At 39.7% G+C, this 288,358-nt stretch overlaps 2 protein-coding genes across 9 annotated transcripts; both read left to right on the top strand.

The window, feature by feature from the left end:
* Window positions 1-85,581: 85,581 nt before the first annotated feature.
* FREM1 (FRAS1 related extracellular matrix 1) lies at window positions 85,582-265,308 on the top strand. Of its 8 annotated transcripts, none has more exons than XR_011254372.1 (37): window positions 85,582-85,909; window positions 112,841-113,345; window positions 120,906-121,000; window positions 124,720-125,021; window positions 126,522-126,718; window positions 132,385-132,708; window positions 136,259-136,367; window positions 143,461-143,592; window positions 145,722-146,066; window positions 152,738-152,880; window positions 162,260-162,456; window positions 163,174-163,264; window positions 164,847-165,014; window positions 169,127-169,335; window positions 171,535-171,628; window positions 178,922-179,174; window positions 185,948-186,142; window positions 187,211-187,396; window positions 193,302-193,498; window positions 197,115-197,337; window positions 198,496-198,640; window positions 203,915-204,056; window positions 206,780-206,975; window positions 212,775-213,039; window positions 220,813-221,227; window positions 229,434-229,635; window positions 230,334-230,478; window positions 239,793-239,922; window positions 242,814-242,886; window positions 248,589-248,738; window positions 250,211-250,449; window positions 251,119-251,166; window positions 251,520-251,684; window positions 251,869-252,143; window positions 252,441-252,556; window positions 259,569-259,654; window positions 262,443-265,308. XR_011254372.1 is itself a non-coding variant. In XM_069576602.1 (37 exons), the coding sequence occupies exons 2-37, from the start codon at window positions 113,109-113,111 to the stop codon at window positions 262,640-262,642; spliced, it is 6,543 nt and encodes a 2,180-aa protein (XP_069432703.1). In that variant the 5' UTR covers window positions 85,582-85,909; window positions 112,841-113,108; the 3' UTR covers window positions 262,643-265,308. The 8 variants fall into 8 exon arrangements, 3 of the variants coding, with proteins under 3 accessions (XP_069432703.1, XP_069432705.1, XP_069432706.1); XR_011254374.1 differs by having other exon boundaries at window positions 249,590-250,449; window positions 251,869-251,997; window positions 262,443-262,731; XR_011254373.1 differs by having other exon boundaries at window positions 249,587-250,449; window positions 251,869-251,997; window positions 262,443-262,731.
* Window positions 265,309-284,560: 19,252 nt separating this feature from the next.
* On the top strand, window positions 284,561-287,531 carry CER1 (cerberus 1, DAN family BMP antagonist). Its single transcript, XM_069576601.1, has 2 exons — window positions 284,561-285,290; window positions 287,187-287,531. The coding sequence occupies exons 1-2, from the start codon at window positions 284,631-284,633 to the stop codon at window positions 287,499-287,501; spliced, it is 975 nt and encodes a 324-aa protein (XP_069432702.1). The 5' UTR covers window positions 284,561-284,630; the 3' UTR covers window positions 287,502-287,531.
* The last annotated feature ends 827 nt before the right edge of the window (window positions 287,532-288,358 follow it).

Raw genomic sequence — 288,358 nt, 5'->3', positions numbered from 1 at the left:
ATGCTTCCTCACAGAGTTTCTAGGTTACAAGATGGTGGGGAGGGGTTGTGGGTGCAGGAAGAGACATCGGTATAAAAACACGGGAAGATTTGCTAGTTGCTGGATTTGAGAATCTTTCAGGTCTAAAAGCAGATGATTCGGTTTTTGTTTTGGCTAAATCAGATGACTGTCCCCAAATCAGCTATGGGATGAAAAGCAAGGCTTCCTGCTGAGCAGGAAGGTGGCTTGCTCAGTTATGTCCTTGAGGCAGGGCAGCCCTGATTCTTTCAAAGCACATGGTTTGCATGGACAGCTCTTCAGTTTAAAGTTCCAGGCTGCTACTGGGATTGGCTGTTAGAAACACTTTTGTCGAGTGGGGTAAGCAGAGGCCACAACCAAAGTGCCTTCGTTCTACCGCATGCGACGTCAGCTGGGAAGTGTCACTGACACTGTGTCACCTCTATGGATTGTTTATGATGATTGCTTTCTATAGCAAACCTCAGTCCGACTGCCAAAACTATCTTGTCTGCGGTGGTCAAAACTGTGCTTGCACAGTCAAGGTTGGTGGAAAGCCTTCCATCCTCCCAGCTGTTTACTGGTGTTTCCTTTCAAGATCCAGAGGCCTGACCATTCAGTGTGTGGTGGTACAGGCTTGTGGCAGGCGTCAAAGAGCTGAACTTAGTTTGCATTTAGAACCTTCTGCAGGTGCAAATTTGAACTCCTTCTGGTACACTTTCCCCTTTTGTGTTTTGCAGGTGCTACCATATGGTCTGTAAGAAAACGAGCTTTAAATTCTCAGCTTTGGGTTCAGATAACAAACTGTTATTTATTGAGACTGTGACCTGCCTGGATAATGAATTACTTACGACATAGGTACTGCTGTGGTAGTGGAGGACAAAGTATACTGGCTTCACTAGGAGAGAAGCTTCTCGCTCTCTCACATAACAGAGTCCACGCTTTAGAGTTGATGTGACAACTTCATAGTATCTGGTTTCTTGTCCTACCATCGTCAGCACACAGCTTCTGTTTTGTGGTGAAAGATGATTGCTTCAGCTCCCAAGGTCAAATCTGTATCCCAGCCAGTGGGAAGAAAAGAAGAGAAGTGTGTGTGGGAGCTGTCCCTTTTAAGGGAATGACCCAGAAATTACACAGGTCACTTTCACTCAGAGCCTGTTGTCCAAGATTTAATGGTATGGCTCTTGTGCAATGTTTATATCCGCCCAAAATTCGTCTGCTAAGCCATAACTCCCAATGGCAGTTAGTTAGGTTAATTCTCATTAATTAGCTAATCACGTTAATTTCTTTGGGAATTAATTAGGTTTAGGTGGGTTCATGAAGATGGGATTCTCATGATGGAATTAGCACCCTTAAAAGAGAAGAGACCAGAGAGCTTGCTTTTTCTCTTTTTCTGTGAGGATACAATTCAGCAGTCTGCAAGCCAGGAAGAGGGCTCTCGGCAGGAACAGAGCCAGTGAGCACCTTGATCTTGGACTTCTTAGTTTCCAAGAACCATGAGAAAGAACTTTCTGTGGTTTAAACCATTCAGTCCGTGGTATTTTGCTAAAGCAATCCGAGGAAAGACAGTGGCCACGCAAAGGAGTTGGGAAATGTTGTCTTTACCCAGGTGACTATATGCCCGGCTAAATTTGGATGTTTATTTCTAAAACAAGAACAGGATAATGGGTGTTTGGGACAAATCTCCTCTTCCAAGGACAAACTACTTACATTTGCTGTATCTAACCTTCTTCATCTGGAAAGTGAGATCAACCTCATAGAATTAGGAGACTTAAATGAGATGATGCTTATAAAGCTCTTACTATGGTGTCTGGGACAGAATAACTGTTCAGCTGCTGCTGCTGCTGTGTCACTTCAGTCGTGCCCAACTCTGTGCGACCCCATAGATGGCAGCCCCCCAGGCTATGAGTAAAAGAAAACATGTGGGTTTAGTTGGATTCTTCCGTTTTGTTAGGGTTCAGTTCAGTTCAGTTCAGTCGCTCAGTCGTGTCCAACTCTTTGCGACCCATGAATTGCAGCATGCCAGGCCTCCCTGTCCATCACCAACTCCCGGAGTTCACTCAAACTCATGTCCATCGAGTTGGTGATGCCATCCAGCCATCTCATCCTCTGTCGTCCCCTTCTCCTCCTGCCCCCAATCCCTCCCAGCATCAGAGTCTTTTCCAATGAGTCAACTCTTCGCATGAGGTGGCCAAAGTATTGGAGTTTCAGCTTTAGCATCAGTCCTTCCAATGAACATCCAGGATTGCTTTCCTTTAGAATGGACTGGTTGGATCTCCTTGCAGTCCAAGGGACTCTTAAGTCTTCTCCAAAACCACAGTTCAAAAGCATCAATTCTTCGGTCTCAGCTTTCTTCACAGTCCAACTCTCACATCAATACATGACCACTGGAAAAACCATAGCCTTGGCTAGATGGACCTTAGTTGGCAGAGTAATGTCTCTGCTTTTCAATATGCTATCTAGGTTGGTCATAATTTTCCTTCCGAGGAGTAAGCGTCTTTTAATTTCATGGCTGCAGTCACCATCTGCAGTGATTTTGGAGCCCCAAAAAATAAAGTCTGACACTGTTTCCCCATCTATTTCCCAAGTGATGGGACCAGATGCCATGATCTTCGTTTTCTGAATGCTGAGCTTTAAGCCAACTTTTTCACTCTCCTCTTTTACTTTCATCAAGAGGCTTTTTAGTTCCTCTTCACTTTCTGCCATAAGGGTGGTGTCATCTGCATATCTGAGGTTATTGATATTTCTCCTGGCAATCTTGATTCCAGCTTGTGCTTCTTCCAGCCCAGCATTTCTCATGATGTATTCTGCATATAAGTTAAGTAAGCAGGGTGACAATATACAGCCTTGACATACTCCTTTTCCTATTTGGAACCAGTCTGTTGTTCCGTGTCCAGTTCTAACTGTTGCTTCATGACCTGCATACAGGTTTCTTAAGAGGCAGGTCAGGTGGTCTGGTATTCCCATCACTTTCAAAATTTTGCACAGTTTATTGTGATCCACACAGTCAGAAGCTTTGGCATAGTCAATAAAGCAGAAATAGATGTTTTTCTGGAACTCTCTTGCTTTTTCGATGATCCAGTGGATGTTAGCAATTTGATTTCTGGTTCCTCTGCCTTTTCTAAAACCAGCTTGAACATCTGGAAGTTCACGGTTCACATATTGCTGAAGCCTGGCTTGGAGAATTTTGAGCATTACTTTACTAGTGTGTGAGATGAGTGCAATTGTGTGGTAGTTTGAGCATTCTTTGGCATTGCCTTTCTTTGGGATTGGAATGAAAACGAACCTTTTCCAGTCCTGTGGCCACTGCTGAGTTTTCCAAATTTGCTGGCAAGCTGAGTGCAGCACTTTCACAGCATCATCTTTCAGGATTTGAAGTAGCTCAACTGGAATTCCATCCCCTCCACTAGCTTTGTTTGTAGTGATGCTTTCTAAGGCCCACTTGACTTCAAATTCCAGGATGTCTGGCTCTAGGTGAGTGATCACACCATAGTGATTATCTTGGTCATGAAGATCTTTTTTGTACAGTTCTTCTGTATATTCTTGCCACCTCTTCTTAATTTCTTCTGCTTCTGTTAGGTCCATACCATTTCTGTCCTTTATTGAGCCCATCTTTGCATGAAATGTTCCCTTGGTATCTCTATAATTCTTGAAGAGATCTCTAGTCTTTCCCATTCTGTTGTTTTCCTCTATTTCTTTAGGGTAGCTTTTATTAAACTTTTTTTTTTTTTTTTTATATTTATCTTAAAGCTTTATCCCCAGAAGAAGATTCACTGTATCACAATGGCATCACTTTAGAGCTTTATCTGGATTTCTCTTGTGGCTCAGTCAGTAAAGAATCTTCCTGCTTTAGGAGACCAGGGTTCGACCCTGGGTTCAGAAGATCCCCTGGAGAAGAAAATGGCAGCCCGTTCCAGTTTTTTTTTTCCTGGAGAATTGCATGGACAGAGGAGCCTTATGGGCTATAGTCCATGGGGTTGCACAGAGTCAGACACAACTTAGTGACTAAATCACTACCACAGAGCTCTATCTAGTGGCAAAAGAGCAAGATTTGAGGTGTTTGTGAAGGAGACCTTGTATCATTATGAGTGTTTACCACTTCCCCTTCTATTTCATCAAGAATTGCCTCATTTAGAGCCTTCATCAGAAATGCCATAATTTGGAGCTCTAGTTTCTGAAATGAGAATAGAGGTTGATTGTTTATGAATCTCAGGGAATAGTTCCTAGAGCTTCTAAGAAAGAGGCAATTCCTGGAACCCAGCGAAGGGTACCAAGGCCTTTGTCCACTTGTGATGGACACTGACACTTGGTATTCTATAAAGCTTGGATCTCATCTTTCTGAGTTGCTCTGATCTCTAGAGTGAACTAATTAGCTGAATTTGAGGGTTTGATGTAAAATTTTGCCTCTTCCCTAAGGTTTTCATCGTTTCAGCTGATTTTCTCATCCATGCTTATTACACAAATTTTGCATTTAACAATTAAAGACTTACTCTCATTGGACTGCTTTGAGGCACGGACCAGATTACAACAATAGTACAGATTACCAACTGGTGCTTGAGTCTGTGGTCTGAGGAAACAAAGGCACAGCATTGGGACCACACAGGGTGGAGGCAACCTCCACAGACTTGCTCATGTGGGAAGGAGCAGTGGAAGGTCAAGGAAGTTCTCCCTGACCCCTGAAAGGTCCAGAAGCTGACAGCCTCCAAGGCTGCAATGCAACTGATGGCCACTTAAAAAAAAAAAAAAAAGAAAAAATATATAATTTAATTATTTACTACTGTGCTGGGTCTTTGTTGCTGCTCAGGCTTTTCTCTGGTTGGGGTGAGCAGGGGCTACTGTCTAGTTGTGATGTGCAGGCTTCTCTTTATGGTGGCTTCTTGTGCTGCAGAGTACAGGTTCTAGGTCACGTGGGCTTCAGCATTTGCAGCAGGTGGGCTCAGCCTGGGCTCTAGAGCAAGGCTCAGTGGTTGTGGCGCTGGGCTCAGTTGCTCCATGGCACGTGGGAACTTCCTAGAACAGGGCTTGAACCTGTGTCTCCTGCATTGGCAGGTGGATTCTTTACCACTGAACCACCAGGGAAGTCCTGGTAGACACTTTTTCTTCCTCTACTGAACTGTGTTACAAACTGCAATTGTGAAATAATTTGCTAAGCTATGATAATTATTCTTTAAAAATTGAAATAGAACAGAAAATACCAGAGTGTATCACAGGTTAACAAAAGAAGTATGCAATATTTATTTTAATTATCTATATCTACAAATGCATGTTTTTGTTATTGTTAGCCACGGGCAAAGACGTTTGAAAGCTATTGTTCTAGCGTAAAAGGCACCAGTACTATCACTGTAGAGCTGATTTTCTGTGGTTGTTTTTATTTTCCTCTGATAGAGTCAGACGACGGTGATGGGGAGATAGGCTTTTCTAGGTTTTGTAATCTGTATCTCCCCCTTTCACAAGATGGGCTGAAATCATCATAAAGGCTAGATAGCTCAATCAGTTCCATTCCACAAATCACTGTTGATCATAAACTGTGTACAGACACTGTGCTAGGTGGTGTGAGAGGTACATAAGACCCTTTACTGCCCTCCAGGGGCTCATAAACTGGTAATGGTGGCAAAAGATAAAGGAATATACAGATAGTTCAACCACAAGACTGATCGTAATAGCAAATATAATTAACTTTGATCCGAACATTATGAATTAACTCTCACAATTTAATTTAGATAATTAAAATAGTCTTATTACCCAATAACCAATTATTTTGTATTAATACTCTTTCAGTTTTAGAAGTTTTGAAATTCAGTATAGGCAAGGGTTTGGTAAGGTGGATACTCATGCATTGCCAGCCAGAATGGAAGTTGGTATTTTGGTGGAAAGCAACTGATGAACAATAATTGGTTTAAAAATACAGTATTTTCAGTAATTCCACTTCTAGGTATCCTTTACAAAATCAGAGACTTAGACAGAGATTTTGTCAAAAGATGTTTATTGTAACTTCATTTTTTTTAAGTAAAAATTAAGAACTTAAAATTTATAGGAGGAATCTATACAACCTGGGTCTCCTGCATTACAGGTCGATTCTTTACTGTCTGAGCCAATAGGGAAGCCCAAGGAAGTGTTTGTCATTTTGACTCTTTGAGATTCCATGGACTGTGGCCTGCCAGGCTCCTCTGTTCATGGAATTCTCCAGGCAAAAATACTAGAGTAGGTAGCCATTCCCTTCTTCAGGGGATCTTCCCAGTACAGGGATTGAACCCAGGTCTCCTGCATTGCGGACAGGTTATTTACCATCTGAGCCATGAGGGAAGTCCAAGAATATATCACATATAGTTAAAAGTCACACTTTCAAGAAATAGATAAAAATACCGGAAAGTGTTTACATGAATTAGTAAATGAAAAAAGCAAGGGTCAAATACTGAATAGACAGTGTGACCGTAATTCTAAAAAACTGTTTGTGCATTGGTGAAAAAAACCCCAAACTGAAAGGAAACCCATCAATATGTTAAGTATTTAGTCTCTAAATTGTAGCATTTGGGTGAATTTTATTATCTTCCTCAAAAATTTACTGTATTTTCTACAGTATGTAATTTTCTGTTTTATAATCATAAATAAAAATACCATTTTATAAAAACTGTAAAAATTACATCATTTCTAACATGCTAAATTGAATATATTATTTTTAGAAGAGCCTTTCTTGGACTATAATGACATCTTTTTGAATTTAGTGTGTAGTCCTAATCTTTGCCTCCTTCCCTCACTTTGCTGGTTGGAGAGATGTTTGCTATGGCAACAGAAATGATTAGAACAGTCTTAACTTTTAAGAAGATTAGAATGTAAAATGTATTCTAAGCAGTTGGCCCCATCTATATACCCATTTCTATTTCCTGGGGTCCCTTTAAATTTAGCCTCCTAGCTTAGGGCTAACCCTGAAGACCTTTACACTCAGTCATGGGACAAAAATGAGTGGCTGGACATATCTATGGATGTATTTAATTCATCCATGCTATAGCTAGTTTTCCTCTACCATGGGCAATTTTGACCCAAGAGAGATTAAACTGCCTTTAAAAGAATATTTTGTATTAGAATCTTTTGGTAAACTCTCTAAAGACAGGAAATAATAACCACTAACAATTACTGAGTGATTTTTTTAAGTGTCATGCCTTAACAGTCCAGTGTAACTTATCTTGCATTATCTCATTTAATTTTAACAATAACCCATCATGTAGTTCATTTTATTATCCCTATTTTATACATAAGGCATCTGATCTCTAAAAACATTAAATAACATGTCTAGAGTTATATTAGCACTTGTACAGAGCTGGGTCCAAGCCTATGGGGTGGGGCAGAATCGATGTTCTTAGACTCTATGCCAGTCAGTGGTCCATGCATTCCCTTTTCTGCCCTCTGAGATCCATATTTCTACATAGGCTAGGTAATTTTAAAGAATCCCAATGTCAGAAGAGACATTCTATCAGGACTATTACGGTAATGGCAAAATTATTCTGAATTGATTTTGTCATGCCAGCTGCCTTTAGGTTCATTCTATTAAAATTAGCTTTGCATATTTCTGCCCTATACTCGGTGAGACTCATGTTTTAATCTCCTTGCAAATCCAGAAAGAAAAAAAAAAAAAAGTAAAGTCATTTTATTGCCAGTAAAAATCTTCTAGGTTTAGTCAAAGCAAGTTATAATTTCTGGCACTCCTTGGCTCATTAGCTCTTCCAGATGGTGCGTGTAAACATGGCAGGAGCTGCAAATTGTGTGAAGGCCGAGATGTAAATCAAGAAATAAGTATTCATTATAATTTGTATGACAAATGGAAAGCCTATAAAGCGAAACAGTGCATTGCTCAATCAATTTCATTCCATTACTTTTGGGATTCCCCAGGGACTATTTTCGGAAAAGGACTTCCCTGATTCTGTCAAGGTCAGTTGTCATTACAGTGTTTAGAGGAGGAGGCCTTAGCTCATATATGTTTGGGGGCATCATAGCTGCATTCTTCTCTTGATGATCTATGGGCTGATTTTAGTTTCTTTAAGAAAAACTAGAGAGAGAGAGAGAGAGAGAGAGAGAGAGAGAGAGGAAAATGGAACCTTAAAAATTTGAGGGTCATTTGAGAAGGAAAAGGAGGCTGGTTGCAAGTGCTCTCATGCCCAGGTAGTGGATGTGGTTCCCCCTTGCCCAGGTTCCTCCCCTCTCTAGGACAAAGGTACTCATTCCACTATATCCTGCTGGGAGAGTTCGTGGCAGATGACTCTCAGCTGAGATTCTGAAGAGATCTTCCTGGCCCAAGGTCACATGTCTTCTGAGCAGTCCACACCTATGGGCTGGTTAGTGTGGCAATGTAAAGGTTCAGTTTCCCCTCCATCCCCCTGACTTCACCCTTCATCCCCCTCCTCAACTCAGAACAACTACAAATGGCTCCCCAGCACCCAAGATCCTCATAGGATTGGCTGAGGACTTTCTTGCTACTGAATTGCAATCTCACTTTCTGTGACATTTTAAAATATATTTTTATTTTTTATTTTTTTCTGTGAAAGTTTTAGTAATGGTTTTTTACCCAAACATAAGAAGCAACAGCATGAGGTGGTAGAGAGGGCACCGGACTAGGAATCAGGAAACCTGGGGTCTAATGAAAATGGTGCCGCTATTAAGCTCTGAGAGATCAGACAAGTGATTTATCTTCTATGTTCCTTATTTTTCTTATGTTTCCTGTGTAAAGCCTGTCTGGGATTCAGCAATTCTTCCCCAAGACTCTCCCCAAGGGAGTGTCCTTTCACTCTAAAATTCTGAAATTGTATGTGATATCTATGCATTTTTGGTAGCAAGAGGGGCCATAACTTTCATCACGTTCTCAAAGGGCTCCACAGAAGTTCAAAAATCAAAGCACCAGGTGATTAGCAAGTCATCTGCCTAACGCAGGCTAAAAACTGATGCTTCTGTGAATACTGCATGAATTAAAATGAAAACAATAGAATCTATAGTGAAGGGGCATCTTTACTGACTCTAGCACCTAGAATTAGGGACTAAATAGGGAGATAAGAAACTTCAATCTAGTTACAAAAATAGGCAAACTTTGTAGCAGTTCACAGTGGGAATTTCTTGAGAAAGACACGAAGAGCCCTGGTTCATTTGATCCTTGGGAAATGGAGACTCTGAGGGATCAGCTTCAGCAATCTGAGGGCATCTGGCTGCATATTTAAAGTTATGGGCTTCCCTGGTGCTTCAGACAATAAAGAATCAGTCTGCAATGCAGGAGACCCAGGTTCAATCCCTGGGTCGGAAAGATGCCCCGGAAAAGGAAATGGCTATCCACTTCAGTGTTCTTGCCTGGAGAATCCCCTGGACAGAGGAGCTTGATGGACTATACAGTCCCTGGGGTGTCCGACTACATATTGAAAGTTATACCTGTGACAAAGGCAAGCTGACCTCTGTCTGTGCTGGGGGAGATTTGAAGAGCACCTTTTTATGCAGCAGCTTATGGGAAAGGATGACAGAAGTACCCAAGATACTTGCTTCCTAGGAAGAAGAGATGAAGCTTATTCTACAGAAGGGAAAATGTAAAGTAAGCATCAGAATATAGCACAGCTGGGAAGGTTTCCTTCCTTTGCCAGTGTTTGAACAAGGCAGAGAAATCTCTCTTGACATCAGTGGGGAAGGATTCCTATCCTAGAAGACTGGACTAAGCTGTCTTACAGTTGTCTGGGTCAGAGTTTTTATGAACTTGGTGAAGGATTCTGATTCATGATTGCCACATGTGGAAGACACAATTAGGAGAAGAGCTGCGACAATTAGAATATCATGTAATGATGAAAAAGAGATAATGAAACCAGTCAAGAGATAATCCAATGTTTCCCCAAGTGGAAATATTGTCTGTATAATTCAAACCTGATGGATCCAGCTAAGGCTCAGAGTTGTTTTTGTTTGTTTGTAAAACATCTGTACATTTTAAACACACTTTCAGTTTATGAGAGATTACTACTCATATCTAGAAGGTGGCTGACAGTATCTTAACAGAGGATGGATCAGACAAAATAGATGAGAAGAATAGCTTCTGTTGGGTTTTCCTGCATACATCGCATCAAACGCTCCATGTTGTTGATCACAGACCATCATGGAGGTGTCTTGGCTGACGCTGAAGAAAACATTTGCTGTACCATGCTGCAGTGCTTCACCGTTCCTATCGGCCTCAGCGTGTCTTAACTTTTCTTGAACAACAGTTCAAGAGAGTTGAGCTTGTGGAAACTTTTTATTTAAAACTGAAGGTGCGGTTTTCCAGGCTCCAATTCGGTGCCTTGGTGAACCATCTTAAATCTCTTGGGGGCACTCTGAGTTGTCTTTTTTTCTTATTTTAAATAGTTTGCATTTGTACTGAAATTGACATTAATGAAAATTATTGGAGGTACAGAGATAATGCCTTTCCATGCACTTGGGTCCACAATAGTTAGCAGTTTAAACGATGCAGTATGTTTGTGTATATTATGTGTTCTGGAAAAAAAAGAAAATTCCTTATATAGGATTTCTCTAACAGTGGAAATTTGATTCTCACACTACCCATTATTATTGCCAAGAACTGACATGCCTCTGGAAGGGTGGTTTTATCTCACTGCTGTGTTTATGTAACTGTTGGAAAAAAGTAACAAAATATGCTAATAGTACATTTTCCATAGCCCATGGATAGAGCTAAGGGCCCTTCACTATAGTCTTTGTCATTAATTGCACGTTTCTGGATCACCAAATTTACTCAAATATTTTTGTTTTTCGAGTTGTGTCAGCCTTGCTTGTGTTTCACTGAAATAGACTTCATTGAAAACCTCAAAAATTTAAATTGCCTATTCCCACAGCAGGCTGGTCTTTTTTCTTTATAATTTTCAATGCTGCTTAATTTTCTGTTTGTAACTTCATCTTACGACAGACAGGAATGGTCTTCTTCTTTTTAAAATTAAATCTACAAGAATTTCTAGAAATACATAATTTATTTTTATCAAACTTGATTCTTTTATCCTTGGATATTACTTTACAAGTTAAGTTTAAATTATTAAAAAACCATTCATCAGTATAGAATTTTTGCTTCAAGTTATGAAATAATTTTTAATATTTTTTCACAATATGTAATGAGATGATCTTACTGGTAGATATAAAAAAAAAGTATTTCTCCCTGAAAAGTTCATTAGCTGAATTCCTATTTCACTAGCTTTTTTTTTTTTTTTGCAGTATGCCTCAAAAATGCATCATGTGATACTTGAATAAAAAATGACTGGAAAACTGCCTGCAGAACCAAAGACACCAACAATATATCTATCATAACTCAAGTTATCACTTACATTTATCATGATTACTAGTGACTGTGGAAGCATATTCTTCATATGTATGGGCTTATTAAGTCCTTCCTCATGAGGTATTATCATTTTATATACAGTAAGCATGAAAGGAACATTTGCATAAATCTACCACATTTTGTTTCCTTTACCATTAATCCACCTCCGGACATCATGGTGAGGCAGTTCTCTCCCTGCTACCCCTTCTCTCTCTCATCACACCCTCACCATTCCCGCACCTAGCTGAGCCCTGCATTATTTCTCCCCCCTAGACTACTCTAGTATCCTCTGAGCTGGTGTGTCATCCACTGTGCAGCTGTCTTCTTTTAAAATACTAGAGTGCTGTTGTATCAGTCAGGTTTTTGCTTGCAAGTGAGTGAAACTCAATTCAAACTGCATCAAGCAGGGCTTCCCCGGTGGTCAAGTGGTTAAGAATCGGCCTTGCAATTAAGGAGATACCTACTCGATCCCTGATCCTGGGAGATCCCCCATGCTGAGGAGCAACTAAGCCTGTGTATCACGACTCCTGAGCCCATGTGCCACAACTCCTGATGCGAATGCTCGAGCCCGCGCTCTGCAGCAGGAGAAGCCGCTGTGATGAGTGATGAGAGCCCATACACTGCAGCTAGTGGCCTTCTGCTCGCTGGGCCTAAAGAAAGTCTACGTGCAGCGAGAAAGACCCAGCACAGCCGAAAATAACAGCAAGTGAATATTCTGTTAAAAACCTGCATTAAGCAAAACATGTGGGATTTATTGGCCTATATCACTGGGAAATCCAGAGATGGGTCTGATTAAAGGCCCAGCATGATGTAGGGTTTCGAATATTCACAGTGGGTATGTTGGTCACTGGCAGGCCACGACTCAGACTCTACCAGCTGCATAGTCCTGCAAAAGCAGGTCATCTTCCCACATGGTTTTGGCAGGATGGTCCCAAGGAGGATCACAGGTCTGTGAAGCTCGAGCCATGCACATCTTTCTTTGGGCGGGAGCTGGACTTTGAGGACAGCGTCAGCCCCACCATAAACCCATGAATAGCTTCTATTATTGCTGGAGGGGAGAAGAGAGCCTTAGTAGGTGAACACAACAGATGTACAATGACATTCCACGTTGAAAGTCTTGCTGCCACTCCCAACTGCCTTTGAATAATTGCCAGACTCCTTAACATGTTATATATGTCTTGTCTACCTGTATGGCTTTATTTCTGCTTCTCTTTGTTTTTGTAAGGTTCAATTTAGATAGCACATCATAACTTCCTTCTAGCCTGTCGTATTGGGTTGGGGATTCCTTGCATGATTCGAGAGCACCCTAAATCTCTGCTGTCCTAAACTTGAACACATTTTCTTTTTTGGTAATTAGTGCTTCAGTTCAGTTCAGTTGCTCAGTCGTGTCCGACTCTTTGCGACACCATGAGTCGCAGCACGCCAGGCCTCCCCGTCCATCACCAACTCCTGGAGTTCACTCAGACTCACGTCCATCGAGTCAATGATGCTATCCAGCCATCTCATCCTCTGTTGTCCCCTTCTCCTCCTGCCCCCAATCCCTCCCAGCATCAGAGTCTTTTCCAATGAGTCAACTCTTCGCATGAGGTGACCAAAGTACTGGAGTTTCAGCTTTAGCATCATTCCTTCCAAAGAAATCCCAGGGCTGATCTCCTTCAGAATGGACTGAGTGGATCTCCTTGCAGTCCAAGGGACTCTCAAGAGTCTTCTCCAACACCACAGTTCAAAAGCATCAATTCTTCAGTGCTCAGCTTTCTTCACAGTCCAACTCTCACATCCATACACGATCACTGGAAAAACCATAGCCTTGACTAGACGGACCTTTGTTGGCCAAGTAATGTCTCTGCTTTTGAATATGCTATCTAGGTTGGTCATAACTTTCCTTCCAAGGATAAGCATCTTTTAATTTCATGGCTGCAGTCACCATCTGCAGTGGTTTTGGAGCCCTAAAAAATAAAGTCTGACACTGTTTCCACTGTTTCCCCATCTATTTCCCATGAAGTGATGGGACCAGATGCCATGATCTTCGTTTTCTGAATGCTGAGCTTTAAGCCAACTTTTTCACTCTCCTCTTTCACTTTCATCAAGAGGCTTTATAGTTCCTCTTCACTTTCTGCCATAAAGGTGGTGTGATCTGCATATCTGAGGTTATTGATGTTTCTCCCAGCAATCTTGATTCCAGCTTGTGCTTCTCCCAGCCCAGCGTTTCTCATGATGTACTCTGCATATAAGTTAAATAAGCAGGGTGACAATATACAGCCTTGACGTACTCCTTTTCCTATTTGGAACCAGTCTGTTGTTCCGTGTCCAGTTCTAACTGTTGCTTCCTGACCTGCATACAGGTTTCTCAAGAGGCAGGTCAGGTGGTCTGGTATTCCCATCTCTTTCAGAATTTTCCACAGTTTATTGTGATCCACACAGTCAAAGGCTTTGGCATAATCAATAAAGCAGAAATAAATGTTTTTCTGGAACTTTCTTGCTTTTTCGATGTTCCAGCAGATGTTGGCAATTTGATCTCTGGTTCCTCTGCCTTTTCTAAAACCAGCTTGAACATCTGGAAGTTCATGGTTCACGTATTGCTGAAGCCTGGCTTAGAGAATTTTGAGCATTACTTTACTAGTGTGTGAGATGAGTGCAATTGTGCGGTAGTTTGAGCATTCTTTTGCATTGCCTTTCTTTGGGATTGGAATGAAAAGGGACCTTTTCCAGTCCTGTGGCCACTGCTGAGTTTTCCCAATTTGCTGGCAAATTGAGTGCAGCACGTTCACAGCATTATCTTTTAGGATTTGAAATAGCTCAACTGGAATTCCATCACCTCCACTAGCTTTGTTCATAGTGATGCTTTCTGAGGCCCACTTGACTTCAAATTCCAGGATGTCTGGCTCTAGGTGAGTGATCACATCATCGTGATTATGTTGGTTGTGAAGATCTTTTTTGTACAGTTCTTCTGTGTATTCTTGCCACCTCTTCTTAATTTCTTCTGCTTCTGTTAGGTCCATACCATTTCTGTCCTTTATTGAGCCCATCTTTGCATGAAATGTTCCCTTGGTATCTCTAATTTTCTTGAAGAGATCTCTAGTCTTTCCCACTCTGTTGTTTTCCTCTATTACTTTGCATTGATCACTGAGGAAGGCTTTCTTATCTCTTCTTGGCTATTCTTTGGAACTCTGCATTCAGATGCTTTTATCTTTGCTTTTCTCCTTTGCTTTTCACTTCTCTTCTTTTCACAGCTATTTGTAAGGGCTCCCCAGACAGCCATTTTGCCATTTTGCATTTCTTTTCCATGGGTGTGGTCTTGATCCCTGTCTCTTGTACAATGTGACAAACCTCAGTCCATAGTTCATCAGGCACTCTATCAGATCTAGTCCCTTAAGTCTATTTCTCTCTTCCACTGTATAATCATAAAGGATTTGATTTAGGTCATACCTGAATGGTCTAGTGGTTTTCCCTACTTTCTTCAATTTGAGTCTGAATTTGGCAATAAGGAGTTCATGATCTGAGCCACAGTCAGCTCCTGGTCTTGTTTTTGCTGTATAGAGCTTCTTCATCTTTGGCTGCAAAGAATACAATCAATCTGATTTCGGTGTTGACCATCTGGTGATGTCCATGTGTAGAGTCTTCTCGTGTTGTTGGAAGAGGGTATTTGCTATGACCAGTGCATTTTCTTGGCAAAACTCTATTAGTCTTTGCCCTGCTTCATTCTGCATTCCAAGGCCAAATTTGCCTGGTACCCCAGGTATTTCTTGATATCCTACTTTTGCATTCCAGTCCCCTATAATGAAAAGGATATCTTTTTTGGGTGCTTATTAATAAGGTGTTAATAAGCAATTAATGCTTATTAACCCGAAATTACTAGAGAAGCCTCTACTCAGGAGCTGAAAATATACCTATGCCTTACCCCTGTGTGTGTGTGCTCAGTTGCTGAGTTGTGTCTGACTCTTGCAGCCCTATGGATTGTAGCCTACCATGCTCCTCTGTCCATGGAATTTTCCTGGCAAGAATGCTGGAACGTGTTGCCATTTCCTTCTCCAGGGGATCTCTCAGACCCAGGGATTGAAACTGCCTCTCTTGTGCGTCTTGCATTTGTAGGCATGTTCTTTACCACTGAGCCACCTGGGAAGCCCCATGCCTTAGCGCTACCCCAGCTCAAATCCATCAGAATTTTGTGATGGGAAATGGAGGCACAGCCTTTCTCTCTCTCTGTCTTCACCATCATTTATGTATCCATCTATCATCAGTCTACTCATATACCTATTACATATCTATCTATCTCATTTTTTCTTAAGCTCTGTAGGTGATTCTGTGGTACAGTAGACTTAAGGACAATAAGGATGACTGGGCTCCATCATTAATGCTCCATCCAGATATAAAATTCTGTGATTCTAAATCTGATTGATTATATTCTTTCCAGCCAAAGATGGAGAAGCTCTATACAGTTAGCAAAAACAAGACCAGGAGCTGACTTTGGCTCAGATCATGAGCTCCTTATTGCCAAATGCAGACTTAAATTGAAGAAAGTGGGGAAAACCACTAGACCATTCAGGTATGACCTAAATTAAATCCTTTATGATTATACAGTGGAAGTGAGAAGTAGATTTAAGGGACTAGATCTGATAGACAGAGTGCCTGATGAACTACGGACAGAGGTTCGTGACATTGTGCAGGAGACAGGGATCAAGACCATACTCATGGAAAAGAAATGCAAAAAAGCAAAATGGCTGTCTGGGGAGGCCTTTCAAATAGCTGTGAAAAGAAGAGAAGTAAAAATCAAAGGAGAAAAGCAAAGATATAGCCATTTGAATGGAGAGTTCCAGAAAATAGCAAGGAGATATAAGAAAGTCTTCCTCAGTGATCAGTGCAAAGAAATAGAGGAAAACAATAGAATGGTAAAGACTGGAGATCTTTTCAAGAAAATGAGAGATACCAAGGGAACATTTCATGCAAAGATGGGCTCAATAAAGGACAGAAATGGTATGGACCTAACAGAAGCAGAAGAAATTAAGAAGAGGTGGCAAGAATACACAGAAGAACTGTACAAAAAAGATCCTCATGACCCAGATAATCACGACGGTGTGATCACTTACCTAGAGCCAGACATCCTGGAATGTGAACTCAAGTGGGCCTAGAAAACATCACTATGAACAAAGCTAGTGGAATTGATGGAATTCCAGTTGAGCTATTTCAAATCCTAAAAGAGGATGCTGTGAAAGTGCTGCACTCAGCTTGCCAGCAAATTTGGAAAACTCAGCAGTGGCCACAAGACTGGAAAATGTCAGTTTTCATTCCAATCCCAAAGAAAGGCAATGCCAAAGAATGCCAAACTACCTCACAATTGCACTCATCTCACATGCTAGTAAAGTAATGCTCAAAATTTTCCAAGCCAGGCTTCAGCAATACATGAACCATGAACTTCCAGATGTTCAAGCTGGTTTTAGGAAAGGTAGGGGAACCAGAGATCAAATTGCCAACATCCACTGGATCATGGAAAAAGGAAGAGAGTTCCAGAAAAACATCTATTTCTGCTTTATTGACTATGCCAAAGCCTTTGTCTGTGTGGATCAAACTGGAAAATTCTGAAAGAGATGGGAATACCAGACCACCTGACCTGCCTCTTGAGAAACCTGTATGCATGTCAGGAAGCAACAGTTAGAACTGGACATGGAAGAACAGACTGGTTCCAAATAGGAAAAGGAATATGTCAAGGCTGTATATTGTCACCCTGCTTATTTAACTTATATGCAGAGTACATCATGAGAAAGGCTGGGCTTGATGAAGCAGAAGCTGGAATCAAGATTGCTGGGAGAGATATCAATAACCTCAGATATGCAGATCACACCACCCTTATGGCAGAAAGTGAGGAAGAACTAAAGAGACTCTTGATGAAAGTGAAAGAGGAGAGTGAAAAAGTCGACTTAAAGCTCAACATTCAGAAAACGAAGATCATGGCATCTGGTCCCATCATTTCATGGGAAATAGATGGGGAAACAGTGGAAGCAGTGTCAGACTTTATTTTTGGGGGCTCCAAAATCACTGATGGTGACTGCAGCCATGAAATTAAAAGATGCTTATCCTTGGAAGGAAAGTTATGACCAACCTAGATAGCATATTAAAAAGCAGAGATATTACTTTGCCAACAAAGGTCCATCTAGTCAAGGCTATGGTTTTTCCAGTGGTCATGTATGGATGTGAGAGTTGGCCTATAAAGAAAGCTGAGCACTGAAGAATTGATGCTTTTGAACTGTGGTATTGGAGAAGACTCCCTTGGACTGCAAGGAGGTCCAGTCAGTCCATCCTAAGGGAAATCAGTCCTGGGTGTTCATTGGAAGGACTGATGCTGAAGCTGAAGCTCCAGTACTTTGGCCACCTGATGCAAAGAGCTGACTCAATTGAAAAGACCCTGATGCTGGGAAAGATTGAGAGCAGTAGGAGAAAGGGACGACAGAGGATGAGATGGTTGGATGGCATCACTGACTCAATGGACACGAGTTTGGGTAAACTCCGGGAGTTGGTGATGGACATGGAGGCCTGGTGTGTTGCGGTTCATGGGGTCACAAAGAGTCAGACTTGACTGAGTGATTGAACTGAACTGAACTGAACTGATCCCAAGATTTGATAGGATGATGACCTACTCTTTACCTCTCTCTTTTTCTCTTTCCCCTATTCCCCTTCTCTCCTTCTGTATCTGCCTTTTGCCTAGAAGATATCAAAACTAGAGTTTTATTTAAAAAATAAATACAAAATATTTTCTCTTTATTTTAATTTTAATTGCCCTTAGATGCTTGGAGGCCATCTCAGTGATGCTGAGATTATCTGAATTATTAAAAAACGAGTTACTTTGTCTGTTGCCTCTCTATCCTAGCTCAGCCCAGTGTCTCCTCCTAACGGGGCCAGCTCTGGAGCTGTGCCTGTGGGCCCCTTATAATTATGTCTCAACAGCACAGCCAGTCAGGCCTACAGTGAACAGAGTCATTTGAGGCTCTTTCTGTAACGTTTCAAACTGTTGTGTTGTTGACATTCAGTGCATGTGTTTGTCATTGACACACAGGCTCCCATTCCAGCTGGAAAGCTTTGCCTTTCATGTTGAAACTCTTTTAAGGAAATGTCCCTGCTTATCTCCAAGCCAGAGAGAGTGGATGGGAGGGAGGCATATGTTTAAACGCCCTGCATTTCGGGGATGCCAACAGGGCTGTTTCCATTTGCTCCCCACAATGAGAGATCTCTGCTGCTCTTCCTGAGATCCTGACAGAAGCGTGTTTGTCTTTAATGTCACGAGGCGAGATAGAGCAGCTGTGTTTATGGTGGGAGTTACCTGTAATTTATGTTCTAACTTAAACATCTGGGAAGATTAGCTGTTTCCTTTAATTTAAAGACCTGAACTCTTTCTTTCTTTCTTTGTTTTTAAAGCTCAACTCCTCAAAAATTTTTTAAGCACCAGGAAGGCAGTTGAAAAATCAGACTTTTGGCGTCTAGTACAGAGTTGGTAGCATTTTAGAATGTGAACATATCCTTAATTTCAATCCAGAAAAGCATCTGCAAATGAGGAAAAACTCACTCAACTGGTTGTCTGCGTAAGAACAGGACATTTCTTAGGGGCTTTGTGAGACCCAAGCTGATTACATCGTGTGCTTCCTTTCTTACTAGTCAGCTTCCTTACTTTTTTTATGTCATTCAAATCATGCTAAATTTTATTATCCTGGGAAATTGGCTTCCAGGGACACTGGGGAAAGTGAAGTGGGTCAACACAACTCATGTTTGGGGACTGGGAAGACGAGTGCGGAAGATAGTCACTGTGAACTGATAATCTCATGGAATCCCAAGTGTTTGTTTTATAAACACCAACAGATGGATTCTTCCCCTTGCCTGACCCAGTGAAATATGGTTTGCTCTCATCTGGGACCTTGAGAGGAAAAATCTATTTGTTTCTCCTCTGCTAAGGGAAATCAGATGATTTGTTCACACTTTTCTTTATGACTATTTCTCTAAAAGCTAACCTGAAAAGTTTACCAGAATCTCCAAAGAAAATTAAAATATAGCATCATTTATTTATCAACTCAGCAAACACCAAATGCCCACTCTGTGTAGGCATTATGGAAGGAATAAAAAGATATCTGCATCTGTATAAATACATTGAATAAATGACGATAAGTGCTTTAATAAGTCATTAGACAGAACAGCTACTGGTTACAGACGTCAAAAAAGATGTAAAGTACTTGAATGAGATCTAGGCTTAGTCTGTGATGTTTTCATGTTCTGTGAATCCTGGGACCCCTTGACAAGAGTCAAAGGGAGTAATCTGACTGGATTCATTTTTGTGAGCCTTCATCCTCTCATGATGTAGCTGTCTACTTTACTAAAATCTTCTAAATTCTGATTAGCAATCAGTCATAGAATTTTCTTGAGACTTGACTGTCACTGGTTTGTACTTTTCAAAATTTCTTTCTATCTGAATGTTATTTTGACCTTTTATGTTTCTCTAACTTTCCTCTACAGTAGTACCATCCATAGGGAATGGAGAATTAGTATTGCAATCCGTAATCAAGCTATCAGCAATAGGGAGCTCACAGTTCTACATTAGCCTGGTCAAAGTCAACATGACTTTTGAATTTCTCAGACTGCACAGAAGTGTACCTAGTCCATATTCTCCCCACAAAAGACTTTCAGAATTGGTCGACAAATCCCCCTAGCTACTTAGAAAGCACCCACCAAAATGCCTTTCTAGGTTTTATGAATTCAGTTTGAATTTGTTCCAAAGTTATTATAAAGACCTCTTTGCACTGCCAAACACCTTTTCAGTTCAGTTCAGTTCAGTTCAGTTGCTCAACTGTGTCCGACTCTTTGCGACCCCATGAATCACAGCACACCTTTTAGTAAGTCTAAAATTATTTTAAAATGAAAAGTTAAAAATAATATAAATTTATGTAAATAAATTATTTAACTAATTATTGATTGTGAGCCCTTTAGATTGTTTTCTTTTTTTGAATAATTTTATAGTGAATATCTCTGTCATAAATTCTGTGTATATTCTATTTCCTTATAATACACTCTTAGAAGTGCAAATGTTAGGTGAAAGTATATGCATGTATATTTTCTCTCTTTTTTCCCTTCCAGTTTTATTGAGGTATGGTTGACGTACAGCATTGTATGTTTAAGGTGCGCAGTATAATGATTTGACTTGCATACTTCATGAAATGATTATCACAGTGAAATTTAGTGATCATTTGCCATTTAATATAGATACAAAATTAAAGAAATTGGAAAAAATGTTTTCTTATTATGAGAACCCTTAGAATTTGCTCTTAATTTTTATGTATAACACATGCAGTGTTAATTATGTTTATCATTTACACATTACATTCCTAGTACTTATTTATCTTATACCTGGAAATTTGTGCCTTTTGATTGCCTTCATCCAATTTTCCCTCTCTCAAGCCCTCACTTTCTGGTAATCACAAATCTAATCTAAAAATAATTTTATTATTTGCTCAGACTGTGCTGGGTCTTCATTACTGCACAAGCTCTTCTCTAGTTGTGGTGAGTGAGGGCCTACTCTCTACTTGTGTGCAGGCTTCTTATCCGACGGCTTCTCTTGTTGCAGAGCAGGCGGTCTAGGGCATGGGGGCTTCAGTAGTTGCAGTTCCTGGGGTCTAGAGCACAGGCTCAGTAGTTGTGGTACATGAGCTTAGTTGCTCTGAAGCACATGGCATTTTCCTGGATCAGGGAGCAAACCCATGCCTCCTGCATTGGCAGGCAGATTCTTTACCACTGAACTGCCAGGGAAGCCCTCTATAATTTGTTTTTGAAATACAGTTGACCTGCAACATTGTGTTAGTTCCTGTTATATAATATAGTGATTTGATATTTCTAATGATCAAATTTCAAAATGGTCACTGTGATAATTCTAGTTACGATGTGTTGCCATAGAAAGATACCATATATTCCCCACACTGTACATACCCATAACTCATTTGTATTTTATGACTGGAAGTTTGTACTTTCTAATCTCCCTCACCTTTCTTTTCTCCTCTCACTTTCCTTCCCTCTGGCAACCGCCTGTTTGTTTAAAGTGTATTTATATTTTTGATACATATTATCAAACTGTTCTGTAATGTTTCTCAACACTATGATTGGCTGTTTTAATTTTTAAGGTATTTTTTAGCTTGATAGAAAGCAGCAATACTTCATTGTTGCTTTAATTTGCATTGTGTCTATTCCTGAGGAGAATAGCAATCTTTTTATGCTTATTACCCATTTGTACTTTGTGCGTGTGTGTAAATTACCTGCTTATGACGTCTATGAATTTTATTTTTGGCGGTGCTCCCATTTATCTTAGTGATTTGTTATCAGGTCTTTAATGCTGTTCCAAGTCTTGTCCCTTTGTGTTGAGATTCTTTTCTCAGTTGACAACTTTGGAGTTTTATGTTTAATTTGTTAAAGTATGAAAGTTTTATTTAAAAAATATTCTCTCTTCAAGAATTGGAAGCATAATGGTATATAAGCAGCAGCATCTAAGTAACATCCAAAATTGATAACTCCACAGGTAATCAATCTTTATCCTTAGACTTAGCTCAAGCACTCCAGCTCTTTCTGATCAGATGAGTTTCTAATTAATTCTGTCTCTTAGGGCATGGTAAGGGCATGAAAATGAAATACATAATCTGTGTTCTATCAGCTCATTGGTGCAAAATTCAACACAGGACTTTCCTCTCTTTCCAAACCCTACCTTCTCTCACTAGTGGTTTTCTGAGAATTTAAATAAGACCTATTATTTTCTTTCCCACCAGCCCCGCTCATGCATGGATGCCTCCTGTGAGTCAGACTTCTTTTCCCCTGAATCTTTTTTTTTAATAGCTTCATGTCATTGCTCCCATCTTCAGTCAGTTTGTCCAGAAAAGTCCCCTCTACTCCCAGCCCCACTTGAAAGTCTCTATAGATTCTTAGGCCCTCAGCTAAAGGCTCATATGTAACCCTGATGTGAAGTGAGTTGATTGTCAGGGAGGAGGGGCACATGGAGTTCTTAAATATGATAAGTCTGACATCCCAGATGAACAGAAACTTGACACGGCTTAACAATTTCTGCAGGTGATTTCGTTGCTTCTGACATTTCTATCACACTATACATATAATTTATTTATTTATTTTTCCTCTGAGAAGTTGGAGGACACGTTTCCTGAGCCCTGGGGACTCAGACTGCTATTCCCTTCAATGGAGCCTTCTCTTGCTTCCTGGGCAGGTTCCCAGCCTCTGCTGGGCTTGTAGTGTTGTGGATGTGTCTTTCTTAAAATAATTGCCTGTTGTCCTGACAGTTCTCCTTCTATACTTTTTTGGGGGGCCTACTCTGCTGCAAGCTCAGTCAGAGTGCCCTTGGGGTCTTATTCATTTTTATTTATTTATTTTTACCCCCTGCGATGCCTTATATATAAAATGTACTTGATAAAAGTTTAACATTGTTGGTCCTCTCTTTATAGAAATTATACTTGTAGCATGCTACAATTGAGAAATACAAATTTTACTTTATAGCCAATAGTTTGTTAATCACACAGTACATATATATTAGAAAAAAGTAGAAAACATTGTTAAATAAAAGGAAAATGTTCTGTAGTTACCCTTCTCAGAAGTTGCCACTGTTAATATTTGGGCATATAATCTTCCAGAATTTGAAGAAGATGGTGAAGAGAAACACTTATTGAGTTTTTATTGAGTCCTCGCTGTGTGCCAGGCACTGTGCTAAGCACTCCCTGTAGAAGTTCTCACACCATCCACCTGTTCATACTGTGAGAGGGCAACTCTAATTTTCTCCATTTCAGAACGGGAGACACTGAGGTTTAGGGAGGTTAAATAACTTACTCAAGGTCACGTGACTGACAAGTAGCTTAGCCTGGATTTGAACCCACACAATTGAGCCCAAGCACATATAAGTCAACAGAACATGGTGACAAAAGTGCATATATCCAGAGCCAGACTAACCGGGTTAAAACCCCAGTTCCTCACTAACAAGCTGTGTGACCACAGGCAAGCTAATTAGTCTTTTTGTGCCTTAATCCCCATTCCTTTATCTTTAAAATGGGGTTAATACTGATATTAACCCCAAACTCCGCACAGAATTGTAAACAGGATAAAATGAAATAATTTATGTGAAGTACTTAGAACAGTGCCCACCTATATGTAGTAAAATCCTAATTGTTAGCTTTATAAATACTATGTTCATTGAATAAAAGTCACCATACTATAATCTTCTTTGTGAACTTTTTATTTATTATACTGTGAGCATCATTTTAGTTCTAAATATACTCGTACCACATGATTTATAGGACCCTACAATAATCTAGTTCTTTGAAGGCACCATAATTTACATAACAAATTTCCTGTTTCTCCAGGATATGGGCATCACAAGATGCGGATGGTTGCAAGAACCGTGGCAGGGTTAACGTAAGGTAGATCCTCAATAGAGATTTGTTGACTGATTGAATGAATGCAAATTGTTGAAGTTATTTGCAGTTTTTCACTATTAATCATGTTTTTAAGAATTCTTTTATTTGCAGGAGGTTTTGATGTTTAAAAATTTCCCTGTGCAGTAATACATCACCTTCTAATCATTGTTTAAGAACCAAAATGTAACTCTTAAACTGATGTAAAGACCCATTGAGTCTAAGGGTACCCATTTGGTCCAAGAGAAAAAAAATACTTAAGCTAAAGTAAAGGTACATGGTTACATTTAAAATAATAACTTTAAAGAGTCTCTTTCATGAAATTGTTTTCAAAGAGTGTTTTACTGTGTGGGTAAATTTTAACAAAAATTGCTCCAATTAACTCCAAGTACAGTGACACACATAATGCTTTGATTACACATGTGAAACTCATTTAGTCAAGAGACTTTGAGTAGGAAAAAAGGCAACTTTGTGGGGAAAAAAAAATCTCCATTCCAATAATGATGGAGTAGTTTCCCAAGATCTAATCACATGCACATTTAGAAGAAAGCATTTTAGAATTCTTTGTCACAGCAACGTCTGGTGACTTTCTAACTTTTCCCAAACAGCTTCACTCTGCCTTCAGAATTCCATCTTGTGTTACACAGATCAGTGAAGATGCCTGTGGAGACTTAGGAAATTTGGAACATTTTCAGTTTCACTTGAAAAATGTGCTACTATTCTTCAATCCATTGACCTACGGAGGAAAGTAGTGATGAATGGAGAGGCAAGATGAATGAGGTGAGGAGGACCACTTCACGTGTTGTCCTGATGTAGTAAACAACTCAGAGAATGCCTTTCAGGAGATGATGAGCCTGGCCAACAGAACGCATTGACCAGAAGGAAGATAAACAGTTGATGACTAGCTTGAGCAACAGCTGTAGCAAAAGATTACTCCAGAAAGGGAGGAAATCTAGAATGCAGCCAAGGATATCCTTTTTTTCAGTTGAGACGGTGTCACTTCTAGATAGATTTTTATTTTTGGCCTCGAACTGAAGTGTAAACCATGTAGTCCAGCTTGTTTTGAGGGATAAACATGGAAGTTGCTTCAGACTTGAGTGTCAGTTTCGCTTTCATTTTGGTTTTGTTCAGTCTGAAAATGAGAGTAGCTGGCTACCTGCTACTGTAGTTACATCACTTGGAGCCTAGACTGAAAATGTAGTGGGAGACTGCAGATCTGTGAATGACGGTGGAACAGTTCACTAGCCCTTGTAAAAGGAAATAATTTTTGGATAGTTTGGCCTAAACTCCACTCACAGCCTAACTGAATAGGAGTATGATGAAAAAATAATCTTCCCAGGGTTCAGTTCAGTTCAGTTCAGTTGCTCAGTCGTATCCGACTCTTTGCGACCCTTGAATCGCAGCACGCCAGGCCTCCCTGTCCATCACCAACTCCCAGAGTTCACTCAGACTCACATCCATCGAGTCCGTGATGCCATCCAGCCATCTCATCCTCTGTCGTCCCCTTCTCCTCCTGCCCCCAATCCCTCCCAGCATCAGAGTCTTTTCCAATGAGTCAACTCTTCGCATGAGGTGACCAAAGCACTGGAGTTTCAGCTTTAGCATCATTCCTTCCAAAGAACTCCCAGGGTTACATTCCCCTTATTTTCTCTTTTAATCTGCTTCTCAGTTTTTGCTTCTCCTGTTCTCTGCTTTTGATTCTTCCTCTTCTATTCTCCTTTCCCCTCGCTTTTAAATGTAGTTCTCCTTTTTTCCTACATCTTTTCCCTTGCCCCCACGGCTACCCCCCTTTTCCTCTCTCTCTTGTTCCCCTTTCTTCTCCATGCCTCTTAGGTTTTAAACTGCCAACTTCTAAATTTCATGGAGCTGCAGTATTATTTTGATGGCAATTGTGAAAAAATTTTACTGCTTGTAATTTAAAAATAGTTTGAGGTCAGTATTTATTTTTCCAAGGAAAAACCTGGGCTCCACTTTTTCTGATTTTAGTTTTATTACCTAATATAAAGCACTTCAGTAAGGTCTGGCACAGGAAAAGTACTACATTAAATCTTAGCGATTAGTATTCCCTTGATTCAGATTTTCCTTCTGGAACAGTTGACCTTGAAAGAAAAAAAGATTTCCTCTGTTTTCCCTAAACAGTTCAAGATGGCCAGTTGCTGTTGTCCTTACCGATGCTCTTAAGGATGGAGTGTTCCCTCTTTTTCCAGCCCCCTGTTTTAGTAGATAATTATTAAATTGTCTATCCAAACTTTATTTCTGTGTAATTTAAGCTCACTTAGCAGAAAGAACAAATAAACAATGCTTCCTTGAGGTAACAGTTCAAATTCTAGGAAATGTCTCTTTGAACCTTTCATAGCGTAGTCCATGGACAGAGGATGGGCTTTGGGGCCCAGGTCCATGAGCAAAGCATTTACACTGTTTTAGCATCTGATTCTTCATCTATCAGGAAAGATTATGAGGACTGTTGTGAAAATTAAAGAAATCCAAGCTGACAGGACACCTAGAGCCCGTGTTTGGTGAGAGCCTGATAAACGGCAGCATAAACCTCTGGAGCTCCCGTTGTGCAATATTCTTCTCATGGGAATGCTACTAATTCTCCCTCCTACGGCTCCATGATCTGTAAATAATGAGTGTGGTTTGGGAGCATTAAAATCAGAGAGATCAGAGATCACTAGGTATGCACAGAGAGGGAGAAACAGGGACAGCCTATCAGTCTATGCACCTTGCGCCCACGGGCACAGAGACTGCCTCTTTGGCAGCTGAGTGCCTAAACCTGGGAACTTCCCATTGTAGAGCTAGGAGAAGTAGTGGGAGTATCCCATACTGAGTTAACTGCTTGCAAAAAACTTGTGTAGGAGGACCTGCCTCTGGGATTACCTCTCCTCTGCCTCCCCACAGGCGTTACACTAGTATCTGGTTGGTGTAGAAGCCAAGCAAATGTGATAAAGAGTGTAAGAGTTATACAAGACAGTGTCACGTGTGTGTGTGTGTGTGTGTGTATGTGTGTGTGTGTGTGTGTGTGAGAAGGAGAGATGGAGAGACAAAGTAATGGAATTAAACCCTTCTCATAGCAATACTTGAAGTACCCCTAGAACTTGAACAATTTCATGTACAGTTTCTTGGTACTTTCCCCAAATTAACCTAAAAATGCCGAAACCAAAACTGATCCAGTCCAGAAATGTTTTTATGAAAATTCACATTGGATGCATTCTTAAGGTTTCAAAGGTTCTGACTTGCAGGTCATTGTTTACTGATGTGCTCTCTGTGGTCATCTGTGAGCTGGACACCAGCCATTTAATTGTAACATCATTAGTAGATAAAGTGATCCAGCTTGCAAGTGATTTACTTTCTGACCAAATAGATAAAAATGAATTCAAAATTTTCTCTACAATGACATCTCTGACTTGCTTTCGTTATGCCTTTCTGGATGAAGAAAAAGAGGGTGGCAAGATGACTGGCAGGTGGAATCTTCTTTGACCCAAGACGTAAACCTCATTGGTGATGGCTGTTGTGACTAGTTATATAGGGGTAAACCTTGCAGAAAATGGGATGTGTTGAATCACTATTGATTCTGAAGTACAGCCATAATGCTTTAATAATTCAATATTTTGCTTGCTCAAATTCATCTTTCTCAGGTATGCCTATAGACAGTACCTTGCTGATGAGTGACAGTCTGAGAAAATCCGTCTCTTGGAGAATCTGTATATGAAGGTGTATGTTTCTAGTGCTATTAGGAAAGAGATGAAAATTGGACAACAAGAGGGGAGCAGGCTAAATCTGTGGGTGTCTAGTGTTTAAGAAGGAGGAAGGACAGCCACCTTTCCTCCTGGGTGACCATAGAAGAGATCCTGTGAATGAGGACACTTATTTCTCAGAATCTGAAATTGTATGACAATCTCTGAGGTGGTGGGACTCTTCTCAGGCCACAGACCTCAAAGATGTGGCCAGATAGGCTGGGAGGGGTTTCAGTCTATCCAATAGAGTTTCCTTTTTCCTACAGTTTCAGGAGACAAAGGACGATTGGGTGAGAAAATGGAATAGTGGGAGGCAATAATGGGAGAGACTTCTGTAGGCATCCTATATACTCCTATGCTTGTGGATGAGCATGCCGAGAACACAAGGCAACATCACTTTACACCCAGACCGTTGCTCAGGACAGTGCTCACTCAAGCAGTGAGCAAGCTTGAGGCATGAAGTAAAGTCTCCCCTTGGGACAACACAGACTTGATTATGCTTCCTATGACATGGTGAGTTCCCAGCGCTTTGTATTTCTCTCTTGTAAAGGAGTGCCTCCCACCCACTGTGTGTGGGCATCTGTCTGGACCTACACATAGCCTCTACTTGAAGGCCAAGTGGAACTGATGGAAACATACTAATGCTCACGGTGCTTACTGTGCCATGCATCCCACATCTCTAACCAGATACCTCATGTCTTCTTGCTAGCATCCATGAAAATGGTAGTAGGGTAACAAGTTAAAATCAAATCCCAGACTTAACAGGAAAGGAATACAAAAGTTTACTGAAGTGTCTCAAAAAGTACTTGAACCTTTACTGAAGCACTTTCCCCCCACCCCCCGCCTCATAAAGTTGCTGACCCATCCTTAAAAACCAACAATAAACTCCAAGGTTCTTGGCAAAGCTGTAGAATTCTTGGACTCCTTAAATTTGACCTCGAGAGTCACTGAACTTCCTGAATTCTTCCTTCAGCACAAGAAAGAGGCCGTGAGAGCACTGATGCTGTGTGTTTGATAGCGGGCAACTGTGGTCTTGGAGAGGTCAGCCAGCCATTCTTGCCCTAAGGCTATGTACTTAAGGCAGCCCAATTTTCAAACTTCTCCAGAGATTGAGTGAATTTAGCCATATTCCCTCAGGAGCCCATTGTAACATTTCACCTTTTCCCTTTTAGGATGTTTTTCTGCTTTATAATTTAAATAGAATGAAAAGGCATATCCTGAAAGTCTTTCCTCCTTTTTCCTTTTGTGGACTTCCATGGATATTTAGAAAACTGATCAGAGAGGGAAAAACAAAGCATTGTGAAGTTCATTGTCATTTTCTTTTCTCAAGGTTGGCTGAATGGTGTTTCAATTTTATTTAAAAATCTTTCTCTGTGAATGTCATTCCTGTAACTGTTCTCTGATGATTTCTCCAAGGGAAATAGGAAATAAACTCACTTATACTGTCTCAAGATTGTCCTTCCACCCTGACAACCCTTGCATATATTTTTCTTTGTCTGCCAGAGACTTCCATGAGCACCATCTCCTAGGGATTGTATTAAGTGGATCCTTTAATTAGGACACTGGAATGATTAAGTTCTAAGACCACTTCCAATATAAGGTTTATATTATTGGGTGAATCCTATGTCCCTAGTTTATGCACATCTGTGTAAAGTAGCAACCACTTAATCCATTATTGCTGAGACAGCATGAAAAATTGTTATTATTTGTCCAACAGAGCGTGTGTTTCCAAGGATGCATTCAACAAGCGACATCATCATTTCTATATGCTTCCTTATAAATATGTTTTGCCCTTGTATTTCAATTTTTAGTAGGCTTATTACTATTGATAATAAGATACTATCAGTATCTTACAATTAAAAATCAATCTGTTTAAAAAGTCAAATGGAGATATAAATAATATCCTATGTGCTAACTTTCCTTCATAGTCTGATAGAGAAATATTGAAACTGTATCATTTTTTCTCCTTTTCCCTTGAATTTTTCAAGTTCACCCAAAACCAGATTATTGTTTTCCTTCTTGACTTCTTCAACCATTCACTTCTCATTCACCACATGTTTATTTGGGCCTTACCTTGTGCAGGCAGCTGAGATTTAATTATCTAATTGAGTGTAGTAATTTAGTATGTAGCTGTTTGCATAAATTCTTTATTTTTTTCCTGGTTAATTCCTCAGTGACATTTCTCTGGCCTGGGATTTCCTTGATTAGGCGTGGAGTTAACATGAGTGGGGAAGATTGTGCAAAGGTGGTCTTGGAGAAGATCCTGAGAATTCATTAAAATTCTGCTTGATTAGGTACTTAGAAGAATTTTATTTCTGCTCTTAGGAGTATTACTTTGCCTGTTACTATTATCAATCATTTTGAGTGGTGTTGCTGTTAGTACACTGACCATTAAAACAAAATATTCTGCCTGTGAATTTAGTCAAATTTTAATAGTTTAAATAAAGTCAGAAAAAAGATGTTGTAGAATAACTTTTGTTGATATAAAAATGTTTATAAAATGATAAAAATCATCACTTGATGATTTAAATTTTTTTTTCATTTTGCTCATAGTCATTTTCCAATTTTTCTATTATTAATACCTGTATTACTGATGTGGGACCTGTTATCCAGAGTTGTATTTTTCAATTGTTCAACGGGTCAGTAAAACCCATTAGGGCTTACGGTGATTTTGCCATATTGTGGAAAAGAGTACCATACCATTTTGATTGCTGTAGCTTTGTAGTATAATCTGAAGTCAGAGAGCCTGATTCCTCCACCTCCGTTTTCCCTTTTCAGGATTGCTTTGGCTATTCAGGGTCTTTTGTGTTTCTATACAGATTAAAAAGATATTTTTCTAGTTCTGGGAAAATGCCACTGGTAATCTGATAAGAGATTGCATTGAATCTATAATTGCCTTCAGTCCACATCCTCATTTTAAATCTGTTTGGCCAATGCTACATATAGAAGGATCTTAGAGACTAACAATGGATTTTCTTAATCTTAATTAAGAGATGACTTCAGCTACATCCTGAATATAGTTTCCTTACCTGGAACAAATTGATCCTGTCTTGGCTACTGGACTTAACAATTGAATTGGCATTTCTCTCCAGCATTTAATTAGTAGAAAATATCAAGAAACTTTCACTTCCAACTGGAACAAGCATAAACTTTGGCTAAATTGCCTCTGATAATACCAACATCATGACTTGGTTGCCTTGGGACCTTGGCCATTCCCACTCTTCAGCAAGAGATTATATAGGTCTAGTACATTGATGACATCATACTGGTAAAATCAGAGGAGTGGGAAGTAGTGAACATCATAATGCTTTGGTAAGATAGTTAACATGTTGGTCATGAGACACTTGTGTATCAAAGAGTGGGAGACAAAGTCCTAAAATATGCAAGGCTTTCTTATTTATACTTTAAGTCCTTTTGGCCTCATTGGCCACTGTAGAATAAGATCCCAGATGCTTGTGGGCAATGACCAGCATCATGCAGATACAACCTGACAGTGCCTCACCCTGGGCCTATGGCACCTGTCTCTTCCTCCCCACCTTGGAGATTCTGACAATGTTGCCTGGGACACCCGCAGGTACCACCTTGACGTTCATGCATATATAAGCTATTAAGGTGGGGGAGTGATGGCTCCATAGAAATGTGACCCTGGATTAATCCAGTTGGGTACTCTTGCCTAGAACTTTGACTCTTAAAGGCCTGACACAGAGATGCAGGGCCAGCCAGAGATTATTTATATGATAGTGGAAGTAAGAGTCCAGGAGTGTAATGATGAGCGTTCAGTGTTGGTATGTCAGTGGTAGAGTCCAGAACAGTTCTTGTGGGATGATTTTGGCTGTGTCCTACTAGGCTACCTTCCTTGGTTCCTGACCATTTTTTCAACATTGTTTTTGAGTCTTCATGTTGATTCTCTGAAATACTCAATAGCTTTCCAACAAGAAACTTTTCTACTTAAGTAGTTTCTACTGATTGCCATGCTGAACCCTGGCTCTAAAATAAGTTATACTAAATTACTTCTACAGTGATTACCTCATCTTTTTTCACTCTATTATTATATTGCTTCCATTGCATCAGTGTGTATGCTTTTGTGAAGTTTTTATAAATCAACAATATTTTGACAATAATTAAGAAAACTCTGGGAGTTGGTGATGGACAGGGAGGCCTGGAGTGCTGCAATTCATGGGGTCGCAGAGAGTCAGACACGACTGAGCAACTGAATTGAACTGAACTGAACTGAAGAATGAAATAAAAATTATGCTCTATTGGGCTTCCCTGGTGGCTCAGTTGGTAGAGAATCCACCTACAATGTGGGAGACCTGGGTTTGATCCCTGGATTGGGAAGATCCCCTGGAGGAGGGCATGGCAACCCACTCCAGTATTCTTGCCTGGAGAATCCTCATGGACAGAGGAGCCTGGTGGGCTGCAGTCCATAGGGTCACAAGGAGTCGGACATGACTGAGTGACTAAGCGCACACATTAGGCTTAAGTTTTTAGTTTTTCTTGGGGTCCTTTTGAGAAGATGAGTGTAAAGAGCAGAGCACTGAGTAAATATCAATATGATTCTTAACCCTTATGAGGCTTTCTTACTGAATGTTTTGAAATAATTTTATTAAGACCCAACTAGGTGATTTATTGTAAAGTTAATGGCGTGACTTTTTATTGGATAGGCTAGTTCTGTATGTTAATGAGCACAAAGGCAGAATGTAAAAATTTCCACAAAAAAGTTTTGTGAACAATAAAAATGTAAGGTTTTGTTACTGTTACTTTTGTTATATACTGTGAACTCAGTTTAACACGGGGTGACTGAAGGATCTGATGTTTGCTGGTCATTTCTTATATGAAGGTGTGATGGATCTAAACTGCCTTAGCGGAAACAGGAGAGAGATTCAAGGAGACCCAGAGGGAAGATCCACAGCCAGGTACTGTAGCTGGAGAATACACAAAGTCTATGTGGGGAAAGGTAGAGAGAGAGAGGTGGCCCTATGGATATAGAAGGATATGTTTTGGAGAAATGGAGATGTGTCATGGAGATTTTGGTGGAAAATACTTTGTGGGTGATATAAGCAATCTGTCTCCCATGAGAAATCATGAAGTCCATATTGCATACTGATGTTTGTGGATGGAAGGCTTTATTTTAAAGGAGATGAAGTACAGGGTAAAAGTAGAAACAGTGTGTCAAGGCAGTTGACACTTGGATTACAGAAATCACTTTTGTAAAATCCTCTATATATCATTTTTCACTGTGTTTAACTGAGGCTCAGTGGAGCTACAGTAAGATTTTGCTCAAGAGGTTCTTTTCTTTTTTTTTTCCCCGAATTTTAAATGGGTATAGCCCATTAACAGTGCTGCGGTAGTTTCAGGCAAATAGCAATGGGGCTAAGCCATACATATACATGCATCCATTTCCCCCTAAACCTCCCTCCTATCCAGTCTGGCATTTAACATTAAGAAGAGTTCCATGTGCTGTACAATAGGTCCTTGTTGGTTATCCATTTTGAATATAACAGTGTGAATATAACCTTCTCAAATTCCCCAACTATCCCTTCCCCTTGGAAACCGTAAGTTCTTTATCTAGGTCTGTGAGTAAGAGGCACTTTTCTTAACTTATATCTGTTTTCACACATATTTGGCCGATTTCCACCAACCAGAGAATAGCATTTCCTGAGGTTCTACTACACACCAGCCACTAAGCCAGTTGTGTATCAAGGTTGGGGAGCAGTTCAGTGGGAGTTGCCTGCCTGGGTGAGAAGAAGCAGATTACTGGTTTGTCTAGGATTGTCTGTGAGTTGTAATAATGAAAAACAAGTCCACTTTTATTATTGCTTTAAAATTCTCTACAAATAGCTGTGAAAAGAAGAGAAGCAAAAAGCAAAGGAGAAAATAAAAAAGATAAACCAGTTTGAATGCAGAGTTCCAAAGAATAGCAAGGAGACATAAGAAAGCCTTCCTCAGTGATCAGTGCGAAGAAATGGAGGAAAACAATAGAATGGGAAAGACTAGAGATCTCTTTAAGAAAATTAGAAATACCAAGGGGACATTTCATACAAAGATGGGCTCAATAAAGGACAGAAATGGTATGGACCTAACAGAAACAAGATATTAAGAAGAGGTGGCAAGAAAACACAGAACTGTACGAAAAAGATCTTCACGACCCAGATAATCATGATGGTGTGATCACTCACCTAGAGCCAGACATCCTGGAATGTGAAGTCAAGTGGGCCTTAGAAAGCATCACTATTAACAAAGCTAGTGGAGGTGATGGAATTCCAGTTGAGCTATTTCAAATCCTGAAAGATGATGCTGTTAAAGTGTTGCACTCAATATGCCAGCAAATTGGGAAAACTCAGCAGTGGCCACAGGACTGGGAAAGGTCAGTTTTCATTCTAGTCCCTAAGAAAGGCAATGCAACAGAATGTTCAAACTACCTCACAATTACATTCATCTCACACACTAGTAAAGTAATGCTCAAAATTCTCCAAGCTGGGCTTCAGCAATATGTGAACCGTGAACTTCCAGATGTTCAGGCTGGATTTAGAAAAGGCAGAGGAACCAGAGATCAAATTGCTAACATCTGCTGGATCATCGAAAAAGCAAGAGAGCTCCAGAAAAACATCTATTTCTGCTTTATTGACTATGCCAAAGCCTTTGACTGTGTGGATCAAAACAAACTGGAAAATTCTGAAAGAGATGGGAATACCAGACCACCTGACCTGCCTCTTGAGAAATCTGTAAGCAGGTCCAGAAGCAACAGTTAGAAGTGGACATGGAACAACAGACTGGTTCCAAATAGGGAAAGGAGTACATCAAGGCTGTGTATTGTTACCCTGCTTATTTAACTTATATGCAGAGTCCCTTGGACTGCAAGGAGATCCAACTAGTCCATCCTAAAGGAAATCAGTCCTGAATATTCATTGGAAGGATGGCTGTTGAAGCTAAAACTCCAATACTTTGGCTATCTGATGCAAAGAGCTAACATTTGAAAAGACCCTGATGCTGGGAAAGATTGAAGGTGGGAGGAGGAGGGGACGACAGAGGATGAGATGGTTGAATGGAATCACTGACTCAATGGACATGAGTTTGAGTAAACTCTGGGAGTTGGTGATGGACAGGGAGGCCTGGCATGCTGGAGTCCATGGGGTCGCAGAGTCGGACGCGACTGAGCGACTGAACTGAACTGAATTGATTGCCGCTACGTACGTTCTACACATGTTATCTGTTTTACCACTTAGAATAACTCTGCAAGGCATTGTTACCCCTTATTATAGATAAGACTTGAGGAGATTCAGACCTTCACTGGAGACAAGAGCAGAGTCAAGATTTCAACCCAGCACTTCAGTCCTGCAAACCTTTTCTATCCTGACTACATCGCCCTGCCTCCTCAAGTCAGCCTGGACAGTGTAGCAGGGGCCAGGTTTTCTCTAGTCGAGGATTTGGTAGATTCTCACTGTTATCTCTTCTGCTTCTACCCTCATGGAGGGTATAGGGCCACACTGGGCAATAGATACCCATTCTGTCCCTGGTGACAAAAATAGTTTGGTTGTCTTTGGTCTATCAAGTTCTTAGCAAGTGGGCTTTGGTTGTGAAAAGGGCTATATAAAAGCAGTGACTAAATTTGGGCCTACAGAACAGGAAAGCTGCCCTACTTTCTAAAGCACTTGGCTCATTCTCAAGAAATAAACATAAATAGCACTGTAGCTTGTGTTTGTGATTAAATGCCAATTTCTTGCATGAAAAATCTGACCTTTTAAAAAATAGCTTAAAGTAAGCCAAGTATCATGATGAACTATCAAAATTACTTCACCCTTGGTTAAAATGTGCCTTTTCTGTATGCCCCCAGTGAAAGGATGGATCCACGAAAGCAGTAAATTAAGAGTTCAAAGCACTTGGGAATGCTGGCTTTGAACTGAACTAAACATTAAGCAGCAGCAGAAAAGTGCTTCTTAACTGATTTTGAATTGCAGCCTTCTTTTTCCTATTTCCCCCATTTTAGGCCTCCTGTCTTCAATTCTGAATATTTATTGTTAAAATACACTTAACCAAAGGTAGGTTAGTTCATCTTTGTGGCTTTCATGATAAAGAGTTTCTCTTGCTTATAAATTGACACCCCAAATAGTTTTGACTCAAGTCTAAACAAGACAAGCATATGGATTGTATTTGTTTTGAAATAAACATGGCTTCAAGGCTTATCTGTGGTTGAAATAGCACAGAGGGAGAGAAAAATACAGTTTGGCCTTTTCTAACATCAAAACACTTGGAACTGTTTGGGGTCAGTTACAACCCCAGCAGAACAGATGTCTTCATTCTTTGAATTATCCTGTCATTCAGCCAGAATCCTATACCTCTAGTCAGTTGCAGGGGGGCTGGTTGGAAACTTTCCTGCTCACTTTCCATCTGCCTCCTACCCTCTGGTCCTTATTTTATGGTGGAAGTTGACTATAGAGCTATCAACCTATTAATCTAATTTTTCAGATTAAATTGTGCTTTTGCCCTTGGTATCATTTTTGTCCATGTGTGATCCATAGACCCAAGGAGTGTGTTAGAAATACAGATATCCAGCCTCCATGCTAGTCCTAATGAATCCACACCTTTGGGTAGAGCTTTGGGATCTGCATTTTAACCAGATTCCCTAACACACCAAAGTTCCAATCACTTCGTATTCCAATCACTTCATATTAACTAAAGGTTTAGTCTTTCAAATTGTTAGCCTATGCATCCTTGGGCTATATATAGGTAATAATAATTTTAGTACTGCTTAAGGTTTTAATTCCACTAGTGTTTATTGATCTCCTACATTTGTGCCAGGCTTTTTCACGATCACGATTTCAGATAATGATAATTATCCAGTGAAGTATTTTATCTCATAATAAAGATGAGAAAGCTGAGGCACCCAGATGTTAGGTGACTTGTTCATACAGGTTTACACAAATAGTTAATGGTGGAAGTAAGATTGAAACAGGTTTCTGACTTCATTAGCCCAACTTATATTTCTGCTCTCATTGTTCTTTTGCCTAAATACCAAAATCAGATTGATTATATTCTTTGTAGCCAAAGATGGAGAAGCTCTATACAGTCAGCAAAAACAAGACTGGGAGCTGACTGTGGCTCAGATCATGAACTCCTTATTGCCAAATTCAGACTTAAATTGAAGAAAGTAGGGAAAACCACTAGACCATTCAGGTATGACCTAAATCAAATCTCTTATGATTATACAGTGGAAGTGAGAAGTAGATTTAAGGGACTAGATCTGATAGATAAAGTACCTGATGAACTATGGACAGAGGTTCATGACATTGTACAGGAGACAGGGATCAAGACCATCCCTATGGAAAAGAAATGCAAAAAAGCAAAAATGGCTGTCTGGGGAGGCCTTGCAAATAGCTGTGAAAAGAAGAGAAGTGAAAAGCAAAGGAGAAATGGAAAGATATAAGCATCTGAATGCAGAGTTCTAAAGAATAACAGGAAGAGATAAGAAAGCCTTTCTCAGTGATCGATGCAAAGAAATAGAGGAAAACAACAGAATGGGAAAGACTAGAGATCTCTTCAAGAAAATTAGAGATACCAAGGGAACATTTCATGCAAAGATGGGCTTGATAAAGGACAGAAATGGTATGGACCTAACAGAAGCAGAAGATATTAAGAAGAGGTGGCAAGAATACACAGAAGAACTGTACAAAAAAGATCTTCATGACCCAGATAACCGTGATGATGTGATCACTCACCTAGAGCCAGACATCCTGGAATGTGAAATCAAGTGGGCCTTAGAAAGCATCACTATGAACAAAGCTAGTGGAGGTGATGGAATTCTATTTGAGCTGTTTCAAATCCTGAAAGATAATGCTGTGAATGTGCTGCACTCAATATGGCAGCAAATTTGGAAAACTCAGCAGTGGCCACAGGACTACAAAAGGTCACTTTTCATTCCAATCCCAAAGAAAGGCAATGCAAAAGAATGCTCAAACTACCGCACGATTGCACTCATTTCACATGCCAGTAAAGTAATGCTCAAAATTCTCCAAGCCAGGCTTCAGCAATATGTGAACTGTGAACTTCCAGATGTTCAAGCTGGTTTTAGAAAAGGCAGAGGAACCAGAGATCAAATTGCCAACATCCGCTGGATCATCAAAAAAGCAAGAGAGTTCCAGAAAAACATCCATTTCTGCTTTATTGACTGTGCCAAACCCTTTGACTGTGTGGATCACAATAGACTGTGGAAAATTCTGAAAGAGATGGGAATACCAGACCACCTGACCTGCCTCTTGAGAAACCTGTATGCAGGTCAGGAAGCAACAGTTAGAAGTGGACATGGAACAACAGACTGATTCCAAATAGGAAAAGAAGTACGTCAAGGCTGTATATTGTCACCCTGCTTATTTAATTTATGTGCAGATTACATCATGAGAAATGCTGGGCTGGAAGAAGCACAAGCTGGAATCAAGATTGCTGGGAGAAATATCAATAACCTCAGATATGCAGATGACACCACCCTTATGGCAGAAAGTGAGGAAGAACTAAAGAGACTCTTGATGAAAGTGAAAGAGGAGAGTGAAAAAGTTGGCTTAAAGCTCAACATTCAGAAAACGAAGATCATGGCATCTGGTCCCATCGCTTCATGGGAAATAGATGGGGAATCAGTGAAACAGTGTCAGACTTTATTTTTTTCAACTCCAAAATCACTGCAGATGTGATTGCAGCCATGAAATTAAAAGACACTTATCCTTGGAAGTCGAGTTATGACCAACCTAGATAGCATATTCAAAGGCAGAGACATTACTTGGCCAACAAAGTTCCGTCTAGTCAAGGCTATGGTTTTTCCAGTGATCGTGTATGGATGTGAGAGTTGGACTGTGAAGAAAGCTGAGTGCCGAAGAATTGATGCTTTTGAACTGTGGTGTTGGAGAAGACTCTTGAGAGTCCCTTGGACTGCAAGGAGATCCAACCAGTCCATTCTGAAGGAGATCAGCCCTGGGTGTTCTTTGGAAGGACTGATGCTGAAGCTGAAACTCCAGTACTTTGGCTACCTCTTGCGAAGAGTTGACTCATTGGAAAAGACTCTGGGATGCTGGGTGGGAATGAGGGCAGGAGGAGAAGGGGATGACAGAGGATGAGATGGCTGGATGGCATCACTGACTCGATGGATGTGAGTTTGAGTGAACTCTAGGAGTTGGTGATGGACAGAGAGGCCTGGCGTGCTGTGATTCATGGAGTTGCAAAGAGTTGGATACGACTGAGCGACTGAACTGAACTGAACTGACTGAAGACCCTGATGCTGGGAAAGATTGAAGGCAAAAGGAGAAGGGGGTGGGAGAGGATGAGACGGTTATGTATCATCAATGATTCGATACACATGAATTTGGGCAGACTCTGGGAGATAGTGAAGGCTTGGGGATCCTGGCGTGCTATAATCTATGAGGTCACAAAGTGTCAGATACCACTTAGCAACCGAGCAGCAACAATTGAGCTTCTACCACAATCAGGTACTGTTCTTAGTGCAGGAAATGAAGTAAGAGAAGAGGAGACCCCTTCCCACGAGACCCCTTTCTCATGGGAAAAGACAGATAGTAAACAGCTCAAATGCACATCAGCACCCCATTAAAGAGCATGTGATAAATGGAGATTCTAATATAGAATATCCAGATTCTATTTCAGAAAAATTATTCTTATCATCTTTATTGTCACATAAAACTAAATAAGATACTGTTAGTCTTTAGGGCTAATAAAGTTCTTAGTTTTTATATCTAGCAGATGATGTAAGAATTGCCAATAAATGTTAATTAATGAGAGTTGTTACCAAGGAAATATATAATCTAGAAATTCACTTCTATCTCATCAACAATCTTAGCTATGATCCACTGGTCAGACAGGAAAGAAATTTTAAAGCTGTTTGTATACATTCTTTCTGATTACCTTGAGCATCTTGGCCTCCAGATAATTGGAAATGGGTTTGAAAAAGAACAGAAGTGTATCTTCACTCTTGAGTTAGTCATGGAGTCATGTGGGCCCTATGCTTATTATATTTTGAAACAAGCTTGAACAAATGCCTTCCTGGCACTTAGCAGAGAGCACTTTTATTTACTTCTTTACCTCAATTGTGGTTCTGCATTTCCTGAAAGCAAAATTAAAATGAGTGACTAATGTGAAAGAGAGGGGGAGGGAGGGAAGGAGACAGAGAGGGAAGCCTCCCATGTCTTTTCCTGAATCCAGTGAGGTTGCCTGACAACAAAGCTCTTAAATTCCTTTCGCCTATTTCCCTGTTGAAGTACCTTCTTTGAGTTTTACTTCTCCAGGCTCTTTAGGGAGTTTATGAAAGGAATAATCTCTGAGGACTCTTTCTGTCCCCTCTCAAAAGGGCTTTTGAGACATTGCTCCTTCTATTTTCCTAAGCAGTTTTGAGGATTCATGTAAAGAGTTACTGGAATTTAATGCTCAGAGCAATTTTGTTCTCCTGACCAACCCCACCTGAGACATCCTTCTCTCTGTGAATGCCTGGCTGAAGCTCCATTCATTCAGCTCAGTCCCTTCTTACTTGCTGTCCCCCTTCTCAGGAGCTAATTATCCCATCGTCTACCCAAGCTCTGCATCTTGAACATGGCTTCTGCGGCTGAGTTTTTCTCAGTTTCCTTGTCTGTCTTCCTCAGTGTTACCCTGAGTTGCTGCTAAGTCACTTCAGTCGTGTCTGACTCTGTGTGACCCCATAGACGGCAGCCCACCAGCTCCCTGTCCCTGGGATTTTTCAGGCAAGAACACTGGAGTGGGTTGCCATTTCCTTCTCCAATGCATGAAAGTGAAAAGTAAAAGTGAAGTCACTCAGTAGTGCCCGACTCTTAGCGACTCCATGGACTGCAGCCTACCAGGCTCCTCCATCCATGCAATTTCTCAAGCAAGAGTACTGGAGTTGGTTGACATTGCCTTCTCCTACCCTGAGTTACCCTGAGGGTAATAATCATGACTTAGCCATCTCTGAGTCCTTTCCATTCATCACAGTGGGCACCATATGTAACATTTTTAAAATTCAATCTAACCGGTGTAAGTTTGAGAATATACTAAGTTTTGAATACTGAAGTTGTTCTGATAACTGAAAGTGACCGGGAAGTCATAGAATCTGTCCCAGATGTCACCAAGGGATGTACAACTTGGTGGAAAAGGAGGCACAACACAATCAGGGGTGTTATAATGAAAGAAATTAATCTCTTTCCTATGAATAGTGCTAGACTGTTGAGACTGCTCAACAAACTGGTTGCAGTCGTGGGTGGCTGTAAGGACTGCCTTTGCAGTTGTAACCCAGAATCCAGTCTCCCTCTTTTTGGTGATAGGTAGCTTATTTTGCTTTAGAGAATTATCTCTCTCCTGTCATATCTCTTGTGGACTGCCAGTTAAGGCACCAGCTCTTTTAGTCCAAAAGGGGATATGTGGTGTGATGTAAGACCAATCTCTCATGAGAAACTGAATCTTGAAAACACAGACTAAAACCTAATAATGCTGGTGCTCATTCATGTGCGGGTCCTAACCTGAAGAGTGTCCTTAGTTTCTGTTCCAGATGCTCAGTGGTGTTTGTTCCTGTCTCCCCTGATTTATTCATTCATTCACTCAATGAATATTTTGTATATTTTTTGAGGTCCCAGGGATTTTGTAGGTAAGTCCCTTATCTGTCAGATGGGGCTGACATTCTACAGTGGTTCTTTACTTTTCCTCTTCTTAGAGCTACCTCATATCCTTCTAATGCATTCTTTTTCTGCTGTGTGAGCTGAGCTGGTTTCTGTTGCTTGCAACCACAACCGTGGCTGATCCCCTAATCATGGCCACTGTCCTTACCTTCCCTGTCTGATCCAGCTCAGGTTCATTTCACCACACTGCCAAACATACCCAAAAGCCCAGTTATACCACATTGTAACAGACCCTGGGCATTGGCTGATTGTTTTCAGATTTGACTATTTGATAAAGACACAGAGGACTCTGTAAGGAGTCTTGGAGGATTCCAAGGCACAGTTTTTCCCCCACCCCTTTGGTTTATGATGCAGGGTACTTTCTCCTGGCTTTGTACACATTGTTCCTTCATATTAGAATGCTCTTCTTTTTCTCCCATTGCCTACCCAGGAAAATTCCATCTTTGAGATTCAGTTCAAAGATCACCATTATTTTCAACCTCTGCCTCAACAGTTTATTCTGTACCTGGAGCAGGGGCATGGACTTTAGGACCAGTTTGATTCATTCACTGGTTCTGTATCCTTGGGTAAGTGGCTTAAACTCTTTGAGCCTCAGTTTGTTCATATGTGAAATGGGGATAATAACACCTACATCTCTTTGGGCTGTTGTGAAGATGGAATGAGATGGTATATGTAAACCACCTGGCTCAGTGTATGATACAGAGCCACTGCTTAATAAAGTATTTTAGTTTCTTTTGTATCAGTTTACGTTTCAGCAAGAAATGACACTGAAATTAGGATAATTTGCAAAGTTGGGAAGAATACAAGAGAATTAAAGGGGGTAGTGCAGTAATGTAGGATTAATAAGAGTGGAGGAAGAGCTGACACCAAGCCTGAAGGGACAGGGGAGGGAGAGGTTTGTCCAGAATGTGACCTTGAGAAGATCAGTGAGCTGGAGTGGAGGGACATAGCTAAGTGACATTGCAGAAACGGGGATATCCCCTCATTCTCCTCTCGTCTCCTCTCAGTGTTTCCAACAGGCAGCCAGGGGCCAGGAGCCTGTTGATCAAGCCCACACAGGTTAGCCTTCCAGTCTATGGAGCAGAGGGAAGAGAAAGGAAAGTAGGTTGGGAGAAGTGGACCGAAGGAACAGGGTTAATTGTTTAATCTCACTATATTCAAGTACAGAAAAAGAAAAGAAAATTAGTTTAAGTGGCCCCATTTCATTCTTTCAGGTAAAATCATATAAAATTACTGTTTTGCAGGTAAAAAATTGTGGTGTATTAGTACTTTCTCATGGCCAACACAATAGTCATTCAGCCTGGTATAATAATTTATGGTCTCTCTATGGCTTTGTCCATAACCTCCTACTGATAACCCCAGCCAAGGCCCCCACTTTTTCCTACACTGTAGTGTGTTTTATGCATAGCTGAAGGCTAAGGTTCATCTCTTTGACTATGGCCTCCCCAACACAATGCCTGAGTAAGATGGGCCAACAGCCCCAGTGTTCTGAATGTTTCTAGGGTAGCTGGTGGAAGAGGAAAAATTATCTGGAGCGTAACCTTCTTGATTTACCTCCATTTCCCTCTATAGTCCATCTACTCCTTGATCTAGGAAGAATAGATATCTTAGTGCCTCTCCTCTCTGACAGGCTGGAATGTTGCCTCTCATTGTCTCCTCTTTCCTAGCCCTGTGACGTATTTAGCCTCTGTGATAAAAGAGATCAGGAAGAAAAGCTAGCTTCTCCATAAAAATTAGGAAGCAATTTAAAAAATTTTTATATTTGTCCCTGATTATAATTCAGAAGTCCTAGAATAGTGTATTGAGTTATACCATTAATTTTTTAAATTAATTTTTTATTGAAGGATAATTGCTTTACAGAATTTTGTTGTTTTCTGTCAAACCTCAACATGAATCAGCCATAGGTATACATATATCCCCTCCCTTTTGAACCTCCCTCTCATCTCCCTCCCCATCCCACCCCTCTAGGTTGATACAGAGCCCCTATTTGAGCTTCCTGAGCCATACAGCAAATTCTCGTTGGCTATCTATTTTACATATGGTAATGTAAGTTTCCATGTTACTCTTTCCATACATCTCAGCCTTTCCTCCCCTCTCCCCATGTCCATAAATCTATTCTCTATGTCTGTTTCTCCATTGCTGCCCTGTAAATAAATTCTTCAGAACCATTTTCCTAGACTCTGTATATGTGCATTAGAATACAATATTTATCTTTCTCTTTCTGACTCACTTCACTCTGTATAATAGGTTCTAGGTTCATCAATCTCATCAGAACTGACTCAAATGTATTCCTTTTTATGGCTGAGTAATATTCCATTGTGTACATGTACCACAGCTTCTTTATCCATTCATCTATTGATGGGCATCTAGGTTGCTTCCATGTTTTAGCTATTGTAAATAGTGCTGCAATGGACAATGGGATACAGGTGTCTTTTTCAACTTTGGTTTCCTCAGGATATATGCCTAGGAGTGGGATTGCTGGGTCATAAGGTGGTTTTATTCCTAGTTTTTAAGGAATCTCCATACTGTCTTCCATAGTGGCTGTATCAATTTACATTCCCACCAACAGTGCAAGAGCTTTCCCTTTTCTCCACACCCTCTCCAGCATTTATTGTTTGTAGACTTTTTGAGGATGGCCATTCTGACCAGTGTGGTGATATCTCATTGTGGTTTTGACTTGCATTTCTCTAATGATGAGCGATGTTGAGCATCTTTTCATGTGTTAGCCATCTGTGTGTCTTCTTTGGAGAAATGTCTGTTTAGGTCTTTCTCCTGCTTTTTGATTGGGTTGTTTGTTTTTCTGGCATTGAGTTGTATGAGCTGCTTGTATATTTGGGAAATTATTCCTTTGTCAGTTGTTTCATTTGCTATTATTTTCTTTCATTCTGAGGGTTGTCTTTTCACCTTGCTAATAGTTTCCTTTGCTGTGCAAAAGCTTTTAAATTTAATCAGGTCCAACTTGTTTACTTTTGTTTCTATTTACATTACTCTAGGAGGTGGGGCATAGAGGATCTTGCTTTGATTTATGTCACTGAGTGTTCTGCCTATGTTTTCGTCTAAGAGTTTATAGTTTCTGGTCTTACATTTAGGTCTTTAATCCATTTTGAATTTATCTTTGTGTATGGTGTCATGAAGTGTTCTAATTTCATTACATGTAGCTGTCCAGTTTTGCCAGCACCATTTATTGAAGAGGCTGTCTTTGGCCCATTGTATATTCTTGCCTCCTTTGTCAAAAATAAGGTACCAATAGGTGCATGGGTTTATTTCTGGGCTTTCTATCTTGTTCCATTGGTCTATATTTCTGTTTTTGTGCCAGTACCATACTGTCTTGATGACTGTAGCTTTGTAGTATAATCTAAAGTCAGGAAGGTTGATTCCTCCAGCTCCATTCTTCTTTCTCAAGACTGCTTTAGCTATTTGGGGTCTTTTGTGTTTCCATATGAACTGTGAAATTTTTGTTCTAGTTCTGTGAAAAATGCCATTGGTAATTTGATAGGGATCACACTGAATCTGTAGATTGCATTTGGTAGTATAGTCATTTTCACAATATTGGTTCTTCCTACCCAGGAACATGGAATATATCTCCATCTGTTTCTGTCGTCTTTTCTTTCATCAGTATCTTGTAATTTTCTATGTACAGTTCTTTTGTCTCTTTAGGTTAGTTTATTCCTAGATATTTAATTTTTTTTGTTGCAATGGTTAATGGGATTGATTCCTTAATTTCTCTTTCTGATTTTTCATTGTTAGTATATAGAAATGCAAGTGATTTCTGTGTATTGATTTTGTATCCTGCAACTTTGATAAATTCACTGATTAGCTCTAGTAATTTTCTGATACTATCTTTAGGGTTTTCTAAGTACAGTATCATGTCATCTGCAAACAGTGAGAGCTTTACTTCTTCTTTTTTGATCTGGATTCCTTTTATTTCTTTTCCTTTTCTGCTTGCTGTAGCTAGGACTTCCAGAACTATGTTGAATAATAGTGGTGAAAGTGGACATCCTTGTCTAGTTCCTGATCTTAGGGGGAATGCTTTCAGTTTCTGACCATTGAGAATAATGTTTGCTGTAGGCTTATCATAGATGGTCTTTACTGTGTTGAGGTAGGTTCCTTCTATGCCCATTTTTTGAAGAGTTTTAATCATAAATGGGTGCTGAATTTTGTCAAAGGCTTTTTCTACATCTATTGAGATTATCATATGGTTTTTATCTTTCAGTTTGTTAATATGGTATATCACACTGATTGATTTGCATATATTGAAGAACCCTTGCATCCCTGGAGTAAACCCCACTTGATCATGGTGTATGAGCTTTTGGATGTGTTGCTGGATTCATTTACTAAAATTTTGTTGAGGATTTTTGCATCTATGTTCATCAGTGACATTGGCCTGTAGTTTTCTTTTTTGTGTGTTGTCTTTCTTCTGGTTTTGGTATCAGGGTGATGGTGGCCTTGTAGAATGAATTTGAAAGTGTTCCTTCCCCTGCAATTTTTTGAAAGAGTTTTAGAAGAATAGGCATTAGCTCTTCTCTAAATGCTTGATAGAATTCTCCTGTGAAGCCATCTGGTCCTGGGCTTTTGTTTTTTGGGAGATTTTTGATCACAGCTTCAATTTCAGTGCTTGTAATTAAGTTATACCATTAATTTTTTACCTTACTGGGAACAAATTAACAAAGATCCTTTCTTTGAGAGTTGGTTTTGATAGAAGTGGGGAGGAAAGAAATCTTATAGTCAAAAGCATTCATGACCAAAAAAAAAAAAGTGCAAATGAAATATTAGGGAGATAAACTTCAACCACTTCCTCTTAAAAGATATCAAATGGACCTGACCCTACTGGCAAAATTGTTTTCCTCCCTAGATTCAGCTGTGGGACCAGCCTCATTCATTTATTGATTTACGACAGTGCTTTAGGCTGAGTTGTTTCAGAATCCAGTTGTTTTTTATTTTCTGGTATTTTGAGCTAAGTCAGGAGCTTTCATCCCCAAACATTTCAGTGATAAGAACTCTTTATTTTCCAGACACTGGACTTTACAGGCATTTCCATTCTGTGAATTGCTTGGTCTGGCTTTTGTCTAGAAAAGATGTCCACTTTAGCCTTTGCCAGATGAGAGAGGATGCATGAATTTCATTATTCCCCTGGGGGTAGCAGTTTGAGAAGATCTCATGTGCCTGTGTATATGCAGGGTCTTTGGTTTCTCCATTCTTTAAATCTCATTTAATATCAATACTTTAGTTGGGGGGTAAACATGAGAATTTCCTGGTTTACCCGCAGAAAGGATGAGAAGCCTAGGAAAGTAGAGTTTAGGGATAAGTGAAATCCCAATAGCAGTTCATAACATTAGTGGTGGGTTATTTTCCCTGATAGAGAACAAATGATTTCACTGCTGGTGCAAATAACAGTGTAGAGAGAAGTCTGGGTCTAGTGGAATTCCTGCTTCACTCCATCTTATCTGGGAGTGAAAGGGAATACTTGATTGCTTTGGGGAATGTGTGGTCATGGCCATTATGTGGTAGATAAGAAAGGCATGGTCTTTGGGTTCAGATGGTAAAGAATCTCATAAAATGTAGGAGACCTGGGTTGATCCCTGGACTTGGAAAATTCCCTGGAGAAGGAAATGACAAGCCACTCCTGTATCCTTGCCTGGAGAATCCCAAGGATGAGAAGCTTGGCAGGTTATATATAGTCCATGGGGTCACAAAGAGTCGGACATGACTGAACGACTAACACACCTTGAGTCTGACCTGGGTTCCAATCCAAGCTCCATTATGCACTAGCTGGGCGACACTGGGCAACTTACTCAGAGTTTCAGTTTTTTCATGACTGCAAAGGCAAAAATAGTACACACCTGAGAGAGTTGTAAAAAGGGGACAGTTTCAGAGCCTGGTTCCTAAGAGGATTTCAGGGATCATCCTTTCTGCTGTGGATGTTGCTTTTCTTTGCAAAGATGGAAACTAACATCCAGAAAATTAGTGAAGACAAACTAAGAAGAGATGATTTTCTCTTAATAATTGTCCACAGTAAATGGCAGCTGGCTATTTTCTCAATGCAGGGAGCTTCATTCTGTGAACTCCCCTCCTAAATAGGCTTAAAGTAGTCTCTCTGAAAATTTGGTGAGTCATGTCTCATAGAAACTAGTTTTAACAAAATGCTAGTTTCAAATTGTGCTTAAGGGAAAGACAGTGAGGAACCCTGGGCATGTGCATAATAAATGGTTTCTTAGTTCAGGCTGTTAGGACAAAGTACCAGGGACTGAATGGCTTCTGAATGTCAGAAATTTATTTCTCACCGTTCTGAAGGCTGGGAGTTTATCAGGGGGTCAGTGCTATTGTGTTTTGATGAGAGCCCTCTTTCAGGTTGCAGCCTGTCATTTTCCAGTCATATCTCACACTGATGCAAGAGAGCCAGTGAGCTTTCTGGGGTTCCTTTTCCATTCATGAGGGTGTTGCTCTCATGATCTCCTTACTTCCCAAAGGCCCCCACCTCCTAACAACATCACACTGGCATTTAGGATTTTAACAATGAATTTTGTGGGGAAGCAGGGTGGATGCAAACATTCAGTCCACAGCAAATGATGATTTTGTAACAGATTTGGCCGCATATGGTAGTTTCTCCCTGGAAAGGAAATCACCTGTAATAACAGGCCGTCTACTGCCTGCTAGATATTTTCATTATACACACCCTTTTCTGATCAGTGAAATACGTACAAGAGTTAATTCTAAACATTTGCCTGTGACCTTTAGCAAGAAATACATTTTAATTAGGTGTGTGTACATATACAACATAATTATATACTTATATGTAAATTAAAATGAAACATTCAGGAAATAATGCTTACCCTTATGCTATGAAATGCACCCTTGATATTTTCTATCCTGTACCATTTCATTTGATTAAAATGTTGATAGTAACTCAAATTGATGTTATAACCTTCTTTGTGTACATGCATGCTTAATTGCTAAGTCATATCCAACTCTTTGTGACCCTATGGTAGCCCACCAGGCTCCTCTGTTCATGGGATTTCTCAGGCAAGAATACTGGAGTGGGTTGCCATTTCCTTCTCCAGGGTATCTTCCCAACCCAGGGATCGAACCTGTGTCTCCTGCATTGGCAGGCAGATTCTTTACCACTGAGCCACCAGAGAATTTATGACTTGCTGCTGCTGCTGCTAAGTTGCTTCAGTCATGTCCGACTCTGTGCGATCCCATAGACGGCAGCCCACCAGGCTCCCCCATCCCTGGGATTCTCCCAGCAAGAATACTGGAGTGGGTTGCCATTTCCTTCTCCCGTTATGACTTGCTAATGTGTAGCAAACTGCATTTTGAAAAATTCTGCCCTGCATTTTAGGCACTGGTATCTAAGTTTGTTTTTTATAGCAGAAAAGACATTCCAAGAGTATGTTAGACTTACCCAAGGCCACATGGCCAGGAAGTGTCAGAGTATGGGTTTAAATCCAGAATTTTGAATTCCATGTTGCTTATACCATACTACACTGCCTTTTGTGGAACTTTCCTCTCTTCTGTGTATGTGTGTATATTTGTCTCTCAAACACACTTAGCTCTTCAGAGAGCTTGAAACCATTTGTTAAATCAGTACTGGAAGCAATTAAAATAACTCCACTAGACATGAAAAGCACAGCCTCTAGAAATTTTCTCCTTTGCAGGGTTCTCACTGAGCATGCTCTACACATAGGAAAACTGGTCTCTATTTATGTATTTAAAAATATTTTATTTTTCTATTCCAAAGTGAGGCACACATTGCTGGTTGAAACTGAAAAGGAATCTACTTTGTGTTTGCCTTTTATTTTGCACCCACTTGGCCTAGAAAATGAATAAAACCAAGACACTAAAGTCGAGAGGGCAATATTGCACTCCTGGATTCATTTTAATGACATTTTACTGATACCTTAAAGCAAATCAGAGAATAAGACACAGACACATTTTATTGCCTATGATGTTATTCCAGTGATGTTATTTTTTGGAATTCTTAAAAATAAGTTTGCAAATCCCATGTAAAAATGCCTAGTGTGTTTATTAAAAAATATTTGAGGAATCTGAAAAGACTGTTAAATGGTCTTTCCCCACTTGCAGTTAGATGGAGGGATTTACCTTATCTGTGAGATTTTTCACTGAAGAGTTCCAAGAGTCTGACAAGTTAAAGCCCACCAATGCCTCACAGACAGCAACTGCCTTGATAACTCTGCTATGTCCAGACTGGAGCTAAGCCTTCTAAGTCAGGCATATATTTTAATATTCTAATTCTAATTCAAGTTGCCAGAATGTATAAGTGATTACTGCAAAGAACTGTAGTTTGTTTTGGAAAAAAATAAAAGAACAAAAAACCCCCCAGAGATTTCAGGCTTTGATATAACTCAATAGCTACTAAAGATTAGACTACAGCCTAGATAAAAAATCTCTGTTATGATGGTTATTCAATCAATCAATGAATAAGTATAAGATGTTTACAATCGGCTCTTCATAGTCCCAGGTCCTGCATCCATGGATTCAATAAAATATGGATAGAAAGTATTTAGAAAAAAATTGCAGAAAATTCCAAAAAGCAGACCTTGAATTTACTGCATGCTGACAACTATTTACATACTATTTACATAACATTTACATTGTGCTTGGTATAATGAATAATCTAGAGATGATTCGAAGTATACAGGAGGATGTGCCTAGGTTATTATGCAAATACTATGCCATTTTATATGAGGAACTTGAGACACCAAAATCTGCGGGTTTCAGTATCCATGAGAGTCCTAGGATTGGTCTCCCATGGATACTGAGGGATGACTGTGCTGTTGTTGATGTTTAGTTGCTAAGTCATATCCAACTCTTTTGTGGCACCATGGTCTGTAGCCCACCAGCCTCCTCTGTCCATGGGATTTTCCCAGGCAAGAATACTGTGGGTTGCCATTTCCTTCTCAGGAGATCTTCCCAACCCAGGGATCAAACCTGCATCTCCTGCATTGCAGGCAGATTCTTTACCACTGAGCCTCCAGGGAAGCACAAGGGATGACTGTACTATGTGCTGAATTCTGTGGCAGGCTATTTATTATTAAAGGAGTACATTCATTGCAAAATTAATTTCTTTATGCCTCCTCTATTCAGAAAGCATTTTGGGTGATTGGGAGCTTGCTCTGAGTCAAGTTTCTGCTTCTGACACTTGATGCAGTGCCTCTCAGATCACTGGAGGCAGAGCTGAGGATACAGTAGAAATTGATTTCCTTGCATCTCATCTTGTTCAGTGAGTGGTTCCCTCTATGTGTGAGGATGAGAATAATGACTATAAAAATTCACTTTGCTCTGTACAGTAAGATCCCTTTTCTTAAATCACTCAAGTTCAGAGAAGTTTGGGATTGAAGTTATAAATCAAAGTGATCCTAATTACATATAGTCTTTGGGGTCTGTTTATGTGTGTATTTTTGTTCATTCATTCATTTTTAAAATAGAGACAAATAAAATTAAAAGCTGAAAAAAAATCCCTGCCCTTAGGAGCATCTGTTTACTTTTGACATAGTAGTGCTTAATTCAGGGACCAGGTTTCTGGGGAAAACTAATTGTTTCATAGGCTTCTTCACAGATTTTTGTTTCCTCTGGAATAAGGAATTCCAGGAAACAATGGGCTACATGTCAGAGAGCCCAACAGGGATTCTTATAGGTCCATTGAACCAACCATTATGTTGCAGTTGAGTTTTAGGAACAGGATTAAGAGATCGTTTTAAAATAAAATTTTGTTGAACATCTGCTTTGTCTGAAATAGACCCTATGAGGGCATAATACCTGGAACACAATAGAAGCCTCATAAATAAGCATTAAAATTTTTTTTTTCATTTATTTTTGGTTGTACTGGGTCTTCATTGCTTTGTACGGTTTTCGCTAGTTGCAGTGAGCTGGGTAGCTTCTTTGCTGGGGTGTGCAGACCTCTCATTGTGGTGTCTTCTCTTATGGTGGAGCTGGGGCTCTAGGCGCGTGGGCTTCAGTAGTTGTGGTCCACGGGCATTGTTGCTCCACGACATGTGGAATCTTCCCAGAGCAGGGATCAAAATTGTGTCTCCCGCATAGGCAGGTGGATTCTTACCCACTGTGCCAATAAATATGTTTTGAAAAAATGGATGATTAATTCTTGATCCTAATCTCAATGAAGCTTGAAATCTAGTGTTATAAACAGACACTGATTTTGAGTGAATCATTTGTTCAATAAGTATTTATTAAATGTCTACTACTGATTGATACTTTTCTGAGTTCTAGACAATCAGATTGTGTAAACAATGACAAAAGTATTACCTTTGGGACCATTAATCAGCCTTGAAATTGTGAGTTGAAACCTCAGAGTCATAGTAATGTCAGTAATCAATAGCTCTTATTCAGTGATTATTAGGTACCAGCTACCATACTAAATGTTTTACAAAATGATCTTATGTAATCCTCATGACCCTCCTGGGTGGTACTGTTCAGTTCAGTTCAGTCGCTCAGTCATGTCCGACTCTGCAACCCCATGAACTGCAGCACGCCAAGCCTCCCTGTCCATCACCAATTCCCAGAGTCTACCCAAACCCATGTCCATCAAGCCGTTGATGTCATCCAACCATCTCATCCTCTGTCATCCCCTTCTCCTCCCACCTTCAATCTTTCCCAGGATCAGGGTCTTTTCAAATGAGTCAGCTCTTCGCATCAGGTGGCCAAAGTACTGGAGTTTCAGCTTCAACATCAGTCCTTCCAATGAACACCCAGGACTGATCTTTAGGATGGACTGGTTGGATCTCCTTGCAGTCCAAGGGACTCTCAAGAGTCTTCTCCAACACCACAGTTCAAAGGTATCAATTCTTCAGTACTCAGCTTTCTTTATAGTCCAACTCTCACATCCATACATGACCACTGGAAAAACCATAGCCTTGACTAGACGGACCTTTGTTGGCAATGTAATGTCTCTGCTTTTGAATATGCTATCTAGGTTGGTCATAACTTTCCTTCCAAGGAGTAAGCGTCTTTTAATTTCATGGCTGTGATCACCATCTACAGTGATTTTGGAGCCCAGAAAAATAAAGTCAGCCACTATTTCCACTGTTTCCCCATCGATTTGCCATGAAGTGATGGGACCAGATGCCATGATCTTAGTTTTCTGAATGTTGAGCTTTAAGCCAACTTTTTTACTATCCTCTTTCACTTTCATCAAGAGGCTTTTTAGTTCTTCACTTTCTGCTGTTATACTGTTTTAATTGTTATGTCATTTTATTGTTGAGAAAACTGAGGCTTAGAGAGGTGAAGTAGGTAATATACCCAAAGTCATAAAGCAAAGAAGCAGTGAAACTAGGGTTTTAATCTTTGTGGTTTTTTTCCCCATTCCTAATTATTTTTAACCTACAATCTAACAGTAACTCTTTGCAATTAAAAAAGTAGTCTCAGAAAAAAAAATCCTAAGAAAAAAGGAGACTCATATTTCTTCACTGAAATCATACTATAGGTGAGAAAGTAACACTTTAGTTGATGGTTGATTCTGCTCCCCTTTATGGACACTGGATTCTAGGCCAATGCCTGTGTTTAGAGACCTTGGATAATACCGCTTGAGGTTTTTTTATTACTTGAGTTTAATTAATGACTGCTCTTTGGTTAAACCTTATGAGTCTGTGTAAATCTCATCACAAATGAGACTGAATCTTGTTTTGAAATATTTCTTTTTTTTTTTTTTTCAAGTACTTAAAGGCTTCTCCTGCCAACTAGAGCTTTTAATTAAAAGTGCAGTGCCCTGGAAAGGGTGAATTCTCTCCTGGGCTCTGCTCAGGACCTACTTTTTATAGTCTTGTTGGAGGAGAAAGAGGTTTGTGCAGAGGTTTACTCCGATCCTTAAACACCCACAACATGTGCTAGGGTGGCTGCAGAGTGCTGTTAGGGGTTGAAGCTCAATCAGATCATAGGCTGAAAAAGTTATGGTGCAACTACTGGGAGAGCCTATTTGTGACTTTCAATAGTCTTGCTTCATGAGAAACAGAGTAGATTAATAATATTTATAATCCTCAGTGCTGGGCTGATAATTATTTCCTTGGGTTGACACAATCTGAAACCATTTACTCTACCTCAATCCATCTTTCCCTATCAAAGGTCAAAAAGAAAGGTCCAGCTGAGTTTTATTTTCTTAATATATTTAAGATTGAAGTATGGTTGATGTACAGTATCATTTAAGTTGCAAGTATACAATACAGTGATTCACAATTTTTAAAGGTTATATACTCCATTTATAGTTGTTATAAAATATTGGCTACCTTCCCTGTGTGGTACAATATATCCTTGTAGTTTATACCATACGTAATAGTTTGGGCCTCTGCCTTTGTATTGCCTACCTCTCCTTGGGGATTGGTCAGAGTGGCACAGGTATCTCTGGCTCCGCCTCTCCATCCTTTTTCTCTCTTCCTCTTCCGGGCCTTCTGTTAGTCCCCTTCCGCTGTTCACTAAGAACTTTCTTTGTTTGATGCATAAATGTCTAGTTTGTGTATGTATCTACCTCATGCAATCTTGAGAGTATGGTGAAATAAAAGAAAGAACTGAAAACTTAGGAAGAATTCTGAAGATGTCAATCACAGGATTGACTTTGTGGCTGGACAGCCTGTGAATCTGACTAGAAACCTGAACTTAATTTAATGCTGTGTTGTTAATGTCTTGAAATTATTAATATTTTTGAACTGGGGAATCCACATTTTCATTTTTAATTTCATCCCACACATCCTGGAGCTGGTCCTGGTTAGTGGTAAAGAGGCAAGACCATGCTTTTCCCAAGCATTGTCCTTTAATGCAATGACTGTTGCTGACAATGACATGACATAATATCCTAAAGATTTACCTTTGTGAATGTGTGTGAGCACACCAAACTTCCTTTCTCTCTGACCACTATAAGAGAGCAAAAAAGTGATTGCCTTGTGATATGTTTGACATAACTGGCTTTTACATACCACAGAAAAATTTGAGCTCCTTTAAAATCAAAGGATCAGTATTGTTTGAGGATTTACAGCATTTTCAGAGAAAACATGTCCTCGGGTTCACCTGCTTTTCTGATCCCCAGGACAGAGGATATTCTGGAGAGAAGCACTATGAAAATATGAGATGAAGCACTGGAAAATCCCACAAATGTCTCGGATGCCTATGAGGTAGGTGCCAGACATTCTCTCGCCCACTGGGGTTCTAATCATGAACAAGGCACACCTGGTCCCTGCCCTCCCTGAAGCCCCAGTCTAGTGGAAATGATCAGATGTTACAAGAGGTGCTGTGAAGAAGAGGTATTGAGGGTTATTGTTGCCAAACCAAACTTGGGTTTGCTCACCCACATGCAGTTGAGTCAATCTACTGACACCAGGGTGTGGTGAAGGAAAGTGCAGCTTTTATAGTAAGTGCCAAGCAAGGAGTCCAGGGCAGCTAGAGCTCAAAACACCCAAATTCCCTGATAGGTTTCAGAAGAGCAGTTTTAAAGACAAGGTGAGGGAGGGGGTCTCCCAGGGTAGGTGATCAACTCGTGAACATTTCTCTGATTGATGGTGAGGGAATAGAGCAGTGTCACAAGGGGCTAACATGATCAATCCTTAGGTCTAGGAACTATGTGCTTGTGGTCATCAAGTAGTGAATTTCTTGCATTTGGTGGTGGTTTTAGCATCTGTAAAAGAACTCAGGAAATGTGCATCAGATACTATTAACTAGTGCTTCAGAGAGGAGCTACAGTAGAGGATGTGGGGGAGGGCTCCGTCCTGGAAAAGCCCCACAGGATCCTGCTCATTTATACTGTAGGGGTACATTAGATACCCAAAGCAAGTAGGGAATCAAAAAGACTCCTTGAGGAGAGGATTTCTAAGTTGATACCTGAAGGATGAAAGGAAAAGAGGAATATTATCTTCTTAGTGCTGACTTTAGGGACAGCTGGCCAGACGCGTGAGAAGACCTTGCATAGAGCTATACTAAAGATGGCTTTCAGGCCAGTTTGTCCTGAGTTTGAGTGTTCTTTTCGCTGCTAACTAGCTGTGTGACCTCATAGAAGTGACTTAAAAGCTCTGAGCCTGTATTTATCATCTGTGAAATGGGGATAATTATGATATCTACTTCACCTGGCTGTGATAAAGATTGGGGAGTTAATTTCCTCTGAAATCTAGCACAGTGCTTGGCAAAAGTTAAGTGTTAGATAAATATTGGCTGTATTGTTTCAAGACATATTAACTCTTTTCCCGGCATAGCAGCTGTTATTTTTATGATTAAGATATGAAGTTCTGGAGCAGTACTGGAGAGATTGATTTACTAATAAGCTTGGTTTCTCGTCATGTATGGTTTGGGCACACACTTACTGCTTTTTAGCACCTCACCATATCTGAGCAGCCTTTCTACTGTGATGAAGTTTTCCCTTCTCAGGGGGATATGCAGCAGCCTGGGTCCTCAGTAAGACAGGCAGTCAACACATGAGATCGGCTTTGTCCTGGGAGAGCCAGAGGTCTGAATCCCATTCATTGTGTTCAGTTGCATTGGAAACAGGAAATGATGTGGTCATTCTCATAGGATTAAAACCAGGGATCTTTATTAATATTATGGATATTCAAGATGTTGAGGTCATAGCCCTGAGCAAGAGCTGGGAACCCTTATAATCCCTTTGAACAGCGCTGGTTGTGGGCAGTTAAGCTGTGGTTTTAGCCGATAGCATCTAAAGGGTGCTGAGAACATAAACGTCAGTACTCAGGTCTGTCACCCGGTCTCCTAATTATTACCATCTGTCTTCACTTCATTGATTCCCTGTGACATAGTCACACCTGCTCCACCATGGCCAAACCAGGTCAGCTGGAACAACAGCAAAATCCATGACTGTTGTTTGTGGCACTTGGCCTAACAGTCTGCTCATCAGAGAGTTGATTCCTTCCCAGAAACAGGATGCAAGACTGTTTGGTTTTTTCGGTCTAAAGTTTAGAAAAGTTCTGAGCATAGCGCCAGGAAACTTTGGCTGATTTGGATCATCTACTTTGCAGAATTTGTTCTGAAATATCAATTTCAGTTTCTTGAGGCACTTTGGACTTCCTATCCATAGCTGTTTTTGTTTTTTTCTTTTGCTTCCTACTCACCCACTGATATATAATCAAAACTTATGTCCAAAGCGCTCTAGAAAAAGGAAGCTCTAGTTTCTGCAATCAAGGAGTTAAACTCTGATTGCTGAGATGGAACAAGCTCATATAAATGTTAATTTGTGCCCCCGTGGCTGATAAGTCTGCTCTTAAATTTCTCATTTAATATAATGGAGGGTGGAATTCATGCTGCAGCTTTGTTTCATATCTAATTCAAAGGTTTCATTGGTCAAGAATCCAATGGTCTGAGATGTCTGACTTACCATCTTGGTCAGTAAAATTGAATGATTTAACAATGATGTTGCTGCTGGTGGTAATAACATCTGGGTTGTCTGTTACTTATCTAGTACATATCTCAGTTATTATATGTTTAATCTTCCAACAACACACATACTATTACTACATTTTTAAAGATGAGGTTGATCAATTTACTCAAGTCCACACAGCAAAAAAGTGGCAAAGCCAGGGTTGGAACTCATGTCTACCAGTCAGTGATTTGTAAAACGTGTTGCTTCATAGCTATGTGATGCAGGGCATGGTGTAGACACCTTGAAGTCTGTATTTCCTTTTCCGTAAGATGGAATACAAAGGCAATTGGGTTATTGTGAGGATTAAAATTAATATATATATAAAGATAGATATATATTTAATATATCTAAAAGGGCTTGGAAACCTGTAGAGTGCTATCAATATGTAATTTTATATCATAAAGAAAACTTACAGATAATCTCCCAAACACATAACTGGGCTGTTTTATGCCAAAGCAGGGCTGGGCTCCCTCTCTTAGAATTTGTTGGTGACAGCTCTGCACATATTCAGCAACGTGTGTGAAATTTGCACCCAGATGAATGGGTCACTCACTGGTCACATTTGAGAAAGTTTTATTGCGCTCATTTGTATGTTAAGCAAAATGCTGGGTGCCAATTATGTACTGTCACTACTTCTGCCTTCCTGGAGCTTGTGTTTCCCTGCGGGAGAGATTAGGATTGAATCTATAAGCATCCAAGAGGGAAAAGTGCCATTTGGAGGGAAAACAGAGGATAGACATAATTAAATGAAAGAGGAGGTAACTTTTGAATAAGTCATGTATAACCTGCAACTTGAAACTCATCAGTGGGAATCAATTGAATGCAGAGCAGGAAGCACAATCTAGGCATATGAAAGAGCAAATTTGAAGGCCTCGTGTAAAGAAATACTAATAATACTTAATTACAGTCATTATAAAAGCTAACACTTAGTGAGCTCTTATTTGTGTGCCAACCGACTATACCAAATGCTTTACCAGTATTATCTCATCTTATCCTCAAACACTCTCTGGGATAGACACTATTTTTATTCCTGCTCTACAAATGAGAAAACTGAGGCTAAAGAGATGAAGTAACTTATCCAAGGTCATCTAGTATGTAGGTCCTGGAACAAGGGTTCAGATTCAGCCAGGATGATTACAAACTCACATTCTAAGCCATGATTTTGATTCAGCCAAATAATAGTCCATCTGCTAGGGCTCAGTTGCAGACAACAGAAACCACTTTAGCTAGTTTGAGGAAAAAGAGATTTACCAGGTACTCAGGGGTTTACAAAATCACTGAAGGAGCTAGAAGGGAAGCTCTTTGGGCGAAAGTCTGGACCAAGATCCTGGAGACAACCTCACTGAACCACGTCATTACTTCTAGAACTAGGAAATCTGTTGCTGCTGCAGGAAATCAAATCTGGAAACCAGTGACGGCAGAACCAAGCTGATTCTGGTACAGTTTTGTACCAGCAAAAGAGATGCCTCATTTTCTGCCTCTCCCTTGCTTAACTGGGCTCCCAGGTCATCTTTTACAAGTGCTTGTGATTGGCAGAAGGAAATCACATGCTGGTTTCTAGCTGCAAGGTGATCCAGGAACTGAAGTTCTTAGCTTTCCCAACATGGGATGCAGGGAGGCACGCTAGATGGGAGCGGGCAGTCAGTCCACAGGCTCCAGCTCACCCCTTGGAGCTGGAGTGCAGGAGTCAAGCAGATGATAGGTGGTACCATATTACAAAGGCCTTTTGGTCATGTTAAGGAATTTGTATTCTATATAGAATGCAATGGGAAGCAGGAGAGTGGCAAAGTCAGATAAATTTTTAAACAGATTAGCCTGACTGATTTGTGAAAGGTGGATTGGATGAGACAGGACTAGATGCAGGAAGGTTATTTACAGCCTGTAAGATGGAAAGAATTGAACAGATTTGAAATAGGTTTTGGTTATTAAATCAATGTGATATGGTGTTGAGTAAGATATGGGAAGCTGAAAGAAAGGATGACTCAGTTTTCAGGCTGGAGAATCTGGGAAGATTGGGAAGAATTTGCTGAAATGAAAAAGCCTGGGGAGTGCCTTGCTTGGGCAAGTGTTGGGGGAAGGATTGGACAATCAGGAGTTCTATTTTGTATATTTCAAGTTTGAGATCTCTTCTAGACAGACCAGTGGAAATGTTAAATGACCAGTTGTACATGTCTCTGGAGTCCAGAGGGTCAGCACTAGAAATAGAAATTTAGGAGTCACTAGCATATTTATTTGGGCTTCCCTTGAGGCTCAGCTGGTAAAGAATCCACCTGCAATGTGGGAGCCCTGGGTTCGATCCCTGGGTTGGGAAGATCCCCTAGAGAAGGGAAAGGCTATGAATTCCAGTATTCTGGCCTGGAGAATTCCATGGCCCTTGGGGTCTCAAAGAATTGGACACGACTGAGCAACTTTCACTTTCATTTTTTTTTCAGCATATTTACTTAAAGTCAAGAAACTGGATGGAATCACCTGTTCATAGAGGATGGTTTAAGAGGAGAAGGGGGCAGAGGGTGGAGCCACTCCAGCAATTATAGGGTTAGGATGGAGGACGTGGCACCAGCACAGGAGAGAGGATGAACCACAGAGGTAGGAAGAGAACAAAAGAAAGTGGGCGGAAGGAAAGGACAGTGATTCATGAAGGAGGAAGTGATTTTTTTATGAAGACAATTGTTCATTCAACTAGATCTGTCTAGCTGGAAAGCTTTGGTGACTTTTGGTATTTTGGGGAGGGCTAAAGAATAAGTTGGAAAGGTTTGTAGGCAACATTTCTGAGAGCCTTGACTGAGAAGGAGAACAGCTGATGTATAACCCAAACGAACTTTCTGGCTGGCCCAATACTTAGGGGACTATGTGGTTAAGGGCAGTTTGTTTCATATGTGTTTTGAACTCACTGGAGCTTGTAGATGCCAATGGGAATGATCCCGTAGAAAGGAAAGAGGAGGTTACTGCTGGATGGGGAGCTGCAGAGTGAAAAAATGAAGTTCCCCGAGAAGGAGAGAGAGTGTGGGATCCTGGCCCACCATCCAAAGTGGCCTTCAATAGTGTCTCTTAACAGGAGAGAATGACAAAGGGGGAAACACAGTCTCGAACAGGCTGGGGATTTGGGGGTAAAGTCATGTTGGAAGGCTTGTGTATTGGTTTCTGTTTTCAACTAAAGCAGGAGGCAGGTCTAGGGTATCAGTCATTCAGGAGAGTATAGTGGTCCCTCGGTCTGAAGAGGCAGAGCTTGAGGTCTAGTTCAGTCCAAAAGGCTGCCTCCATGTTCCCAGACAGAACTCTAATGTGACTCTTTGTTTTTTGGGGTAACCAATGGATTTTTCTGTTATGTGGCCCCGGTAAAAGGATTTCTACTCCAGCATGAGTTATCCTTTCCATCTCTAGAAACCAAAACCACTCAGCAAAGCTCATACAGTCATTTCCTTGCTGTAATAAAGGAATGTTAAGTTCTCTTCATTAGGCACATCAGTACTCATGTTACATGTATTCACTGTGGACATCGGGTACTCACACTTGGCTGGAAGAAATATGAATAAATAGAACAATACAATATGGAGTGAGATGAGAAATCCTGGAATGGAACGGGGGTGAATGCCAGATATCTAGGGAACAAAAAGTAAACCCAACCCACTTATTTGCAGGCGTATTTTGGCCCCCAGTTTCCATGTTCTTTCCAAAATCTTCAGCCACATTATTCACAGCTTCCTTCTTTCCTGATGGGAAAACTCCTTCTCTGAGAGTGGTAGAGAAACTCACTAATAAGAAATATTAGAGGATTCAGAGCAGAAGACAAGCATTTCAGAGACTCTTCGCAGTGGGTCCTAACAGATGTAATGCTTTATCTCTGAGTGGAGAATGAAGATGTCACATGCCCTGAAATACTGGAAAGGAGCAAGTAGCTGGAGGAGGCAGGGTGTGGGCACCCTGCCCCCCTGCCCCAGGCAAGATAAAGAAATGGCTGTTTGCAATCGGAAGTTCCCAAGATACTATGATTTAGTGCCCATTAAGAGGCCCCTGTGAGTTGTGATTGAGTGAAATAGAACACATATTTTGCTTTATAATCCATCTGAAGCCCTTATAAAGGCCAAATGTTCTGGAGGATGTTTTAAGCTCTGGTGAAGGCTGTAAGGCTTTAACAGGCAGGAACTTGATTAAAATAGCAGTTCTTGTTTTGCTTCTTGAACTAGAAGAAACGTGCAACAAAGAAGGGGAGGAGCCTAGGTAGTTATATTTCTTTTGCTTTTTCCAGTCCCTGCCTTATTTATGAGTCAGTTTTTCTTTAGAAACTGTTTCTGCTAGTATGTTTGCAGTTGGCTTGTTACCTTAGCAATTCCTGGTCAGAAGACATCATCTAAAGAGATCTCACTCTGGATAGTTTTACTGCGTTTCCTCCTTCCTCTCCTTCACAACATTGAACATCAACTTCTCTGCCCCTTTTCTGAAGATTTGTCATTATTTTATAGGTGGATTTGAAAAAAATCCTATATATTTTAGTGTTTTCTTCCTTCTGTCTCTCTGATAATTGTTGCTGGACATCTCTCTGGGTTTTCTATTTTTTAATTTTCCCCTTTTACGATTCACTTTGAGTATGTTTCTCTTGAGCTGAAATCCGCAGAACCTGGAGACAGGTGAGCTGACGTCAGATGAAACCTTTTATTAAGGCTAAACTAGGAACTGGGAAGCAGAGCTCATTTCCCAAGCCTCCACCAGAATGGAAGGGGCTCCTGGGGCAGGTGGAAGCTATTTTCCACCAGAAGACTCAAGGTCACTGGGATTTCTCCTTACCCTCTGAACCCAGGGCCTCACGACCCCCAAACATCGGGTTCAATTTTAAGAGGATATGAGGTTTCTGGGAGGCTGAATAGGTAATCCTTGTCCTTTCATGTCTGTGTAACCTTTGATGTTTGTGTAACTAAAGGCTTGGCCTTTAGTGAATTTTCTCATTGCTTAAACTTCTGGATGCTTATAAAGTGGGTGTTTGTGCATATGTGTATGTTTTTATGATAGCAGTATTATACTTACAAATTTTGAAAATTGGATATCTTCATGGGTACAAAGGAGGGAACCCAGCATGGTGGTAGGCGAGGAGTGCCACAGTCGGACTCCCTTCCTAAATTTGGTCACCTTTGAGAAGCCAGTTGGCTCTCAATAACAGTTGAAGCAAAAGCCTTTGTTTTACTCTAAGCCCATTCCTGAAATTCCCTAAACTTTCCCCCAAATACTCTCCATTTGGAAAAAAACAAGTTGGGTTGGGAATAAATACTGCTGGTTAGGAGAAACAGAGACCACCCTCTTCCTCACGAGGATGTGGTCATGTGAGAACTAATTCATCTTCTCTAACTGCATTTCTTTGAAGCATCTTTTGCTAGAGGTAGGGGTTGGAGGAGAATTTGCTAGTTCACCCAAGAGACAGAGTCTGGGGCTCTGGTGAACTTGACATTTGGCCTGGGCAGCCCTGGTCTAGGCTGTCGAGGCTTACCTAGGGACACAGACTCCAGGGGAGCATGGAACAGGCTTGCTTCAAACATAGATGGTCATTCTGTGCAGTCTCTGTGACCAGCATTATCACGCTTGGAGCATTCAGACCCTTAGGCTGCAGGATGTGGTCCTCAGCCCTACCTTTGCTCCAAGAAGGAAGGAGTCCTGTCATTGCAGGAACTGGCATATTTGGCTCCGCTGGATCCTCCAGTTCATTCAAGGAGGAACTCTCTTTCCTTGAGTTAGTTTTATACCCAAGTGCCACTTTCTTCCTTAGAATGTGACCATAGATGGATGTTACCTTGGCCCATAGAAGCAACTCTAATATCTGGTCGGCCTGGGCTGGGCACAGAGGTGGCCATTGTTTAATTTTTGAGCTGTAGCTCTTCCTGTCCCTTCTCTTTCTTCCAAGGATGAAACCGCAAACAAATGCCTCCTGCAATTTTAAAATTTACTCTTTGATGGAAACTCTGGAGGAGCTGACTGTCAGGTCTGCTTTCCTTCCTACATGTCTCTCCTTGAAGGGCTCTATTTTTTAAGAACAGACTCTAGAAATTGATGTTGTCAGCCATGGTAGCCCTGGGACCTCATGGAAAGGAGAGATGAAAGATAACCCTGTAACAGCTGGAGATTGAATAGTAGGAACCGAAGCTCCACTTTGTTCTTCCTGCCTCAGCATTGATGCCGAAAGACAAAATGAACCAGTGAATACTGGGACCAGTGAATACTGGGACTAGTGAATACTGGTCTTTCTAAGCAAGTAGAAGACATTCATTACAGGGTGATTGATGTGATATTCATTAATGAATTATGTGACTTTCTGCATTGATTTAATTGTGCTCTGGTTCTTTCCATGCTATTCATTGCTAAAGGGATAAAAATATTTTCTACTGATCTTTCCTGGAAAATTCAAACGAAGAGCAGTTTCTGCATATGATCCCGATTGATGCTTCAAACAGGGGTCCTCTACTAGAGAAAGACATATCTTCAGGAACATGTCTGTTCTTTTCTATGGGATCTCGTCCCTTAATCCAGATGGAATAGTACCTAGTCAGAGGCTCTCAGGGTCTCAGCATTGCTCACAGATCAGCTTTAACAAAATGGGGAGGCTTGGCCCACAGACACCTAAGATAGGATGATGGCCGACAAGCCATGTTGAGGACCTGTTCACCTCAGGTGTTCTAAATTCTGCTAGTATGCCATCCTGTGGCCCCTAAATTGTGGTGTTTGGGGTTACTCTGGATTCCTCTGCCACATACAAGTGAATGGTATGCGAGCTTTGGAAAGGAACCCTGGTCCCCATTCTTCCCTTTGCCTTTTCCAAGCTATTCTCCTAGACTAGATGTCCTCATTTCTCCCTGGTGTTCCCATTCCTGATGTCATTTGTTTCAATGATTAATTTAGAGAAATGGGAAGGAGGAGAAGAAGGAAAAAAACTGAGAATCAGTCTACTTTGTGAGCTGTATCTAGAGTTCCTCTACCTGATTGGTATAATTTTTTTTTTTTCAAATGCAGAGAAAGAAAACCCTGACCCCATACAAAGCAAAAGTCCCAGGACTCATTGAAAGGGAGAAGAAACCACTCAACACTTTTTTTCATCTGACATGCATTGCTGTCTCAGGTCACGGGGCACAGAGAGTACATATTCTAGTCTGAGGTTCCAGGCCCCCATCAGAGGGCTATGGATCAGTCACAGAGGCCTCCTGAGTGCAAATGAGAGGACAGCCCCTCTGCCACCATCCAGCCTAGCACATCCTGCCATCAGCTCATAGCTGCTAGATATCTGCACCCTAATCTGGTTCTTCCAGTTTTCCTCAGTATATTATGTATACATATATAATGTATAGAGACTTTGATAGAGTCAGAAATTTTTAACTGTGCTCTGGTTCTTTCCATGCGATTCATTGCTAAAGGGATAAAAATATTTTCTACTGATCCTTCCTGGAAAATTAAAATGAAGAGGGGTTTTTTGCATGTGGTCCCATCAACAAAAATTAATCACAGCCAATCTAAGAAAGAAATGGCAAATTTTATTTGTGCTAACCTGAGACTTACAATCCAGAGACAGTCTTTCAGAAGGCTCTGAGGACCATTTCACCTGTTAGAAGTCAAAGCACAGTTACGTGAGTTTTTGAGACAAAGGGCTATATATCAAAGTAACATATTGACAGTCTGCACAGTCCTACAAGGTGAGTGATGGGTTATTGTGACCCCTTACAAGATTGAGACAGGAACATTATCTCCAAAGGAGTTACCCTGCTGGTGTCAGGAGGAAATTGCTTCTGTTTTTGTTGAGTAGACTTTCCTGTGTCTTCTAAGGGGATCTAGTTAGTGTGTAACACAGATACACATTGCACAATAAGGTGATGCTCGGACAGACACAGAGAGGATTTCATGTGTATTGGTTTTTCTTGTCCTGCCTTAAAATGATTTTACTTCATCCCATTTTAGCACACTTTTCTCTTTACTCCACCTATAATCCATATATTATCTGATTTCCCTTTACTTCTTAGAGATACAGGCTTGAACACCACCATTTCCACAGTCTTTGGAAGCCTAAGGTCTCTCAGAAATTTTTACTAATTCTCAGGAAACTTTAAAAAAACAACAACACTTTTTTTGGGAAAATATAATGTAGTTATGGTATAATCATATGTAGAATCTACCATATATTTTATTTGAAAATAGATCCTACACATTAGATTTATAAGGACCTTGTATCCACCTTAAAATAGCTGTTACTGATTTCCTGATCAAAGTCTCTTCTCACTATAGCAGCCAGCATCTCCAATTCTCCCCACCTCTCCAAACTTTTCCATTCTCTGCATTTTTTTTAAATTTAGAAAGACAAAATACTTTCTTCCAAAATATTGAACTTCTCAAGGATATAGATCTTGTTGCATTTCTATCTCTGGGTTGGGAATAAAAGTAAATATTTGCAGGTTGTGCAAAGAACTAAGAATGGCTTGCTTGGTACAGATGGAGAAATGTCAAGGATTCATTCAGTTCTTTCTAGAAGAAGGTGGAATGCACATATACAAATAGAAATACATATTGAGTAAAATGGGGACTTCTGGCGAGTCTACATTTCCTTTTCCATATGTTTTCTAACTCTGTTAGCTTGCAGACTCTGTTTTGTTATGAAGAGTATCCACCCAGATTCCATCAAATGCTAGCTGTTCTGAGTGCCTGCAAACTCCAGTTAATATGGGAAATTGTATGGGATGGGAGAGACTCTGGATATCTCTCATTCAGGAGTTCAGTTAGCGTATCTTTGTTTTGTTTTTCTTTCTCTCTTTTTTGAAGAATTTCTTCCTGAGTGATAAAACAGTTAGGAGAGTACAAGCTCTGGAAGCAATGAAACCTAGTATATCATAAAAAGGACTGTGAGCTAAGATCACATCCATCATCATGAGTAAAAGGTCTTTGATACTCTGTGTAATTCCTTCTGTGTAATTACACACACAGCTCGGGTTTAGGGTATATAGAGACTGAATTACAATCCTTGGATACATGCTTAAGAGTTTTTGTTGTCTCTATCAGAAAGAAATTTTCTGAGCCTGTGGTTCATGAACTACAGATTTAATAAGTGCTACTAATGATTCTTTCCATTTTTTTGTGTGCAGAAATGGCTCTGACTAAACAGATTTTTCCCAATTTCTTTATATTTGTTGAAATAGGCAATTGTTCCTAATTTAACTACAAGAAGAATAATTTCATTTGTATTGCATGAAAAATACTGGTTTCTAGTTTTATTATAGCATGTTTCCCAGGAAAAATTATTAAAACATGTAGATAATGCTTGCCAGTGGCAATTCAATAAGTTAGAAAATAATTAGGATTATCCTTAAGCTAGGATCTCCAAGTGTACTGCGCAATTTGGGAGGCTGCCCTGCTATACCCTTACCTTCTGTAGTACCAGAAGCTATCTAGCACATTGTAGGTGTCATAATAGATTTGTGGTGTAGAAAAGAGTTTGTACACAATTGTGTGAGAGAATAACCTAAAGGGTAGTAAAAAGCTCAGCGAGTCAGCACAAAAAACTTTTCCAGGGATTCTTCTACTGATGGCATTAAAAGAAGAAAAAGAGGGGGAAACCTGTAAGCAAAACAAACCAAAAGAAGTCCTCCAAAGAAAAAAACAAAATTCACCCCGTATATCCCCAGCTGCAAAGGGGGATAAGCCATCTGTTGGGTTCTGGCCACGTGTTTTCAGTCTCTGCCTCTGTGGTCATGTCGTCTGCCCCTCTTGGGTGTCTCTTCTTTTGCCTCTCTCTTGTAAGAACATTCATGGTTGCATTTAGGATTCATCCGGATAATCTAAATAATCCATTTCAAAATTCTGAATTGACTCACTTGGAGAAGACCCTTGAGAGTCCCTTGAACTGCAAGGAGATCCAACCAGGGCTGAAGGAGATCAGGCCTGGGATTTCTTTTTTTTTTTTAATTTTTTTTTTATTTTTTTATTTTTTTTAAATTTTAAAATCTTTAATTCTTACATGCATTCCCAAACATGAACCCCCCTCCCACCTCCCTCCCCATAACATCTTTCTGGGTCATCCCCATGCACCAGCCCCAAGCATGCTGCCAGGCCTGGGATTTCTTTGGAAGGAATGATGCTAAAGCTGAAACTCCAGTACTTTGGCCACCTCATGCAAAGAATTGACTCATTGGAAAAGACTCTGATGCTGGGAGGGATTGGGGGCAGGAGGAGAAGGGGACGACAGAGGATGAGATGGCTGGATGGCATCACGGACTCGATGGACGTGAGTCTGAGTGAACTCCGGGAGATGGTGATGGACAGGGAGGCCTGGCGTGCTGCGATTCATGGGGTTGCAAAGAGTCGGACACGATTGAGCGACTGAACTGAACTGACTGAACTGCAGTCTCTGTTCCCATATAAGGTAACATTCACAGACTCCAGGAATGATGATGTGGATATTTTTGTGGGTCTTTATTCAGCCGACCCCACCTCTCTATCTTTGTTCTCTTTCTTGAACACTAACTAGTTGGACTGACTCTTGACTTACCTTCTCTCTCCTATTTTCCTCAGATGCCTTTGTGTTCTATCTTCTGTCTTCTCAATTATATTTTCTGAAACTGCTTTAGAAATTTTAGCTTCTCTGGTCCAGCATTTAATTTCCAAACATTACTTCTTGCTTTCTTAATACTTTTAAAAATATAGCATTGTGTTCTTATTTCATGGATATAATATTTCCTCAACTGTGTTGTGGATCTTAGCTATCAGTTTCATTCATATTTAAGAGTGAGGCATCTCAAGGTCATTTCTGTCTAACGTTTGTTGACAGGCAAGAATGTGCTAAGGCTTTGTGGGTAGTTACTTTTTACTCAGCTGTTAATTTTCCCTAGAGAAGTGACCTATATCACACATACAAGTTTTCATCTACTTTGTAAGTCAGTTGTTATTTGTCCATTTGTTTGCCAACTTCCAGATTTTGTATTCATCTTTCATCTGGTATTGTCATCTTTAAAAGAGTGAGGTAAAATTCACATAGCATCAAAGTATACATTTAAATGTGGATAATTCAGTGCATTTTGTACACTGACAATGTTGTGCAATCACCACATCCATCTAGTTCCAAAATACTTTTATGATCCCTCAAAGAAACTCCATACCCGTTCAACAGCCACTCCTCATTCCACCCCCCACACCCCAGCCCTTGGCAACCACCAATCTGCTCCTGATCACTATGGAGTTACCTTTTCTGAGTATTTCATATAAATGGAATCATAAAATTCTGTGACTGCCTCCTTTCATTTATATTTAAGTTTTCAAGGATCACCCACTTTGTAGCATGGATTAGCATTTCATTTATTTTTATTGCTGAATAATATTCAATTGCATGGATATGACCCATTTTGTTTATCCATTCATCAGCTGATAAGCTCATCTTCTGTCGTCTTACTATTCTGTTTAGCTGAGTGGACTTGTGCCACTTTATACTTTTACTGACAATTTTTTTTTAGGATTTGGAAAAGAAGCAGAGAAAAATATGTTTACAATCTGCCATATTTAACCCAAAGTTATGCCATTGTTTTAAACTAACCATGCAGATATATTTTGCTTCTCTTGACTAATACATACATAAAAAATTGCGCTTGTACAAAACAAATCGGAATGGGCATTGTTCACTAACAGACCACAATTAGAATAATGTTATTCCTTATCAAAAATTTATATTCATATTCTTTAGCGTACTAGAGTTGGCTTTTCAAATAGCCTCTTAAAAAATTTTATTCTTATTTCTTTGTTTTTACTTTTCAGTTATATGTAGTTATATATTATGTCATCATTAACTCTTAAATTAGAGCATTACCTCTAAAACTTGTTCAAGAAACTTTGCTAACTGGAGGAATGAGAGACTAATTTAACTGCCCCACTCACGTTCCAGCATAAATCTGGGTCATAGTGGATTCTCAATAGAAACTGTTAGATTTGTTTAATTGGAAATATGGCAGACAATGACTTAAAAGATTTTTTATATATTGAGTCTTTTATAATTCATTGTCAAAACAATATGGTAACAATAATAATGAATATCCAATAACCGTAAATCAGCCACAGTCTCTCCATTCCAACAAATTAGTTTTTAATGCTCCCTTCTGTGGATGTGCGTGCTCAGTCACTCAGTCGTGCCCGACTCTGTGAGACCCCATGCACTGTAGCCCACCAGGCTCCTCTGCCCATGGAACTTTCCAGGCAAGAATACTGCAGTGGGTTGCCATTTCCTATGCCAAGAGATATTCCTGACTTAGGGATCAAACTTGTGTCTTTTGTTCTTCCTGCATTGATAGGTGAATTCTTTACCACTGTGCCATCTGGGAAGCCTAGTGCTCCCATCTAGTTCTTACTTATTGACATCCCTAATGCTTGCTTAGTTATAATCATTTAGGTACATTACAACTCAATATTCTGTTTTATTTCATATGTATATCATAAGCATTTGTTTTTATTGCTTTAAAAATCTTCATAATCATCGCTTAGTGGCTGAACTGTATTTCATTATATTGGCATACCATAATGTACTTATTCATTCTCCTAAGATTAGGTATTTGGGCTGCTATTAGTTCTGTTGAATAACTGTGAGACTTGAATGGAGGCAGTTAATACACAATTAGAAGGAAAGTGGTTCTACTTATAGATCTTAGGCTTTGTCTCAGACAAGCCTGGGTTCTGTTATTTTGGTTCAGTCACTAGCTTTTATTTATTTTTTAAGTACAGTACTCAATTGAGATCTCTTTTACATACAGTAAAATGCACAAATATCAAATGCATAGCAATGAGTTTTTAGATATGTTTATACCTATGTGACCACATACGCCATATCCCCTTCCCCTGAGTATAACCACTATTCTGATTTCTGGCATTATGAATTAATTTTATCTTCAAAAATTCACATAAGTGGAATCGCACAGCATGTGGGGTTTTTTTTTTTGTATGTCTTCTTTTGTTCATTGAAATGTCTTTGAAATTTGTCCGTGTTATTGTGTATATCAGTTTAGAAGTTTGTTCTTTTTAATAGCTGAGTAGTGTTACAGAGTAGATAGCCCACAATTTGTTTATTCTTTCTTCTGCTAATGGACATCTGTGTTGTTTCTACTTTGGGGCAATTATGGATAGAATTGTTCTGGTTGCTATGAATACTCTTGTAGAAGTGTTGTCTTTTAGAGACAGGCACTCGGTTCTCTTGAGAGCCTATCTAGGAATGGAATTGCTGTATTATAATGTAAGCAGAGTAGGTGAAGTTCACAAACATGAACAGCACGCTGCAATCACAATACTGAGCAGGATGGAAAACACGCCAAGACCTGACTTGAGTAAATCTTTTAATCTCTCTGAACTTTAGTTTCATCAACTTTAAAATAAAAAAAAATAATACCTTGCCTGAAGAGTTGCGAAGATATATGTGAAGAGTATAAAGTACCTGGCACAGAATCTGGGTTATAGTAGGGATTCACTGAATGGGAGCGGTGCTGATGGTGGTGATGATGATGAAGAAAATGATGGTAATACAATCCCTGTATATGCGCTGATGGGTAGAGTTGCTGAGTTAAAATATAGAGCTGACCTCTTTCTCTAATCTTTGAAAGAAGTCTGAAAACCTTTTTTAAAGAAGGTCCCTTTTGACCTATGACTGGATCTATGGTTTTTAACAGGAAGCCCACATACTATCCCTGAGATTCTAATTTATTTCTCTGAAGACGGGACCCTGGCTCCTGTCTATATTAAATGTTCCTCTGGTGACGTGAGTCCACTGTCAGCGCTCAGATCCACTGCTTAGCAGAAGAATTAATTCAGAGCTCACTGTGTGAGACTGCCATTCTTTAGTTCTTCGAGGTAACAGACTGGTTGCATTAGGTTTATGTTCTTCCCTGTGCTGACAGTGTCACCCTAGTCACATCTGAGACCCTGGACCATCTTTGAGATGTGTGTCTTATTGGTGAGCTTCCTCTCCTCCTTTTCTTTTGTTTCTCTTACGAATCTTGAGCTGTTGATTGTGCAGGATGTGATTTTGTTCATTTGTTGCTTGGCTTCGGTATGCTGTCTCAGTCTTCTTAAATGTCACCTTCTCAATATTTTCTTCCTATTTCTCCCAGTGTTTTTACTTTTCCACTTAAAACAAACACAAACATGGCAACTCCTGCAGCCTCTGGCAGCTGGCAGTCTGCGTGCCTGGCTGCTCCCACCTTGGAGGTACAGATTATCCTGGCAGACTGTTGAAAGCTGTTGCAGCTTAGGGAGCAGCTGGTTTTCTTTTCTCTCTCCCTCTCTCTTTTTTTTATTAAATTTAAAAGTTAGTTTACTTTCACTTTTATTTATCAAATTAATGTATGTTTCCCATAGTATAAAATTTGGAGAGTTAAGTCTAAAGATCAAAAAAACAACTGAAATAATTTGTGTAACTTTCTCCTTTATAGTCAAAAACAAATTTCAGCTCCAGCAATTCCTACTTGTATGGCCTTGGGTTACTTCTTTTCCCTGAGTCTGTAGCCTTATATGTTAAAGATGGATGATAACAAAAACCTGATAGGAAAAATGGGAAAAGACATGAAGGACAACTCACACAAAAATATAAAATTCCTATTAAACATATGAAAAAATATTCAATTTCACTCATAAGATAAATGCTAATTAATGGCAAAAATGTAAGGCTTGACAGCAAACTTTGTCAGTGAGGCAGGGGACAAGTAGGCACTCTTCAATATTACACAACCTTATAGAGGGGAATTTGACACTTCTTACACAGCCTGCATGTATGTTTACATTTTGTTCCAATAATCCTGCTGCAGAGAATTTACCCTGAAGATATAGCTTTACAATATGAAATATACATGCCCAAGATTACTCATTGAAACATTATTCACAATTGCAAAATATTGGAAGTAACCTAAATCCTCAAATATAGATTTTTATTGAACAAAACTATGAAATATTTATAGTAAGAGGACCTGCAACTTTAAGAGAGGAGGCTAAATAGCTTCATAAATAGAAGAAAAAGCAAAGGGCAAAGGAGAACTGTATATACAGTATAACCACTTTGTGTAAGAAGCATAGATAATAAAATATACATTGCAAGAAAGATCAATCAGAAGTGAATGAGATTGATTACCTACAAGGGGTGGGTAGGAACAGGGTAGAAAATATAGGAAAGTGAGACTATTCTCTTGTGTAGTTTTTTGAATTTTGGCATCATGCTAATGTTATTTCACTTTCAAAGAATTTGCATCAATAAGAATATAGCGGGAAAAAACCTTAGAATATAAATAGAAGTAGATGAACCCAACTTTCAAATAAATTAACTCAGAATGGTGAAAAGGAGCTAAATTAAGTATCTTTGAACATGATAATTTTGCTATCATCAGTCAAAAGATAAACTTGAGCTATATGTATTAGGTTAGTTTTTTTTGCAGTATATGAATTTAGCAATTATGAAATTACTTTGTATATGGTAGCACTGAACAAGTGTGTAAATGTTAATATACTGACTTTTCTGGCAGCCAGAATTCTCACAGTTAGGGAAAAGGGATATAGACAATTATCTATAGATGTTACAATAGCAAGTGAAAGTTTGATGAATGATGCATTTATACATACTCTCAAAGAATCAAAAAAAGGTAACTATAGTGGACTAATCTGGTTAATACTACCTGATGGCTTCAGCCTTATTTAACATCTCCAGTTATGTGGTAAGCTGACATCATGTACCTCTTGGTATGATGTACTGAGGACACACTATCACGTATATGGTACTCCTGTCAAACACGAAAGAAAATTTGTGGGGAAATTTCCAAAGCATATGGCCCATGCACTTAAAACATGTCCATGCCTTGAAAAACAAAAGTTGAGGAAATGCTTCAGATTAGAGATGACTGACGAGACACAACATCTGAAAGCAGTGAGTGATCCTGGATTGGATCCTGGATTTGAAAAAAAATTGATACACAGGACATTATGGGGAGAAGATCTTGTATTGTGTGAGCGTGTAATTTTCTGACATGATTACTCTCCTGTGGGTGTGAAACAAAATGCTTGTTCTAAGAAAATACACAATGAAGTGCTTGGGAGTAAGGGGACATGGTTTATACAAGTTACTCAGCTTGTTCAGAAAATGTGTGTACATGTGTGTGTGTGGAGAAAGATACACAAAAAGAGAGAGAGAAACATGGCAAAATATTAATTGGTAAATACAAGTGAAGGGTACAGAGGTGTTCTTTGTAGTATTCCTGTAAGTTTTCTTTGTGTGAGAAGTTATTTCAAAAGAGTTATTAAAGTTAAAATAAAGACACAATAAGAGTACTTAGGGTATTGGTATAAGGACCAAATTGAATAATCTAAAAAATATTTTAACACAGGGCCTGGCATAGAGGGGAAAACGCAATTGCTAGACATTATTGAACTAAAATGAATAAATCGCTATAGTAATATTTTATTACTATAGAAATTAATAGTCATTATCAATATATTAACATCAGCACATGCATCAAACCACTTGTTATCAATATTATATTAATATTTGTTCTATATATCATTTATTGATAATAGCATTTATACTTTAATATTAATTACTACTACTATCAATATACATATTGTTATAATAAATGCTTTTATTAAAATAATATGCAATAATTATACTTTTTCACTTAAATTATATCATGAGTGATTTTTAATGATATGTGATTTTTTTGTACATTTCACAATGAAAATCTTTTCTAACTATGAGTGTTTGTTATTTCTACTTTTATTTTTTAATTCTAAGTAACATCTTACTGATACGTTTATAAAATAACTTATAAAAACTGTAAATTTCTGTCCTTTTTCCTGATTGTATAGGACAAGGAGTAATATTGCAAAGTCAAAGGGACAAACATTTAAAAAACTCTTTGGTTAGCTGCTAGTAGTTTTCCAGAATGATCTTCCCCCTTTGCTCTTGTACTGGCAGGCTATAAATGTATCTGTTTTATCTGTCCTCATCAACATTGCATGTTATCAGTTATTTTATTTTTTAGAAGGAGCTAGTTCTTAGGAATTAAACTGTTTCTGAGTGGTAGAATTTTGTTAGTTTTTAAAACTTTCCACTTTATACTTTGTTTATGGCTTGGGGTTTCCCTAAGAAGAATTATCAAAAACATCCCAATGAAATAATTGTTTAAGAAAAAGATGAGCTTAGTTGGTCAAAGTAATAGTGCAACCAGTGTAGACTGTATGGTTTCTATATTCACTAGGAAAATCATGCTGTCACACAGGAAAATTAGTTTCACAAGTGCTTGGACCTCAGATAGGTTTCCCAGGAGGACAGATAGACATAGATTCAAATCTTGGTTCTTTCATCTACTAGCTCCTGGCTTCGGGAAATTTATTGGACTTTTCTAAGATTTTGTTTTCTACTGGCAAAGTAAAAACAAAACCACCTTCTTTATGGTGTTTTTGGGAGGTTTGAGAAAGGTAATATAGGAACTGTGCCTGTAACTTACTAAATGTTTTATAAATATTAGTTTAAAAAATTATGCAATTGACAGTGTTTTCAGTTATAATCTTATAGGAAGTGAAGCAGTGGGTGCTGCAAGCTTATAGGTAGTTTCTATTAATCTCAGTCAGGAGAATATTAACAAAGTGTACCTAAGAAAGTGCATTTTCTGTGAGGTTAAAAGTTATCCTAGGATTTGGATCCATGACTCCAGGGATCTTAGTTTAATAATACATTGAACCAAAGGTCTGCAGGTCAGATGACCACAGCCTAAATACTTGATTATGTTCCTGCACTTGCCCAGGAGAGAGACCACCAAAGAACAACTTTGCTAATTTGATGCTGACCTAAGACTTTTAGAAAGGAGAACCTTTATTTGGTTTGATTCTGAAAGTAACAAAACTAACAGTTCTGTTTGTATTTAAAAATGCTGTCAAACGGTACTTAGATTACTTAGGAATCAGACATGTTGGAAAAGATATGACCATTTCCAGTTTCTTTAAATCAATTTTGACTTGGGATTAGAATGAAAAAAATGTGCAATATCTTCTACCACCAAAAGACCTCTTCACAGGGCAATTGTCTGTTTTTAAGTGACTGAAAAGAAAATATATTTCCTCCACTGCTAGGTTATCATTGTGAAACTGGATTATCAGTTGTAAAAATGCTCTTAATGTAAGGTTTAAAGGGAATGGATGTTGAAAAATTAAGTTTCTATTTATCTTTCCAGGAAGCAGTCATCATAAAATGCATTCCTTTGCCTCTTGATAGTTAGCAGATGCTACTACACCCCCACAAAATATGCCCCCAGAGCCTTAGCCTATGAAGTAGTATCTGCCACAAATGTCTGAGGATATTTACTTGGCCAAGATTTATGTTACACATTGAAATCAAGTCTCATCTTAAAGGAAATAATCTATTTGATTAATATTTATGCATACTCGTGAATAATTTGAAAACATATGCTACGAATTTCTAGGGTAGAGTGGTGAGACAATGTGCCAAAAATATGCATTGATGCATAGGCATAGAAATGGAGCTTGTTTTGAAAAAGAAATTCCATTCCTTTTTGGATAGTGGTTTTTTTTTCTGAATTCCCTTTTCAATCTGTGGAATAAGGTTCCATTAATCTACATTGATGATAACTCCTTTTAAATGTTGAGATAAATTCAGTTTATACCTGAAGATATCAAGGTGAAGGGTCTTTCTGGGAACTTATGGAAAGAGATGGGAAATTTCTTCAGCTACGCTGGTAAATGGCCTCCCTGATTTGTGGTCTAAGAGTGCTTTGTATGGTGGTAGTTCAGGGAATATGCTAAGGTGGTGCAGGTCACATTTTCAAATCTTGCTTTATCTTCAGATTCTCCAATGATCAAATGGCTCAACCTGTGACTGTGGTGATTGGCCTTTCAAGAAGGGAATTTATGATTACTTTTGTGAAAACTGAATTACTGCTGAAATGTGACTTGCATGGAACCGAGTACCACTTGCTGTTGACTGATCATTCCCGTGCAATCTAAGGGCACTTCATTAGGAGACTGAGGGATTTCTCCCTTTCTACTCTTTTGTTTTGTTCTTGGCAAGAAGAGTGTTACAGCATTCTGTTATAAAAACAGCTCCAAAGCACCAAAATTTGGCAAATTTGTCACCTTCCATTGTAATCATGATGGGGATGGTTTGGGATTACTCTAATTGAATATAAGAAGATCGTTTCAAAACAAAAATTCTTATATCAATCTCCAATGCAGCCCTCAAATTTCCCTGCTGCTAAGTCACTTCAGTCATGTCCAACTCCGTGCGACTCTATAGACAGCAGCCCACCAGGCTCCCCCGTCCCTGGGATTCTCCAGGCAAGAACACTGGAGTGGGTTGCCATTTCCTTCTTCAATGCATGCATGCATGCTAAGTTGCTTCAGTCGTGTCCAACTCTGTGCAACCCCATGGACAGCAGTCCACCAGGCTCCTCCATCCACAGGATTCTCTAGGCAAGGATACTGGAGTGGGTTGCCATTTCCTTCTCCAAACTTCACTACTTCTCCCTAATTCCAATTTTAATTATACTACCAAAATGACTAGTACCTCTGAATATTTTCAGATTAAAAGTTGGAAATGTACACTTCATGTTTGACATTTATTGGGAGAAGTCTAAAATGCTCCATGTTAGTTCAAGGCATTGACATATCTTAAAAATGATGGATAATTAATTAATAAGTGTTAAAAATTATCTTATATTTAGGGATATTTGAAGTCTTTCTAGCAATATTATTGTTTACCTATGTTAAAGATTCTCCTTGATCCACCTAGTCCAGTCTTTTTAATTTATTGGTATTTCTGTGAGTATAGAAATAATGGAACTTGTCTTTATTGTTTGTATCTCTTATTCCAACTACCCACAAACTGAAGCTAAGATCCTTGTCTGCTTAAAGTCAGATCATCTTAGTCAGCAATGAGGATTCAATTTTGTATTTATATGCCATTTTAAATCATGGCATGCCATTAATCTCAAGCAGAAATAGAAGTGTCAGTCATTACTTAATCATCCATTTAAGAAATTAATCATATTATAGGGGAAAATTCATTAAATTGTGCAGAGCATTAGAAAAAAAGTAAAAATATCAGTATATCACAAAACAACCAATGGTTAATCTCAGAAAATGGTTATAAAATCTGACTTTAAGAATTAAAAATCTCATTTGGGTCTCATAAGGTATTTAACTGCTAGCAGTTTGCTGTGTTAAAGAGATGGCTTCAATTCTTTTTACCCAATATATAAGCTTAACATATAGTTCTCAGAGGATATATATTTGCTTCTAATCCAAATTAGACCATGCTTACTTTTAGTGAATGCAAAGACAAAATAAACATCTGACTTTTCTTTTTACCCTTGAAGGATAAAGATACTTCCAGATAATTAGCTTCTCTTAAGAGCCTTTCAGGTTTGGTGAAAGTATGTTTTAGAGAGAAGATGATCTGGGTTATTTAGAGAGTATTTAGGTACGACTCCTTCCTTCTGCTTCATGGAAAGCACATTAGATAGGGTATTATAAACATCTCTATTCCAATCCTAGTCCAGCCAGTTGGACACGAATTTCTCAAGGTCAGTTTTGCTCATCAGTAAAATCAGAAGGGTAGTGTTTTCTCTATTCACCTCACAGTTTTGAGGATTAAATAAAATCATGAATGTAAATATGGAGTCATGGACCATATCACTATTTGTGGAGACAGGAGAAAGTATAAGCTCTGTAATCTTTAATTTATTCCTTGCTTTCCAGAAGCCCCATTTGCTTTGATTCAATCTTGACTAATATAACCACAGCTAAAGCCAGACTGTTGATCCAGGAATTGTTACATAAGGATATTGGGAATGTTTGCAAGATCAGTAGTTCTCAAACTTTTGGTCTCAAGGTTGCTTTGTACTCTCAAAATTTTATTGAACATCCTACAGAGCTTTCATTTATTTGAGTTACACCTATATTTAGAATATTAGAAATTAAAACTGAGAAATATTTAACTATTTAAAGGAACAAAAGTAAATTTATTATATTACCATAAATATTCTGGTGGAAAATAACTATAATTTTGAAAGCAAAAACAACCGTTGAGAAAGTGGTGTTTTGTATTTTTTTGCAAATCACTTTCATGTCTAGCAATACAAAACAGCTGGATTTTTCACAGCTGCTTCTGCATTCAATCTCTTGTATTGAAGAGACTACATCACATAGCCTCTAGAAAACTAAATTTTATATCCATGAGAGAATAAGGAAGAGAATATCTTAATATTGTAAAAATAATTTTGATCTCATGGAAGTCCTGAAACAATCTTGGGAACCCCCAGGTATTCCTGGCTGCTTTTGAGACGTTTTGGCTTAGAAGGTACTTAAAACATGTATTCATCCTGCATTGTGATGAGGATAAAGCCTATTAGAATGATACCTTAATCTGATTTAGTAACCAAAAGTGTTTTTTTCTAGGCTACCTTTAAAAAACCTGTTACTGATAATCTCCTATGAATTTAATAATTATTTTAAAATAATTATTCTTTTTAAAAATTGAGTTGAGATATAACCCTGTGTAAGTTTGTATACAATGTGTTGACTTGATATATTTATATTTTGTGAAATGATTACCACAGTAGTGTTAGCTAAACCCTTAGCAGTTATTCTTATGGCCAAGTATACTAATTTGTTTTCAGGGAACTGAGTTTTCTGTACTTCACTTGTATATAAAGGGACTAAAAATAACTTTTTTATTGTCAGAGACCTATCAGTACTTCTCTGACAATGGATTTTTATATAATTGGTAAAAAAAAGATTACAGACTTATTTATTCAACCAATTTAAGAGGAACACTTTACTTTGACACAAATGTAAAATGGTATTATTATTGTGAGTGAGACCCAGGAAAGTAAGAGGTTCGCCTCAAGTCACATAGCTGCCTGATGGGAAAACAGCAAATTGAATCTGAGCTTCCGACTGCTTATTTAGTGCTTATATCACAACTAGTTGTTTACTTTATTGGAGCTCTTTACTTTTAGTAGAGCCAGGAAATGCCTCCACTTTCAGACCATTCAGGTCACTTATTGTAAACTCCTATCATGCCTGCACTTTCCCCTCTTAGTACTCATCACATTCTAATTTCTAGCTCACTGTTCATCAGCACCAGATGGTAAGCTTAATGCAGGCAGAACTCACACCTGCCTCATTCGCTGGTATGTTCCTGATACATAGCAGACTCTGGACAGGTTTTTATGGAGTGAATAGTGTTGCAAAGAATCTGCAGTGAATAATGTTGTAGAATTAGAGTTAGGCTAGGTTTGACTAGACTTGGAAGTTAACGTAATTATTTAAAATCCTGCTTTAAAATGCTATAGCTAAAATATACTTTATAACATAGCAATTTCAGACCTGAAATATACCCAAGAGAAAATAGTACATAGGTCCACCCAAAGGCAAACACAAGAATGTTCACAGCAACTTTATTCAGATTGGTCCCAACACAGAACCCCCCCCCCCCCCCCCCCGCCGCCAAAAGAAATATAGAAATAAATTTTTGAGTATTCATATAAATGGTATATTACACTATAATAAAAAAGAGAGAAACTATTGGTGAAAAGCATGGATGTATCTCACAAAACTTACGTTGAGTGAAAGACACAAGATAATATATACTGTATGACTCTATGTATATTAAGTTCAAGAATCGGCAAAACCCATCTATAGTTATTGAGACCAGAATAGTGGTCACCTTTGAGTTTCACTGAGTGAGGAGGAGGGTGTCGACCGGGCAGGGAAATGAGGGAATCATTGAGGGTGCTGAAAATCTTCTCTGACTTGATCTGGGTTGTAGTTACATGAGTGGATGTGAGCATGCACATTCATCATGCTCTATACTTAGGATGAATGTGCTAATATATACCTTACTATATGTGAGTGGGCATTCTGGTTCTTTCCATTTCTTGGCAACTGTGAGTAATGCTGGTAGAAATGTGTCTGTGCAAATATCTCTTTGAGATCCTGCTTTCATTTTTGGGAGGGGTATAGATCTAGAAAAAGGATTGTGGGATTATGTAAGTCTATATATATACATATTTTAAAGAACTTCCATACTGTTTTCTATAGTGGTTCCACCATTTTATAATCACATCAACAGTGCACAAGGGGTCCAATTCCTCCATGTAGAATTCTTAAAGACCATCTTTCCTCTTTGAGAAATTCTCTGGGAATTGTGACCAGAAGTACCCTTTTTTTTTACACTTTTGAATGTTAAAAATATACTTATTAGATGTAATTTTTCAGAGAAATTTTAAGTTCACAGAAATATTGAATGGAATGTATCACTCAAGGTGAAAGATACAGAAATTTTCCTTATACTCACTACCCCAATACATGCACAGCCTCCCCCATTCTCATATCTCCCACCAGAGGGGTATCAGTACCATATAGATTATACAGCCCATATTAAGGTTCACTCTTGGTGTTGTATGTGCTTTGGGTTTGGACAAATTTGTGAGACATCTATCTACCATACAGAGTAGTTTCATTGCCTTAAAGCTTTTCTGTGCTCTATTTATCCTTCATATCCCTTATTCCTTTATTCTTTTTAATTGTCTCCATAGTTTGGCCTTTCCCAGAAGTCATATAGTCAGAATAACACAGTATGTAACCTTTCAGAATGGCTTCTTTCATTTAGAAGTATGCACTTAAATTTCCTCCATCTCTTTTCATGGCATGATTGCTTCCTTCTCTTTTAAGTGCTTGAGAATTAATGCACCATGTGGTCAAAATAGAAAATAATTTCGTACTATAACTTGCTAAGAGGGTCAAACTTAATTATCCCAACCATGAACAGGAAAAGATGATTATGTGATGTGGTAGCAGTGCTAATTATCACTACAATGGCAATTGAATTACAGTATATAAATCTATCAAATTAACATGTTGTACACCTTGAATTGACACTGCATTTTATGTCAAATATATTTCAGTAAGGAAGGGTTCCCATTGCCTTAAAGATTGAAACTGACATGTCTCATGGTGCCTGACTGTCCTGCCCAGCTGCTTTCGCATCCTTCTTCCCTGTTCCCATTCAGAAAATCTCTCCCCACTCTACATTGTCCTGTTGTGTCAACATTCATGGCTCCCTCTTCTTCCTTAGTTGCCCTAGGGTTCTATCTTCTGCTAAAACTAGTGCGGAAGATGACTCTCTTACTTCCTTCAGGATTGTAAGCCGTAGGAAGTAGACCTGGGCTGCTGGTGGTTTTTTTTTTTTATCACAGAAAAGCCTCTATGTACCAGGAGATAGTAAGGTTAATATGCAAATTGAAGCAGAGACAAAGTTTATCAATAGAGAGACAGAGAGCTAATGCTGGATTTGAGCCCCAAGATCCACTCAAGGTATTAGAGTTGTCTAGGTCCAATGAGCTAATAAATGCATATAAGTAAAAATGGACATTAGGTGGTGCATGTTCAATAATTGTTAGTGATCCGTAATCACATCTCAGTGTACAAGTGATTTCTGTTGTCCTGTCTTCTCCAAGTGCATTGTAAGGATTTTGAGAGCAGGCACTAGGTCTTACTTACTCATCTCTGTCCTTTCCAGGATTAGCGCAGTGCCTGGCATATGCTAAGTTCAATAACCCTGTTGAAGATAATTTAATAGATCAGCATGTTCTGATTTCTGTCAGACACACTCATTGTGTGACTCAGCCTCAGCTTTCTAAACAAGTCCATGGGGATTTTTTAAAATACATTTGTGCCATTTACTCCTGAGAAAAACATCTTTTGCCTATGGGTGTGTTCTGTTACTTTTAGTGTTCACCTCTTGGACTAACCTACCATGATTTTTTTTAACGAAGCAACTATTTTTACTTTGTTTTTTTTTTTTTTTTTGATGCAAAATACATTATCTTTTGAGAGAGTTGGATTTTTTTTTTTTTAATCAGTAAGCCAAGACTCCCAACTCCTTGTATTAGTTTTGGAAAGATAAAACCGTCCTGGTGCTAAGCTTTGAAAGACCAAATCTCTCACAAAGATAATTGAAATGTAAAACAACTCAAAACTAAATTGTTAATGTTGCCTTTGGTATATTTCCCCCTTTTCCTGTAAAAGAAGGAGATAAAAAGTATTCTTGATTTTTTTCATGTTTTTAATGTATACATGGAAATCCTAATGTCTGTTTACTTTAATGCTAGTGTTTGAAGCTGTGTTAATTATTAATGAGAAAAGTACCATGCAGTGGAACAAAATGAGTCAGTTTATTCTGATTTCCTGCCTCAGTGTGGTGGACAAATATGAAAACGACAATGCTAGGGGTTTCTACTTCCACAACCAATAGCTTGGAGTATGGAGGAGGGGAACCATTTTCTCAAAAAGATCTGTGAAGCACATGTGATTTGAGCATCAGTCCTCATAAAATGAGAGAACTTGAATCTTTCATTCTTTCAGTTCTCCAGCTGGGCTATTGGCTCCAAACATAAAACAAAGCGCTGGGAGAAGGATTTTTTTTGTTATTAACAGCTGTATGCTGGGTGTGTACATGTGTCTATTTAGAAAAGGCTGCCCTTTCAATGTCTCTCCCGTCAGGACAACTTCTTCTGGCACCCTTATTTGGAAGATCTCTTTAAGATATTTTACAGGGAGACTTTTAGATATCTTTTAGAAATATTGAATATCTTTTAGATTTTTAAAAACAAAATCTTAAAAAAATCATTTAGAAGTAAAAGTTTTATTTTCTTCCTTTCCTTTCTTTCTTTTCTTTTCTTTCTTCCTTTCTTCCTCATGCCTCATCATTATTGTTATTTTTGCTGTATTGGGTAGGGTCTTCTACGATGTTGGATTGTGGTGACTGTAGCAGGCATTTTCTTTTCTTTCTTTGAAAGTGAAAGAAGTGAAAGTGAAGTCGCTTAGTCGTGTCTGACTCTTTGCGACCCCATGGACCGTAGCCTACCAGGCTCCTCTGTCCATGGGATTTTCCAGGTAAGAGTACTGGAGTGGGTTGCCATTAGTGGTTACTAAAATTTTGCCATTAAGGATAAGATTTCTCATAGAGGTCTTTGATTGGGTAAAAAGATTTCCATTCTGGTCTTAGCTGGCTAATAGTGTTTTTTGTTTGTTTGTTTAGTGAATGAGTGTTGAATTTTACTGAATACCACTTTTTGACATTTATTAAGATGATCATATGGCTTCTTTCCTCCTTCAATATATTAAATTGCTAGATGTTTTTATTTTGAACTGTCATTACAATCCTGAAATAAACCCTATTTGGGTATAATATCTTTAAAAATACATAGGAAGATTAGATTTGAAGGTGTGTTATTTAGAATTTTGCACTTCTGTGTAAAAAAGTGATCTTGGTCTGTACTTTTAGAGTTTCAAGCAGAGCACATGGCTCTTTTTTCTGCCTTGCTGGGTTTATTTCATTCCCTGTTATTCTATAGCCACCCCAAACTCTGAGGTCAACAAGTCTCTGCCTCTACAAACTCCCACTAGGTTGTGTTTCTGTTCTTTTCTCATATAAAAAGGTGTTAATCTTGCTTTCATTTTATTTACTTATTTGCTTTAATTTGATCTATTTAAAGTGGACCCTTCCACTCCTAGCCAATAGTCTTTTGTGTTGCAGCGTTGTCTCCCATAGCCACTGGGTTTTATAAATTCAGTGGAGGGACTTCCCTGGTGGTTCAGTGGCTAAGACTCCATGCTTCCAATGCAGGGGGCCAGGGTTCAATCCCTGGTCAGGGAACTGGATCTTGCCTGCTGCAATTAAAGATTCTGCATGCTGCGATGAAGACCAGAGATCCCTCGCATCAAAACTAAGACCCGATGCAGACAGATAAATAAAATAAATATGAAAAAAAAAAGAATTCAGTGGAAAACCATCTTCACAGTACGATGGATAACACTTCTGTGCTTAGTGTCGTCAGCAACACTTAAAAGGCACACTCCTATTTGTTTTAAATATAGATTTTTGGTGAAAGTGTTAGCTGTGCTCCTTAGAGAATGCTATATTCTATGGCAGTTTAACAAAATTGTACATGTTTACAATTCAAAAAGGTATGGTCATTTCCAACACATGGCATTCTGTATTTTTCATATGACATCTAATCCTAGAGTTAGAAATAGAATGACTTCTTTAAAATGCATTTTTATTCAGTACTAAGTTCAACAACACATGCTTTTAGGGGGAGAATTCTTCATTTTTCCTTTGGTTAAGTTCTTTTAAAACATTCTGGCTTTGCATTTCAACTCATTCAAAGAATACTTTATTAAAGTTGATAACTGTATTATTTCAGCAGCCGCTATCCATTGGTGGAAGATATGAGAAAGATTCACTTATGTGTATAAGTGGGTACCTCAGATTTCAAGATATTTTGGCTAAACTATAGTTCTGTTTATTCTAATATATGTTCAGCACAAAGTTAGGCCAACCATCATTTGTATAATTAACTTAATGAAAATTACATTTCCTGAAATATGTTGCAATCTAAGTTGTTGTTGTTTTTTGCTTAGAATGCTGAAGGTATTTTTTTCCCTACAGAAGTGGTATAAAACATTTATTTCTGTTTCCATATGAATCCACAAGCTTTATTTAGCCCAGATGTTAGGAGAAGCACATCAAGGCAACTACCTACCATCATTCCTTTCTCAACTAATAGCATCTAAAATTATCTTCATTTCTTTGCAGGTGAGATTTTCATAAGCTGGGAAAGTTTTAAATTCAGTCTGAGAACAGGATTGTCTATCACACTCTGTTTCCTGTCATCATTAGGGCTTTATTTCTTGGTTTTTTAAAGATTAGTACACGAATCATACATTGTCACTATATTTTGTTTACTAACACTTGTGTGTAGTGAACACTGTTTACTTACAGAAAGCTTAGTGGTTCTTGGAGACATTTTCATCCATTTATTCTCAGAGCAAGAGGAAGGAATCAAGAGATTCTTGAAGATTTAAAATTTTTGCTGACTCTGAGTAAGTATACATGTCCCTTTCATTGCTGAAGTATCCATAAAGCATGTTTTAAAATGAAATTATTGTTTTTTTCTCTCTCTTTGTATTCTTTTTCATTTTTTTCTTTGCTTTATTCCTTCTTCACATAATTTTCTTCCCTTTCTTCTCCATTTTCTTCTCTCTCCCTCTCATTGCTTCCCAGAGAGAGGGTCTTACATGGTGACCTTGTTCAGGAAAACCAGTCTTGTCTGAATTGGATTTACAGTGCCTTGTTCTTTAGGCAAAAGTTTAGAATAACCAGACGTGTCTCAATGTAAACATTTTCCCCAAAGCAAGATAACACTCCAACTTCTCTATTTATGGTCAATTTAAAAGTTAGCCCAGATAGTAATGCCACTATTTTATTTTTTTCTGGTGGAGATGAAACACAGGAAAGCATTTTATCTTGCAGTTGTTAAGGAACAAAGCTTTCACCCACCCACTGAATCCCGCCAAGTTTAACTGAATGAATCTCTGTTGAGAGGACATTTCTTGACCTGTAATAGGGTGGAATCGGTGGGGTCATAAACTATATGCAAATGAGATGAGATTTACAGAATTTTTCTGGGTTTTTAAAAAAGAGCCAGACACATGAAAAGCCTTATAAACTGAAGAACTAAGGTGGTACTTAAAAACAACCCCTAGAATCTCCTCTTTTCCTTTAAAGGCTGTGACTAAAGTTCAAAGAGGCCAGGTCCCCTCCCTCTCCCTCCTCCTTTCTGAATGCAGGACAGCTTGTCTGAATTTGAATAAAAACCTTTCAGGATGGGAATTTATTTCAGGAGAGGTTCAGGAAAAAAAAAATGTTTGACGAGTTTGAAGGTTTAGGAAAAAAATGTTTGAAGAGTTTGAAGGTTTAGGAAAAAACTTGTGTGAGTATGAGTGTGAGTGGGTATGAGCATGTCTGTGTGTGTACCTACGCCTATGTGTGTACCTACGCATATGTGTGTTTGCACACACGTGGGTATGAGGGTGTGTAAAATGTGTGTGCTTGCCTGTGAATGCATTTGTCTGTGTGTAGGTGTGGGTACGTGCACATGTGTGGGTGCCTGTGTGTAGTGTGTTGGGTGGTTGTGTGGATGGGGTGTGGGTGTGTGCCATGTGTGTGTCTGTGAGTGTGTGTGCCTCTGTGCTGCAGCGGGAGAGGCAGCTTGGGCTCAGCCAGTGGCAGAGCAGTTAGTAGAGAACTAATAGTGAGAAAGAGAGCTGGGGAGAGACTAGGAAGAGACGCCACCGACCTTTAACAAAAGCTCAGTTTTGTCCCTGCGGACCCAGCCGGCAGAAGGGACTGGAGAGCTGTGGCTCTCCGCCAGGGAGGTCGGGCTCCCTGCAAACAGTTGCAGGCATCCCTGATCATGCCCTTTTCCCTGGGAGTCCTGAGCTTGGCAATCGGGAAGTTTTCAAAGCTTCAGCAGCAACTGCAGCCTCGGAGAAGACCAGCAAAGACTGTGGAGTGTGTATGTGAACTTCAATTCTATATTTTCTTATGGGGTGGGTTAATGGATTTTTAGTACAAAGAGAGCTAAAACTCAGCTGACCTGAAAGACTGGAATTTCAGCTCTTCCCCTCCCTGGGCTGTTTTTCCTCCCCCTTCCTCTCAAAGCCCTTTAAATCAGAGATTACCGGGTCAGTGACTCTTATCCTGCCTGCCTGCGCCAAGGGTTTCTAGCTTTTGACTTGGCAAGGAAAACCACTACCTGTAAGTATCTGCTTTATGTATTTCCTCTCCTCTCGACTGTGAACGTTCTGCTAGAATGCTCCAGAGGTTATTTGTGTGGTAGCATTAACTCCAAGTAATGATACAAGAAGTAGATTAAGTCTGCTTGCAAAAGTTATCATATAAGCTCACAAGGTGGCAAATTGCAGTGTTAAAGAGCCCTATGTCCCCAATGGGAGGCTCTTTATTACATAAATTGAATTTATAACTCTCTTCTCAATCCATCCCCAATAGCATTTACCAGTGAAAAGACATTTTTACATTCTGAATTGTCCCCTTCCCCCATCCCCCAAATCAGAATATTTCTTTTCAGCTAAAGAAAATGGCAAAGAGAAAAAATGCAAAAATTAACAAAACAGATATATATCCTCATGGTATAAAGATACAAAAGTTTGGATGAGATGATTTTTGGATAGCTTTGCTTTAGTTTAGTTATATATATATATATATATATATATATATATATATATATATATATTTAAAGTATGGTTTCTTTTTTTATGGAGTTGAAAGCCAGTGTTGGAGAGGCAAAGAAATCATATTGTTCTGAAGTTTCTGACTGATTTTTAATCTCTTTCTTCTCTTTATGTGGATTTGGCCTAGAGACTTTTGTGCTGTAGTACATTATTTCTTTTAGTTGTCATCTGGATCCCAGAAATAATTTTCTAGGCATATAAGTTTTGTTTCTCTCTTCTCCAAAGGTTGTGTGCAGTCTTGTTGTGTGGTATGAATTACAAAGCTTAAAAAGAGCATTTCCGGGGGCTGGTTGGAGTTTATGGCCTGGGAATCTTGCTGGAGATATTAACCTCTTCAGGACTATTCTGCAGACCTGAGCAGGAGATCCAAATGCTTTATAGGTTTCTGCTCTGGAAAAGTGATGCCACCATATTCAGCACTGCTTAAAGCTTGAAGCTTAGCTTCTTAGTCCTCTGCTTTCCTTTGATAAAATTGCTTTCAGAAATAACACTAGGAAAATGTTAACTACTTTCCCTCTTTCTCTTCATCAGAGATCCTCAAAACCCAGTGTCCCTAAGAATCACTTGGGGTAAGGCAGGCACCTAGGCCACACCCCCAGAGGAGTTTAGACTTGGTGGGACGGGGTTGGGGGACTAGAGGTGTGGGGGGTGGGGGGGGGGCAGGAATTTCCCCAGGTGATCCTCATGCAGGCAAGATCACACTTGGATGAGTAGTGCTTTACATTGTCCTTGGCAAATTAAATTCTGGTCACGTCCTCAGTTAATGTTAAACCTCACACCTAAATGATAAGCATGAGTGTGAGCTGCTGTTGAACACAATTACGTGAAGCATGGTTTTGCATGCTTGACTGCCAAACCAGAACTTTTAACCAGCTCTCCTGCCATTACATTTCCCATGAGTAAGCAAAGCAGTCAGGGATAGGTGCCCCGATTCCTTGTGTTGGACTGTGTGGTCTGACCTGCTCTGCATGGCCAAACTATGTTTGTCTTGGAAACTTTAAGCCCAAGGGTATTCTTAGTTCTTTATCAACCTGCTGGGAATGTTCTGTTCTTGGGGACAGATTAGGCTGAGTGGGCTGAACTGAGTTGGATTATTTCTTGGGACCTGTTCAGTAGAAGTATAATTCCTAGAAATCTGTTTTGGTTGGACAAACCCACCAGGATTGGGAGAAATAGGAAATGATTCCTCCATCATGTTGAGGTCCTCATTAGACAGCATGTGAAAGGAAGATCTCAGCTTCCATCCCTGTCACCAGTGACAATGATTGACATAGTATATTTACAGTAAAAAGAAAATAGGATATGGTCATCAGTGCCCTTTTCTTTTTTTCCTCTCCTCATTCCAGATATTTGTAGGTACCTACTACATGCCAGGCTCTGGGCTGGTGCCAAGGATTCAGAAAATCAGTGTATATAATGTGGATAGACACTTGGTCTTCATGGTGTTTCATGTCTTAGCTGTTGCTAACCAATCTTATATGAGTCAACTATTCTTGCTAACCTTCACTTCTGCCATCAATAAAACAAAAGTGTTGAATAAAAAGCGCTTCCGGTATCTTTCTAACTCTGATATTCTGACATTGATGGATATGCCTCAGTCTTCTAAACATAGGTATAGAGGGATGAGAGCTTTTCAGTGTTTGCTTTGACCACAGGCCCAAAGATTTGGCTTACTGCTTTTCTTAAAATTTTCAAAAATACCATTTAAGTTTTCTTTCACGGAGAATCAAGACTGCTGATCTAGTGAGTTATAGACAAATGCTACCTTTTCAGAGCACGCAGTCATTCTCACAATGGAAGCCTGTAACTCTCTGGAAAGGCTGTTCCCTGGGCTGGGTTGCATGGGCCAGCAGCCTCTTATCTTGTCTGAATCTGGTGTTGCTCTGCCTTTGGAGAGCTGGGTGGTCTGAACAGGACTTGCTTGCTGGCTTCCGTACTTGCACAGCTTGCTCCCTGACCCTTTCATTCAAGTGGTTTGATAGCTTTTGTGCTGCTAGGTGAGAGACTCAAACAGAGACCTTTGAGGGGCTGGAGAAAAAAAACAAAACAAGTCCCTAATTAAATCTTACATTTTTCGTATACTGTAGTTTCTTTTACTGCAGTGAATGGGGCAACATTTCAAAGGGTTCTAAAACTTGCCCATCAAGATAAGAATATCAAAATATAGGCGTGACCTGTGTGTTTTTCTGACAAATGTAGCCTCCAGCTGTCTGAAGATATTGCGTTTGGATGAAAGTGGTCACTGGAAGACAGAGTGTAGAGATCTTGCAAAGTTAAGATATTTTTGACAAAATGTTCTTGGCCTCTTGTTGGTAAGTTTAATGGGGAGGGCAGAATAGGCTTTGGTTTCACTTTAGTGCATCGTCAAAGGCTGCTAAAATTGTTTGTCATTCTTTGCTCTCAACTTTGTTCTTGAACCCTTCATATCTGACTTCCTTAGAGATAGAAGCAGATCATGCTCCAGGACTTGCTGAGCTCCAGGTCCTTCCACTGACATGGCCCACCTCCCTGGGATCCTGTCTCCGCATCCTATCAAGTGTTACCAGCTGCTCAGTATTTACAGATACTCCTTGAATTCTTCTCTTACAATAAACCAGGACTTTATCTTATGAGGTTGCACTCAATACCACAGTCTTTTCTTTCCAAGGTCTAAATTTCTTGTTAGCATAATTTTTTTTCCATTTTGTAAATTATAAGCCAAAGTCATTGAGTGGTTATGATAATTTCAGAGGGGATCAGAATTCCCAGATGATTCATCCAAATGTTCAAATGTTGTTGAGTGTTTCCTATCAAATCCTGTTTATTGCCTAGATTTGATTTTATTTGTTTCCATAAAAGTGATTCTTCTTGAAAAAACAATGTAACATCCAAGAGTAATGCTTTAGTTCTGTTTTGTATAAATCTTCTCTTTTGCTATCATGTGGTAGGATGAAATATTTTGTCAGTAGGCATTAGTGGCTGTTGTGAAACCAAAAAGTAATGTTTGTAGAGAGCCCTTTTGAATATTAAATCCGAGTGGTATAGTAGAAAAAAAGAATGGCCTTTGAATAAATTTCAGTTGGGTTCCAATCCTAGGCTGTAATGTTCTTTGGTTTTATGATGTTGGCCAAGTTACTTACCAGTGTCCTTGGGAGTAAAATAAATGTGTTGATGCTTACCTTCCAGGTATTTAGAAGGGCTAAATGACATTTGGAAAGCACTCATCATGGTATATGACATGCAATTGGTTCTCACTAAATATTTCTTCTTTAGAAGAGGACTAACTGGTATGAAGGCTGGAAAGCACTGAATGCGTGACAAGCCACTCAGTTTATAGGTCAGAGGGGAAATGGGAAATCGAGCTTTCTTCCAGGCCTCAAAGACTGGGCAGGACAGATATCTGTCCACCACTTCCTCAGCCTTTACCTCTGGGCAGCAGCCTTGTTCTCCCTTGGTTCCTTCTTCCAGGTTAAGAATAAGCATGAAACAAATTCATGAGCTCAGAGATCACCAGAGGGATTCACAGGGAGAGAACAAAGGCAATGTGAAAACCATTCTGTCCTTTTCTACCAGACCCTTCAGAGTTAGAGACTTGTACAGCCGTTTCAGATACATATATAAGGAGAGGAATCATTTCGTTTCTCTTGGGGTTTTGCTCTACTGTAGCAGGCAGCCCAACCTCAAGGGGGAGTATTTGTTTCACATTTTGAAACTCTCCAGTTGCCCTGTGGTCAGCCTATGAGCTGTCACCAAATGGAAAGACACAGCCATTCAAACATGTGGTGTGAGTACTCTCTATCCCTGTCTTTCTTGCTCTTCTAACCAGTTTTTCTTTCAAGTCCAAAGTTTAAACTGGAATAAGTTAGTCTCTCAACTTATATCTATGGACCTCCTCTGCACCAAGTCCAGTGACCAAAACTGGAGATAATTTGAGTGAGCAGAACAATCATGGTTGTTATCTTCAAAAAGCTTGCAGGCTAAGGTCAAGGGCAGACATGTTTTCAATGACTGCAAATAAACAGATGCCTGTAGGTGCGCATTGTGTGGTAAGGGTATTGCAGGATTCTACACAAGCAGTTAACCTAGTTTGGGAGGTTGATACCTGGAGGAGGGGTAGAATTTAGCCAAATGTAGTGGTAGGCAGGAGAGGGGAAAGGGCATTCTTAGCAGAGGGGACAGCATGAACAAACCATGGAAAGGCCTGGAATGGGGAGTGCCACAAGTTTAGGAAAGAAACGAAAACCTGAGTGACTAGCTTGTCAGTGGCAAGGAGGAGGAGTTGTGTGAGGAGAAGCTGGAGAGATGGCAGGGGACAACTACACAGGGAAATCCAGTCTCACAGTTAAAGGGACCCCAGAAAGTACCTAACCTACACTCGCTCCCTGAGAGAAAGAACCTTTCTGATGTCTGTACCTCAGCCCTTGCTGTTATTGGATGGCTTTGAAGGAAAGTTCTTTCTAAGAGGAACCCATCCTCCTCGTTCTGTGTATGGGAACCGCAGAATAAAGTCATTCCTCTGGCAGGTATTTGAAGACAACTTTTTTTCATAAATTATTGCTCAAGTAAATCTTCTCTGTCCCATACATATGCAGTTGATGTTTTGGAATGTAAATTTATATGTTTGTGTTTGTTGAAAGTGAGCTTGGTGGCTTCAGTTCATCATTCCAGCCTCCATTATCTAAGATATACATCTTGACTATGTCCTCAGTGATAACAGTTAACCTTTCTGGATTTTTGCTGTCTGTGAATTGGATAAGCTAATCTCTTTATCTTTGTTTAGGAATTTGGAAAATTGTTGGACCAGAGGGTGCCAAGAGTGGTGCTATGGGCACCATCCAAGATGTTTCTCACAGCAATGTCCAAGTGTAAATGAGGAGAACTCAGCAGTGTTAGTGTGAGCTGATCTTGATCTGACAAGAGTGCTAAATGCACAGTTCAACTATAGTCACTGATTTCATTTGTCGATAGTGTGTTGAGTGCATATCACACACAGCAGAGAGTTCTGTCCTCCTGCTTTGAAAAACATAGTCACACAATTGTGTAGGATGTGATACATGCCCCATGATGGGTTTAAGTAAAGTGTGACTTTTCTGCAATAGCAGGAAGAAAATCTTTCCAAATGGAATGATGAGGTCTTAGGACATCTTGAAGGAGGCAGTTCACAAGGCACTGTGGGAAGGATTTTAATAAGAATGGAAGCAAAGACATTCCAGGTAGGGCAGACATGAGGAAGGGCATACAGGTGAGAATGTCCAGCAAGACCCAGTGATGTGTAACTGAGGTTGCAGGAGGGGGAGGCCTGTGGTCTGAGGATACAGGAACCTAAAGGTGCTGGCCAGAGATCATGGAAGCAGCCATGTAGTGGGAAGCCAGGTGAGGTCAGACTTTAAAGAGTAGTGTATTTTCAATGATACTATATGACCAAGAGAGAACAAAGCAGGATGGAGAGAAAAGGAAGAGAAGATAAAGGAGAAAGAGCATTTGTCAGGTAGAAAGCGAAACGGGAAGTGTATTGAGTCACAGGAACGGAAGTGTATTGAGTCACAGAAGCAATTATGCAGACAGTGTGGGTGGAGGGCATTGTTGGGCACTATAGAGATCGGAATGGACTGTTTAGAGATCGGAATGGACTGATCATCAGAAAGAACTGTTCAGAGAAAAGTTCAGTTTGCTGTCTCCATTAGGCAGTCACAGGCAGCCTTTGAGACAGCTATTTTGTGGGCTGGTAGTAATTTCCTTTTAGGAAATACAAGGCTGGTGAAGGAGTGGGTAGAGATACATTTATTTGGCTGTGCCAGTTCTTAGTTATGGCATGTGGGACCTTCAGGCTTGGTTGCGGCACACAGGCTCTTTCAGTTGCAGCATGTGGACCCTAGTTCCTTGACCAGGGATTGAACCTCGGCCGCCTGCATTGGGAGTGCAGAGTCTTAGCCACTGGACCACTGTGGAAGTCCTGAGACAATGTTTCAAGGAGATAGTATTGTTGGTCACGATGAGGTATATAATGGGAAAGGGGCAAAGTAAATTCTTGGTGACTATTATAGCAATAGTCATAATAACAATAGTGGTAGTAAAAAACACATTTATTGAACACCCACTCTGTGCTCAGGTGTGCCCACTGTAATGACCTCATTTTATTACCTCCTTATAGACTCTTTCTCTAAGTACAGTCACATTCTGAGGTCCTGGGCATTAGGATTTCAGTATATGAATTTTGGGTGAATGAAATTCAGCCCATAACATCATACCACCATATCCAGGTGTCCTCCTTGCAGTAGTTAGCTGATCTTCCAAATTCTTTAGATATTACTGCAGCCAAAGAAAATAGAATAAAACCTGTAGTCTCATAAACCCACATTTAAAATCAGTTTATAATGCACTCTGTATTTCGAGTTTGGCTTCAGGATGAGGTGACCGGGAAAATTCCTCATGCAGGACTACCTTTGCATTTTCAAAAATCCCAGATGGCAGCCATTTTGCCTTTTCTTATTTGGCCATAAAGCCCACATGGTACTGATCTGTTAGTGTTAGGAATGAGCAGTCTGCCCTGTGTACCATTTCGTATTACAGAGGCTATGTCAACTTCAGTCATTGATTGTTGCTGAATCGCTTTATTGGGAACTACTGGTCTTTATTTACTTCTCATGAAGTGAAATTCCCTGGTCTGTGGCTTTATAAGTTGGTTTGATGCTAGGCCCTTATGGTGCATGTACATCACACGCTATGGGATACAGTGGTAGAGTGACTCTGGAGGTCCTCAAGTATCCCTTCCTGCACCAGTTTGCCTACATTAAGAATGCCAGTTGATGGTAACTGTGAGCTAGCTGATGGAGACATGGGCAGAGACCATATGGCACTGCATAGCAGCCTAGCTGTCAAGGACAGCTCCATGCTTGCAGGTGCCACATCTGAATTGCTAGCTCTGTGGCCAGAGAATTCTGAAATGAGGACTTTAAAACCTAAAACTTGAGACTTCAGCTTTTCAAGATTAAGACTTTTCAGAATTTTTAAGACTTAGACTCCAGACTTTAACATAATAACATGGTAAGGAGCACATGTACCTTTGACGTGCATGCTCAGTCATGTCCAACCCCATCAGGCTCCTCTGTCCGTGGGATTCTCCAGGCAAGGATACTGGAGTGTGTTGCCATTTCCTCTTCCAGGGGATCTTCCTGTCCCAGAGATTGAACCTACATCTCCTACATTGGCAGGCCAGTTCTTTACCACTGAGCCCCCAGGGAAGCACCTTTGATGTGAGGGTGGTTGAATTTCTCTATTCATTAAAAACAGCAACAGACTATCTTTACAGCAATCTTGTGAAATCAGTATAATGAATCTGCACTGTATGGATGATGAGAGCAAGGTTGAGAAAGTTTAAGTAACCTATTTATATCACAGACTGGGGTTCTTTCTAGACACTAGAGTATTGAAAAAGTGAACAGTTTAGTCAAAATGTTTATCCTTATTTCAAAGGCTTAATGGAGGTCTGACTACAAAGAGATGTGTGAACTGAAGAGTATGACGCAAATGTCACGCGATTTTATCTGTCTTTCTCTTTATATAAAAAAGCGGATCTACTTAAAAAAAGGAATCGACTCCCTTTTCCCTCAAAACGTAGATCTTTGTTTTTTGTTATTGAGTCAAACAGGCCAAGTGGAAGGCTGGAGAAAGTGGAATGGGTTCCACTGGACAAGATCAAGAAGTTTCATGACCATGTGAAGGGGATGGGAGTTTGGGAAGAATGGATACGTGTATATGGATGACTGAGTCCCTGTACTGTCCACTTGAAACTATCATAACATTGTTAATCGACCGTACTCCAACAAAATAAAAAGTTTAATTTAAAAAAAGCAAGAAAGAGTGTTCTTAGGGGTGAGATAATGGCTCTTGTTTTATTGAAGAATTGACTAAAAATAATTGGTATGTTAGGAACACAACGGGGAATTAGACTTTGGAGTGATGTGAGAGGTTTTTAGTTTATAGACCAGAATGTTTGAGTGTTTCTGCTTTGCTTCATATGATTAAGCAGGTAGCCTCCAATTCCTTCTAATCTAATCAGTAATGGCTTTGCCAGTGATGATTTGGGGAAGATCTATTACTTCTTGCCTAAACTCAAATGTTCTTTTCTATCACATCTTAAAACACCACACTATGAAAAAACAAACAAAAAAAAAAGCAAGGAAAAATATTAGCCTTGTGAGCAATAAAATTTATTGCTACAATATCTGTATTTAACTTTGTCTTTAAAGAATCACAGCAAGAGATACATTAGAATGCAAAGAAAACTAGTTGTAGCACAAAATCTTACTAGTTAAATTTTAATTTCTTTCATTTTTGACTTTGTTTACTTTCTAACAATTTTGCTAATTCAGGAAGTCACTGCCTTGCGTCTGTACACCTTACACATATGACTGGCTTCCTAGTAATGACCCTCCCAGCCAGGCTGTCAGGAATAGTACCTTCCTTTCCTCTCTGGGATATCTTATCTCCCTCTCCTCTTCTCCATCCCTCCCCAGTCACCTCCAGACTGGGCCATGCTTTCCAGTTCTTCCTGTTGCTGGCTTTGGAGGTGGCTCCCCAGCCCTAGTCTTACTACTTCACTCTACTGAGGTGGTTTTCAGACAAATCAAAGAACCTAGCTTCAGTCTGGGCACAAAGGTTCCTTAGACCTCTTCTTATAGAAGAAGGAAAGAAAAAAGTGCAGTTGTTTCCAGCAGCAATTCTCAATCCTGGTTGCTCATTAAAGAAGTTTTGAGTTCAGGTGCCTGGACTCCACCAAGATAAATTAAATCTTAAACTCTGGGAGAGGTGCTTGAATGATGAGGAAGGCAAGTCAGCGATGGGCCTCACTAGTTTAGGGGTGATGCCAGAGGCAGCTCTTTCACTTGGTGTTTTCCATTGTCAACACTAAGGCAGACCACCTTAATCCTTCACAAGGATTGCTGCTTCCTTCTGGGCCAGTGGAGTGGGGCTAAAACCAGGAGGGTGAAGTCTCCCCTGCAGCCAGTTCTTATCCTCAGGTCCTGAGAGACCTGGACTCAGCCGCCACATTGCATACCTCTAGGGGACGCCATTCACTTTGGGGGAGCTGTGAAAACAGCACCTTTGGCATCCTTGGGGCACAGTTAAAACACAGACGTTGCCTTGGAATTTGGTACACTGAACTGAGTGAAACTAAGGGAAGGACTCCCAACGCCTCTGCTCAACACTTTAAACATTAATTGGGTTTCCCACAAAAATCTCTTCCACCATGATGAGTTTATGCAGTGCTGAGTGCCATCACATTTCAAATTGCACGTCCCAGTTAGTCTGGACACCCATGCCTATGATAAATGTGTTCTTGTGTGTGCACGCGTGCTAAGTCGCTTCAGTCATCTCTGACTCTCTGTGACCCTATTTACTGTAGCCTGCCAGGCTCTTCTGTCCCTGGGATTCTCCAGGCAAGAATATTGGAGTGGGTTGCCATTTTACTTCTAGACAAATTATTTGAAAACCAACTTTTAAAAAATAGCTTATTTGTGTCTTGGAGACTCTAAGGAAGTATTTTAGCCAAGGGTATTTTTGTGCTGTGTGTTTTTCTCCTTTAAAATACTTCTCTAACTTATTGGTGTTTGGTATTGTTTTATACTGCTGTTCTTATATTTTGCGTAGCTTTATTCTCCACCACAGATTTGTTCAACAGTAAGTCATCTAATCAGACTTTCAGATACTTCATTTGCAGCCTGTGATGTTTATGGAGATTTCATTTTTGAACCAGTACTTGTAGCATTTTTAGTCTTGCTGGCTGAGCGCATCTTCTCGCTTTCCATAGCCCACCCCAAGTTCTGCCAAAGGAAGCAGATCAAGGTTTGCTTTTGTTCATGCAGTTAAGAATCTTAAAGCGATTAAGCTCAGTGGGCCACAGAGGTATCAGGGACTCCTGCATGTGCAGAACTAACACTGGCGCTGGGTTGTGTGTTCACATGTGGAGTCTCAGTGTGGGAGACTGTCTTAGGAACCAGAGAGACTTGATGGTATCTGAGTGGCCCTTGAGAAGCTGGGGACACACAGATCCTCAGAAAGGACAGAGCTAGGCTGCCTGGAGAAAATCACACTCATTTCCAGGCTTCAGAAGAGGAGCAAGTGAGAAGTCGCTGTGGTTTCTCTTGTTTCCTTTTGGCTGCTGATGGCTTTACACAGCTCTATGTAAAATTTCCTACCTCTGTCTGAATGTTACTGGAGGGTCAGTTCAGTTCAGTTCAGTTCAGTCGCTCAGTCGTGTCTGACTCTTTGCGACCCCATGAATCGCAGCACGCCAGGCCTCCCTGTCCATCACCAATTCTCGGAGTTCACTCAGACTCGCGTCCATCGAGTCAGTGATGCCATCCAACCATCTCATCTTCTGTCATCCCCTTCTTCTCCTGCCCCCAATCCCTCCCAGCCTCAAAGTCTTTTCCAATGAGTCAACTCTTTGCATGAGGTGGCCAAAGTACTGGAGCTTCAGCTTCAGCATCATTCCCTCCAAAGAAATCCCAGGGCTGATCTCCTTCAGAATGGACTGGTTGGATCTCCTTGCAGTCCAAGGGACTCTCAAGAGTCTTCTCCAACACCACAGTTCAAAAGCATCAATTCTTTGGTGCTCAGCCTTCTTCACAGTCCAACTCTCACGTCCATACGTGACCACAGGAAAAACCATAGCCTTGACTATGACTATTGACTGGAGGGTCAGTTCAACCTAAATTATGGAGTATGTCCAAGGATGGCTCAACTAATAACTTTTAGAAAATTAATAAACTTTAGTTTTTGAGCAGATTTAGGTTTATAGGAAGATTGAACAGAAAGTGCTGAGAGTTCTCACATTCCCTCCCTCCAGTTTCCCGTGATTAACATCTTGGTTTAGTCTGATATGTTTGCTACAACTGATGAGCCAGTAACGATTATCTAAAGCCCATAGTTTATATTAGGGTTCAGTATTAGTGTTGTCCCTTCTGTGTGTTTTGACAAATGTTTAGTGACATGCATCCACTATTACAGTGGTAACGTTTTCAGTGTGTTTTAGAAAAAAAAAAAACAAAACAAACAAAAAAAACTTTTCTTTGATTGGCCTGCGGTAGAAAGGGGAAGTGAGGAAACTGGCTTTGGTTGAGCCTTGTGTGTGTCCTGGTGACCTCAGTTGAGCCATGATATATTTATATATAATAGTACATTTAACTATTTAGCAACCCTGAAATGTATCAGTTATTGCATAGTTGAGGAAACAGAGCCCAAGGAAGAGTGAGAACCTTGTTTAGGGAAATGATGGAACAAGGAGAGGTATACCAGTCTGGTAGAGTTGATTCAGAGTCTGTGCTGATCACCGTTATATTTCCTTTCACTTCAGCTCCAATCCTGCATCAGAGAATTAAGTCCTGTATCCTTCTTCTGTTTTTCAGTACTGATAAATCAGAAAGTTGTTTACAAAGTTATTTGTAAAAAACCAAGTATTTGTTAAAAAAAATAAAGTGAACTGTTAAGTTTAAGTATCACAATAGTTTACTGCATCTCAGTATGTAATACTGTGGTTTACTTACCACACTCTGCTTATGTTAATGAATAAAGCATGCCTGAGCAATTTCTTTCAAGCTTTGGCTCTTAGGCCTCTATTTCCTCACGTTGACCTTGGGTGCTAGAGCGAACAGCTTGAATCTGGGCTCTCCAGCTTGTCTGCTGGGGTTGAATTCCATCTCCATGGTTTATTAGCATTTGCCTTGAACAAAATCTGTTTTCTTAGAATCCTTGGAATAGAATCTATTCCATAACTTGTTGTGAAGATTAAATGAGTTAAAACAGTACCAGAGGCAAAGTAAATACATAACACATGATGCTGCTGTTGGGGAAGATGATGACATGTACAATTTGGAGGAGAAGCTCCTTCCAGTTCTATGATTCTATAAATAGGTATAGTCAGGTATAGTGAATGTGTTTTCCATTCTAAGTTATTCAATTAAAACAAGCTATTGTGAAAATTTGTATGATACAACCCTCTGACTAAAAGCAAAATGAAAATAAATTATGGCCATTTCCTAATGTTCAGGGAAATACCTCTGATAACTTAAGAAACTTTAATAGTCATTAAGAACAAAACTATAAATTGAGGCCCAAAGTCTTTTCCCTCTGTGATCAGTTTTCTCTACCTTTCTTTGAAGGTAGTTTTAGTAGAAAGTCTTTGTAAAGAAAGGTTGAACGTCTGGTTTCCAGAGTGCCCTGGAATTTGGATTTCTGATGCAGATTCATTAAGTGTGGATTTATCAAGTGTGACCAGAAATTTTGTAGATACCATGTGACCATCCTATATTTCAATCATTTTAATTCTGTGACTAATGCCTTTTGAATGATTTTTCAAAGAACCTGGATTTTTAAATTAAAAATGGTTTTCTATAAGTTTGCAAACTTTGGACTTAATGATTTCTTTCTGCAGGGATTCTTAGTGCCTTTAATAAGCTCATAATATACTGTAAATCTCTAAAAGGAGTTTTTGGCATTCTGTGCTTCATGTATATTTGGATATAGAAGACTTTTGTGGAAAACTTTTTAACATCTTCAACATGTACATTTAAAAAAACACAACTTGCAAACTCTGGCCTTTTTCAGTGAGACAGACACTGAAGTGTTGAAAAATTTAAGAAAGGAAACCATCTAATGAGTTTGTGTGATAGTCAAAGATCCATATTTGCAGTCCTGTGCTTGATGGTACAGCCCAAGGGGTCTTTCTCTCCATAGTTCTCTGAGTCTGTGCTTCCTTTGACTGAAGCTGAATCTGGCCTCTGTACCCCAACATCAAATTAAATCTCAGAGGTAGACTTTTGGATGAAGTAGAAAAGAATAGCTTAATGCTTTGCCAGACAAAGGGGCCACAGTGGGCTAATGCCCTCAAAACTAAGTGTCCCAACATGGAGTAGGCAGTAAGAAGTTTTATAGTAATGATTCAAAGAGAGTGTGACAGCTCAGGGCATTCCTCTCATTGGTTAGTAGTGAGGTAGTGGGAGTCAGCATCCTCAACCTTCTGGGTCCAACCAATCTTGGGTCTAAGTGCTTGTGGGCAGTTTATGGTTAACTTCTCCCACCTGGTGAGAGTTTCAGTACCTGCAAAACAGCTCAAAGATATTGTCATGTATGGCCCTTGAAGGGGAAACAGGACGCTGCCCCAAAGCTGTACTATTATTTCTTAACTGTTCTTCCCCTGTCTCCGCATCCTCTCCCTTCCCTAATTCGCAACTATTTGAACCTGCCAGTGGAAACTCAGGGAAGGTCGTGGTGGCTGAATGAAGCCTATTTCCTGTAATCAAGAAATGAGGGACAAAGAAAGAGGTCCTGCTCAGTTTCATGATCTAGAGTCAGTTCAGTTAAGTCGCTCAGTCGTGTCCAACTCTTTGTGATCCCATGGACTGTGGCATGCCAGGCCTCCCCATCCATCACCCAGTCCTGGAGCTTACTCACACTCATGTCCATTGAGTCGGTGATGTCATCCAGCCATCTCATCCTCTGTCATTTTCTTCTCCTCCTGCCTTCAGTCTTTCCCAGCATGAGGGTCTTTTCCAGTGAGTCAGTTCTTCACATCAGGTGGCCAAAGTATTGGAGTTTCAGCTTTAACATCAGTACTTCCAATGAATATTCAGGGCTGATTTCCCTTAGGATTGACTGGTTTGATCTCCTTTCAGTCCAAGGAACTCTCAAGAGTCTTCTCCAACACCACAGTTCAAAAGCATCAATTCTTTGGCGCTCTGCTTTCTTTATAGTCCAGCTCTCATCCATACATGACTCCCGGGAAAACCATAGCCTTGACTAGATGGACCTTTGTTGGCAAAGTAATGTCTCTGCATGTTAATATGCAGGTTGGTCATAGGTCTTCTTCCAAGGAGCAAGTGTCTTCGAATTTCATGGCTGCAATCCCCATCTGCAGTGATTTTGGAGTCCCCCAAAATAAAGTCTGTCACTGTTTCCACTGTTTCCCCATCTATTTGGCATGAACTTAGTTTTCTGAATGTTGAGCTTTAAGCCAAGTTCTTCACTCTCCTCTTTCACTTTCATCAAGAGGATTTTTAGTTCTTCTTTACTTTCTGCCATCAGTGTGGTGTCATCTGCATATCTGAGGTTATTGATATTTCTCCCGGCAATCTTGATTCCAGCTTGTGCTTTCTCCAGCCCAGCATTCTCATGATGTACTCTGCATATAAGTTAAATAAGCAGGGTGACAATATACAGTCTTGACATACTCCTTTTCCTATTTGAAACCAGTCTGTTGTTTCATGTGCAGTTCTAACTGAAAGGAATATTGCTGGACTAAGCACCTGTGATTTAAATGAGCTCCATGGGTTAGGAGACCTTGCATGGGTCTGGATGTCAGGAGACCTTAGGTTCCAATGCAGGCTCATTTCCAGATTATGGATAATCTTGGTGTTAAAGGATGATTAAAGATGATAATTTAGGTGATACACACAAACTTAACACTTCATGGAGTGAATAGTCTCCTTTCAGAGAACTGCAAAATGGGCAAAAGTCGAGAAGCTTTTATAAGGTAATGAATGAAAACAAAACAAATAGAAAACATCTGATTAGCTGGGGCTGGGTTGACAAAGTCAACCTTCTTTAGGGTAAGAAGGCCCAGAATTGGTGTTTAGGGATTGGATGACTAGATACACTGTTTCTGGTCAAGCAGAACATTTACAGGGGCATTAGGTTTGGTTGGCTGACATGGCATGCTGGGGGGGAGTGGCTCCATCTTGGGCCTTAACAGTTATTTCAACATTGGGGAAAGTCACTTAACTGCCATAGGGCTTCCTTTCTTCTGTAAAATAGATGGGCTTCTACATGAGAAAATCCAGTGTTCATGGACATAGAAAAAAAATAAGCCAAATCTCAAGTAAATAAAGGAATGCAAGTTAAAATAGTGACAAACTTCAACATTTCACTTGGAAAGTGAGGAACAGTTAAAGGGGATGATATTGCATATCAGCAGAAGCAAGGTTGGTAAGGAGGTAGGTTAGTGCCATCTTTCCATATAGCATCATTATCAAGAACCTGGCTTGCTGCAGTCCATGGGGTTGCAAAGAGTTGGATACGACTGAGCGACTGAACTGAACTGAACTGAAGAACCTCAAAATAAGTTGTACATCCTTTGATCTTATAATCCCACTTCCAAAGAACCATCAAAAGGAAAGAACTAGAAAAACAAGCTAATTTAATTAAGGATTTTTCAACACAATCTATTAACCTAGTAACTAGCTCAGCATAACAATGAAATGACTATAGTGTCCATGCACACATGAAAAGTAAGATTACAAGGAATGTTTAATAATATGGAAAATGCTTAGAAAGGAATGTTATATTACCGAAAAAGAATTATACGCAACTCTTTATAGTGTGGTTTTAAATTCATTTAAAAACTATGTACATATACATACTTAGGAAAACCTAAGGGCGTTTTCTTTGGGTGTTGGGAAAGTGTTGGGAAAGTTTCCTTTTCATTATGTTTTTATATTTTTATCCTTTAGTTAATGAGTGTGTACTTCTTTTATACACACAAAAGGAAGTTATTTTCAGAAAAAGCTAAATTGATAAATAAAATGAAGGATATAAACTGGTTGATTTCTGAGTGTTCTTGTAAACCACACATCTGTGATTTAGATTACATTTTAGAAAAAAAAATTGGCAGAATGAAGGAAGCAAAACATTATAAACAAAATCAATACATATTTTATTGATTTAATAGAGTGGAATTTGGAAGTGGCCTGCTTGCCTTGAGGCCTTTAAACTGTGCCTGTAGTGTAAGGAGTTGGAACACTCAGATGTGGGTAGGCAGGATATCTGCGTTAATTAAATGCTCTTAAAGTAACAGCTACTTCCTTGAGAGAACATTGCCTCCAGTGAAACTTTAACTCCTGCGATAGCCAACTGTTGCTGTCCGGGACCATAAAGGAAATTGTTTAGCGTTTGCATACTGTAGGAAAAAGACCCCAGGAATAGTGAAGCAATAGCGGAGTTTAAGATTTTGTTGTAATGCCAAGTGGTATAATATAGCAGTTAAGTGCACAGGTCCTGCAGTCAGTAAATATGGGTTTTAATTGCAAGGACACAGACTTGAGTCAAGCTCATGACCTTGGGTGAGTAACTTAACCTCTTTTACTTCATTTTCCAAATCTATAAAATCATTGCTTTCTAAAACCACTGTTGGAGTTAAGATAACGTATACAAAGTCCTTTGAACAATACCTAATCCATAGTAAGCACTTAATATAAATATTGCTTTTTTATGTGATTATGAAGTCACGTCCTTAACTCATGGTTTATTTATCTATAAAATCAGCATGATAATAGTAACTATTTGTAGGTTTGTTGTGAGAAATAAATGAAAATAAACATATAAAGAGTATGTCTCAGTGCTACTATATATATACACACACACACAGAGTAAGCAAAAAGTACTAGTTGTTAAAAAATGAGAAAAGACATTCAACCTTCCATATCTGTACATTTAAGACATTCAACCTTCCATATCTGTACATTTCGTATGTATGAATTTAGCCAATGACTGAAAATATTTGAAAAAAAATTCCAGAAGTTCCCAAAAAGCAAGCTTTGAATTTGCTGTGCACTAGCAACTATTTACACAGCATTTACATTGTATTAAGGTATGATAAGTAATGCAAGACAGGGAAAGAGACACAGATGTGTATAACGGACTTTTGGACTCAGAGGGAGAGGGAGAGGGTGGGATGATTTGGGAGAATGACATTCTAACATGTACACTATCATGTAAGAATTGAATCGCCAGTCTATGTCTGACGCAGGATGCAGCATGCTTGGGGCTGGTGCATGGGGATGACCCAGAGAGATGTTATGGGGAGGGAGGTGGGAGGGAGGTTCATGTTTGGGAACGCATGTAAGAATTAAAGATTTTAAAATTTAAAAAATAAAAAAATAAAAATAAAAAAAATATATGGGAGGACATTGCATGGATTATATGCAAATGCTATGCTTTTACTGCCAAAATATTGACTTTCTCTGCCCAGTGAACCTGAATAAATCCTCTGCCAACTGAGAACACAGCAGGCTAGTTCCTCAGGACTGTGCCTCTTTTCCTTGGGGAACTGAGAGACTTCATCTAGCCTGGGTCTCCTGGTCTTAGGGTAAATGATAAGACTCAGACTAATAAAGTGAAAGTGAAAGTCGCTCAGTCTTGTCCGACTCTTTGCGACCCCTTGGACTATACAGTCCATGGAATTCTCCAGCCCCGAATATTAGAGTGAGTAGCCTTTCCCTTCTCCAGAGGATCTTCCCAACCCAGGGATAATGTCTTGCCTTATTCTTCTTGCTTTGTTTCAAAACCATCATAGCTGGGGGCAGGTAGCCAGGTAATTGTGTCCCTTTGTCTCTGGTTTATTGTGCTGCGGCCTTCTTTCTTAAATGCAAAAAGAAAGAAAACTACAAGGGGTGGTCTGCGGTAAAGGTAAGCACCAGGTGCAGGATGTAACTAGCATAGAATTAAAGAATAATGGAGAAGGAAATGGCAATCCACTCCAGTACTATTGCCTGGAAAATTCCATGGACAGGGGAGCCTAGTTAGGCTACAGTCCATGGGGTCGCAAAGAGTCGGACACGACTGAGTGACTTCACTTTCACTTAAAGAATAATAGGTGCAGAATGTAGCTCCTGCGGAGTTAGGGGGCCAATAGGTGGAGGATGTAGTTTACACGGGGTCAGATTTGTTGTTCAGTTGTTCAGGCATGTTTGACTCTGAGACCCCATGGACTGCAACACACCCGGTTTCCCTGTCCTTCATCATCTCCCAGAGTTTGTTCAAACTCACGTCCATCGAGTCAGTGATGCCGTCCAACCATCTCATCCTCTGTCGTCCCCTCCTGCTGCCTTCAGTCTCAGCGCCAAGGTCTTTTCCAGTGAGTCAGCTCTTTGCATCAGGTGGCCAAAGGATTGGAGCTTCAGCTTCAGGGTCAGCTGAGTTTTGAGAAAAGCAAACCTTGTTGTAGGCTACAGATTAGGAACACTTAAAGTAAAAATTAAGAGTGGGCAGTCCTGCTCACTGTTCTTTATCTTCTTTGTTCTCAGGAGAGAAAAGAAAGAAACACTCATTCCTCTTTTTTCCTTTTCAGTGCAACAGTGTCACTCGGGACTTGATCATCATCCTGCAGTTTGGTGTCTGGGGGCGTGGGGGTGGGACCTGGAACCAACCTCCACGGACACAGAGGGACAACTGTACTAAACATTGTTGAGAATAAATGTTAGAAGTCGCAATCTATTTCTTTCTTCTCCAGTATTCTATTCTCCCTTTCTGAGAGAATTCTCTCTGGAAAACCCATGAAGGGTAAGATTGCTAAGGATCCTCTACCCTTGTGGGATCATCGAACAATTAAAACTCCATCTGAGATGATGAGCTTCTTGAAAGAGAAGAAACCAGCTTTGTATTTGTGTTTTCTCAGGACTTTTTTTGGGCTTCCCAGAATCCACCTGCCAATGCAGGAGACACAGGGACTCAGGTTTGATCCCTGGGGTCTGGAAGATCCCCTGGAAGAGGAAATGGCACCCCACTCCGGTATTCTTGCCTGGAAAATTCCATGGGCAGAAGAGCCTCGTGGGCTACAGTCCATGGGGTTGCAAAGAGTTGCACAAGGGCTGATTTTGTAGTGGCTCAAAAGCAGCTCTCTGATGGAGGAAATGGAATAAGATCGTGAGGATAGAGTACAGAGCATTTTCCCAGGTTGCCAGAGCCCTGATTCTCCCAGGCTCTGCTGCCTCTGGCTATGACCTCAGGCCAGCTTTAGATTGACTCCTAGTTGCTTATAATCAGGAGCAATTAGACTTCTTTTTCTCTCTCAAGGGAAGGAAGGTCCAAGCAGGTGGTGGATCTGAAGTCCTTGGTAAAGTTTGTCTAATTCTTAATTTTCTCAACTATAATGCAAAAGAAGAGAACTGCTTTCTCTGAGTTTAGACAGTTAAGTTTTTCCCTGGGGGCAGTTCTCCTGATTTCCAGTTCATTGTTCCTGGCTGAATCAATTTTTGTCACATATGATTCAGAATCATTTCAACTGTTCTATTGATAATTATATTCAGCTATGAGTTTGTGTTTTAAACTTTTATCCTTGATTTGTATAAATTCCTTTGAAAATTAATATGAGTGAAATCATGGTTTCAAAAATTCTTTGTAAGTAATTCCATGTTGGCTTCTATGTTCCTTCTCACTGACGTCTTACCGATTTTAATGGAGAGTAAAAGTCAGAAGATCTAAACTGGTCTTCTTAGCCTTCTAGTCAAAGATCTCAAAATCTCTCTATGTTTTAGTGAGTGGGAATGGATTGATCATAAGTTGGCCATTTTTTACTCAAAATGCTACTTCTCTATCAGTTTCTTTTCTTTCTTAAACACTTTAGGGTACTTGTAGGATCTGAAGCTGTGAGTCATGAGGTAATAACTTCAAGTACAGGGAAGATAAAAGGTTCTGTTGTTTATAGCATTTTTAGTTGGTTGGTAATAACTATCCAGAGTGCTGAGAAGGATATCAGGCTTGTAGGAGCTCTGCAAATAGCACAGCAAGCCAGCAAATATGATGTTATAGCCATGCGTTCCGGGAAACAAACTCACTCAGAAGGACAATGCAGATAGCGAAGTGCAGTTTATTACACCGGCGGGCCCAAGGCAGAGTCTCCTCTTTGCCAAGGACCCCGACCAGCATTTGTGAAAATCTTTTATACCCCATGTGTACGTATCTGAACCCACCACTCCAAATCCCTTGAGACTTACATAAACCAAGGAAAATACAATCCCAATAACTCCATCATTCACGTGCTATGTGCTCATGTGCTCAAACAGTCAAACAATTAGCCAATAATCAATAAACCCGAGGTTACACTCTGATAGATACAGAAAAATTTATGGCCTGTCTGGAGGAAGGGGTGATTAGTGTATGTTTTCTCTTAGGCGAGGAGTAACCTGGATACGATCTTCAAGGTTCCTCTGTCTGGAGGGGGGTCTTATCCTTCTGTTGCTGTTTTCATAGGCACTAAACACAGAGTTCAGAGTCCATTGGAAAGGTGGCCGAGCATGATCAGCATGAACAGGCCTAAGATGGAGTCCAGGCCCTATGAATTCCTTCTTCAAAGATAGATTATTGATAATGTTTCTGTGTTGAGCAGATATGGGGGAAGGTGCTTATATTGTGCAGGTATCATTGTAAAATTATTCAGAAGAGCAATAGTAAATATGAATCTCTTCAAGGCACATCATTAGCATTGCCCATCAAGAATTTCCATTCCAAAGAGAGCCTGAAAGGATAGCTGGGATCCATTTTTTTTTCCTTGCTATGCACAGATTATCTCAGATACATATGAGGCCAACATATGATATCAGCATATTTATATCAACATGGAGCATACACTCTCTGCTGATTAAACTGAATGTGTAATTATGAAATAAACTGTTGTTCAGTTGCTAAATTGTGTCTGATTCTTTGTGACCCCATGGACTGTAGCATGCTAGGCTCCACTGTCCTCCAGTATCTCTCAGAGTTTGTTCAAATTCACATCCATTGAGTCGGTGACACTATCTAACCAGCTCATCTTCTATGCCCCTTCTCTTTTTGCCTGCAGTATTTCCCAGCATCAGTCTTTCCAATTCCTCTCTACCAAATTAAATGTTACTACATCATTTTCTTCTGTTCAGGAAATTTACTAAGAAAGTTTGGGTAGAGAAACCTTTCTGAAATTTTGTAAGGAAGAACTCAGAGCAGGGTGGTTTTCCCACTTTGCAAACATCTTTGCACGTTTTTGTTGGCTCGTACAGGTATCTTTAGAATACATGATTCCACACAAAGGAAAAAAGGCAAGAGTGGGAAATGGCTTGTAAGAGCATCATTGATTTACAAGGTAACATGAAGGTTGTGAAATACTGAGGAGCAGCTGAACTGTACAAGCAGGCAGACAGAATTTGTTTCTATTGCAGCATCAAATTAAGTCCCTCTGGCGAAAAGTCAGTTAGTTTATAAGAGTCCTTATGGTATCTGGCCACTTTTCTGCTTCCCCTAGCAAAAATGCTCCCAGTCATTCTGCTGACTCTGAGGTTGCCCACTTCAGTGATCAGAGCAAGCTGGGGACAGATGGGTTCTGAGGCTCTGACTCGGCCCTATGTTGGGGTCAAGAAATGGAGTTCTCAAGATGTGTTGTTAGGTTTCCCACTGGGCTGTTGTCCTGTAAATGTTGGCTGCCTCTGGACATCACAGTTTTGTACCAGAGATAAAACAATACTACCATTTTATTTGGTGGAGATAAAACAAATTATCATCTCGGAAATCTTGCTTGATTCAGAATCCTAATTTCCTTACTATTGTTCTATGGGTTTTTGTTGTTGTTGTTGTTATTTACTTTTTTTTTTTTTTGGCCCTTTTCTTCTATGTTCATCCAAATCTTTCTCTCTTTCCCTTCCCCTGCCACCTTCTTCAAGTAAAAAATCGGAGCAATACTTTCCATGTAATACCTACATACTTGGTTTTCTCAACACCAAGAGAAAAATATAAGAGCAAAATTGAAATATGAATAATACACAAATATAGCATACTCTTTCTGATCTGTATTGTACCTAATTTGGTAGCCCAGTTGACTGAAGGATGCATTTTGTTTGATTTTTGAACTTGAAAATTATTACTCTTGCACTCTTCATTACCCCCTAATGGTGTTACTTCAGGTTGTTTCTGAAATATTAGGATTCAGTGTTTTACTACTATCTCTGTCTTAGGACTCTGAGGAAGAAAAAGAGAAAATCTGAATGTCAATGGAATATATTTTATTTGACATATACTGAACTTTATTCTGCTGCCTTCACCCAGGACCAAGTTCTGCCATTCTTTTTTTCTTGAGACAAGCTTTGCTCTCTTATTCCTTTGACATATTTTGTAATAATAGTGTTACATTTACATGGGGCTTTGTAATGAAGAAAATATTTCCAAATGGACTATTTCATTTGGCCTCTCTGGGACACCAGAAGAGGCAAGATGGATGGCCCCATTTTTGAGAGAGGAAACAGATGTTCATAAAAACCAAGGTAAGGATCCAGATCTTCGGATTCATGTCTACCCTTCCTACATCACTGTGGCGCAAGGAGCCACAGAAATAGATTTACTTTTCTTTCTCCCTTTTCTCTTCCTGGTAGATGAACATTAGAATCTTGGTTTCTGACATTATTTTCTGATTAAGGATTTACTATGATATAGTTAGAGAATATGGAGAAGGCAATGGCACCCCACTCCAGTACTCTTGCCTGGAAAATCCCATGGATGGAGGAGCCTGGTGGGCTGCAGTCCATGGGGTCGCCAAGAGTCGGACACGACTGAGTGACTTCACTTTCACTTTTCACTTTCATGCATTGGGGAAGGAAATGGCAACCCACTCTAGTGTTCTTGCCTGGAGTGTCCCAGGGACGGCGGAGCCTGGTGGGCTGCCGTCTATGGGCTCGCACAGAGTTGGACACGACTGAAGCGACTTAGCAGCAGCAGTTAGAGAATGAGTTATTGCCCCACATGCTGTTAGGTAAGAAGTTATAATACTTAGCTGATTAGTGACTAAATGAAATTATTATAAGAGAAAATCTTGAAGAATAAGGTGATTATTAACTGTAAAAGTTCAGTCACAAATAATGAAATAAACCCCAAATAATAGTGGGTAGCTCAGCTGGTAAAGAATCCACATGCAATGCAGGAGACCCTGGTTCAATTCCTGGGTCAGGAAGATCCATTAAGGGATAGGCTACCCACTCTAGTATTCTTGGGCTTCCCTGGTGGCTTAGCTGGTAGAAAATCTGCTTGCAGTGCAGGAGACTTGGGTTCGATCCCTGGATTGGGAAGATCTGCCAAGAAGGGAACAGCTTCCCACTCCAGTATTCTGGCCTGGAGAATTCCATGGACTATCCATGGGTTCGCAAACAGTTGGACATGACTGAGTGACTTTCACTCACTCACTCACCCAACAGTGGCTTAAACTGGAAAGCAGTTTACATTCCCTGTCAAATAAAATTCTGAAAGAATAGGCTGGTATGGTGACTTTGCCTTGCAAATGCTCCGAACACCCACACTCCTTCTGGCTCACTGCTCTGGTAGCCTGAGGTGTGGTTCTGTTTCTTATGTGCAAGGCAGCCTTCTCAATCTGGGCAACAAAAGGGAGAGAAGCATAAAGATAAACCCAGGAATAAAAAGGAAGCTCTTACCTTCATGAGGGAAGTAAAAATGAGCAATATAAATAAGCAAATGTATTATGTTAGGTGGTTATCACTGCTCAGGGAAAGGACCTGGGGATGAGAGCATCATAATTTTAATGAGATAGGTGTGGCCATAGCGTCAAGGTCCCATTTGACAGAAACTTTGAAGGGTGAGGTAGAAAGAGGGATGTCTAGGGGAAGAATGTTTGTGCCAGAGGGAACCGCAGATGGAAAGGTTGATTTTGGTTTGTTTGGAAAAAAAGCAAAGATGCTAGTGTGGCTGAAGGGTGAGCAAAGGGAAGGCAAACAGGAGATGAGAGAGGTAAGGGGGAAAACAGATTCCATGGTAAAATACCTTCCTGGCCATCACAAGGCCTTCAGCTTTCACACTAAGATAAGAAGTCGTTGGAGGTCTAGGGCAGAGAAGGGATGTGATATAAGTAACATCTAATGGGAACCTTGGCTGCCATGCTGAGAAATGCCTAAAGGGGAGGCAAGAGGAGAAGCAGGGAGGTCCAGTAGGATGCTCCTGCAGTCCAGCGGAATTGCTGGTGGCTTGGACAAGTGTGGTAGCAATGGAAACAGTGAGAAATATTTGGATTCTTGATAGGTTTTGGAAAAAAGTGAACATTAAATTTACATTGCTGTACTAACGCATTACTACAAACAGTGGTTGAAAACAACACAATTGATTATCTCACAGTTTTCACTGGTCAGAGTCCAGGCATGGCTTATCCTGGTTCTCTGCTTCAGGTTGTCATCACACTGAAATCAAGGTGTCCATGGGGGTCCCTTCTTATTCGGAGGCTTGAGTCAGGAAGAACCTTCTCCCAAGCTCATTTAGGTTGTTGGCAGAGTTCGTTGCCTTGTGACAGCAGAACTCCTAGGGGCATGCTTCTTTAAGTTCAGCAGGAGAGCCTCTAGCCCACTGGCTAAGAGAGTCTTAGTCATGAGAATGACATCCCATCACCTTTGTTTTATTCAGTTGGTTGGACATATCATTAGTTCTGGGGAGGGAGGGAACTTCTGTGTACTAGGAGGCTGGAATTATTGGAGGTCACCCTAAGGTCTGTCCACCACAATGAACAAACAGTTTTATTTGTTTATTTACTTAGATGTGTGATGCAAAGAAGAGAACAAATGAAAACCTGAAGTTGCATTTACTGAGATAAAGAAGACCCAGGGAGGGGAGATCAAGAGCTCAATTTTGGCTACAGCAACAAAAACAAAATACTGAGCTGGCTGTTACACATCCACAGGTTGCTGTGTCCTTCTCCAGGGGATCTTCTTGACCCAGAGATCAAACCTGTGTCTCTTAGGTCTCCTGCATTGGCAGGCAGGTTCTTTACCACTAGCACCCCTTTGGGTGTGTTCACATGCACCCACAGGAAGATATCAAATAGTTGCATGTATGATCTAGAATTAAGGGAGAAGGTGAGAGATATAAATGTAGGACTCATTAGCCACATTTAAAATAAGTGGTATTTAAAGCCAAGGAATGAGGTTGCTAGGGAATTGAGAGTAGACAGAAAACAGGACTAGACCTGGAGGTCCCCAACATGAAAAAGCCAGAGAGTCTACAGAGAAGCAGGAAAGAAGGGAGATGAGAAGGAAGAAGAGTGTCTGAGAGTATAGAGTCCTTGTAGTATCCTTTTTAGGTTGATTTAATTCATTTCAATCTCAGAAAGCCAAGTTTTTTTTTTTTTTTCTTTTACCTTTCAGTTTGGGGAGATGCCTACCCACCCTGCTAGCTCTTTCTCTCTGAATGCACTGCCTTTTAGAATGCCCTTACATGTCAGAGGTTAATGGAAACAAGTTGTGAAAGTTCAACAAACAGTTTGCATTCTTGCCCAAACAAGCCAATCTAATTCAGCCTGAGAGTGTACAACATGGTCAGTGGGAGGGTGGTAGTGTTTTATTTTGGGACCGACCAAATAGAAAACAGGCTGCTCTGTGAAGCATGTTACCCCTGGTGTCAGGTGACACAGATCAGGCACTACCTCAAAAGCAAAGGCTTAAAACAATGACAAGAGAATGAGCCTTCTGTTAATATCCTAGAAGTGGACAGGACAGGCCTTTCTGTCTATACCTTCTGACATTTATTTCCGTGTACAGAAATCATTAAAAGTATTAAAACGTAAGACCTTTCTATGGGCATAATGAACTATCCTTTTTTCACCTAATCATATATTGGAGTTAAAGATATGTTTCAATACCATTTACTTTGGGTTAAAATCATTTCTGTTCTTATAGGACACAGAGAAAAAAAAATCATGAAATTCTAAGTGGTTAAAATAGAAAAGAGGACTCCACTTGTGCAAATTCAGTACTTTCTATGTAATTAGCATTGTAGATGATGTATAAATGCACGTACATCTGCCGTGTCATTAGCTGTGTATGTTGAAGCTCTGTTGCTCAATTCCTAGTGCTTGTTACACCTAAAACAAAACCCCGAATGTTCACTTAGAAAAAAATATCTTTTCGCCAATTTCCACTCAAGCATTTCTTAGGTGTCTTCATTGCCTGGCAAAGTGTGCACAGGTGACAAATTATTAAGCCTTTTTAAAAAAAAGTGAGTAGCACTGATTCAGAAATAATCATGTTTCGAACAGGGGACAATTAATTCTATCAGCTCTCTTGCACAAATTTGGTTACAGTCCTCATCTATCAAGTGAGGAAACAGAAGCAGAGTTTGACAACTTTCTCTGAAAGCAGGGGGAGCAAACACTGCCCTTGGCAGTGAGGCAGGCTGGCTCTTGTAAGACCACACAGCTGACATCCTGGTGGGGACCCGCGGAGTCCGGAAGCAGGAGTTACCGCCAGGGAATGAAATGACTGCATTGCTTTTCACATGGGCCTGGAGGTCAAGTTAGTTTATTTGTTTTTAATTTAGCTGAAATTATAGGCTGGTTGAAAGATTCCTTTGACAGTGGGGGTCTTTTGAATGAGTCACATAAACTTTTGGTTTCTCTCTCACTTTCTTCCAACCCCTTGTCCCCTTTGCAGGATTAAAAAAGCACTTGGGAGGTATACATTAATCTTGCTGGTGTTGTCAGAAGTGATCAGCGAGTTTTATTAAAAGCTCTGGGACTGCCTGAAAGACCTCCTTGTCTGAGTTTGAAATGAAAGGGACATGTTAAGATCTTGGGGCACGTTGTAGGACCCTTCTTCCTGCCCCTTGGACTATGAGCTGACACCCCTGAAGGAAGCTGAGAAGCCCCCCTTTGTTGAAGGGATTTTCCTGGTGAATGGAAACGACTTGGCCCCTGTCGGCATGAGCTCTCCGAGCTGGGGTGGGCTTGGTGCCCTGCTCCTGCTGCTGCTGCTCCCAGGCTGGGCCAGCCCCACCTTTGTCCGTGTTAACCAAGGGGTCAGGGTGATGAAGGGCAGTTCCGCCTTCCTGTCTCAAGATGACCTGAAGTTCACCATCCCCAAAGAGAAAGATGCCTGCAAAGTGGAAGTCGTGATGAATGAGCCAATAACCCAGAGGGTTGGGAAACTTACTCCACAGGTAGGTCATATCTGAGATTTGCTATTTAGTAGTGTGTATATGAATCTGAGTATGTGAGAATGTAAGGGGAGGAGGGCAGAGAGGAGAGAGAGAGAAAGATAAAAGGTCTTCCTTCAAGCTACCAGAGGTGAGTGCTGTTAAGAAGTTCAGATTTGAAATAGTGGAGTTGCAATTGATGGGCATAATACTGAATTGTTTTTTCTATGCAAGGTGAAACCTGTTAAAATTTTTTTGAGGTATAACTGACATACAACATTAGTTTCAGGTGTGCCAGGTAATGATTTGATATTGGTCAAAACTATTTTTGAATGTTCTTGACTGACTGTGAATTACAAAACCAACGGGAGTTACTCCTGTTTATGTTAACACCTGTGGTGGAAGGCTGGTTCAGACTTATGGATGGATGGATTTTTAAATGAAAAATACACAAATTGACAAATCTTTCCAATTTATCCTCTCTATTGAAGATAATGAATGTAAATCTTACTAAGGTGAGGGAATCAAATACCACTCATTTTAGGTACATCAGCACTCTGAGAAACTTAGGGGGGAAACAGAGGAAAATGGGGACAGAGAGAGAGAAAATGAAAACAAGGCCAGCCTTCCAAGGGTTGGAGTGGGCAGTCTCCTGTGTAGTATGATATGGTCAATCTCTATGGGACTATTACTGCCCAGATTATCTCACCCTGGCCAGTCAAGGTGCCTTTGGATAAGATGTCAGGGTTCCAGGACAATTTTAGGACACACTTGTACTGCAGAATAGCAAAAATAAAACATGAAGACATTTTTATCTATTACCATCACTCAAACAGTCCCTTGAATAATGGAAGAGATCTGGAAAAGAGATGTGAAGATACTTTAAATAGTCACTGTTCTTCAAAAATGTCTGCATATATTTTTTTCCATTTAATCATGGTCTTGGAGACCTTGTCATTTAAGGGTATTCTGTGCTGAATCCTTTTGAAGGGTAAAGAGTTATCCTCTAATTCACTGGGTTTAGGAAAGCCCCAATTATCAAATATTTGTTTAAAGTAAAAATTTTTCTCTATACACAGTAGAATATCACTTCTGATCTTATTACTTGTTCTTACTGTGGTTTAACTTTCCTCTCAATGCAAACAGTTTTGAGAATATTCAACACTGGATGTGACTACTTCTTCTGGCAAAATACATCATTTCTATTTGCTGAACTGTGAGCATTAATGTTCTTTCTATTTAGCTAAAAATAAAAAATCCATCAACTTATTCAAAAGTGATAACAGATGTTGTAAAGAAGAACTAAAGAGACAGAGATAGGGGACTTCTTTGGCAGCCCAGTGGTTAAGACTTTGCTTCCAGTGCAAAGAGTGTGAGTTTGACTGATGAAAGAAATCAAAGATGACACAAATAATGGAGAAGTATACCATGTTCATGGATCAGAAGAATTAATATAGTGAAAATGAGTATAATACCCAAAGCAATCTATAGATTCAATGCAATCCCTATCAAGCTACCAATGATATTTTTCAGAGAACTAGAACAAATAATTTCACAATTTGTATGGAAATACAAAAACCTTGAATAGTCAAAGCAATCTTGAGAAAGAAGAATGGAACTGGAGGAATCAACCTGCCTGACTTCAGACTATACTACAAAGCTACAGTCATCAAGACAGTATGGTACTGGCACAAAGACAGAAATATAGATCAATGGAACAAATTAGAAAGCCCAGAGATAAATCCACACATCTATGGACACCTTATCTTTGACAAAGGAGGCAAGAATATACAATGGAGAAAAGATGATCTCTTTAACAAGTGGTGCTGGGAAAACTGGTCAACCACTTGTAAAAGAATGAAACTAGAACACTTTCTAACACCATACACAAAAATAAACTCAAAATGGACTGAAGATAAAAATGTAAGACCAGAAACTATAAAACTCCTAGAGGGAAAATAGGCAAAAAACTGTCTGACATAAATCACAGGAGGATCCTCTATCACCCACCTCTCAGATTAATGGAAATAAAAGCAAAAAGAACAAATGGGACCTAATTAAACTTAAAAGCTTTTGCACAATGAAGGAAATTATAATCAAGGTGAAAAGACAGCCTTCAGAGTGGGAGAAAATAATAGCAAATGAAGCAACTGACAAATAATTAATCCCAAAAATATACAAGTAGCTCCTGCAACTCAATTCCAGAAAAATAGATGACCCAATCAAAAAATGACCAAAGAACTAAACCAACATTTCTCCAAAGAAGACATACAGATGGCTAACAAACATGAAAAGATGCTCAACATCACTCATTATCAGAGAAATGCAAATCAAAACCACAATGAGGTACCATTTCATGCTGGTCAGAATGGCTGCTATCAAAAAGTCTACAAACAGTAAATGCTGGAGAGGGTGTAGAGAAAAGGGAACCCTCTTATACTGTTGATGGGAATGCAAACTAGTACAGCCACTATGGAGAACAGTGTGGAGATTCCTTAAAAAACTGTAAATAGAACTGCCATACGACCCAGAAATCCCACTCCTGGGCATACACACCAAGGAAACCAGAACTGAAAGAGACACGTGTACCCCAATGTTCATCGCAGCTGCTGCTGCTGCTGCTGAATCACTTCAGTCATGTCCGACTCTGTGTGACCCCATAGACGGCAGTCCACCAGGCTCCCCCGTCCCTGGGATTCTCCAGGCAAGAACACTGGAGTGGGTTGCCACTTCCTTCTCCAATGCATGAAAGTGAAATGTGAAAGTGAAGTTGCTCAGTTGTGTCCGACTCTTAGTGACCCCATGGACTGCAGCCTACCAGGCTCCTCCACCCATGGGATTTTCCAGGCAAGAGTACTGGAGTGGGGTGCCATTGTGTTTACAATAGCCAAGACATGGAAGCAACCTAGATGTCCATCAGCAGATGAATGGATAAGAAAGCTGTGGTACATATACACAATGGAGTATTACTCAGCCATTAAAAAGAATGCGTTTGAATCAGTTCTAATGAGGTGGATGAAACTGGAGCCTATTATACAGAATGAAGTAAGTCAGAAATAAAAACACCAATACAGTATCTTAACGCATATATATGGAGTTTAGAAAGATGGTACTGATGACCTAAATGCGAGACAGCCAAAGAGACACAGATATAAAGAACAGTCTTTTGGACTCTGTGGGAGAGGGCAAGGGTAGGATGACTTGAGAGAATAGCATTGAAACGTGTATATTACCATATGTGAAATAGATCACCAGTCCAAGTTCAATGCATGAGACAGGGTGCTCAGGGCTGGTGCACTGGGATGACCCTGAGGGATGGGATGGGGAGGGAGGGGGGAGGGGGCTTCAGGGTGGGGAACACATGTACACCCATGGCTGATTCATGTCAATGTATGGCAAAAACCACTACAATATTGTAAAGTAATTAGCCAATTAAAATAAATAAATAATTCTTTTTTAAAAAAGGAGTGTGGGTTTGATTCCCAGTCAGTGAGCTAAGAGCCCACATTGCACATACCTCATGCCCAAAAAACTAGAACATAAAAAGCAGAAGCAATAAATTCAATAAAGGCTTTAAAAATGGTCCACAGTCACCCCGAAAAAAATCTTAAAAAAAAGACTGATACATACTAGCTCAAACTGACATCTCTAGGTATTCCACTTACCTCCCTATGGTTATATCTCATTCTGAAACACATCAGAATTCTATGGAGAGCTCTTGTGTTGGGAGTATTGCTTATGATATTGTAACTAAATGTCTCCTTCCAGTTTCCCATGAGCTTTTTCTTTTATCAGTCAGTGATCTTCAGATGGGCATCTAAACAGTGTTAGTTTGTGCTAATGGCCCCAGGTCACACTTGTATTCCCAAGTGTGTAGTAATTGCAACATCTCCCCACTTTCTCCAACATATAACTTCTGCTGGAAGGTGTGTTTGATTGAGGTCTATAAGTTAGGGGAAAGGTAGAGGCCTGGGATGGCTCGTGCCTGGAGCCCTGATGCACTAAATGTGATAAGTTGCTGAACATGAATAGTCTCAATAGCAGGCAGTGGAGCCCTCACTACAGGCACTGGGGTCAAAAGCAAAACCTTGGGGTTTTGTGGGGCAGCAAATAGGACCCTAATCCTACATGACCGGGGTCCTTGATAGAGCAGGGACTCAGGGCTGTATGGAAAAAAGTGGATGCCTCATAAAGACTGATAATTTGATAATGGTTCCAATAAATATATTTTTTTAAAAATTGTTCAACATTTATTTAGAAGTAAAGCTGACTATTTTGTGAGGGAAGAAGAGAGGGAAAATTCCCCCTGTAGTGCAGAGATATTAAGCTCTGGCCTCAAGCATTCAAAAACAGTACCCTATTATTCCCCAGATTCTCCCTCCTTAGAAAGCATTTTGAGGAGAATCTACTGTGACTTAAACCTTTGTGGATATCCTGTCCCTCTCTCCATTCCAAATAGCCTATGACTTCTAAACACATATAGCACTTTCTATGAGAATAATGAAAAAGTCATAAATTTAGTGATATTTTAATGGTGCTCATCACTTGGCCAGTTCTGAGGCCCTGGAGAGCAAAAAGGGATCCATGTGAGCAGAAGTAAGCAAAACACTTATTTGGTCACAAGAATCAAGGATTGTAGGAGATCTCTAAGTCATCTCCTTTTCAAACTTTCTCTGATTTTAGGGCAAAAATCCATTATTAGAAAGACGATGTGGAACAAAAACAACATACCTGTCTGGTTTAGGAAAGTCAGCATTGCAAGGCAAAGGAACAGGGCTCCATACATCCCCAGAGGGTCCCCTAATGTGCTGTGGCTCATTAAAGGATCGTGCTTCAGTGTATGCATATCCAGAGGTACCTCTGACATCTCAATTCTCATCCAAGAATCCACCTGCCAGTGCAGGACTGAAGACTCAAGAGATGTAGGTTCGATCCTTGAATCAGGAAGATTCCCTGGAATAGGAAATGGCAACCCACTTCAGTATTCTTAACCTGGAAAATTCCATGGATAGAGGAGCCTGGTGGGCTATAGTCCATGGGATCACAAAGACTCAGACACGATTGAACATGCACACACGAAGTAAATATATTTATTTTCTTAAAATGTGGAGTTTCATTACCTTCTGGACAAACATTAGAGCTTTGTACTATCAAGAAATTTGTCTATCTGGAAAAGCTTTTTCAGATCACCAGGTGATCTTCCTATTTTCTTATTGTGATAATTTGAACAAAACCAAAATTCCTAAGTGAAAGGTGATTTTTTGAGGAATATGTCCCTGTTTTTAATCCTGGCAGATGCCGTTCTCTCTAGGGATTTGTGTCTTATGGAGTTTTTGAAATTAAGCATAACCTTGTGCATGCATGCGTGCAAGTGCACACACACACAAACACACAATGTATGCATTACTCCTCAATAGAGGTGAAAGCAAGCTTATGTGGGCCCATTCCTAGTGAGATGACTGTATTAACAACACCCTGCTGTGTAATGAACAGTTTCATGTGATTTGCACAGAAAATGTTTTGTTTAACATCTGTTCAATTAGTGTTTTCATTTCATTACTGAAGTTTGTCTTAGGACCAACAGGTTCATTTTCCTATTGGATATTTGGAAAGGAATTCGCTTGGTGCATTCCAGTACCTTCTGTCTAGATAACCCTCTTGATATAGTCAATTAGAGAAGGTCAATGGTGATATGTTTTCCTCATGTTTTAGGATAAGACTTACCCCCACACAGCATTGCTCACACCTGTCCCAAAGCAAGAAATTTCCTGGGTGGAAAAGCACCACAGTTTAGTGCTGAGCTTGCTCTTTTGAATAGGAAATATAGCAGTAAGAAAATCTCTCTCGTTTGAACCAGTTTACTGTCATTAAAGTGAGTAATGAGTTAGGAATGTGTGACAATTTAATTATAAATTGTAATTGAAAAGCAGTTGGAGTGGAAAAAAACAAAGCTAGACAGTAATTAGAAAAGGATTTAACTCTCCTTTGTTTTGGTTAGTAAATTTATGGACAATTATGGTTGTCGCCTTTTATAAAAGGAAAACATATCATGAAACATAAAACAGATGTTTCTTTTAACAAAGCAGATTGTCTCTTTATTACCATGACTATTTGTCAATGATATGGGGAAGGTCTTTCCTTTATCTCCTTCCTTGTTGTCAATTAAAAAGAGGAAGCGAAGATGTGTGTAGAACAGGAATGCAAATAAATGATCTCCTCTTCTACAGATGTCTTTGCTTCCTTTTTCTGACAGTAAGGAAGGAGATAAAGAAGAGACCTTCTGACTAGAGTACAGTCAGAAAGGATTATGTTTTCTGTAAATGTGTGAGGCTGTACTTAGGCACAGGCTAAGTAGCATGAACTCAGCAGTGATGACATGTAAATACCTCGAGAGTATTTCTTAGTACTCTACCAAGTCAGACTGTACAGAATGAGTGTTATGGTGTGATTGGAAGAGAAAATTCTTTTAAGAAATATGACCCCAGAATATAACAATTGGCAATTTCCCTAATAGTTCTGAATTAGGTGGTGCAGTTAATTATAACTCTGCTTGAAGAGAGAAAATTGCCTTGACGTTGCTGTTTGTCACACGAATCACTTCTGTTATTACATAACTAGTAACCACAGTCTTTTGCAAGTAAATGAGAAACTACTGTGGGTCTTGTTTGGCTTTGATCAAACACAATAGTGTCCATAGTAAGCAGCTTCATCTTTAAATATAAAAACACTATTTGGAAAGGAAAGCAATAAAAGGAGAAGAAAAAATACACACAGAGCTAATATAGCATGTTGGTATGTGGGCTAAGACGTGTCTTTCCCTGTGTACATACAGGTATACTTCCTTAGTTGCTATAAACCCCTGAAAGGTATTGGCTAATAATGTTTTAAAAAATGGAACCATATTTTAAATATACTATAAAAAGATAATTATTTAGAGATCATCACTGCCTAATTTATCTGCTTCAGTTCAGTTCAGTTCAGTCGCTCAGTCATGTCCGACTCTTTGCGACCCCATGAATTGCAGCACGCCAGGCCTCCCTATCCATCACCAACTCCCGGAGTTCACTCAGACTCACATCCATCGAGTCAGTGATGCCATCCAGCCATCTCTTCCTCTGTCATCCCCTTCTCCTGCCCCCAATCACTCCCAGCATCAGAGTCTTTTCCAATGAGTCAACTCTTCACATGAGGTGGCCAGAGTACTGGAGTTTCAGCTTCAGCATCATTCCTTCCAAAGAACCAGACTTTCATAATTTAGATATTCTCAAAACAGACAACAGCTATATAAGCAGGATGGTCATGGACATGGGGCTGCGTAGGGGTGTTGGTGGTTAAAACACTCACATATAGGAAATTCTCTGGTGGTCTAGTGGTTAGGACTCTGCTTCCTCTGCTAGGGGTATAGGTCCTATCCCTGTTCAGGGAATTAAGATCCAGAGAATTAAGATCCTACTCAACAAAACATATATATATGTACATAATGCTAAGAGAACATAATTTCTCCAGGCCATACTTTACTACTGGAAAAACTAAAAAGTGTACCAATGATTTTCACATATATATCCCTTTCTTCTCATGAACTAGGTCTTTGACTGCCATTTCCTTCCCAATGAAGTAAAATATACTCATAATGGTTGCCCAATTCTTGATGAAGACACAGTGAAGCTTAGACTCTACAGGTAAGTGGCACAGGAGCGTTCTTCATTCTTTGTCAGATAACCGTTCTGTGTGCTTCTGTTTCTTTGGATAAGTATTGCTATGGTGGGAGTTACTAGATTTCAAACAAGTAAGTAATTAGTAGTAGGAACTGGAGACCTGAATGGATGAGGCAAGAATTGTAGCACCCTTTCAGTTACTTTTATTTATATCCTCTTCCTTGGGGTTTTTCTGTGGAATTATTAGCCTTCTCCTGTTTCCCTTTAGAGTTCTTGTACAGGTATCTCTGGTCATTCAACTCTCCATTTACGATTAAAAATGGAGATTACAACCTACAAATTTTTAATGAGAATTAGGAAGAAAATATATTCCAAAAGTGAATGAAATTCTTCATTTTGATTATCAACTACTTAGTTTTAAGAAGTGCAATATCTTCTATTTTTAAACACATGGGGATGACCCAGAGAGATGTTATGGGGAGGGAGGTGGGAGGGGGGTTCATGTTTGGGAACGCATGTAAGAATTAAAGATTTTAAAATTTAAAAAATAAAAAACTAAAAAACATATTATATTTTAAAAAGGTTTAAAACGATCAAAGTGATCATATAACCCAGCAGTTCTACTCCTAGATACATAAATGTACAAGAGAAATTAAAACATGTTCACACAAAAATTTGCACAAATGTTCACTGTAGCATTTTGTGTACATGTCAAAAAGTTGAAATAATCAGTCTGATGAATGAGTAAACAAGATGTGGTATATTTATACAGTGAAATATTATTCCGCCACAAAAGGATGAAGTACTGTTACATGCTATAACACAGATGAGCCTTGAAAATATTATGCTAAGTGAAAGAAGTCAGACATAAAGTGTTACACATTGTATAATTTCACTTATATGATATGTTCAGTAAAAGCAAATTCAGAAAGGCAGAAAGTAGATTGCAGTTGCCAGCTTTCGGGGATGGGGTGAATGGGGATTGACTGCTCATGGGTGTAGATTTTTATGGGGGGAGGTGATAAAAGTGTTTCTGGAATTAGAGAGCAGGATGGTTGCATAGCCTTCTGAAAATACTAGAAACACTGAGTTGTAAACTTTAAAAACGTAAAATTTTAGAATTATGTGAATTATATCTAAATAAAGAGTTAACTTAAAAATTAAGCTCATGGTTATGTTATTGCTCACTTCATAGAAGCAACTGAAAATTCAGTGTAGGTGGAGTAGGCCTTATATAGTTTTGTACTTGGCTTTTGTCACTTTTAAGAGTATTTGACTAAAATACAGCAGCATGAATTTGCCTTAAGTACTAGAGGAATACTAGTCTAGAGTTTTGTAGCAGACAGTCAATTATCCTGATCACCCATCATAGGTCGGGCTCATGCTAGGTAGGCTTAGGAAACAAAAGAATGAGGATAAATGGGCTGGTTTTCAGGGCCTGATGCAAAAGATGGCTAGAAAATTGTGACACATAATGACAAGCCAAAAGAGAAGCATGAAGCAAATGCCGTGCTCAGAAAATGAGATGGCACCCAAGGATTCCTTGGGAACAAGGCAATCAGCATATAGGGCTGTTTGATCTTCCTAAGACTTTAAAGTTAACAAAACTAATTAGCTTCAGAGAGCTTACTGATGAATTCTGGCTGTTCCCATTTCTTTGAGTTTCTAAAGGATGAGGCGGGAGGAGCAGCACAGATGAAGTACAGTTAGAGGACCTGTCAGTGTTCCTGGTCTTGAGGATTTAAAGTAGAACATTCAGAGGAGTTGGAGGCATAAAAGCAGAGAGCATGTTTATTGCCCTCTTACCTCATCTCTAGCCCTCTTGGTAAGCTACTTGACCTCTCTAAGCCTTAGTTTCCTCATCTGTAAAATGGAGTCAACAACACTACCATAGATTCCTGTGAAGACTGAATGATAAACTATTTGTAAGGAGTCTCGCATGTGCCTGGGCCATTATGAAAGCACATCAATGGAGAATCTATTATTGATGCACGACCATCACTTAAATTTTCTCCCTTCAATAAAGAATGACAGCCTGTCAATTTGCTGTATAACTCAGGGAACTCAAAGCAGGACTCTGTAACAACCTAGAAGGGTGGGATGGGGATGAAGCTGGGAGGGATGTTCAAGAGGGAAGGGATCTAGGTATGCCTATGGCTGATTCATGCTGATGTTTGGCAGAAACTAACACAGTACTGTAAAGCAATTATCCCTCAGTTAAAAATTAATAAATTTAATCAGAAAAAGAATGACAATCCATCCCTATTAGGTTCTGCAAATATCCAGAGAGTGTAGTTCCTAAGGGAATGAAGGGAATGGAGGTTACAGTCACCGATCACCCTTTACATGCCACCCACTGAGCTGAGCTTCCCCAGCTAGATTGCAAATAACTATTCTTGTAGTGGCATTTGTGAAAAGCAAAAAGGGCTTGATGCTTCAGAAGTCCCTCACCCCTTCACTCCTGAATTAAAAGTCAGTGCATACGTGAAAATATGCTCAACATCACTCATTATCAGAGAAATGCAAATCAAAACCACAATGAGGTACCATTTCATGCCAATCAGAATGGCTGCGATCCAAAAATCTGCAAGCAATAAATGCTGGAGAGGGTGTGGAGAAAAGGGAACCCTCCTATACTGTTGGTGGGAATGCAAACTAGTACAGCTACGATGGAGAACAGTGTGGAAATTCCTTAAAAAACTGGAAATAGAACTGCCTTATGACCCAGCAATCCCACTGTTGGGCATACACACTGAGGAAACCAGAATGGAAAGAGACACGTGTACCCCAGTGTTCATCGCAGCACTGTTTATAATAGCCAGGACATGGAAACAACCTAGATGTCCATTGGCAGATGAATGGATAAGAAAGCTGTGGTACATATACACAATGGAGTATTACTCAGCCGTTAAAAAGAATACATTTGAATCTGTTCTAATGAGGTGGATGAAACTGGAGCCGATTATACAGAGTGAAGTAAGCCAGAAAGAAAAACACCAATACAGTATACTAACGCATATATATGGAATTTAGGAAGATGGTAATGATAACCCTGTATGCGAGGCAGCAAAAGAGACACAGATGTATAGAACAGTCTTTTGGACTCTGTGGGAGAGGGAGAGGGTGGGATGATTTGGGAGAGTGGCATTGAAACATGTGTAATATCATATAAGAAAGAAATCGCCAGTCTAGGTTTGATGCAGGATACAGGATGCTTGGGGCTGGTGAACTGGGATGACCCAGAGGGATGGTATGGGGAGGGAGGTGGGAGGGGGGGTTCAGGATTGGGAACATGTGTACACCCGTGGCGGATTCATGTTGATGTATGGCAATACCAATACAATATTGTAAAGTAAAAAAAAAAAATTAAAGTACCAGACACCTAAAAAAAAAAAAAAGTCAGTGCATTAACTAGATTTGCAGGATACTCTTAAACTGCACACATGCTAGAGATGAGACTGAGATCAGAGCAGTCATTAAATGCCCATATTTATGATAGATTTGAGAGAAGGTGTTAAAAGGAGGGTCATTGGAAAGGGAAGTAACAGAAAAAGGAGTTGACACCAATTTAAGGAGAAGGGAAAAGAACAGGGAGGTGGGGTGTAGAGTATAAAGTAAAATCCAAACTCCCTGATACACAGATTGTGTGAAAGACAATCTTTAAGCTTCAAGCCAACTTAGTGCCCAAGTATCAGAAGAACCTGCACACCAGTAATGTTGCCTTTGCTCTGTTCTGCCCTCAGGTTTACTGAGACAGACACCTTCACGGAAACCTTTACCCTGCGGGTCTACCTCCTGGAACCAGACTGTAACATCATCCGCGTGAGTGATGATGCACTGGAGGTGTCTGAGTTCTACGGCCTGTCCCGAGTCATTGATAAGAACCTGCTCAGGTTTGATTACGAGAGGATGGCCAGCCTGGAATGCACAGTCAGACTGGACCCCGTGGGAACTCAGCTGCCAGCCCATGGCCAGTTGGTTCTGGTGGAGCCCCAGCTGGAAGAACCTCGTGGAGATCAGCCACATAGTTTCTTCCCTGAGTCTCGTATGATATGTTTTAATACTTATCTGGATGTTACTAAATCTGCCAGGTCTTAAATGGTCATCTTCCACAGTGACAAGGAGTTTTACTTAATAGGATTTGTAGCTGGCTGAAAACATAGATTAGTGGCTAAGAGTGCAGACTTTGGAAACAGAAAAACTTGGGCTTGAAAACTGCCTCTGCTGTTTACTTCCTGTGTGGTATTAGGTCAGTTTGTTAACCTAAGTGTCTGAAAAATGGTCAAGGATAGTGGCTGTTCCATAGGGTTGTATAAAGGTGAGAGTGAGTGAGATCACACACACACACACAAAGCAATTCACACAGTGTCTGGCTCATAGCAAGTGTTCAGTAACTGTCAGCTGTTATTATTAATAGTGAGTAGCAATAGCAGTGATAGCCAGAGTAGCTGGGGAATTTATTAGGTGTTATTAGACTTGAAGCAGGTTTGGGTTAAAGCTGGTAGGCAGGAGATATGGTTTAAATCAGGAAGAGTTGATGGAAAATGTTCCTCTTGTTATTCATTCAATTATCACATTTTGGGCACTTCCTAGATGCATATTAGTGTTCTAGAAAGACTGTGAAAGACCAAGAAATATAAGGGAAAATCATGGTCGTAGTCATACCTGGAATTTGGACAGTATGATGGGTAATGTTCCTCTTGTTATTCATTTAATTATCACATTTTGGGCAGCTCTTAGATGCATAATAGTGTTCTAGGCACTGGGGAAAGACCAAGAAATATAAGGGAAAATCATGGTTGTAGTCATACCTGGAATTTGGACAGTAAATTATAGCTAAAGACATGTTTGCCCATATGTCATCTCATCTAGTCTTTGCAGCCTTCTGGGTAAGAATAGAATACCCAGTCTTTACATCAGGGAAGTGTGCAAAAGGCCACTAACATAAGTGGCCTGTGCATATCATAGACGGTGCAAGAGTGAATAATACAGCTGGCAGAGACAAAAAGACTACGTACTGGAGAGATGACTGCAGATTTTAGTGGAGGAGATTAGGTTGGTTCAGGTGGTCAATGAATATTTGAAGAAAGGTTTAGTGAAAAGACAAAGCGGACCTGGAAAATAGGCAGAATTCAGAGGTGTTTAAGTGGGGAGTGAATTTCAATGAATAGAATATTCTAGCAGAGATTGCATGGTGGCGCTATGGAAATGGATGCTGTAAATACAGACAAGAGCAGGACTGTGGAAGGCCTACAGTGAGCCTATTTGTCAGAGGTGGTCCACCACCAGAAAATGCATTTTATATTTTTTCTCTCAAGCACTTTTGGTGGGTAAGGACCTTGTTAGATAATTGGTTGATTGTTTTTACAGTAAGGAAATGGCAGGTTTTCAGAATAATGACAACCCACTCAGTGAACGATTGGTGGAAACACGAGTGTTCTTTAGTCAGCGAGAGGGAATAAGTGTCTGTGGAAGGGAGGACAGGTTTTTAAAGGTAATCGCTAAGGTACAAGTGCCTCTCTTAATTCCCTGCTATGCATTCTAGAATTGAGGACAGAACTGAAGTGTCCAGGTGGCAGGTGTACCCTGGGACTGAAGAAAGTCGGAAGTCTCAAAGTGAGCTGTGAGGAGTTCCTGCTGATGGGGCTTCGATACCAACACCTGAGTTCCCCTTCTCCCAACATTGATTACTTCTCCATCCAACTGGACCTCACAGATAGCAGGAGTAAAATCACATACAAGGTAGAGTCTATGGGCTCATGTGTCTGGGTCCCCGGCTGAGAGCTGGTTCTCTGGGGTCACTTGTGCTGGCTCCCATGTCAGCGAGGGTTCCCATATGGTTGTGGGTGGAACAGCCTAATGACTCACTGGAACTGCAGGCTTGTTCTCCCAGTAAGTGCTTAAAACAGGGTTGGTTTTGCACATAATATCCATGTATAATTTCCCTTTTCTGGCAATCTTGTAGCTCTACCATTGCAACTTAGAAAGAACCAGAATCAGGTTACATGCTAACCTTTCTCTCCCTTTCCCTTCAATATTCTTCAGTTTCTCGTTTTCGCTTTTTTAACTCCTACTCTTTGATGCTTCATTTACCTCTTTATTAGACCCTCTTTTCATCTGTTGGAGGAAATCAGAGGGTCCATACACCCATTCAGCAAGGCCATAGGAAACTGGGAGAGAGGGAGTCCTCGTCCCACTGTGAGGGCTGTAGCAGGGCCATCTCCGTCTTCCAGTCTGTTTTAAATTCTCCTTGCCTTTCTTCCTCTTAATCTCTTCTTATTGAAATGATGACAGAAAGTGAAGTCAATCTAAGTGAAAGATTGGCAGGCTTCTCTACTAACTCAGGCACTCTGTAATGTGTTTATTTGGGAAGCTGAAATGACTATGAACCTGCTGAAACAGGTCAGGTTTTGTGCTGATTTAAGATGATCTGAGATGACATTTGTGAAAGAACTCCATCTTTCAGTCTCACTTCTTCCTCTGATTTCTCCTAAGAGACCCAGATGAATGTTGAACATTATTACCACAGGAATTAATAAAACAAAGAATGAGAAAGAAATGATTAAACAGGGTTGTAGTATTTTATAATTGAGAACTGGAAAAATTGTGAGGTGGTCTGGTCAAATTGATCAGGTAAATCACTTGGGGAAGTGAGATTTAAGAAGAGATTTAAGTCTGACGTTAATAGTTAGCCTGCCCTTGGGACTGGGTTGCCTGGGTTCAAATGTTTACTTAACTAGCTGTGTGATTTTGTACTCTATGCCTCATTTTTAAGGTCTTGCAATGGGCATAGTAGTACTTCTTATTGAGAGGATTTAATGAGGTGATGCTTACAAAGCTTGGCACAAAGCTGAACACATAGTAAGCTCTACACGTATTTTTTGCTAGTGAAAAAACTGATGTTTTTGGAAACAATTGGTTTAGCCCAAGCCCCTTATTTTATACTGGGGCCACAAAAATTGCATATCTTGACCATACATGCATGGATGAATCAAGACTAAACTCTCAGTCTCCTAACGATTAGTACATGTTTTCTGTTTGTTTTGACATGAAACTTCTTTGACATTTAATGCTTTTTTATCTCTGTAAAGAACAAAATTTAGAGCCATTTTTCTTCCTAATTGATTTTTCATCTTTTTCCTCATATATTGATATAGGGCTTTCTTTGTTGATATTTTCAGATTAGTTTTATTAGAAGTTTCCTCTCTAAAATGATCTTCCTGTATTATTTAGAATTTGCTTATAGCATAGTCAGTTTGGCATGTCATAAACAGATTCTTTTATGATTATAGTAATATGCTCAATGGCAGAGGCTATTTTTTTTAAAAAGCACAGAAAGAAAAAAGAAAATGGAACTAGGGTATTTCTTATATATATATATATAAATGTATGTGTATATATACCCATAGACACACACACACACACACACACACACACACACACACAGAGGGGGAGACATGCATACCAGAATCAGTTTATGGAGTTGAATTTATGTTATATTTGAAGTTTTATATCTTGTTATTTTATTATTTTTATGCTGGTATAATCCATCCTCATCAAGAGACTGACTATTCACCCATAATTTCTTATAGATTTAAAAATATTTTCTTGTTTATGTTTACCTTTTTAATCTGCCTGAGATAAATTTTGTCTTATTGTAAAACAACAGAACAGTTTTTTTGCAAGTAGCCAAAATTTTCAACACTATTTGATGAATAATGAACCTGTTTCCTACTGATTTTTTGCTTGCTCTGTTGTATAGAAAGATATTATATGTCTGTTTCAAGGTTAGTTCTCTTATTCTTTAGAGTGGCCCACTTATTCTTGTGCCAGTACCATATTATTCCAAAATAAAAGGTCTGGACTTTAATATTTTACAGGCAAGTTTTTCCTCATCATCTGCTTCAAAATTTTCTTATCTATTCTTAGTTCTAGATAAATAATTAATACTTATGTTAGTTTTTTTAAGCCCCTAATTATTTTTTATCAGGATTGGATTAAAATTACTAATTATTTTGAGAAAAATTAGAATATTGGAACATTTACCATATTGAGTCATCTTTTCCAGGCAAAGGTTATCTCACTTCATTGAGGCAAATGATCTTTGATATATTTCTGTTAAGGCTGCAGTTTTCTTCATGTCCCTTGAGCACACTTACTAAGTCCAATCCTAGGCAGTTTGTTTTCATGAACTTATTCTGACTAGTCTTCTTCTCCTCCACTATTTCTTCTTGTTGGTTAGTGATGATAAACAGGAAAGCTATTTCTTGGTCTAATTTTCTTTTGTCTGGCTTCTTTCTTGAATTCAATTATTCTAAAAGTTTTTCAATTCTATAGGCTTTTAAGACTGTATTAATTACATCTTCCACTGATGATGATAGTTTTTCCTTTCTTTTTCAGTAATTATTTCTCTTTTTTCTCCTGTATTCCCCACTGGTTTGGCCAGAATAATATTAAATACAGTGATGCATATCAGAATCATTGTCTTGTACATTTTATCACTATTAACTGCACACACTGTCCTTTTTAATTCTTGCCTTGAATTCATCTCTCTTTGAAATTCTTATAGTCACATCTGCAGACTTTTTTGGATCATCCTTTTACGTTTAATCTTTTTGTATAATTTTAAATGCCTCTCCTGTAAAGGCAGATATAATTGGATATTTAATTTCAGAATATTTGTCTTAAGAGAATAGAGACAATATTTCTATAATAATGGATATCTGTTTTTCCCTATCATCTTGTTTTATGCTTTCTTGCTAATTAATAACATCATCTTGCACTCTAGGTTATATTTTATTTGCCTTTGCCTCTACTTATTTAATATGCCATTTTAAAATTTAGTTCTTTTTTAAAATTTTTATTTATTTATTTTTTATTTTTTTAAATTTAGTTCTAAATTGAAAAAATACTTTAACCTTTATTTTTAACATATTAAGTAAAAAATACAATGAAGTCTTTTGCCTCCTTCATATATATTATGAGGTCTGATCCTATTTACCCTTTCTCACTGCAATTACCCACCACCAGGCTTGGTTAACATAATCCGCAGCTTTAATTCTAGCATATCATCTTTATGCTTTATGATACTTAACTTCATCTTTTATTTCAAGTGTACTCTTTTGACATTTGTATCCATTTTGTTAGTGTTTCAAGTAATATTTGTTCAAGCTTAACCTCTAGGTTTAATATTTCTTATTGTTCAGAACTAATCCTTTTATACTATGATTTCCTCATTCTTGATTAAATTATAAATCTTCAAATGCTTTTCAATGGCACATTAGAACTACACAGTCTAAACTCTCAGCGTTATCACTCTTTTGTTTTTATAAACCATCATGTGGGAGGGAGAGGAGTTGTCACCTTCTGTTTCTCTTGCTTTTCTCTTTTTCTCTGAGCCTTGCTGGCTAGTTTCTGAAATTCTAGGCTGAGGAGTGGGTGGCTTTGGAGGACTTTTGGAGAGAGAGGTCTTATTTGACCAGGCATTGAAAGAATATGGCTTTGTGCTCTCTGAGTTGGGTGGATGTTTCAAGCTTCTTCCTAGTCTCAGGGCAATTTCCTTGTTCTCCTGGAGATTCTCCTCTGCAAAGGCCTCTCATCTTTGCTAGCCTGATTAATCAATTGCAGTTCCTCCCAGTGCTCCTAGGATATGACCTCCACCTCCAGCTTCTTTCTGTGGAGATTTTTGGCTTCTCACAGACGCACCTAAAGGTCAGGGACCCAGATGACCCTAGATCAACGCTCTGTCCCACTTGCTCCATATCTGGGAGCACTCACATATTCCTTCCTGCAGCAAACAAGGACTAAGACTGATCCCAGCACAGATACCATGTTTCTTCTGCCTCTGGCCACTTAGCTTCCTCAGGGATGAGCCCAACATCAATCCCCTGTGTGCTCCACTGGTAAAACACACTTTTAAGGCTGGTGTGATAGAAGCTTCCCTCCTGACACCTGGGACAAGGGATGCAGCATTGCCCCCCCCCACCCCTCCTCTTCATAGAGGGCATACAGTGTGAGGCATCAAGGTGGTGACTCAGCACAACACAGAGCAACTTCTGTCTGTAAATAAATTTCTTTCTCTTACTTCTCTCAACCCTTTTATATTCTTAGAGTGGGTGAGAAGGTTCTAGAGTCTGGAACTGGTTCCAGACAATTTGTTTTGTAAATTCTGCCTATAATACCTGTCTCACATTGTCTTTGAAATGCTCTCTCTTGGAACTTCAGTTGAGACTAAGCCATGAAGAACTACATTTTAAACATTCTGTTATATAAATATCCAGTGTTCAGCAGTACTGCACTCATGTGGCTCTGATCATTAAGCCTGGTCTCCCAATAATGGGGGACATCAAATTCTATGATGACCAGTTATCTTCTGCTGAGGATCCTTTCTGCCCATAGCACTTGTTGGGACCTCAGATCCCAGGTTGCAAGTTCATGATTTCTCTGGAGATCCCCACAGTGAGAGCCTCTTCCTCATAGCTCTCTCACTTGGGGAAGGTGTATTTCTATCTTGAAGAGTTACTTGCAATTTTGATGACCTACTCCTCACTTGGAGACCCAGGGTCCTAACTAATACACAACTGAGCAAATGTCCTTCAGTTTCATGAGCAGCTATTATAAGGACAGGTTCCTTCATTCTGCCATTGTCACCTTTGAAACTTACAAGAGGTGGATGGGGTGGCCAGGGGAGGTTGGTTGTGTGTGCCAGACACTGCTAGTGCTTTATTGGTTGTGTGTGCCAGACACTGCTAGTGCTTTACTTTGTTTCTTCTTAAGATTAAAAAACAATTATTTATTTATTTGGCTCTGCAAGATCTTAGTTGTGGCATGCAAGCACTTAATTGTGGCTTGTGGGATCTAGTTCCCCAACCAGGGATCGAACCTTGGCCTTTTGCATTGAGAGTGCAGTGTCTTAGCCACTGACCTACTAGGCAAGTCCTTGTGCTTTACGTTGGCTATCTCTTGTAAACCTCACTCAGTACCTAGGACCTCTAGGATGTCCATGTTATAGGCGGGGGAAATCGAGATTTAGAAGTTAAGTAACTTGTCCAAAGTCATATGAACAATATGTGCTGGACATGGAATCAAAAGAACAGTTCCTTCTAATCACAGAATTGGTGCTCCACGTCAACTCTGGCTAAATATTGGAGTCACCAGAGCACTTTAAGAATACCAAATTGTTGTGGTGGTGGTTTTTTATCTCCTCCTTAGGAATGTTAAATTAGAACATCTGGAAATGGAATTTGGGCATCAGTATGTGATTAAAATCTCTCTAAATGATTCAGATCACTGCTGGATGCACCCTCTAGGCTGTGACTTTGTGTTAAATATCGTGCGATTTACCCTGCTATTATATCAATAGCTTCATTTATAGTTCTCCCCTTTATCTTTTCTTTCTCCTTCCAAAGTCAGAGCGCGCGTGGCTGCCTGTCTATATCAGACCTGGAATTCCCAATCAGATTCCAAGAGCTGCATTCATGGCCATGTTTATTCTGGAAGTGGATCAGTTCATCCTGACCTCACTGACTACATCGGTTCTGGACTGTGAAGAGGATGAGACCCCCAAACCCTTGCTGGTGTTCAACATTACTAAAGCTCCACTCCAGGGCTATGTGACTCACCTGTGGGATCACACCAGACCAGTGTCCTCCTTCACCTGGAAGGATCTAAGAGATATGCAGATTGCCTATCAGCCACCAAACAGCAGCCATTCTGAGAGGAGACTTTATGAGGTGAGAGGGAAGAGAGACAAAGCTGCCAGACTCTTTGGTATTCAGAGAGTCATTGAAGAGGCCACTTCTCTTTAGCCTGCAGGTTACCTTGTATGGTCACTGCCTCATTGTCCAAAGTCATATAAACCATATGTGCTGGACATGGAATCAAAAGAAGAGTTCCTTCTAATCACAAAATTGGTGCTCCACCTCCACCCTGGCTAAATATTGGCGTCACCAGAGAACTTTAAGAATACCAAATTGTTGTTGTTGTTGTTTTTTATCTCCTCCTTAGGAAAGTTAAATTAGAACATCTGGAAATGGAATTTGGGCATCAGTATGTGATTAAAATCTCTCTAAATGATTAGAGAGATTATCAATCTCTCTAATCTAAGAAGAGAATCAATCACTGCAAATCAAGATGCAAACCAGGCAGGTGATGCAAATGAACAAAGCCATCCGGAGGGAGACTGGGGGGAAGTGAGGAAGGAGCTGGCAATTTAGGAAGCAGATGTAACTCAGCTCCAGCTGACTGCTGCATGTGAGAATATGGATGCACCCAGTGTTGCTGTAGCTTTCCTTTTTTAAGAAAAGTTGGAAAGCTCTACTTTTTTTTTGGTAAAAATATTTCAAGTTTCATAATACAAGTGAATGTTTATGCAAAACTGAGGCAGACTCACAGACCTAGAAAACAAACTTGTAGTTACTAAAGGGGATAGGGGAGGGGGAGGGACAAAGTAGGGGTATGGGATTAATTGATAAAAACTAACTATGTATAAAGTAGATAAGCAGCAAAGATATACTGTATAGCATAGGGAATTGTAGCCCTTTTCTTCTAATAATTTATAATGAACTATCACCTGCAAAAATACTGAATCACCATGCCATATACCTGAAACTAATACAACATCGTTAATCAACTATTCTTCAGTTAAAAAGTTTCAATATTGTAATTAGCCTCTAATTAAATTAAATTTAAATTAAAAAAGTTTCAACTTTTAAACATAGAAGACATTGTAAATTTAAAACATAAAATACCAGCTGCAAAACATTTCTGAGGCCACATTTGGCCCCCAGTTTCACCAGTTTGAGAACTCTGGTGCCTCCAACAGCCTTCTTGCATTACATAGACCACTGAAGTTAGAGATGGTCTAACTTCTATTTGTTTGTAATTTTTCATTAATAAGTTATTTTATATTATTTTCCATCAAGGTTTTCTACTGGAGTCCTTAATTTTAAGTAATAATGCTTACTCAGGGTAGGAGATTCCATATTCTCATTAAAAAGACTCATTTCACTATCACTTTTCATCAGGAAAGTTGTCTTTCTATCTAATCTAAATCATTTCTATTTCTGCCTCTCTCCTCTTGTTTTGTATTCAATGAGAGTAGAGAACAGCTGGTTACAGACTTGTGCATAATAACCCTTCACAAACTTGTAGACCTACCAGCAAGTTGATTAAAAAATGATATAAAATTTAAATAAGCAGGTTAACACAGACTTGAGTTCAGGTCTATTAAGGGAAATATGTGTCCCTGGGGTTACCAAATTGCCCTCTATCTAGTTTAGGCATTTTTAGCATTTAGGCTCAAGGGCAGACTATAAATGCCATGCCTTGCCCTTTACTTTTATTTTCTTCACTTCATAATAGTAAGTGGCAACTGGTTTTTCCTTTCCTGTCTTCACTTCTCATTTCTTCCATAAGTGAAGTTGCTCAGTCGTGTCTGACTCCTTGCAATCCCATGGACTGTAGTATGCCAGGCTTCTCTGTCCATGGGATTTTCCAGGCAAGAGTACTGGAGTGGGTTGCCATTTCCTTCTCCAGGGGATCTCCCTGACCCAGGGATCGAACCCAGGTCTCCTGCATTGCAGGCAGACGCTTTACCCTCTGAGCCACCAGGGAAGCCGTAGCATGAGGTAATTTCTCTTTAGATGTCCAGTTTTATCTCACATCCACAAACAAAGCGCTGCTGCTCTGTCTGCTTTGTATGCATTATGTCTGGCTTTGTACAGTGTAATACTAAAGCAGAACGTGTCCAGATGTGTGATGTGTGCTTTTTTGGTTTGCTTTGTTAGAAGGTGACTTTCAATTTTCTCAGTGGCGATTTTGCACTGCTCAGTTCTTTTGGCCGGAAGCCACCTGGGGTGAGATTTCTGCGAGCAGAGCAATGGCCAGTGCAGCTTTAAGCTAGCTGATCCTCCCTTCAGCTGTTACACCAGGCAGTCTCTTGTAGGCATGAAAATCCAACTTCACTCCAGTAGGTACTACATTGATCTTAGAGGAAAGTTCCTTAGTGATAGGGCTCAACCTAATATATATTTATATTCAGTTCAGTTCAGTTCAGTCACTCAGTCATGTCTGACTCTTTGCGACCCCATGAATTGCAGCACGCCAGGCCTCCCTGTCCATCACCATCTCCCGGAGTTCACTCAGACTCGCATTCATCGAGTCAGTGATGCCATCCAGCCATCTCATCCTCTGTCATCCCCTTCTCCTCCTGCCCTAGTCCCTCCCAGCATCAAAGTCTTTTCCAGTGAGTCAACTTTTTGCATGAGGTGGCCAAAGTACTGGAGTTTCAGCTTTAGCATCATTCCTTCCAAGGAAATCCCAGGGTTGATCTCCTTCAGAATGGACTGGTTGGATCTCCTTGCAGTCCAAGGGACTCTCAAGAGTCTTCTCCAACACCACCAAAATGATACCGCCCATATCAGTATAGTTTCATTTTCAATGTGTGTATTTGTCACTCTTGAATCTCTTTTTTTAATGTAGTACTTGCTGATACGGTACTATCTAATTGTTTCTTTTATCCTCTCAAATGGACCACACATTCTTCAAAAGTAGGTAGCTTGCCTTCCTTTACAATATTAATACCTCATCCTTCTCTGTCAGCACCTGGTGTAATACACACATAGCATGCAATAAAGTTCAAAATGTATAAGCCTACTTATTAGCTATGAAATTCAAGGGAGCAAATAAAATATAGATATTTAATAATATATCTAGTGGGATAGCTGCCTGTAGATCAGGATCTCTGCAACATTGTTGGCATTTTGAATTGGCTAATTCTTTGTTGTAAGGACTGACCTGGTCATGGTGGGATGTTATTAATAGTAGCCTCCCTGGCTTCTATCCACTAGATGCCTGTAGCACCTCCATGGGCATTCCTATTTATGAGACCAAAAATGTTTTCAGATATTCCCAAATGCTTCCTGGGGGGATAAAATCACAGTGGAGAACCACTGCTCTAGATCCTGTATCTTCACGAGAAGCTGAAGCGGTCTCATGCTGGACTGATGTAGTCTCCTGAACAAATGCAGGGGCACATTGCTAGCATATTTGCTTATTTCAGGTTAAGAACTTCAATCATAGAGAAAAAATTTAAAAACACTGATAAATTAAGGAATAAGACATAGAGCTGGAAAAAGTGAGATTACGTTGTCAAAAATGAGGTCAGGCAACAGCAGAAACTGACTTAGTTTTTCCTCCATCTGCGGTATATATCCCAGAATTAATGGTGTTTTATATTATAAATTGTCAATATGTAGTTCATATTCAACTGTTTGTTTACAGGTGGAGTTGGAGGTCTATGACTTCTTCTTTGAGAAGAGCGCACCTATTACAGTCCACATCTCCATCAGAACAGCAGATACAAATGCCCCGCGAGTGTCCTGGAACACAGGTGAAGTGCAGTATAGGAGTCAAACAGAACAGGGAAGGGAAGACAAGAGAGCACACTGGTCAGTGAAAAAAGGTAGCTTTATTCCCATTATGGGGAAGGCATGGCGCCCCAGTCCAGTACTCATTCCTGGAAAATCCCATGGGCGGAGGAGCCTGGTGGGCTGCAGTCCATGGGGTCTCTAAGAGTTGGACATGACCAAAGCGACTTAGCAGCAGCAGCAGCATTCCTATTTTACACACAAAGCAACTGAAACCATACAGGCTATGGGTATCTAGTTGTTTGTTTGCTTTTGTTTTTCCTATTGTCAGGGTGAGAAATTTAAAGTGAGGATTCTGGTGTCCTGAAATTAAGTTCTTTCCTCTACAGGAGATAAGCCAAAAAGGTCCCTTTTTGATTGAGGCAAAAAAGTGACTGTGATACCGAGCATAGTTGGACTGAGAGAGAAAAGGTCTCTAACTCAAAATTGTTCAAAGGAATCAAAGAAAGACACAGACTATAATCCATTATCTTATTTTTAAGTTGGGTTGCATGGACATGAAAATACATAATTAAGAGTTTAAACTGCTTTGTCTTCTTATTTTTAATATATGACTGACTTTCAATCTTACGTTAGTTATAGGTATACAATATACTGATTCAATATTTTTATATATTATACTTCATTTAAAGTTATAAAATATTGGCTATATTCCCAGTATTGTACAATATATCCTTGTGGCTTATTTATTTTATACTTAGTAGTTTGTACCTCTTAATTAATTCTCCCTATATTGCACCTCCCCTCTTCCTTCTTCCCACTGGTAATCACTAGTTCTCTGTATCTGTGAGCCTGTTTCCGTTTTCTCATATTCATTAATTTTATTTTTCAGATTCCACACTTAAGTGATAAAATAGGGTGTTTGTCTCTCTGATTTTTTTCACTAAGCACAATATGCTCTATGTGCATCCAGATTGTTGCAAATGGCGAACTCTCATTCTTTATTATGGCTAAGTAGTAGCCCATTGTATGTATAAACCATATCTTCTTTATCCTTTCATCTGTTAACGAACACTTGGGTTGTTTTCATATGGTGGCTATCGTAAATAATACTGCTATGAACGCTGGAGTGCAAGTATCTTTTCCAATTAGTGTTTTTGTTTTATTCCAGTATACTCAGCAGTGTAATTGCTGGGTCATATGGCAGTTTAATTTCCAGTTTTTTGAGAAACCTCTCTACTCTTTTCCACAGTGGCTACACCAATTTTGTTTTTGTTGTTCAGTTGCTCAGTTGTGTCTGTCTCTTTGTGACCCCATGGACTGCAGCATGCCAGTCTTCTCTGTCTTTCACTATCTCCTGGAGTTTGCTCAAACTCATGTCCATTGATTTGATGCTGCCATCCAGCCATCTCATCCTCTGTTGCCCTCTTCTCCTGTTCTTAGTCTTTCCCAGCATTAGGGTCAGTGTATGAGGTTCCCTTTTCTCTATATCCTTGCCAACGTTTGTTACTTGTGTTCTTTTGATGACAGTCATTCTGAGAGGTGTGAAGTAATATCTCACTGTGCTCTTGATTTGCATTTTTCTGATGACTAGCGATGTTGACCATCTTTTCATGTGCCTGTTTGCCGTCTATGTATCTTCTTTGGGAAAATGTCTATTCAAATCTTCTGACCATTTTTAAATTGGATTATTATTGTTTGCTGTTGAGTTGTGTGAATTGTTTATATGCTCGTATATTCACTAAGTTGTCTTTTCATTTTGTTTATGATGTCTTTTACTGTACAGGTTTCCTTTACTATATATTTGTCTTTACTAGTGGAATTTTCTTTTCTTATGAATTCTTACTTCTCGTTGTAACCCATTCGTTTCTTTTCAACTTAGAGAAGAGCCTTTAACATCTCTTTAAGAACTGGTTTAATGTTGATGTACTCTTTCAGTTTTTGCTTAAAAGTTTTTTATCTCTCCTTTAATTCTGAAGGATAATCTTTCTGGATAAAATATCCTTGGTTGTAGGTTTTTCCTGGTTTAGCACTTTAGATACATCACACCATTCCCTTTTGACCTGCAAAGTTTCTGCAGAAAAATCCATTAATAAATAGCCTTGGGGGAGGAGAGTTCCCTTGTATGTGATTCTTTGTTTTTTTTTCCTGCTGCCTTTAGAATTCTCTCTTTAACTTTTGCCATTTTAATTATGAAATGTTTTGGTGTGATTCTCTTTGGTTTCATCTTGTTTCGGACGCTCTATGCTTCCTGTACCTGGAAATCTGTTTCCTTCTTCAGGTTCAGGAAGTTTTCAGCCATAATTTCATCAAATATCCTTTGACCTCTTTTGTTCTCTCCTCTCCTGCTAGGACCTCTGTAATGTAAATGTTATTATGCTTGATGTTGTTCCAGAGGTCCCTTAAACTGTTTTCAGTTTTTAAAATTTGTTTTTTTGTTGTTGTTGTTCTGACTGGATATTTTCCATTATTCTATCTTCCAGAACACCATATGTCCTCTGTGTCACTTAGTCTGTTAATTATTTCTAGTGTATTTTTCATTGCAGTTATTGTATACTTCAGTTTTGACTTTTTCAGATTCTCTAGCTCATCTCTTCTTTCCCCTCAGTTAGCATTCTTATTACTAATCTTTAAATTCTTTATCTGGTAATTCATTCATCTCAGTTTCACTGGATGGTTTTACAGGTTTCTTTTTTTAGTTCTTTCATTTGAAAGAAAATTCTCCATGCTCCTGCTTTCATTAACTTTTTCTGTCCTATAAAACGAAGTAAAAGTTACCCACCGTGGTCTTAAATGCATGTCCTTGTGTGGGAACAGTCTGTACATGTCTGTACAGTCTGCGCATGTTCCCTGTGGATTTCATGGGAGTGCTGGATCTGATATGAAAGCATAGTGGTCTCTATCAACTTGGTAGGTGTTGCAGCCAGAGACGGAGGAGCTGGAGCCAGAGCCAGGTATGAGCCAGGGCTTCTCTGCTCAGTTGCCAACATCACCACCCTATTGGGGTAGGGCCAGGTCCCAAGGTACTGGAGCAATAGCCGTGAGGGTTGGGCCCAAGCCAGCTCCATCTCCCACAACTGGGCGCTCTCCTCAGCTGTAGCAGCCTCATTCTAGTGGGGAGCTGTGCCTCTGAGCAAGTGGGGCTGGGAAGGCCACCCAGCATGGGCCAGGGCATGCATTGAGGCAGTTGTGAGAGAAGCCAGCCAGTGTCCTGAGGAATTTCAACCTGCTTTCTCCATCTTATACTGGGAGTAAACAAGAATGTGTGGGTTCTTCATGAGTAGACTCTAGCTCTCTTAAAGCCCTGTTGTCTTACTGGTTTTCAAACCAGCCAATGATCTTCCCACCGTTTGACCCCAGGGCTGGTGCACCCAGTGTATGGTTCAAGCCACTCACTCCCCAGGAATATCTTCATCCTTGTAATGCCCCTCCTGTCCTGTGGCCCCTCCTAGGGGTGTAGACCACTCTGTGATTACTTCTATTCCCTTCCTGCACAACTTTCTTTTAGCCTTGGTTGCATAAGGGTCTTTCTGTCAGTCTTCAGTCTGTTTCCAGTGAGAATTGCTCCATGTATAGATGTATTTTTGATGTGTTCATAAGGTGAGAGGGAGAAGGGAGGTAAATTCTGCATCCTCCTACTCTGCCATGTCGATTTCCTCTCGCTTTACTTCTTTTAAAAGAAGGCCTTGTACTGTTTCTCATTTCTGAGAAGACTTACAATGCAGTGTATATATTTAGATCAGATGTAAATACGAAATGTAAGTGAAGATTTTTCCCTTTCCTACTGTTACCATCAATGGCATTCAAGCAGTGCTGGTAGGTTCATTTAACACAGAAAATATCTCTGTCTGATTTAAATCCTCAGGTGGCAGCTTATATAGATTATCTTTTGTGCACGTGTGTGTATGTGTGTGCTTGCACATGGGTAACACACCATGTGTGTGTTTATATATATGTGAGTTTCAGTAGGGATGAACAATATCAGTTGGGCATCCTTCATTTACAATCTGGTTTTCTGTCCTGTTCTACCTCTACTTGAGGGATAATGAGAGAAAAGAAGGAATTGGTGATCTAAAGTTTGATGCTTTCGAATTGTGGTGTTGGAGAAGACTCTTGAGAGTCCCTTGGACTGCAAGGAGATCATACCAGTCAATCCTAAAGGAAATCAACCCTGACTATTCATTGGAAGGACTGATACTGAAACTCCAATACTTTGGCCACCTGACGCAAAGAGCCAACTCATTGGAAAAGACCCTAATGAGGGGAAAGATTGAGGGCAGGAGGAGAAGGGGGCGACAGAGGATGAGGTGGTTGGATGGCGTCACTGACTCAATACTCAATAAATATGAATTTGAGCAGACTCCAGGAGATAATGAAGGAAACTTGGTGTGCTATAGTTCATGGGGTTGCAAAGAGCTGGACCTGACTTAGCAACTGAACAACAGCAAAGTTTAGTATACAGCATAGAGACTTAATGGTCTGCATGTTTACGTGTGATCTGAGAAACCTAGGCTTGTTAAGAGCTCCGGATCTGGTTTTCACTACTTTGGACATCAGAATTCTTTTTAAAATAAAATTTTATTATTATGAACTTAATATAAGATCATTGAAAACTTGGAAAGCACAGTAAGTAGAGTTAATGAATAAGTGAATGAAATAATAGTAGTTGGATAAAATTATTCATTACTCCATCACAAAACATAATCACCATCAGTATCTTGCTACATAAATTTCTAGTGTTCTTGCTTGCTCCTCTGCTGCATCCCATGATGCCTTGTTCTGTGCTGTACTGTGCACTCTCGACTTCAAAATCCTTGTTACCAGCCATTGTCCTCCCTTCATCCCTCCTTCCCTGCCTTCTTTCCTTCTGCTCTCTTCTTCTCCCTCACTTCTCTCGCTTTCCTTCCTCTCTCTCTCTCTTTATGTTTCTTTCAGGATTCCTGTATGTCTTAAATCAGGTTCCCTAGCAAAGAGCCCCTGAGGCAGATTATATGCACTAACCCTGTACTGAAATCTGGGTTAAGGGGAAGGGAAGTTGGGAATTTGGAGGGTAGCAAATAGAAAGATGGTTTGACTGAGCTGGTCATAGTTTTACAAGAAAACAAAGCTTATCGCTCAGTAGTGCTGATGTCTCCAGGAGGAGATGGAAACAGTCTGTGTGGGAAGAGTCAGGGGTGGGGTTGGGAAGGGGTGAACAACCACGTGTCAGCATCTTCCATCTCTTCTCTCACCTCAGTCAGTTGCCTCACTGGCGTTAACTTCCCACATGTCCGGGATTGTGTCACTTGGCTCTTCTCAGCAGTCACTGTACAAATTCCTTGAGTCCCATGGTGTGAGACCTGGCCACGGTCACAGGGAAGGTCATGCCAAAACTTGGTCTGGTGGGCAGTTGAAGGCAGCGACATCAGAAGATGAAGCAATGATGGTGGCCAGGGCTTTGCTGTGTGGGGATTGTGGGAAATTTGTTGGAGCTGCCAGGCTAGAAAGTGGGCAATTTGTCAACATCGGGGGCAGGGGAAGCCAGGCAGATTTGAGGGGAAGCATTAATGCATTAACTGTGTCTACCAGTACACAGTCTTTAAATTTCATCCGCTTGTTTCTTTTTTTTTTTTTAATTGGAGGAAAATTACTTTTCAAGGTTGTGGTATTTTCTGCTGTACAACAATGTGAATCAGCCTTAAGTGTATGTATGTATGTATATATATATATATATATATATATATATATATATATATGTACCCTGCCTCTTAATCCCTCCCATCCCACCCCCCACATCCACCCCCCTAATTTATGACAGAGCCCCAGGCTAGCTCCCTGTGTTACACAGCAACTTCCCACTACATGGTAATGTATATGCTTCTGTGCACTCGATTCATCCCACCCTCTCCTTCCCCTACTGTGTCCACAAGTTCATTCTCTGTCTATGTCTCTATTCCTGCCCTGCAAATTGGTTCATCACTACCATTTTTTAATAGATTCATATATGTGTGTTAGTATATGATATTTGTTTTCCTCTTTCTTAGTTCACTCTGTATAACAGGCTGTAGGTCCACCTACCTAAGTTCAACTGACTCAAATTCATTCCTTTTTATGGCTGAGTAATATTCCATTGAATATATGTACCACAACTTCTTTATCCATTTACTGGTTGATGAGCATTTTGGTTGCTTCCAAGTCCTAGCTATTGTAAGTAGTGCTGCAGTAAACATTAAGGAAAATAGATATAACCACTATGGAGAATAGTATGGAGATTCCTTAAAAAACTAGGAACAAAACTACCATATGACCCAACAATCCCACTACTAGGCTTATACCATGAGAAATCCATAATTCATAAAGACACTTGTTTCTTTGAAAGGCTTTGCCGCCTTTCAAGGTTCTCTTCAGTCTGTTGGGTAATGGGAATGAGTGATGGTACTACAGCTCCCTGTCTCTAACCGCGGAGTTCAGTCTGGATTCTGTCTTCTTGGCTCTGAGCAGCACTTCCCTTTCTCCCCACATTCCCTTCAGCATGCTGGGTCCAAGGAGAAGCTTTTATTGTTGAATTCCTTTAGTTACAAAAATCCCTTCCTTATTAGCGTCTAGACTAAAACACAGCCCTCATTGCAAAGTTTCAGACTCTTCCTGTCTAACACCATTAAACCCTCCCCTAGCACAGTAGCTCTGTATTTGTGCAGTTAATGACTATTTAACCACTTTAATACTCTATCCTGTGGGCTACTTATGCTCTTAGAATTTATGTGTGAAAGCGCTTCTGACTCTTGCCCATTTTAAAATATGTGAAAGCAGCCTTTGAAAAATTCCTTGTGTACATTTTTGAACTAGAGACCCCTGTGAACATACTGTCTGTTATTTCTTTCTAGTATTCATTTTTGGCACAATTATGCTTCTAAAGGATAGTTCATAAGGAACCAGTCATCAGGTTAGATTTAATATTACTAATAGTAAAAATGTTACTTAAAAGCTGAACTGTAGTTTCTTGAGAAGCTTTTGAAGATACAATTTTTACCTAGTTTCGTGGGTGAAAATTTATTACTCTTGTCTTAAAGTAGTCATCTTGGCATGCTGTAGAACTTTGCAGGACATTTTTGTTTGTTTGTTTGTTTTCTCTTGTAGGTCTGAATCTCCTGGAGGGACAGTCTAGGGCCATTACATGGGAACAGTTTCAGATTGTGGACAATGATGACATTCATGCTGTCCAGGTAGTCACTGTGGATGGCCTGCAGCACGGACGGCTTACTGTGAGAGGTGAAAGAACAAACTTTGTAACTTAGAATTAAACCCAACAATTATTTTCTCCAAAAGCAAATCATATTTAACAGGATATATATGCTATTTCTTGGGCTCCATTTCTCAATGAATTATCATATTCCCTAGGTCCAGATATCTTGAAACCATTGACTTTTGTAGTAGATGCTCAAATCAATGGGTGACCATTTATGAATGATATTTTATATTTGAGCCATTATTTAAATCTCAGATTTGCTTTTTGAACCCTTCTAAATATACTCCTTAACTGATGATTTTAGCCCAGTTTAAAGACAAAATATGTCCTTTTCATTTCTCTGGTTCAGAGAAATGCAATGAAAAACAGAAAAACATGTTGTTAATACTTTAGTAATAATTATGCTCTTATGTTATTAGTAGCAGCTACCATAGTTTAAAAGAAGTGGTTTTATAATTATAAGGGTAGTAGTTATGTAAAGTGGCGGTAGTTATGTATAATTATAAGGGTAGTAGTTAAAGTAATGGCCCTAATAAAAATATCCATAGTTAATAATAATATAGTCTATTCCTTGTAAGGAGCGCAGAGGAATTAATTCTGTTATCGTCTTAGTTTATCTATTTGTAAAGCAGAAAGAGAACTCTCGTTTATCACTATATTTGATTAGGAATTCTGAAAAAAATAAAATAGAAATAAAAATGATAAATTCTTTTGCCTAATCCTAGGACAATGGGAGCTTAGCTCAAGTTGGATGTATAAATTAGGATGGGTATTCAGTTGCATGTAAGAAAACTCCAACTACAGCAACTTAAACTCAAGAGTTACTTTCTTCTTGTAACAAGTTACATAGAGATGGATATTCTGTATTTATGACGCCAGCAGCTCTTTTCTGCCCTGTCAGTGGTCACAGAATGGTACCTACACATCTAGGGTTTCTAATGAGCATTAGGGGAAGGAACAAAGAAAAAGAAGAATTAAAAAAAGCTATGCCATCCAAGTTTGCTTTGTGTAACAACTTTTCCTAGGAACCTGAAGAAATGAAATCTAATTACATCTCTTACCTAGTTGCATACTATCCCCTAGGTGCAACAGAGTCTGGGAACCTGAGTATTTTTAAATGGTTATGTCATCATTCCAAATAAGACTAGGATTCTGGTACTGAGAAGGAGGAGAAAGTGGCTGATGGGCAAGTAACCGATAGTGTTCACTATACTCATGTTTAATCTATAAAACCATCTGGAGTGGGAAAAGCTATGGGCCATCTGCAGAAAGAATTGAAATATTAGTAGTTTGTGCAGAGTGAAGCAATGTTTATCAACACTATAGAAATGAAGCGGAGAGTCATACTCCATAATGATATTCTGGCTCAGAGGAGGCAGAGAATAGTACAAACATTTATTAAGCATTTACTTTGTGCCTAATTGTGCAAAGCATTCTACATACTTTATCACACATCCACTTTAGGAAGCAAGGTACTATTATTCTTACTTTGCAAATGAGAACCTGAGACTAAGAGAAATTGACTTGTCTAAGGTCTAGAAAGTGGCTGAGCTGGTATGTGAACTCAAGCCATTTGCTACCACAGCTCAAGCTCTTGGTCATTAAGCCAGTGATTCGCAAACATTAGCACGCATTAGATTCCTGGAGGGCTTGATAAAACATGGATTGCTGACTTCCAGTAGCAGAATTTCTGATTCAGTAGGTCTGGGGTAGGGCCTGAGAACTTGCATTTTTAATGACTTCCCAAATGGTGCTGATGTTGCTAGTTCGCAGCCACTACTCTGAGAAGTGCTGTCGGCTGATAACAATGAATTGAAGGACAACTAATACTTCTTGTAGATACACTATGTTTGAGCTCTCTCATTCTTAAGAGGGAATGTTAGGTAGGTATTATCTCTGTTTTATATATGGGTCTCAAATAAATTAAATACCTTGCCTAAGTCCGCCCTGCTAATAAGTGTTACAACTAGCTAGTATTCAAAACTGGGTCTTTGAAGCCCCAGAGCCCACTAAACAATCTGTGGCTTTTCCAGGTGAGGAAAGTATTGGCTGCCTTACTTTCCATTTCACACCCGCTCCTATAGTGCTGCTTTTACTAACCTGCTGCCTCCATATCTTTCTCATTTTGCCTCATCTCTGTTTTTTCCATCAGGGGGGAAGGGGTTTCTCTTCACTGTGGCTGACCTTCAGGCTGGAGTCGTTCGATATCATCATGATGACAGTGACTCCACCAAAGACTTTGTGGTCTTCAGGATATTTGACAGCCAACACAGCATCCAACATAAGTTTCCCATCAACATCTTGCCCAAAGATGACAGTCCGCCATTTCTCATAACAAATGTTGTGATTGAACTGGAAGAGGGGCAGACCATACTAATTCAGGGTTCCATGCTGAGAGCTTCAGACATGGACTCCAGTGATGACCACATCTTCTTTAATATCACGAAACCCCCACAAGCTGGAGAGATCATGAAGAAACCAGCGCCAGGACTGATAGGTGAGTGCTGGGCAGTTAAGATTGCTTGTGTCAGAATTTGTGCTAAAAGAGACATCTCATTTGTGCTAAAATGAGGTAAGATTCTATTATTATTATTCCCATTTCACAGATGGGAAGACTGTGACTTAGGTTAAGTTGATCTATCCATCTGGAACTGGGCCTCAAGGTAACCATTACACTATGAAAAATTAAGTCTACAATATAAAGTGATAGGACAAATAAGGTTGAAGAGATATTTTGACCTATTCTAGATTATTGATAAAAAGTTTCATGAATAACTTTTATTTACACTTTGTTAGAATAATTTCACAACTACTCTTTGAAGTAGATAGGTAAGGAGCTTGACAAAATAGGCGTCAAGCAGTTTTACCTAAGACTATTTGTTTTTTAAACATATTTGGTTTTATTTTTAATAGATTATTTAAAAAATCGAGGTATAGTTGATGCACTATATATTACATGTTTTAGGTGTGCAGCATAGTGATCCACAATGTTTGAATGTTATACTCCATTTATTGTTATTATAAAATATGGTTATATTCCCTGTGTTGTATAATGTATTTTGAAGCTGCTTTATTTTATGCGTAGTAGTTGACACAGCAGTTGGTACTTCTTAATCCCATACCCCTATATTGCCCCTCTCCCTTCACTCTCCCCACCGGTAGTCACTCATTTGTTCTCTGTATCTGTGAGTCTGTTTCTTCTTTTTGTTACATTCACCACTTGCTCTACTTTTTAGATTCCACATGTAAGTGATATCATATAGAATTTGCCTTTCTCTGGTTGACATTTCATTTATCATAATAGCTTTCAAGTTCATCTGTGTTGTTTTAAGTGGCATAATTTCATTGTTTTTAATAGCTGAGTAGTATTCCATTATGTGTGTGCGTGTGTGTGTGAATGGCACATCTTCTTTGACCATTCGTTTATTAATGTCCACTTGGGTTGCTTCCATATTGAGGCAATTGTAAATAGTGCTGCAATATACATTGGGGTGCATATATCTTTTCAAATTAGTATTTTCATTTTTTTCAAGTGTATATCTAGGAGTGGAATTGCTGGGATATATGGTAAATTCTATGTCTAGTTTAAAGAAATTTTCATATTGCTTTTCACAGTAGCTATATCAATTTACATCCCACCAAGAGTGTACAAGGTTTCCTTTTCTTCACATTCTTGCCAGCATTTGTTATTTGTGTTAGCCATTTCTTACTTGTGATGGCCATTCTGACAGGTGTAAAATGATATCTCATTTGCATTTCTTTGATGATTAGTGGTATTGAGCCTCTTTTCATCTGCTTGTTGGCAATCCTTAAGTCTTATGTGGAAAAATGTCTATTCTAGACTTCTGCCATTTTTTTAATTGGGTTTTTTGTTACTTTGCTATTGAGTTATATGAGCCATTTGTGTATTTTGGATTTTAATCCTTTATTTGTCATATTATTTGCAAATATTTTCCTCCCATTCAGTAGATTGTCTTTTTGTTGTGGTGATAGTTTCTTTCATTGCACTTTTAAGTTGAACTAGGTCCAATTTGTTTATTTTTGTTTTAGGAGACAGAGCCAAAAAAAAACCTCAGTATAGTTTATGTCAAAGAGTGTTCTGCCTTAGTTTTCTTCCAGGGGTTTTATGGTTTCAGGTCTTACATTTAGGTCTATAATCCATTTTGAGCTTATTTTTGTCTATGGTATTAGTTCACAGCTCAGTTGTGTTCAACTCTTTGTGACCCCATGAACTGTAGCCCACCAGGTTCCTCTGTCCATGTATTTTCCAGGCAAGAATTCTCTAGGGGATCTTCCTGACCCAGGGATCGAACCTGGTTCTCCTGCACTGCAGGAAGACTCTTTACCATCTGAACCACCAGGAAAGCCATATGGTGTTAGAGAATGGTCTAATTTCATTGTTTTACACATAACTGTCCAGTTTTCCCAGCACCACTTATTGAAGAGAGTGTCGTTTCTCCATTGTATAGTGTTGCCTCCATTGTTGCAGATTAATTGAGTATAAGTGCATGGGTTTATCTCTGGGTTCTCTGTTTTTTCCCATTGATCTGTGTGCCTGCTGTGTGCCAGTATCATACTGTTTTGATTCCTGTAGCTTTGTAGTACAGTCTGAAGTCATTGTGTGTTTCCTCCAGCTCTGTTCTTCTTTCTCAAGATTGCTTCGACAATCTGGAGTTTGGTGTTTCCATACAAAATTTAAACTTATTTGTTCTAGTTATGTGAAAAATGCCCTTGGTATATTGATAGGGATTACATTGAATCTGTAGATCGCCTTGGGTAATATGGTCACTTTAACAATTTTAATTCTTCCAGTACATGAACATGATATATCTTTTCCTCTGTTTGTGTTGTCTTCAGTTTCTTTCATCAGTGTCTTAATTTCAGATACATTTTAATAACCCTGTACTCTTCTCTCCTCACTGCTTTTGATTTCATGGTGGTGGTTTAGTTGCTAAGTTGTGTCCAACCCTTGCAACCCCATGGACTCCTCTGTCCATGGGATTTCCAAGGCAAGAATAATGAGGTGGGTTTCCATTTCCTTCTCCAGAGGATTTTCTGACCCAGGGATTGGACCTGTGTCTCCTGTGTTGGCAGACAGATTCTTTACTGCTAAGCCACCAGAGAAGCCCTTTTGATGTCATATATTACATCCAATTGTTTTATGAATCCCTTAACTGCTTATTGTGGATGTAGATGATTTTACCACTTTTGTTTTTTAATCTTCCTCGTATCTTTGTGTGTGAATGACTTACTAACTTTGTGCTGTATGTTTGCCTTTACTAATGAGCATTTTCCTTTTGCAATTTTCATGTTTCTAGTTGTGGTATTTTATTTTTCTCTTAAAATTCCTTCAACACTTCTTGTTAAGCTGGTTTGGTGGCGTTGAATGCTTATCTTCTGTTTGCCTGGAAACTTTTTGATCTCTCCATCAAATCTGAACAAGAGTCTTGCTGGGTAGAATATTCTTGGTTGTAGGTTTTTCTTTTTCATCACTTTAAATATATTGTGCCACTGTCTTTTGGCCTGCAGAATTTTTGTTGAAATTCACCTGATAGCTTTATGTGGGGTTCCTTTATAAATTATTTGTTGCTTTTCCCTTGCCACTTTTAATATTCTGTCTTTATGTTTAATTTTTCCATTATAATTATAATGTGTCTTGGTGTGTTCCTCTTTGAGTGAATCCTATATAGGACTCCCTGTACTCCCTAAACTTAGATAGCTGTTTTCTTTACCAGGTTAGGGAAGTTTTTGACATGGCTTCAAATACGTTGATAGGTTCTCTCTCGCTTCTCCTTCTGCATCTCCTATAATGTGAATATTAGGGGGGGTTGATGTTGTCCCAGAGGTCTCTCAAACTGTCCTCATTTCTTTTCATCTTTTTTCTTCTGTCTATTTAGCATCAGTAGTTTCTACTACTCTGTCTTCCAGCACGCTGATCAGTTCCTCTATGTCATTTAGTCTACTCTTGATTCCTTCTAGGATATTTTTCATTTCAGTTATTGTATTCTTCACCTCTGTCTGGTTGTCCTTCATGTTTTTTAACTTTTCATTAAAAAAAATTCTCATTATCTGCATCCATTTTTCTCTTGGGTTATTTGATTATCTTTATAATCACTACCTTAACTCTTTCTCAGGTCGATTGCCTATCTCTATTTTGGTTAATTATTCTTATGGGGTTTTATCTTATTTGTTTGAAACACATTCCTTTATTGCCTCCTTTTACCTAGATTGCTGATTTTATTTTTATGTATCTGGTAGGTTAGTTATGCTTTCTGACCTTGGAGAAGCAGCCCTTTGTAGGAGATATCATGTGTCCTAGCAACACATCCCCCTCTCATCACCCGATCAATATGCTCTAGGGGATGTGTGTGTCTTCCTATTGTGCTGGGCTGACTATGTAGGCAGTCTAATATGCTTGGTTTAGTCCCTGTCCAGTTGGTTGCCAGGTCCTGCATTGCATGGAGGTTGCTGGCTGTTGGTTGGTGGGACCAGGTCACAAGGTGGTACTAGTGCTGGCTTATTGTTGGGTTGGGTCAAGATGCACGAGACTCTGGGGCTGTTGCCACCCAGTGGTGGGTAGAACCAGGTCCTAGGGCTAGTGTGGCCCACTGGCAGGCAGAGTCAGATACTAGAGTCTAGTTACAGGACCTAGGGGACCTAGAGCTGGTTTTGCATCACTGGTGTGTGGGACTACTTCCTGACGCTGTTGAGTGCAGGGTCTGGGGAGTCCTGAAGCTTGTGTTGCCTTGCTAGTGGACAGGACCATGGTCCAGTTGGTCAGGCTGTGTTTGCAGGCTGCATATCTGGGGTTTTATGCAGTTGTTACCTGCCCACTGGTGAATACAACTAGTTCAGAAGCTACAGTAGGCTCCCTGGAGAATGGGTCTGGGGTCCAGGCTATTCTAGAGTTGATGTCTACCCAGAGACGGCTGGAGTTGGGTCATGTCCTCTCTGGTGGGCAGGGCTGTGTCCAGAGGCAACTGTTGGCTCAGGAGGTCTTAAGACAGCCTGAATGAGGTTGTGTCCCTACCCAGTTAGTTGCTTGGCCTAAGACATCCCAGCACTGGAGCCCCCAGGCCTGTGGCCTGGATCAGGGCTTGGTCTTGGCCCTAATAAGCTAGAAGGATGATTCCACAGTGGTGCTTGCTAGAGCCAGTGTCTGTGTGGTAGAACAGGTTCCCAAAAATGACTACTGCCAGTATCTCTGTCCCCAGAGTGAACACTGGTTGTCTCCTGTCTCTCCAGGAGGTTCTCCTAGACAAGCAAGTGGTTCTGACCCAGTTCAGTCCACTTCAGTTCAGTCCAGTCCAGTTCAGTTCAATCTAGCATAGTCAAGTTCAGCCCAGTTCAGTTCAGTTCAGTCTCTCAGTCATGTCCAACTCTTTGTGACCCCATGGACTGTAGCACAACAGGCTTCCCTATCTATCACCAGCTCCCAGAGCTTGCTCATACTCGTTCATCAAGTCAGTGATGCCATCCATCCATCTCATTCTCTGCCATCCTCTTCTCTGCCTTCAGTCTTTCCCAGGATCAGGGTCTTTTCCAATGAGTTGGCTCTTTGCATCACATGGCCAAAGTATTGGAGCTTCAGCCTCAGTCCTTCCAATGAATATTCAGGACTGATTTCCTTTAGGATTTACTGGTTTCATCTCCTTGCAGTCCAAGGGACTCTCAAGAGTCTTCTCCAGTACCACAGTTCAAAAGCACCAGTTCTTTGGTGCTCAGCTTTCTTCATGGTCCAACTCTCATATCCATACATGACCACTGGAAAAACCATAGCTTTGACTCGATGAACCTTTGTCAGCAAAGTCATGTCTCTGCTTTTTAATATGCTGTCTAAATTTGTCATAGCTTTTCTTCCAAGGAGCAAGCATCTTTTAATTTCTGACCTAGACTTCTGCCAAATTACTGCTTCTTCCCTGGGTCCTGAGGCATGTGAGATTCTTGGTGTGCCTTTTAAGAGTGATGTCTGTATTTCCCCCATGTCCAAGGTGGTGCAATGGTAAAGAATCTGCCTGCCAATGCAGGAGATGTAGGAGACCCATGAATCATGGGTCAGGAAGATCCCCTGGAAGAGGAAACGGCAACCCACTCCAGTAGTTTTCCCTGGAGAATCCCATGGACAGAGGAGCCTGGCAGGCTACAGTCCAGGGGGTTGCAGAGTCAGTCATGACTGAGCATTCATGCACACACTCTATTTCCCCCAGCTGTCTGGGACTATCAAAAATAACCCTATAGGTCCTCAAAGTCAAATGCCCTGGAGACTCATCTTCCCAAGTGCAGGATCCCTGGGCTTAGACTTGGAGTCCTTTGAGAGAAACTCTGCACTTGTAATTATTCTCCCGTACGTGTATTGACCACCCTGGGGTATGATGCTTGACTATATTGTGACTGTGGGCCTCCTACCAACCTTATCGTGGTTTCTTCTCTATAACCTTGATTGTAGATCTCCTCTGGTATGTTCTGGACTTTTTCAATGATGGGTGTTCTGAAGATAGTTATAATTTTGGTATGCCCATGAGAGGAAGTGAGCTCAGGGTCTTTCTCTCCTCTGCCATCTTGGCTGACTTTAAGACTGTTTCTTGAAAATATTTGTCTGATGCTAATTTTTCTATATATGAAGGCAGAGGTAGTAATTTTAATTTGTATGCTTTATTATTTATAAGCTTTGATTTTTGTTGTTCAGTCACTAAGTTGTGTCTGACTCTTTGAGACTGACCCCATGAACTGCACCATGTCAGGCTTCCCTTCCTTTGCCGTCTCCCAGAGTTTGCTCAAACTAATGTCCATTGAGTCAGTGATGCCATCTTATCATCTAAGCTGTCACCTCCTTCTTCTTCTGCTTTGATAAGAGCATTTAATAATGATTCCTCAACCAAACTACTATATACAAAATTGATAAGCAATAAGGATTTACTGTATAGCACAGGGAACTATATTCAGTATCTTCTAATAATCTGTAATAGAAAAGAATCTGGAAAAAAATATGAATTACTTTGCTATATACCTGAAGCTAACACAATATTGTAAATCAGCTACACTTAAAAAAATACTCCTTGGGTACATGCAACATATTAGGGAGAAAAACTTGTAGATAAATCCAAAATTATTTTACCCCAACACCTACAGACAGTTACAAAGGTATGTGGTATTTTGTGGACTCCATAGGCTATCCAGTCCCTGGCTTCGTTCAGAGGGATCTATTCAATGGCATCATTTACTATCGTCACTTTGGTGGAGAAATCTTTGAAGATTCATTTGAATTTGTCCTGTGGGACAGCCACGAACCTCCAAATCTCTCAGTGCCACAGGTAAGAGTCCATCTCTGAACACTTTCCCAAAATCTTGTCCACAGATATCAGTTCTGGAAGATAATGGAAGAAGCAAAATTAAGTCAATTTCCTTGCAATATAACTGCTTTTTAATATTTACTTTCCCCCAAACTTACATGAATAGCTTATGTTCACGTTGTTCAAACCTATGAGAAAGTGGAAGTCACTCAGTCATGTCCTACTCTTTGCGACCCCATGGACTATACAGTCCATGGAATTCTTCAGGCCAGAATACTGGAGTGGCATGCTGTTCCCTTCTCCAGGGGATCTTCCTAACCCAGGGATCAAACCCATGTCTCCCTCATTACAGGTGGATTCTTTACCAGCTGAGCCACAGGGGAAGCCCAAGAATACTGAAGTGGATTATGTAAATGTCCACGTATGCAGTGTTTTCAAAGTTGGTTAACTATGGGACCCTTTTATGAAGAGAAATTTGCTTGCTTCATAACACACAAAAAAAACCCTCACTGATTTATTTTATGCGTAGTGGTTAAAATACAGGTTCTGTAGTTGGACTGTCTTTTCCTCCTGTCCTTGGCATTAACTGACCTGTGCCTCAGTTTCCTTATCTGTAAAACAGTTAAAACAACTTACTTACGACATAATACATATGAGTATGGTAAACCTTCTGGCACCTAGTAAGTACTTAATGAATATATTTGCTTTTATTTATTGTTGCTTTTGAAGAACTAAGAGTTTTATTAACACTCAAATATTTTATTTAAATATACAGAATACAAAAATAGGCTTAAGGAGCCATCATCCTGCAGAAATTACAGAAAAAAAAGGGTCTGGATAGCTATAAAGGGGTAGATTTCTTGTGAGGAGAGGGCAGTTGGTGGTAGGGATGGACAAATGTCTTCTGAAAATAAATGACACACACTATGTATAGTTCTTTTTGCCAGGCATTTTATACCTCTTATTTTAGAAGTTAGCATATGCAGGGGTCTAAACAAATTTTGAACCTGATCCCTATTGGTTATATAATATCATCTCATAGTGTTACTGTCATTAACATTAGCCAATATGTAGACGATTGGGTTATTCATCTGTTTGCCAGGATAAAGGTAACAAAAGGGGATGATCAGGAGGAATGATATGGACGGCTCAGAAACTGAAGGAGGTAGATGCTCCTTGATAAAAGAAATAATGGAAAAATGAATGAAGAAATTCTCAATTCATCTGCTTATTGACTAAAAAAAAATTCCTTTACGTAGAACAGCTTCCTCTTTTCATCAATGTATATAATTGTGCTACTTATTGATTCCTTATCTCTTGAAATCTTAGTTGATCTGATAGTCCAAAATGAAAACTATTGGTAGGATTTATTTCTACATCTTCTGCTGTATCCATTCAACTGTGCTGTTTCTGACTAGAATACCACATCACTTTTAGCAAACTATAGGCCTTTTTGAAAATAGGAAATTCAGGACTACTTTTTACTTTTTAGCTATTGCATATTTTATAGATCATATTTTTCATACTCACCTGTATAGATGTCAGTTTTCTCTAGTAAAGACCGCAGTAATGAAAACTTTACTGAAATAAAATCATTTGTAAATCTTATCAAATAAGTCAGATTAAATTCTATAGATCCAGTTATGTTTATTCCCCATTATGGTTGTGCTTCTAAGGAAATCATATCATATTTTTCTCTGCTTTTATTTATCTTCTTAACCTATGTTGAATGGGGAGGGAGAAAAGAAAGAAGGGAAGGGTTGGAAAAAGAGAGAGAGAGAGAGAACATGAGGAGAGATGGAGGGATAAAGAGAGAGAGAAATGGGGAGAAAAAGAATTTTTCTCTGTTTTCATGTACCACCTACTTTCTGACTCCTAAATATCCTCCAGCTCAGACTTGTGTACCTACACCCGTACCTGACATCTCTACATTTATTTTAAACTCAACATGTTCACAAGACATTCAGCCTGTTTCGCTAAAACTGTGCAAAGCCACGGTAACTGGAATTTCTGTAGTCATCCCTACCCTCTTTCTGTTGAGTTATCTGTGTAACCAGTCAGCTAGTATTACTAAACCTACTTGAGAAATTTCTCTCATCTATCTCTACTTACCCCACCCCACTGTCATTGCTTTTGTTTCAACTTTCATCTTTTTTGAACTAGATTATTCTCTGAATCTCTCACATGGTTTCTTAAGAATAGAAGCAATTAACTGCGTCTTTTGAGGACAATTATTTGAGGACAAATAAAATTCATTGATGGACTTCCCTGGTAGCCAGTAGTAAAGAATCTGCCTGCCAGTGCAGAAGACATGGGTTTGATCCCTGGGTCAGGAAGATCCCCTGGAGAAGGAAATGTAACCCACCCCAGTATTTTTGTTTGGGAAATCCCATGGACAGAGGAGTCTAGTGGGCTGCAGTCCATGGGGTCACAAAGAGTAGAACACAGCTAAGTGACTAAACAATAAAAACAAATTCATTGATATAGAAGCAATATGTTGAGTAGAATTCATCTGGTTGTTTGTTTTTTTTTTCCCCCCAACTCTCCCTCTTCTGGTCTTTAGCAGCTTTAGCTTCTCTAGATATGGACCAGTTCTCAGCTATAACATCATCTGCTCCAGGAATCCTTCTCTGATCCTCTTATTCCCATTTCCCCAGGTTTGGCTATCTGGTCCTTTTACATGATCTGATACCAAGTTACTATAACGTGAGGCCATTATTTATTTTATTGGATCAATGGTGAGCTCATTAATGACAGGGATCCTGATATATTTATCTCTGTGTCTTCAGATCTTGGTACCTGCCTCAGAGTAGAACCCCAAGAATTGTATGTTGGTTCTAAAACTAACTGTTTCTTTCAACTTGTAATGAAACTAGGAAGAAATAAAAAGACCCAACCATTTGGCAGGGACTGGGGAAAAAGTGAGATAGGGAGGTAATAAGTGTAAAGCTTTAGTTTTCAGAGTTTTCAGGAATTAGTGTGGTGTATAAAAACAAAACAATTATTTTGTATATATGTGTGCCCTTAAGAGTTTCTATGTTATAATTATATCATCACTGAAACTCCGATTCTTAAGGAATGCAAATGATTACCTGGTTTATTTGATGATTGCATCTTCAGTTTGTACAAATATCTAGTCATGTCCAACAGATAAAAATGTATTTAAAATATTCAACAAAATGTAATTTTCAGCTGTTCAACTATAAGACCAGATGAAATGGTTACTTGATTGGAGCTTTTGTGAACAGAAGGTTCCTGGGTCACTGAAGATTAAACTCAAGCCCTGGATTTTTTCAGCCATACTGTTAGAATACTTCTTTCATAGGGGCAGGGACCAAAGATTTTCTCACATAAGTTTCTGGTCAAAGCAGGGAGGAAGTTGTGTAGGTGGAGATGCCCCTTGCCTCCTCTTATCCTTCCCATCTGGATAGTCCTACTGAGCAATCTACCTACCCATCAAGAAAGTGTTAGCCAGGAGCCCCTCTCTCTTTCCATCTTGGCTATCATGACTGTTGCCAAATAAAGCCTCACTTACTCAATTTGGTTTTGAAACATATTTTCTTAGATTATTAAGTGTAAAGTTGCTTGTATCAGCACCCAAAATACTCATCAGCAGAAGACTGGTTTAAAAAGCTGTGGTATATCTATACAATAAAATACTATCAAACCAACCAACCAACCAAAGAAAAGGGCAAATCCATGGGAGATATTATGTATCTTAATTGTGGTGGTATCTTCACAGGTATATATGATTGTCAAAACTCATCAAATTATAGACTTAAATTGAATGCAGTTCATTGTATGTAGAGTAGTCCTCAATAAAGCTGACCGTAAAAAGAAAATATTTTCTTCTTTATTCTTCTCAGTAGAGAGCTTTAGAAAGCTTACACTTGAGGTCTCAGTCTAGGAGAGCATAATGTTAGCAGTAAAATAGAGAGCCAAACATAAGAATAGAAGAAAGAGAACTAAGAAACTGAAAGAAAGGAAGCAGATGCCACAAAGGCCTGTGTGTGAAGTGGGAGGAAGGAAATGTAATGTGACCAGTGGAGAGAACAGGCAGCTGGGATGGGCATTTATCAGAAGTCAGGCTGGAGAGTGGAGTGCACAAAACTAGCACTGGGTATAATTCCAGTGCCAGAATTTATTTGGTATAATTGTTCTGAGGTTGTGGGCCGTTTGCTCAGTGGCTCTATGGTGGAGTTAATGGTGGCCTCCTTCAAGAGGGCTTATGCCACACGCTCTGACACAGGTCTGCTGGAATCAAGATTGCTGGGAGGAATATCAAGAACCTCAGATACGCAGATGACACTGCCCTTATGGCAGAAAACGAAGAACTAAGAGCCTCTTGATGAAAGTGAAAGAGGAGGGTGAAAAAGTTGGCTTAAAACTCAACATTCAAAAAACTAAGATTGTGCCATCTGGTCCCATCACTCCATGGCAAATAGATGGGGAAACCATGGAAATAGGGACAGACTTTATTTTATGGGACTCCAATCACTGCAGATGGTGACTGCAGCCATGACATTAGAAGATACTTTCTCCTTGGAAGAAAAGCTATGACCAACCTAGACAGCATACCAAAAAGCAGAGACATGACTTTGCTGACAAAGGTCCATCTAGTCAAAGCTATGATTTTTCCAGTAGTTATGTATGGATGTGAGAGTTGGACTATAAAGAAAGCTGAGTGCCCAAGAACGGATGCTTTTGAACTGTGGTGTTGGAGAAGACTCTTGAGAGTCCCTTGGACAACAAGGAGACCTAACCAGTCTATCCTAAAGGAAATCAGTCCTGAGTATTCATCAGAAGGACTTATGTTGAAGCTGAAACTCCAATACCATGGCCTTCTGATGCAAAGAAATAACTCATTTGGAAAGACCCTGATGCTGGGAAAGATTGAAGGCAGGAAAAGAATGGGACGACAGAGAATGAGATGGTTGGATAGCATCACTGATGCGATGGATATGAGTTTGAGCAAGCTCTGGGGGTTGATGATGTATAGTGAAGCCTGGCATTCTATGGTCCATGGGGTCACAAAGAGTCAGACACAACTGAGTGACTGAACTGAATTGAACTGAAGTGATAATTCCTGTCGGTGAAAAATAGCATTGAAAATCTCAAAGGATAGGCTTCCCTGGTGGTGCTAATGTTAAAGAACTCTCCTGCCAATGCAGGAGACGTGAGATGCAGATTGGATTCCTGGGTCAGGAACATCCCCTGGAGGGGAGGGCATGGCATCCTACTCCAGTATTCTTGCCTAGAGAGTCCCATGCACAGAGGAGCCTGGAGGGCTATAGTCCATAGGTTTGCAAGGAGTCGGACACGACTGAAATAACTTAGCATGCACACACACAATCTCAAAGGAAGATGAAGAAGAAGGAATCAGATGGGAGTCAAACCTCGGAGCAGAGAAGGGATCAAAAATCCAGGTCCGCAAGAAAGGTCGATACTAGCTGATGGAGTGTCATATTGTGACATGTATTCTGAGGGTCAAGGTTACTCATTGTCATTTTATATACTGATTTATTTCTTTATTTTCTGATTTCCCACCAATCTGTCAGTGGGTGCTTGTGGCCTTAAGTAGACTGGAGGCACGTAGAGGAAGGCAGCAGGCAAGAGCCCAGTGACTGGTATGGACACTAGTTTTCCACTGTGTGGGAATGGGTATTTAATTAGGTCTTTTTTACAACCAAATTTCAGTAAGAATGGGAACAGTTTATTTCTCTATGGAGTTTGTTAAAATTGGATTTTTTCTCACCCACAGAATACACATACACTAATTATTTGGACATGCATAAATATGTAAAGATACATCAACTTAGGCAATCATAAAGCATGTTGAAAAATGGGCCCACCAAGAATTACTACTGGGGTGTAAAAAAGCATTGCTTGTACATTCTTTTGGTACAAAGAGCACACTAGAGAATAAATTTGCATAGAAAATGGTCTCTTTGAATTCACAATAAGTATTGTTTCCTTATTAAATCCAGTTTTTCAATTAAGTGGAGCCTCACTGATCCACACCATGACTGGGAGGTCCCACAGAGAATTTCTGAACTTTGTAGATTAGCAAAAAACTGTAATTGGAAAAAAAAATCATGACATAGATTCCAGGAAACTAGAGAAATGACTGTCATTGTGTTCCATTATTTTGATAACTGGGTTTAGTTTTTAATTATTGAAATACTTCATAATGGAGTAGTAAATACGCTATGAAGTGAAGTGAAGTGGCTCAGTTGTGTCCGACTCTTTGTGACCCCATGGACTGTAGCCTACCAGGCTCCTCTGTCCCTGGGATTCTCCAGGCAAGGATACTGGAGTGGGTTGCCATTTCCTTCTCCAGGAGATCTTCCAACCCGGGGATTGAACCCGGGTCTCCCGCATTGCAGGCAGATGCTTTACCATCTGAGCCACCAGGGAAGCTGACTTCTCTGACTTCCCTGGTGGCTCAGATGGTAAAGTGTCCACCTACAATGCAGGAGACCCGGGTTCAATCCCTGGGTTGGGAAGATCTCCTGGAGAAGGGGATGGCAACCCACTCCAGTATTCTTGCCTTCCCCCCCACCAAAATGAGGGGCTCAAAGAAATATGCTATATGCTTTTCTAAAAGTGATGAAGAATGGAGATAGGAAATTGATTTATTGAGCACCTACCAACAGTTACTCTCTGTGATGTCAGATATCTTGTTTGATCCTAACAACACTTCACTGTAGTAGCCATTCTCATTATTCCCAATGTGCAGAAAGAAAAACTGAGCCCCAAAGGGGTTAAATGATTTGCCCCAGGCAGCAAAAGCTTGTAGGTGGCTGAGCTGATGTTCCAGTCTTTTTTATGTTATAGCATAAGCTTAACTATGTTTTAATTTTTGCTTTGTATGTTACTTTTAAAAAGGAATTCTCTTCATTTTCAAATTGGTTCTTGCGAACACCACTTTCTTAGAAAAAATTGGCATTGCTGATCTGTGTTTCAGTGACAATATTAAATACATCAAAACCAGGAGAAGAATATTAATACTTTCATGCATCAGGCTTTCATGATGCCAAGCAGATGTTCCGTTTCAAGAGAGAGTAATTGCTTTCTTCCAACCGGGCATGGATTATTCTTAAAAAAAGAAAAAAAAGTGATGATAAAAACTGTTTGGCAAAATCTCCTTGACCTCCTTGCAAGATCTAAAGCTGTGAATGTTTGAGAAAATTCCTAACATCACAAACAGGACACGTAGACTCATTCAGTGAGAAAACACGAGAAAGTGCCTCCTACCTACAAAATAACGTGCTAGATGTGGTGGAGCTGATATTATGCCTAATTTACAGATAAGAAAATGGACACTCGAAAAAGTTGAATGACTTGTTCAAGATAGGTAATTACCAAGTGGGATACTCAGGACTGTCCATTCACTGGCGCATTCCATGTGGGACTATACTGTGATCCTCCTCTTGTGGAACTTACAGTCTAGGAGAGACGACATGTAAACTACAAACTAATAATGCAAGAAATTATAGTGTTTGTCAAGAGATAATGAAAATTCGAGAAAAATGAAATCCAACTGAGGAACTGGAAAACATTTCAAGAAGAGCCCTCAAGAGGATGAAAGAATCGAGTTGGTAGAGAAAACAGGATAAGAGCATTCCAGGCTAAAGAAAACATGGTCCAGAGCAGAGAGGCGTGTTTGGGAACCAGGACTGGGTCTGCTTTCTGCAAGCAGGGTGCTAGATTAATGTTAAAAGGTAGCAAAAGCAAAGTTAAAGAGTATGCCAAACTGTGAAGGGTCTTGAATACCATGCTAGGGAGTTTGAGTAATTCTATCCCTCCTGGGTGGTTGTTTAAGATTTCCTTTTTACTTTCTTGTTTTAAAAAATTTTACTGAAGTATAGTTAGAGTGTTGTGTTAATTTCAGGTATACAGCAAGTTATTCAGTTACACATATTTGTGTATATATATTCTTTTCCAGGGGCTTCCCAGGTGGCTCAGGGGTAAAGAATCCACCTGCCAATGCACAAGATACAGGAGACGTGGGTTCAGTCCCTGGGTCGGGAAGACCCCTTGGTGGAGGAAATGGCAAACCACTCCAGTATCCTTGCCGGGAGAAACCCATGGACAGAGGAGTCTGGCAGGCTATAGTCCATGGGTCACACACAGTCGGACGTAACTGAGCAGACACGTGTATTCTTTTTCAGATTCTTTTCCTTGATAGATTAAAAACTATTGAGAATAGTTCCCTGTGCTATACAGTAGGTCCTTGGTGGTCATCTATTTTACATATAATAGTGTATATGTGTTCATCCTAGCCTTCTAATTTATCCCTCCCTTGCCTTTCCCCTTTGGTAACCATAAATTTGTTTTCTATGTCTGTGGGTCTATTTCTGTTTTGTAGATAACTTCACTTGTATCTTTTTTTAGATCTTTAAGGACGTGAATAACCTGATTTTATTTGTGTTGTTTTAAAAGATAAGACTAGAGGTATGAAAAGTCAAGATTAGTTATTGAAATTAGGGCTGATGGAAAGCTGTTACGACGATATAAGAAAGAAATTATGCAAGCTGGAGCAAGATCAGGAATAGTGGGGCTGACAGCTGGGGAGGAGGGTGTGGTCACTGTTTCGAAAAATTTATAAATACAAACTTTAGGACTTAGTGATGTGTTCTATGTGGGTAGAAAAAGAGGAACAAAAACTTGTGTCAAGGTTTCCAGGAATTATGACAGAGTGGAAGGAGGAAGAGAAAGACCAGGCTGTTGGTAAAAGTGAAACCTGATGCTTTCAAACTGTGGTGCTGGAGGAGACTCTTGAGAGTCCCTTGGTCTGCAAGGAGATCAAACCAGTGAACCTAAAGGACACCAACCCTGGATATTTACTGGAAGGTCTGTTACTAAAGTTGAAGGCCCACTACTTTGGCCACCTGATGAGAACTGACTCATTGGAAAAGACCCTGATTCTGGGAAAGACTGAAGGCAAAAGGGAAAGAGGGTGACATAGGATGAGATTGTTAGATGGCATCACAGACTCAATGGACATGAATCTGAGCAAATTCCTGGAGATAGTGGAGGATAGAGGAGCCTGGCATGCTACAGTCACTGGGGTCACAAAGAGTTAGAAAAGACTTAGTGGCTGAGCAACAACAACAAAACATAAAACCAGGAATATATTTTGTGTGTTGTATGCCCATTTGATGGCACTCGGGACTGCACTAAACGTAATTGTGATAATTGTATTCTCAAGATACAGTGAAAAATGGATGGAGAATGATCCATCTTTAGCTCATGCTCTTAATAGCTCCTGAACTTTTTCGCTGGATGTGTATTATAAAATTTTTGAAAATCATAGTTGATTGGATGATAGTGGAGTGCCTTTTTTCTGGTGTCCTTTTGATATTTCAAATGAATGATACAGATAATTTCTCTCCAGGTGGTGACAATCCATATCACTCCAGTAGATGACCAGCTTCCAAAAGAGGCTCCCGGAGTTTCTCGGCATTTAGTTGTCAAGGAAACAGAGGTGGCCTACATCACTAAGAAACATCTACATTTTATAGATACAGAATCACAGGACAGGGAGCTGCTCTACACAATAACCGCCCCTCCATTTTTCTCCTCCAGCCGCAGGTATCTCTATGAAAAGTCATCACTTGGGCTATTAGTTGAAGGTTGTGTTCGAGGATTGAGTTGAAAGTGTCACTGTGTAGTCCTTAGTTCGCTTGCTTTGTTAGTCAGACATGAACTTATATTCAGTTTAGCATTAATTCTAATCTCAAACTTGTCTCATGCCTTCCTTCAAAGGCTATGTTAATAGGTAAATGGCCTGCAACTTGTAGTGTCTTTAGCTTAAGTAGGCTGAAAACAGTCTTTAATCCCTTTTTCTAAAGAGAATGCTTTTTTTTAAGGTACAATTTATTGAGTCTTCATAGGTTTATTTTTAGATATCTCAGCTACAAAAGTGGTCATATTCTATGATTCCAATCCAGAAAGTGCCATGAATATACCTTAGGCTTTAATTATGTACTAAATGATAGTGAGTAAATGTTTTTAGGATGAGTATCTAACAGCATCTCATTGTAGTTAGATTCTCTTTCATCATGTCAGAGCAGAAATTTTGTACATACTTTTTATAGTTATGATGAGAATGGCATTCATGATACTAGACTTAAGGCTAGTAAGTCTTAAGTCCCTGCTCCTGATAGAAAGAGAGAATATAAAGAGGGAACATTTGATTTCTTCTGACAATGAGCACTTTTAGCTTTAGAAAATGTGGTTGCAGGCTAACGTGTGACTTAATTTTTACCTGGAAAATTAGCTGGTGTGTTCTCTTGTATTTTTCTTTAGACACTTAGATGCTGGGAAATTATTCATGGTGGACAGCATACCAAGGCTAACCAAGACTCCTGCAGCTCCAGGGTTAAAATATTTCACTCAGGTATGATGCTATGCTCAAATGCTGACAAACACATGAAAGTGTCCTCTGAGAAGCTCTGGTGCTCCTAGCTTTTTACTTGAGAATTTTGGCCTTTGACATCCACCACAAGCAACAAATACCTGATGTCTATATTCTTTCTGTTTGTACAGTTCCATTAAGAAAGTGACATGTATTTGAAAATGCTTGATCCAGCCGAATATGTTTATATAATAAAATCTCATTATAATTCAATACAGCCTTTTACATCAACTTAGGTTCCTGGTTTAGGGCTCTGATTTAGGGACCTGATGCATGTGTTTTTATTCCATCAATTTCAGTTCATCTAATAACCTACATGTTAGTTTCCTAGGGCTGCTATGGCAAAGACCACAAACTAGGTGGCTTTAAAGGACTGAGATGTATAGTCTTATAGCTCTGGAGGTGAGAAGTCTGAAGTCAGGGTGTCAGCAGGGATACCATCCTCCAAAACCTTGTTCATGGGTGGGGTGGGGGTGTCTTCCCTTTTCTCTTCCCAGCGACTCGTGGTTTGCTGGGCATCTTACATTGCTTGGCTTGTAGATGATTACTCCACTTTCTGCTTCTGTCACCCCATGGCTGGGTTCTCCCTACATCTCTTCTTATGAGGACACAAGTTATGTAGGATTAAGGGCCACTTTATTCCTTTATTCCAGTACAGCCTTACCTTAACTAATTGTGAGTTTTGCCACACCTGTTTTTAAACAAGGTTATAGGTGAGGTGCTGGGGTTTAGATCATCAGCATATCTTTTTTTGTGTGTATGGGGGACAGAATTCAACCCATAATATCCACTGCTTTCCAAAATCCTTCCTTAACCTTCTCCCTACTCCTATGGTTCTATATTCTGAAGACCTGAGTGGGGTCACAGTAATAATGAGTGCTTAGGCAGCAGCTATGCCTCAGGTTTAAGGTTCAGTATGTTGAATCTCACTGTAGTTTGTTGTTCAGTCTCTAAATCATGTCTAAGTCTTTGTGACCCCATGGTAGTTAGAAGTGGTAAATGAATATGGCAACCCTCATGGTGAGTTCTATTATTTTGTTACCTTATTTATTTTATAGATAAGGAAACAGGGGCCTCATCACGTTATTTATTTAATTACTTACTCTTGGCTGTGCTGGACTTGGTGGCTGCACAGGCTTTTCTCTATTTGTGGTGAGCAGGGGCTGCTCTCTAGCTGGGGTGCACAGGCTTCTCATTGCCATGGCTTCTCTTGTTGTGGAGTTCGGGCTCCAGGGCTCGTGGGCCTCACAAGTTTAAGTAGCTTGACCCATATCACACAGCTCCTTCATGGTGGAGGAGGGCTGAAATTCAAGGTTCCTGTCTTTTATAGAGTTGGCTGACTTTAAGCACTTGGCATAGTTTCTTAATTTCTTTGTTCTTTTTCCTCCCATTTTTAGAAAATGTGATTTGTAAGATAGAGCTTTGTAGAATCTTCAAATTGATGATGGGAGTGTTCGCAATGTTCCATATTAAGCTAACCCAAGGGGTCTCTTAGCCCCAGGTCTTTAAATGTCTCTGATCCTGGCAGTCGGTACCCACGTGTCCATCTTGATTTGCTTTGCAGCACGCTGTGAACCATATGAAAGTGGCCTACATGCCACCCATGCAAGATGTAGGTCCGCATCCAAGACACGTCCAGTTTGGCTTTTCCGTCAGTAACCAGCACGGTGGGACACTATATGGGATCTGCTTTAATATCACAATTCTTCCGGTGGACAATCAGGCCCCAAAGGTAGGTATCACGCTTGATATGAAGGATGAAGAGGAGGGAGGACCTAAGGAGAAAAAGGTTTTTAAGGACTTACTCGAAATGCTCACTTCTCTTTAGGCTGTTTCCAAGGACTTTTCCATTTTCCAACTACAGTGTAGGGAACACAAGCATGGGGAGGGGGATTGTTCACCTCCTATGGGACTTTCTGTCTAAAAGGTGAGATTTTCCAGTTGCTTTATTTGGCATGAAAATCATTTGGCATGATTTTCAAAGCTTTGTCAAAATCTCTTTCATTTCCTTTGCTTTTTACTGAGTTTCACGTGTTGATCAGGGGAAGGAGATTAAATTAGGAGTCTCTTAGCAACCAGAGAGGCTTATTTGCTCTCCCCACAGACTAGCTATGCTGCTCTGTCATCTAAATAAGTGCTTTAATTTTCTAAAATGAATTAAGATGGACCCTTGCATCCTATCCAGTTCCACTCCCTCATGTTTGTGTAAGCTTTAAAGCACTTGGCTCTCTCATTAAAACCAGACCACAAAGGCGATGCTACCTTGCGCATCTTATCTTCAGGGCTAGGATTCATCATGAGAGTTTGTTCCCCACCTGTCCCCGCCCCATCAGAGTGCTAGGGTTAATGAGTGTGGCTGCTCCTAGGCTTGTTTTTCTTCCCTCATAAGTGGAAAGACAAAGTGTGATTACCCATTCATTAGGAACCACCAGGGGCTAGAACCCACCCATGTGACATCCCTAAGGAGAGAGGGATGACCTTCCCAGGCCCCCACCTGAAATGAAACCAGGGAAGCCTGGATGCTCCCTTTCCTGTGCTCCCCTCATCATCTCTGCACCTGCCCAAAGATGTGTGGCAGAAGTCTCACGCTGAGGACTGAGGCACTTATCCATCCTGTACAACTGTTCTGATGAGTCTAAATGATACTTGAAAGTAATGAATTGCCCAAATTTTTGTTAGCTGCTGAATGGATAGATGAAATGTGGCAATCCATACATTGGAATATCAATCCTCAACGTAAAGGAATAAAGTACTAATATGTGCTACCAATTGGTTGAACTTGGAAAACATTATTTCAAAGACAAGTACCCAGTCACAGAAGACCACATGTTGTACAAATCCATTTATATGAAAGATCCAGGATAGGCAAGTCTATAGGAAAAGAAAGTAGATTAGTGGTTGCTTAGGACTGCCAGGGGGCTTTCAGGGTAGCTCATCTGGTAAAGAATCCGCCTGTTATGCAGGAGACCCTGGTTTAACTCCTGGGTTGGTAAGACCCTTGGAGAAGGAATAGGCTACCCACTCCAGCTACCCTAACCCTAACCCTAACCCTTGGTTTTCCCTGGTGGCTCAGACAGTGAAAAATCTGCCTATAATTTGGGAGACCTGGGTTTGATCCCTGGGTTGGGAAGATTCCCTGGAGGAGGGCATGGCAACCCACTCTACCATTCTTGCCTGGAGAATCCCATGGGCAGAGACACGCCGCAGCATAGGACTGCAAGGGGGGAAATGGGAGGGTGGGAGAGGGAAGGATTGTGGGGAAACAGGGAGTAATTGCTAATAAAGACAGGGTTATTTTGTGTGTGTGTGAAAATGTTCTAAACTTGATGATAATGGTTACATAACTTTGAATATGTGAAAATACTAAAAGACATTGTCTTTTACACCTTCCAGGGGTAAATTGCGTAGTGTGTGAATTATCTCCATGAAACCGTTCTGTGTTTGTTTCTGGATTTCCGGCTTCTGCAGCTTACCCCATCCCCTACTCTGCAGCAGCAGGACAGGGCGTGTTCCCCGGTCACCAAAGTACCCGTACAGCTCAGGATACTCAGCTACCTTGCTGGCCTGACCCCTCAGGCCTCTGAGCTTGCAAGTTTTGGTAGAAGATAGGCACCCCCAAGAGGTCACACAAAATAATCTAAGCTGGATTCTTTGTCTCCTTCCCTGCTGGGGACCAGATCATACTCCATGTTGAAAATGCAGTTGTGAATGTCTGTGAATTTGATTAGATATTATTCAGATCATCCTTTTCTGTGTATGAGATACATGCACCGACATAGCACAGCATCCAAAGAAGCTACCGTGTTTTCCAGAACAGTCACAGAGAAGTCGTTTTTTTTATGCAAAATATCCAAACCTCTTGCTAGAGAAAAATGATCTGTTGGGAGGAGGAGGGAAACCAACAGAAAGAGTGAAGTGAATAGTTACCTCTGTCATCTGAAGGTAAATGGAATTGTTACGAGGACTTGGGGCTCAAGAGGCATAGGGCCTTCTGTAGTTTTTCTACAGTGTATGAGACAAATGAAATAGTACCATAGAGAACTGAGAATTAGACAATAGAAGTCAATTAAATGAGTCTCCTCCATGAAAATGGTCGTGGGAGCTGTTCCCTGATGTTAAAAATCCATAGACCGCTAGGTTGAGTGAAACCGTGAGAGACTCTTGATGCCATACTGACCTGAAGTTCCAGAAACCTAAACACTGGGTTAAGGGAGGCACTGGAAGGTGAATGATGAAAAAGTGGGAGTAAGTTCCCTTTATGCTTTTAGTCTTTGAAAGTTGTTCTAAACCTATATATATTTAAAAATCATCGAATGAGGCAAAGTATGCTCCTTGAAACTTAGCATCTTGGGATCTTAATTGATGTAACTCAGGACAAAATGAGGCTGGCATACGTGGACCATGTTTCAGTGATAATAACCTTCTTTAAATGTGAGCTCCCTGTATTTCCTTCTCCTGCAATCAGTGAAAATGTAGGTGTGGCAAATGAGAGTAAGGCTCTTGGGAAAGGTAGGAGTGAGTGGTTGTAGGGAGAAAAGGCTCTTACTTTATGTTCTGCTTTGCTGAAAGAAGTCGTCTATTAAAGGATACAAGGCAGCCGTCCCAGGGAGCTTGGTGTCATCGTTTCTATGACCCCAGGGCTGTCCTTGGGGGCAGCTGTGGGTGGCTGGGAGGACGGAACAGGGTTGCACATGGACGCTGTGATTTCTTGCTCACTTCCCTTTCCTCTGCCCATTTCTTGCCCCCTCACTCCCAACCCCCTTTTCAAGATCTCTCCTTGGGGAAACCTCTCCTTTCTAGGAGTGGCATCTGCTCTGAAGAGACTGCTGCTTCCTTGGAGAACATTGTGTCCTCACATTAGCAGAGCAGTCATCCCAGACTGTTCGTGAGGAGCCTTCAAAGCCCATGACTTGTAGCCCAGCTGTATCAACTTGTTTTTGATTCTGTGTGGTAATACAAATTTGAGAAAATAGCAGGTTAAATAAAGTTAACAGATTTTCCTACTCTAGGATCTCAGAGCATGAATATGATTATGGGTCTCATAAACCTCCAAGGTGAAGATATTATATTAATATGTGACTCTTTCCAGGTTGTGTTTGACCATGGAACACTTCTTGCCAACTGCCAAAGTAATGATAAATATCCCCAGTTGTTCAAACTTGCTTTTTACTTTCAAGCGAATTTTTATTGAGTGGTGGGTTTTTTCTATTATAGAAAATTATCTTTATGGCTTTAATATTTAAGGCTAATGTTTGAATGAATCTATTTCCTGTGAATTCTTCCGTTTCCAGTCTTCAGTTTCCCTGTTCTACTTCCATCTCTAAAATGCTCACTACCCTAATGCTTAAATGCTCCAATCAGTTACTCAAGTCTTTAAGAATTTTTAGGGTATAAGAAAATATGGATTCTCTCCTTCAGGAAATTTAATATAGGTTTTGTTCATTTTGTAAATTAAGGTACATATGTGCCAAGCAATGATAGATACAGACATGATAAGGAATGTTATTTTCTTACTTTAGATACATAGTTTAAATATCATATACTGATGATAAGTCTGATTGCTGCTGATAGATCTGATTGCTCAGATCTATTCAGGATCTGAGATCAATGAAATGTAGATGCTTTCAGGTTTCTAGATCTGCCTTGTTTCTTTGTGTCCATCAGTGTTTAGAACTGAAAGCATTTAGCCAAGATGTTCAACTATGAATTTGTTCCCTTTAGAACATTCTTGAAAGTTGGATTGACATGTAAAGATGATGCTGGAAGTTTTCTATTGCTTTCATGAGTTCTGTTTTCAGGTACACCTCATGAACAAGGCTTTAAATGTTTCTTCCTTCTTTCTAGGTGTTTATCAAACCTCTGAGAGTGGTTGAGGGAGGTCAGTGTGTCATCAGCACAGAGCATGTCCTGGTTTCTGACGAGGACACCGAACCGGACAACATCCACCTCTCCTTGTGGAGTCCGCCTCAGCATGGAACGGTGGAGCTAGATGGAATCCCTCTAAACACAGGGGCCACGTTTTCTTGGGGAGACCTCCAGGCCTTAAAACTTAGGTTAGAACATTACCTGGATTCTTTGTTTTACATGCTTTGGCTCCCATTTGAATCAATTGTGAGGCAGTGTAAGAAGTTTATTCAATTCTTGCAGGAGTAGCAACATGCCACCTAATACATTCAAGGGGCAGTTGAACATTAGAAATAACAACCCTTTAGTTTTCCCTCCAGACATTTTCTTCCCCTCTGGCTTGCTGTACTGATGGGAATGATATTATGAATATTTGAACAACAATTGAATTGCCATGAATATTAAATTTGCTGCAACAGCATATATCACAAAGGGTAGCAGTCATACTAGATGAATTGAGTCTGAGCTAATCTATAAGGCTAATCTACATAACTGAGTTTGGCTTTCAGAAAAGCCAACTTCATAACCCCGGAAATTCTGGGATAGAATTCTGTTGATTGATGTCTTTAGTGTGACTTTTTAATCCATTCTACTGGGGAGGTGATTTGCAGGCAAATAAGCAGGGTAGATTAGGTAGGCAGGACACAGACTAGTGGTTGGGCCTCTTATTGTCAGGGACGGAGTAATCCCTGCTTCATAGTTCTGTGGTGGGCCTATAGTATTAATAGTTCCCTTCACCTTGAGGATGTTCCTTTCCTCTGCCTAATGTCATTTTGTAAGACACTTAAAAAAGAAAAAAATCTAGTAAAACTCTTTCTCTGTAAAATAATGCAAGATACTCAAAAGCAGTTGTCAGGTGGACAGACATACTGGTTAATCTCTCACTTGCACAAATTCAAGTTGGGCAAACTAGAATTTTGGTCTTTTTGATAAAGTATAGGCCTCAAATGCTTAGTTTTGCATTTGGAAATTGATGAAGAAGGGGGATTTGTGTTCAGGAAGAGCATTTTCATCCAGAAGTTTAGTTACACTGTTTTATTTACAGCTTCTGATATCTTAGGCTCTTTTCACTACTCTTATTTTCATTAAAATTTTTTCTCCCTCCCACTCCAAGATCTCAGCTCTTTCCTACCCGTTAGAAAGAGAGCTCTGTTTAGGTAATTCTTTCTAGGGAATGAATGATGGATAGAAAAAAGGTACCAATATTGCCAGCACATAGTTCAAGCATTCTTCTAGAGACTTGAAATTATGCTTTGTTCATTAAACTTCACAGCAACAAAACCTGATAAGGTAGATGGTTCTGTTCTCATATGATAGTTGAGTTAACTAAGGCACAAAGAGGTTAACTAAGGTCACCTAGCAAATTTGTGGAGGAGTCTGGTTTTGAAAGAAGTTCTGTTTGATTCCATTGCCATACTTTGGAATGTGTACTCCTAGACCTATTTGGCCCTTTAAGGATAATAGCATGGTTAAATTTTTTTGAATTAGCACATTATCACATGTCAGTCTACTTTTGATCAGGGAGCGTGACAAAATAAAGCATAGGAGGCAGTGTTGGGAGGGAAACTGGAGGTTGGAGGTGGGCTTTCCCCACCACTGGAATTGAATCCCTAACTGGTGCATGAATGAGTCAGTATCAGACATATGGCTAAGTTCAACAATTATTTAAAACTTACAGTGTGTCACTACAGTAGACTGGAGAGTGAGTGGAAAGCCTAGAAGTAGACAATTACTTTAGGAAACTTGACTGGAGAATGAAAAGAAAATAGTGTCAAGAACAGATCAAGAAAAAAATATTTTTGAGTCTGAAGAGATTCAAGAATCTTCTTAGGTTGAGAGGGAAAGACCTAGTCATTGGCCAGAGGGAAATGGCAGGAGAGAGGTAGTGAGTAATCCATAGATGAGGTTTCAGAGCAGAGCTAAACTGATTCAGAGCACAGAAGGATTAGCCCTAAAAGTGGGGGAGGAGGGAGAATCACCGAAACCCACTCATTGTCCCACTTCTGCCTGTCACTGCTCAGCCTCAGGGTCCCCTTGGCCCCAGGCAGTGTTTTCTGTATGTAGGCAGAGCTGTATCCACTGCTTCCCATTTTTACAGTGACAACTTAAAGGGCTGCTTTTTGCTTTGGGGACAAGTTATGAATGCACAGAACACATCTCAGGTGGAGCAATTTTACCATCGAGGATGCTTGAATATTTATGTAAGTGACTTCAAGATTATACTGGGAGTTTGGTTATATATTCATTTGATTGAACATAGGGCCCAAACCATGGAAAAGCTCCTGTGACAATCTCAGTGCACTCACACTGTGGCCTTGAGTGATTAGTGACAACTATCATCCCCACAGATATCAGCATGATGGATCTGAGGAATTTCAGGATGACATACTACTGCAGGTCACAGATGGCACAAATGCAGCTGAGTATGTTCTACACATTGAGGTATGTAGTAAGTTTCCTCCTTGGTTCATATAGAAACAAAGTTTGGGGTTTGGAATCTTCTTAGGGTCTCTGACAGAAATGAAGATACATGGACACCAAAGCAAGAAGGTGCCTGTTTATGTCTTGGAATGTGTCAGGACAGGCAATAGAGAGCAAAAATATATTGGTGAAATGGGCATACTGGTTTCTCACTCAAGTACATTTAAAGATAGAAATGCTCTGCCCTCAAACTCAGAGACTTAATTGAAGAAGCAATTGGTTCCTTATATAAATTATTTCCAATATTTTTGACCTGTAACATTCAAAAATATTTATTTAGCTGTTGGATGGGTTAGGCTAGCATCATGGGGGTTTTTCCTGTTGTGTGCTAGGAGCCATATCTGTATGTACAATGTGAGTTTTTGTGAATTCCTGTACTGTACATTCCCCTGGCCTGTTTGAGATGATTAATTTCCCCCTTTTGACAAATGAAGGAAAATCTGCACATAAAGGTTGAGTTCATACTCAAAGGCCTGATGGGAACCCGTGAGTTTCTTTGTCGAGTGGCTATCCACGTCCACAAACATAACTCACAGGTTATGCAGATATTTATAGTTAGTGACAAAGGAAAGTCTTCAGAAGACTTACCATGCTTCTTAAAGACTCTCTAATTATTCTTACTGTACCAAATTCTATTTCTGTTATAGTTGGTCAGATCTTTGTGGTATGAAATTATTGTTAAAGGACATAATAATGTGTTTGCAAGATACGTTACAGTTAATAATTAATTTAGAATGATGACGCCCATCTAGTGTTTTTAAAAGTACACAGGAAAGGAATTATCTTTATTTTATAGCAAAGGTCTGAAAAAGTTCAATGACTTGTCAAAAGCCATTAACTTGACCATGTAGACCTGGGCTGACCTCTGCACTGGTCATCAGGCCAGCATTCTTTCTTCTTCAAGACTGCCACAGAGCTCAGTTCACTGCTGCTAATGGAGGTGATGGAATTCCAGTTGAGCTGTTTCAAATCCTGAAAGATGATGCTGTGAAAGTGCGGCACTCAATATGCCAGCAAATTTGGAAAACTCAGCAGTGGCCGCAGCACTGGAAAAGGTCAGTTTTCATTCCAATTCCAAAGAAAGGCAATGCCAAAGAATGCTCAAACTACTGCACAATTGCACTCATCTCACATGATAGTAAAATAATGCTCAAAATTCTCCAAGCCAGGCTTCAGCAATACGTGAACCGTGAACTCCCTGATGTTCAAGCTGGTTTTAGAAAAGGCAGAGGAACCAGAGATCAAATTGCCAACATCTGCTGGATCATGGCAAAAGCAAGAGAGTTCCAGAAAAACATCCATTTCTGCTTTATTGACTATGCCAAAGCCTTTGACTGTGTGGATCACAATCAACTGTGGAAAATTCTGAAAGAGATGGGAATACCAGACCACCTGACCTGCCTCTTGAGAAATCTGAATGCAGATCAGGAAGCAATAGTTAGAACTGGACATGGAACAACAGACTGGTTCCAAATAGGAAAAGGAATACGTCAAGGCTGTATATTGTCACCCTGCTTATTTAACTTCTATGCAGAGTACATCATGAGAAACACTGGACTGGAAGAAACACAAGCTGGAATCAAGATTGCTGGGAGAAATATCAATAACCTCAGATATGCAGATGACACCACCCTTATGGCAGAAAGTGAAGAGGAGCTAAAAAGCCTCTTGATGAAAGTGAAAGAGGAGAGTGAAAAAGTTGGCTTAAAGCTCAACATTCAGAAAATGAAGATCATGGCGTGTGGTTCCATCACTCCATGGGAAATAGATGTGGAAACAGTGTCAGACTTTTTTTGGGGGGGCTCCAAAATCACTGCAAATGGTGATTGCAGCCATGAAATTAAAAGACGCTTACTCCTTGGAAGAAAAGTTATGACCAACCTAGATAGTATATTCAAAAGCAGAGACATTACTTTGCCGACTAAGGTCTGTCTAGTCAAGGCTATGGTTTTTTCCTGTGGTCATGTATGGATGTGAGAGTTGGACTGTGAAGAAGGCTGAGTGCTGAAGAATTGATGCTTTTGAACTGTGGTGTTGGAGAAGACTCTTGAGAGTCCCTTGGACTGCAAGGAGATCCAACCAGTCCATTCTGAAGGAGATCAGCCCTGAGATTTCTTTGGAAGGAATGATGCTAAAGCTGAAGCTCCAGTACTTTGGCCACCTCATGCGAAGGGTTGACTCATTGGAAAAGACTCTGATGCTGGGAGGGATTGGGGGCAGGAGGAGGTGACGATCGATGATGAGATGGCTGGATAGCATCACGGACTCAATGGACGTGAGTCTGAGTGAACTCCGGGAGTTGGTGATGGACAGGGAGGCCTGGCATGCTGCGATTCATGGGGTTGCAAAGAGTCAGACACGACTGAGCGACTGAACTGAACTGAACTGAAGTCACTTCAGTCGTGTCCGACTCTGTGCGACTCCACAGACGGCAGCCCATCCCTGGGATTCTCCAGGCAAGAACACTGGAGTGGGTTGCCATTTCCTTCTCCAATGCATGAAAGTGAAAATTGAAAGTGAAGTCGCTCAGTCGTGTCTGACTTTCGCGACCCCATGGACTGCAGCCTACCAGGCTCCTCCATCCATGGGATTTTCCAGGCAAAAGTACTGGGGTGGGGTGCCATTGCCTTCTCCAAGCTCAATTCACAGGTGACTATAATTCAGGGGCACGTATGCATGCCAGCTTCAATGCATAGTCCCTTCCTTTCATTTTCCCACTTAGTTCTCATGATGGTCTTAAACCTAGATGAAAAGAAGTGTGTCATTTCAGCTTAATAAAGGTGAGTTTTCTTTACTGGTGGACTTCTACATATCAAGAAACTTTTCCGAGTTACATTTCTTTGCTGAAAAGAAAATTTCTGGTGATAATCCCAACTCTGTCTTTTGTCCGTGACTGTTTTTTATCAATGACAATAAGCTGTGCCTTTGAGGAAAAGAATCTGTGTTACTTTTTAGAGAAAAGAGCATGTGCTTGGAAAGCCAATCAGAAGTTTGGGCAATCTGGGGACAGTTATGTATGGTTTTTTTTTTTCATCCAGGAGAAGTGTTTTTAATTCTATCACCTTTGGACTTTTATGCATTTGAAAGCTGAGGCTATCCTGGGAACTGCTGTGAGGTGATTATCATGAATGTGTTAGTGAGATTAATCAGATGGGGTCAAGAACAATAATAAAGAGGGTCTTCACTCAATCTCCTTTGAGGACTTGAACAGAGATTGTCCCTTAATAAGCCAATAGAAAATGGGATAGAATATTGCATGCTTTTTCTACCTTTAATTAAATAAATAAGCCTGGGCTTATCACCCTATTCTCTACCTGTTGAAGGAAAGTGTCAACATAATTTCATGTATATCTGTTGTAGAGTTATTAGCCTGTTTAAATAGCAGAGTGACCAGGGCATACATACATAGTTACATTCGTACATTTATTTATCCCATTAATGCCTAATAAGTGCCATCTATATGCCAGGTCCTATGCTGAATGCTTGGGCTATGATGATGAACAAGACAAATATACTTCCTCTTCCTGTGGAGCTTATGGGCAAGGGAGGAAGGCGGGCTTTAAACCGATTATCACTGAAATAATTATTTTAAATATGGATATGTTCTACAAGTCAACAGGGTACTGCTACTGCTGCTACTGCTAAGTCACTTCAGTTGTGTCTGTCTCTGTGCGACCCCAGAGATGGCAGCCCACCAGGCTCCTCTGTCCCTGGGATTCTCCAGGCAAGAACACTGGAGTGAGTTGCCATTTCCTTCTCCAATGCATGAGAGTGAAAAGTGAAACTGAAATCACTCAGTCGTGTTCAGGCTCCTCTGTCCATGGAATTTTCCAGGCAAGAGTACTGGAGCGGGGTGCCATTGCCTTCTCCAAACAGGGTACTAAGAGAGGGTAAATGAAGAAAGTTTCTAAGTGAGTCTCAGTTGTCAAGAAGTTTTCCTGGAGGAATCCATATGGAACCTAAACATAGAGGAAGCCAAGTAAAAAGTTAGGGGAGAACATACCAGGCAAGGGACAGGGTGAGGATGAAAAGATGGAACAAAGACCTGATGTGTGTGGAACACAGTGTCTTGGGGATAACAGTGGCGTGGAATGGAGTGACAAAGGCACCCCATTGTAAGAGATGAGGTCAGATACCCCAGGAAAGTCCCTAGGAAGCCAGTGAAGTTTCAGTGATAAAGATTCTGCCTGGGGACATCTCTGGTGGTCCAGTGGTTAAGTTGTTGCCTTCCAATGCAGGGGGCATGAGTTCAATCCCTGGTCAGGGTGTTAAGATCCCATATGCCTCCTGGCCAAAAAAACAAAACATAAAACATAAGCAATATTGTAACAAATTTAATAAAGACTTAAAAAAAGAGAGAAAGACTCTACCTGCAATGCAGGAGACTCGGGTTCCATCGCTGGATCAGGAAGATACCCTGGAGTAGGAAATGTCAACCCACTGTAGTATTTTTGCCTGGAAAATTCCATGGACAGAGGAGCCTGGTGGGCGACAGTCCACGGGGTCACAGAGTCAGACATGACTAACCATGCACATGCACCCATGCACAGAATGGTGACTTGATGAAAGCCACATTTTAAAAAGGTCACATTGGGGACTTCCCTGGCAGTCCAGTGGTTAAGAATCTGCCTTGCAATGCAGGGGACATGGTTAGGGAGCTAAGATCCCACATCAGTTCAGTTCCGCTCAGTTGCTCAGTCCTGTCCAACTCTTTGTGACCCCGTGGACTGCAGCACGCCAGGCTTCCCTGTCCATCACCAACTCCCAGAGCTTACTTAAACTCACGTCCATAGAGTTGGTGATGCTATCCAACCATCTCATCCTCTGTTGTCCCCTTCTCCTCCAGCCTCCAATCTTTCCCAGCATCAGAGTCTTTTCAAATTAGTCAGTTCTTTGCATCAGGTGGCCATAGTATTTTGGAGTTTCCGCTTCAGTATCAGTTCTTCCAATGAATATTCAGGACTGATTTCTTTTGGGATCGACTGGTTGGATCTCCTTGCAGTCCAAGGGACTCTCAAGAGTCTTCTCCAACACCACAGTTCGAAAGCATCTGTTCTTCAGCACTCAGCTTTCTTTATGGTGCAACTCTCACATCCATACATAACTACTGGAAAAACCACAGCTTTGGCTAGATGGACCTTTGTCAGCAAAGTAATGTCTCTGTTTTTTGATATGCTGCCTAGGTTGGTCATAGCTTTTCTTCCAAGGAGCAAGCGTCTTTATTTTCATGGTTGCAAGTCACCATCTTCAGTGATTTTGGAGCCCCTAAAAATAAAGTCTCTCACTATTTACATTGTTTGCCCATCTATTTCCCATGAAGGGATGGGACCAGGTGCCATGATCTCTTTCTGAATGTGAGTTTAAAGCCAACTTTTTCACTCTCCTCTTTCACTTTCATCAAGAGGCTCTTTAGTTCTTCTTCACTTTTTGCCATAAGGGTAGTGTCAAAGTAGAGAGAATATCATAATAAAGTCCCATGTATCAATCACCTCATCTTAAGAACCGTTATCATTTTACCATATTTCTTTCATTTATTTTCTCTTTGCTGAATTGTTTTAATGTAAGGCCCAGGTATCATGTCTTTAGCTTCTAAATGTTCCAGTATACCTCTGAAATTAAACATGTTTTCACTCTAGCTTTGTCTTGTCATTCACCCATCAACTCAGATTTTCTCACTTTGAACTTGGACTATGCTCCTTTTCCTGTCTTACTTCCTTACTGTGTGTCAGCAGAAGAAACTCATTGAATAAGCTATATATTGTAGGCACTGTGCTCAGCCTAGGAGTATAGAGATGAATAACATAATATCTCTACTCCAAAAAAGTTGGGACCTAATGGCGCTCAGAGAAGTCCTCCATGGTCTGCCAGCTTCTCATGATGCCTATATGCCATCTTTGGATAGCCATTTACTTGGTCTGTTCCTTTTGGCTTTATTGACTATGCCAAAGTCTTTGTGTGGATCACAACTGTGGAAAATGCTTAAAGAGATGGGAATAATAGACCACCTTTCCTGCCTCCTGAGAAATCTGTATGCAGGTCAGGAAGCAATAGTTAGAACCGGACATGGAAAAAATGGACTGGTTCCAAACTGGGAAAAGAGTACGTCAAGGCTATATATTGTCACCTTGCTTTTTTAACTTTAATGCAGAGTACTTCATGTGAAATGCTGGGCTGGATGAAACACAAGCTGGAATGAAGATTGCTGGAAGAAATATCAATAACCTCAGATATGCAAATGACTCCACCCTTATGACAGAAAGTGAAGAAGAACTAAAGAGTCTCTTGATGAAAGTGAAAGAGGAGAGTGAAAAGACCCCACATGCAGTGGGGCAACTAAGCTCACACACTGCAGCTACTGAAGCCCATGTGCGGCAACAAAGACCCAGCATAGCCAAAATAAAAAATAATAATTTTTTAAAAAGATCATATTGGTTGAAGTGTGAGGGAGGGAAATACAGGGTTGAGGGTATTCACAGGCCAGACTTGATAAATAAATGTGCAGCATACAGTTGTGAACTCAGAGGAGGACTGTCCTTTATTCCTATTTAGAAAGCATACTTTTTCAAATTTATACAAAATCTTTTAGAATTTTGGACAGTCACTGCAATCTCTCATGTTGCTTTTCTTTCCTTTCTACTTAAGGGGTTTATTTTAATGGCAGTGAGAGAAAAATGTACTACCACGTTGGAAACTGGTACTGATTTAACAGTTATGGAGTTTCAGAATTAACTCAAAATGTTTGAAATGCAGCTGCTACTTATTATATATCCAGAGAAACTTCCTGGGTGGCAGGAAGTTGAAAGGAAAGGAGAGTTTTGTAATCACCAAGTAATTTGAAATATAAATAACTTGGATGTGGTAAATGTAAGTGCTCAGAGCATAAGGACTAGGTTTCCTCCAGAATATGCATGGATTGGACAAAGGAGGATAGGGGCTGGGGTGACAGACGCTTTATATTACATTTATTTTTTGTCTCTCTAGAAACAAACGAGAGCGTTGGGTCCCAAACCATAACCATACTCCCCCATTCCTACCTTAAATGTCTCTCATATGGGTCATTTCTTCCAAGATGGTTCATACGGGGAAAATTAAAAGATACAAACAGCTTGGCCAAATTCCATAGCTATTGTTTTGCGTGTCTGGAAGACTGAAAAAGTCTGTTATTCCAATTATGAGCAATGAGTTACCAGTTGGACAATTTGTCATTGCTTTCTTTTTCTCAAAAACATGCATTTTTCACGCCCCGCTGCTTAGGTGTTCCCTGTAAATGATGAGCCACCAGTGCTAAAGGCGGACCTCATTCCCATGATGCATTGTTCTGAGGGTGAAGAGGTGGTCATCACTTCTGAATACATTTTTGCTACTGATGTGGACAGTGATGATCTGAAGCTGATGTTCGTGATTGTTGGAGAACCTCAGCATGGGACTGTGAGGAGAGCTGGGGTTAGGGTACATCAGTTCTCTCAGGAAGATGTTGTCGCAGGGGCTGTGACGTACAAACACACAGGTAAGTGACAGTATTGTGGTGAGTCTGGGCTCGGGGGCAACAGAGTCTTAGCTCACTTCTTGCTGTGGGCTCTGATAATCTCAGTTTTAATGCTTGTTTCCATTAAAACCAGAGAAGCTGCAGTGGGAGCCCATGTCCTATTTTTCAAATATGATCACGATATTCAGCAGTATTTCTAGATCTCTCAGTAATACAGTGAATTTCACAGAAAGAGCAAGTGTTATTGCTGCTATGTTCCTGATGCTTCCACATAGACTTTCAACTCACTCTGGCTTGTCCCCATCCCTATTATGGTCAATTTGAAGAAGGCTATTTGGCCATCCCACTCTGGTTCCATATATTATACCAAAAATGCCTGAAGTAGGCTCCCTAAGGTAATTATATTATTAACTTGAGAAATTTTCTGATTATCAGCTAGTTCCTAAGAAGTAACTGGTCTGCACTTTGAGTTCTTGAAGAGCAAAGGTGATGTTTTATGCTCTGCGTAACTTGGCCACAGCACCTGACAGTCGTGAACACAGATTGGAAATACAGTAAATGCTTGTTTGTTAGCATTGTAGTTATATTTCTGGCATTGCATTAGATTGCTATCTAGGTGGCATTTGTTCCTTATGTAAAATATTCATTTAAAAAATGTTGTCAACATCTGAAATCTACAGATCACGGTGGTATGCATAGTAGGCTCAAAGGAGTATAATCCAGACACTAAGATGAACCCCACTCCCATGGAAAGATGATAGTAGCACCTCTGTCCTTCATGACATCACTACTCCTGCCAAATCTGATTTATGGGTTGGGGGCACTTCCTCAGTGATAATGCCGTGGACTTCCTGTAACTAACTTTTATCACACTCCATTACTGTTTCATGTTTACCCGTCCATATGCCTCGCTAACCTAGATTCCAGGGGGAAGTATGGCTGAGTGTGCCAGGCCAGGTGAGTGGTACAGGAAATAAGAGGTGTCAGAATTCAAATCTTTTTATTTGAAAAAAACAGAGGAAGAGAATACAAGCAGTGATGTGGGAGGGAATTCAAGGAGGGGAACTGAGATGGCTCAAGTTTAATTTGGACATGGGGGAAAACATTTTGAAATAATATTTTTAAATGTACTTTGGGAAAAAAAACCCAGCTTATTAGGATACCAGTTGCCTTAGGGCCAGTTAGTATGACACACTTTAATCACTCCACTAGACATCTCTTTGCTTGAAATAATATCTCTTTATCCTCACTCTGTTAAGTCTTTGTTGTTGTTCAATTGGTAAGTTGTGTCTGACTCTTTGCAACCCCATGAACTGCAGCATGCCAGGCTTCTGTGTCCTTCACTTCCTCCCGGAATTCGCGCCAATTCCTGTCCATTGAGTTGGTGATACCATCCAACCATCTCATCCTCTGTCACCCTCTTCTTCTCCTGCTTTCAATCTTTCCCAGCATCAGGGTCTTTTCCAATAAGTGGGCTCTTCGCATCAGGTGGCCAAAGTATTGGAGCTTCAGCATCAATCCTTCCAATGATTATTCAGGGTTGATTTCCTTTAGGATTGGCTATTGATCTCCTTGTTGTCCAAGGGACTCTCAAGAGTCTTCTCCAGCACCATAGCTGGAAAGCATCAATTTTTCCATGCTCAGCCTTTTTTGTGGTCCAACTCTCACATCTGTACATGACTTAGAAAAGGTTTTGTTAGCTCTTTCCTTGTCCTGAGAAGTATAGTCCACTTACTCAATGTCTCTCAATGTCAGAGTTTGCAAATAGGTGCTTCTTTTTGATTTTCCCACACAGACTATCAGAAAAGTGATCTAGAGACCGATATTATGGTTTGTTACATAATTTTAACATCTTTGAAAGGCTCATTTGGCATAGATACATTATGGGTGAGATGAAACTATCTTCCTTCAAGCCTGTGCCTTGTTCCAGGTACTAAACAATAAGTAGATATATGTATAACTCTCGTTTCGTGTGATGGTCATGTAAGGAGTGTTAACACATTTTTTTTTTCTTCAAAGACCTAGTAGGACACTGGTGCGAATTCTTTGAGATAGACATTTTTGTTATGTTAATAAATTAACAGAAATACTGTATTCAAAAAATACTTTATTTGAATGATACTTTTGCTTGTAATGTTTACTCAGTTACTCGGTAGTGATTAGCACTGTTCTAGAATGAGTAACGGCACCCTACTCCAGTACTCTTGCTTGGAAAATCCCATGGATAGAGGAGCCTGGTGGGCTGCAGTCCATGGGGTTGCTACGAGTCGGACATGACTGAGTGACTTCACATTCACTTTTCACTTTCATGCATTGGAGAAGGAAATGGCAACCCACTCCAGTGTTCTTGCCTGGAAAATCCCAGGGACGGGGGAGCCTGGTGGGCTGCCGTCTATGCCGCACAGAGTCGGACACGACTGAAGCGACTTAGCAGCAGTAGCAGCAAAATGAGTAAAGAGAAACTCAGAATAGGAGCTAAAATTTCAGTGGCCCTGCGCTTACCTCCATACATTGGTTATCAAGATTGCCAAAGAACAATTGTTGTTATTGTAGTTTTAGTTGCTTAGTTGCATCCAACTGTTTTGCAACCCCATGGATTGTAGCCTGCCATGCTCCTTTTGTCCATGGGATTGTCTAGGCAAGAACACTGGAGAGGGTTGCCTTTGCCTTCTCTAGGGGATCTTCTTGGCTAGGGATTGAAACTGCATCTCCTGCATTGCAGGTGAATTCTTTACTGCTGAGTCACCAGAGAAGCCTGATAACAATTGTATCACCATTATTTTGTTTGTTTATTTATTTATTTTTGTGGTTATGAAAACGATATATACTCATTACAGAAAGCTTAGAAAATTATGATAAAATTTTGAAAAATCTCCTTATTTACCTCAGAAAGATAATCACTATTAACATTTCAGTATTACAGTGTTTTCTTTTCCTTTTTCTATTTGTAATTTTTAACATAGTTACGATCATGTTGTATGTGCAATTCCTTTTTTCATTTAGATTCTCATCTAAAAATGTTTATTAAAATATTATTAAATGTTACAAAATTATTGTAACCATGTTTTAATCATTGAATAATATGTTATGATATAAAATTATTACTAATTTGCTATTCTCCAAACATTAAATATGAGGCCATTCAAAAATTATTTAATAAATATCAGTCCAGTTAACTGTTTTCAGTATAAATTGTATCTTTAGACTGTATCTCATTTCAAGGTAAAGAATTCTTCGACCCATTTTGTAGCCGTTTTTTTTGTGGCTTAACACTCAGCCAACTTTTCCAGCTCTTTCTATGAATGTCTCACATGCTTTTCTTATATTGAAATTACAGTTACTGAACGTACTATGTTCGGTTTTTTGGTTAAGCTGTTTTCATTTCCTAGAATTATTTTTCCATTCTTCTTCCCCACTCCCTCTTCTACACATCTTCTCACCCATCTCCCAGTTCTCTGCCTTATTTGCCCTATAAACCATTCATTATTTAATGCTCAGTACAAAGTGAGCAGGGCCATCTGGAAAGATTTCTCTGACTTTCCCTGGCATGTGCTTTCTGCCCCCCATGCCATCATCAGCCTATGCTCTCATCCTTCTTCACCCTCAGCACCTAATGTGTAATAATCAGGCTGAGATAGATGAATGTTCCATTTAATACGTTAAAAATGGCTAAGAGTAGCAATTTCATATGGTTCCACTTAATATATACACACATCTGTGATAATCTAACCGGACTTCATTTCTTTCCCTCCCATTAGACTGTGTCCCCTCCTGACATATAGTAGGTCTTTGAACATTTGATGTTTTTTGAACTGTCTTGACATTTTCACCATGTCTGTCTTTTCCTCCGCTGGAGCACACAGAACGCTAATTTTCACACAACAAGCATTAAAGAAGTATTTATCAAGTGAGTATTGCATAAAAAGCTTTATGCCAATTAACTTTTTTATAAATATGGATAGATGAGTGGTTTCTTTCCCCCACTTTTGCTAAAGTAGAAGGCTGATTGTTTAATTTTAATGTCTCAACTTTATTCTTTTTAAAAAAGTAAGCCCAGTCTTCTCGTTCTTTAATCCTTTGCTTACTCAATAATATTTTGAATATTTCCTTGTCTGCCATTTTTTTATTGGAATATAATTGCTTTATAATGTTTGTTAATCTCTTCTGTACAGTGAAGTGAATCAGCTATATATATACTTATATCCCCTCCTCTTGAGCTTCCCTCCCACCCCAGCCCCCCATCCCACCTCTCTAGCTCATCGCAGAGCACCAAGCTGGGCTCTCTGTGCTATAAGGAAGCTTCCTACTAGCTATCTGTTTTACACATGTAGTATATGTATGTCAACGCTACTTTCTCAATGAGCCCCACACTCTCTTTCCCCTTCTGTGTCCACAAGTCTGTTCTGTACATCTGCATTTCTATTCCTGCCCTGCAAATAGGTTCAAAAGTACCATTTTTCTAGATTCCCTATATATGCATTGGTGGTGTTGTTCAATTGCCCAGTTGTGTCTGACTCTTCGCAACTCTATGGACTGCAGCATGCCAGGCCTCCCTGTCCCTCGCCATCTCCTGAAGTTTGTCCAAGTTCATGTCCATTACATCGGTGATATCATCCAGCCATCTTATCCTCTGACTCCCTCTTCTTATGCCCTCAGTCTTTCCCAGCATCAGGGACTTTTCCAAGGAGTCAGCTGTTCATGTCAGGTGACCAAAATATTGATGCTCCAGCTTTACCAAAAGTCCTTTGAATGAGTATTCAGGGATGATTTCCCTTAAGATGGACTGGTTTGATCTCCTTGCTGTCCAAGGGACAGTCAAGAGTCTTCTTCAGCACCACAGTTCAAAGGCAGTAATTCTTTAAGGATCTGCCTTCTTTACAGTCCTGCTCTCACAACTGCGTAACCACTGGGGAGATCACAGTCTTGACTATATGGATCTTTGTCGGCAGAGCAATGTCTGCTTTTCAACACACTGTCTAGGTTTGCCATAGCTTTCCTGCCAAGAAGCAATTGTCTTCTTATTTCATGGCTGCAGTCACCATCTCCGGTGATTTTAGAGCCCAAGAAGATGAAATCTGGCACTGCTTCTGCCTTCACCTCCTTCTCTTTGCCATGAAGTAATGGGGCCAGATGCCATGATCTTGATTTTTTTAATATTTAGTTTTAAGCAGGCTCATCACTCTCCTTCTTTACCCTCATCAAAAGGCTCTTTACTTCCTCTTTGCTTTCTGCCATTAGAGTGGTATCATTTGTATATCTGAGGTTGTTGATGTTTCTCCTACCTATCTTGATTCCAGCATATATGCTGGAATTTCTTATGATGTGCTCAGCATATAGGTTAAACAAACAGAGGGACAGCAGACAACCCTGTTGTACTGCTTTCTCAATCCTGAACCACTCAGTTGTTCATACAGGGTTCTAACTGTTGCTTCTTGACGTGCATACAGGTTTCTCAGGAGACAGGTAAGATGGTCTGGTATTCCCATCTCTTTAAGAGCTTTCCACAGTTTGTTATGATCCACACAGTCAAAGGCTTTGGTGTAGTCAATGAAACAGAAGTAGATATTTTTCTGGAGTTCCCTCGTTTTCTCTTTGATCCAGTGAATGTTGACAATTTTACCTCTGGTTCCTCTTCCTTTTCTAAACCCAGCTTGGATGTCTGGAAGTTCTTGGTTCATGTAATGCTGAAGCCTGGCATGCAAGATTTTAAGCAGGACCTTACTATCATGGGAGATATATACATTAATATTTGTTTTTTTCTTTCTGATTTACTGTACTCTGTATGACAGATTCTAGGTTCATCTACATCTCTACAGATGACCTATTTTTGTTCCTTTTTATGTTCGGTGTCATTTTTTTAAACAGGTGTAATAATTCCAAGTACAAATGCTCTATAGATTTGACCAATGTGTCCTGTGAAAAGAGAAGTTGCTCCTGATCTTTTGTGCCATAGTCTCATTGAAATTTCAAACATAATTGCTTCCCTCTTGATACTTTTAGAATAATGTATGAGAATTATCAAAAGCACGTCTACATAACTTTTCTGCCCCCTTGGATAGTAAGCATTCCTACTTCTGCGCTGTTCATTAGTAATCCAAGAATAGATTGTCCTATTTACTGATAAAGTATCTAGTCCTGATATTTTCTTCCTTCTTCCTCTCATGACTTAAGTTGGGACCATTTTGAATCCCATAGATGGGAGCTCTCAAGAGTAAAAAGAAGATGAAAATTAGGGTCTCTCCTTATCCAGGTGCTGTTGCTATTTTGCTAACATCTAGACTATATGTAATGGGAAAATACTGAAGCAAGTGACGAAGATGTGGGTTATCTTTGTATTTCACCTATTCAGCTTCTTCTGCATTGAGTGGTTGTTCAGTTAAGGTGGTTAATGCAAATGTGAAGACAATTACCAGAGGGACAGGGTGCCTTCTGTTTTCCCTGTGGTTGGTCCTAACACTAATAATTATGGGAGAAGAGCGAAGCCATCCCGAGTCCAGGTTTGTGTCTCCCTTGTTCATTTGTGAACTGTCAGACCCTTGTTAGCCCTGTTTTGCCCCTCCATATGGTGATAGATGGCTGGCAGGGTTTGCACCAGAGGCAACAGATGGGCAAGCATTTCTGCATTATTTTCATGACTCTATTTAATTTCATAGTAATAAAATTGAGTTTCATGTTTTAACCACGTAAGTTCCTTTCCTTGCCATTCTATGTTTGTAGAGGAAGTCTAAGGCGATTTGATCTTGGTATTCTGCATTTTTTATAAGTCATTTTTCAGCTGTAGTTGTGTCTTCCAGGTGGTGAGATTGGCCTGATGCCTTGTTTCGACGCCATTACATTGGTGGTTTCGGACAGAGAAGCTGGTCCTTTTGTGAATGGCTGCTGTTACAAAGGGCCTCATCCATCTGTTCCTCTTCATGAATCCTTTCCAATGTATGATCTCAACATCACAGTGTATCCAGTGGACAACCAACCACCTTCAGTTGCCATAGGTGGCCATATTTTTTTCTCTTAAGTTTCTATTATCTCACCTAGTCATACCCATGGTCCAGTGAAATAATGCCCTTTATTATAGTCAAAATAGAAAACCACCATACAAAGTTGCCTCTAATAATTGTCTCAAAACAGACTTGTAGAAACCTCAGATCTGTGAAAGATTACAGGGAAAAAGAAATAACTTGTTTAAAAATTGAGATAGATCCATATGGAGAGAGAATGCAAGTGTGTGTGTGTGTGTGTGTATGTTTTAAAATGAAGACAACATTGTAATCCTCAGATACTCTGGTTTTATTTCACATGGGAAAGTATCATTTACCTGGTAGAGACAGTAATTTATTTTATCCATAACAATTTCTATTAGAATAGAATGAGTATACCAGTGGGACTATTTATATATATTTAACCTTATTTGCTTTTTAGGAAGTCATCTCTTTGTAGGCACTATGTATATGTTCTGACTCTCAGAAAAGAAATGCAAGCATATGTATGAATGTTATTGTAATTTGCAAACTGTCTCCCAAGCAGTGTTCTGGAAAGGAAGCATTATCCCCACAGAATAATTAAGCACTACGGCATAAAAAAAATGCTCGTTATGAGCAATTCATAATAGTTCTCAGGCAATTAACGCTCTGACAAACAGAGGTAACAACTGATCTTGAAGAGTATATAAACCACATTCAGTGGCTTATCATTAAAACATTTTGGCAATTCTTATTTTCATTTGTCACTTCTATAGAGACACAGGGGAAATCAGAGTTCCTTGAGAATGACTAAAGGGCTGTACTGTAGCATTTACTATTTCTTCTATCTTTCTGTAATAGTCTGGCTTTCTTAGAGAAGAAATAATATAATTCCACAAGTCAAATTAAATTCCACCCATTACCCCTGAATATTTTCACCATAAGGAGAATTACGCTAAAGGAAATGAACATCCCCCATGGAAGTACATTTGTGTATAGGAGACATCTCTGAATTGGAATTTCAATCACTCCCTTTTGTCCTCACTATTCTGATTAGAGGAGTTCACAGTAAGTCATAATTGTGTTATTGTTTGTATGCAGGTACCATGTTCGTTGTGGATGAGGGTTTCTCAGCAGCCCTTACTGTTAACCATTTGTCTGCCGCTGATCCTGACACTGCACCAGATGACTTGGAATTTGTTTTGGTTTCTCCTCCCCAGTTTGGCTACCTTGAAAACACACTCCCTTCTGCAGGTTTTGAAAAGAGCAATATGGGCATCAGCATAGGTAAGTCACGGTTTTATGTCCAGCAATAATCAGCCTTTGTTTGACACTAGGTTATGATTAGGTTATGTTTAATAACTGGGTTAGGACTTTAAAAATGTTCAAAGTACTGCTGCTGCTGCTGCTAAGTCGCTTCAGTTGTATCCGACTCTGTGCGACCCCATAGACGGCAGCCCATCAGCCTCCCCCGTCCCTGGGATTTTCTAGGCAAGAACACTGGAGTGGGTTGCCATTTCCTTCTCCAGTGCATCAAAGTGAAAAGTGAAAGTGAAGTCGCTCACTCGTGTCTGACTCCTAGCCGACCCCGTGGACTGTAGCCTACCAGGCTCCTCCATCCATGGGATTTTCCAGGCAGGAGTACTGGAGTGGGGGGCCATTGCCTTCTCCGTTCAAAGTACTACACTTGAGGAGTTATTATTATCACTGATACTTTCAAATACTATTGTTTTTCATTCTAATTTTTCATTTAAAACTTCGCCTGTATGGGAGTTTACTTCAAAATAAATGGAAATTACACTTATGGAAAATGTAAGGATAAATATTGAAGAAATAATGTTTTAAAAGGCCCCCATAGTGAAAATAATAGCAAACGAAGCAACAGACAAAGAATTAAGCTCAAAAATATACAAGCAACTCCTGCAGCTCAATTCCAGAAAAATAAACGACCCAATCAAAAAGTGGGCGAAAGAACTAAACAGACATTTCTCCAAAGAAGACATACAGATGGCTAACAAACACATGAAAAGATGGTCAACATCACTCATTATCAGAGAAATGCAAATCAAAACCACAATGAGGTACCATTTCACACCAGTCAGAATGGCTGCTATCCAAAAGTCTACAAGCAGTAAATGCTGGAGAGGGTGTGGAGAAAAGGGAACCCTCTTACACTGTTGGTGGGAATGCAAACTAGTACAGCCACTATGGAGAACAGTGTGGAGATTCCTTAAAAAACTGGAAATAGAACTGCCTTATGACCCAGAAATCCCACTGCTGGGCATACACACCGAGGAAACCAGAATTGAAAGAGACACATGTACCCCAGTGTTCATCACAGCACTGTTTATAATAGCCAGGACATGGAAGCAACCTCGATGTCCATCAGCAGATGAATGGATAAGAAAGCTGTGGTACATATACACAATGGAGTATTACTCAGCCATTAAAAAGAATACATTTGATTCACTTCTAATAAGGTGGATGAAACTGGTGCCTGTTGTACAGGTGAAGTAAGCCAGAAAGAAAAACACCAGTACAGTATACTAACATATATATATGGAATTTAGAAAGATGGTAATGATGACCCTGTATGCGAGACAGCAAAAGAGACACAGATGTATAGAACAGTCTTTTAGACTCTGTGGGAGAGGGCGAGGGCAGGATGATATAAGAGAATGGCATTGAAACATGTAAATTATCATATGTGAAATGAATTGCCAGTCCAGGTTCAATGCGTGATACAGGGTGCTCAGGGCTGGTGCACTGGGATGACCCAGAGGGATGGGATGGGGAGGGAGGTGGGAGGGGGATTCATGATGGGGAACACATGTACACCCACGGCAGATTCAAGTCAATGTATGGCAAAACCAATACAATATTGTAAAGTTAAAAAAAAGGCCCCAATAGCAACACAGAATACTGTGACAGAATAAATCTGGTGGAACTCACAGTCTTATTCTCACAATTTCTTTTAACGCTTTTAAAAGATACAGGCAGAAAAGAGTAGGAAATATATCATGGAAATATTGAAGATAATGACATTAACTTTAAAACCAAAGTGTGTCTCAGAAACTTGAATAGCTCTGCTGTTTCACTTGAAAACAACCAAAGCAAAAACAAATGCCAACACTAAAATCATTCAAAGGCAACACTTCAGAAGCAAATTATTCTGTAAGCACCTTTGGGGGCATATCCATTTTAAATACGAGAGAAGCTGGGTTTACAATTAGTTGTGTTAGTAGAAAGAATAGGAAAAACAAGATACCACTCAACGCTGCCTACAAGAAACTCACTTCAGCTTCAAGGACAGACACAGGCTTAAAATGAAGGGATGGTAAAAGATATTGCTTGCAAAAGAAAGAGAGCAAGGGTAGATATACATAAACTAGACAAAATAGTCTCTTAAGTCAAAAGTATAACAAGACACAAAGAAGGTCATTATATACTGATAAAGTGTTAATTCATTGAGAGGATATAATAGTGGTAAATATATATGTATACAATATTGAAACACTTAAATATATTAAGCAAATACTAATAGAACTGAAAAGGGCTTCCCTGGTGGCTCAGAGGTTAAAGCGTCTGCCTCTAATGTGGGAGACCTGGGTTCGATCCCTGGGTCAGGAAGATCCCCTGGAGAAGGAAATGGTAACCCACTCTAGTATTCTTGCCTGGAGTATCCCATGGTCGGAGAAGCCTGGTAGGCTACAGTCCACGGGATCGCAAAGAGTCGGACACGACTGAGGGACTTCACTATACTATGCTGCTGCTGCTGCTGCTGCTGCTGCGTCTCTTCAGTCGTGTCTGACTCTGTGTGACCCCACAGATGGCAGCCCACCAGGCTCCGCCATCCCTGGGATTCTCCAGGTAAGAACACTGGAGTGGGTTGCCATTTCCTTCTCCAATACGTGAAAGTGGAAAGTGAAAGTGAAGTTGCTCAGTAAGTGTCTGACTCTTCGTGACCCCATGGACCATAGCCTACCAGGCTCCTCTGTCCATGGGATTTTCCAGGCAAGAGTACTGGAGTGGGTTGCCATTACCTTCTCTGGCTCGCTATTACTATAATAGAACTGAAAAGGGTAATACTCAACAATACAATAATAGTAGGGACTTCAGTGTCCCATTTTCAACAATGGATGAATCATTTGGATGGAAAATCAGTAAGAAAACATTAAACTTGAGCTATATATTAAGCCAGATGAATCCAACAGACATACATATATTCCATTCAACAAAAGTAGAATGCACATTCTTCTCAAATGCACAGGAAACAGTCTCTGGGATAGATCATATGATGAGTCACTAAGAAAGTCTTAACAATTTAAAAAGATCAAAATTGTACCAAGTATCTTTTTTTTTTTTTAACCACAATGCCAGGAAGTTAAAGTCAATAACTAGAGATAACTAAAAAGTTCCCAAATATGTGAAAATTAACACATTCCTGAATAACCAATGGATTGAAGACTAAATATAAGAAAGAAACTTAAAAATATCAAATAAAAATAAAAACACAACATGGCAAAATATATGGAATGCAGCAAAAGCAGTGCTAAGAGGAAGGTTTTATAACAATAAATGCTGCATTAAGAAAGTAAATAACTTATAACTAGAAAAGCAAGAACAAATTAGGCCCATATTTATCAGAAGGAAGGATATAATAAAGACCAGAGCAGAAACAAATAAAGAACAGATAAACAACAGGGAAAGTTAATGAAACTGAGTTGATTTTTTTAAAAGATAAAGGAAAGTGGCAAACTTTTAGCTAGACTTAACAGCGAAAGTTTGAAAAATTTCCCTCTAAGAACAGGAACAAGACAGAATTTCCCACCTGCATCACTTCTATTCAATATAGTACTGAAAAATCATAGCCAGAGAAGGAGATAAAGAAGGAAATCAGAAAGGAAGAAGTAAAATGTTTCTATTTACTGATGATGTGATATTATATATATATATATATATATATATGTATATATATAAATTCCTAATGACTTCACCAGAAACCATTAGAACTAATGAACAGATTCCATAGTTTCAGGGTAAAAAATCAACATATAAAACTCAGTTGTATTCCTATACATAGACAATAAACTTTCTGAAGAAGAAGAAGAGAAAGCAATCTCATTTATAATAGTATAGAAAACAGTAAAATATATAGGAGTAATTTTAACCAGGGTAGGGAAAAATTTGTATACCAACTATAAGACATAGAATTAGTGTCTTGGTGAAAGAAATTGAAGAGGACACAAACAAATGGAAAGACATCCCATGTTCATGGGTTGAAAGTGTTAATATAGCTAAAATGTCCTTACTGCCCAAAGCTATCTGTAGATTCAATGCAATCCCTATCAAAATTCCAATGACTTTTTTTTTTTTTCACAGAAATAGAACAGATAATCCTAACGTTTGTATGGAACCACAAAAGACCTCAGATAGCCAAAGAAATCTTGAGAAAAAAAGAGCAAAGTTGGAAGCATCATACCTGCTAATTTCAAATGATTATTGCAAAGCTATCATAATCAAAGCAGAAAAAAATAACAAGCACATAGATCAACATAACAGAATAGTGAGCCCAGAAAGAAAGCCATATATATATGGTCAGTTAATTTTTAATGAAGGAACCAAGAAAATACAATGAGCAAAGCATTCTTTAAGAAGTGATGTTGGGAAAAATGGACAGACACATTCAAAAGAATGAAAGTGGACCATTATCTTACAACACAAAATTTAATAGCTCAAAATGGATTAAAGTCTTGTATATGAGACATGAAACGATAAAGCTGCTAGAAGAAAACATAGGCAGTAAGTTCCCTAACATGGGTCTGGTGACGATTTTTTTTAATTTGACACCAAAGCAAAGGTAGAAAAGCAAAATATCAAGAAGTGGGACTATATTAAAATACTTCTGCAGAGGAAGAGAAACAATCAATAAAATGAAAAGAGTATCTTTAGAATGGGAGAAAGTATCTACAAACCACACAGCTGTTAGGAGATAAAATCTAAAATCTAAAAATTACTCATACAACTCAACACAAAAAGCTAAACAATCTGATTAAAAAATGAGCAGAGGACTTGAATAGACCTTTTTTCAGAGAAGACATACATGCTTGTATCAAATCAACATGTCTTACACCTTAAACTCACACAGTGATCCGTGAATTATGTCTCAATGGAGTTGGAAGAAAGATTAATGCATTAAAGATGAATTGCATTAATTACAGTTTCTCCTGTGACTTAGGGTGGGGGCCTTAGTTAGCTCAGTTGGTAAAGAATCTGCCTGCAATGCAGGAGACCGGGATTCAGTCCCTGGGTCAGGAAGATCCCCCGGAGGACTCCACTCCAGTATTCTTGCCTGGAAAATCCCATGGACAGAGGAGCCCGGCAGACTACAGCCCATGGGGTTACAAGAGTCAGACACGACTTGGCAACTAAACCACCGCCTGTGACTTAATACGCAACACAGAGCATTTTTATCTTTTGATTTAAGTCAATATCAGAATACCATAATAGCAGGTCAGTTAATTTCACTCATTCCTGCCAGTTGCTTGCTATGCAGTCAAGTAGGCTGACAATAGACTACCATCCTGGTGGCTCAGATGGTAAAGAATCTGCCTGCCATGCAGGAGACTGGGGTTCAATCTCTAGATGGGGAAGATCCCCTGGAGAAAAATGGCAACCCACTCCAGTATTCTTGCCTAAAAAATTCCACGGACAGAGGAGCCTGGTGGGCTACAGCCCATGGGGTTGCAAAGAGCTGGAGACAACTTAGTGACTAACAGGCAGATGATTGATGAACTCTTGATATGCCTTTATATGAAAGAGATGGTTCCTTTCTTGTTCAAATATGACAAGAACTGCTCACTCTGGAGCCCTGGTGTTAATCAAGGGACGGTCTCTCTGACATTCATTCCAAGTATGTGAATGATGGTCACAGAGTCCCTACATCCTAGTTAGCAGTTACAGCCCTTCTGTTCTCCATGCACATTTTAATTCTTCCTTGTAATTTAGGGGTATGTTTTTATGTTGATGGGTATAGTCATTGTAGAAGTCCCTGATGACTGATCCTTAGGTCAACTGCTGTGATCTCTTATTTACTCTGCTGAGAAATAGGCTATTGGGTTAAGGATTAAGGACCAGTAGCTTGGGAAAATATGTTTTTCTTATTTACCTGCTCCATTTTGGTGTGCTCTAGCTTCGTTTCAGTGGAAAGACATGAAGGCTTTACATATTAACTATGTGCAGTCCAGGCATCTGGGGATGGAACCAACGACTGACAAGTTTGTGTTGTATGTCACTGATGGGAAGCGACGCTCTATGGAGATACCATTTTACATTATAATCAACGCTACAAATGATGAAGCTCCTGATTTTATAGTGCAGAATATTACTGTAAGAAAGACATTTGAATTTTTAGTCTCTCTTTGTCATTTTCTAATTTTTATTTTCACCTAATCTATTTACATTGGTCTTTGTGCACTTAACACCTCAAGTTAATGAGTAAAGAGGGCAGTAACCTATGTTATGTAATGCAATCACTTGATAAATATTTTTCTAATAGTAATGATGATGGTCATGATAATAGTAATTGCTAACAGATAGCAACTGCGTAGTTTAAATTATAGTTGTCTATATATAGAATGCAGTACTTGCTAGTAGGTCCTGTTCCAAACCCTTTACATGTGTTCATATTGAATCCTCATAATAGGCTTTTAAAGTGATGGCATTATTATTGCCATGTAATAACTGCAATAAATGAGACTAAAAAGGTTAAGTTAGTGTCCCCAGATCACAGAGCTTGGCAGTAAGTACAAAGTAGGGGATTTGCATCCTGGTGCTCTGATTCCATAGCATGCAACTTAACCAGTGCTATAATAGCAAGGATTCTTAATCCTCAAACTACAGGCATCTTTTTTATACAGCTGTTTATAAAGATATATGACAGGAAAAAATACAATTTCGACCATTATTTTTGTGCAGTTTAAAAATGTTATTATATAATAATATTTGTTAGTTTTATTTAAAAATTTAGACATAGTTAAAATGGCCCAGCATATCACTGCTGAGACAACTGTTGTCTTAAAAAAATAATAAATATATGTGGTTAAACAAGTTAGAATGTTGTGAAGCTTACACAGTGAACTATGAAATTTTCCCTGTTTAACAGTAGCTATGCATGGTCACTCCCCACAGTTGAGTTTTTAGTAATTAATTTCCACAGAGGTAATTGTGTCCATGCCAATGATATGTATGTATGTATGTATACGACTTTTCTGTATGTTTTCACCTACAAATCAGAGATCATTAATATACCCTACTTTCTACTTAAAAAAACCTTTGGTTACTCTATTTTAATATTTTCATATAAGCATATAATTCTTTTTAAACAATCCTAATTTTTATACAGTTATTTAATCCAGGTTTACTCATAACATATTCTGATTAAATGAATGAGTACTGGCTTTGGAGTATGAGGGACTTGGTGTTGCTTTTTACTAGTCGTAGGGTTCTGGGTAAGTTATTTCGCTCTGTGCTTTTGTTTCCTCATCTGCAAAATGTGTATCAGATCTTCCTTTAGGGTGATCTATGACTATCATGATGGTCAGGCACATTTTGCTGTTGTTCAGTTGCTAAGTCATGTCTTACTCTTTGCAACCCCATGGACTGTAGCGCCCCAGGCTCCTCTGTCCTCCACTGTCTCCTGGAGTTTGCTTAAATTCATGTCCATTGAGTTGGTGATGCTATCTAACCATCTCCTTAGAAAATTCTTATTAAATAGGTGTCATTCATATTAGTCTTGTTACGTCTGTCATCCTTTTTCAGACGTTGATCAAATTTGCTTTGAAACCATTATTTTGCCTTATTTTTCACTGAAAATTATCAAATTCTAAATGTAAAAAGTCTTTATTTGATTTTAATTTTCTGCCAAGTCTTAATGGTATATAAGATTTAAAAGGAAGAGATTTAAAAGTCTCAGAATGAGACTTAAAAGCCAGCTCGCCATTCCTCCTCTGTTGGCACATGGATTTCTCCGGAGAGCACTTCAGTAATTACGAGAGAGAGAAGAAATTACAAATGACTCCTTCTATACCTACCTCTATTGTCTTGTATCTGTCTAGGGTTGGAGTTTCTGAAATAATTAGGCCACTGGGAATTTGTCTCTTGCTCGTCTCTGAAAGTAATCATGCCTTTTTTCTCCCCTGTGAATTGCTTACAGAGGCTGTTGAAGAGTAACAAATATGGAGCCCCATGTGTTATTGGCAGAGCTGGATTTAAGCTTCAAGTGATCTTGTAAAATAGTCATATGTATTTTGCTTTCTTGTGGAAAAGTGTATTTACTTTATAGCTAGCTGGGCTTCCATCAAGTTGTGCTGTAACTTGTAGCACAAAAAAATTGAGATTTTAAAGTTATTATAATCTATTTCAAAGCTGTCTACTAGTGAGTTTCTGTGTTTTATGTCTATTTATCTAAACCTTTTATTTATAATCTCAATAAATTATTGAACGTGCAAAGAAGAATCTCACATTTTTTTGATAAAATTTCCCAGTCATCTTGTGCATGAATTTACCATTTTGTAAATGGGAAAGGTTGCCATACAGTGAGTCCAGAAGTCCTGAGATTTATAAAGAAAGATGATTAGAACATCTCTTTTAGGTTGCTTTATTAAAGTTTTTGAAGAAAAATGCAAGTTACTATCAAAGATGATTCCCTACTTCTATCATCATGCATTAAATTATTATGCCATCTCAGTTTTTAAAATGTTGGCCAGATAAAAGGGAACCAGCATAATTTTAGCCTAAATGTCAGATATTATGATTCTTGTTATGTACATGCAAGTAATTGTAGGAAGGCTCTTTTCAAAGTCCTTAAGAGAGGCTGAAGAGAGAGTATTTTCACAAGTCTAAAGCCCATGTCTTCTTCAAACATAAAATGCCCACTAAGCCACAAAGACATTCTTGGATTCCTCCACCCTTTCCTACTTCTTGTTTATCTGTATTTAGCAGTGCTAGATATTTTTTCCTTGTCTTATAATTAATGATGAACAGGCCATCAGTCTCATTTGGACTTTGATTCTTTAGAATATTCATATTCTTACAGTGATTCTGTATGTGCCCAATAAGCACATACTAAACTTACATATTCATATTATTTAGATCTTGCAGTATTTCACAGTAGGAATCAGAAATACTTTTTTGTTCCCTTGCTATGAGAAAAAGAAGATGAAGATGACCAAGTACCATGTTAATGGTACAAATGTTTCTAAATAACTAGATCCTACATGAAATGAAAAACATTCAGTTCTCTTGATGCTTAAAGGATTATGAAACTTGAAGTGGGATGGGGGGTTGTTCAGGCAAATTAGTGGTGTGAGGACAGAGAAGAGATCGGGAACCCAGCATTAAAATATATACTGTTGCGTATCCAGGAGCATCCTCTCAACTGTGGTTGACTATAATTGAGATATAGCAGTGTTTGCTGCAATGACAAAAATTAACAACACCTAACATCCCCCAGTGTGTATAGCAGATATTTATGCCATTTGTAAAACAGGAAAAAAGAACTGTGAGAACAGCAAGGTTTAGAGGTTAAAATGGCAAGTTAGGACAGCCAGGGTCTACACCCAGTTTTACAACTGAACTCTGTGACTTCCAGAAGGCAAGCATCTTTTTGACTGCTTTACTCCCTGATCTTTGAATTATGAATCATGTATATGAGATTATATATTATATATGTATATATGTTTATATATAACCTTAGTCCTTCATGGATAAAGTGCTTTGAAATCTTCAGAAAAACACATGAGAAAGATGAGTAGATTTCTTATTGTCTTCTAAGGTCATGTTAAACTAGCAATTTCTTTTCAGGACTCATTACACACAAACCTCATGGAAAATTTGTGAGGCTCTCTTAAAATTATTATAGGATATTTTAAAATTATTTTTTGAGCTTTTTGCCAAAAGAAAGGTTTCATTTCACATGCAGCTGACTTCTCTTGTCTTTGTTTAGGTGTGTGAGGGTCAGATGAGAGAGCTGGATTCTTCCATCATCAGTGCTACTGACCGGGACATTCCCAAGAACCCCTTGCTGTTCAGTATCACTCACAAACCGCATCATGGCCTCCTCATCAAGAAGGCATTTAGCAGAAACTTTTTTCAATATAAGCAATCAGCCAATCCCGGCCAGAAGCATGAACTTGTCTACAACTTTTCCATGGAACTTCTCAAGAATGGTATATCATGTTTCATTTCAATTTGTTTGTTGTTATTGAGTTAATAATTTAACCCGGAAAAGACAGTAATAAATCACAGAAAGAGGAACTGAAGAAATGGCCTTCGCCTGTATTCACTTATCCCTCAAGGGTTTTCTCTGGGCTCTGGATTAATGTAGAACATGAAGTCTCAGCTAGACACAGTGGGTAATTGAAAAAGAAATAATATCTTTTCTTTCACCTTAAGAGTATCAGCAAAATAATATTTGTGAATTTTGGTATTTTACCCCAAGGTTTTAATCACATAATAAAAAATTCCTTTTTAAAACAATCAAGATTATGGAACTAAATTTGAAGAGATTTGTCTATCAAAACATCCACATTTGAAACAAATATAGAACAACCTATAATAATTCATTATTCCCTGAGGTGATAATTTGCTCTTTAAGGAAATGACAGATTGAAATAGCAGACTAAAGGATTTTTTCATTACTCTTTTTGAAAAATTGATCTTATCCCATTTGCTCATGTGCTCAGATGTATCTGGCTCTTTGTGACCCTATGAAGTGTACCTTGCCAGGCTCCTCTATCCATGTGATTTTTCAGGCAAGAATACTGGAGTGTATTGCTGTTTCCTTCTCCAGGGGATCTTCCTGACCCAGGGATCAAACCTAAAACTCTGTCAAACTGTTTTCCAAAAGTAGCTGCAGCATTTTCCTTTTCTACCAGCTACATATGAAAGTTCCATTTTTTCCATGTGAATGTTATACAGGCTTTAAAAATAGTTTTTTACTTAAATTTTGATTCACCTAAAATTTATTTTGATTGTTGGCTTGAGGTAGGGGTCTAAATACAAATTACTGTAACTAATGAACTAATTTTTTGTTTCATTTAAATACCCTGTCACCATTGTTTTCTTTCAGTTTATTGAATGATATATTTTTTCTCAATGACTTTAAGTAAGATCTTTATCAAATACTAACTTATTTAAATAGGAACTTTTAATGAACTAGGAGGATATTACTACTTTATAAAATAGTTTGATTTTACTTTATTGTGCTGATTAATGAGCTCATGCTAATAGCAATGCCTTAGAAATTAAAACAAATTATTTATGACGGATTTTGAAATGGTTTAATCGTAAGAAAGATTTACTTTTTCTTTTTTCCCTTTGTCCAGGAATGAGGTTGATGTACGTGCATGATGATTCAGAGAGTCTTACTGATGACTTTACAATCCAGGTGTCAGACGGGAAACATAAGATACTTAAAACCGTTTTTGTAGAGGTCACCCCAGTTAATGATGAGAAACCAATGCTGAGCAAGTAAGTTACCTGAAAAGAGTCCATTTGAGATTCTGTATGAAGTTCTAAGGTCTAGAATACTAGATGCAAGTGTAATGTATTTCCTCCAGAGAGAAGTCTTTAACAACTCCTGCCTGTTGCAACTTTCCCAGACTTAAGCACCTAGAACCTTCAGTGCAAATGTTAGTTAACATAACTCCTCCTTAAAATTTCTTAAATTAGCCTTTTAATTATTTGGTTTTCCTCTAAAAGTTCTATTTAGTTGTCAGTAATTCAGAATGACCATGCATACAATACGGAATGAACAGCGTACTAAATATTTAAGCCCGTGCATGTATACATGTACACACACACCAGAGAGTAATTAATAAATAAATTCAACTAAAGAGTGATCATACAACTGAAGACAGTCCTTACTGTGGATTTGATTAATCTTTGAGCTAAGAGTGGCTGAGGGGAATATATTGCCGTGATTTTTTTCATTTTCATATTTCATTGTCCTCCAGTCCTCTTCTGTGTTCCATAGGGATCAATACCCTGTTGCCACCTGAGGTCAAGATGATCACCTTTTAAAAATTCTGTACTGATATTGTTTACTGCAAACTTTCTCAGGAGCTGATCAGTTTGATCATAGCAACAGAATTTTCATCAGTTATATTTCTTTAGTTCCAGCCATTTCTCTTATCATTGGCAACTGTAGAGAACTGTCCAAGGTCAAAACTTTAGGAAGCTCAACTCTCCTAAGGTCCTAGATCGAGGGAGTTGTGTGCTTCTTGGTACCTCTTTGACCATGTCAATGGTGTAGCATGATGGCTATTGAGTAGACAGTCTAAGTTTTTATTAGGAAGTGAACAACTTCTTGAAAAGGTGTAAACTCCCCAAATCTCCTCCACTTTACAGAAAAGAAACAAATCCCTTCCTTATCTTGCTGTTTCCTTATGGCCACTGAGGTCCTTGGAAACCATTATGGGAAATGCTGGAAATAATTTTTGGAGAGTTGCATCTCAGACATCAGATTGGCTAAGAGTATTCAATAGGAAATTTTTGTGTGTTTGTCCTTAGGATTTGTGTATTTATAAAAATTAAAAATTTTTTCAAATCGTGTTGATTTCTGGGTTTATAACTCATCTTTCTTTTGAAATGTTTTTCCTTGTTTTATTTGTTTAAATTTATTTTTATTGGATTATAGTTCCTTTACACTGTTGTGTTCCCTGGTGGCTCAGGTGGTAAAGAATCTGCCTACAGGACACGTAGGTTTGATTCCTGGGTTGGGAAGATCCCTTGGAGAAGGGAATGACTACCCACTCCAATATTCTTAACTGGATAATACCATGGACAGAGGAGCCTGGCAGTCTACAGTCCATGGGATCACAAAGAGTCAAGTATGACTGAGTGACTAAAACTACTTTCTACTGTACAGCAAAATGAATCAGCAATACACATACTATTTCCTTATTTTGTCGCTGGATGTTAGATTAGTATAATCTTGATTTATAAAATTGAAAATTTGAAAGATATTTTGGTAGTAAAGAGCCTCCTTTCTGATGACCTCACTTTATCTAAGAGGGAGAGAGGTGAAAAATGATGTTTATTAAATGCTTTCTATACAACAGTGTGCTGGATTTTTTCACATATATTTAGTTAAATCCCCACCAAAATTGTGTGAAGTAGCTATTGTTTTATTCATTAAGATAAGTGAGACCAGAAAAGTAAAATGACTTAAGGCACTCATTCAGTCTTATCTGACTTACTATTTCTTGCTAGGTTCTTGCCATTAAACATCCCGGCATAGCGTCATCTACAGAATCACCAAAGCTCCTTCAGCTGTGCTTTGAAATCTCTCCTTTTTTCCCTTCTGTTCTTTTCCCTTCCGTATGTGTCCTTGAGCATATCACCTCTCGCTTTCTCTCAGAACATGCTCTATTATTTTTTCTCAGCTGCATCTCCCATCTCTTCCCTTTGCATTCCTTCCATTAACAAGACACAGGGATATAGTTAATAGTGAAGGGAGCACATTCTGGAGCCAAACTGTCTTGATTCAGGCACTTATGGGTAGTGTAATCTTGAGGGAAAAAGAATGTGAAAGTTCTAGTCTTTCAGTCATGTTCAACTCTTCGTGACTATGGCCTGTAGCCCACCAGGATCCTCTGTTCGTGGAATTCTCCAGGCAAGAATACTGGAGTGGGTAGCCATTCTCATCTCCAGGGGATCTTCCTGACCCAGGGATCAAGCTCAGGTCTCCCATACTACAGGCAGATTCTTTACCATTTAAGCCACCAGGGAAGCCCTGATTTGATATTGAATATATTACTTAACCTCTTGCTACCTCTTTGTCAACCTCTTTGTAAATGAGGGTAATAACGGTATCTTTTTCATGTGGTTGTTGAAGGGGTTCAATGAATTAAAATACGTAAAAGTATTTGAAAGACTGGTTAGTACACAGTAAGTTCTCATAACTGTCAGTTATTATCATTATTGCTAGCAGGTATCTTCATTTTAGACTGCAATGATGGCCCAGTCCCCATTCATTCCAGTGCCAAACTGTTTGAAGAAATAGCTTGTGCTTGCTTCTTCTATTTCTGCCCATTGTCTCCAAATCTAATGGCTTTCCCACCAAATCTAATGGCTTTTCTCATCTGGCTGGACCTTGTTAGTGCATTTGACACCATTTCTTTGGTATTCTTTTTAGATGCTATAGTAGGTGGTTTTGGCTCGTGGGGTTGAACCCCCTTAGCCTACATTTGATTCTAGTGATGGAATATGCCCTACACCTGTCCATACCCTACTGAAGTACCTGCAGTGCTCTGCTTTTCTGCCTCTGGGCAGCAGTGGCTCACTCAGCCCCTGTCCTGGCACAGGGGATAACACTCTGAGGGCGTTCTCCACCTATGAGAGGTAGTAGATAATGTAAGGGTCCCAGCCTCCCATCCTTCAGAGCTAAAATTTGTGGCATGTTTGACGTGGCTCTTCAACAGATCCCCAGTAGGACTGAGTCCCGTAGCAATCTTCACTGCTATGTTGCTGCCCTCTCCTCCTCCCCTCCCTCTCACTTGGTCCTGAGCTCACTTCCCAAAAAATTACCTACACTAAGCCTTTGTCCCTTTCAGGGTAACACACTGTGACACACTTTCTTTTCTCTTGAACCCTCATTTTCTGACCATTTCTTTCTACCAGACTCCTTATCATCTTCCTTATATTGGCTTCCTGTTTCAGTTCATCTATTTCTATTAAAAACACCACTGGGGATTCCCTGGTGGTCCAATGGTTAGGACTCCATGCACTCACTGCCAGAGGCTGGAATTCAATACCTGGTCAGGGAACTAAGACCCACAAGACTTGAGGCCAAAAATAAAAAATTAAATCACCACCAATCTCCATAAGTCCCAAACCAGCATTCTAGCCTCCTAGAATGATGTTGATCCTGGAGAGACAGCAATGAGTGTTCCTGAAGAAAGATCTTAGTCCCTTGCCCCAGAATTGAACCTGGGTAGCCTGGATGAAAATGAAGAATCCTTGCCACTAGACAACAAGGGTCTAGAGGCTAGAAGCAAAGTGACTCTGGCTCTTATCCTCACTGAAAAATGCATTTCTCAAGGAGGCCAAAACTGTAAAAACAGGTACAAAGTTTATTATCAGAGACACAGCATAGCATATGGGAGAGCACATAGAGAATCATTTTGTGTGTTTAAGAGTGAAGCAAGGCAGAAATACACACCTGGAGAGAAAGAGTATGTGTCCTCCCTAATGAGGAGGAGTGCAGTAAAGAGGTGATTTAAATTACTTACATAAGACAGTGCTTCCAGATCTTTGTTTACCTTTGGCCAATTATCTTGTTTCTTTTCCCATATGTGACCTGTTCAAGGATTCTCCCCAACATGTGTGTGCACCTTTTTACTAAGTTGGATTCCACTGCAGACGCTTGTGGGTACATGTTCACATAGGTGGCGCCCCCGGCCTTTTGACCACCAAGGAGTCTTCCTGCGTTTGTGCAGACAGGGAAGTTTTCCTTGACCTCAGGATTGGTCCTCTTGTCTCTTTACTTCAGCAGCGCTCAGCTTCTGCCACTAGCTTTGTCCTTGGAGTGTCTGGGTGAGAACAAAGCTGCAATTTTACTCCACTTGACAAACAGCAGCTGTTCAGCCCAGGGGCCTATCTATCTCCTACCTCAATGGTATTATAGTCTCTTGTAAAGAGGAGAGCAAAAGTTGCCTCCTACTACCAGGGAAGATGTCAGTTCTGAGAATGCAAGAGAAACCTAGTAAGGTTGAGGTGTTTGGGCCTTGACACCTAGAATTGAGGTGTTTGGGCCCTGACTTCTCAGCAGAGGACTGGAAAGCTGTTGAGAATGGTCAGTTTGCTACAAAAATGTCCTTGATCTCAATCCCAAGGAAACTTCCCAGTTTTTCTCAGAAACAAAGTGTCACAGTTAGTTCTTGTGTGATGACCAAAACCAAGAACAGAAAACAACAGGTGGAAAGAAATCCCTTCTTTACTTTGGTGAGACCAGGGAAAATGGCAATATTGGCTGTGAAGGCGGTCACCCTTTACAGGACACATAAAACCACAGCAGCGGTTTCTATGGTAGAAGTAGCAGCTGCTCCCTGCCCCAGCCTTCTCTTTAAGATGCCAGGAGTTGACCAGGCAGCTGTGGCACTTGGGAAAGATGAATTGCTATGAAAACAGTGCCAGTTACCCAGAAGATTGTTAAGGAGAAAGAGTAATGTAGAGGGCTACAGATTGCCTAAATATCACCAAATTCATAATGGTCCATCATAAAAGGTACCAGAATACCTGTGAGTAAGTCATTTCATCTTTTTAAGTTTCTGTCTGTAAAATTAGAAGGAGAATACCTAGCCCACTTACTTCATGGAGCTGTTGTTGTATTCATATCAAATACAATTTTGGAAAAATATCAGTTTATAAAATGTTTTAATATAAAATTATAAAGTTAATATAAAATTATATAAGTAAATAAATTTATTTTATAAAAATATATAAAATAAATTTAATATAAAATTATAATATAAATTTATAAAGTTCTATACATGTAAACAGGAGTAGGTAATTACCTCATGCCATACTCATCAATCCTGGCTAAATATTTTCAGGACTTTCACAGGTAAGGTGAAATGAGAGCTTATTTCACAAGACTGACTCATCATTTTTAGTATTTTGGAGACTGAAAATCATCCTCTAATTTTTGAAGGTTGAGCACTGTAGTAGTCATTATGAGTGTCCCCTGTTAAAGCAATGTCTTCTGTTTCAGTATCAACCCAGATATCTTCTTTTTTACAGGAAGGCTGAAATTACAATGAATATGGGTGAAACTCGGATTATTTCTAGTGCTGTTCTCTCAGCCATAGATGAAGACTCCCCCAGGGAGAAGATTTACTATTTATTTGAAAGACTTCCCCAAAATGGGCAACTTCAACTTAAGGTTGGCCACCTTTTTTTATTTTTCTGATTGACTGTAACAGGTTTAAATTTTTACAATGCACAGATTTGCATAACTGAATGTATTCTGTCATCATCATGTTTTGCCCCAAAGTAGAAATTTTAATTTTACTACTTTGGAGGGAACTCACACTATTCCAAATTTACTTACTCATCTCAGGATAAATTCAACCAAAATCAAGGTTTTTCACTGCTCATTTCTCCTTAGGATTGTACCTAAATTGGAAGATAGGAAGTTACTGGGGAAAGCAAGTTGTCTAGTTTCTGATGAGAATCAGGCTTACTTTGAGATATCTTTATTTCCATCAGATTTTTATTTTTAAAAATTGGCTTTATTTTTTAGAGCACTTGTGAATATCAACAAACTGATTCTAAAGCTTATCTGGAGAGGCAAAATACCCAGAATAGCTAACACAATATAGAAGAATGAGATTGAAGGAGTGACACTAACTGACTTCAAGACTGACTTTATACCTATAGTAACCTAACCCAGACAGTGTATGTTTGGTACAGGAATAAACAAATAGATCAATGGAACAGAATGAAAGTAAAAGTGAAGTCTCTCAGTTGTGTCTGACTGTGACCCTATGAACTACATGTAGCCTGCCAGGCTCCTCCATCCATGGAATTCTCCAGTCAAGAATACTGGGGTGGGTTGCCATTTCCTTCTCCAGGGGATCTTTGAGACCCAGGGATTGAACTTGGTCTCCCACACTCCCAGACTCTTTACCGTCTTAGCCACCAGGGAATCAGAAATAGACCCACACAAGTATGGTAAACTGATTTTGACCAAGCAGTGGAGAAAAGATAGTCCTTTAACAAATGGTGCTCACCAGACTAGTTCAGACTTTGTATGTGATGCCCAAGGATCAACTCAATACAAATTATAGATCTGTCACTTGAGAAGGTCACTCGAGTAACTCATCAAAATGTCTATGTGATTGTTTGAATGCTTAACTTTTAATAAAATGTAGACACAGCCTGAGAATAGCAGCAAGGATTTATTCTGTGGGTAACAGCTTGATTGTCTTAGATTGTGGGCACCATAGAGAATCGAAGTGAAGAGAAATCACTGATTTAAATTGAGGTGCAGCTGTGGCCTTATTTCATTTCAGAGAGTAATGAAGCAGAAATGCAGTGAGAGCTCACACATTTGGGTGGCATGGGAGCGAAAGTGTTTTTGGTTATGTAAAAATCCAGATGGGTCCAGGTTCCCAATACAGCACCAGAGAGTTCTCTCCCAGCTCCCTAGGGGTTCTCCAAGTCTCTCCAAGACCAGGGAGCTGGCCTCCTGGACTTTATCGTGCATCTTTGTTTTCTTGTTGACTTTCTTGCATTTTACCCATCTTGAGTCCAACTCTTATTTTCTTCCTCTTTGGAGGCTTGCAGATGGATTTTGTCAAGTCAAAGCTCACACTTGGGAATGCAAGTAGGGAATTGGAGATGAGGGAAAGCAAAATGTATCTTCTGGGAAAAGACTATAAAGAAAAAAGTTAACTAGATTATAGGCTGTCTGGTTTAAAACATGAAAGAGTGTCTGCTTTAAAAATTAAATTTTCAAATAGACCTTATAATGCAAACAAACAATGAACTTAATTATTAGAATATAATTAACTTTCACCCAGTAAGAACTAGGGAAGAGCATACATCAGCTGGGCATAAACATTAAAGAGGAGGGAACTTTATCAAAGAGAGTGACAAAAGGAAGTGGAAGCACGGTGAGAGGGGGAGGAGGGCATGTGAAATAATGTGTCAAAGGAAATAAAAAACAAATGTTGAAATTTCTGTTATAGCCTCTTAAAACATAGGAAAAGCACTTGATAATATCATTCAATAAATTTTTAAGATGACATTTTTCTTGAATTATGTCAGATGACTTTTACAAACCACTCTTAGGGAAAGCTATACATCTTAAGAGAATAACAACAGAATTACTAATCAGAGACAGATTTATTAATATTTTCTAATACTCTCAGTTGTTAGTTCTCCCTCAGCATAAAGACCTCTTTTCATTGAAAATGCCACAATTTCTGCACTGAGTTTTGTATAGAATATATGCTTAACTGACGCTGAGTTATTTTTAGAACAGTATAATTAACAATATATATATGATATTTATAGTGATTTTTGTGCTGACTCAGGATATAAATGTAGGGAATAATAGAAAATTTGATCATTTTCTTTGGTCGTTAGGAAACCTGAAAAACATAGAGACAATAAATACACCCATTCTATTTGTGTTTTATCTACTTCAGATAACTCCAGTGACAAACTGGTTTGAAATACAGATTTTATTAGTTGAACAATGATATGATCTAAAAAGAAAAAAGGAAATCCCAAGTGAAACACATTTAATTTTTAAAGAATCAATTCCAACAGCTCAATTACCCACCTGCTCTCATCAATTGAAATATTTAATCAGCTATGATAGCTTATGATAAATACCTTAGTAGTACTGCAGTTGAATTGCATGACTTTGCAAAAAACTCTTTGCTTACAGCTAGTTGTTTTTCCTAAGGTTTGAAATTATTTTAATACATTTATTTCAATGAAAAATATGAGGTAGAATGGCAAAATAATTGAATCTGGGGTTTCTCTAAAATATCATTTATCTTGGAAGTTTTCAGAGGATGTGGAAGATGTTCACTAACACACCTTGGGAGGAGGGGGAAACCTGGGCAGCTGACTAATTCTGGTATCTTTCAGATAGGGAGGGACTGGGTCCCTCTGTACCCTGGCATGAAATGCACTCAGGAAGAAGTGGATTTGAACTTGCTGAGATATACACACACCGGGGCCATGGACTCCAAGAACCAAGACAGCTTCACCTTCCACCTCTGGGATGGTGACAATAGGTCGCCGGCATTTGACTGTCACATCACCATCAAGGATATGGGAAAAGGTAAAGCATTTCTATCAGGCTTTATCGGGACAAACTTTTACAGCAGAAGTGCACTGCTGTAAACCTCTCCCATCTTCTCGCCCTCTCTTCTTCCTTCCCTCCTTTCCTTTCTCCTTTCCATCCTTTAGACTGAAATTCCATCAGTTATGATTTGATCCTTGGGTTCTTCACTTGTTTCGCCTGGTTTACAAGAGTAGCCAATTCATGTGTTATTTTCAGTATTTCAAAAAGCCCATTAAAAATCCAGCCTTGTCTGCAATATGGCTGCACAGGTTACTTTAACTGTCAAGGTTTTATGTTTTAAGGAAAAGTTTACAAATCAATGCACCAACTCTAGTTTTATCTTCAGGAATTGAATGATTACCTAAAAACAGAATTTGAAAGGGAAAAGATTTCCAATACAGTAATGATAGAGGGACTGCAAGGAGATCCAACCAGTCCTTTCTAAAGGAGGTCAGTCCTGGGTGTTCTTTGGAAGGAATGATGCTAAAGCTGAAACTCCAGTACTTTGGCCACCTCATGCGAAGAGTTGACTCATTGGAAAAGACTGATGCTGGGAGGGATTGGGGGCTGGAGGAGAAGGGGACAACAGAGGATGAGATGGCTGGATGGCATCACCAACTCGATGGATGTGAGTTTGAGTGAACTCTGGGAGTTGGTGATGGACAGGGAGGCCTGGCGTGCTGTGATTCATGGGGTCGAAAAGAGTCGGACACGACTGAGTGACTGAACTGAACTGAACTGAATGATAAAGGAAATATAAATGAATATATTTTTTAAAAATTTAAAATAACACAAAGAAATTTTGTTGTTGAAAAGGTTGAAAGTTGTTATTCTTTTCGCTTTGGAAATGCTAAAACATACTCTTTAGGGATGAGGGAGAATGCTGTAAGATAATAAGCTTTTCTCTTTTTAAAAAAAGAATTTATTTTGTATTTATTTGGCTGCACCAGGTCTTTGTTGCAACACGCAGGATCTTTAGTTGCGGCAGGCGAACCCTCAGATGCAGCATGCGGGATCTAGTTCTTTGATCAAGGATTGAACCCAGGTCCCCTGAATTGGGAGTACAGAGTCTTAGCCACTGGGCCACCAGGGAAGTCCTGATAGTAAGCTTCTGTTGAATTAATTAAGCAGACCATTTGCATGATGGGACTCAACAGCACATAAATGGCAGAAGGAGGAGAGCCAAAAAAGTACTGAAAGCTCAGCAAGGGAGAGAGTAGGTCTTTGATTCTCAACTGTTACTACTGCATACTTTCACTTAGAGCTTGTGTGAGGAGAGTAAAGAACCTATCTCATTCATCTGTATAGTCCAAGACCTATATATTCTCAGGACCAAGCAAAGTCTTAGATCCTTAGTACATGCTTGATTACAGATTAACAGAATGCATTTTTTTTTTTTTGCCTTGGCTGCCAGAAAGCTCAGAGCTAAATTAAATTGGATGCTTAGGTACAGTAAAAGTTTTACTTCATGTATGTGGTAAAATTACAGCTGTCCTGAATTTTTTAAAACAAATTTTAAGCCAGATTAACTGATTTTGATTTTTTTTTGAAGGGGAAGGCTATATTATTTTATTTGCTTATTTCCTTGAAGATATATAATAAGTTCATGTTACTGTACACATTTAATTCTCTTTGCAAAAGTAAGAGTACATTCTTCATAAATACTTGTCCAGGCAAAAGTAATACAAGGGAAATATCTGGGCAGACGACATATGTATTAGGGCAGCAGACTGTGCTGTCATTCTTAGCATGGTGCATTCCCTGGGGAGTACAGAAGTGTTCTGTTCCATGCACCCACCTGGGGATTCTCTCTAGCCAGGGGATTCTTTGTCCCTGAAGGCCTCGGAGTCACTTTGAGAGCGAGATGTGGATGACGATGGACTTCCCACGTGGTGCAGTTGTAAAGAATCCTCCTGCCAGTGCAGGAGATGCAGGAGACATGGGTTTGGCCCCTGGATCAGGAAGATCCCTTGGAAGAAGAAATGGCAACCCACTCCAGTATTCTTGCCTGGAGAATCCTGTGGACAGCCTGGCGGGCTACAGTCCATAGGGTTGCAAAGAGTCGGACACGGCCGCACGTGCACATGTGGGTATGTGAAGGAAAATGGGAGAATTTCATGGGCTATGCGTGGAGGCAGGGTGCTTGCCCTCTATACATCCTGGTGGCTGAATCACCTTAAGGAGGCTGGGCAGTGGAAACTGGAGCAGTACATCCCGAAGAAAAAGTACTGAGGCTGGTGAGGTCCTCCCTAGTCTCTGCTACACCTGGCATGTGATTATTTTCTAAAAGGATTTGTGAAAACTTAATCAAGTAGACACAGTAACCTGTTGAAACTTTCAGTAGTTCAGAAGCTTTTCTTTTAATTTGGTGGTATTTTTTATCTCTGTACAGAATCCTATTCTTCCTTCTTTCCTCCTTCTTCTTCACTGCTTTAGTTTTTTCCCTTCCTTCCTTCTTTTGGAGGAAATTTTCTCAGGTTGTGGTGTAACTTTATAATCAGAATTGTTCATCTCTAAATGAAATTATACTGAATTGTTAGACTAAATCAGACCCTAACATTAGCATATTTGAACACTTTTTGGAAGCCATTATAGATAACATCATGCTTTCCCATTGTGCCGTGACTTCTGATTTGCACAGTGGCAAAAATGACTCAGACATCTTTGAGAGACATTTAGAAGGACATTGCCTATAGCTGACCCTCAACCATACTCTGAGTAATGTGAAAAACAGTGCTGAAAAACTGGGTTCAGGCAAAACCTAGATATTTTTCCTGCCCTCAGCTCTATCTTCTGCTCTTCATCCTGTGGGTGAATTTTGTTTCCTGGCTTTGTTCATTCCTCTTTCTTCTTTGATGTATTCATCTTAACTCCCTCAGAATCATCCACGGCTCAGGTTTTGATGTAAAATTAGGTTGACTGTTGATTCTACATTGAACTTAAGTTGCATTTTGAGTTAAAAAGCAATAACATATAAAAAAGATTAATTTGATCATCTAAAACAGGGTTTCCCAGTCATGGCAATATCAATATTTGGGAATATGTAAGTCTTTGTTGTGCACTATAGAATTTTTAGCAGCAGAAAATGCAGAAGAACTAAAGAGCCTCTTGATGGAAGTGAGAGGAGAGTGAAAAAGTTGGCTTAAACTCAACATTCAGAAAACTAAGATCATGGCATCTGGTCCCATTGCTTCGTGGCAAATAGATGGGGAAACAATGGAAGCAGTGAGAGACTTTTTTGGGGGGGAGGGGCTCCAAAATCACTGCAGATGGTGATGGTAGCTGTGAAATTAGAAGACGCTTGCTTCTTGGAAGAAGAGCTACTCACCTAGACAGTGTATTAAAAAGGAGAGACATTGCTTTGCCAACAAATGTCTGTTTAATCAAAGCTGTGGTTTTTCCAGTAGTCATGTATGTATGTGAGAGTTGGACTGTAAAGGAAGCTGAGCACTGCAGAATTGATACCTTTGAACTGTGGTGTTAGAGAAGACTCTTGAGAGTCCCTTGGACTGCAAGGAGATCCAGCCAGTCCATCCTAAAGAAAATCAGTCTTGAGTATTTGTTGGAAGGACTGATGCTGAAGCTGAAACTCCAATACTTTGGCCAACTGACACGAAGAACTTACTCATTGAAAAAGACCCTGATTCTGGAAAAGATTGAAGATGGGAAGAGAAGGGGATGACAGAGGATGAGATGGTTCAATGTCATCCTGATTCAATGGACATGAGATTGAGTAAGGTCTGGGAGTTGGTGATGGACAGGGAAGCCGGGCATGCTGCAGTTCATGGGGTCGCAAAGAGTTTGACACGACTGAGCGACTGAACTGAGCTGAACTGGTCTTTACCTATTAGAAGTTAGTCATTGCTCAGTTGCCAAATTGTGTCTGACTCTTTGTGACCCCATGGACTGCAGCATACCAGGCTTCCCTGTCTATCAACAACTCCCAGAGCTTGCTCAAACTCATGTCCTTTGAGTCGATGATGCCACCGAAACATCTCATCCTCTGCCGTCTCCTTCTCCTGCCTTCAGTCTTTCCCAGTATCAGGGTCTTTGAGGTTTGAGTGTGTGCTCTTGGGTCAGATGACTTGGGTATAAATTCTAGCTCTGTCTTTCCTAATTGTATAATCATTACCAAGTTGGTAACATTTGTACACCTTAGTTTCCTCATTTATAGCCTAGACACATGGCAATGGCTTATCACAGTGTTGGTGTAAAATTTTAAGGGTCTTTCTCCCTTACTTAGCACAAAGTTGAAACTCCAGGGTATTTTAATTATGATAATTTTTTGATGAACCTCAGGTGAACAAAATTTGATATAACCTTTAGTTTATGAGGCTCTGTATCCTTTGTGTGTGATCACCTTCTTTGCTCATTCAGACACTCACTCATAGTCTTTTAGATACATATAACAGCCCCTGTGTAGCCACCATACATACAAGAACTGGAATATTAACAGTATCAGAGTCTACCTATCTACCCGTTCCATCCTCCAGAGAAAACCACCATCCTGAATTTTGGGTCAAGTTTTTTACCTTTGTTTGTGGTTCTCCGGGACTTGCTCACTCAACTAATACATGTTAATAAGCTGCATCTGTGTGGCTGCGTGTAGCTCTAGTGCCTTCATTTTGCTACTCTGCAAAATTCATCTGTGTGACTAGGCCACAGCTTGTTTATACATTCGCCTTCCAAAAAGGCATCTGGGTCGTCTCCAGTGTTTTCAGTTACAAACAGAGCTGCCGTGACCTTTCTAGCACAGACCTCCTGGGTACAAGTGCACATGTTTCTCTCCAGCAGACCACTGGAGTGGCATCACTGGGTCAAGGCATATGTGAGTATCCAACTCTTTACAAAATAATTCTAGGTTGTGTACCAGTTTACACTCTGACTCGAACTGTGTGCAAGAGTCCCCATCCTCTTCAACACGTGCCACCTTCAGCCTTCCACATCTTGGCCTGTCAGAGCGATGCGAGATGGCAGTTTATTGTGATCTTGGTCTGTAGTTCCCTGACTATTCATGAGCATATCTTGCATCTTTATTGGCCTTACGTGTTGCCCCTTCTCTGTGATATCTGCATATGTCTTTGGCCAAATTCTTTGATTAATCCCAGTCATAGAAATCTTGCTATATCATGTTAGGGTTGTTTTTTGGGCTCACTTCTTAAGTATTTTTTTATTGGAGTATAATTGCTTTACAATGTTGTGTTAGTTTCTGCTGTACAACAGTGTGAACCTCTTCTGTGTGTACATGTCTACATATATCCTCTCCTTCTTGGACCTCCTTCCCAGCAACACCCCCTCCAGAGCACCGAGCTAAGTTCCTTGCGCCATACAACAGCTTTCCCACTAGCTATGTCTTACACACGGTAGTGTATGGGCTTTCCAGGTAGCTCAGTGGTAAAAATCCACCTGCCAAAGCAGGAGACACAGGAGATGCAGGTTCAATCCCTGGGTTGGGAAGACCTCTGGAGGAAGAAATGGCAACCCACTCCAGTATTCTTGCCTGGAGAATCCCATGGACAGTGGAGCCTGGCAGGCTACAGTCCATAGGGCTGCACAGAGTCAGGCACTACTGAGCACCTGCGCATACGCATATGTGTGTTTGTATGTCAAACCTAATCTCCCAGCTCATCCCTCTCTCTGCTGCCCCTCGTGTCAACACATCCGTTCTCTACATCTGTGTCTCTATCCTTATTCTGCAATTGAGATTTTGATTTCTGCAGTTTGGCCTTTGCTTTTGACCTTCACCATAGATGTTTTATTTTTCAAATTTTGACCACCATCTCTTCTGCCACACAGGTGATATTGTCATCCTGGCAAAACCACTTGTGGTGTCTAGAGGTGGCAGAGGTTTCCTGACGACCACCACTCTCCTTGCTGTGGATGGAACAGACAAGCCCGAGGAACTTCTCTACATCATCACCTCCCCACCGCAATTTGGCCAGGTTGAGTACATCCGCTATCCTGGGGTCCCCATTACAAGCTTCAGCCAAATGGATATAGCAGGGCAGACAGTCTGCTATGTGGATAAGAGCACAACAGCTGTCCACAGAGACACATTCAGGTGAGCCCTGAGGAAACTTTTCAGAATGCCTTCTTTGAATGAATGCTTAGAAAGACAAAGGCAAGGAAAAATATGCCCTTTTCCAGCTCCAGTATAAATCTGCTCTTCATCCACTGCCTCGATGGATGAGAGAGAAGATTGCACAATTAAACTGACAGTAGTAGCCAGGCCAGAAATTAGGGCTTGTTTTTTAAAAATAAACACCTAAGCAAATCTCCACGCAAGCTGTTTGGTGAAGAGACACGTGAAGACCTCAGGATATCCAGTAATGGGAGATGTGGTAAAGTAATTTAACCTCTTTATCTGAGTCTGTTTTTCTATCCAAGGAAAAGAAATTTGCTGGTAAACATTTGGCATAAGCAGACAGTGCCTTTTGATACAATGTGTTTGGGTAACTATATCATAAATCATGTTGTCATAAAGTGGATCATATTTCCCCATAGAAACAGTGTTATAATTGGGGGCTGTGCACCTGTTCAAGGATTCTGTATCAAATAAATCACTGGGAAGAATAACAATCTGTTGAAAAGGCAAAGATACAACAATAATGAAAGTCTGCGTTCATTTAAAATACTGAAATCTATTTCCAGTCACATAAAGCAAGAAAAACTCTAGAGGGTCTACCCTTTAGTAGTTATGAAAACTGGCTGAACTTGGGGTTCCTGATAGAAATACAGATTCCCAGGGCTGGGTTGAGAACCCAGAAATCCTGGACTAGCTTTTGGGGGACCTTGGTACACATCTAACCCTTAATTTTCTAATTAAGAAAGAGCTCTGAGAGCCTTGATTCATCTTCCATACACACAGGGCTTCTGTCCTCCACTATGATTTTTATCATGTCAGAATACAATCTTCAAAAGAATGCTATAAAATAACACAACTCTAGCAGACTGTTATGTTATTTGACAGGCTCCCATAAACTATCAAGTACACGGATAAACCCATGTCCAAATGCCACTCTCCTCTATCATATATCTTTTCTAATTCAGTATGTCTGCTATGATAAACAATGTTTAAATGTTAGTAAAGATTATTTTGCTTGCCTTTTTGGTATTTGGAATGATGGTTTGAAAAGATGAGTTGTATAGTTAGGTAAAAAAAAAATCCAGGGAAGTTTAGACTAATACCTCCTTTTTTCTTTAGACAAATGTTCTTAACAAGCAGATAATCATTTGGTGGCTCACTATCTTAATACCAATTCAGTGCTTGAGTGTTGCTAGGTGTTAACGAAAACATCAGAAGTGGGGATTACTTTTCCCACTGATTCCTTGGCTTGGGATATGGTACAGAGTCATGAAAGCATGAAACTGGAGTCGGGTCTGTGTCTTCATGACCCACATCTGTGGTTTTCCTCAAGTCATTCCTTCTCCTGTGCTCCTATAAATGCCTCTGTGAAAAGGAATGATGCTCACAGTGGCTATGTCAGAGTTGTTGAGGGCTTTAAATGAGCTTATGTATGTAATGTTCTTAATATGGAATCTAGAAAAATGATACTGATGAACCTATCTGCAGGGCAGGAATAGACGAGCGGACATAGAGAATGGCTTTGTGGACACAGTGGGGAGGGGAAGGGGGACGGATTGGGAGAGTGGCATTGACATACATACACGACTGTACAGAAAATAGCTAGCTAGCGGGGTGCTGCTGAATAGCACAGGAAGCTCAGCTGGACACTCCACGACAACCTAGAGGGGTTGGACGGGAGAGCGGGTGCGAGGGAGGCCCAAGAGGGAACAGATACATGTATATATATGGCCAATTCATGGTGTTGTACTGCAGAGACTAACACAACATTGTAAAGCTATTATATTCCAATAAAAAACCCAAGACATGGCACATAGGAAGAACAAGATAAGTATTGGTTTCTATTATTAATATTAGATTTTAATGTTTATTTTAATGTTAATAATAATGTTTCTATCATTTTTGTTATTCTTGTAGTTATTATTGTTTACCATATTCTTTCCTTGCCCCCCTTTTTTTTCTCTCCAATCTTTACAATACCAAGATTAATCTTGAAGGAAGGAATAAGTTATAAAGAGCAATATGATTCCTTTTTTCCTGTTTATTAATGGAGGGTGGATGCTTATTAGCTTAACGCAGGTTTATCAGATTCAGGGTTTTTCATTTGACACCAATTTCTGGAACTTCCTTTTCCTGTCCATTCCTGTTTGCTTCCATCCATGCCTACGGAGAGTCTGCTGAAGACATTCATGACTGTATTGGAGAAACCAGAGATTCTGCTGGTGAAGCCAAAGAATGAACACATAAAAATGTTGGGAAATAATAATTAGGCCTTAATTAGATGGTAGTGATGAGCTGAGAATAAAAAAACGATATCTATGGTGTGAGAATTAGTGATACCATAACAGCTTCCTAATTCACATCCATAGAGAATCATACTTGAGGGTGTTTATAAAATCATTCATCCCAGGAGTTTCTAAGTTTCTAGACTCTCAAGAGAGTTACCTGAGAGATTTACAAAATTTAAATTCTTGGGCCTCACTGCAGAGAGACAACCTTAGTGAGTCCAGTGTCAGGCCTAAGAATCTGTACTTTTAAAAGCTCTACAGGTGAGTCCGATGCCATTGGGACTAGCTGTGTCCAGTCCAGTCCAGTGCATTTTCCCAGTGTGCTCTGAGGCGTCTGAAGGTGTACAGGAGCCTCTGATGTCCTCTCCCAGACAGCACATGAAGGGGCTGAATTAATGGTGTTCTTCAGCTCACATCTCGAGTTACTGAGATAACTTTGTTTTGTTTAGTTTGTTGGTGGTTTGATTTTTAGTTTGTTTTGCACAGAGAGCTTCTGGGCAAGGTTTTCATTTAGCAGAAACTCTGTGTCTCCATTTTGTAAAATGAGTGATTAGTACCACCAATGCTACAAAGATGCTAAATGATGTTGGCTGGTACAGAAAGGAGACATTAAGTAATGGAGATTCGAGAGCGAGAAACTCCTTTTTAATACTCTCAGTCCTTCTGTTTCTAGAAGGAAGTCTCAGGCGGCCTGTGCTCATATGTCCTTAACAGCTCTTCAGTATGGACTGTTTTTCCCTTTTTAGCAAAGAGTGTACAGGCCGCAGGCTCCAAGCCATTGGCCAACAACATCTAGCGCGAATGAAAAACAGTTGGTTTCTTGTATTTATTTTTGTTGTGTTTATGGTGATTTCGTTTTTATGAGTGAAAACTTTGGTCTTTTAGTTGTTAAAAGGTTTCTTTTCAAGTACATTTATTTAAGAAGAACAATGAGTTGATATAAAGCAAAATGGTAGGTAATAAGAGTACAAGTAGTACCAGAAAATGGCAAAAATTGTGAAGATGGTGTTTGAATGACTCAAGATTAGGAAACAGGGTCATCGAGACAGTAAACAGCAAGCATAGGAACACACTGCTTTAATCCAGTCCCTTCATTTATGTGTAAGAAAGCTAGTCTTGATACACCTGTAATGGATCAAGCAATGTGTGTGTGCATGCTAAGTCACTTCAGTCGTGTCTGACTCTGTGTGACCCTATGAACTGTAGCCTGCCAGGCTCCTCTGTCCATGGGATTCTCCAAGCAAGAATACTGGAGTGGGTTGCCATTCCCTTGCCCAGGGGATCTTCCCGACTCAGAGATTGAACCCTTGTCTCTTATGTCTCCTGCCTTGGCAGGTGGGTTTTATACCACTAATGCCACCTGAGAAGCCTCTTCAAGCCATGTACTAGACCCTTTTTATGCAAGTATCATTGCTCTTAAGCCTTTACACCACCACCCCGAGAGAGATGTCTTGTTCCCATTTTATGGGTGAGAAAAGTGAGTCTCGAAGAGGGAAAAAGTCACCTAAATTGACATGGCTGAGTATCAGAGCTAAATTTGGGCTGAGATCTCACTGTGGAGAGGTCTTTCCATTATCCCTGACTACTGAAAACCTTGCGGAGAATCTCTGCTTGTGGGAAGGACCCTTCTCCGTGTGTGTCGTTCTGATGTTTGACCAGCAGTTTTGCATCTTATAATGGGAGAGCCTCACATCTGCTGAAGACCCTTGTTTTAATCTTGTCATTTCACTAACCCAACCATTGTGTTGTCTGCCAGGTGGCGTTCAACCAAAGCTGAAAGGCTGTTTTAATGAAAGTGTGATCATGGTGCTTTTTAAAAATTAAATATATGCAACCAATCTAATCACCTAAATTTATGTTGCTTGCTGTTAAATCTGGCAAGGAATTTGGCTGGGGAGAAGAGATAAATTCTGTGGCAGAGAGCTTCCCTCCTCCCTTCACTTTTTAATGTAAGCTATGGCAGCATTAATTAAACAGGGGAGTTTAATGGTCAGATTTTACCTTCTGCAAAAATATTTTGTGAATCATAAATTTTTCCTGTATTGTTTGGTGCTGCTGGCCTGGAAGAAGGATTTGGCAGCACATTCTGGGACAGCTGACACCAAGTGATTAGCAAGCTGACTTCAGCTGCTGGCAGCCGGGTTCTAAAAGAACATGCTAATGTCCTCCATTTTGACATGCCGGTTGGACTTTTTTTTTTTTTTTCTGAAGAACTGGCTCTATTTATGATTCCATTTTTATCTTTTAAATGCCATGACAGATGGCAGATTCTTCAGCCAACTCTATTGCCAGGAAATGCAGAAAGCTTGAAAGCACCATGGTAATGGTGAAATCAGGCCGGGCAGGCACCCCACACAGATCTGAGAGTCATTCCCCAAATTTCATGAGACAGTGGTCATCTTGGCTGCGTTGCTTCTCAGGGGGGGCATAATAAAGGAAATTAAACAAAATGGACCCACATAAGGAGTGGCCACCTCAACGCCACTGGCTTCTTAAGCTTGATTAGATGCTGTAATAGCGATGGCACTATTGTTTTAAAACTTCAAAATCTATTTGGAAGGTTTCTTCTGAGGGGGATGGTGTGGGCCATTTGTAAGATCATCTGGTCAATGTTTACAGGCACAAAGCGTTGACCTTGTCGCACTGGTTCTGCTAGGCGTTTTTTTCTTTTGACTGGGAAGCCAACCAGGACCGATTCATCCCGCCTCTCACTCTCTCTGATAATGTTCTCTGCTTGCGAATAGTTTGCACTGTTACTTGTGAATGTGGTAAGATGTACTTGATCCAGTCACTTTGGGACATTGCATCCTTTTGGCCACTGGCTTGTTAGCTTTCTGTCAGTACAGACAGCTGCCTGAGCATCCCAGCTGGGAACACCGGCCTCAGGAAACATGTTTCTTATCTTAAATGGCCCCTAACCCACTCACCCTCATTCCCCTCTGACTGAGGGCAGACTGCTGATTTTCACTGTGGTCAGATGCCTGTCAGAGGCAGAGAGGAGTCTGAGATGGACTGCCTAGATCATGAGAAAACATCAGTGGCCTCAGACAGGTCACATGTATGTGGATAATGCAGCCACCTTGAGACTGAGCTTGGGGCACCCAGTGGGGCAATTTTGGAATTTAGTCTCCAGAGGAGAAAGTCAGAATCAGATACTCAAAACGGCCACCTCTGATGCACCCCTGGCAGCCCCTGGGGCTCCTGCTTCACCTTCTTGCTCCTGATGGCTGTCTCTCCCCTTCTCTTTTTCTTCCTTCTCCACCAGCATTTGACATGCCTACATGTTCTCTGGCTTAAGTCTGTGCTCAACTATAAGTTGCTAATTTAAAACGACAGCCATTTTACATTGTGAAAGAGGGCAAAGTTGAAGCCTCCATGAAAATGGAGGCCCTGAGAGGATGCCTAGTCTCCAGTTTTTACCTCTGCTCAGATAGACTCCAGGGAGGAAATAGGACAAAGGTAACCAGAAGACGATAGTATAAGGGCATAATTCCATGAAGAGCATCCCCTGAGAAACAGACCATGAGTTTTGTATCTAAAAATGTGTATCACCTGATCTTTGATATTGTCAAAGTGACTAATAAAAGGTGAAGAGCATACACAAATATTTTTTCTCAGGTGTGATTTTTTTTTCTTTTTAAAAAAGAATGGATTTTGCAAACACTCCATGATCCAGCAATGAAATTACCTATTTGCTTAGAATATATTTATCCAAACATATTGTTTTGTTTTAAGGAAACTATGATTTTGTTCCATCTCCAATTCTAAAGTTGATTCCATATTCTTGTTTGAGCTGTGGGGGTGAAAAAAAAACACACACACAAATTGTATTCTTTACAAGTCAAGGTATGTGAAATGTCCCAAAATGTGTTTTATTTGGAGTATTTCACTTAGCAGTTTTAACTTTTCGGACAAAGATTCCTTTTCCATGCATCGCATCCTATTTTCCTGGTAGGCAGTCTTACTAGCTTGATAATTAGAAAGCTCAAAAATGTTAGCCTAGCCTTCAAAGCAAAATCTGTATCTGCCAAACTCATCTCCCTGTAACTTCTGGTCCAGCTGCTCTTGTCCCTGAGTCCTTTGCCTCAGGCAGGCTGGCAGACTCATCACACTCACACAACCTGGTTTCCTGTTCCTTCATGTTCAATAGCAAAGCATCAACCTTCTATCCCCGAAAGATATCTTTTGTAGAGAAAAAAAAACTTGGTAGTCACATTTGTCAAATTAATAAAATAAATATAAACCCCATATCTTCTCTAATTTTAACAAAGAACCTCCAAAGAAAATTCTTTTATCATTCAGTGTTATACATACTAGTGTTTTAGGAGATTTTTACATCCGTGGAACATAAGAGTGTTTCTATCCCCCATGACTATTTCAGAACTGGTACATGGGAAAAAACAAATAGACACAATGCCATGATTGTTTTGAAGTACGTTTCTTTGACCAATGGTGAATGTGTCAGTTCTATTTGAGATTAGTGATTTCCTAACTTGTTGGAGTTTCAATAGCAGATTTTGTTGGCTTAATTTCATCAGAGTTTCAACTGTCTTTTGTATAGAAATTACACATTGAAATGTTATAAGGGTGATTTTGGTTAGTTTAATTTTGAGCTTGTCGGTGTGGGTGGAATGTGATTTAGTGATCCATGTAATCAGAAGCACGCTGTGGTATCACAGAGCTTCAAGTGTAAGAAACATCTTGCTCAGCTTGGATTTGTATCATTTCAGTTTTCTCTTCTAGGTCTGCAGTGATACTTAGGCACCACAACTCTTTCTTAGTGGACTGTTAAACCAGCAGTCACTAAAACTGCAAGAACAGAAGGTGTGGAGTCAGAGGACCTGGGTGTTCACCCCAGGTCTGTCTCCTACCTGCCTTATGATCTGCCATGTTTCTGAATCCTTCCACTCGAGTTTTCTTTTCTTTAAAGCCGGGGAATAATCTTTGTCTAACACAACTCCCCCATATCTTGTCATGGGCAAATGTGAAAACAAATAGGAAAATATATGAATTGAGTGAATTAGCCAAATTCAGCCTACTCAGTACTTTATTGGATGGGCTTCCAATGATCAGCCTTAAGAACTGAGCCTATTAAAATCTCACAAAGAAAATACAATTGCAAAAGAGTCTGGGCTATGAAATTCCTATTTGGGGCAAGAAATGACACTAAGTATTGACAAGCATAAGAAATATCATTGGCACAGTTAACCTGCCCCATCCCAGGAATCTACCATCCATGCTGCTGAGCAATACTTGGGGGGTTAGAATGGTCCGTGTACGCATTGTCTAGTGACTGGTTTAATGGATAGAATGGTGTCCTCCTAAAAGATCTGCTCTTGAGCTTTCCTTCACATCCCAGCACAATATGTCCTTGAGTAAAGGTGTGTATTGTTATCATTTCATTCCAATAGATGGTGACACAAGAATCCATGTTGAAGGCTGCCTTGCCTCTCTTTGCCAGATTCATCGTCAGCAATGGACTTCAGACCAAGCCTGGGGTTTTTGAGATCACACTGGAGACTGTGGACACAGCCTTACCCGTGGTGACCAGGAACAAGGGGTTGAGACTGGTTGAAGGGGCCACAGGCCTGCTCTCCCCTGACCTCCTGCAGCTGACCGACCCTGACACTCCAGCCGAGAAGCTCACCTTTCTTCTGGCCCAGCTCCCACGGCATGGCCAGCTCTACCTGCAGGGGATGGCGCTGATCCCACGCAACTTCACTCAGCTGGACGTGGACAGCGGGCATGTGGCCTATCGGCACTTGGGAGGGGATTCTCGGACTGACCACTTCACTTTTGTGGCCACAGATAGGACAAACCACGGCTTTCTTGTGGATGGGAGAGTGTGGCAAGAACCTGTATCATTCACCATCCAGGCAAGTAGAACAAATACACAGTTCATGGTCAGAGATAAGAACACGACTTCTGGGAGAACTGTTTCCTATTTCCTTCCTTCTTTCATTCAAATGTATAATGTGTGTCTATAGCATGCCAGGTACTAAGCAAGGCACCAAGCGTGTTAATATGAACACAAAACAGATGTGCTGCCTGCATACAAGATAATGACTGACCTTTGGAGTCAGTGGTAATACACAAAGGACCAAAATACATTTGGAGACAGACACCTAGGTTGGAATTTCTGCTTTCAGTATTTTCAAAGCTGTGTGAACTAAAAAGAGTTTTTTGACTCTTCTGATTCTACATTTTGTTCTCAAAAAACATGCCTTACAGCATTGTGGTAAGAATTACATAAGATAAGGTATCCAGGGTACTAGCATGTTGCCTGAAGTATGTTAGGTATTCAATCTCTTATAATTGCTTTTATAATATCTAACTATACTATTATAATGATGCTTATTGGCCTATGTTATCTACTAGCATTGCTGTTGTTCAGTTGCTAAGTCTTGTCCGACTTTTTGTGACCCCATGGACTGCAGCACGCCAGGCTTCTCTGTCCGCCGCTGTCTCCTGAAGTTTGCTCAAATTCATGTCCATTGAGTCAAAGATGTTATCTAACCATCTCATCCTCTGCCGTCCCCTTCTCCTCTTGCCCTCAGTCTTTTGCAGCATTAGGGTCTTTTCCAGTGAGTTGGCTCTTCACATCAGGTGGCCAAAGTATAGAGCTTCGGCTTCAGCATCTGTCTTTCCGCTGAATAGTCAGGGTTAATTTTCCTTTAGGATTGAGTGGTTTGATCTCCTTGCAGTCCAAGAGCATTTTAATGGTTAACTGTAATTTTAATGGTATTCAATTAAACATCCGAAAATGCATGAAGCTACATCAGTATTACCCATGTATTGATGAGAAAAATAATTATAAAAGCTACAATTTTAAAGTGTTAACTGTAGGTCAGACCTGCTTTATATAAATCTCATTTAATTTTCATAAAAATCCAATGAACTGAGTTTTATTGTCTCCATTTTATAGATGTTCAGAAGTTCAAAAATTAAACAATTTGGTCAAACACACATAAGGAGCTCCAGTCTTCCTGATCCCCAGTGCTGTGTCCTTTGTGGTACTTTGCTGCCACAGTTATGTTAACTGTTAAGATGATTCTTGGAGGACATAACGTGTTTTTCTTTTTTTAGTCAAAACACATCAAGTATATCCTGGCTCTCAGAGCCTTGAATCCATTCTCCTTGGATACAGTTCACCCTGTTCTACACACTTCCACCAATAGCATAAAAGATGTAAATCTGTCTTAATGCAGAATACATTCTGATTATGTAAAATAATAATAATTTCCCCTTCCTCTTTCTTCTCTGTCTTAGTCAGGGATCTCCAGAGAAACAAACAATAGGATTATATAATTTATACATGTATAAATGATAAGAGAGAGAGGAAGAGAGAAAGACTGTGTTCTGTTCAGGAATTGGCTTATGCAATTGTGGGGTCTGACACATTCCAAAATCTACGAGGCAGGCCAGCAGCCTGAAGATTTCAGAAGGAGTTGATGTTACAGTCTTGAGTCCAAAGGCAGTTTGGAGGCAGATTTCCTTCCTCTTCAAGAGACTTCAGTCTTCCTTTTTTAAGGCCTTTAAATGATTGGATGAGGCCCATCCACGTTATGGAGGGTAATCTGCTTTACTCAAAGTCTACTGATTGAAATACTCATCAATTTAAAAAAATGCCTTCACAGGAACATCTAGCTTGACCAAACATCCTGGCTAAATTGGCATGTAGAATTAACCATCACAGTCTTTATGTAAAGTGAGATCTGAGGGTGAAAATGGGGAGTTATGATAACACGGAGTGGATACAAGATGAATCTTTGACTATAAGGAAGTCTAGAAAGTGGAATGAGATTATGATACACTGGGAGAAGAGAGAAGGTGTTGATATTATTGGTAGAGTATGTAAGAAATACCTTGTGCATAGTAAAGTTAATTTCTTTTTTTATTACATGTTTTAATTGTTGTTAGTTCCCTCCCACTCTTCAGTCAGTTTATATTTTTCTTGACTCCTGACTACCCCCACCCCCATGCTATGTAGAGGAATGTCATAGTACTACCCAACCTGACATAATGTTCTGGTCTATCTGGAGAAGGAAATAGCAACCCACTCCAGTACTCTTGCCTGGAAAATCCCATGGATGGAGAAGCCTGGTAAGCTACAGTCCATGGGGTCGCAAAGAGTCAGACATGACTGAGCGACTTCTCTTCACTTCACTTCTATTTGGTTACAAATATGGAATTATCAATTCTGAATGCCAGTGTAAAAGTTCCTATCTACACTCCAGAACAGGGAGGGAAAAGGGGTTTGAAGAGAGTACCAGAACTTCAATCAGGTTTCTCCCAATAGCAAAAATATCTTACAGAGTGTTTTTATCACAAGAGCCTTATCTCTTGAAGTTGTAGAGTTAACTGATAGGGAATTGTTGAATACATGTTGCAAAAGTTTTTCATCGAAAGTACAAGGTTTTCTTGCCTTTTGTGTAGACAAAACAAACAAAAAAACCTCAGAAGGAAAGCCTCAAACTTTCTCCCATAATTCCTGTGAACTTCCTGATGTCTCTGAGCAGAGAAGTCAAATAACTCAGGAACTGACTGACCCACCTGTAATGCAGAAGAGGTGACCTCCTCAGTCTCTTGCTTTTAAGAGCTCTTTCTGGCAAGAAAATATGACATTGGCCACCACTGAGTGATGAATTAGGCCAAATGGTCAATACCTATATCAGATTGGTTATATTCTTTGCAGCCAAAGATGGAGAAGCCCTATACAGTCAGTAAAAACAAGACTGGGAGCTGACTGTGGCTCAGATCATGAACACCTTATTGCCAAATTCAGACTTACGTTGAAGAAAGTAGGGAAAACCACTAGACCATTTGATTTAGCTATGATCTAAATCAAATCCCTTACAATTATACAGTAGAAGTGACAAATAGATTCAAAGGACTAGATCTGATAGAGTGCCTGAAGAACTATGGACGGAGGTTCGTGGCAAAGTATAGGAGGCAGTGATCAAGACCATCCCCAAGAAAAACCAATATAAAAGGCAAGATTGTTGTCTGAGGAGGCCTTATAAATAAATGAGAAAAGAAAAGACACAAAAGGCAAAGGAGAAAAGGAAAGATATACCTATTTGACTGCAGAGTTTCAAAGAATAGCAAGGAGAGATAAGAAAGCCTTCCTCAGTGATCAATGCAAAAAAATAAAGGAAGACAATAGAATGGGAAAGACTAGAGATCTCTTCAAGAAAATTAGAGATACCAAGAGAACATTTCATGCAAAGATGGGCTCGATAAAGGACAGAAATGGTATGGACCTAACAGAAACAGAAGATATTAAGAAGAGGCGGCAAGAATACACAGAAGAAATGTACAAAAAAGATCTTCACAACCAAGATAATCACGATGGTGTGATCACTCACCTGGAGCCAGACATCCTGGAATGTGAAGTCAAGTGGGCCTTAGAAAGCATCACTATGAACAAAGCTAGTGGAGGAGATGGAACTCCAGTGGAGCTATTTCAAATCCTGAAAGATGATGCTGTGAAAGTGCTGCACTCAATATGCCAGCAAATTTGGAAAACTCAGCAGTGGCCACAGGACTGGAAAAGGCCAGATTTCATTCCAAAGCCAAAGGCAGGCAATGCCAAAAAATGCTCAAACTACTGCACAATTGCACTTATCTCACACACTAGCAAAATAATTCTCAAAATTCTCCAAGCCAGGCTTAAACAGTATGTGAACTGTGAACTTCCAGATGTTCAAGCCATATTTAGAAAAGGCAGAGGAACCAGAGATCAAATTGCAAACATCCTCTGGATCATCAAAAAAGCAAGAGAGTTCCAGAAAAACATCAACTTCTGCTTTATTGATTATACCAAAGCCTTTGACTGCATAGATCACAACAAACTGTGGAAACTTCTGAAAGAGATGGGAATACCAGACCACCTGACCTGCCTCCTGAGAAATCCTGCCTCCTTTATGCAGGTCAGGAAGCAACAGTTATAACTGGACATGGAAAAACAAACTCGTTCCAAATTGGGAAAGGAGTATGTCAAGGCTGTATATTGTCACCCTGCTTATTTAACTGCTATGCAGAGTACATCATGAGAAACGCTGGGCTGGATGAAGCACAAGCTGGAATCAATATTGCCGGGAGAAATATCAATAACCTCAGATATGCAGATGACACCACCCTTATGGCAGAAAGCAAAGAAGAACTGAAAAGCCTCTTGATGAAAGTGAAAGAGGAGAGTGAAAAAGTTGGCTTAAAGGTCAACATTCAGAAAACGAAGATCATGGCATCTGGTCCCATCGCTTCATGGCAAATAGATGGGGAAACAATGGAAGCAGTGAGAGACTGTTTTTTGTTGGGGGGGGGGCGCCAAAATCACTGAAGATGGTGACTGTAGCCATGAAATTAGAAGACGCTTGCTCCTTGGAAGAAGAGCTATTAACCTAGACAGAATATTAAAAAGGAGAGGCATTACTTTGCCAACAAATGTCTGTTTAATCAAAGCTGTGGTTTTTCCAGTAGCCATGTATGGATGTGAGAGTTGGACTATAAAGAAAGCCGAGTGCCGAAGAGTTGATGCTTTTGAACTGTTGTGTTGGAGAAGGCTCTTGAGATTCCCTTGGACTGCGAGGAGATCCAACCAGTCCATCCTAAAGGAAATTAGTCCTGAATATTTGTTGGAAGGACTGATACTGAAGCTGAAACTGTGATATTTTGGCCACCTGAAGCAAAAAACTGACTCATTGGAAAAGACCCTGATGCTGGGAAAGATTGAAGGCAGGAGGAGAAGGGGATGACAGAGGATGAGATGGTTGGATGGCATCACTGACTCAATGGACATGAGTCTGAGTAAGCTCCAGGAGTTGGTGATGGGCAGGGAGGCCTGGCATGCTGCATTCCATGGCGTCGCAAAGAATTGGACAGACTGAGCGACTGAACTGAACTGAATCTCCTAAGCATAGGTATACCACTTATATTCCCAAACTGAGTAACTGGGAGCAAAGCTACAGGACATAAACACAAAACACAGTTGTATTTTATTGACACCAACAGGCACTAATCTGACATTCATTTGTAGGAAATCATGTCTGCCTGTCTAAGACTCTGCATCTTTTTTTAATTGAAGATTTACAATGTGTTAATTACTGTTGTACAGCAAAATGATTCAGCTATACATATATTTACATTCCTTTTTTCTTAAGATATTCTTTTCCATTACGATTTACTGTAGGATGTTGAATACAGTTCTCCATACTATATAGTTGGTCTTTGGTGTTTATCCATTCTGTTAATATATATTAAAGCTTACATCTGCTACTTCCAACCTCCCACTCCATCCCTCCCCCAACCCCTTCTCCACCAGTCTATTCTCTATGTCCTGATTCTGTTTCTGTTCCATAGATAGGTTCATTTGTGTGATCTTTAGATACCACATATAAGTGATACTACATGATATTTGTCTTTCTCATTCTGACTTACTTCACTTAGTATGATTTCCAGGTCCATCCATGTTGCTGCAAATGGCATTATTTCATTCATTCCATCGTGTACCCCATCTTCTCTATCCATTCATCTATTGATGGACATTTAGGCCTTGGCTATTGTGAATAGTGCTGCTATGAACATGGGGCACATGTATCTTTTTGAGTTATGGTTTTTCTGTGTTGCTGTTCTGCAATCTCAGTGCAGTGATTTCAGTAATCTTTCTTAGAAGGAGATGGGGGTGGGGATGAGGGACAGAGGACCAGTGTCACTGCTTCCTATGGTTTAGGCAAGTGTGACATAAGTTTTAGTAAATCCAACACATATGGTTGTAAGGATATAGCCTTTTTTTAAAAATTGTCTGTACTCTAATATTTTAAAATGCTTCTGGTATCCTGAGTCAAAAAACCTGCTTTTGAAGAAGAAACTAGAAATTTAGGATGGATTTTAACACAGAGTAGGACCAAAGACACAGCAGGGGGCCCAAAGCATAGATATTAACATTTTTAAAAGCAAATGATTACAGCAGGCATCTATATTTAAGGAAAATATAATTAAAAAACTCCACACACTCAATGTATTTACCAACTTTGAGGATTACTCACATGTCTTAAAATATCTTTATTTTTCTTCTCTTGCCATTGACTGTACTTCCTTCTAGTCACCGTGGAGCTTCTTCCCCAAAAGGCCATGATAACTGCATCCCCACCTCACAGCTCTAAGGGTGCCATCCTCACTCTTTTAGGAAAGGAGAATGACTGTAACCTTTGAAACTGTGTGTTGCTACTTCAGCTTACAAAATAATTGTTGTTAAAAAATTCATAAACTACAGAAAAGTTCTAGAAAGTAATTTTTTATTATCCCACTGTGATCAGTGGCTTTCTTGCAGTCTTTTATTGAAATAAAAAAGAGATGATATTAAATGTACTATTAAGCATATTACTTGTTTCTACTCTTAAAAATTTCCACATGTCATTAAATCTTCCTTGATAATATAATTGATAAAGGCTGCATGGCACTCAATCTCAGGCAGAGATAGTTTGCAATTCCCCTGTAGGACTTCCAAGTTTTATGGAATTTTTTATTATTTGCTATTACAAATTATATTTTAATTCATAGTCATATATATATTCTTTGTCTACACATCTATTTCTGTAGGGTTTAAATAGCAAAAATATTGAATAGCAATAAAAATATTTCAGTACTCAAAAAGTGGAAGTTTTGAATCACAGTATATGCGCATTATTAATATACATATACATCAAGTGTATCTCCAAAAGATTTTCACTAATTGGCATTCCTTCCAACAAAATATAAAAATGTCTATTTCTTCAAACATTTACCAATGTGAGGTGTGATTGCTTTTTTATTTTAAAAAGCAGATTGCCAACTTAACAGAAAAATATTTCATTGTTAAAAAATTCCATATAGAAATACTCAAAGGAGAAGTTATTTTTCCCCATCTGAAGACAAATGAACATGTTTGTACACATGCTCCCAAAATTTTGTCTGTGTCTGTGGGAACATATATATGTATTTGTTTTGAACAAAAATGGTAGTTGTCTCCTATTCTGAAACTTTCTGATTTTTATTTTTTATTGGTTAACACTGAATTGTGGGACTTTTTTGTTAATAGTTTATCCTATCTCTTTTTCTTATCAATAGACGACTGGTAGTTTATTATATAAACACACAAAAAAATATATGGTCTTATTGTGGACACTCATTTTTTACTTTGCTAGAATTACAATAGTTTCATTTGGGGATAAAGTTAAGATTTGCGTGATTAGAAATGAAGGGAACAAAGACTGTGTTCTTGTACCTCTTTTGTAGTATCAGTGATGAATTATGCTAATTCTTCCAAAAATGTTCCCTCTGTAACTGATAAGAGTCATTTCTACTGACTCCATACCATATGTAAGTGAGGTCCTTTGTAGTGTCTGAACTTATGTACCTCTCTCACTCATGAGTAATTGCCCATCACAGCCTTTACAAATTGAGTCTACCTGTTTGGTTACCTGGTTCTGTCCATCAATAAAACAATACTCAATACCTATAGCTAAGCACCTTCCACATTTTTTACTGAAATATTTTTATTGCTATTCAATATTTTTGCTATTTAAACCAGGACATGACAAAGGTGGTTTCAGTGTATTTGTAGACCTTTATAGCATTGTTTCTGTAAATTACCAAACACTGGGAGAAGGGGGAAATGCTTTTGTAGAACTAATATTAAGTTTGCAGTACAATTCCTGGGTCAGTTTTAATGTGTTCATCCAACAAGTGTTTCTTGAGCTCCTGTAATGGTTGGGCATCGTGCCAGGTACAGGGACTAGTTGAGGAGAAAAAAGACATGGTGTCTGCCCTCAGGGAGCTTAGGTCTAATGGGGGAGCCAGACAGTGGGCAAATAAAGAAAGCTGAGTCAAAGCTTATAACAGAAAGTTAACCTCTCTTCCGGGCACTATGATATTTGCTGAAGATATTGTGAATGAGGTAGCTTTTAACAGAAGTTAACCAATGAGGAGGATAAGGAATCTGAAATTCAGGAGAGTTTGTCATTGTTGAACCACTTAAGCCCCCGTGTTGCTTGGGAATGAGAAGCCTTTGCTAAACATTGTGTGTGATTATTGATCATTCAGGTGGACCAGTTGGACAAAGCGGCCCCTCGCGTTACACACTTGCATTCCCCTTCTCAAGTAGGGCTCTTGAAAAATGGTTGTTATGGGATTTACATCACTTCCCGCGTGTTGAAGGCATCAGACCCTGACACCGATGATAATCAGATCATCTTTAAGATTTTACGAGGCCCCCAACATGGGCATCTGGAGAACTCAGTGACAGGTACTGCCTTCCTTAATCCTTGCTCATTTTAAAATACTCAGTGGTTGGCAGTCTAGAAGGTAATTTGTAATTAAGTTCAGGCCCATTTGGTAAATACTCCCCAAGGCTTACTTACAGGTGCAGTTTATAAATCAGTATCCATGCTAAAGAGGATTTAAAGCTGAATTTTCCTAAATTCATCTTGAGTGGGAGAACTGGATACTGATGCACAACTGTTTATTATGTATAACTTTTTTTTCAATAGCTAGATTGTAAGGTATTCACAGGAATACATTGTCAGGACCAAATTCATATTTGTGATCCATTTTCTTATATCATGAATTTCTGAGCGATGTAAGTTCATTAAAAACAATTTTTTGATGTAAGTTTTCTCTGAATTGTATGTTATTTCTACTTTATGAAGATAGTGATCACAGGATGGCACAGAATTTTAGATTTTATTGCTAGATTTTCCTATTCACTCTGTTTTCATATTTAAGGTACAATGTTTGAAACAAAGTAATTTTAGTTAATTGACTTTGAGTTTTAAGATGGTTACATTTTACTAATTTCTTTAAAAGATTTACTTTAAATATTTTAAAAGAGGAGTTTAAAAATAAAACAGCCTTACTCAAAACAAAAAAGCCTTAAATATTGTATCAGCTCTTATCTAATATTTTGTTTGATTACCGATGAAAATCATGTACTTCTTTTTGTAGGTGAATTTATCCATGAGAAATTTAGCCAGAAGGACTTAAACAGTAAGACCATTCTTTACATCATAAACCCATCTTTGGAAGTAAATTCAGATACCATGGAATTTCAAGTCATGGATCCCACAGGGAACTCCGCCACTCCTCAAAGGTAAATTCTTTTGCTTATTTAAGACCTGCATATAATGTCCAGAATGTATCTGATGAGGAAAGTAAAATGTTCTTTTTTCAACAGAATCTAAGGGACAAATTGATAGATGATTTCCCCAGCTCATAGAATTTATTTTGGAAAAAGAAACTTTTATTGTTGCTGTTTAGTCACTTAAGTCGTGTCCGACTCTTTTGCTTCCTGATGGACTGTAGCCCTCCAGGTGCCTTTGTTTGTGGGATTTCCAGGCTAGAATACCGGAGTGGATTTCCATTTTCTTCTCCAGGGGATCTTCCTGGATCAGGGATCAAACCTGTGTCCCCTGCATTGGCAGGCAGAGTCACTACCCTGAGCCACTGGGGAAGTTCAGACTTCTGTTGCTGCTTGATAACTGCAGAATATGGGAGTGTTAAAAAGTTCAGTTGTTTGGGGCTGGGTCATTCATTTTATGCATGCATTTACAAATGCATATCCTTTCGTACCCACAGAGGTTTCTGTCTTGACAGTTCACTGGTATCCAGGACTGGTCTTGTAGGCTCATGTACAAATCATGCAGCAAGAGGTCACTCTAGGACTGTGTTAGGACCCACAGTTTCCTAAATCTAAATTTCTAAAATATCTAGAGAGTGGGGGAGTCAGGAAAGGTTAGCAAAACATCTCTTCTTCCCCCAAAACCCAAGAAATTCCTAGCAACTCCTTTTGTAAGTTAATAAACCTAACATAGGTAAGGAGAGGACAGTGTAAAAGAGGAAAACAGACTTGGGGGAGGTATTAAGTAATACTTTGAAGTTGTGTCAAATATAGGACCCTCAGAAAAACCGGAGTATCAAATCCTCAAAATTAACCATATTAACAGACCATAGTAATTTCGCTTACCAGGTCACTAGTCTAGATTTTTTTTTAAGGTACACTTTGAATAACAGCTATCAAATGATCCCAGAAATCACAATCCAGTTCTCCACATTTTTTCTTTCTAAGTTGATACCCTTCCCACTCACCTCAGAGAAAAGTTGTTCATTTATTTTAGTTTTAGTATTGACTCTACCAAACCACACACCATAATGAGGACAGCTACTTATGGGGCTTTTATGACAGAGTATGGACAAAGACAGACAAGAAAATTGAGAAATTCACCTCTGATCTCTTCATTTTTGCTTTTTCTTTCTGATCCTGAATTGTTGTCCCAGTATCTGCCAGCAGAGGTCTCTGTGGTCATTGCTAGAAAAATGCATCTTGACCAAATCCTGTTCTCAGAATTGCACCTCTATTGCCAATAGCATAAAAAAAAATCTGGTCCAGATTTTTATTGAGTGGCTACTATAGGCCAGGTGCACAGTATAAGCATCTGGAAAATAGGTGTAAGCAAGGAAGAACTGGACCCTGACATGAAAATTCAATTATGATACTTTAAAGTTAAAACGGATGCCTACTTCCCATTAAAATGCTCTTGCCTCAGAAAAATGGCTCCTTGGGATTATAATCTTTATAGAAAATAAGTTACCTACTTGCAATTTCAGACAAATGTAGTCAATTCTCAAGAATTAAAAAAAATCCTACTCAAAAATATTAATAACTTGATTTCACTTGCTTTTTAATAGTTCAACACATAAACATAAAAATATTGATCAGACTTGGTACTGAGCTAATGCTGACTGTTGGTCTTCCACATGGGAACACAGAAATAGAGCTAGACTGACGTCGCTTCACCCACAAACCTCTCTTTTTCATTGGCCACATCTTGCAGTATGTGAAATCTTAGTTCCCCAACCAGGGGTCAAACCTATGCCCCCTGCTTTGGGAGCACAACATTAAACCACTGGATCACCAGGGAAGTTTCTACATCCCACCTCCCCCACCCCCTCCAGTTCCTCATTGTAACCAAGGACACTGCTTTTGAAGATAATTTATGATTTTGAATAATTTTCAAGTTTATTGCAGAACCTCAGAATTTATAACTTTACTTGAGACTTTTAAAATAGATTCCTGCTTCTACTAAATACCTATTTTCAGGTATGTATACTGAAGATGTTTCTAATTCAGCTTGTAATGACTGGAGTCAGTGGAATATAATGCAAAATATGTCCACTGAGAGTTAATCCCCAAATAACTTTGATTTGATCTGACATATATTAAGTTGTTTTTCTCTAGAGTGTGTGGAGGGAAAAGCAGGTAGAAGTTACTAAGCACTTATCCTTATAGGTTTTGAAGGATATAGTTGTCTCTAACTTCATTTGTAAGTAGATACTTTTTGGAACAAGAACATTTTTTTTCCCAGTAGGAAACAATGTTATGAATAATGATCTGTCTTCCCAGAGCTAGCAGGAACCTAGCTACCTGTATAGAATAAATCACAGGCATTTACACTATAGCTTTCTGCTCTGCTTCATTGCTCTTCATTTAATCATCACAGCAAACTTTAAGTTAGGTACCATCATAATCCAGAATTTACAGGTGAGGAGACTGAGGCAAGGAGATAGGAAGTGACTTTTCTGAGCTCATACAGCTCATCAGAGAACGAGCCAAGATTTTGGCACAGAAATTATGACTCTCAAATCCGTGGTTTTCCTCACTGCACTAGAGGACTTCTTGCCCACTCTTAATGAGTGTGCTGAACTGGCCTAAGGGGAAAGAAGCCACAGACTCAGCTCCATATATTTCTCCAATCTTTGGCCATCAAAGCAACAAGAAAGGAAGAATACTTACTCCTCAAGGAGCTTAAACGTAAATTACGGGTCTCAGTATGAGTGTGTACTCCATGGCTAATGAACTGGGGAGAATGGGATAGATAATATACAGTAAACCACTGGACTCGGAGCCAAAGAACAGGTTTGGGCTTTGACTTTGCCATTGACCTAGGTCAAGCGTTTAGTTGTCTTAGTTATCTCATCTGTAAATTGGGGGCAGTATTACAATTTATTTAGAGGAACAAATGAGGTAAATATGTGGGAGCATCTATTTAAAGTCCTTGACAAACATGATCTGCGGTGGTGATTGCTATTGCTGTGCATTCATGAGGGGGACAATGATTGACTGAGGAAGTATCCCAGAGGCCTCTGGTGGCCAGCTAAGGCCCATGAGTTAGAAATGGACTCTGAGATGTTCACAAAGGGAACAATCCATATTCTTGTTAATAATCTGAATGCAGTGAACTTTGTGTTCTGGTTTGGTTTAGGATTAATAGATTAATATTCTGTATATTTTAAGGGGTGAACACGTTCTGCAATGAAGCTAAAGGGACTGGTGGATGCAATCAGGATCAGAAAGGAGGCTCTTTATAGAATAAAGAGAACTCATGTTCAGTGAGAATTGTCCCGGAGTCTTGATTGCTAATAAGTTTTTGCTATGGCAGCAATCTATAGTGCATCAGTCCTGAAGGGTCAATAGACTTTCCATTAGAAATGGTGTTAGGAAATCTTGATGTGATCAAGTTATTATGACTCACTAATGCATCACATTGCCAAAGTCACAAAGGTGCGTGCGTGCATTGGGAATCTTCAAGAGACGGATATAATATGCAACATATCTCTATATGATTTGACTATAAAACCAAGACCACCCTGCCCCAGAATAGCTCATGACACAAGCTTTTCATGTGATACATTTAGGAGACACTTGTAAATAGAAGTTACTATAGAACGTTGAAATCTGTGGGAATTTGCATCAAAATTTAGATTTGGTTAAGTGTCTAAATTTCAGGCACTGTGCTAGATGCTTTCACATGTGTTTTCCATTTTAATCTGCAAAACAGTTCTCTGAGGGTGATAAGGAAATCAGGCTCAAAGCATTTAAGTAATTGACCAGCAGCCACTAAGTGAATAAATGGCAGAGCCCACAGTACACCAGGACCTCCTGACCTCAATGTGAGTGCTCATCTTCTCAGCGCATGCCTTAGCATGCCATTCTCATGTCCAGTGTGAATCTCAAGATGGTCTGCATCCCACCCAAACTCTGTCACGTAGGAACCATATCATTCATCAAAAACACCTTTGCAGACCACAGAATGTAGCTGACGCCTGACCACGGCAGTTTCTTAACATGCATTCAGTGTTGACCTCTTTCTTGCACCCACTGCAGAAAAGGTGAGCTTCAAAACGAAAGTTGACCCCTGCTGAAGTTCTTCATAACTCAGTGGCTGCTTCCCCAGCTGCTCCATGATTCCAAGCTCCTTGATCCTTCTCCTCCCTAGCAGGCGAACTTAGTAATGCTTTAACAACTTTTATGAAACACATTATAGGGGAAGAGGTTAAACTCTTGGTTAGGTAAAGCTTTCATGTTACCTGCAAGCCAGAAGTTAAAGTATTTGTCTCTAGATTAGATCTAAGAAACCACAGAGGAAGGAAAGGGAAATAGCCCTTATTAAGCACCCACTGTGTACAGGTGCTTTATACATATTAACAAGTTTTAATTTGCATCATTTAACATGAATGTAATTTCCCTCATTTTACAGATGATGAAAATTGTGGTCCAGAGAGACTGAGTAACTGACCATAATCACACACTAATAAGTGGTTATGAGATGTGTCTGACTCCAAAGCACTTGTTTGGGGTACTCACTATGCTGCTTCCTGACTAAGCACCGTTTCCCCATTATCATGAGAGAAAGACAGAAAGGAAAACACAGGTGTTCATAGCATTTTTATGGAGCTTAATAGCATCCTCTTTGAATTGATAAGTCTTGGATTGAATACTTAGAAAATATTTTTTAACATTTTGATTTTCTTAAGTCATATGCTACTTGATTATAAGTGAAGATCTAGTTATAAGAATAATTTAATCACCATTTTAGCTACTATAAAACCTTTCACTGAGAAGCTCAGAGTACTTAATGAGTGTTCTTTAAGGTTCATTCAACCTCTTTGAAGTACAGGCTCATTATTATTGTACTTGGGGTAGTGAGGAAACTGAGGCAGAGAGCAGCCAAGTACCTTTTTTACATTTGCTTGTTAACCTGGATTAATGTCCCAAATCCCAAAATAAAGTTTAATTCCAAATGATTCTTTTGGTTCATTGTTCCTTCATATAAATGAACCAAGTAGCCACAAAATTGTTAGATAACATCGCCGACTCGGTAGACACGAATCTGAGCAAACTCTGGAAAATGGCGAAGGACGGGAGAGCCTGGTGTGCTGCAGTCATTGGGATCGCAAAGAGTCAGACATGACTTAGTATATCAGAAAGCATATATTTTTGACTCTGCTTCAACGCTCTTGACTATTTGGTCGAGACAATTCTTTGTCGTGGGGCTTGGGTGGAGGGTGAGTTGGGTGTCCTGCACATTGAAGGATATTTAGCAACATCCCTGGACTACATCCACGAAGTACCAGTATCACCTTCCTCCCATTATGAAAAATAAAGCTGTTTCTAGATACTGTCACATGTTGAGACACATGCATGTGCCTTAGAAAATAAGACACCATGCTTTATGATAGAATGCTTGTTTACCAATGCCATCTTTCTCTCAAGCTAATACAATCCAGTATGACCTGGATTCCCAGAATCCAGAATTAAGTCAGGGCTAGAAAAAACATGTGAGGGTCATCTTGCCTAGAATTTTTTTTTTTTCAAATTGTGTGAAATATGTGAATAGGGCTGGGAAGAAAAAAAGTTTCAGTGGTCAATTTAGCTTTTCAAACAGTAGGTTAAACGAAGTTCATTATTTCCTTGAGCAAATATTTATTATGTCCCAGTCACCCTACAAGGCACTTGGTGATACATCAGTGAACTAAAGACCCCTGTTTACTTGGAGCTGAGTACCTAGGTACTTAGCTAACTACCTTAGTACTTAAGTGAATTAAATAGTATGTTATACATACTTGGGAAAATGAGAGTTAATCAGATTAAAGGGGATCACACATGCTGGACTTTGGAGGTGGATTGCTAAATTGGGTAATTAAACAGTTTGTCTTGTCTTTGACTAAGAGAAGAACTGGAAGTCTCATCCCATTTAATTTATTTTTCATGTGAGACATTATATCTTTTTATTACATATGCTGGGTACTGTTGCCTTTATTTTTTAATTTTTATTTTAATTAGAGGATAATTACTTTACAATATTGTGATGGTTTCAGCCCTACATCATGAAAGACATAGGATGGAGGAATAGAAATTAAATAGTCTGGACAGACCCCACAGACTATGTCTTTCATTCATGACAGTTGTTGAGAACCAAAACTTGGCTTATAGATTAAATAGAATTTTCTGTTGTGATGAGTCTGCGAAATCAGTTCAGGAAGACTTTCCCCATGAGGGACATTTGGAAATGTCCGGAAACAGTTTTGACTGTTGTAACTGGAATGGAATGGCATGGTTGCATCTAAGGGATCTAGTGAGTAGAAGCCAGAGATGTTACTAAACACTTTTTTTTTTTTTGCCTGCACCCCGCAGCATGTGAAGTCTTAATTCCCTGACCAGAGATAGAACCCGTGCCCCCTGCATTGGAAGGCAGAGTCTTGACCACTAGATCAGTGAGGAAGTCCCCACTGGGACACATCGTACAGGGCACAAGACAGCCTCCCACCACAAAGAATCATCTGGTCCCAAATGTCAGTAGTTCCAAGGCCAAGAAATCCTGATCTCGGGGCTTGAGGAGTTCTTGTGTCCTGCTGACTCACAATGATTGCCATGTGGGTTTCACAGAAAGTATGTCCGTAAACTTCATTTCTGACTTCAGAATGAGCTGAACTTTATGATAATAGAAGGATGGGGGTCATTAAAATGTGAAGATGTAAACCAACCCCTGTCTGCTTGACACCTCCCAATCCAGAGCTTTCCACAGTTCTCTCATGGGTTTCTGCCTCTGGTTATCTGCATGATACCAAACATCTGTCTGTGTGGCTTCTTGCAGGGAGAATTCCCAGGTGACTGACTACATCTCTTACTTTTCTTTCAAGTGTTTGTGTAGAGTTTAAGCAACTGTAGACTCAGTGTAGAAAGGCCTTCTTAAATACAATACTGAAGAAAACAAAAAACACTTTCAAAGCATGTGTCCTCTGGGTATGCAAGTGCCTCATGATTTAAATATTTTTCTGAAAATATGTAGTCTGGCTTAAATTTCATCACTTTCAAATAGGTATTTGTTATTTGTAGGGAATAGTTTTAAGAAAGTAAAATAGAACATTGTGTAATTACAACCTTAACCTCTAAGCATCGTGCAGCATTCCAGTGATGTATCAGGGTGATGTGTACACATTCCCAAACACCAAAACCCTTAATGCTTTGAAACTAAATGTCACTCTGCATGATCCCCTGATCTGGATCAGCAATCAAATCACACTTCACTTTAGGCCTCAAGGTCATCTGGACCTGCAGAGTGACACTGATGAATTTTTGCTGGTCGTGGTTAGCATCAGCAATGCATAGATTCTTAGAAGATTGAACCTTGAAACTCATTTGAACCTTATGCAGACTTAGTTGAAATCCATCTCTTTGTATTTCTTTCACTGGTTCCCACTGTTCCCTTTTCCTTCCTGTTTTATCTTTCTGTTTTCTCTTTCAATCATTCTTGTTGATTTTGTTTCCCTTTCTTATCTGGCTGGATCCTTTAGGAATTCATTGCAACGTGTTATTTCTATTGGTGTTTATAACATCCATGTTGCTTGTTACCTTGTGATTCTTTAGGCATTATCATTTCTTTCTTTCTTGATCTGTCTGCTGTCAGATTTGAAATCGATTTCATCAAGGCCCATGAGGTTCCCAATATTATTTAATATAAGTATCCAATTTTCATGTCAAAAGTTTGTGAAGCCCAGCATGCCAATAACAATAAATGTCATGTCTATTGATTGAGTAAACATATATATTAATACAAATTATTGAACCTCTGGAATAATTCCATGCTTACACACTACCATTGTCTCACTGGCTGCTGGTTGGTAGAGTGGAACCCAGTGCTGTTGAGTTTGTTTTGCAACTTAATATATAGGATGTGGCTGTGATACATGACTGGTGCAAGGATATAAAGGGTTGGCTAGAGGACAAACTTATTACTCTCTGTTAGGAATGATCTCCAGGAGAGTGTGGCATGTTCTTTGAAATTTGTGAACTCCACACTCTAGTCGGTAGCACCCAGAATTTCTAGCTCTGCAAGGAAAAACACTGTAAGAAGTAAATTTAAAAGTCTAGAGGAAAGACCTGAATCTAAGTGGAAGTTTGGGAATACAGTCAGGTACACTCTGAGGGTTTTATGAATGGAGAGTGAAAGGAAAATGAATAAAACCAAAACAATGGAAGTGACTTAAATGATCATAGTGAAGACTGTTCATGTCTTTTATGTTGCTGCAGGTTACAGGGGTTAAAAAAATGTAAGAAAATCTTTGAAGAGAACTGTCCAGGTGAACCATTTCAAGTTTTCTCACCTCAAAAAGGGAACTGTTTCAGGATAAAGATAAAATTGTAGTCCACTGCTTGAGCTCAGATCACGAGTCATGAAGAACTTTAGTTGGGAAGAAGAGTGGTAGAGAAGGAACAGAGCATTTGGTTTCAGATTTATGCTAAGGATTCTGTCTCTGCTGTCTGTTAGCTTTGTCATAGCATTTTGCCTTCAAGCTAGTTATTTAACCTCTCTAAGCTCAGTGTTCTTTTCTGAAGAAAAGGAAAAAGACAAAAAAAATACCTCTTTGTATTATGAGGATTTAGGAAGTCAGTTTCTATCAAATTTTGGACTCACTAAACATAGTGTGGAAAAAAAGACCATTCTCTCTTTAACAGGTTTATTTTGTTGTATAGCTGAAATCAAGCTATATGTTAGTGTAGTCCTTTCACATACACAGAGGAGGGATGGACAAACTTGTAAAATACATGGACATTCTAATTCCTAGACACTCCTCAAAGATATCTTGTTATTAAACGGAACCTGAGTTTAGAGATCTTTGCCTGGAAATGATCTTGTTGTACCATTGAAGGAGGCCAAAATATAGGAGAGAAGTTCCGTATCAATGTCCTTTCCAAAAATGAACGTCTCCTTGAACTTAACCACCTGCTCCTTTCCCTTCCAAACACTCTCAGATTTGAGTCCCTTCCTTTATCATTGATAACTGCAGCCCTTGGATAGACTTCTAATCTTATTTCTGCATTTATAAGATAGAATTCTGATACATGCTCTGTCTTCCTCACAGCAGTATTGAGAGTAACAAATGAGATAATGCTAGTAGATGGTCTTTGTGAGCTAAAAGGTACCAAACATATGCAAGGACTTTGTAGCACTGGTGTAGGTTGATGAACCACTCAGTGGTTGTTTTATACCCAGCAGAGGAGGCCCCACAGGCTTCCACTTTGCATTTCTCATGATTTTCTTTTTTTTTCTTTTCTTACATGCATAGTTTGGAACTGAAGTGGTCTCATATTGAGTGGTCACGGACTGCATATGAGGTCTGTGAGAATATGGGCATGCTGCCCTTGGAAATTACCAGAAGGGGATATTCCATGGACTCAGCCTTTGTGAGTGTACAGGTAACAACTCTAAACTATCATCTTTCAAGCTAAAGCCTAGGTTGCTGGTTGGTGCCTTTGACTATTTCCTTAGAGAAACTCAGAGTAACTAAGGAAACTTCAAACTGCAGGAGTGTTGCTCTGTTCCAGAAAGTCGAAGTACAAAACCTCTTTGTCCCTCCGTCATTTATCAAGATACGTTAGCTCCTACATATGCTCTTTCTAACCCATCTTTAGTTTTTAAATCTGGTCTTTAACTCCTGAAGTTTGATTTCATAAGATCTACCCAACTTAGTGAACTTGGGCCAAACTCTGCTTTGGAAAGGAAAGTTGTCTGCAAACTTCAGTCCTTGTATGGCTTTCTCTTAGCATGCACCAAGATCACTTCCTATGGTCTCAGTGGATGAGAAAAATCAGGGATTACACCTGTCTTAAGCATCACCCAAGTCATGCAAAATTAAGAGGCTATGTAGCAATAGAGGCACCCTGAAATATAAGAAATTTTCAATAATTAATTTTGGTCTAGTCACCTGATATTTCTTTCTACTGACGTGGAACATGGAGCACAACCATGGCTTCTAGAATGGAAGGGTTTTTAAGGAGTCTCTAGAAAAATTGCACATGGCGAGAATGAGAGCATGAAAAGCCTGTAGATACTAATGCTGGTAAAGACTTCCTCCTCAATCTAAAGGGAAGGAAAAAAAGCAGTGATATTAGGTTCTGGGGGAAAACGCCATCTCAGTGAAGTCTCAATTACAAGTTCAAATCACCTTCAGAACCTTGTGCACATAGATTATACTATATACCAGACTCAGTGTTTATCTTTCCAGTGGGCATAGGTTCTGTTTTCCTGATCTGTGGGTGCTTTATGATTGTTACAGGATCAGATAACTTGGTGTCCCTATAACTTCCCAGTACATTGGTTATGGAAAAAGAAAGACTCTGCATGGATGGTTTCCTGATAATCTTCTGGGCCTCCAGAGAAAGCACCATATGCTCTAGTCTGGAGTTTTGGGCCACAGAACTGTTCACCTTGCCAGGCAGGAAGAACAGATCTGGTGTGACAGGGGATCTTTTGTCTGCTGAAGCTGAGCACGCACAGTCAAGCTGCCGGCTGTGTTTGCAGGCTTTTCTCAAATAGCCTGAGTCTTTCAGGGACCACTTTGCCCACAGCACAGCCTGCCACTTTAGACTGGAGTTGATTGGCTGCTTAAGAAAGTGCTTCTACCCTCTGTTGTTGCCTTGGTTTGAATCACCAACCTGTGCCGGACTGGCTGCTGCAACCACCTCACCTTAGCCCATTTCTTTTCCCACGTAGGATTCTGTAAACTCAGTGGTGGTAAATACTAGGTAATTGCATGTGCAAGAACCACACGGGGAAGTGTAACTCCCAGCATATGGTGGGTACAGGTGTACAATGGGCTGCCTTTCCACAGGGAAAGGTTATTCGGGAGGAGCCTTGGCATCGTAGAGAAAGAGCGAGTAGGGGTTTAGGAGGCAGTGTTCTTCTTTTTTTTAATTGGAATACAATTGTTTTATAATATTGCATTAGTTTCTGCTGTATGACAAAGTGAATAAACTCTGTGTGTACATATATCCCCTCCCTCTTAAACCTTCCTCCCTCCCACCTGCAGCCCACTCATCTAGGTCATAGCAGCAGCAAGTTGAGCATCCTATGCTATACAGCAGCTGTCTGTTTCACACATGGTAGCTATCTATTTCACACATGTTAGTGTATATATGTCCATGTATCACTATATCTACCTGGTTTACACTGGTAGTGTATACATGTCAAAGCTAGTCTCCTGATTCATCCCACCCTCTCCTCCCCGCACTGTGTCCACGTGTTGGTTCTCTATGTGTGCATCTTTATTCACCTGGCAGTACTCTTCTTGAGCAAAGCATTTCCACTGCAGACCACTGGCAGATGTTAGGGCCTTTGGTAGAAATGGAGATCATGTCTGAGACCAAAGAAATAGGAATTTGTGCATTTCAAATTGTGCCCTTTGTCCCTTGTAAGAAAGTGAAGAAATGAGTAACCCATTTTCCTAAACATCTCATTCAATGACCTCTTTTTCAAACCAGCTGAAGCCTCTTTTTCAAACTCTTTTTCAACCATGTTTCAAACTAAATATGTGTTCTTCACATATATTTAGGCTCCTTGGGGGAAGTTAAGGGCACAATGTCAGAGTCCTTAAATCATCTCTGTCCTTCAGCCCCAGGAAAGGGAAACAGGGGAGCAGCCAGTAGTCTCTTTAGACTAGAGCATTTTTTTTTAACAACTTACTTGAAGAAACTTCTAAAGCCCTGAGCTCTGGGTGTGGGTGGCCTCTGTGTGGCTGTTCCCCAGGTCTGTCATCCCCACAGAGCCCTTATTCCTGCCTGTGAAGGGGAATGGCTTCATCCAGACAAGAGAATGGGCCGGACTAGTTTTCATTCATCTGGTCCGAAGGCTGCGCTCTGAGCTTGCGGGATCCCTCCAACTGACCCACAGGGCAGCGCTCTATTTGTCAGGAGAGCCCACTTTTCCTTCTCTTTCTGCCCCTTCCTTTCCTTCAAGGCATCATTTTAGGACCATGCTGGGGTAGAGGGAAGGCCATGGAATAAACTGGTATCTGTAGCAAAGAGAAAAATATTGTTTAAAATTCACATTACTTTCTCCAACAACTGAATTATTAATAAAGGAGAAGCCAAAAAATAAAAAGTTTTATGTGTTCTTCCATTGATATTAGTCTAGGAAAAAAGGTAACTTTAAGGAAGTTGGATCCAAAATGATATATTATAATAAAAGTTAGTTTATGTTAGAAACAGATTTAAGAACATGAGTTGGTCTAGTATGAGATTAGACTCAACATTTCTCTATCACAGCATATTTTTGTTAAAAGAATGTCTTCTCTTTTTTCCCTCTTAAGGTCAACCAAATGTCAGCTACAGTTGGAAAGGATTTCACCATGACTCCATCTAAGCTGGTTCAGTTTGACCCAGGTACATTGTGTGTCTACAGTTTGTTTCATGTTTTTGTAAGACAGTCTAGAGACTGTGGAAAAGACAGACTATTATGCAACTTCAGCCAACTAGAACTCCTCAAGGAACAGTACTACCTCGCTTCCAGAGAGATCAGTTTGGCCTTGAGGTTTTGTGCTTCATATTTGATTTTATTACTAGTGGATATTTATTTTAAATGAGATGAAAGATCGTAACAAATAAAATGTATAAAATATTAAAGCAAACATCCAAAAATCCAGAAGAAATGCCATTAAAAAAAATGATTTAAAGGTCTGACACAAAGCTGAAATAATGTAATTGCCTCATATTTTGATGGAAAATTTCAGAATGTTATAGTCACGTGGATTCCTAAAGGCCATTTCTCAATTATCTGTCTTGGAATAGCTTGATATGAGCAGCTTTCAGGGAAAATTATTATTTAATTAGATAGCACCTATTTTGCTTTAGGGCTCTGGAAAAATTTTGCTGGGTGCAAAGTGAATATAAAAGCGTGGGGCCTACTCTCGTAGATGTTCTCTGCTGTGCTGTGCTTTGTTGCTCAGTCATGTCTGACTGTTTGCGATCCCATGGAGCGTAACCCGTCAAGCTCCTCTGTCCATGGAGACTGTCCAGGCAAGAATACCGGAGTGGGTAGCCATTCCCTTCTTCAGGGGATCTTCCTAACCCAGGGATTAAACCCATGTCTCCTGCATTGCAGGTCGATTCTTTACCATCTGACCCTGCTCAGGAAGCCTGAGAATTCTGGAGTGGGTAGCAGGGGAACTTCCCTACCCAGAAATTGAACTGGGGTCTCCTGCATAGCAGATGGATTCTTTACCAGCTGAGCTACCAGGGAAGCCCCCACAGATGCTCTATGCTTTGGGAAATACAGACATGAGAACAACTCATTGATAGAGTGCATTGGGACCCCAAGGGTACACCACTGTTCTGGCTGAGAAAAATCCTGGGAGACTCCCTAGAGGAGATAGCAGCAGAAGGGGGACTTAGCCCAAAAGACAGACATATTTTTGGCAACTGTGCCTGGCGGGAGCGCCAGGGCAGAAGCCATGCGCCCTTTCCCTGGCTGCTGAAGACGGGGGCTGGTATCTCTCCCTCACTGTACTGCATGGTTCTCTCTCTTACCCTCTGTGTGGGATAGACCTCGATCACCTGCCCAGGGGTGAATGGAAAGGCTCTGAGAGGCAGCCGGGGCTTGTACCTTTGTGCTTTTCGGCAGAGGCTATGTTCTGTACTCTGAGAATCGGCCACCTGATCAAAACTTTTGCCACTGTCTGCCACTGACCCAGGACGTTTTGGCAAAGGCAAAACAAAATTGCCTGAATACCATCACCACTCCAAAACTGATAAGTTACTATTAAACGTAGAAAAGAATGCCTTTCTGCAGTTCAGGCTTTCCTGGTGGCTCAGTCAGTAAAGAATCTTCCTGCAGTGCGGAAGAACTGGGTTTGATCCTGGGGTTGGGAAGTTTCCCTGGAGAAGGGTATGGCCACCCTCTCCAGTATTCTTGCCTGGAAAATTCCATGGACGGAGGAGCCTGGCAGGCTACAATCCATGGGGTCACAAAGAGTCAGACATGGCTGCAAGTTGTATGATGTTTGGTGACTGTATTCGCTTGCTGGGGCTGTCCTGACAAAGTATCACAAACCTGGTAGCTTAAAAACAGGAATTTGTCTCTTTACCATTCTGAAGTCTAGGAATTCAAGATTGTGATGTGGGCAGGGTTGATTCCTTCTGAGGGCTGAGAGGGAGTCTGCTCCATCCTCGTTTCCGTGATCTGATGCTCTGCTGGGATCCCTGGGCTTCCTTGGCGTCTGCTGTCTCACCCAGTCTCTGCCTTTGTCTCAGTCGGGCGTTCTTATGTGTGTCCGTGTCCAGAATCCCGCTTTTTATAACCACACTAGTCATAATAGATTAGGAGTCCACTCCACTCTAGTATGACTTCATGTGAATTGCATCTGTAATGCCCTTATTTCCAAATAAGTTTAGGACTCCAATGTAGCGATTGCTGAGTGACACAGCCTATAAAAAAAGAGACTCACATTTCATATGCAACAATCTCTGAAGCTAGGAAGGATTGAGGGCAGGAGAAAAAGGTGTCAGAGGATGAGATGGCTGGATGGCATCACTGATATAATGGACATGAACTTGGGCAAACTCCGGGAGAAGGTGAGGGACAGGGAGGCCTGGCATGCTGCAGTCCATGAGGTCGCAAAAGGTCAGACACGACTGGGCGACTGAACACCACCACCAGTGTTGTTATTGGCCTCCTTCCTATGATGCTTAAGTTTCTGATTTGCCTCAGTGTTTTCCTCAACCTGACCGCCCTTGGTGAGAAGAACTATTCCTATTATGTATTGAAGTTTACCCTTGAGTTGCCACAGATACTGGTTCTGATAAACCTCAAGGCCAAAGGACTTGCACAGGGCATTTGCACGGTGACTTGTATGCACGTCAGATTAAGGCAGGTTCGGTCTTTCCACTTTTTGAGAGGCAGGAGTCTTTGTTGTATGCCATCTTTATTACTCGCGGTCTGTTTGTGACAAGATCAGGAGTGATTTGGGCTTTGGGTAGATTTTGAGCAGTCCCCTTGCAGGTTCCTCTGGGTGAGAGAAGTACCCATTTTTCTGGAAGAGTTTGCATGCTGTTTTGAGTTAGATACTAAAGACCTCTGGAGGCTCTAAATAGTTAAGAGGTTAGAGATTATTTAAACATTTGAAGAAAATAAGTAAACATAGTTTATAAATGAAAAAGAAACAGCACTTGGCTGCCCATTGTTTTGGAGCTCATTAGCCAGAAACTTTCATAAACTGTTATCTTCCTTTAGAAAATGTTACATTTCCCCCTGTCCACTGATCCTGCAAATACTTACTTATTCCCACGTTGTTAATCCTTACCTCTTTCAGATCTGATGTCTTCATCCCCATTCCCACCCCTTTTACCCAAAGTAATCTGTTTATTTCTTTAAAAGCAGCAGCTTCCATGCTTGGGGAAGAAACAGAGACTGAGAAATCAGAGTGAATATTTTAAGGTTGGAGAGCTCTTGGAGGAAGCTGAAGAGAAACTGAGGGACTTTTTAAAGCTCTAGTGATCTATACTTGCCTTGCAGTTTTGCACCAAATCGAAAACAAACCCTGACTACTTGGCATCCTGTGATTGTGTCTAATCTTGAGTCAAAGTGCAAATATTCTTAAGAAAATGATTGTTTTCCTTTAAAATAGGTGTTCTTGAAGGCTTTGCTGCATTCTTAATTGAGACTTCACTGTGCCTAAGAGTCAAAATGTTTTCCAAAGGAAGAGCTCTCTCATGTGGCATTTGCAAAAAAAAAAAAAAAAAAATTGAGAAAATGTCTTTCAATAGTGAAATCTGTTTTGCAGGAAAATATCCAGGAATTAACTCACTCTGTAAAGTGGGCTCTGTCTGCATAACCTGACACTTCTTTTTCCTCTTCAGCACCTTTTGTTTATGGGAACAGGGGGCCAGTTCAAGCCTTCTGAAATTGTTTATAGTCACTGTGCTTTCACAAATACTTTGCACCTTGAAGGTGGGAGAGGAAGGAAAAAGAAAGACTAAGAAAATTCTTATTTCTAACCTCATTAACCAAAAAAAGTAGGTCCTATGTGCACACCTGGTAGACATAGAAACAGAGTTGAAATGCAGGCAAACAAATCAAAAGTACTTCAATGAAACTTAGAATAGACTTTCTCTAATTGTATGGTTCTACTCCATAAGGTTTTAAAAAACTTTAAGGGGTTTTCTTTAAAAGTGGGAGGATGGGGGTACTATAATTTAAAAAAAAATTCTTAAAATAAGAGGGCAAATGGTTGAAACTTGGAAAAAAAATTTTTTGTATTGGATTTTTGTTTGACCACTGCTTAACTTTATGGGCTTTGAGAGTCAAAAGAGCTCTCTAATTATTAAAAGCCCTAGTATTCATATGCTTTCTTCATTGTTAAGTCTCTTTTCATGCCAGTTGATTACGACAGCTACCTATGTGGACTCTCAACTTCTAGCTTCTTTGCTTGCCTGCCTGGACCCCTGAATCTTCCCACATAACACTTTTCAGTTTCAGTTTTCTAAGACACCCGTTTTCAAGAGCCTTCCTTGCTGCCTGTGGTTTAAAGTCTGAATCTGACCACCGAGGGTCCAGGGCTGTCTGCAGTCGGGCTACAAGATGTCAGTGCTGCCTTACCACCTCTCTTCCCTGGCAAGACCCCTCTACTGCAGCTAGCTATTCTGCTCAGCCCTCCTGATTAAGGCCTCTGTTTTGCTCATGTTCTTTTCCCATTCAGCCCTCCTGGTCCTTCCAACTCTGGAGCCCACATACGTGTAGTATTTACTGTCTGTTCTGTATCTGTTGGCAGATGAGAACAATGAGAAAAGAATTCAGATTTTTAGATGAGAAGGCTAGAAAAAAACATGTTTAACTATTTATGTAGATGAGTTCATGGGAGTGGTAAAGAATCTGCCTGTCAATGCAGGAGATGCTGGTTTGATCCTCGGGTCAGGAAGATCCCCTGGAGGAGGGCATGACAACCCACTCCAGTATTCTTGCCTGGAGAATCCCATGGACAGAGGAGCCTGGTGGGCTACATACAGTCCAGGGGTTCGCAAAGAGTCGGACACAACTGAAAGACTTAGCACATAGAAATACAAGCACTTGAATAGCTGATGAGTAAATGACCCAGAATAAAGTTTCAAAACCTAGTTCTTGAATCTTACACCATAAGTTTATTTTTCCCTCTTAAAACTGAGCCTTCTTTTTCCACTAAACAATACTTTCTTTTCTTCCTGCCAACTCTTTTTCTTCTAAATAAACCCTTGGGGCAGATGTCCTGCTATACATGTCGTGGAAAATGGTCAGGATTCGACAATCTCTGAAGTTTCTTCCAACATTAATTTTGTGTTTCCGGGGTTGCTTTGCATCCCATCTGAGTGGTGACAGGATGGCTGGAGATACATTTGTAACATCAGAACTGTTTTGTATTAAGTTCGTAAAGTTACTGTGATCCAAGCTTGATTGTAACTGCCTGAACAGAGGCAGACAGAAAGAGAGAGAAAAAAAAAAAAAAAATTGGCTCCATCTATTTCTAGAACCCCTCAGCCTATAAATTCTCCACAGGAGGATATCAAACTCTGGGGTATTACATCATCAGAAAAAGCATTTGTGGGCTACAAGTATCTCAGGGAGTAGGGCAGCCGATGGAAGCAGCTGTCGTTAGAAATCAATCATTTCAAGGGCTCCATGAATAGCGTGGAGTACCATCCAATAATCACTTCTGACTGCATCAACATCTTAAGATTTTTCAAACTATTAAGATTTTAAGATTGCAGTAGTTGTTTATTCTTAAGATGAGAAGGGGCAGGTCAGGAAAAAATTCTCAGAAAAAAAAAAGTCTTGGGGTCTCAACAGCTCACCATTTTTTGTTCATCCCTTCCCTAATGCAGCTTGCTTTTTTTTGTTACAGTGTTTGCATTTAAACGGAATCATCATTGTCCAGGAACAAATGTGGTCTTTTAATATTATTTGGGAGAACAGCAGGACTTCAGCAAGTTGGTTGCAGTACAATGGCTCACTCAGGCTACTGCAGTCTGGCTGCAGACGTGTTAATTAATATATTTCGCTGACACCTAGTTGATTGAAATAGCAATTAAAGAGTAATTAAAATGTTTACTTCTTGTAGGAATGTCAACTAAGATGTGGAATATAGCAATTACCTATGACGGATTAGAGGAAGATGATGAGGTCTTTGAAGTAATTCTGAACTCCCCTGTGAATGCGGTTCTTGGCACAAAGACAAAAACTGCAGTGAAAATTTTGGACTCAAAAGGAGGTATTCTTTTGATCCTCATCTTGAAATCACGAGCAGTCTTGGCACTGTAGCTGCTTACTTTCAACAGCCAGTGTGCTGGATAACGCTTTCAAATCAAAATGCTTAATTTCTTGTCAAGAAAGCAACCTCAGTCATGATGTAGGCCCTTTATTCTGCTTTCTGCTTCATGTGGCTTTCCTCCTGCTAAGAACGATCGTTTGAGAAAAGCAACAAGTCAGTGCCTCATTGTTTTTTTTTCCCTACCCGTTTGTTGTTCTCACCAAGGGGGAAACAATGTTGGTGAGAACCTATCGACAATTATTTCCCTGCCCCGAGTTTGTAGGGCTGTAATTATCTTCCTCTGTGGAAGAGAGCTCTTAATGCCTAAAATCTGAGCCCTCGCTGTAGTGTGACCATGAAAATTCTGAGGGAGGAAGGAATGGGAGGAAAATAGATGTGAAAGGTGCAGCTGGCGTGGGGATTCAGGAGCAGCTGGAGAATATTAATGAATAACCTTGGGTTGCAGAGCCAAACAGGTCCTGGATGGTATATGCTAAAGAACAACCTGTGAACTAAATAAAGATCAGCCAAAGTCCTTGGTACGCTGACTTTTTCCTGCCAAATACCCTCTACTTATTCGTCTTTTTAGCGTTTGACAAGTGTCCAGTTACATGCTTAGTCTTACACTCCAATTTTTACACCTGTCATTCCCTATGGGCCATATATTTTTCTTCGCTTAATTATCTCCACTTCTCTTTCTCATTCTATGGTAAATATAGGCACTTTCCTCTTTCCTTTACCGTACTCAGATTTCCACATCTCTTTGCACCACCTTGCCTCACCAAATTCTTTTTTTTTTTTTTTTCCAGTAGACTTTTCTGGTCACATTAAGTACATAAACAGATGAAGTACACACTTGACGCATGAAGAAGCTATCCAAATGTGCCTCTGGGTTTAGACTTTTTTCGTACTAGTTGGCAATATTTCTAATCAAAGGAGAGCCATTAAGATGGACTGAATCTTTGCTCTAACAGCTGAATGCTCATCTGAATAACTGGTACCTGATTTCACTAACATCTTCCAACAATTCCAGTTTCTACCTATGGAGACGGTGGAGAGGGTGAACAAGTAAAAGTGTGTGTGGAATGACACTTGATCAGGGAATAAACCCAATAATATGGAGGCGTTCTGTCGATGTGAAATGAAGGCAGTCTATTTCCCAAGTAGATGGGATGATTATAAAATCACCACAATGATTTTCATCTGTGGTTTGTGAAATCCATTTCATGACTCATAATCACCCTGTAGACGTGCAAAAGGGCATAGCTTTCCTGTATGGAAACTGATGACGAGTAAAGGGATTTCTGGCAAATGGCAGCAAGACAACATCTGGCGGGAAAACCATCCATCTGAATTTAGTGACAAGCTTCGTCGATGTGATCACTTACCTGTTTGTGTGAAATGAACTGACCTGCCATTTTGTGTGCCACCAGGGCAGTGCCATCCTTCATATGCCTTCAGTCCAAACATGCCCAGTGCAAGGGAGAAGGGCGTTTGGCACCTGCTCTCCCCAGGGGCTTCCTCACCCACCACTTCTGGTGTCTTTCATCTGGAAAGAAGACCCCTTCCAGCTTCCGAGCAGCTAGCAGTCACCAGGGGTGACGCCCTGCAGGACTTTGGTTCTGAAGATCTTTCTCCAGTGAAGCTTAGGACCCGAGGCGACGGCAAAACAGTAAGGATGGGGACCTCCTGGGTTTTGATGTGTGGAGTGCAAATGAAAGGGATCAAAGGATCTTAATAAGCAATCTCAAATGCTGAGGAAGCTGTTTTGGTTCTCACAGTGAATGGGGGCCATAGAGATTCTCATGGTTCCTTGGACCATTGTGAAGTGGCCTTTACATACAAACATCAGCATAGTTCATTAATTGTACCGACTAAAGTGATAGATATTCTGACTCATCCATATGATTTCTGCTTTGGTTCCTGTTGTGATCAACACACATAGGGAATGACTCGTGGTCCTGAAAAAGAATGAGATTATTTGGGTGTGGAAACCATGGCTTTGAACTTACTAGCATAGCATTCTCACCGGGCATACACTCATGAGTAAGTGTGTATGTGTGTGTGTGTGTGTGTTTCTTGGACCTCTGTGCACTATAGATGTACCAAAAAAATAAGGATGTCTTTTCTAACTGGGACGAAGAATAGATGAATTGACACTGATAAGCTGTGATTAGTCCAGTGACTTTTAAAAATTCCAATTATTTGGGCCTGGAAAATCTTTTAAAAATATGTTTAGAAACTTTTAGTTACTAAAAAATCTTATTGGAAGGGTTTTGCCCTATTACTAATTATTATTCAAGCCAATTTTGTCCCTATTTATTTCTTCTCTTGATTTCAGGTTCCTCCATCCTCTGTTTATAGAAATAGAACAGACATCATCTATAACGTAAGCATATATAGTATGTAAGCAATGTGTGTTCTCAGTCACTCAGTCATGTCCAATTCTTGGCAACCCCCGGGCCTGCCAGGCTCCTCTGTCTGAGTCTGAGAGAATTCCTAAATTTTTTGTATTTATGGATGCAAAATATGTAGTGAAACTACCTTTCATAACTTTTATATTTATATATTTTCCTTAAAATCCTGTTTGAATTTTGTGTGGAGGCTTGGGTGGGCAGGAAAAAATCCTTTTATCTCTTTATTTTGATCCAGGTTTTGGATTGCCTGTTTTTACAACAAATGCTTTTGTTTGCTGTCTTGTCGTTTGTTTTGTCTTGATTGTTGTTTGCTGATTTCCTCAAGTATCATGGGATGATTTCCCTGAAACTGGAAGGTGACAGCTCCCCAGCTCGCAGAAGGAAGGCCAACATATCCATTATTAGTGAGCCCCAAAAGACAACCAAAGTGGCAGAACTGCCTCAAGCCGATAAGGAGGAATCCACAACCGGCTCACACTTCCCCAGACAGGTATGAAAATCTCTTCACTTCCTACTCACCTTACAACAAGCTGTTTCCTGGGCCGGAAAACAGCCTTCAAGTTTGGGGACAGTTTACTCAGTTCAAACACTATTCAGCAAATGACGGCCTAAAAGAGGTAACAGTGTGATCAACTTACAGGGTGTCAGATCTAAATTACCTTTCCTTCCCATAGGACCTGTTGCCCTCATTCCCAAAGAACTGCACGCTGGAATTAAAGGGACTCTTCCACTTTGAAGAAAGCCTCCAAAAACTGTACAAGTGTGATGGAATTGCCTGGAGATCCTGGAGCCCCCACACCAAGGTGGGACACAGGCCGAGCAGTCACATCTCTTTACTTGTAGCCAAGTCCCATCATAACCCGGGAGAGGGAGAGGAGGCGCCCTGTCCACTGGTGTTTCTTCTGCCTGCTCTGCTATGCTTTGAGGCGGAAGAGGAAAAGATGGCCAGGTGATGCTTTAAAAATCACAAAACACAGTAGTTAAGTACTACAATTTAAAAAGAGACTTACTTATTTTATTCAATTATTATAATGTTAAACATGTAAAACTAAAACATGGCTGACTTTACCAACATGTCCCATAAGAAGCCATTGCATTTCTCAAAGTGGAGAATGGGGATTAGGGCTGACCTCCTTGCTAGCGACAAAATTATTTTCATTAGAGGACTCACAGGATTCTCTATGTTGAGAATAGACTCTAGGTTGTAAAGACCATTATGATGTGAGCATGGACAACTATTTTTCAGGAGGTGGAAGATAAATCCTGCCCCGCTGGGTGGCACCGTCATTCAGGCTACTGCCACTCCTTGATCACAGAGCAGAAAGGAACATGGACTACAGCTGCCCAAGCTTGCAGAGAACAGTAAGAAACCCCATTTCTCATTTGGCTGATGCTTCTTTGTTAATATTTCTGTTTTCTCATGGAACTCTAGTGTTTCTTCATTCATTCAAGTGTTGAGTGTCTAACATCTACCTGGCTTTGTTTTAGGAGCTTGGAGGGAGTTCTGTAGTTCAGAACAGATTTGGGCTGACCTTAATGATCTGTCTTTTATGATAAACTGTGCCGATGTCACAGGTTTATTTTTTAGCCTCTCCATCTCAAACTTTTGAAGAAAGCAGATTCTCTGTGTCAGCAGCATGGCAGAGTCTATCATTTATTAATTAAACAGGAATCCCAGCCCACTGATTTGGAAATATATAGCAATGAAAGATCTCATAGCAGCAGGCCTGTAACAATATAAGAGGTGCTCATGGTTATGAGACCAGACAGGTTGGACAAAGTGTGATTAGCTAACAGAACACTCAATGAAAGATGACTTGTGGTCAAATATTGACAAAATTTATCCACTTACAACATAGTCAGTCTCAGTGATTTTAGCCATTCTAGTGGCTGTAAGGTGATGTTTTATTATGGTTTTAATAAATACTAATGCTACTCCATAATTGCTGATTTATCCCTCTTCCTTTGCTACTTTGAAAACCATGAGTTTGTTTTCTGTGTCTGTGACTCTATTTCTGATTTATAAAGAAGTTCATGTGTATTATTTTTTAGATTCCATATATAAGTGTCTTTGCTTGACTTACTTCACTTAGTATGATAATCTCTAGGTCCGTCCATGTTGCTACAATTGGCATTATTTCATTCCTCTTTATGGCTGAGTAATATTCTATTGTGTGTATGTCTTCTTTATCTTCTTTATCCGTTCATCAGCTGATATACATTTAGGTTGCTTCCATGTCTTTGTTTTTGTAAATAGTGCCACTGTGAACATTGGGGTGTATGAATCTTTTCAGTTTAGAGTTTCCTTCTTTTCCAGACACGCCCAGGAGTGGGATTGCTGGGTCATATGGTAACTCTAGTTTTAAATTTTTGACGAGCCTCTGCACTGTTCCCCATAGTGGCTGCGCCCAATTTGCATTCCCACTAACAGTATAAGGGGGTTCCTTTTTCTCCCCACCCTCTGCGGCATTTATTAAATATAAGCTTTTTGATGTTGGTCGTTCTAACCCATGTGAGGTGATACCTCATGGAGTCACATTTCACATAGCAACACTGAGCACCTTTCCATGTGCTTGTTGGCTATTTGTGTGTCTTCTTTGGAGAAATGTCTTTTTAGGTCTTCTGTTCATTTTTGATTGGGTTGTTTGTTTTTGATATTGAGCAATATAAGCTGTTTATATATTTTGGAAATTAATCCACTGTCAGTAGCATTGTTTGCAAATATTTTCTCCCATTCTGTAGGTTGTCTTTTCATTTTGTTTATGGTTTCCTAATGAGCCTCGGTGGCATAGCAGTTAGGCAGACGGGCAGGTGGACAGGCAATCTGGCTCCGTAGGTCAGGAGTTCGAATCCCAGGCTTGGCCCTTTGATCTTCCCTGGTGGCTCAGAGGTTAAAGCATCTGCCTTCAATGCAGGAGACCGGGGTTCGATCCCTGGGTCAGGAAGATCCCCTAGAGAAGGAAATGGCAATCCACTCCAGTATTCTTGCCTGGAGAATCCCATGGACGGAGAAGCTTAGTAGGTTACAGTCCATGGGGTTGCAAAGAGTCGGACACGACTGAGTGACTTCACCTTGCTGTGCAAAGGCTTTTAAATTTAACTAGGTCCCATTTATTTATTTTTGCTTTTGTTTCTGTTACTCTAGGAGACAGATAAAAAAATAGTGCTGAGATTTATTTCAAAGAGTGTTCTGCTTATGTTTTCTTCCATGATTTTAATAGCATCTCTTCTTAAATTTTAGATCTTTAATCCATTTTGAGTTTATTTTTGTATATGATATTGAGAATGTTCTATTTTCATTCTTTTACATGTAGCTTTCTGTTTTCCCAGCACCACTTATTGAAGAGACTATCTTTTCTCCATTGTATATTCTTGTCTAATTTGTCATAGAGTAATTGACCATAAGTGTGTGGGTTTATTTCTGGGTATTCTATCCTGTTGTATTGATCTATGTATCTGTTTTTGTGCCAGTACCATATTCTGCTGATTTCTGTAGCTTCTGTAGTCTGAAGTTAGGGTGTATCATTCCTCAAACTCCATTCTTCTTTCTTAGGATTGTTTTGGCTACATGGAGTCTTTTGTGTCTCCATACATATTTAAATTTTTTTGGTTCCAGTTCTATGAAAGATGCCACTGGTAATTTTTTAGAGGTTGTACTGAATCTGTAGATTGCCTTGGATAGTATGGTCATTTTAACAATATTGATTCTTCCTACCTAAGAATGCAGTATATCTTTCTACCTGTTTGTCATCTTCAGTTTCTTTCAACATCTTATAGTTTTCTAAGTACAGGTCTTTTGCTTCATTAGGTATCCCTAGGTATTTTATTCTTTCTGATGCAATAGTAAATGAGATTATTGCCTCAAATTCTCTTTCTGATATTTTGTTGTTAGTGTACAGAAATATAACAGATTGGGCAATTAGATGGATCAATAAAATAAAAAATATATTAGGAGACTAATGCAGGGTTGGCAAAATTATGACATCAATAAGATTACCTTAAATTGCCATGGTTTCATAACAAATGTTTTTTGACACCAAAAATCTGGAAGATTATAATCTCAGAATAATGATATCAAGAAATACATACATAGGTATATCAGTAAACTATTATAAAATCTAGTATAAGAGTGATGGAAATTTTCTGTCTCCCATATTAATTTAACGGGATTGATGACCATTTACAGCAAATCAAACATTATGTAATAAGCAGTTTCAGAATTAATTTTTTCATATCTTTGTGAAATTAATTTTGTAAACTGGTTTCAGGGAATTGCTTTAGACTATTGTACTGAGACCTTTTTTTAGATGTAAAACTGAAAAAAATTTCAGAACAAGAGAAAGTTTTTAGGGGGCAACTGGAGATTTTCCATCATATTTTAGAAAGTGACTCATTATCTATCTATCAGTAATATAAACTATTTTGAAGTGTATGTTATGTATGTACCATACTGCTTCAGAAATTAAGGTGTCTATCAAATACCATTTCTGATGGTATTCCAAGGTGTATAAGAGGTAAAGAAAAAACATTTGCTATGAGATTTTTAAAATATCATAAAAATGCTTCAAATTTTCTAATTTTAAGTGAAGAATGGGTATAAATATTTGACCTGATGACTTTTTTATGATACTTCAATATGCATTTTATTTCAAAAGGACAAGAAGAATGATTATCCCAAGAACAGTTAAAAATAGAGGCATTTCAGAAAATATCTAGCAGCAGATTAAAAACAAACTAAATGATTTGGTCTTTTTGTTTTTTTAATTTTTATTTTTACTTTATTTTACTTTATAATACTGTATTGATTTTGACCAAATCTTTGAAGATTTGGTCTTCTTGGTCTTTAAGATCAGTCACTTTAAAAGGAACATTTTTGAATGGCAAGGCCACCCCCTTAGTATAATTTTCCTCTGAACCCCAAGACTTCCTCTATCATTCAACATGTTGCCATTCATTCTATGGGCCTCTGCTTCCCTTCACCCATTACTTTTCAGGTTCATTTGCTCCTCTTCTTCTCTTACCTCTTTACCTTGACCAATGAATATTCCCCTGGGAATTATCAATTGTTTCTATGATGTAAAATTAATAGTTGCAACATTTTATAACTTGGCTATTTACTTTCTCATGAATACTTTTTAGGAGATGGTTTTAGAGTCTATAATTAGAATTAATACACATCTAGTGTGTTTTTTAGATCTCAGGGACCATTTTTCAATTCTGATTTATATTTCCTCAGGCTCCCTTGCTACCTGATGGTCTTTTACAAATGGTCATTTACAGCACGCATATTTTAAGAAGCACAGCAAATTTTACTTTATCCTTTGCCCCTAATCAGATTGCTAACTCAACTCAGTCTTTATCTCCTTTCTCCTTTCCTCCCCATTGGTGTTTTATTATTTTTTTAGCCCAGAGGAACCAGACTCCGAGATTAGGTATTTCTTGAATTTACATATCATAATCTCATCTGCTCATTTCCTTAGGCAGTCACTGTACATTTGGTAATTCTATTCTTATAGATCATTATCTCTGAAACCATTTTGTTTTCCCACAGGAGTGTCTGGAACCCCTGCTGACCTATCCTTAAAGAGTTAGTCTAAAATATATTTATATTTAATCAAAAAGTTCTAATGAAGTAGATGTTTATTTCTATAACTGGAAAAATTCAGGGTTATGTTTTTAATTCTACACTTTGAATGTCTTCAGATTTCAGAGATGTCAAAAGATTTTTATTTGTATGTTTCTCTATATTTTATTTATATATCTCTATAGTATATTTGTATCTATATGGTTAATTTTCTCTCTTTTATTTGTATATGGGAATAAAAGGAAATGATAGGCATTTTTATAAAATGAAAATGCCTAAATATTTATTTTTGTAAATAACTGTGGCCTAACATTTTACCTACTCTAAACACAGCTGTTTTTTCCTCTTGCTCTTGCTCTTCTCAGAGCATCAATAAAGAAATCAAACTTATACTGGAGCAGCTAAAGTGGGTTTTGCAAAGTCTTATTTTAAAGATAGTTTCAAGGATCTTAAAGCAGAAGGAGGTGTTAAATATCCTTGAATAAAATCTATTCCTTCCTGATAAAGACTCTGAGGCTGAAGTTACATCCATAAGGAAATTGGGGATGGAGCAGGAAGTGGAACCCAGGTCTCCCACACTCTAATATGTCACATTAATTGAAACAGCCCCTCAAACCCTCCCTTGGGCTATTTTTAATACACATTTCATATTCTGTGTTTTAAACCCTTAGCACATCAGAACTGCCATTTTGGGTATGAGGGAGAGGGAAGAGAATTGGCTATCATGTCTGTTGTAACTGTCAGACAGAAGCTGAGAGTAAATAGAAATGTCAGAACCAAGTCACATGACCTGAATCTGGCACCGTGAGGACATTCAGAGAAATAGAAAAGTGCCTGCATATCTCAGAAGGCCTAGGAGTCATCACTGCATTATATCACACCAAAGTACTGTATTAGTAGGAAAAATATCATTAAGAGATAGATTAGATTATGTTCACCATACATGATCTGGAAAAGCAGAGAAATGAATCTAAAGCTTGGATAGTTGTAGGTAAAATGAAAAAAAAAATTCAGTTCAGCAACATAAACTTGTGACAAGTATGTATTACTAATTATGTTTCTTGATTTTTAAAACATCAATAGATATTAAGTAGGCATGAAGAGCGTGGTGATTTTCGCCCCTTTTTTGCTGTTGAAACTTTCTGTATCAGAAAAAGAAGAAAAGAAAAAAAATTATCTATTGGCTTTTTACTTGGAGTATTTTAAAGAGTTTTAAATGAACACTGTTGGGAATTGGGATCAGATATTGCTTATAGGAATAACTTAGCTAGCTGCAAAAATAACTCATAAAGAATTCTTACGCCTGTTAATGTCTGTCACGAAAAAGACAAGATATAACAAATGCTGGCAAGGATGTGGAGAGAAGGAAACCCTTATGCGCTGTTGGTAGGATTGTAAAATGGTACAGCCACCATGGAAGAGTATTGAGGCCCCTCAAAAGTTAAAAATAGAATTACGATATGATCCAGCAATTCCGCTTCTGGGAATATGTCTAAAGGAAATGACAGTACTATGTTGAAAAGGTATCTGCACCCTATGTTTATAACAGCATTCTTTTTTAAAAAGTGAAGACGTGGAAACAATGTAAGCGTCTATCAACAGGTGAATCAAATTTGTGGTTATAAGAAGGGAGGAATTTGGGGTGGGAGAGTTGGATGAAGGTAATCAAAAGATATAAACTGCCAGTTATAAGGTAGAGAATGTGGCTGTAATGTGTAACATGATTATTGTGTGGTAGATGTGAAAGGTGTGAAGAGTAAATTCTAAGAATTCTCATCATAAGGAAAAAACATTTTTTCTTTTTTTTGGTAACTATATGAAATGGGTACTAACTAAACTTACTGTGGTAATCAAATTTCACAGTTTATGTAAGTCAAGGCACTGTGCTGTAAACTTTAAACATATAAAAAATGCAATTATATTTTGGAGAAAATGTTTATATATATTTGTAAGAACAGGTGCTTTAATTTCCTCATAACATACAAAGGTTTGACAGTGAGGCTGAACTCCTTTCCCTGAGTAGGATGAAAAAGAGTCACATATATTTGGGCATTTGACTAAACACATCAAGCTCAAAATGTTGGCTTCCAGTAATTTTGTCTGGTAGTTTGGGTTACTTTACTAATCAAATTAACCAGGTTAATTGCCAAATTCATGCACTTTAGAGATAAACTTCCCATGAGAGGGGTCATTTTTTAACATTAAGTAATTAATCTATATAAATAAACAGCTGCTGATTTTCTGAAAAGAATTTGTGCTTTAAAGCCCAGATATTATAATACATTATCACTTCTTTGCTGTTACCTACCCCACCCTGTGATTTAGCATGGGTGAAAGCACCCCCTCCCCCACAGATACTCATTAATATAAAAAAAATGGAGGACTCTGTGGGAGAGGGAGAGGGTGGGATGATTTGGGAGAATGGCATTGAAACATGTATACTATCATGTAAGAAACGAATTGCTAGTCTAGGTTCGATACAGGATGCTTGGGGCTGGTGCACTGGGATGACCCAGAGAGATGATATGGGAAGGGTGGTGGGAGGGGGGTTCAGGGTTGGGAACTCATGTACACCTGTGGTGGATTCATGTCAATGTATGGCAAAACCAATACAGTATTGTAAAGTAAAAAAATAAAAAAAAAATGGAGTGTTAAAATCTTGGAAAGTTCTTTCTACATATATACCAGTTTTCTAGTTTAGACTAGCTTTGATTTCCATTATGCATCTCATATCAGCAGAGATGCTGAGCTCCCTGTCACTGACGCTCTAATTCTTCTGTTTGCACGTAGTCACCAAGGCAGCCTTGTAACTGTCATCTCCAGGCAGCACATGCGATGGCTTTGGGACATCAGTGGAAGAAAGCCGTTTTGGATAGGCAAGTATCTGTGTTACCCTGAGGAGGAAGGCAAGACCGCAAAGAGAAGGTCTCCCTTCCATCGGTCAAATAATTGTGGTCTACAATAATATGCAATGGTTAGATGGTTGGACAGTCTATCTTTTAAAACTCATAAATGTTATTTCTAAAGGCAAAAAATTTAAAATAGTTGTAAATAGGGAATGGTTTAATAAATTATAATATAACCATATGAAAGAATATTAAAGATATAACAATGCCTTATGTTTATAGATTCATTCAATAATGGATGCATATTATATATAAAATATGTAATGTACTGCATTTGTGGCAAGGTGCTACATGAAAAACAGAGTCTACAGCCATATGAAGCATGAAATAATTTAGAATAAAAAAGTATATATACAAGTGTTATATATACACATAATATATACCTATCAGTTCAGTTCAGTTGCTAAGTTGTGTCTGACTCTTTGCAACCTCATGAACCGCAATACACCAGGCCTCCCTGTCCATTACAAACTCCCGGAGTCCACCCAAACCCATATCCAGAGTCGATGATGCCATCCAACCATCTCATCCTCTGTCATCCCCTTCTCCTCCTGCCCTCAATCTTTCCCAGAATCAGGGTCTTTTCCAATGAGTCAGCTCTTCGCATCTGGTGGCCAAAGTACTGGAGTTTCAGCCTCAACATCAGTCCTTCCAATGAACACCCAGGACTAATCTCCTTTAGGATGGACTGGTTGGATCTCCTTGCAGTCCAAGGGACTCTCAAGAGTCTTCTCCAACACCACAGTTCAAAAGCATCAATTCTTCGGTGCTCAGCTTTCTTTATAGTCCAACTCTCATTTCCATACATCACCACTGGAAAAACCATAGCGTTGACTAGACGGACCTTTGTTAGCAAAGTAATCTTTCTGCTTTTTAATATGCTGTCTAGGTTGGTCATAACTTTCCTTCCAAGGAGTAAGCGTCTTTTAATTTCATGGCTGCAGTCACCATCTGCAGTGATTTTGGAGCCCAGAAAAATAAAGTCAGCCACTGTTTCCTCTGTTTCCCCATCTATCTGCTATGAAGTAAATATGTATTGACATAAAAAGAAATAAGCCAAAGAGTTAGGAATATTTTTTATCTCTGGTTAAGAATTATAGCTAATCCTAATTTTATCCTTTTTTTCTAAAGTTTTAATATTTTCTACAATTTTAACAGTAATCACAAATCTTTTCAAGCCACTTTAGAAACAGAATTCTCAGGTTGTACTAAAGTAAATATTCTCACCATCTCTTCAAGATACTATATTTAAGGAAATAATAATAAACCTACTTGGCTTCTTAAAATCTCTGTGATACTCAGTGAGTGTGTAATTCTGAAGTCATCTGAGAGTATTAAGTGAAGGCTAGAAGATAAATTTTCTCTATGTCCACAATGACAGATGTCAAGTGTCTAATCCCACAAAGTTTTGGGATGTAGCATCACCTGATCAGTAACTCACAGAAACAATCCAGAAGCAGACAAGTCATTCCCAAGCAAGAGTACTTCATTTTACTCTACCCCAAAATATCAAATGAGAACCGATGGGGAGAAGGTTATATGCTGCATAATAAAGACCATTTTCACAGTCAAATTTGGTTTGTGAGCTGCCAGGTAATCCTATTGCACAGGATTCTTTTTTTTTTATTCTATTATTTTTATCTCTATTCTAAAAGAGAGTGAGGAGGGGAAAAATTTTTTCATTATTTTTAAATTGGAGTGTAATTGCTTTACAATGTTGTGTTAGTTTCTGCTGTACAACAGCATGAATCAGCTGTACATGTACATCCCCTCCCTCTTGAGGGCCCCCCATTTCACCCATGTAGATCATCACAGAGCATTGGTCTGAGTATATATACGGGGGCTTCCCTAATAGCTCAGTAGTAAAGAATTTACCTGTAATGCAGGAGACCCAGGTTTGATCCCTGGGTTGTGACGATCCCCTGGAGGAGGGCATGGCAACCCACTCCAGTACTCTGGCCTGGAGAATTCCATGGCCAGAGGAGCCTGGCAGGCTACAGTCCCACAGGGTCGCAAAGAGTTGGACACGACTGAGCAATTAAGCATAGCGCAGAACACAGCACAGTATATATACATCAAGTGCTACTGTCTCAATTCATCCCAGGAGTGCTTCCTTAAGAAAAATTTTAAGAGCTTTGTAACATTGAAGTGTAATTTAAAAAAGAAAAAAATTGCCAGTGGGAGTAGAGAGGCAAATTGAGAAAAGCTGCTTTTTATTAGAACTGTAGCAGATTAAAAAAATCTTAAGCTCCAGACTAAAAATAATACTTAATAAGCTGCTTTCGAATATGATACCCAAGAATCACAAGGAAGATAAATAGACAGGAATGTATCTGTTTCCCTATGACAGATACTCTGCCTGTAGGACGTATGAATAATAAGTGCCATTTATTAACACTTCTATGTCGTGAGCTTTATGTGCATTATCTTATTTAATCCTCAACATAGAGCTAGTTCTACTTAGATATACATTTCTGAGATGAGAAAACTAATGCTTGGAGAACTCAGAGAGGTTAAATAACCTGCCCAGATATGTTCACCTAGCAGGTGGTGAAGCTAGGATTTTGATTCCCACCTGGCCTTACACCAAAGCCTCATAGTCTCAGGGTGTCTTAGAGGATTGCCAGGTCCTAGTCCATGCTTTAGAATGTAGGCTCACAAGTGCATGTGATTACTGAGCTTAGAACAGTGGGTTGATATGACATCCAGTTATAAATGTAATAAAAATCATTTGGCACCCTTCTTTGGTTCATGTCAGGTTTGAATGACCGAGTGCGTGCTGGCCACTGGGAGTGGATTGGCGGTGAACCTGTGACCTTCACCAACTGGAGGAGAGGGCCGCCTCAACGTTCAAGGCATGGCAAGGACTGTGTTTTGGTTCAAAAGCCAGGAAAATGGCACACAAAGGACTGTAGGAAGGGAAAATCTCACAATTATGTGTGCTCCAGGAAACTCTAACTGGCCCTACAAGTATCTGCTTGGGATGTTTTTATCTATTTATTTCCAGGATTTGTGCTTATTACTCAATAGAAAACAGAGTGTCATGACTGATGTGGTACATTTCTTCTCTCAAAGTGTTTGAAGGATTCTATATAGTAAAGAAAAGCAATAGTTTCAAGAAGATTAATAAATGAATGTTTCTTAGAGGAAAAGGTAAATTTTTTGCAGTACGTTTTGAAATAAATCCTCAAGGTATTATGTGGTACAACATTTGATTATTCTGGAGACTTCACATTTCAGTCAACAGTAATTTCATGGTCCTTGGATTTTTTTCCCCAATACTTCAAATGAATACATTCTGAAATCTATATTGCAGGTGCTTCCACCGCTTCCATCTGAGTGAGGCTTACCCTGCCAGTTCATTAAATCAAGGTTGAACTGCAAAGGGTTGCTTTGTCCCTTTGGAGTCCTTTCAAATGTGAAAGCTGAGAGGCTGTGGATAAAAAGGAGAATTCTCTGTGGTGAAAAAGGAAGGCTTTAGATGGAAGAATCTGGCAGATGGAAGTTCATCTGCAAAGCTGTAGTTCAGATAAGAATTCAGGGGTTACCTGTCCTTCAGAAGTCTACCCATCACTTCCCATGAGACAGAGCTCCTTTTCTAGTAAGATGGTTGTGCCATTCTAAAGTGAATAATTGGGTTTCCCCAGCTTTACAGATTCAGGAGACATTTGAAGGAACATGAGCCTCTGTTCATCCGTGCTTGTAGCACTGAGTAGCATTTCTCAAGGACATTTGGAATAAAAATCATATATGGATGATGGTTAACATATGAAAGAAAAATATGGCTTCCTCAAAAGTGTCCCAATGAACTTACACAGATGAACAAAGAAAAATAGTACTAAAAACAGCGTCCTTGAAAGCCTATATTCTCAGAAAGGATTTTGGTATAATTTTGAGCTCTTAAATATTTAATATGTGTAAAATTGCCATGTTAACCTGATCCTCTAATGAAAAGGTACCTTATTAATTTATAATGGCAGCTGAGTGAAACATTTTTGTAGCAGTAAAGCATGTTGCAGCCTTACAAGAACTCCCTTCTGAAATTAAAACTTAATTACAGGAAATTAGAAATTTATTTCTGAAACATTTACTCACAATTTTCCTCTTTTCATAATCCTTGAAAAATATGGTTGTGTCCCATGTAACTTGCTATTATGAGTACCAGAGTCATTTCAGAATCAAAACAGAGCTACCAAGCAGATCAAAGTTTTGGTGCAGATTTTATTATAATAATACCTTGAGAGAAACTAGAAGTGACTGAAGAAATTCAGTCTCATTTTTTGGATATAAAAAACAACAAGCTTGTTTTATTTGTACTTGTTTATCAAGATTTTGGTTACTAGAAATATTTACAAAGACAGATTAGAATGAGATTTAGACATTCTTCCTCTTACTAAAATTCCAACATCAGTGTGGAGTCAGGAGACTCCTTAGCTTAGATATCACAAGTAGAATCTGAATTGCTCTGATATAGAGGTCTTCCATATGACACAAGCAGTTTGTGGTGTTGAATCAGGAGGTGTAAACCCATTCTCTGTATCAGTTGATGTCCCTTCTGATCCATGGGCCTCTGCAATGTTGAAAGACGGGATGCTGAATAAAGAAATGAGTTGTTTACCTGAAGGATTGTATCCTAAGATGGAAAGTAAATGGTCAAGGAATGAGGAATTCCTAGATCTGTATTGACTGGAAATCCAGAACCATGGCAAGTGTGTAAACCTCATCAGCATGGTAGGTTTTATTATACGTTTCTGCCATGTCAGTGATATTAAATGTAATTGCAAATGTTAGCACAAAGAGAGAAGGCTTTGATTCTTATAGCAACTAAAAGAAATACTAGAAGAATGTTTAAATTATTCCTGGTCATGAAAACATTAATCAAGTGGTAAAATCCAACTCATTGGAAGAAGATACAAATAAAAATTCAAGCAAGTGTGGGTACTAAGCAATATGTGGGTGCATGACCTTCATCTCCTTCTCATGACTGGGTTTGACTGATGGGGAAGTAGTCGTAAATGATCGTCATGGTTCTCTCCACCTTTATTGGTTATTGTCATCCTTTAGGTTATGGTGGGAGTGGGAAGGAGGGAAATGGAGTAATGATAGAATGGGAAAGGGAGATCATAGATAAGGGGAGAGTGGAGAGGATTGAGTAGGAAGAGATGGGAGTTGATTGGTAGCTAAGAAAGAGAGCATCAGAAAGGACTTGAATGCCACCCAGCTCTTTTCTCTAGACTTGAATACTGACTCAGGAAAAGTCCCATATAATCCAAGGGCATTAACCAAGCTCGATAATGTGTATCTTTTCAGGATCTTGTGACTGTTGGTCTTTAACAAAATATACATATGTGTAGTATATATCTGCTAAACATAAACTCAAAAAACATATGACAATTATTCCATCTTCTTCCAAGGGGTGATAAAAATGAACCAGGTGTCATTTATTTACTTTTTTTTGGTTTATTTTTAAGACAGACAAAAAGAATATGCACATATTTAACACTATGGTTCTGTATAATTTAAACCATATACTAGTGTTGATTAATTTCTATGACAAAGCAGCATATTAATTGTACTGTACCTAGTGTTATACAAAAATTAATAAAATAAGCTATTTCTAGTTCTGAATTAGTATTCCTTTAGTGTTTAACATTTTATATTTATTTTACCCATTTAAGAAGAAATGGGGAAAAAAGCTGAACATGTCTTTTTCATCCTTACTATTTAGATCAGCCTTTCATTTTACAGTTTCCATCCATTTATCCATCCATCCAGTCATCCATCCACCATCCATTCAACAAATATTGACTGTGAAGTGCCTGATACTGTTGTAGATACTGGATATATGTAGTGGATGAGATAGAAAGTTAAAGTATAAAAGCATGGTATGTATATGTAAATTTCTAAGAGTTGTTTTTAAGCATGGAGCTTTTTCAAAAATATATATATATATATCAGGGAGAAAGTCACAGTGGAAGTCATTGATTGCATTATCCCTTTTCAGAATCAGAGGGAAAGCCACACTGATGCAAAGAGCCAGAACATCTTTTGTTTTATTTCTCAACTGATTAAGAAATTGGTGTGAACTTCCTGAATTTATAATCAGGTCAGGGTGTTATTAATAACAGCTGTTTCAAATTTCCTATCTCCAGATCAGGTTAGGAGCGAAAGATTTCAAATCCAGCTAATTAATTTTGTAACAATTATTTTTTCCAAAGAGACAAGCAGTGTGTGTCTCTGTGTCTTTGAGATTCCTGGAGTAACAGGAATAAGGAAGAGAGATCTTTGATGTCATTTCCTCTAATATTATACGGCAGAAAGGATCGAAATCCTCAGAAGTTAAAGTGAGAAGAAATCAGCACCAGAGAGCTACAGTCTTCCAAACTGTAGGCTGGGTCTCTTCTAATTATTCCATATGTTTATTATCACTCTGAGCAAATGGTTTATTATATTCCAGTAAAATACCTTTCAATGGTGAGTATTATGAGGTTCACCATATACCTAAAAACATTATTTTAAGTAAAAGAAGATGGACACAAAAGGCCACGTATTGAGTGATTCCTTTTATATGAAACGTCCAGTTTAGGCAGAGGATCAGTGGAAGGGGAAATTGGAACTGACTGCTTCTGGGAAGAGGGTTCCTTTCCGAGGGAATGGAAGTGCTCTGGTATTAGATAGTGGCGATGGTTGCACAACACAATGAATACGCTAAAAACCACTGAAATGCACACTTTAAAATGGTGCATTGTATGTTATAGGAAGTATATCTCAATAAAAAATGCTATTAAAAATCACCGCATAAAAATGTATTTTAGAAAACTATAAATGGGTTGATGTTTTAGCTGTATGTTTATGCAATTCATCCAAGATACTTTTTCCAGTCTTTGCCCCAGGTCTCTCTCAGGTTTTTGTTTATTGGTTAATACGGTTGGTTAAGGAAAAGAAAATGCTGATTTGACAGAGTTTTAAATTTACAGTGCTGCTTTATTGATCTTCCTCCTCTTCCCCCCATTAATCATGGGAGAGCGGTTATTGATGGCGGCATGTGTCTGGACACCTGTAATATCCAGAATGCCTTGATTTTCTTAAAATTAATTTTATATGTCTTTAGAACAGGATTGTGCAGGAAATGAATATACTGTCCTCATAACTTACACATATAACTGTTCGTTTTGAGCAGTTTTTATGGGTCTTATATATTCTGGTAGGCAATAAAATTTAGTTTATCTTAAGACAGAAAGGAACAAAAATCAACTGACACTTCCATTAAAGGCCTTATGGTAACCTGCAATACTTTTTCTGAGCAATGAAGTATATGAGTTCACCTTTGGCTTCTATTCCCATCTGTATTTTTGCTTCCCAAAGGCAATCAATCCCAACTTACCCTACAGAAGAAAAATGGGAAAAAAAAGATACATTGTCCTAAAACTAGTCAAAGGAAAGCTGGAGTGGCTATGTTATCAGAGTAACTTTTAGAGCAAAGTATGTTATCATTACCATTTGAAGGAGTCAATAAATCAAGAATACATATTTATGTGTCTAATAACTAAGTTTAAAAATACATGAAGCGATTCGATTCTTACATGAAAGTATATATGTTACAATGCCATTCTCCCAAATCATCCCACCCTCTCCCTCTCCCTCTGAGTCCAAAAGTCCATTATACACATCTGTGTCTTTTTTGCTGTCTTGCATACGAATCGCCAGTCTGTGTCCGATGCAGGATACAGCATGCTTGGGGCTGGTGCACGGGGATGACCCAGAGAGATGTTATGGGGAGGGAGGTGGGAGGGGGGTTCATGTTTGGGAACGCATGTACACCCGTGGTGGATTCATGTCAATGTATGGCAAAACCAATACAGTATTGTAAAGTAAAGTAAAGTAAAAGTAAAAATTTAAAACAAAAACAAAAACAAAACATGAAGCAAAACCTGAGAGAACTGTAAGGAGGAATAGACACAATTTCTAATTATAGTCAGTAACGTTAATACCCCTCTGTCAAGGATCAATAGAACAAGTAGGCAGGAAATCAGTAAGGTTATAAAAGTATGGACACTGTTAACCAAATTAACCTCATAGACATTTATCGAACACTCCACCCCAAAACAGCAGAACATACGTTCTTTTCAAGTTCTCAGGGAACATATACCAGGGCAGGCCATATTCTGGGACATAAAATGAGTCTCAATAAATTTTTAAAAATTCAAGTCAACAGCAAAATTCTGTAAAGCAATTATCCTTCAATAAAAAAAAAATGAATTAAAAAAATTCAAGTCATACAAAGTATGTTCACGGGCGACAGTGGAATTAAATGAGAAATCAATAACAGAAATATCTCTGGAAAACCCTTAAGTGTTTGGAAACTAAATTATAGACTTCTTTAATGTAGGAAGTAAAGAAGAAATCAAAGAGGAAATTAAAAAGTATGGTAAACTGAATGAAAATGGAAACACATCAAAGTTTGTAGGATACTATTAAAGCAGTACTTATGGGGAATTTTATAGCACTAAATGCCTATATTAGGAAGGAAGAAAGTATTAGCCTCAGCTTCCACTTCAAGAAGATAGAAGACATGAGTAAGGCAATAAAAAATATCAGAACAGAAGCCAGTGAAAGAGAAAACAAAAATCAGTAGGGGAAAATCAGTGAAACCAACAGCTGCTTTTCTGAGAATATTGATAAAGTTGGTGAATCTCTAACCAGACTGATGAGGAAAAGATGAGAAGAGGACACAGGTGGCTAATATCAGGAATGAGAAGTAACATCAGGCGACAGCACTACGTCTTCTATAGCTACTGAAAGGAAAATAAGGGACTGTCACGAACAACTCGTATCAACAGACAACTTACACGGTCAAATTCCACGAACGAGAGGAACTCTCAAACCTCAATCAAGAAAACATAGGTAACTTGAGAAAACTCTAAAACTATTGCAGAAGCTGAATTTGTAGTTTCTTACAAAGAAAATTCCAGGCTCAGATAGCTTTACTATTGAATTCTACAAATGTTTAAGGAAGAAATAGTTCCTAATCTACAAAAGTCAGAAAATCGCAGAGGGAAGAATATTTTCTTACTCCTTCTCTAAGACCACTGTTACTCTGACAAGCAAACCATACAACAATATTATAAGAAAAGAAAACTACAGATCAATATCCCTCATGAATATACATGGGAAAATTCCAAAAAAATGTTTTGCCAATTAAAATCTAACAATGCGTATAAAAGGAAAATACATCCTACCCAAAACACTGTTTTAAAAAAAAGATAGGCTATGGGCTCGGAGGAAATATTTACTATGCACATATCTGATAAAGACTTGTGTGCACACTGTGTTTTTTAAAACTCCAATATATAGGATATAAGAATAAAGAGGTAGAATATTTGAACAGATACTTTACCAAAGAGAATATATGGATGAAAATTACATGAAAATATGTTTTCCTATTAATTAGTCATTAAGGAATTATAAACTAAGGTCACAATAAGATAGTACTAATCTCTACTAGAATCGCTAAAATTAAAGAGGCTGACTGTACTATGTGTTGAAGGAACTGGAGCTCTCATACATTGCTGGTGGAAATATAGCCCAACAACATTGGAAAGAAATTTGGTGGTTTCTTCAAAAAATGTATATGATCCAACCAATCCACTCCTAGGTATTTATCCAAGAGACAAAAATGCATATCTCCATTGAAAGACTTGTACATAAATGTTCATAGTAGCTTTATTTGTAACAGCCAGAATTGTCAACAACCATCTATTATCAATGACTGGATAAATAAATTACAGTGTATCTCTATAATGAAATACTATGCAGGAGTAAAGCAAATAAGAACTTTCTACCACATGGATAATTATTCAAATATTTATACTGAGTGAAAGATGCCTAACAACAAAAGCATACATAGCGTATGTGCACTCCACTAACAGAAAATTCTGGAGCATGCAACATAATCTAGGTTGACAAAAAGTTAAGTGAGATGTTATCTGAAAATGACTGAGGAGGACAGCAAAGAACAGAGGAAAGGATTGCCAAGGGGCACAAAGGATGTTTAGCAGGGGCTGGATGTGCTCACTATTTTGATTGCAGAGATAGTTTCACAGGTACATGCATTTTTACATATCCAGCCTGCCAGTTCGGGAGATGTAAGAGACACAAGTTTGATCCCTAGGTCAGGAAGATCCCTTGGAAGAGGGAATGGCAACCCATTCCAGTGTTCTTGCCTGGAGAATCCCATGGACAGAGGAGTGTGGTAGACTCCTCTGTCTGGTAGACTCTGTGTGACATGGGGTTGCACAGAGTCAGACACAACTGAAGTGACTTAGCACATTTGCATCCACACATATATGTATGTATGTGTCAAAATCTGTCCAACCATACACTTTAAATACATCTTGTTTATTGTATCTCATTTATCCTTCAATAAAACTATTTAGAGAAATAAAACAATGAAATGATATCTACAACATCATGGAAAAGTTTCAAAAGAAAAGGAAGGCTATATGAATTGTTGTTGCTCAGTGGCAAAGTTGTGTCCAACTCTTTGTGACCCCATGAACTGTAGCATGCCAGGCTTCCCTGTCCTTCACTGTCTCCCAAAGATATCTATTTCAGGGCAATAAAAATTGGAACAAATTTATATGATTTAAACATCCAACAACAGAAGAATGCTTAATGGAATATTCTATTGCTTCCATTAAAATGATAATTCTATTGTACAAAGTTAATTTTAAGCAGCAGAGTTTAAAATACTGTGTGCACAAGTTTAATAGCCATATTACAATAGGCAAACTGACAAGGGAGGAATGCTTGATATAGTTTTACATCTCAATCCCACCACTGCCTAGCTATGTATTCTAAACTTAGGTTTCTCATCTGGAAAGTGGAGGTAATAATAACTTTCTAAAGAAATTCTTAAGTGAATTAAGTGTGAAACTATGAAGAATATGCCTGGATCATAGTAGGCATTCAATAAAGCACATCTTTGTAAAAGTTGAAGAGCTATAAGTGTGTGTGTGTGTGTGTGTGTGTGTGTGTGTTTGATGCACAGTCCTTGGAAGAGGGTGACAGTTTCAAACAGTGTTGTCCTGACCAGTAAATGGGAGGAGGAACAGGGCTGGGACAGCTAGGGTTTTGAAGTTCCATATTACCAGTGAGAAGATTCCCTGTATGAGGAAACTTTGTTGAACATAGAGGTGTTTCCAGCTGTTGGAAGAACCTAGAAGACTGATTTCTTTCTTTTTAAAACTCCAGTATGCCTTGCTTTCATGCATGATCTGTTTTAAAAAATCGGAATATAATTGCTTTGCAATGTTGTGCTAGTTTCTGCTGTACAATGAAATGAATCACCCATATGTATACATATACCCTTTCCCTCCAGGGCCTCACTCCCACCCCCGAATCCCACCCCTCTAAGTCATCACAGAGCGCTGAGCTGAGCTCCTTGTGCTATAGGGCAGCTTCCCACTAGCTCGTTATTGTACACCTGGGAGTGTATTGAGGTCAAACCTGAGGTCAAACCAATTCATCCCACCCTTCACTTTCTACTGTGTCCAGCCTCTTGGTCCACCCACATCTCTACGAAAGCAAATCTATTGTACCCAAATCTTATTATAAAGAAAGAAAAGTTAGGAAATAGCTTTTCCACTGACAGAAAGGGTTGTTTGTTTTGCTAAAAGATTGTTTACTGGTAAGGACTTGGGTGATAGTTATTTTCTAAAAATGGTTCCTCAGTGAGGCCGTATTCTCAAAATTCCCTTTTATATTCAGTAAGTGACACACTTCTACATATATCGAGGATTCATGTGTGTTGGCTGTTCGTGCATGCGTGCCTAGTCACTTGGTTGTGTCCGACTCTTTGCGACCCCATGGACAGTAGCCCACCAGGTTCCTCTGTCCATGGGGATTCTTTAGGCAAGAACACTGGAGTGTGTTTCTATGCCCTCCTCCACGATATCTTCCCAACCCAGGGATCAAACCCATATCTCTTGCATTGGCAGATGGATTCTTTACTGTCTGAGCCACCAGGGAATGTCCCACTAAATGGAGACAATGGTGGTTTGAAGTGTACGGGAGTCAAGAAAGATTCTCCTAGAAGCTGAAAGACAGAGACGGTCAGGGGAGACTGACATCCAGTAAATCACCTTCTTGCCTAAGATTTCCCACCGAGCAGAATCCTTAGGTCACTTTGGTGACTGGCCATGAATAGTAGGCCTCTAAGATTTTCAGATTGGAAACAAGGGTTAAACTTTTGCAAATGTGACGAAGGCCTGCCCGACTTTATAGCAAACTCAGGCCCAGGGTCAGGTACATAACAGAAGGCAAGCCTTACTGGAAAGTTCTGCTTTGCTTTAGCACTTTATTCTCATGATTTTTCACAGTTTGTCTCATGCCACCTTATTACTTAATTCCCACACCTTGGAGGGAAAAATGTGTAATATTTTAATATTTATGTTACAGATACTTAACATTATGCTTCTGCATAGGTGTTGCCAAGATGGCAAAGCCAACCTTTATTTATAGACGGTAGAAAATATAAATCTGTCTAAAATCTTTCATGAAAGGAAGGTCTTAATATTTCCAGAGTTGATTTTGGTGCCTACTCTTGGAGAGCTTTAGAGAAGCGTTGTCAACACAAGGTGCCATTGTTTTAGGTTTCCTATCCATGGCTTGCCTTTTTTTCCCCAAAACTTCCCTCTCTTTTGGCAACTTCTCTTTACATTCTGTCCTACATTTGGCCTCGAGACAGTTGAAAGCTTTGCAAGTTGATTTTCCGTTCCCATCTGAGTTTTAGCTTAGCCGTGGAACTGTTTTCCATGTGTTTTTAATCATTTGTCCATGTGTTATGAGCTTATAGGGACAATATGGTTCCCTCAATCTGCCTGCATTGTAAAAGCAGAAACTGGCACGGTGGCCAGTGGGGGAACAGTTTTCAGACAGATGCCCCCTACACTCATTTCTGTTGGTGATACACCATCCCTATCTTCCAACTAGAGGAAAGCAATTTACGAACTGTGTAAAGTTCCCTAACATAAGAGTTTGCTGGCCTGAGTTGCCTTTTCTGGGAGTATAATCATCTTTCAGAAGAGATTTGCCTGGGACCTGTGGCTGGTGTGACAAAGTTCAAAGACCTACTCTGACACTGTGGCCAGGTTGGAAAATAAAGTTTTATTTTGAGTCTTCCCAGATCTAGTAGAAAATTGATTTTAAAATACAGTCTAAACACAGAGAATTAAGGATAAGTTCTCCAGGACAAAGTGGTACCTCTTAGAAAGTAAAGCATGACAAGGACCCATGGCAGAAGTTGCTGTCCAAAATTTTTCCTAGATTTGATGGTTGAAGCCAACATTCATTAACCTAAGTGTAGAGTGAGGCACTGGGAAGGGGAAAGAAGCAGAAAAATGCCTTCAGCAAAATTCCTGTTCTCCAAGTTGCTGACTGTGCAATCTCCAGCAAACATAGACCTCGCCTCTGAGGAGCCTCTCAGGAAGACACACATGCATTCAAATGGAGCTAACGCTGAGGAATCACTAAATGGCAGGGTAAAGAAGGAGCTGCAAATAAATCCTGGTGTTCTGGGTGAGGGGAAAGTGTTTGTTAGTTGCTCACTCATGTCCCACTCTTTGCTACCCCATGGACTGTGGTCCACTAGGCTCCTCTGTCCATGGGATTCTCTGGGTGAAAATACGGAGTGGATTGCCATTCCCCTTTCCAGGGGATCTTTCCAACCCAGGGGTTAAACCTCGGTCTCATGCACTGCAGGCCAATTCTTTTCCGTCTGAGGCACCAGGGAAACCCCATGGGGGACGTGACTCCTAGTAAAACTTCTATTTTGCAGAAAGCTGGTTCGATGACAGGTCAGCTCCTTGAGGTTAAGATTTCAGGTTTCTCATAGCTCTTTTGCCCACTCTGACCCCCCATTCTTTCACCATTTTATTTAGAACCAAGTTCCTAAGAAATGAGTTAAATGTTGTAGAGCATTATAGTAGCTACACGGAGTCATGGATGATCCTGGGAAGAAAGATATAAAGGAGTGCTGGAGCAAAAAGCTAGACTTCAGTGGGTTGATATGTCAGTGGAAGTGAGAAAGTGGAGTTTGGGTTTGGACAATTTTTCTCCAGTATTTGCCTGGGAAGGCAGAAGACACCATGGAAGAATAGAACCTGGAAATTGCTGTGAAATCAAAGAGGCGTTTTTTAAAGCTTCAAAACAAGCACACATTATATAAATGCTGATGGGCAACCGGTGGAGTGAAGGGAGTTGAATGATATGGGGTGGGAGAGACTATTAATAAAGGAGATGGGAAAGGATGGATCCAAGAACAGAGTGGAAAGGAGAAAAGAATTGTTGTGGTCTGACCGTCAAGTAAAGGAAATACTCCCATCTGATCGCTTCTGTTTTTCTCTGTGGAAGAAGGGGGTGAGGTCATTTGCTGAAAATGTCAAGGAGAAATGAAAATGTCTACATGGTGAAGGTAGTAGTTCTGGAAAAGCTACCGGGGATGAGACAGGAGCTAAAGTTGAACGAGCTGATGGATACGAGCCACCAGTCCAAGAATCAGTTTAAAAGGCAGACTGTTAATGGTGACAAAAAAAGAGAAAAAGAAAAGAAAGGCAGAGAAGGCAGAGGTTCGAGATTATTAGAGAAGATTTTTAAATGATCTACCTGGAAAATGAAGTGAGAGCTGACTAGAGTAATAAGAAAGATTGCTGGATGGAATAGACAGTTCAGTTAAAATGGGAGATAATTTATATAGAGTCAGTTTTCACCATTTTGTCATTGTCTCTGCCAGTATTCTATGTCAAAGTAGCCCAGGGAAGAGGGAGTGGAGTGTTTCCAGGTTTGGAATTCTACTAGATCATGCGAGAGAAAGGGGAGCAAGGAAGTTGGGAATATTGTAAAAATTTGAAATGACAGGCCATGGATCCAAGCTGGATAGGGAAGAAAATGAAGACCACTTTTAGATATTCATTCATTCATTCATTTTAAACAAGTATTTTTGAACATCTCTTACAAGAAAAGACCTGAGATGGGACTAAGAAAGGCAGAACTCCTGCTTTCATGGACTTCAAAATCCAAAGTGGGGACAAATATTAAATGTTCACACAAGTAATTCAGTTCAGTTCAGTCGCTCAGTCGTGTCCGACTCTGCGACCCCATGAATCGCAGCACACCAGGCCTTGCTGTCCATCACCAACTCCCGGAGTTCACTCAGACTCGCATCCATCGAGTCCATGATGCCATCCAGCCATCTCATCCTTGCTCGTCCCCTTCTCCTCCTGCCCCGAATCCCTCCCAGCATCAAAGCCTTTTCCAATGAGTCAACTCTTTGTATGAGGTGGCCAAAGTACTGGAATTTCAGCTTCAGCATCATTCCTTCCAAAGAAATCCCAGGGTTGATCTCCTTCAAAATGGACTGGTTGGATCTCGTTGCAGTCCAAGGGACTCTCAAGAGTCTTCTCCAACACCACAGTTCAAAGGCATCAATTCTTTGGCGCTCAGCCTTCTTCACAGTCCAACTCTCACATCCATACATGACCACTGGAAAAACCATAGCCTTGACTAGACCGACCTTAGTCGGCAAAGTAATGTCTCTGCCTTTGAATATGCTATCTAGGTTGGTCATAACTTTTCTTCCAAGGAGTAAGTGTCTTTTAATTTCATGGCTGCAGCCACCATCTGCAGTGATTTTGGAGCCACCCAAAATGAAGTCTGACACTGTTTCCACTGTTTCCCCATCTATTTCCCATGGAGTGACGGGACCAGATGCCATGATCTTCGTTTTCTGAATGTTGAGCTTTAAGCCAACTTTTTCACTCTCCTCTTTCACTTTCATCAAGAGGCTTTTTAGTTCCTCTTCACTTTCTGCCATAAGGGTGGTGTCGTCTGCATATCTGAGGTTATTGATATTTCTCCCGGCAATCTTGATTCCAGCTTGTGTTTCTTCCAGTCCAGCGTTTCTCATGATGTACTCTGCATATAAGTTAAAAAAGCAGGGTGACAATATACAGCCTTGATGTACTCCTTTTCCTACGTGGAACCAGTCTGTTGTTCCATGTCCAGTTCTAACTGTTGCTTCCTGGCATGCATACAGATTTCTCAAGAGGCAGGTTAGGTGGTCTGGTATTCCCATGTCTTTCAGAATTTACCACAGTTGATTGTGATCCACACAGTCAAAGGCTTTGGCATAGTCAATAAAGCAGAAATAGATGTTTTTCTGGAACTCTCTTGCTTTTGCCATGATCCAGTGGATGTTGGCAATTTGATCTCTGGTTCCTCTGCCTTTTCAAAAATCAGCTTGAACATCTGGAAGTTCACGGTTCACGTATTGCTGAAGCCTGGCTTGGAGAATTTTGAGCATTACTTTACTAGCGTGTGAGATGAGTGCAATTGTGCGGTAGTTTGAGCATTCTTTAGCATTGCCTTTCTTTGGGATTGGAATGGAAACTGACCTTTTCCAGTCCTATGGCCACTGCTGACTTTTCCAAATTTGCTGCCATATTGAGTGCAGCACTTTCACAGCATCAGCTTTTAGGATTTGAAATAGCTCCACTGGAATTCCATCACCTCCACTAGCTTTGTTCATAGTGATGCTTTCTAAGGCCCACTTGACTTCACATTCCAGGATGTCTGGCTCTAGGTGAGTGATCACACCATCGTGATTATCCGGGTCGTGAAGATCTTTTTGTACAGTTCTTCTGTGTATTCTTGCCACCTCTTCTTAATATCTTCTGCTTCTGTTAGGTCCATACCATTTCTGTCCTTTATTGAGCCCATCTTTGCATGAAATGTTCCCTTGGTATCTCTCATTTTCTTGAAGAGATCTCTAGTCTTTCCCATTCTGTTCTTTTCCTCTATTTCTTTGCATTGATTGCTGAAGAAGGCTTTTTATCTCTTCTTGCTATTCTTTGGAACTCTGCGTTCAGATGCTTATATCTTTCCTTTTCTCCTTGGCTTTTCAATTTTCTTCTTTTCACAGCTATTTGTAAGGCTTCCCCAGACAGCCATTTTGCTTTGTTTGCATTTCTTTTCCATGGGGATGGTCTTGATCCCTGTCTCCTGTACAATGTCACAAACCTCATTCCATAGTTCATCAGGCATTCTATCAGATCTAGTCCCTTAACTCTGTTTCTCACTTCCACTGTATAATCATAAGGGATTTGATTTAGGTCATACCTGAATGGTCTAGGAGTTTTCCCTGCTTTCTTCAATTTGAGTCTGAATTTGGTAATAAGGAGTTCATGATCTGAGCCACAGTCAGCTCCTGGTCTTGTTTTTGTTGACTGTGTAGAGCTTCTCCATCTTTTGCTGCAGAGAATATAATCAATCTGATTTCAGTGTTGACCATCTGGTGATGTCCATGTGTAGAGTCTTCTCTTGTGTTGTTGGAAGAGGGTGTTTGCTATGACCAGTGCATTTTCTTGGCAAAACTCTATTAGTCTTTGCCCTGCTTCATTCTGCATTCCAAGACCAAATTTGCCTGTTACTCCAGGTGTTTCTTGACTTCTTAGTTTTGCATTCCAGTCCCCTATAATGAAAAGGACATGTTTTTTGGGTGTTAGTTCTAAAAGGTCTTGTAGGTCTTCATAGAACCGTTCAACTTCAGTGTTAGTGGTTGGGGCATAGACTTGGATTACTGTGATATTGAATGGTTTGCCTTGGAAATGAACAGAGATCATTCTGTCATTTTTGAGATTGCATCCAAGTACTGCATTTCGGACTCTTTTGTTGACCATGACGGCTACTCCATTTCTTCTGAGGGATTCCTGCCTGCAGTAGTAGATATAATGGTCATCTGAGTTAAATTCACCCATTCCAGTCGATTTTAGTTCACTGATTCCTAGAATGTAGACGTTCACTCTTGCCATCTCCTGTTTGACCACTTCCAATTTGCCTTGATTCATGGACCTGACATTCCAGGTTCCTATACAATATTGCTCTTTACAGCATCAGACCTTGCTTCTATCACCAGTCACATCCACAGCTAGATATCGTTTTTGCTTTGGCTCCATCCCTTCATTCCTTCTGGAGTTATTTCTCCACTGACCTCCAGTAGCATATTGGGCACCTACTGACCTGGGGAGTACCTCTTTAAGTATCCTATCATTTTGCTTTTTCATACTGTTCATGGGGTTCTCAAGGCAAGAATACTGAAGTGGTTACACAAGTGATTATTCAACTGCAATTCTGGTAGCACCATTATAAGGACGAAGCAGAAAACAAATGCTGTGGAAACAATTGAGAGAATAGAAGCCACTGAAAGTTGCCCCGAGAAAGTGGAATGTGACATTCACAGTCTAGAGGTGGAGCAATTCCTGGGGATAACAGGGGTCAGAATGTAAAAGGGATGGAGAGGCCAGTTGAGTAGAAGTTACCAGGCTGCTGCCAGGATGTTGAATAGGACATCATGTAACACTGATGGCAGGTTATTTGTTCAGACTTGTCCTGAATTTACCCAGGATGCTGAAGTGCATCCTGAAGTTACCCAGGCTGACAATAGGATTTGCAGTGAAGAGAAAGGCAATGAGCCAGATGAGGAAGGCAGGGCAGGTAGGATTGTTTCTGGCAAGGTTTAGGGACAAGAAGTCAAGTCCCTGAGATCATATTGCTTATAAACTGTAAAGGCAGAGCCAGGAATCAGATAAAAAGTTTTTCTGGCTTCAAATCTGAAGCCACTTCCACTTAAATTACTCTCTCTCAGCTTTCTGCAGTGAAAGTCGATCAGGGTAAATTTTAAGAAATAGCAAGAAGGTGATGACAGAGGTTTAGGATCAGTGAAGACATCCTGGACTGACTATAACTAGAGGCTGTGGGTGGTGAGGGATGGATGGATGGTGGAGGATGGGGCGCGGGTGAAGTTGCTTGGCCTACTTTTCAGATTTATAGGAGCCCTCTCTGCCATCTTGGTAGGTAGCTTATTTGTCAGATTTGGGTATTGTCCGTGACTTGTGCACGGTAATAGATACAGCCCCAGTAGCAAAAAATAAAATGCTTCCTCCATGGTGTGGGAGTGATTTGGACACAGAGCAGTAAGTTCGCTGAAACTGAATAATCTGACCTTAAAACGCAATACTGGAATCAGTGCCTAAATATGGGAATAGTGAAGTTTTATAATATGGTACACCATTTGGTGTTTGTCCTCTTCTATTGGCTACATTTTTTTTTCTTCAAGTGGTGTCTTAGTTTGCCATTGCTGCCATCACTAAGTACCAGAGGCCTGGTGGCTTAAACGGTACAGATTTGTTTTTTCACAGTTTTGGAGGCGGGAAGTCCGAAGTCATCGTGTTTGTAAGATTGTTTCCTTCTTTCCTTGGCATGTAGACAGCTGTCTTGTTATGTCTTCATGTCGTCTTTCTTCTGCATGTGTCTTTGTCCCAATCTCTCTTTTTAATGAAGACATTGATCTTACTGGTTTAGGACCCACCATAGTGGCCTCACTTTAATTTAATTACCTCTTTAAAGGCCCTATTTTCAAAAACAGTCACATCTGAGGTGCTGGGGGTTATGACTTCAACATATGAATATGGGGCAGGGGGGATACAGGTAACACTTTTTTAATATATAATTTAATCTTTTTTCACTGATGCAAAGGTTTTTAATTAAAATTTGACTTAAATTTCCACTTTCTCTGATGTCTGTCAGTGGCTCTTTCACATTCAAGTATTTTAACTTAAAATTTTATGTATTTGTTTTATTTTAAAAGATTGACTATAAATAAGTTGACAACAGTGATGGCCACATGGCAGGACAGCAAGCCTGGGAGGTCAGAGGAAGGTTTACCTTTTATCATACAATTTTTTTTTAATGATCTCAATCTTGTTACTATACCTATGTATTACCTAATCAAAAATAAAATAAAATATTTGCATGACATGTACTGTACTACATTGTGCAATCTTTATTTTCAAATATTTATCAAATAAAATGAGCAGAAACACAGTCCACTGTGCCTTTGGGATTAGTATTCACCTCAAAGTCCCCCATCAGTACTAGGAATGGTGTCTGCCTTGGTTTTCCTTGTGTAACTCATTTTGAATAAACTCCCTCTAGATCGCAAACTTCACTAGGCTCGGACAAGAACACTCTTGCTAATTTATCCCCAGGACCTAGCACAAAGTTGGCACTCAGATATATTCTGTGTGAATGAGTGTAGTCATGAGTCCAGTAAGTGAAAGTCCCTCCTTTGGAGAAGAAGGACTTCCTAATGTTTTCTTTCTATAGAAAGTAGCAGGGAGGAGAGTGCAGGCGGAGAATTCTATGTTTTAAATAATTTACTAAACTAATTCATGATGATAAAGGGTTTAAGGAGAAATCACTTACTCTTAAACCTTAAGTTTGCTGCCTTCCTTGTTCTTTGGTAAAGGAAAGATTCTGCCTTCTTCTGAGTTCTTTTTAAATAATCTAAATTCTGACGGTCCTGTTGCTACTCTATATTTTGAAAAGACAGATAGTTGTGAAGCAACGGCATGTGCTCTAAAAAGATTTCTTCCACAAATCCATCCCCCCAGATTCCCCTTTCTGTCTCTCTGTTTAGCTCTAATGCCTACATCCTGCCCCAGTACTGCCTCTCACCTTTTGTTGATTTAGGTCTGGGAGTTTTAGAAAAGAACTGTTTTCCCTTGGAGAGCACTATACTGCTTTTAGCTTCTTTCTGAGAGTCTGGAAGAGGGACAGAAAACATGTCTGTTACTGTTCTCTCACAGACACGCTGGGTGCTCCTGAAGACAGCCTAGTGCCCACACAAACAGGCCAAGTGGAATTCAGAGTTCAGGTCATGCCTAGTACAAGTTTAAAGTAGTACAATTGCACTCTCTGGCTCACACACAGGCGTGAGGGTGGTCTCAGGAAGCAGACCCAGGCAGGCTTGGGCTCATGAGATCTCAGGCCTGCCTTCTGCTTTGGCATTTGCTACTAAGGACATCAACAATTTGTGGTGCTGTCTCCACACCACAGCTCCCTGCTGTGTCTGGAGACCCCTTCCACACCTACCTCCATTTGGTTTCATCCAAATTGGAAGATCACTATATGCTTATATCACCAAAGATCCACAGAGGCAGCATATTTTTTGCTGAAAACCTCCACAGTGTTTCTGTTTTGGAGAATAAACTGTAATGTATCACATACACAGATTTATCACCGAGGAAAGGGCACAGTGGTGAAAGGTGAATGCCTCCTGCCCTTAGCTGCAAAAGCCAGGGGTTGAAGACAAACTTCCACACTATTGTACTCATCACAGAAGGCTTTACTTCGCTAGGTTTGCCTTCAAGATACTTACACATTTCTCAACAGGAATAACAGAACAGCAAAAGCAAATCCTCCCTGAGCAGTCTTTAAGTGATATTTATAAACACCAAAATTAATATCAGAAGAAGAGTTTAGGACTAAATAAAGGTTAAGTATTGATAACTGACATTCCTACAGCCAATATAATAAAGTTATAAAATGAGTAAAACCACAAGACGACTTGAGGGCAGAAACTAAGGTTTCATCATTTTTTATCATCTTCTAGTCTCTAATATCAGAGAAGGCAATGGCACCCCACTCCAGTACTCTTGCCTGGAAACTCCCTTGGACGGAGGAGCCTGTTGGGCTGCAGTCCATGGGGTTGCTGAGAGCTGGACACGACTGAGTGACTTCACTTTCACTTTTCACTTTCATGCATTGGAGAAGGAAATGGCAACCCACTCCAGTGTTCTTGCCTGGAGAATCCCAGGGACGGCGGAGCCTGGTGGGCTGCCATCTGTGGGCTCGCACAGAGTCGGATACGACTGAAGCGACTTAGCAGCAGTGTCTAATATGATGCCTGGCCCACCAAGTGACCCTTCTATAAATTTAAACTCAAAAGAAATTATTTTAACTGTATCCTATGTTCAGAGACAGGCAATCTGAGACTCCAAGGAGAATTTCTGGAATAGACGTTAGTCTGGAAGATGCTGGACGCTGTGATTGATGGCAGTGGAACTTCAGGCACTGAAGAGTAAAGGCTAAAAGGAATTAGGAAGCTAGCGGGGTGGGAAGGATGCTTAAGGGCAAGGCAGGGAATATGTATACATGTGGCTGACTCACTTTGTTGTACAGCAGAAACTAATGCACCATTGTAAAGCAATTATAGTCCAATAATAAAGATTTTTTTAAAAACTGAAAATAGAATAAAAGGAACCAGGAACATATCATAGTTAGCTCCCATAACATATTTATAATTAAATGGCCAGCTAATATGAATTATATAATTAGAATGGCCAGTTCTGAGAGGTCTATTGCATTGGATGGCTGAAGGAAATTAAGAAATTCAAGCAGCAGGCAATTTTTAAAAAATACTCTTAAAAATGAAAAATATTAACATTTATTTAGTAGGGATCAACTGTACCTTAATTAATACTAGCACAGGTTCTCTGGGTATTTGGTACAAGTAAACTACATCTCATTAGATTTCTGGAAAAATGATGGTTCATTTAAAAAAATTCATTATTGTAGGTAAAAGGACTTATTTGAGGCTTTGTCTCTTAGAGAACTGTGGAAAATTCTGAAGGAGATGGGAATACCAGACCACCTGACCTGCCTCTTGAGAAACCTATATGCAGGTCAGGAAGCAACAGTTAGAACTGGGCATGGGACAACAGACTGGTTCCAAATAGGAAAAGGAGTACGTCAAGGCTGTATATTGTCACCCTGCTTATTTAACTTATATGCAGAGTACATCATGAGAAATGCTGGGCTGGAAGAAGCACAAGCTGGAATCAAGATTGCTGGGAGAAATATCAATAACCTCAGGTATGCAGATGACACCACCCTTATGGCAGAAAGTGAAGAGGAACTAAAAAGCCTCTTGATGAGAGTGAAAGAGGAGAGTGAAAAAGGTGGCTTCAAGCTCAACATTCAGAAAACAAAGATCATGGGATCTGGTCCCATCATTTCATGGGAAATAGATGGGGAAACAGTGGAAACAGTGGCTGACTTTATTTTGGGTGGCTCCAAAATCACTGCAGGGTGATTGCAGCCATGAAATTAAAAGATGCTTGGAAGGAATGTTATGACCAACCTAGACAGCATATTAAAAAGCAAAAACATTAGTTTGTCAACAAAGGTCCATCTAGTCGAGGCTATGGTTTTTCCAATAGTCATGTATGGGTGTGAGAGTTGGACTATAAAGAAAGCTGAGTGCTGAAGAATTGATGCTTTTGAACTGTGGTGTTGGAGAAGACTCTTGAGAGTCCCTTGGACTGCAAGGAGATCCAACCAGCCCATCCTAAAGGAAATCAGTCTTGGGTGTTCATTGGTAGGACTGATGTTGAAGCTGAAACTCCAATCCTTTGGCCACCTGATGCAAACAGCTGACTCATTTGGAAAGACCCTGATGCTGGGAAAGATTGAGGGCAGGAGGAGAAGGGGATGACAGTGGATGAGATGGTTGGATGGCATCACGGACTCAATGGACATGCGTTTAGGTAGACTCTGGCAGTCGGTGATGGATAGGGAGGGCTGGCGTACTATGTTTCATGGGGTTGCAAAGAGTCGGACACGACTGAGCGACTGAACTGAACTGAACTCTTAGAAATCAGGCATAACTATTAAGAAGAACAGTAGTTCTGGAAAAAATATTCCAATGGGTCACTTCTTAGAAAAAAAAATTAATCATTACTGAAAAAAGGGGGTTATGTTCCAGGATTATGTGTGTTACTGAAAGCAAGAAATATGATGATTGAATTAAAAGGGGAGAAAGGCAAGCAGGTGTTAGGTTGATTCCCAGTGGAAATACTGTTCAAATATTGTAGAGGGTTGTTGGAACTGAATTCTGAGGTTCATTTTTGTGGAAATGTTTCTTTCTTACGCCTTTGTCTGATTTATAATGTTTTAAAATGATAGTCATCTAACAAATTTTCCTTTGATCCCTGAATACTCATGTTTGCCTCCATCTTTATTTAACCTGGTCATCAATTATTGCAGTACAAAGAAAATGATGTGGGCCAGCCAGCTTCATGCCCCAGAGCTATCAAACCTGGTTCATAGAATCCACTTTTTCAAGTCTGGCTCTTTGTTTTGGGAAAAAAAAAAAAAAGAGTCAGTAGGGTGGCTTGAGGGAAAGACATTTCCCCCTCCTAACCGAGGGCTAATGAGCTGTCAGTCTATTACTTAGGATCCTGTTGAGAGATTTGTGTGAACAATTGAGAAAGTTTATCTGATGATTAATCAGTTGTGAAATTTAGCACCAAGTATTTGATTCTTAAGGTGAGGGGATTACTTGGGAATTGTGTTTCCATGTGTGGAAAAGGAGACTATACTCCCTTCACTGTTACCGTGTAAAAATCGACAACCACAACCTTATCTCAGTAATAGGAGCATCCTTTTCTCAATGAACATTTAACACCCCTCTAATTCTTCCTTTCTGTTTCTTACAACTTTTATATATTTCTTTGGCTACTCCTGTGCATGTGTGGGTGTGTGTGTTTGTAGAGCCTAATGGCCTGAACTTTGGTTAAATGTACACATTAATTTTTACCTGATACACTTCTCTCTTAAAGAGGAGAAGGAGAAGGGGATGACAGAGGATGAGATGGCTGGATGGCATCACTGACTTGACGGACATGAGTTTGAGCAAGCTTCGGGAGTTTTGGTGATGGAAAGGGAAGCCTGGTGTGCTGCAGTCCATGGGGTCACAAAGAGCTGGACATGACTGAGCAACTGAACTCTCTCTTAAAAACATGTCAGTTCTATCTCAGCACAAAGCAGATGGACCACAGATGTTAGCTTACTCTGGCCCTAATAACAGTGATGGGAAATCCAGGCAAAGACGTGTTGTTTTCACTAATACTGCTCCTTAAATCTCAGACGATAAAGTGTCAGCTAATTACCCCCTGGGTCCCCGGCTTTCACTGGAGCATTCTAAAATACACAAAACCAAAATGAAGGCAGAACACTATTAGCACTCCATAATTCAAGCAAACAAGAGATGTGTTTACTCTGCCTGGCTACTGACCACCTGCCTTCCCATCCCACAAGGCAGGTATCCATATATAGCGTCTCCCTGGTCACAGTCCTGCAGGGAGTGAACCTCTTTCTGGGCCTCACAGTCTGTGAATCTGCAAGAAGTGGGCCCGACAGCATGCCTCTTCTCTTCCTTCAGCTGCTGGTGCTCCTGCCTCTAGGGGAGGCTGTACAGCGCGGTGATGGTCGCCAGAGGCAGAGTTCTGTCTCTCTCATGCTCCTAGAAAGGAATCGCAGAGAGCTCTCCGTGGGCACTCAGGAGGAAGCAGAGGAGAGGCCAGATCTGTTTGTGGCCGTGCCACACCTGATAGGTGCCAGCCCTGCAGAGGAGGGCCAGAGGCAGAGAGAAAAGATGCTGTCCAGGTTTGGGAGATTCTGGAAGAAGCCCGAGAGAGAGCTGCACCCATCCCAGGGCTTGGTCAGTGAGCAGATCTTCCCTAGGACTTGGGGCCTCACTCAGCAAAAGGATAGGATGCCAATGGAGAAATCTCCTCTCCGGGAAGAAGCCAAGAAATTCTGGCACCACTTCATGTTCAGAATGAGTCCAGCTTCTCAGGGGATCATCCTGCCTATCAAAAGCCACGAAGTACATCAGGAGACCTGTAGGACAGTGCCCTTCAGCCAGGTATTTGTTCTGGGTGGGGGCGGGGGTCCAGATGTTCAGGAGGGGGTGGACAGCTGGGATGGGTAAAAAGCAGGGGACGAATGTGCCAGGAGTCTGAGTCTCACCTAATTTCCAGATTTGGTGCCTGGACCTTCATCATGAGATTTGGCAAAGTATGCTCATATTCCCTAAGTTTCTTTCCAACCTTGTAAATGCTGCAAATATGGTATGATGGTACTGCTAATGTTAGAAATCATTCATATTGATCACACAAAGCTTTTTATTTGTTTGTTTGTTTTATTTGTTTTTACACTGGTGTGGTTTATCTGGAGAAGTAATTGATTGTACCTCCAGGTACGAAACTGGGAACTTAGAGTGATCACCAGAACTTCCCCTAGCTGCATCTCTACACTCTATTAGACACGGATGAGCAGGTGGGTTCCATCTGCAGATAAGTGGGATACGTTGGACTCCTCCTCAAACATGCATGTATGATGGTCTTAATCCCTGTATTTCACACCCAGCTACTTCATAGGTCTATCAACTATGTCTAGGTTGTTAGGCAGAAGTTGCCAGATTATTTCTAGCATTACCATAGCAAAAATGATTTAATACAACAGATTTTCTCGTAAGCTTTCAAAAAGTAATCTTGATGTGAAATCACATTTCCTCCCCTTAGAAATGCCTGTCTCCCAATTCATGTTGTTTGGCTGATTTGTGGTTAGGATGATTGATTCCACACTATTAAGACCAGAGAGCATTCTACTATCTGCTTCCTCCAGTCAGTCTGGCAAAGCCCACGCTCCAAATGTTAGATTAAAATTGAGAAATTGCATCAGGTCCTTAAACACAGAGATACTGAACCAAAAGCAATGCAGGGCAGAGTAAAATTTTATAGTCCAGTAAAGCTACCCAATTAAGCAGGCAGTATTATAAGGTAATTGACTGTGCAAGGCAGTTAAGTATTCTGAAAAGGCAAGGATACATAGCAATGACAAGTCAATGATCAAATAATAATGACTGCTTTGTTGGCCCATGTATAATTAGAAAATTGCTCCTAAGAACCGGGCAATCAAATTTCCTTTGAACTCTTATTTTGAATTCTATTGCTAATCAAATTAAGAGTAAGGTGTTTGGCTCATATATTTTGAAGGGCACATAAAGCTAGGTGTCTGGGGTTATGGGAGAGGCAGAGATGATGTCACACAACATGATTTAGAGGTGTAGGTGCTGCAAATTTAATAAATTTGAATGTACTATAAACACTGCAAAATAGGACAGAATTAAACTCTTGATGTTCTGATCTATTCTGTGAGCTATTGAACAAATATGTATTGAGAATTATTATGCACAATGCACTGTGAAGAGTAGAAGGGTAAGACATATTATTGACAAGAAACGAACCATTAGAATTTTTCAGACCAGTAACAAGAGTTTGGCATTCAAGTGTAGAGTAAACGTTTCCATATTACCTTAGGTGTTTCCTACAGGTTAATTTATTCATTTACCCAATAAAAGAAATTTAGTTGAGGTAGCTCTATGCTCTTAAGATACTATCACTTGGATATTTAAAATGTATCCAACATTGGAAAGATTTTTAAATTTTAGTCTAAGTTATCCTCAGGCTTGGGAGGGCCTCCATGGTGGCTCAGATGGTAAAGAATCTGCCTGTAATAAAGGAGAACCGGGTTCACTCCCTGGAATGGGAAGATCTCCTGGAGAAAGGAATGGCAACCCACTCCAGAATTTTGCCTGGAGAATTCCATGGACAGAGGAGACTGGTGGGCTACATACAGACCATGGGGTTACAGAGTCGGACACGACTGAGCAACTAACATCCTCAGAAGTAATAGTCTGCATCATGTATGTTAAAGAAATGACTTAAGATAATTTAATGGAGATGTGTTTGCCTTTTAGACTATCACCCATGAAGACTGTGAGAAAGTGGTTGTACAGAACAACCTCTGCTTTGGAAAATGCGGGTCCCTTCCTTCTCCTGAAGCTGTGCAGCACCCCGCCACATTCTGCTCCCACTGCCTGCCTGCCAAGTTCACCACAAGGCACTTAGAGCTCAACTGCACCGGCCTGGCCATGGTGGTCAAGGTGGTGATGCTGGTGGAGGAATGTCAGTGCATGGTGAAGACAGAGCATCAGCATGGCTACCCCGAACAGGCTGGCTTTCGGGCAGAATTTCATGTCCAAGATCCCTTTATCCCAGGATTTTCAACATAAAAAAAAAAAAAGAAAAGCTATTTTATTATTATCAGGAAAATTACTGATTACTCAGTCTGAAATGTTAAGTGGGTATATAATATTTTAAGAGAAAGATGGTTTACAAAATAGTTGTGAAAATGAGTTAGAGGTCATGATATTTATTCATCCATTCATCAGTACACATTTCGGATCTAGTCTCGACTCTGCCACTAACTGGGTATAGCATGTTAACGAGCTGCAAAAGCTTTTTCTTCAAGTTTTTCATCTATAAAGGAGGGACGTGAACTAGACGATTACTAGGCTCCTTTCTGCTACTATTATTACATGATCTATTTTCTACAAGTTTTGGTAAGAGGCCTCCATCTGAAGATGGAAAAGAAATAAACTAGACCATAAAATGGGTTTCTTTAATAGCTTGTCAAAGCATCAGCAAATATATGTATATATTTATACATATATATACATATGCATCTGAGCCACAGTCAGCTCCAGGTCTTGTTTTTGCTGATTGTTTACAGCTTCTTCATCTTCAGCTACAAAGAATGTAACCAATTTGATTTTGGTATTGACCATTTGGTGATGTCCATGTGCAAAGTCATCTCTTGTGTTGTTGAAAAGGGGTATTTGTTATGACCAGTGCTTTCTCTTGGCAGAATTCAGTTAGCCTTGGGAAAGCTGGAGAAGACTGAGGGCAGAAGGAAAAAAGGGCATCAGAGGATGAGATGGCTGGATGGTATCACCAATGTAACAGGCATGAACTTGGGCAAACTCCAGCAGATGGTCAGGGACAGGGAGGCTGCAGTCCATGGGGTTGCAAAGAGTTGGACACGACTGGGTGACTGAGCAACATATGTGTGCATGTATGTATACATATC

The sequence above is a fragment of the Ovis canadensis genome, chromosome 2, assembly GCF_042477335.2.
Source record: "Ovis canadensis isolate MfBH-ARS-UI-01 breed Bighorn chromosome 2, ARS-UI_OviCan_v2, whole genome shotgun sequence".
In the NCBI taxonomy this organism is placed as follows: domain Eukaryota; kingdom Metazoa; phylum Chordata; class Mammalia; order Artiodactyla; family Bovidae; genus Ovis; species Ovis canadensis.
Note: the sequence above shows the minus strand (reverse complement) of the source record. Positions and strands in the feature narration are given on the sequence as shown.

Bases quoted from the DNA above. Each gene is read 5' to 3' on its own strand.
- FREM1 (XM_069576602.1), top strand. From the start codon at position 113,109: ATGAGCTCTCCGAGCTGGGGTGGGCTTGGTGCCCTGCTCCTGCTGCTG. The intron at 198,641-203,914 runs GTAAGTTACCTG...TCTTTTTTACAG, and splicing joins GAGAAACCAATGCTGAGCAA to GAAGGCTGAAATTACAATGA. The intron at 221,228-229,433 runs GCAAGTAGAACA...TTGATCATTCAG, and splicing joins CTGTATCATTCACCATCCAG to GTGGACCAGTTGGACAAAGC.
- CER1 (XM_069576601.1), top strand. From the start codon at position 284,631: ATGTGTTTACTCTGCCTGGCTACTGACCACCTGCCTTCCCATCCCACA. The intron at 285,291-287,186 runs GTATTTGTTCTG...TTTGCCTTTTAG, and splicing joins GGACAGTGCCCTTCAGCCAG to ACTATCACCCATGAAGACTG.